At 40.6% G+C, this 243,793-nt stretch overlaps 1 protein-coding gene across 2 annotated transcripts; it reads left to right on the forward strand.

Moving 5' to 3' along the window:
- Positions 1-45,332: 45,332 nt before the first annotated feature.
- Sptbn1 (spectrin beta, non-erythrocytic 1) lies at positions 45,333-242,851 on the forward strand. 2 transcript variants are annotated; one of them, XM_027934304.2, is made up of 36 exons: positions 45,333-45,560; positions 100,094-100,288; positions 173,677-173,828; positions 186,027-186,200; positions 189,272-189,363; positions 190,943-191,023; positions 191,425-191,540; positions 194,759-194,871; positions 195,626-195,813; positions 197,051-197,168; positions 198,193-198,351; positions 199,022-199,324; positions 201,728-201,881; positions 202,569-203,439; positions 203,539-203,676; positions 204,488-205,244; positions 206,062-206,264; positions 211,058-211,148; positions 215,861-216,007; positions 216,839-217,102; positions 218,399-218,623; positions 219,051-219,140; positions 219,310-219,591; positions 220,268-220,398; positions 221,650-221,854; positions 222,226-222,600; positions 226,188-226,432; positions 227,516-227,654; positions 228,963-229,047; positions 231,097-231,293; positions 232,201-232,313; positions 232,975-233,038; positions 237,614-237,852; positions 239,134-239,307; positions 240,736-240,778; positions 241,530-242,851. In XM_027934304.2, the coding sequence occupies exons 2-36, from the start codon at positions 100,141-100,143 to the stop codon at positions 241,746-241,748; spliced, it is 7,095 nt and encodes a 2,364-aa protein (XP_027790105.1). In that variant the 5' UTR covers positions 45,333-45,560; positions 100,094-100,140; the 3' UTR covers positions 241,749-242,851. The 2 variants fall into 2 exon arrangements, with proteins under 2 accessions (XP_027790105.1, XP_071457671.1); XM_071601570.1 differs by lacking the exon at positions 45,333-45,560 and adding an exon at positions 58,914-59,002.
- The last annotated feature ends 942 nt before the right edge of the window (positions 242,852-243,793 follow it).

Consider the following 243,793-nt stretch of genomic DNA (forward strand, 5'->3'; position numbering starts at 1 on the left):
TTATAAATAAGTTATTTTTCTTCTGGTTTCATAAGTAAATAGGCAGTTCTACTACGGTTTGATCCCCTGTGTTAGAAGACTACAAAGGAAGGACTTTGAAACTGGACTTAGGGCAACAGGGCAGGTGTCCAGGAAAAAGTGACATCGTTAGTGTGGTGGGTGTTACGGTCGCTTCCTCAGAACCCATTGTTCAACTCTTGGTAACTGTCCTAATTGGGTGGAGGAGGTGGGTGTGGGGTATACTAATACCTTCTACATAAACCCGCATGCTTTAGGGGGAGATGATTCTACAGTTCAAGCCTAAGCTGATTAGTACAGTTTCATTCACCCGAGCATAGTTACTGGATCATGGTGATAGAGAACCTAAGCTGAGCCAGTGACACTGATGCTTTGGGAGTGGTGGCGGGGGTTGGGGGGGAGTCTGGGAAAGAAACACATTTAATTGGCCATCAATCTGATCACCATGAGGACCACCAGCCTCAACAGGAAGGCTATGTTGCCCACAGAGTGAAGAACTAAAAAGAAACAGAACACTTATAAGCTGTACAGCTCAGTTATCTAAAGTGGTAGCTTCAGCTGTTACTTGCCATCCAACCCAACATAACAAAGAAACAAGGTCTGATCAATGATGTAGCCAGTAACCTTGAGAGAGGGGCAGGCAAGTACCAGATCTACCACCCACAGAAGTACATTTAAACAAAGCAGTCTGATTTTCATGAAGTACTTGACAACTTCCATATACCCTTGACTACCAGTTAGATAACATAATGAGAAAAGAGATCTGATTTACAACTCCCCCCACATGCATACACACACACTCAGTTTCCAAACTTAGAATGATTGGGAACTATATAACGTGATTCTTAAATAAAATAAGATAAATTTTAAAAACTTCAAAACTTTGTTAGAACGTTTAAGAGATGATTCAGATAAATGGAAAAATGGAATCAACTCCAAGATGAAGAGACTTAATAACATTAAAATGCCTGTGTTAACAAATAGAAGAGTATTTTAATTTCGTTAAATTCATAGTTTAATGTTGTTTTGATCTAAAAACCCAATAAGTATTTTTAATTCCACAAATGCATTTTAAAATATATGTGTAAAAATTGTGAGAAAACCATTAACAGAGAATGTAGAAAAGAAAAACTGTGAAAAGTTTCTATCAATATCAGACACTAAAACATACTATACAATAGAATGAGGATTAAAATAATGCACTGACAAGATCACAGATTAGTGAAACCAAATGAAGGGACTTTAAAAACTCTATTAATTTATGAAGTATTTTTGTGAATGAAATATAACTAATAAGTAAATTAAATGTGTATTTAAAATCTATGTCTCTATCACAAAATACCTTTTTAAAATATAAGGAGGAAGGAAGGTGTGTATAGACTTTGGTTGGTGGATTCAGTGAGTGATCTTTCCTACCTCTCTTCTTCCTTCTGTTTTCTACTATAGAAACAGGAAGAGTCTAATTCTTTCCTAGCCACCATTGCAGCTAAGTGTGACCAAATGACACTGTTCTCAATAATAAGACCTCAGGAAAAATCTGCTAGTACATTTCTGAGAAAGTTTTTATTTTCCTGACAAGAGAGACCAATGTGGCTCTCATTGTCCTTCCTCTCTGCTTTGAACACAGTGATTCTGCCATCTTGGAATTGTGAGGTGATAAGCTTGAGGGAAAGGCCAAGAGAATCTGAGTTTCCTGCACCAACCTCATAGAAACATGTAATGATCCAGCAACTACCAATACCCTCTGAATTTCTTGTAAAGTGAGAAGATTAAAAATCTATTTGCTTGAGCCATCTCACTTAGATTTTTGTTAGCTGGAGTCAAATACTCATGACTGATTCAAGGAATATTTGATAAGAGTTATTAGAATTAGTAATAGCAATTTTTTAAAAAATAGCTGAGTACTCAGTATACTCCAGATGGATTAACGAGAGAGATTTATTATTATTATTATTATTATTATTATTATTATTATTGTGAAGAAAGAACAGAACATAGAATAAAAGATTTAGCACATCTATGAGGAAAACCTTTCCTTTTCTTGAAACTTTTTGAGAAATTGTAAAGAAAGAAAAAGAATGGTAAATACGTCTGCAGGTTTTAAACTTCTGTGCAATGAAAACCATCAAAAAAACAAGAAAAACTGCATGTGAAAAATCTATACAAATATAACAGATGATAGTCTCATAAATAAAATGTAAAAGGAGCCTCTCAAATGTATTAGCTATATCTTATCACTGGGATAGATAAATGGTCAAAGAATATGACCACGCAGTTCCCTCAAGGAGAAATAGAGACAGGAAATAGACACCTGAGAAAAATGTTCAGCCCTAGTAGTAATCAAAGAAATGCAAATTAAAGTAACCTTGAAATATCATTTGACACCTACTAAATTAACATTTTTTAAAATGATGAGCTGGCAAGGTGACAGCAATATTGGCGCACTCATTCATTTCAGTTGGCACTACAAATTAGCACCACCTTTGAGAAAGCAATATGGCAAGCACAGAGAAACATTTGTGCCCTTTGGCCCAGTGATTCCAGTTCTTCCAATTAGCACTAAGGGGAGTAATTCAACAGAAGCAGAGACACACTCTGCACTGCTCTTCAGAGCCTCAGCAATTCAATTAAATCCAATTAACATATATTTTACACCTTCCACCTGCCAAGCAGAGGCAACTGGGAATCAGAAATTAATAAGACACTGTGTCTGACCTCAGGGTGGCTCACAGCCTGGCAAAGGAGACAGGTAGACAAATAAATACATTACAAAATGGTATGGTAGGTCCTACAGTAGAAATATAGATGAAGTCAGAAGAGCTGGATTTTTATGATGGAGGTAAGTCGAGTAGGCAAGCAGAGAGCAGGCAGGGTTAAGGAAAGCTTGCTAAGGGAACAAGGTGACATTATAGGGAAGAAAGCAACAGAGTTAAAACACAGAACCACAAGTATTTCATTACTGTAGGAATATAGATTGCAGGAGGAAGCTTATGGGAAAAAACAAGATTTGTGGCAGAATGCCCTTGTTTACCATCTATGATAGCAAAAAAAATGGAATACTGGTAAATGGTCAGCATTGGCGATGACTCTTTATGAATCGTAGTACACTGTGCACATTATTCCACCACAAGAATGAAAACTATGAAAAGATATAAGATATGCAGGCAGGATACCTGGGGGAAATTAGCTGGTCCTGACCTGATGGCACTGAGCACTTCCCCAAAACTCACCGTTTCCCCTTTTTATCTGCAAATTCCTTCTATTAAAATGTAATTTACACAGTATAAAATTCATCCATTTAAAATGTATAAATCAGTGGTTTTAATACATTCACAAAATTGTACAACCATCCCCACGACCCAGTTTCAGAATGTTTTCGTTGTCCCAGAAAGAAACCTATTAGCATTCATTCCTCATTGCTCCCAGTCTTTGACAAACCACAAATCTTCCTTCTGTCTACAGAATTGCCTACTTTTCCCCTTCCCCTTCCTAATCTCTGCTGTCCTCCTCAGGCCTGAGTGAGCAGGGGCAACACCCTATTTGATGCTCTTGCCCCCTCTATTTGATGCTTCTGACTGAACACAACACTACTCCATAAAGATGCAGGGATTCTTGTTAAACTAAAGAATCTACCTCACAGAATAAATAGCTTTCTTGGTGGGGCTCTCAAGGCCCACTGTCCCTCCCTGAGGTGAGGTGAATGCCATCTTAGCTACTGGCTCCTGCTCAACTCCTTGACATCTAGGGCCAAGGCAGCAGGACCAGTAGGGGAGGGTCAGGAAGTTTACCTTCCTTGGCTACAGCACGCAAAGGAAATCTGGTGTTGCATTTAATTTTTCCACTAAGGAACTTGGAGAAGGCATTGTTAGTGTGATGGCCAGGTCTCTGGCTGCCCTCACCAGGCTCATTATCCTTCTTCCTCACCAGCCTTATCTCTGGCAGTACGCTGTTTTCTTTCTTTCTCAAGGACATTGACTATAAAAGCTGTGGTTCTCTGTGGAAATAGACACAGACGATTTTCCTTGCAATTTGTGTTTGCTGTGTTTTCCTGACCAGCGAAGGAGGACACTGCACAGCCGATGGTGAAATCTGGCTTTTTTATTTTGTGTACCATGAAACATTCTCTTTGGTGGCCTGAGCTTACAGGAATTTACTTCACTCTTCATGAACAAATTACAGTAAGGATTCACCTTGGCTTATTTCCAAGTCCCTCAACACACAGCTAACAACGATGGGGATGAACCATAGCATTGTCCTGATACCACAGACACAGAGAAAATTGGTGACGTGTTGGGAGGAGCACTGATCAGGAGTCAGGATGTCTGAGTTTGGGTTTAACCTCTGGTTCTCAGTCCCTTCTGCAATAAACCAAAGGTTGGAATAGAAAGAAGTCACAACAGTTCCTTCCAGATTTAAATACTATGGTTTCCTAAATTAGCAAGGTGAGAATAAGATCTTATGTTTAGGAGATGTCTGATCTCAGGGTCCTGCTGAAAGGAAAGAAGACAAGAGATGAGAAAGGACAGAAGGGGAGAGAAGGAAAGGGCACAGGAGGGGATGAGAGGAGAAGGGAAAGGGAGGAAAGGGACAGGAAAGGAGGGAACAGATGGACAGGAGAGGTGAGAAAGGGAATGGAGGGGAGGGCACAGAAGTGAGAGAGGACAGGAGGAGAGAAGAGTGGCATATTAGTAGAACTTCATTGGAAAGAAGATGGGAATAGAACTAATATTTCTAATGTCTTATTAAATAGCAATTCACAAATCTACCTACGAGGTAGGTATCAGTAATGGCTTTGATGAGGAACAGAACATATCAGATTCTTCAGTGCCCTCCCCTGCAGATTTAATGAGCCTTTTCCCTCTCCCTCAAGGGATTTGGATGCAGTTGTCTTTGAAACTGTTATTTGCCCAAAGTCTTCCAGTAGTCAATCATGGTGCTCGAGTGCAGACCCAGGCATACTGATGGTGCCCTTTCCACTCTAAGCCAGGAAAACACACAGAGAGAGACAAAAGGAAATGAAGAAGGATTTCAGAATGGATACCTCTCCACCAATGAATAAAAAATGGGCCAAGAAACCCCTTCAATGAAATCCATCCACTAAGAAGAAAGAAGAAAACTAAAGTTAAGTAGAAGCTGTTCAGATCAATTGAACCGAGTCTCAGAGGCACCCCAGCCTAACAGACCTTTCCTGTGATTCACGGTTCTCCTTCCACACTGGTATGGCAAGAACTCTTATTGCCTTACTTTTTAATAGTGATATATATGTAGAAATAATACCTTACATTTTACAGTATAGTCACAATCTGTAAATTGATTTCACATTCATTATTCCTCTTGACTTTAATAATATTAATAATAATAAGAGCTCAAAGATTTTGGAGTCAGACTTTAGATTGATGGTCATCCCTGTCACTAAAGAGCTTTTTGTGACCTTTGATGGTTGTATTAACTATTCAGGGCCTCAGTCTTCTCTCTTACAACATGGGATTAATAAAAATGTATACCTTCAGAGGGTTTCAGTGAGCATCCAAAGAGATAATGCTTGTTAAGCATTGCCCAGCATGTGCTAAGTGCTCAAGAAAGTCAACCAGTATTACATTGGAAATATATGTGGAGAGAGTTAACATGAAAATTTTTCTCTGATGCAGATGAAAATAATTTCTGTCCAATACAGCAGAGAAGTACAAAAATTACAGTTTTTTATCCTGTTGGACATTAACTAGTTTTGTATCCAACTCATCAAACTTATATTTCTTTATCAAAACTTTATACACATAATTTCAAATGCTCTTTGGGCCAGCTTTAACATTTTAATATTTTCCTCAATAAACAAAATCTTTGACCTGTATTCATATTGAATTTGTCTAAGATGACTTTGCCCTTTTGAGAACTGAAACACATCAGATGCTAATACAGGTAGACTGTCCCTTTTGCTTGAGGGACGCTGAAACTTAACAGAGATTTTGCCCAGAACTAGGAGCAGAATTAAGTAATCCCAAATTCTAGTCCAATATCTGTTCCATCTTTTGCCTCTGCCCAAACAATATACCAAAAAAAAAAAAACCAGTATAATAGCAATAAAGAATATCAGACAAAAGAACAGAAGGCAAATCTCTTCTGGCAGACTCTAGCAGTTTCCAGCCATCACTCAATCATAGAGGAATGTGAGAAGCATCCTATGAAGCTGCGTCCCAAATGTTCTGCTTCTCTAAATGTGTTTTTCATCCCCTTAGAAGAAAAGAGGACACTTTTTCAAAACAAGCAATGGTCTAAAAGAGGGGTGGGGTGAGGAATCTGATCATTCACTAACTTGATGAATAGGAACTCAAAAGTATTCTGTGCAAAATAATTTAGTCGATGTTGGTTAGTTAGATGGAGACAGTGTTGGATCTATCTTGGAATCTGAGCAGACTAGAGTGTTAAAAAACTTTATATTCTCTTTTATTTGCCTGAGAGGAAAGAAAGCCTTTGGAGTTGGGGAGTGATTAAGAGGGAGCTCTATGTCAGGGCCTGAATTCCCTGTTATGTTCTAGATGGGGAAAGTTACTAAAAGTAGCTCAGGGTCCTGGGGCCCAGTCCGAAGGCAGAAACTGCAAACCAAGATCTGAGCTCCGCCAAGCAATGGAGGTGGGTGTGAAACCAGGGTTAGTTTAAATTAACAGTGCTGAGTCAAGCGAAAGGAGCTACCTTTGCATTTATTACAACTGCAGGCTTATTTAAAAAAAAAAAACCAGAGTCAGGTATGGTGATGCACACCTATGGTCCCAGCTACTCAGGAGGCTGAGGCAAGAGGATTACCCCAGCCCAGAAGTTGGAGACTAGCCTGGGCACCATAGTGAGACCCCATTTCAAATAATAATAATAATAATAAAGAACAACAACATGAAGTAGGAAAAAATTCTTTGTATTAAAAAAGCTCCACCCACATTGCATTTTGGCACAGTTGCTCTTCATCTTTGAAATCCTTTCATCTGTAAATTTCCCTGGATTTCCTCCTGTCTCTCTAGCAGCTCCTTTTCAGTCTCCTTTGCTGATTGCTCATCCTCGATTCCTCAATGTGTAAATATTGGATTCACACATGGATCATTCATTTCTTGGCCCTATCTCTTCACCATGGCATCCATATGCTGATGCTTCCCAAATTTTACCTATAATCTCAGAACTAATACATCCAGCTACATAGGTAAAATGTCAACTTGGATGTCAGCAAACGACTTAAATTTAATATATTCAAAACAGAATGTTTCATTCTGTGCCCTCATTCTTCATCCTTGGTCCCCCAAAAGTCAAATTCTACAGGGTCTTTGTACATGTCATTCTCTGGGTCTGGAGTACTCTTCCCCCAATCAATTGAGGGACAGCTTTTCTTAGTTATTCAGATCTCTGTTCAAAACACCACCTACTTCTAGAGCTGTCCCTGACCCATCCCACCCTCAATTTGAAATGTCTCCTTCCTTCCTCAGCACCTACCAGCAGTCATTCCAGTGGTTATGAAGATAACTGGGAAGCTGATCCACAATCTCATATGTCACTACATGAAATTCTGTTGCTAAGTAATGAGCTTACTTAAGTAATGGCTTGCTCATTATTAATCTTTCCCCAACCTTACCCTCACACACAGATGTACCCTCTCCCCCAATAGGAAAGGAGACTCAAGGGAGCTGAGACTCATCTGTTTTAGTCACTGCTGTTTCTCCACCACTTAGACACTCGGTGAATTTTTATTGAGTACATACATGCATGCACGTATGCATCTCTGGGATCTGTTTTCCTATAAAACCTGAGGGCAATTATCACAAAAAGCATGCATGATAAATGGAAAGGAAGACGATAAGAATTGAGTCATGACCTTGAATTTCTAAATTGATTTGGAAAATAGTACATTCCATTGAGATGCTGGGGAGAGTTGGAGATGTGGAGCAGGGAATATTGTTAGCAAATAGATGAACACAGGGAATTAAACTGTTTAGTTTCCAGATTTTTGAGTTCCCAATAGTCCTGAAGTGTCCAGAAAAACTTAGGGAGACGGACATAGCAGGATTATTATTATTTTTGTTTTGCCAAGTAAAGATATTATGGGGGAAATTTATCATTTACTGTCACATTACCATTATGTCATAAAATAAAGAACTAGAGGTGGGAGGGAAAGGGAGAGAGAAGGGAAAATGCATGGAAATGGAAGGAGACCCTCAGAGGTATACAAAAGTACATACAAGAGGAAGTGAGGGGAAGGGGAAAAATAATACAAGGGGGACAAACGAATGTCAGTAAAGGGGGCAGAGAGAGAAGAGGGGAGGGGAGGGGAGGGGAGGGGGGATAGTAGAGGATAGGAAAGACAGCAGAATACAACAGACACTAGTATGGCAATATGTAAATCAATGGATGTGTAACTGATGTGATTCTGCAATCTGTATATGGGGTAAAAATGGGAGCTCATAACCCACTTGAATCAAATTGTGAAATATGATATATCAAGAACTATGTAATGTTTTGAACAGCCAACAATAAAAAAAAATAAATAAAATAAAATAAAATAAAGAACTTTTAGCTTTCAAAAAGTTGAAAAAACATTAACTTTCCCAGATTCTTTTTTTTTTTTTAGATTGGATGAATTTGCTTTATGAAAACTCCTTATATTGAAATTATTTCTCTGGTTGTGCCATGGACCTTTAGAAATGTCAACCTGACATTGTGGGGAATCACTGACTTAGACACCTGACTCAAGGTCAAAGAACAATCATTGTCAAGTTGTCCAAATGTTTACTTCTCAACATATTGTCTAAAATGACAAATTAAAGCTGTCTGATAAATACTCTCTTGTGGGGTACTTTAATATTTAGGTGAACTCAGAAACTTGGAATTGAAATGTTCCTTCGAATTTTTCTCATACATTAACCAATTATAAAAACAATTTTAGCATACAAAAAAGGTAAAATGTCTGAAAAAAGTGTATGTGTGCATGAGAGAGAGAGAGAGAGAGAGAGAGAGAGAGAGAGAGAGAGAGAGAGAGAGAGAGATGCATTAAGGAAGAAACTAATGGATCAACAGTTTTAATATGTGAAAAAGATTAATTGTGCCTCCTAAAACTAATAACCAAGACATATGTCACATAGAACACCATGTATAATTTCTTATTATTTTATTATGAATTGTTTATAAAATAAATATTTTTTAAAGATTAAGATAAAAAGGTACAAATAATAAGAAGCAACTGAAAAAAAAAATGTTTAGTCTACTAGAGAAACTGAGAAACAAAACCAAGTGAGGCAGATGACTTCAAGCATTATTCACACTTACTGCCGAACCAATTTATTCAGGAATAACACCCACATGAGAAGGCGAATATATTTTGAAAAATGGAAATGTGAATAATTTCCTTAGATGACTTACATCATTTGAAAAGAGGAAAATCTGCTCCCAGAGAATATGCAGAATGCAAATGACAGTGAAGAGAAACAAAATTTTAAAGGAAGAAGGGGAGAAAGATTCTGGGCCAAAGGGCATTAATCAGTCAGTACCTGAAAGAAGCAGGAGTGGCTGATCTATGTGTCACTGGAGGGCAGTAAATAGGGGCTGCATGTCTGGCTCAGAGATAAACAGCAGTAATAAGGGGAATCAGAATCGTCCAGGTTTGGAACACTAGCGGTGCAGGTGACATCCACATCCCCACTTGTTATGGTTTGGATGTGAGGTGTCCCCCCCAAAGCTCATGTGTGAGACAATGCAAGAAGGTTCAGAGGAGAAATGATTGGGTTGTAAGAGTCTTGACCCAATCAGTGAATTAATCCCCTGATAGGGATTGACTGCACAGTAATTGAAGTTGTAGGGTGTGGCTGGAGGAGGTGGGCATTAGGAGCATGGCTTTGGGGTAAAAATTTGTAGGGGCAGGTGGACAAGTCTCTCTGCTTTCTGATCATCATGTGAGCTGCTTCCCTCAGCCATGATGTTCAGTCTCACCTCAAGCCCTGAGATATAGAGTCAACCTTCTATGGACTAAGACCCCTGAAACCGTGAGCCCTCAAATAAACTTTTCCTCTTCTACAATTGTTCTGATTAGGTCCTTTAGTCACAGCAGCGAAAAAGCTAACTAAAACTCCACTCAAGTCAAAAAGTAAGAAAACTCAATTAGCAGCTCTCCTCCCTCTGCTCCACTCTGATGAGGGAAGGGAGTCAAATTTTCTCCCACACACTCCCTAAGCCATGGAGGAATCTCCTGAGCTTCTGAACAGCAGTCAGGAAATGAGTTTGTTCAGTATGTTGATACGATGAACACCAGTTCCTCTGAAGAGCTCTAAAGAAAGTAATACTAGGGAATAGAGTTGAATTCCTCATATAACCTAGGTTATTCTTTGTTCTTATTTCTATTAGGTATATTTTTATTTTAAATTTATACTGTACAATATCTGTGATTTAGAGTCAGATTCAAAACCTAATCTTTGGATGCAATAAGCAGTCAAATCTTTTCCTGTTACTCAGGACAAGCAAAAGAGACTAGTATCAAGCTTTCTTGACCAGAGAATTTCTGCCCAACACAATAACCCTGGAAGTAACTTGAACACAGAATGGCTTCAGATACTCTAGTTTCCCCTGGTTACAGCAGTCAGAGCCTGGGTGGGTTAAATCCTGTGCATTATTGGAAATATATCCCCAAGCAGAAGAAAATAGGCACGATGACCCTGGTTGGCTTGAATTTCAATAAAAAGGTTACAGATACGCCAGACTTTGGTTCAAAACTCATCTCAGACGTTAGTCTTTTCACTCATAGGAAGAGACTGTGAAGAGGGAGGAAGACTGGGAGAGGAGATAAGACACCTGAATTCAACACTGTCTGTATCATTAGCGGATTTGTGTGTTCTTCATGATCATGCCATGTCACTCAACTTCTCTGAATGTTCATTTCCTTATCTGGCTAATTAGGGTATTAATGATCAAGAAGTTCTTTTCTATTTCCAAAATATTATGATTCGATGTTCATAGCTAAATCTGTGTGATTGAACAGAAAGTTTGAATAGACAAATTGTCCAACAATAGACAGGTTATATAATTTAGCTGTTGAAAAGACTAAGATAACTAGGTTGAAAAATCACTGGCTGGTTATTTCTACAACATTTACTGCTTACCAGCTTGATCATGAAATAGCCCTTTTGATTACTTAAAATTGCCTTTAAAAATACTGTAGATAAAACAGCTGTACAAAACAAGAATAGTCATATTTGAGAAAATGGATTCCATCACATACTCTAGCCTTATTTATGGATATCTCGAGACACATATCCCAAGATTATTTTGCGAATTCTGCTCCTTTAGTGTCTATAGCACAATCTTTTGTTGCTGCCTCCAAGACTCTTTTAGTTTGTTTGTTTGTTCTATTTACAACTCCTCTATCTCTGCCCACTCCTTAAATGTGACTTCCTTAACATTCCCTGTCTGACTTTTTCCTCTCTCCTGTACCTTCTCTCCTTGAATAATTCATCCCCATCCACAAAGATGTGTTAGTAAATATTTAACAGTGCTGGGGGGGAGGGGATGATTTATGGTGTATGCTGATTTCTATGGTGTAAATACTCTTAGTATGGCCAACATTAAGTTACCAGTCACTGATCCTTGAGTTGGGAAGAAATGCACAAAAGTGGTCCAACCACATGAGCCAGCTCTAGCACACCACTTTATCCATCACCCCTACTACCATCTACATGCTGATCTGCAGCTGATCCCTGTCCCCTCTGTTGTTATAGACTTGTATCCACTTGAATGTTGCATATTGTGAATATAATCATGGATAAAATGAACACACGATCTTCCTAGGAACCATCTCTCTAAACCCAGTTTATCAGGGTGACTATGGTGTCATGAGCAAGCTATGCCAGCAACATAGACCAAACATGTTATCTTTTCTCAATGCCAGAATTTATTAAATAAGAATAAATTCACAGTCTATACCACTTTCAGTGGCAGTAGTTCAATAAATGAATGGGTCACCAGATAGTCATAAACTGGGCAAACAGTTTTTTCTAAAAAATTCCAATCTTAACTACTAATTCTATAACACTCAAGTCACACATCACACTTTATAAAATTATATATATAATTTTATATATATATAATAAATATATTTATATTTATATATATATTTCATATATATATGAAAGAAAGGCTAAGAAAAGGTTAAGGCAGCCATAGGGGCTCAGGAGGCTGAACTGAGAGTAAAGGTAGAGCACAGATATGAGTGTATGAATGCAAAGAATCATTATAGGTGGTGATCAGGTAAGATTCCAAACCAGTCTAAGAAATTGTTCAGGGTACAGGGTTGTCAGGGTCCAGATGGATGGAAGTTTTGGAATATCAGCTTGAGATGTCTGCTTGGAGAAGGCTGTGTGTGAGCATGGTGGGCAAGAGAAATCATGCACTGCTAAAGCCCAAAGACAGAGATTTGGAGGTTCATCACTGTGGCAATCTTTCTAGGCAAGGCTTATGACAAGTAACCTGGTGATGAGGCTGGTGTGCTGCTGGGTCCAGTCTTGGGGTTCTCTTCCTTTTATGGGCCTCAAGTGAGGGGGGTGCTTCTTTCAGTGTCCTGGAGTGCTTGGTTTTTCTATGATATTGCTATGCCCTTGCATTCATGTGCTTCTGATTAATTCCATAAGTTCATAGGTGATCATTTTTTAAAAATATTTTTTAGTTGTCAATGGATCTTTATTTATTTATACGTGGTGCTGAGAATCGAACCCTGTGCCTCACCCATGTCAGGCTAGTGCTCTACCACTAAGCCATGTTCCCAGCCCCCATAGGTGATCATTTTATTAGCACAATTAATGTATCAGTTTATGCCTTATAGCTGTGCTGGGAAGATGGCTGTTATTTACTTGCAGAATCTGTAGAGGCATTCTATCTCAGCAAAATCGAGTGATTGGTGGTAAACTACTACTTTATAAAGTAGAGTAACTAGGGATTAGGCATAATCCAAATACTACTCTTCTACTCATCAGGGAGTAACTTAGAGCAGGACACAGTGTGTTCTCCCATAGGGACAACAATGAGTGCCCCAGCCTTTGGGAAATATACCAACTTTGAACTATTTTGTGATTGCATCTTTTGAGCAATGGAACAAGAGTGCATGCTGGTGAGTGGGGATGGAGTTTTTCCCTGAAGAGAATGGATGTTTCTGCTGTCAATCATCCTCTGATGTGGTTTCTCTTGGGACAAGGAATGGAAATAGGCATGCTTTGAACTGGAGGAGAGAAGATCTAGGGCCTGAGACCAAATGAGTTGGATTTGAAGACATAAAGAAGCCTAGAGTCATTCCACTGCCCTTATATATCCTGCTGTCACATGGAGTCAGTGAATGGCAACATCAGGTATGCAACCAAGCAACAATATGGAGGCTGAAAAATTAAGACCCAAACTGGGCCCATTTCTGTACTGTGACAGCAACCATGGACCTGGTTAGGCTTCAGAGGGCATATGCTATTTCCAAGGCTGGAATGGTGATCCATTGACAGCAGTCACTCTAAAATCAGCTGATCCCACAGAGTGGTGAATCTCAGAAGGGAGATTCAAGGGTTTCAGCAGCGGCAGCCCAGAGGCAAAGCAAGAATGTTGGAGGTGAAAATCCAAGGAACTTGTTTTTGAGTGATGCTCTGACACTTCCAGAAACAACTGACAGCACACCAACAAGTGTGGATTTCCAATAAGGAGTTCCATTGCAGGCTCTTTACTTTGATAACTTGGGTATACCAAGGAAGAATAACTATATGTTGTAGTCACAGGCTAGTGGGGCCAGGGTATTGCCCTGGATCACACTTACTTCTATTTATTTTTAAAAATCTAACCAGCCACCTAAGCCCCCAAACTAATACTCATACCTGTATTCTCTGACTTTCCACATACACTTAGTCACAAAGTCCTGCCAGTTCTATCTCCCAATTGAATCCATCTTTTCTCTTTATGCTCACAGACATTCCCTCAGCTCAGGCCCTCACCCTATGTCACCTGCATTCCTCAGAATCTCCCAACCAGTCCCTCTGACTTCTGTCTTGTTCTTTGCAATCAGCCTATCCACTGAAATCCTACAGAGTGATCTTCAATGAGAAACTTGCTAAAGTTACCCCTATGCTAAAAATTCTTCATGATAAAATCCAGACTCCTTGGAGTGTTGTTTAAGATATTTCATGGTTGTCTTGTCAACTCCCTTTCTAGATTCATCTCACACTGCCCTCCTACATCCAATGCACCGTCATCTAGATATGGAAGAGCACTTCCAACATTTTTCCTACCTTCCTCTCAACCATAATAATGTAGTTTTAAATTTCCATGCCTTTCTTCCATTACACTACTAATTTGTGGTTTTCCTTTCCCATATCTGGTTTTTCCTTCTCACCATCTTCCTCTACTCATTTCTTAAATGTTGGTTTTCTCCAAAGTTCAGTACTTAACCCACTTTTCTATCTTCCTGGGAAAAGGCACACATTCCTGGTGCTGCATCTCCTACCTAATACTGAATTCTCTTAAATTTTTGCTTCTTGATCAGACTGCTCTTTATAACACCCCCACAGAATATCACTTAGCTGTCTTAAACTCCAAAGCTAATCAGACTCCCACATCCACCTGCATTTTCCTTCCTATATACTCTGTCTCCATGGATGTCTCTGATTGGAAGTCACAGCAGTTATCTGTATCTGCCCAATAAATCAATCTCAAAGCAGTGGCTTACTATGCAGCCATTTATTATTGCTCATAAGTCTTTAGGGTAACTGGGCATTTCTGCTGACCTGAGCCAGACTCAGCCTCTCTTGGCTGGGCCTCCATGCCTGGAGCCTCAGCTAGCACAACTAGGATGACTGGATGTATATTGTCTCTCATTCTCCAACAGGCTAGCTTTGGTGCATTCACATGACAGATGGGCAAAGTCCCAAGAGAGAAAGTCACTCAAGGCCTCTTGAGTTCTAGGATCAGAATTAACACACCATATCACATATACTGCATTCTATTGGTCAGAAGTCACAAAGCCAGTCCAGGGTCAAGGGGTGGAGAAATATGGAAAATCTTCAAAGTCATATTCTAAGAAGTTTGAATACAGAGAGGATTGGAGAAGTGTGGTCACTGTTGCAATTTATTGCAAACATAACCCTAGCAACCTCCACAACAATAATGTGGTGGTGGTAGTGGTAGTGGTGGTGATGATGGTGATGATGATGACAGCTAATGTTTACAGAGTGCACATGTTCTGCCCAGAGCTAATGTCACAGAAAGGACAGATCCTGCATTGTGTTTAAAGTGAGTTATCATAATAAACTTTTATTTTACTCTTATTGGTGTCTATTGAAGTTTCTTCCAGGCTTACAGACAGCTATCTTATCTTTCTGGGATTGTACAAAGAAAGAACAATCTTCTAGATTCATCTCACACTCCCCTCCTACATCCAATGCACCATCATCTAGATATGGAAGGGCACTTCTGACATTTTTCCTACCTTCCTTGAAGGTATCTCTTCCTCTTCTTGTAAGAATGTTAGTCCCTGGTAACCCCATTTCTTTTTTAAAGCTCCTACCTCCAAACATAGTCACATGGGAAGTTAGAGACTCAACAAATGATTGAAAGTAAGGGTTGGCCAAGGACACGTTGGCCAAGGACACAACTCAAAAGAATGGCTAAAATGAAAAACAAACAATATCAAATGTTGGAACCTGGAATGATAGGAGCTCTTATACACCGCTGTTGGAACCTTAACCTTAATTACTTTATAAAATTGTTTAGCACTGGGTACCACAAAAAAGGAGAGGGGGGAAAGAGAAGAAAAAAACTATCTAGTTTAGCAGAATCTAACAAAGATTAATACATGCTTAGCCTATGATCTGGAGAGTCTACTCCTAGGTGTTTTATCCTATGAAAATGCACATAGGGGCTGGGGTTGTAGTTCAGTGGTAGACCACTTACCTAGCACATGGGAGGCACTGGGTTCAACTCTTAGCACCACATATAAACAAACAAATAAATAAAAATAAAGATCCATCAACAACTGAAAAATACTTTTAAAAAGAATATGCATAATAGGGGCTGGGATTGTGGCTCAGAGGTAGAGCACTTGTCTCGCATGTGTGAAGCACATATAAAAATGTGGCACCATATAAAAATAAACAAATAAAATAAAGGTATTGTGTCCATCTATAGCTAAAAAATATTTTAAAAAGAATATGCTTCATATATATGTGTGTGTGTGTGTGCGTGTGTGTGTGTGTGTGTGTACTCAATAAAAGATACTACAAGATCACTCACAAGAGCACTATTCATAATGGCCTTAAGTTGGAAAGAACTCAAATGTTGACCCATAATGGGGGGGATAAATAAATGATGGCATGCTCTTACAATGGGATATTATACAATCATGAGACCAAATGAACCACATCTCCCTCTATATGGTGGCAAGGCTGAAGCTCATGAACATAAGGCTGAGAAGCCAGACACAAAAGGGTACACTTTAAAATCCCACTTAAATAAAGTTCAAAACCAGGCAAAACACATCTTATAGTGTTAGAAGTCAGGCCCGCAGTCACCCTTGGAAAGGGAAGTAATGAGTAGAAGGAAGCGGGGTGTGGGGGGATGGCTTCAGGGACACTGGTTGTTATGATCTGGCTTCTGACTACACAGCTGTGTTCAGTTCATGAAAATTCATTGAGCTGAATACTTATCATATGTGCATGTTTCTGTACATATTTTACACTTCAATAAAAAGTTTCCTTTAAAAAATAAAGACTCTGTAGACTCTACATCATCCTTGAATAAAGGCCTAATACTTCATCCAAAGGCCCTTTGTGACCTGGCCCCAGGACCACGTTTCTAGGTCTATTCCTACCACTCCTGACCTACCCCGGCCAAAACAAGCCATTGACAACATCTACAATGCTTTGTGCTCTTTCATGCCCCAACATCCCCCACCCAGGGACTAAATTCCCTTCTCACTTCATCTACTTGGTTAACTGTGTTTTAAAGGGTAAAAGTCCACTCAGACTTCATTCTCCACCAGAAGTATTCCCTCACTCCACACAGCCAGGCTGAATTTCTTCTCTGATCTCCCTTAACATTCTATGTGTATTTTAACCTTTAGTATATGGCACTACTGTTGTTGGTTTACAAATCTGTCTTTGCTGCTGGACTGGAGAGTGTCTGAGGGTGAGAATCGCATCTGTCATCTCTGCATGTAGAGATAAAGAGCATCTCCTGAAGTTCCCAGCACACAGCAGATGCCCAATGAACAGCCAGTGAATAAATAAAAAGGTTAATGAAATTTAGTTTACACCTTGATTTTGATACAGAACTTTTCTTATTCTAGCGAGAAAAAACTCTTAAAAAAAATGAAAACTAATCTGGCAGCACATATTATACCATGCCCAAAATTAAGTTTGCAATGAGTGCTTTGTTCCCCCATGAATATACATATCAAGGAAATCAAATGCATATTTCTTAAAATGCACAATAGTAAAAGTGCCCATTCCCTAAAGACTATCCAACCATACAAAATTATTGCATTCCTCTGAAATATGGGTGAAGTGTTAATGTTCTTGGTTGGCTAGAGACTCAAGGAATTCCTCTAACATCTAGATTGGCCATGTTTCTTGGTGGATCTGCCAGAAATTCCTCAGATATCCCAGTCTAGGATTTACAGACTGAGAGGTTTATGCTATTTCAGAGGGTAGAACTGGCTATTGTTTTACATATTAGACAAGTGAAGAAAATGCAGCGAAAGCTGTGATTGGGCCCTGGGCCTAAAAAGTGACCTAGTTTGACAACAGCCATTTTCTATGCCTGTTCCAATTAGGCTTCAGCCAAACACAATGCTAAGTAATAATCATAATGGATTCTCAGCAATGTCTCTTCCAACTTCCTAGGTTGGGCTTCTGTTAGTTTTCCATAATAAAAGGCCAGAAAAGGCCTTAACGATAAGAGGTAGGATGGTGAGGATATTGTCATGATGATGATGGTGACAGATAAGGCTGCACTGTGTGCAACAGCACAAGCACAGATATGAAACCTGACCTCAGATTGCTTATCATCCAAAAAAAATTAAAACAAAGGTAAAGCATAGTGGTCTAACTTTTTAAGTACTTTTACGATCTAGATATTGAACTAGATATACTAGGTTCTTCTTTGGAGTGGTGCACTCCCACATGGCTGAGGATATTCTCCCTCTCACCCCAAGGATAGGCCCAGCAGGCTTATTTGTAATGTCCTGACTCCACCCATCCCCTTGAGTAATAGCTGATTGGATCTGACATGAATACCCGACTTAAGCTGAGCCAATAAGATGCTATCAATTTGTAATTGAGCCGCAGGTTAAACCAGTGGTCCAAATGAGAGGACTTAAGGCTGCCTGGGTAGCCATTTAGAGCCCAAAAGAGTGGAAATGCAAGAAGAAGTGATCTGCAAGGAGAAAGCCAAGATATAGAAAACTATTATGGTCGGGGGTGGGGAGTAGGAGGAAAGCTCCATTCCCCACAGCTTTCTGAGATCTGATACAGTCTCTGACCAAGTCTCCCTGGTTTTTACACCCAAACACCATGGTTTTTTCTTTATTAGTTTGGGGGATTTCTGAGGTCCCTGGCCTAGGATTTGGATGCTCTGGTATTTGGTCAGGTATTCATTCCCCTGGTACCACTTTGTTGTCATCAAAAGAGGACAAAGTGGGCTGGGGTTGTAGCTCAGTGGTAGTGCGCTTGCCTAGCATGCATGAGGCACTGGGTTCGATTCTCAGCACCACATATAAGTAAATAAAATAAAGGTCCATCAACAACTAAAAATAAATATTAAAAAAAAAAGAGGACGAAGAAGAGGAGGAGAAAAGGGTGAGTAGTGACTGAGTATAACTGGACTAAAGAAAGCAACCTGGATCTGTGGTCAGTGCCTCCAGCATTTTAGCCCTGAATGTTGGGGGCTTGGGAGATGCTTATGAATAAGGGTGTTAATTTGGCTCTTTAAAAACGGAAGCTTGACACTGTGGATGATGACATTTGAACATCACCAATACAAAATTAAGCTTGTGGAAAATTTTAATTATGATACCTAACACAGGAAATTGCATTTATGTATGGAAACTAAATTTAGAAGCCTGGACAGATTGATGACAGGATCCCTCCTAAGTCCGTGTAAATAGCCCATGCCAGGTGCTAGGAAGTACCCATAGCTGCAGTAGCAGAGGCTGGCAGGGCTGGCAGGCCCCTCACTGGCCTAATCTCAAGGAAGAAAAAGAGCTTTTCTCTGGATATGCTTATTTTTTTCAAAAGTCTCCTCTTCCAAGTTAGGAGGAATGAACAGTTTTTGAAAGAATCATTTTCAGGGCGGTTCCTATTCTCTCCCTGCTTTGTGTCTGTAAACAAGGAAAGGGTGTGGACGTGACTTGGATTTGCTCTGGACAGTGTTTGTGCAGCCATGGTCAGAGGCAGGACCCAGTAGGAAAGGGGAAGTGTGAAAGGGAGTGAGGGGAAATCTCTCCAGCTCCTTCCCCACACCCATCCCACCCCTCACTTCTAAGGTTCTCTCCTTCCCATGGAGTTTCCTTTACTCATGTCAAGTTCCAGTGACATGAAAGCTGGGGGCAGGGGCAGAAGTGGGGAGTGACATTAATAGGGGTTCCATACATCAAGGACGCTGGACTTGATTAGGTGTGAATAAAGGCCTGGTACTCTCACCAGTATCTCTCAAACCCAGACAAGAGGGGTTCCGCCCTAGGCTGGAACCTCTCCAGGGCTCTGCTCTGATCCTCCTTGATGCTCACTTTAGTCCATGAAGTGAGGAGTCCCCCAAGTCAAAGGAACACCCCCTTGGAGTCCATATCTCCCACTTAAGACCATGGTCCAGTTGTAGAGACTTCAGAATTTGCGGTTCTGGGGACCCTGAGCCCATTTCCAGTACTTGTTAAGCCTCTTCCTAATTTCATCTTTCCAAGGATGTGTATCTCCTAGATTTCAGGATGGCCTAGGGACAGCTATTGGCAGAGAGTATGGGACAAGGGTTAGATGGTCCACCCTGGAGTATCCATGCACAAGTTTCAGGGATGGGCACAGAATGGTACTAGGCCAGGGGCTAGTGCCTGACTCTGGGGTATACAATTTCATTGTGGTTCACACCAAAGAGTCTGAAAACTCTTCCTCTGAATCTGTCCTTTTAGGTTGTTATAAAGATTCACCTGTCAAATTAGAAGGAGAGGGAAATTTTTTGTTTAACTGTTAGCTTGATATGTATCTTTTGCATATTTATTCATGTGGAATACAGGCCTTGCCCAAGCTCCGCAAATATTAGGGGAGGGCCTTCCCACCACTTCAACACTGCACAAACTTAGATAAGTATTCTGGGCCTCTGAACCTCAGTTTCCTTACCTGCAAAGTGAGGATGACAATGTGAACATTTAAAGTGTAATTAATTCTAATTATCATTGTGCACCTTTGGACAAGTTCATTTCTTTGGGCCTCAGTTTTCTCATCTTCCCAATGGAGTATATCAAGTAATGTATGTAAAGACCTTAGAACAGTGTCTGTCCATAGTAAATGCTATGTAAATGGTTGTTGTTGTTAGTGTCTACAACCCAGTACCACCACTTGGCTGGTTGGATTACAGGTAACAGCACATGCAGCATGTAGGTCACAGTGAGGCACACCTCTGCCATATTTCTGAGCTTATTTAAGATTTGCCTCATACTCTAAACACATCCTGTGATTACAAAATCCCAACCAGACTTCTTAGGAAGCATGAAGCCCTGTTCCTGCTTCCAACTGCGACTGTTACTTTAGCCAAGTGTAATCTGATGAATACAAACTAAGAGTTCTGTCCTGGGATAACCCCCATTCTTGTGTCTAAAGGACTTTGAGATCCACTCAGAAAGGTGCAAAATAAATCTTACATCTTACTCTGGGCAGAGACAAGGTGGTGGCAGAGAGTAAAGAATGGGGGAGGGATGTTGGCCCCTCTCCTTAGATCTACCGATTGCCATTCTTCACTGTGGAAGAGTTTCTGCAGCCCTTGGCAGGCTCTCAGGCCTGGGCGGGGATTTGGAAATTAACTTGAAATGTTAATTTTGTAAATATCTAGAGAGAGTTGAGCCTCCCTAAGAGGAGACTTGATCACACAGAAAGACAAATAAACCATAAGAAACTATGAAGTCTTTCCTAGCCATACCCCGGGTTCTTTCTACTACACAGCTCTGCCTCTGTGGGTCAGCAGCTGTCTCCTGTTCAGCACCCAGGTCGCCCAGGTCTGGGATCACCAACAGCAGCTTAGACACCAGAGTTCTGACCACTGGCCCACTGTTAGGCATCAAGCACCCAGACCCTCATCAGCAGCAGGTTCTTCCCAGGTCTCCTCCCTGTAGGCACATTTCATCTTAGGAATTCAAATTAAGACAAAATAATATTAGCATATGATATTACATCTATTTAAATATTGTCATTTTTAAAACACTTAAGGAAGCCTTAAGTTAAAGAAAGTAGATCTACCTGCACAATTTCCGACAATAGTCAGAAGCTGGAAATTTTTGTCAGGGGGTGGTTCTGGGGAATGACAATCCTCTTCCAAAGTCCCTTCATCTTGGAATCTGTTTTTTTCAGACTCCATGTTTTGTGGCCTGGGGCTTCATGTATGATGTTAGGGCTCAATTCCAATAATTGGATGGCATCGCTGTGGCTTGGGGCTGTTTGTACAGCTATCCCCAGGGGCTCATGAGCGGTGACTGCTAAATGTCTCATGGCTATGGTTTCTGTCAGCACCTTGCTTTAGAGTTCCCTTCCCCTTATGGCCAACAGTTCTGAGTTCTGGAGTTGGTCACTGAATGGTGCCCTGACCACCTTTTATTTGGTGGTTCTGATCACATAGGGCACTCATATGCCATAGAAATGGGACCATTTTTACATACGGGAATGAGGAAAAACAGTACCATGGTGGTACTTTGGCTTGAACCTTGAATTTATTTAGTGTGTTTGTTTGTCTTTTTTTTTTAAGTACTTCATTTTTAAACTATTTTTAATTAATTTTATTTTAGTTTTTACACAAATGGAGCACAACTTTTCATTTCTCTGGTTGTACATGATGTAGAGTCACACCATTTTTGCAATCATATCCATACATAGGGATAATAATGTCCATCTCATTCTACCATCTCCCCCCTTGAATTTTTTTAAAGATTTCTTTTAAGATAAAAATAATATCTTTATTTATTTTATTTATTTTTATGTGGTGCTAAGGATCAAACCCAGTGCCTCACATGTGCGAGGCAAGTGCTCTACCACTGAGCTATAACACCTTTGAATTTGTTGTTAAGATCATATTTGATGCAGGATGTAAATATGTTTGTTGTTTTGCATGCTACGTTGAACAAGCCCCACAATAAACTAAAAACATCCTTTGACTTTTTTTGTATGTGTATGTATATGCTGGGGATTGAACCCAGTGGTCCTTGAGCACTGTGCCACACCCCAGCCTGTGTGTGTGTGTGTGTGTGTGTGTGTGTGTTTCATTTGAGACAGGGTCTCACTAATTTGCTTTGGGCCTTGCTAGGTTGCCTGAGGCTGGCTTTGAACTTGCGATCCTACTGCCTCAGCCTCCTGAGCTGCTTGTGACATTTCTTAAAGGGAGTAGTTGCTATGTGTGATTAGTAGCCACTTTTGAAAGAGTTAAATATCTGAGCTATTTAAATTCCTCTGCAAAATTTGAAAAACAAATTAAGTAATCATGGCACAAGCACTCAAATCAGAAAAATGAGAAGTGCAGTAGTTTTGTTGTTGAGGGTTTTTTGTTGTTGTTTGTTTTGTTTTTGCTTGGTTTTTTTTTTTTTTTTTTTTGTAGATAGACACAATACCTTTATTTTATTTATTTTTATGTGGCGCTGAGGTTTGAACCCAGTGCCTCACACATGCCAGGCAAGTGCTCTACCACTGAGCCATAACCTCAACCCTTTGTTTGTTTGTTTGTTTTTAATAACTAGTGGGGATAGGGAAATACCAATTTCTGATTGTTAAAACTCATTCAAAATCTTCAGTTATTCGTTTTTAGAAAAAACTGATGTCGCACACAGATGATTGACAAGGATGAATATCCTTGTGGTACAATCAAGTTAACATGTATGTGAACGCTGTTTTTTGGCTAGTACAGGATGAGTCTGTAATTCTGGGGCATGGCCTGGAGCTTTGTAAGCCTGGGCTCTGGGTATGTCCATGAGGCAGCAGAACTATTTTTCTCAACTTTCTGTTTAGGAAACCTGGTTGGTTGGACAACTGCTGAGGAGCTGAACCAAAAGGTATGATAGTCCATGTGTTCCACCCATGATACCCCATTTCAATGAATGTGTCAGCGGTACAATAAACCATATTCTGTGCCAGCTTTTCTCTGCTCAGAAGTAAACAGTGATATTGTTAGTTTATTTCCCATGGAGGAAAAGTTTTGATTCCACTCCGAATGTACTTCTGTTTGTTTGCAGAGCTGCTTTCCGGTTTCTCTTATCACAATATTTCAGCTGTAATTTAACAAATGGACCGTGTATAGGAGGGTTCTGTCCCAACAAAGTCAGAGTGTGCTTAATCACAGCACACTTTGAGGCAGATCCACTGTTAGTAATTGAGCATTTAAAATGGGCAGGGGGTGATTTTTATTCCATTGAGTATTATCTACTGGGGGAAAAATGCAGATGAGAAGAATAGCAATGGTGGAACAAAATTAATATAGCTATCTTATGTAACAACCATAACAGTTGCCATGTGACATTTGTGTTTCCTTTGAATATGCATTTTATTCTTGAGTCCAGTAGCAGTCAAACTTTAAAGACCTGAGACAGACCATTGATTTCTGCCCCTTTAAAACATTATCTCTGCCCAGTGCCATTATGTATTGATTTCATAGTTTAATGCTCAGAGTGTTTATTTTCCTATCTCCTATTTCTTGGCTGTGAGAGTTTATTTCTCTGTCTCCCCTATTTCTTGGCAATGTTGGGGGCTGGGAGTAGAGAGCTTACTTTCACCTCCATGAAACATCACTTGAAACATATTTGAGATCAAATTCTGAGAAAATATATCCCAACTCCCTCAAAGCAAATAGGAAAATGCTTTATTATTGGAAACGAAATGTATCTGAGCTTACTGGCAATGACAGCCTAAGGATATCAAGAATCAAAGACTGTTTTTCTTGTTTCTTTCTATAGAGACATCAATATATTGAGCAAGGAAAAACTGCATCATTTTTGGGCAGAGGGTAAGGGCAGCACTTAGAACAGCTAAGAGTTAATAATGTGCCCTAAATGGAGCTAGCAGTGCTATACCTAGTGCATCCAGCTAACTAATCTTTAATTTTTGTACCAGGCACAGAGCCAGAACATCCAGTTAACCAGAATAAATGATTAAGAAGGACTTTGTAAAACTGCTGAACATAACTCACTATCACTAAATATAGGAACCTCTGGAGCTAGCTCTCTTGCTCAGATGAAAGGCAATGATAAGGCTCACATTGTGAGAGAAGGAATCCAACGTGGTCAGGATAAGACAGACAAAACAAAAACAAAGACTCTTTCTGTTTGGAAAGATATCCAAAGATGGAACTCAGGCCCATTGTGCACCTACTATTGCAACCTGCTGGCTGCCTCTCAGCAGCCATTCAAGTGAATCCCGCAGCTCAGGAGGAGAGAAAATTAACTGAACAGAGCCTACCCTTCTGAAGATGGTCTTCTTATCAGAGCCTCCAGAGAACTTCTGGAATAATGAGTTCCAAATTATGAATAGCCATAGGGAGAAAGTCCACCTGTGGACATTACCTATCTGAAACCTGTTTCAATCTTTAGAACAATTTCTGCTTCTACCTTATAGCCCACCATAGCCCAGGAGCTTAAGAATCTTATATTAAGTTATCTTTTATCTTAATGTGGTTGGTTTTTTTTTTTTCCTTGAAAGAAAATTACTACAGAGGATTTTTTTTTCTTTTTTGGCAGTACTGGGGATCAAATCCAGGGCCTCATGTATGCTAACTAAGTATTCTACCACTGAATTATATACTTAACCCCTTTAATTTTTGAGACAAGAATCTCACTAATTTGCTGAGGCTGGCCTTGAACTTGCAATTCTCCTGCCTCAGCCTCCTGAGTAGCTGGGATTACAAGCATGCTCACTATAGGTGGTGAGAAAACATTTTTAAAATATCACTTTCTGGTTATACATACAGTGTATACCTATATGTGTATGAGACTATAACATACTTTATGCTCACATAGAGCTTGGACTCCAGCAGGTGCCCTGGCCCTGATTCCTATGTGGAAGATTCAAAGAGCAGGGTCTGAGCATGGCTTTTCTCTGAGTTTGATAGTCTTTGAAACATGTTTCACAGAATGTTATTGTGGGCTCCAATTAACTGGACAAAAAAATTATTACACTGATAGAGAAGAAATGGCTAATTTCCGAAATCTGAAAATGAGTCTTACAAATCAATAAGAAAAGGATAAACAACCCAATAGAAAAATAGGCAAAAGATATATACAGTTCAGGGAAAGGAACAAAAAAACAGGAAATAGGCATTTGAAAATATAACCCACCTCACTCACAGCCTAAAAATTCAAGTTCAAATGGTGATGAGATAGCAGTTTTCACTTCCAGTTGGCACAGATTTAAAAGAGTGGAAAACCAGGATGTGAGGAAACAGTCACTCATGCATTGCTGGTGAGGAGGTTAATTGTATAATGTTTTATGCTGGCAATTTTGTAATATCCATTAAAATCAACCTCCTAAAATTTACTTCGAGTATAATCTAAGGAAACAATTAAGTGCACAAAGACAAATGTACACACACAACAGTTGCTAAAACTGCTAAAAACTGGAAACAAACCATTGAAAAGAATGTGGTAGGACTATATGTACGCATACAGAAATTGTTCCAAAATATAGCAGCGAGCAAAGAAAGCAAGGTATAAAAATCGCAGCCAGGCACAGTGGTGCATGCCCATAACCCAGTGGCTCAAGAGGCAGAGGCAGGAGGACTGCAAGTTCAAAGCCAGGCTCAGCAATTTAGCAATGCCCTAAGCAACTTAGCAAGACCCTGTCTCAAAATACTAACTATTCCTGAGGGTTGGTATTTTAGAGTACCTTCCATTTATATCCTATGTATTTCTACAATAGTTGATCATATATCAAAGGTAAAATCAAAATAATTTTATAAGTAACAGCACAACCATGTTAAGATAACTGCCATGTAGTATTCTTACTGAACATGTTAAATCGAAATAACATAGGAAACAACAGTTGGATAAATCCAGGTTATTTGATGTTCTATAAGATAATTAAAATTTATCTATGTTATAAAAAAATAAGGAGTCAGGGAGAGTGTTCTAGATTAAAAACAACTAAAGAGCCAGGTGTAGTGGTGCACATCTATAATCTCAGAGGCTCTGGAGACTGAGGCAAGAGGATCACAAGTTCAAGGCCAACCTCAGCAATTTAGCAAAGCCTTCAGCAACTTAGTATAATGTCTCAAAAAAAGGGCTGGGGATGTAGCTCGGTAGTAAGGCGCCCATGAGTTTTATCCCTCGTACAAAAAAAAAAAAAAAAAAACAACTAAAAAAAGACAAGACAGTTAAATGTAATAAGTGATCTTTGATTGCATTATGAATTCACAAACACAAAGAGACATTATGAAGGACCTTATTGAGATATAAGTGCTCTTGTGAATCTTGGTGACAAAGTAGTATTTCTAAGATTATATTTTGGGAAATGCTAGCAGCAAGAGTGCCTCTTGAACTGGAAACATGCTTCTCCATGTTAGATATTCCGATATGTATATTATCTCATTTAATCTTGCTTATTTATAGGAGAAGAATCTGATTTCCTATCCAGGCTAAACTCTAATTATTTCTATGATTGTTGTGGAATACCAATACATTCATTTCTAGAATATCTTATCTGGTTTCATAGATTTCCATTTATTAGCTAGATACCAATTATGGTTTATATTAATCATAGTTGGAGAGTTTGAGCTGGAGGAAATCTTGAAGATCACACGATCATCTTTTTACAGATGAACAACTGGACCCCAATGGGCTAGGTGACATACCCATAATCAGGTGGAAGGAGAACTAGTTTTCTGAAATCTTGGCATCGCATTCACTACTCTTACCACAAAACTACGAAGATTTATTTAACCCTAACATCAACAATAGAGCAGCCCTCATAATGGCCTGCCCTGAGAAAGGCCCCTTCTGTATGGAAAAAGGCTTAACATTGAGGAGGAATTACATGATAATCCTCAAGGAACAAAGAGCCTCCAGCTCCTAGCACTTGTAATCGTGCAGGCAGTCTGCCGAGTCCAAGCCAAACCAAGAATGCCTTTTGCTTGACTTTTTTGTTACATAAGAAAGCACTAGGAATTCAAGCCAACACTTTTTTCTCCTTTAAGAAAAAAAAAAAAAAAAAAAAGGAAAAAAAGACAAAGCAGCAAACTGATTGACTACTCATGGAAGATGGATAAGAAAATAATTATAATTCCTTTATCCTCCTAATAAACATTTCCTTCACAGCTCATTCCCAATAGACCTCAACCTGTCTAGCAGAATGGTAAGGGAGAGATTAAATCAATTGGCCTTTAGAACATGTGTGTACCTCTTTCTCTACTGAACTAAAACTCCAGATTTACACAGCCCTTGTTTTATATCTCCCTTGGAGAATAATCTGGTGATTTACATGGTGTGTCTTAGGAAATCAAACAGCCCTTTTCCCCGAAACAATTTATGCCTACACCTTATGGCCAGTGGAATGCTTCCCACTGCTGAGGGCCAGAGTACGACTTTGCCTCTCAGTGGCACAGATATTGGAGGGTAGGGCAGGCAAAGCTCTCTAGAGAGCACAGAGAGCCACAAAGGTGAACAAGACCAAGGTTTGTAGAGGTAAGCTCAAGTATAAATAACTGGAAGACTATTTACAACCTCCATCTGAAGACTATTGAGTTTGGGGCTGCAAAGTCAAGAATTTGGAATTAAATGGAAATGAGTTTGCAGCATATATAGGTCAGGGCCAGGCAAGGTAGTCTCTTGGGAAATAGCCCCTGATGCTAGATGGCATGGGTGGTTCACCATTTGTGACCAGCAGGGCTTGGAGTCTTGAGTTGGCTGAGATGGCCAGGATCACATGGCCTCTACTGATCAGTGAACCACAGCTGAGGGCAAAAGTGACTGGAATGAAAAGTACATCCTCACCTCCAAGGGGGCAAGGAAGGTGTAAAGTCAATGACACAGCCATTGTTGATCCAATAACTGAATCTGACAAATTGAAAGAAGAGCAAGAATCCAAGCACAAAGACAGGAAGAGCAGGTAGCCAAGCTGGTCAATGTCATAGGAATGTAGTGCAATGATGGGGGTGTAGAAAGGTGGCATGATGCCAAGGCCAAGGAGTAGATGGTACAGCCACTCTTTATTCTGTTCCTGCTGCTCTGAGTGGATATATATCTTGTGCTATTAAAAGTATCACTGGAAATTTATTTACTCTGTTTCTTTGCAGAAAGAAGTTTGCTTATGGGGAAGAGTATGTCTGTGTAAATAGGAAGTACTATTGGAGACCTCCAGAATTTCAAACATATCGTCATTCCTGTATCCTGAGGCAGTACAGAGAGAGGGATACGACAGCAAGGACTGCTCCATGATCAGCCATACTGAGCTCTCCAACTGACTGGGTAGCCATAGGTAAGATGAAGGTGCTTAAGTTTTGGAAAAGATGTGCAGTGTTAGCACACTTGATAGTCCTATCAGCTCAGTTCAGACACATTTATGCTTAAACTCCAAGAAAATGGAAGGAGGAAGCTCAGAGTTATAGTATGAATCTGAAGTGTCCACCAAAGGCCCATGTGCTAAACACTTGGTTGCCAACCCATGGGAGCAATTAGGAGGATATGGAACCTTTAGGGATGGTGCCTTGTGGAAGGAAGTAGGTTACTGAGAATGTGCCCTTGAAGGAGAGATTGGAACCCCAGCCCCTTCTTCTCCTTCTTTTTGCTTCCCAGCCACCATGATGCACTCTGCATTCCCGGCCATGATGTTCCTATTCGCTTCACCTCACCCAATGGAGCCAACTCACCATGGACCAAAACTTCTAAAACATTGCCCCTAATAAACCTTTCCTCTCTTTAAATTGTTTATCTTAGTATTTTGTCACAGTGACAGAAAGCTGACACACTTGGGTAATAGGGAATGATGGGGTTCTCAGCAGGAAGTCTGAGTACTCTAGGCACCAACAGGGCAAAAGAGAAGGAGAGAACACCTTTATAGTTTTCAGTTTACTCAGAGAGAAGGGCAGGGAGTGGGGCTCAGGTTATGGGATGCCAGTATACCTCTCCTTACCCCACCTCAACCACAGTGGCTCAGCTCAGCTTGTCCTTACATTGCATATTGGGTTTCTGTGATTTTCTTTCCTTTGGTTATAGACCATTTGAAAACCTCCACCCTTTACCAGGAATGATCAGTGCTGTCCATGCTGTTAATTTTGTATTTGATGCTATCATGGTTATCATGCAGGACACCCTCCTCAAGGAGTTTAGAGTCTCTCTGGAAAGCCCAGTGTTATGCAGTGGACGAAAAGAGAGAACAATATAAGGTGGGACTTAATTGAGTGCTAAGTGATGTGTTACAGGCTGCAAGTGACTCACAGTTGAGAAAAAGAGATCCCTGAGTTGTGGGAGGTAGAGGAACATGCCAAAAAAGTGCAGAAATTTCTACCCACCCTCACCCCCCAAAACATGGCACCTGAGCTGAGCCTTAAAGGAGAAGAGGATTTGAAGAAGTGGGGAGGGCATTCCAATCTGTCGGAACAGTGTGAGCAGAGGTAGAGAGACAGGGATGCTCAGAGCCAGTTTGAGAAACAGTAAATAGAGAAAACATATGGATGATTGACAGTGTTTTCCATTTTTAAATACTTATTCAGACTGTATCCTGAACAAGGACAATTTCCTGTGGTTTATAAATAGGACCCAGCTATTTTAGGAGAGCTATATCATTGATGATCATTCCTGGAATGTTCCATGGAAACTAGAGTTTTCCAAGAGCCAGGAGAAAATGTATAAATGTGTAAGAAATGGTCCAGAACGTGAAACACCATCAATAAAAGCTGAAAGAAGTTCACGCCTTAGTGTTCTGAACCAGGCACTTGCTTCTCTTTCCCTCATTCCCTTCTCTAACTCCTGATTTTTTTCCTGATATATCATGCAGAATGCCTAGGGCTTTTGAAAGATCTGGAATAGAAATTGGGAGATAAAGAAACAAGCACAAGAGATGAAGTCATTTGTCTGAGCTCACAGGGAAGGTGGTGCCTTGGAAACAATTCAGGATGCCCATTCTCAAGTTTCCTTTAACCCATGATCTTGAACACAGAATTTCTATCCTCTAATAATCTAAGAAGACATCAGAGTTGCACAGAATTTCAATTCCCCTGATTCCTAGAATGGAAACCCTCTCACTTGGTTGGAATGTTCCAAAGGTTGGGGGGCCCAATTGCCTCTACTTGAGAAATGTTCCAATGAATATGTACACATTATATGTTGTCCAAAAGAAAGGTATTTTTTTGTATTGCTACTTATTTGTGTTGGTAGTTTAAGTAGTTAATTAAGTTAATTTTTTTATGTGCAATTAGCAACATCCTCTATTTTCCTGCACTCTTCTATTTTCCCATCTATCTCACTAGCATTTGCATCACTATATAGTATTCATTTTGGCTCAAGGAAAATTATGAGTGAACAATTCTCTTTTATTAGAATTTTTCCTTTGAGTTCTTCATACTATAGTCTTAAGGCAAAAATGAAACAATGATAGCCTAAATATTTTTCTGTCCAGTCATAATGCAGTTGGTAAACGAGGAGGCCTGTACGCTCACAGCTTTGAATGATTAAAATTAAATTTTCAGAGCAATAACAGCAGCAAAGTATAGAAAGAATTTTCCTAGGAAAAACACCTAACAGCCAATCCTATCTTTGATCCGAAAAGATCACTATCAAACATCTCCTAAACCAGGAACTAATCCTATTATGAGTGATTGTACATGGTTTTGCAAGAGTTTAGAGTTGTGTCTAAGCCTTCATCCACATTTCAGCTCTCTAAATAAAAATGAGTGTCAGTATCACCTTCATCCTCACAATGAGGTCATTTTATGATGTAATAACCACTACCAATAGCATTTCTGGTCATTCCAGTATTCTCCTCCATGTCCCCTAATTCTGAAATTACTCCTGGAATTGAAAAGAAAGCTCCACCCAATTTATCAAATGTAATAATAACTGCCTAGAAAAATGTCCTTTAATGGGCAGAACTTATAACCAAAGAATAATGATTTCATGTCTTTAAGATTTCCAGAATCTTTTTTACTAACAAAGGTTTTACTTGGTTGGGCCATATGATGTGCAGAAGTTTTACATTTCCCGAGTACATTCAAAGGAAGAGGGTAAAAGTATTTCTTTTTGGACAGACTCCATTTTATAGTGATATGCTACAAATTTGATTATATATTGAACCACCAGTTAATTGGAAGATAAGTTCACAAACATAATCTAGGCAAATTGTCCTACATATATTTTTTGGTTCCTAATATCTTTACCTTGGGGTATGAAACAATTAGAATAGAAACTAGATGATTTCTACTTTAGAAATCAAATCAGATTTTTCCATTTTGATGCCAAGCAAAAGAACAGCAACAAAAACACATGCACACAACAAAGACAAAAACAGAAACAAAACGAAAAACATCACTTTTCTGAGATGTGGAAGTTTGGATAACTTCTCTTCTGTGTTGCCCTCAGGAAGAAAGGTTCAAGTTCCCTCTTATATTTGGGTGTTATACATGTGTAAAGTGTGCAAACACACACACAGATTGTCAGGAAACACACCTTTCCTTCCTCTCTCCAGTATGATCTATTTAGACTTTTAGGAAAGTTTTGGGCTAAAATTAGCTTTGGAAATGAGAGATGCACCATTTAACCCTTGCTTTATTTATGCAGTATGGTAGCATATTAAAGTATCTAGGCATATCTACAGTTAAAGGAAGGCTTACCTTTGCTTATCTTAGTATTTCCTGAGTTTAGCAGACCTCAGAACTCCATTCCCCTCTAGGTTGTACACTAGTATTCTGTGGACCACTTTTAGATAACTTGGGCCTGTGCACAAGCACTGGTTTTCAGACACAGGGGGCTCAACACACTCTTTGTCACTTGATAAAGAGTGGGCAAGTTCTTGTCCTTGTCTGAAATATGGTGAAAATAATATCTATATTATCTATATATATATAATATCCATCTGTATAATCTACAAACATCTATATAATTGAATACTGTGCAGCTACAATTATTAAAGAAAAGAATAAGGGAACTTACCACGTGCTGATGAGGAAAAGATCTCTAGGATGTATTAAGTGAGAAAAACAAGGGGCAGCATAGTGTTTGTAACATACTACCTGTTGTACACAGAACGGAGAGAAATAATAAGAATATAGATTTGATTTTTGTCTATGTATGCCTAAAGAAACACTGGACACAAGGCAGGCAGGGTGGCATATGCCTGTAATCCCAGCAGCTCAGGAGGCTAATGCAGGAAGATCACAAGTTCAAGGCCAGCCTCACCAACTTAGGGAAACCTTATCTCATAATAAGAAAAGGGCTGGGGATGTAGCTTTGTGGTAAAGTGCCCCTGGATTCAGTCCTCAGTACAGAAACAAAACAAAACAAGGCAAAACAAAACAAAATAAATAAAACACTGAAAGAGTACAGAAATTTTTTTTTAAATTTAAACTGTAGTTACGTATAGGGAATAGGAGCAGAGTATGAGGTGAATGAAAATAAGATAGGCGTGAGATGAATGAGGGTACATATCTTTTAACATAGTGTGTGTGTGTGGGGGCGTACTGGGATTGAATTTAGGGGCACTTTATCACTAAGAACATCCCCAGCTTTTTGATTTTTGTTTGCCAGTAAAATTAAAATTGCAGAGGGTCTCACTAAATTGCTGAGATTGGCCTTGAACTTGAGATCTTCCTGCCTCAGACTCCAGAGTGGCGGGGGTTATAGGCATACGCCACCATGCCCGGCCTTAATATAATTTTGATTTTTTAATAATGGGAATATATTATCTAGTCAAAGAAAACTCTAAAATTAAAAGAGAAACCTTTGTGAAAGTGAGTATTTTAACAAAACAAGATGTTTCTCCTGTTGATTTTCCGTTTTTAGTGGGGTTAGAAAAGAACTAAGGAATGATTTATTAATTTACTGCCGCAGCTGTGTGCTGGGGTGCAGTCCTGGTGGCAGTTATGATTGGATAGGTGAAACTTTGGCAGTTAAAGTATTGCTGCAGTTTTCTTCTCAAGTCAGCCACGCTGCTCTCCAGTTCTTGCCTCCTGATTCTCATGGCTCAGAAACCAGAGGCCACCATTCATCTAGGATGTAGCTGGAGATTGTGTAAGAGGCCAGTGGTAGCAATATCAACACCCTTAGTTTTTCTGGACTATCTGGGAGAATTCCGTTGGTAGGGAGGGAAAGGTCAGTCAAGCAAATTCTCCAATCTCTTGGAGGGCAAATAAATAGAGGAACAACTGGAGAAGGCTGTGATTTCCTTCTTAAGAATGGTTAAAGTTGGTTCAGTCTACCAACTGTACCACAAGAAGACACAATTCAGAGAATTCTTTGGGGTAACTTTTCTAGCTTTCTTGTAGAAACTATGCTCAGCATAAATCTTTCTACCCAATGGGTGAAATCCCAGGTTCTCAAATTCTGTTATTCCATAAGAAACTTGGATCGATAAATGTTTTTGCCCCTACTACAGAGTCCCTAGCAATTTGAAATCCAGTGAATGATTTTCTCAGCTTGCCTCAGTCCAAGGTCCTCTTCTGGAGGGAAATCTTGAAAATGTAAAGGACTAGCAGCTGCGATAGGCCCATACTTACCCGCATGTGTGGCGTTAAACCCCAGCACTCTTGCTTGGCGGCTCCTGGGAAGGCTTCAGAAGAGCTCTTCAAAGCAGATCTCAAAAAAACAAACACCCCCATCTCCACCCCCATCTCCTATCCCCTCGAAAACAAACAACAATACCGCTCTGTTCACCAAACACAAGGAGAATTTTCTGTTTAAAAGGTTTTTGTTTTTTCTTATTCCATATTGGCAGCACTTATTACGGAGTGGATGACTTTCAAGTTGGGCTGTTTGAAACATAAGTAAGTACACAAGAGTCCAGGTGCTTAAAATTCTTCAAACTCTGATATATCCCTACAGCCTTCATGTGAAAACCTTTTTAAAATTTTTTATTAAAAATATCTTTGACCATATAGTTAAGTAATTATGTAAGTAAAAGATTCCATTTCCCTTTACAAACTTTTGGAAATAGCTTCAATGTCAGATAGACCCACATTTGAATCCTTTTTTCCTCACTTCCTACCTGTAAAAATACAAGCAAATGATCCAACTTCTTTTTATGCCTCAGTTTCCCTACTAGTAAAATGTGGATAATAGTATCTACCACATAGATTAGCTGTGAGAATTAAAGAGTACATGTGAAGTCCTCAGCAGAGTGTCTGAACATATATGGTAAAAAAAAAAATAAATAATGTTTAAACAGTAATATAATAATATAATAAAATACCTTGTCTCTCATTTAGGAAAATGCTTATCAATGGAAATTTGTAATGTTGCTTCATTTTTAAAAAATACTTTAAGGACTCCCATTTTAGTCTTAAATAAAAGCCTTTTCATTAAAATTGAACTTTCTTTCAGAAAGACCTCAAGAGAAGAAACCACACTGAAAACCATAATAAGCAAGCAAGGAAAGAACTTTTAATGCATTTGTGACAAATGTTCAGATAGTCTTGGTGTTTCAACATTTTTTTTTTCAATCCCTGTCTCTGAGAGTAAAACATCACATTTATGGTATGGCCATGTATTTAAACCCACATCTGAGAGCATAGGATGAGAAATACATTGCCCCAATAATCAAGAGTAATCAAAGGGGCACAGTGGCCAGAAGTTCTTAATCTGGACAGAAGCATTTCCCCTTAAATCAGCTGCCAATTAGACTTCTTCATCTTCTTAACCTTTTGTCTTCTTAACCTATACTGTCCAGTATAGTAGCCACTGTCCAGCATCATTATTGAGCAGTAAAAGGTGACCAAAGTGGCTAAACTTTGTTTTTTATCTAATTTTGCCAGGGCCTTGTGCATTCTAGGCAAACACTCTACCACTAAGTTACATCCCTATCCCTAATTTTACTTAATTTAATCAATTAAAAATTAAATTTAAAGATTGATTCTTGGTTCAAACTTTGAAGTATGTTTGGAGCAAGTTGGGTATCGAGTCTATTTGCTTTAACTGTAAATTTTATGAAATCTACCTACACATCAGACTTCAGAGACTTAGTTAAAAAAAGAATATAAACTATCTCAATTTTAAAAAATATTGATAGGTTGCAATGATATTATCTTGGACATAATGGGTAAGATAAAAATCTATTTTAAAAATTAGTTTCAACTTTTCATTTTTTCAAATGTGGCTCTTGGGGGAAAACTTAATTATATATGTAACTCATATCTTATTTCTCTTGGACAATGCTGTTTCAGACATTGTCAAAGAGGTCCTCAGTAATTAGCATCCTCAACTCTTTAGGTGCAAGAAAACTGAAGAAAGACAACTAGAATTTGGAATGTGCCACAAAGCAATAACTCCAAAGCAAGGTCCAGTTTCCAAATTCGAGGCTTCTCATGGTGCTCCCATGACAATGGGCTCAGTAGCTGTGGGTAGCAAGTCATGATGCTTTCTGTGTACAGATGGCAGCTCACAGAAAAGTCACTGCCTTAGATAAGATCTCACCCCAGCACCTGCCACACCCCCCCCCCCCAGCATAGTTTGCTGGCCAATGTAAAGGATTCCAGAAGAGGGCCGGATTCATGCCTAGAATTCATTCAAGAAATTGCAGAAATTCATAGGCTGATTGGTAAGAAATAGAAATCACATCTCCCAGAGGTCTCAAGAGCCACATTTGAAAAAATGAAAAGGTGAAATTAATTTTTGAAATAGATTTTATCTTACCCATTATGTCCAAGACAGTATCATTGCAACCTATCAATATTTTAAAAATTGAGATATTCTTTTTAAACTAGTCTCTGAAATCTGATGTGTAGATAGACTTCATAAAATTTACAGTTAAAGCAAATAGACTCGATACCCAGGTTGCTCCAAACATACTTGAAAGTATGAACCAAGAATCAATATTGAACCAAGAATCAATTCTTAAATTTAAATTTTTTTTATAAATAATTTTTAGTTGTAGTTGGACACAATACATCTTTATTTTTTTTATTTTTATGTGGTGCTGAGGATCAAATCCAGGGCCTCACACATGCTAGGCAAGTGCTCTATCACTGAGCCACAACCCCAGCCCCTTAAATTTAAATTTTTAATTGATTAAATTAAGTAAAATTAGGGGTAGGGGTATAGCTCAGTGGTAGAGTATTTGCCTAGCATGTACAAGACCCTGATAAAATTAAGTAAAATTAAAACTTTAGTCACTCAGGTCACATGTTACTGCTCAATAATCATATTGGCCAGTGGCTACAATACTGAACAGTATAGGTTAAGAAGACAAAAGGTTAAAAAGGTGAAAAAGGTTAAGATGTTGGAAGAAAACAATACACAGGATCAACATAACAAAGAGTTGGTTCTTTAAAAAGACAAAAAGATTGACAAAGGCTTAACAAACTAACCAAAAGAAAGAATGAGAACACACAAATTATAAAGATCAGACACTTCTGAAATCCTGAGGATTATCACATCCTATTTCAAAAATGTATACTCCAATAAACTGGAAAATCTGGAAGACACTGACAAATTTCTAGACATATATGACCTGCCCAAATTAAATCAGGAAGATATAGAAAACCTAAACAGACTAGTATTGAGTAATGAAATTGAAACAGCAATTAAAAGCCTTTCAAAAAAGAAAAACCTAAGACCTGATGAATTCTCAGCTGAGTTTTCCAAGACATTTACAGAAGAACTAACACCAGTCTTTTTCAAATTATTCCATAAAGTTTAAAGGGAGGAAATACTCCCAAATACATTTTATGAAGCCAGTATAACCCTGATACCAAAAACAGACAAAGACGCGTCAAGGAAAGAAAACTACAGACCAACATCCCTGATGAACATGGATGCAAAAATCCTTAGTAAAATATTTGCAAACCACATTCAAAAACACATCAAAAAGACAATACACCGTGATCAAGTGGATTTTATTCCAAGGATGCATGGTTGGTTCAACATATGCAAATCAATAAATGTAATTTACCACTTAAAAAGAATTAAGGACAAAAAGTACATGATCATTTCAAAGATGTTGGATAAAATCCACATCCAATCATGTTAAAAACACTTTGGAGAAGCTAGGGACAAAGGAACTTACCTCGACATCGTATAGGCCATTTATGACAAACCCAAAGCCAAAATCAAGCTTAATGAAGAAAAACTAAAAGCATTTCCACTAAAATTCCCAAACTTCACAACAAGACAAGGCTGTCCACTCTCACCACTCCTATTCAATTGAGTCTTTGAAACATTAGCCAGAGTGATCACATAAAGGAAGTTAAAGGAATTCAAATAGGAAAATAAGTCAAATTATTTCTGCCGATGATATGATCCTATACATAGAAAACTCCACCAGAAGACATCTAGAGCTTATAAATGAATTTAGCAAAGTAGCAGGACATAAGATCAAAACCATAAATCAATAGCTTTCCTGTACTCCAACAGTGATTCAGTGGAGGAAGAAATAAGGAAAACCATCCCATTCACAGTAACCTCGAAACAAACAAAAAACAACCATGGAAATTAATCTAACCAAAAAGGTAAAAGAACTCTACAATGAAAATTATAGAATGCTGAAGAAATTAATTGAAGAAAACCTTAGAAGATGGAAAGACCTCCCATGTAGGTAGACTAAATATTGTCAAAATGGTCACATTATCAAAAGCAATATACAGATTTAATGCAATCCCCCATCAAAATACCGATGACATTCTTTACAGAATTAGAAAAAAAAAATCCTTAAATTCATTTGGAAGACTAAGAGACCCAGAATAGCCAAAGTGATACTAAGCAAGAAAAGTAAATCAGAAGACCTCCCAACACCTGGTCTGAAATTACACTACAGAGCAGTAGTAACAAAAACAGCATGGTATTAGCATGAAAATAGACATGAAGACAAATGGAACAAATGGAACAGAATAAAAGACACAGAGACAAATCCACATACTTATAACCATCTGATTTGACAAAGACACCAAAAATATATTTTGGAGAAAAGACGGCCTCTTTAATAAATGGTGTTGGGAAAACTGGATAGCTATCTGTAGAAAAATGAAAGTAGACTCCAATCGGTCACCCTGCATGAAACTCAAATTGAAATGGATCAAAGACTTAGGAATTGTACCAGAAACCTTATAACTTTTAAGAAAACATAGGGTCAACCCTCCATCCTATAGGTGCTGGCACCGACTTCTTTAATAAGACCCTCAAAGCAAAAGAAATAAAAATCAATAAATGGGGTGCCACCACACTGAAAAGTTTCTGCACATCAAAGAAAATGATTAAAAGCATCAAGAGAGAGCCTACAGGATGGGAGAAAATCTTGGCCAGCTACTCCTCTGATAGGGGATTAATATCCAGAATATACCAAGAACTCAAAAACTTAACACACACACACACACACACACACACACAGTCAATAAATGGACAAAAGAATTAAATAGAAACACAAATGGCCAACAAATATATGAAAAAAATGTTGAACATCTCTAGCAATCAGGGAAATGGAAATCAAAAGTACACTAAGATTTTGTCTTACTCCAGTCAGAATGGCAATGATCAAGAATATGAACAACAATAAATGCTGGCAAGGTTATGGGGAGAAAGGAACACTTGTACATTGTTGGTAGAACTGTAAGCTAGTACAACAACTCTGGAAAGCAGTATGCAGATTCTTCAAATGCTAGGTATGGAATCACCATATGACCCAGCTATCCTACCCCTTGGTAGTTTCCCCAAATCCGCAAACTATAGTGACATAGTCACAACAATGTTTATAGTAGCACAATTCACAATAGGTAAATTATGGAATCAACTCAGAAGCCCATCAATAGATGAATAAATTTAAAAAATTGTGGTATATATACACAATGGAGTTCCACTCAGTCATAAAAGAGAATGAAATTATGGCATTTGCTGGTAAATGGATGGAAATGGAAAATATCATGATAACTGAAATAAGCCAAACTCAGAAACTCAAAGATCAAATGTTTTATGTCATATGCAGAAGCTAAAGTAAAATAAAGGAAGGAAGAGGGAAAGATAGGATAGCATAAAGAACCAATGAAATAAAAATTATTAGATGAGTGAAAAGAAGTCTAGTGAAATAGAGGAAGGAGAATGGGAGAGAAAAGGGAGGAGGGAGAGTAAAGTGGGAGGGAAAGAGGATCATGAGTCAAAGTTGATTTCATGGGTGTATGAATTTGTCAGGATGAACCTAACTATTTAAAGCTCTAATAAAAAGTCAGAGCTTTCTTCATTCTTAGCTTCTACTTGCCACAGGAAGATTCTAGAAACTGTTTGTTTTAAAATTTTTGTTTGGTTTCCACAGTAAAGACTCAGAATCACTCTTATATTCCTGCAGTGAGATAATTAGAATCAAGCTCCCAGAAAATATGCAGGTAGGTAGGTTAGCTCCTATTTGAGAGATAAATTATGATAAATTCTTTCTCAGGAGAGTGTAGGAAAAATTTCAAGAACATGCAGAAGCCCATTTACCTGATGTGACTAATGACCTGAGGGTTACTGAAAAATGATGTTGAATTAAGAACTAATAAAAATGATTTTTATTTTTGAAATAGGTTTTAAAAATTAAAGTGGCATGCATATACCATAAAAATAACCATTTTAAAGTAGACATTCAGTGCCATTTCATATATTCACTATGCTGTACAATTACCATCCTTATGTATTTCCAAACCATTTTCATCATCCTAAAATAAAACCCCATATTCATTAAGCAGTATACACCATTTCCTTCCCTCCCTACAGATTCTAGTCTTGGGTAGCCACCAATCTTCTTTCTGTCTCTATGGATTTATCTATTCTGGATATTTGATATGAATGGAGTCACACAATATGTGACCTTTTATATCTGGCTTCTTTCACTTAACATGTTTTCAAGGTTCATCCATATTGCAGCATGTTTCAGTACTTCATTCCTTTTTTACAGCTGAATAGCATTTGTTATGGTTTAGATATGCAGTGCCCTCAAAAGCTCAAGTGTGAGAAAATGCAAGAATGTTCAGAGGTGAAATGATTAGATTATAGGAGCTGTTGCATAATTACTGCGCTAATCCACTGGTATGGATTAACTGGATGGTAACTATAGGCAGGTGGGGTGTGGTTGGAGGAGGCTTATCACTGGGGACTTGCCTTTGGTTTTATATTTGGTTCCTGGTGAGCAGATCGCTTTCTGGCTGCCATATCCTGAGCTGCTTTCCTCCACCAAGCCCTTCTGCCATGGTGTTTCGCATCACCTTAGGCCAAGAGCTATGGAGTCAGTCATCTATGGACTGAGACCTCTGAAACCATGAGCACAAATAAACTTTCTATATTCTGTTGTTCTTGAAAATCTTTTGGTCACAACGATGAAAAAGCTAATTAAAACAATATTCCACCGTGTATAACATGCCACAGTTTGTTTATTCATCCACGGATGGACATTTGGGTTGTTTCTACTTTTGGGGTATTGTGAATATTGCTAATATGAACGTTAGTGCATAAAATTTCTTTGAATATCTGTTTTCAATTCTATAACAATTCTATGTTTACCTTTTTAATGGATTTTTTTTTAGTTGTAGTTGGACACAACCTTTATTTTACTTATTTTTATATGATGCTGAGGATAGAACCCACCACCACACACATGCCAGTACTCTATCGCTGAGCCACAACCCCAGCCCTTTGTTTACCTTTTTGAGAGACCACTTCTGCACCATCTTACTTTCCCACCAGCAATGTATGAGGTTTCCAATTTCTCCAAATTGTCACCAATACTTGTTGGTCTCTGTCTTAAAAAAAAAAAAAAAGGTGGGGGTGGGTGCAGTGGTACACACTTGTAATCCCACAAGTTTGGGAGGCTGAAACAGGAGAATCGTGAGTTCAAAGCCAGCCTAAGCAATGGTAAGGAGCTAAGCAACTCAGTGAGACCATGTCTCTAAATTAAAAAAAAAAAAATAGGGCTGGGGATGTGTCTCAGTGTTTGAGTGCCCCTGAGTTCAATCTCCCATATCCACCACACACACAAAAAGATATCCTAGTGGGTGTGAAGAGTTATCACATTGTGGTTTTGATTTGAATTTCCTAAAAATCTAATAATGTTGACCATATTTTCATCTCCTTCTTGGACATTTTTATTATATTTTCCTTGGAGAAAGGTCTATTCAGGTCCTTTGTCCATTTTTGAATTAGGTTGTCTTTCTGTTGGTTGGGTTAGGAGAGTTTTTTGTGTGTTTTGAATACTAAGCCCTTGTTAAAGCACTTAAAAGTTAGAAAGCACTTAAGAGTTGCTATTAATGATCCTTATTATTGTTATCAGAGAAAATTCAAAGATCCTTCATAGAAAGCTGAGACTATTTATTGTGATCATTTTATAAATATCATTCCTATGGATTTATATTACCATATATTCCAATTTATCATTATGCATATCTTTTACTTATTGATTCATTGTATTCCCTGATAGAATGAAAGTTTCACAGAGGAGTGATTTTTATTGTATTTACTCTTTAGCCCACTTTTCTATTTCAGAACCTAGAAAAATATAAGACACATATTTCTTGAGTAAATGAAAGAATATATTTCTTCATAAAGCAGTAAATGTGCTATTCATGCTTAAAAAGCATTCATTCAGATGGTGTTAGTTTAAACATGTAAGTCTTTAGGTTTTCCCAGTAGAAAATTACGTGTGGATCCTTAAATGAAACGTTTCTATTGTGAGGAAACTTCCCAGAATAGTTTAGGGTAAAAATGAAGTCAAGTTTAGAAGTAAATAGAAATTACAAAAATTTATTCAAGTTTTCAAAATCTGTTCTGATTTTAAAGTTTGAGGATATTATCTGTATAATAGAAGGCAAGTCCTAAGTGGGCTAATGTAATATAATAAGGAAATACTTAAAGAATCATTCTTTCTTTTCTAATAAAACAGATTGTAACAGATAATCCTATTGTTTATATAAGATCTGATTTCAAGTGTAGCCATGTGATATGCTTTGGCAAATAAAATGTTGAGAGAGAACTGGATATCATTTCTTGATGTATTTAGTTGCTGGTACTTAGCTTTCCATTACATTCTTCCCTTACAATGGAGATTATGGGAACACTAATTGAGGTGAAGGTACCATAATATTAAAGTATTCTGACATGCTGAGCTGACACAGGGAAGACAAAGTCCCCAGAGAACCTCTTAGAACTGTAGTTGACTTCAGTGTGTGTGTGTGCCTGAGCGATTTACTGGGAATTTAACCCAGGGTGTCTCTACCACTGAGCTACACTCCCAGCCCTTTTTTCTTTTAAGACAGGATCTCACTAAATTGCTGAGGCTAGCCTGGAACTTTTGATCCTCCTGCCTCAGTCTTCCAAGCTTCTGGGATTACAGACATGCACCACCATCGCCAGTTTACAGTTGATTTTATACAGCAATAAATTAACCTTTGTTGATTTGGGAAACTTTATGAGATTTCAATATGTGTGTGTTACAGCTCATAACATTACTAATGTATATGTTAACATGATTTTCTCCCTACATTTTAAATGGAAAGTTAAAGTAACAATTTATATTTGCAAAAAATTTGTAAAAAAGTACTATTTCTATGAAGACAAAGTCATGTGTAATCACACAGTTTTAAAAGTGAGATTATCAATATGTTACAGACTGGTATTGGTGAATTCTAGGGTCATTTAAATTTGCCTTGATTGTAATGTGAAGATAAACTTCAACAAAGTTGCTTCTGAGATATTTGGAAATAATAATTCTGAGTTGCCACCACTAATAAAGCTTTAATTTTTTTTTCTTTTGTAGATTTTTGCCTTTCATAGAGACTTCTTCTCCAATAATCTCTCTAGATTTAGATTGTCTATTCTTTGAATTGTTTCTTTTTGGTCATTGGCACCCTGGACTCTCTTGGGTGATTTTTTTTTTCTTCACTGTAGAATGAGAATTTGAAATTGTAAAGCAAGTATGTACAGTGAAATTTTGAATACTTGTCTCACAGTTTTGGAATAATTACTGGTGCTTTGCTAGAGTAAAGCTCTAAGGTTGTGTGTGGCCCTTCTTTTTGAAGAAAATTTTAAAAACTTAAGTAGGAGTGGAATGGGGTAGGGAAAGTGAGTCATCCATCAAATGAAGATTTATTTAAATACTGTTATCTGTGATAAAGGAAGCATTTAGGAGTCACCATTTCAGAATAGCTTTGGAAGAATTTGAAGTGTGGCATTTCCCAGTATTGCCTGTTGTTTTCTTTGGTATTCCATTAACATTGTCTGGGTGGGAGGTGCTGGGGCCATAGTAAAAAGTAAATAAGTGAAAGGAAACAACTTTGATTTCTCATGGCTTTTCTGTATTACCTAAGGAGGGCAGCAATTTCTATGTTGGTTCTGTTCAATTCTATTTGAGAGATTCTTGAGAACCCCCTAAGTGCTTGCTATAAAATGAACAAAGAACAAAGACCCTGCCCTTGGAGAGTTTACTTTCTGGTTGTATTGAGCAACTTTCTGAGAAAAATATTGTTTTTTAATTATTTGTTTTCCTTAATTTTTTCCATATATATCAAAAGTAAACCTTAGTACAAACTGGTGGTGAAGGCCTAAAAAGAAGAATCATCTTCAGTTTCCAGTGACAATTTCATTTAGTTTTATTCTAAAGTATTCCTTTTAAAAGTACATACAAAAATATAAACCCATCAGACCAGGTTCTGTCGATTTGCATGATCCAAGCTACTTAACTGTCCCATATTTTTCATCCAGGTGATCAGATCTTCGGGGGAGAAAGCTCCCCAGACTTCTCCAAACAGGAAGGGCAGTCTTCTCTCAGAAAGCCTATAGTGTGCCTTGGGCACTTTACAGAGCAGGGAGAAAGCCATTTTTCTCCATCCCTGTTTTCTAAAGAGGGTTTCTATTCCGTGGTCATGGTGATTCACCACCTTTTCTTCCCTATAGTGGTAGTTCTAAAATTTGTACTCAGCAGGCTGGTGGAGGCAGGGTGGTAGTAGAGGGATAAGAAGGGGTGCAAACATTTGAAAAGGGGCCCTTGCACTTAACAAAAACTCAAGGAAATGTCCAGAGTCTGTCTCAGGGAAAACCCAAGTCCCGAGGTCCTCTTGGGGGGCCTCCACTGCAGTAGGACAAAGCCACTCCTGAGTATCTAGGGGCCGGCACCTGGCCTCGGGTTCAAGTTGAGCCTGTGCCTAGGTGAGAGAGGTAGGAGTTGGATAAACCACTTGTAGGGTCTGTTCCCAACTACCCTGGTGGGAGAGGGTGAAAAATCATTCACGAAGGAGCTTAATACACTAACTCATGAGTAAGAACACCGACTTCCCCCAACTCAGGGTTCCCACGGATAGGGTCGGCGTCATCTACCTTAATGCAGCTCGGAACCTACAAGGCATCCTCGCCCAGATCTAAAGCCAACCCAGCAAAAGACACTCTCAAACGTCCCTAAACACTCTCCATCACGTTCTAAACGCAAACATCGCGGGCGAAAAGAGGCTGCACAAGTCACGGAGAAAATTAGGCTGCCCTTTTCCATGGCGATAATCGAATTAGCCTCAAATTAAACGTGAAATTGGGCCTCGCTGGCTGTGGGGACAAAGCCCCCATTGTCCTTCTGTTGGGGTAGCGGCAGCAGCGGTGCCCACCCGGATCAGTCATTCCCCGCCACTAGGGACGAGGTCCGGGCTGGGCCAGGGGAAGAGCCTCGGCTTGGGAAAGCGTGGACGCGCCCGAGGTTCGGCTCCAGAGCTGAACAGGCTCTGGGTGGGCGGCATCTGGCTTCGGGGCTGAGAGCGGGAGCTGAGGGAGGACTACGCAGGGAGGGAGCGAGAAGAGAGGAGAGTACGGAGGAGGGCGTTCGGGAGAGCGTGTGTGCGCGCGCGCCCGCAGTCGGAGCCCGCGCCGCGCCGCGCCCGCGCGCTCCCTCTCCCCGCCCCTCGCCCCCTCCCTGTCGGCTTTCTCCTCCCCTCCTCCCCCCCGCCCCTCGCGCGCCCGTCCAGCCCCCGGAATCAGTGCAGCTGTTGCCGTGCAGGCTGCGGATTCCTCCAGTCCCTCCCTCGGCCGCCTCTCCTCCCGGAGCGAGCGCGCAGCCCCGCGCACCAGCCCAGCGGTCCCGTCCTGTGAGCCCCGGCCCCAGCCGCGGACAGCCCCGCGGAGTCGCCTCCCGGCCCACCCGCCCGGCCGCCGAGGAGCGGGAGGAGGACGGGACCCCGGCGCCCCCACCCCATCCCCGGAGGTAGGTAGGGGGCCTGAGGCAGGAAGATGCCAACTCACTGGGGCTGCCTCCCGGGCAGGCTTCGCAGCGGCGACGGGCGGGCGGAAGGAGGGGCGCGGGCCCAGGGCCGAAGGACGCTGCTGGCCGCTGTTGCCCTGTGCCCGGGGAGCGGCGTGGGGGCGGGGAGGCTGCCGAGACCAGGCGGGGGCGACGCGGGGAGCCTAGGTCTCCGACGCTTATTAGAACTCCGGTGATGCGGGGCGGGGGACGGCGGACTCCGCAGTGTGGCGGCCGCAGATCCGCGGTGCGCACCGCGGCTCCTGGGCCCCATCCCCAGCGCTGCAGCGCCGATTCCTCCTCCTACCCTTCTCCTTCCAACCCCGTGAAGCGACCCTTGGCACAAGGGTGGATGCAGAGTGGGCCACTGAAGGGGATATTTTCAGGTGCCCTCCCCTTGGCCTGACGGGTGGGGAGCGGGGGCGGCGTTGACAGGGCCCGGCTGTGCGCGTAACGGTGCCGGGGATGCGGCCAGGCGTGGTCCTGGCTGTGCGGCGCTGCAGCTGAGCTGGAGGCGGCGGCCGCGCGGCCCCCTCCCGCTTTCCCGCCCCATCCTCGCGCTCACCACCCCCTCCGCATCGCCCCCCCCCGCCCTCCCTTTCGTCCCCACTCTCCCAGGGCTGGGCGTGAGCCGCCCCGGGGCGCCGAGCCGCCTGCGCCCGCCCATCGGCTCCTTCCAATGTCTCTTCAACAGGTTTGTACCAGCGCGGGGACCCTCCTGCCTGCCTTGGGGAGGTGGGCTGGCAGCTCCTCTCGTTGTCACCTTTCATACCACTCCCGTGGCCCCCTTTTTGGAGGGGGGGCTTCCCTTTGTTTTTGTGATAGGAGAGGTGCCAGGTGGTGCCATCAGATGGGGTGGGGGTTTATAGTACACAAAACGTTGTCCATTATTTTTCCAGTCAAAGCCAGAGCAGATACTGAGGAGAGGGCGAGTGTGGGGGTACTTCGACCAGAGGAGAAAAAGGGATTCGGTGGGATTTATTTGGGCGGGGATGTGCGTTTTTGGCAAGATGGATGGCTCGCGGTGCCCTCGCCGTGATGCAGCACAATGCTGCAGTATCGCAGCTTCCCCTAGTTTTCGCTGGCGGGGCTTGGCACGGCCACTCGGCGCCTGCGGCCCCCGCCCGGCCCCACCCAGGCCCCGGGGCTGCCCTTGGCCGGCGCCTGGAGCTGCTTCTACCTTGTCATGCTGCTTCAGCTGGATGTGGCTGCTGGGGGACCAGGTCACCTAGGTGTGAGGGGGAGAGTCTTTTTTTGGGGTGACCCCTCCTGCCCTGCCTCTTGGCTGTGCTCGAATGAAGGGGCGCCCTGCAGCACTAATGCAGGCCCGAGGAGCCGGCCAGCGGATGCGGATGGGAGTCTGATCTCCGACCAAGGGACCAGAGCCTTAGGGAGGGGCTGCAGAAGGACAGGGCCCAGTGGTGTGCGGAGGCAGTGGTGCATTCAGGTTGGCAGTCGCAGCTTTTCTGTGTATCTCCCATAATCTGTAACCACAACCCAGCTGTGCATCAATTTTTTCATTTGTGAAAAGTTGTTTCTTAATTAGACCTTAACAGCTGTGACATTATTGCACCTCTTCTGTCTTTGGTCAGTACCAAGAAAATATAAAATTCCTATAGGAAATCATTGTTTTAAAATGAAATAATTAATACATTTTAGTTCTTAGGTTACTGGGAACATTTATAATGATTTTAGCATTCCATAGGTTGTTTCAAAGGAATTTATGTTTCTGATGAATAGTAATTGATTCTTTTAACCTGTTTTTGCCATTTTATCATTTGCTTTTTGTGCAAGTCAAGTACAACTGCATATTTGTATTTTTAAAGGATTATTAGGGTAGATAAATGTCATGATTAGTAATTAATTAGTATTCAGATTTTATTGATTTTAATAGGTTAAGTCTCCAGACATGAATTGTGATGGTTATAGGCTACACTTATGTTTGTTTGTATGTATTTTCTTATGCTTTTTTTTTTTTAAACACATGTGACTGGGGAGAGGGTGGAAAAGGGCAGACTACTGGTGGCTCTGTGGCTGGTGTCCAATCAGAATGAAATGGTTCCTAATGTTATCTGTTTAAGTGTGTGCTAGTACGCAGGACATTTCCCTTCAAAATGTCATCCCTATGTTTCATTTGTTCAGCATGGGATGGCAAATGGGATGTATTCCTGAGGTCATTCCAGGATCCTAAAATGTGTAGGTGAAAAGGAAATTTCAATGTGCTAACTGGAAGGGAAGGTCAGCATTTCAACGCCAAGGGCGTGTCTGCTCTTAAAAAAAAATCTCGGAATGAATCTTAATGCAGAACACAACTGCATGTAAATACTGTGGTGTATGTGTATTATTTTGAGTTTCTCTAATAGAGGGCAGTTAAAATATGGAACTCTTGATTTGTGCTTCATTGTTGTCCTGTTTGTATAAAATGGTGTTGCATACATGTTGCTAAAGGCTTTTTTTTCTTTTTGAGTATTATTTGCATGGATTATCCTGGTGTTTTGGATTTACTATGTTGTAAGAAATATCCTGTGTTGATGTCACAGAGGTTTAGCTGTTCTGACTTACACACCAGGTGCAGAACTCTATTGAGTTAAGCTCTTCATAACTCTGTTGTGTCTTGATAACCTTCATTTGAGACAATGAGAAGTATTGGGTCAGTGAAGGAGCTGTTGTCCCTTAGTGAACTTCCTTGGTTGAGGCCTGTAAAAAGGATTTCTTGGGCAGGGCTAGTAACAACTCTTGATGTTTTAGGAGCAAGTGAGAAGACATCACTTGCCAGTGTGACACGTCCTGAGCAAAGGTCTGGCATTGACAGCGCTTCCTGCAAGAATTAGTTTAGTTACTTTGTCCTAGTGTCTAAAAGTCTCACTTTCCATGTAGAGGTAATGTTTTGAGATGGAAGGATTTTACAACTGCTTAAACGAGCATATTTTTATTTATTTATATGTTTTGAGATGGGATATTGGTATGTTGCCCAGGCTTATTTATCTTGAACTCCTGGGCTCAATTAATCCTCCCACTTCATCCTCCCAAGTAGCTGGGACTACAGGTGTGTGCTACCACTCCCAGCTAAAAATAAATATTTAGGAATAATCTTAAAGCCAATTTAAAAATTTTTTTTAATTTATTTTTTACATGTAGTGATATGAGTCTCTTTTAATTATGTGGGGTCCTGACCAAGATCTTCATTGTAATCAGGCTTTATTTAATGTTCTGTGAATTTCCTTATGATAACCCTGATTTCTTCTGGCTATTCTATTCAGAAGGCAAACCATCCTTCCATGAGTAAAGGACTAATACTCTTGCTAGAAAAGCCCCTTCTGTAGCGCTGTAGATCTCTTAAGTTTACAGTCTTTGCATTTTCTCCAAGACCTAGTTTAGTGCTCTGATTTTTCTGGAGACATTGTAGAAGTAATATCTTCAATCTTTTTTCTACCTTGGTGAGAAAAACTAAGTTTTTCCAACTAGATACACCCATATTTCTGTTTCTAACCATCTCTGGAAAAGGCATTTTCATAATGTCCCTTGATATCATATGAGTTGCATGGACCACCAACATTAGAATCACTTAAAAGTTTTTTTATAAATGCAGATTCTTAAGCCCCACTTTTTACCCTCTCCATCAGCCTCTTCATTTTAGTAAGACCCCTAAATGATTTGTATGAACATTAAATAAGAAAGTCTGCTCCATTCTTTCAGTTAAGGGAACTCAATATCAAAAAGATTTTTTTAGATTATAATCAGTGTTTTAGGTTCTTTTATAAAATACCTCTGAAGTTGAAAAAGTCTCCCTCTCCCAATAAGGCACTAGTCTAGTACATTGCATTTTGAGATTGACATTATAGTCCCAAGATTCATCCATTTTATTGCTGTAGTTTATTCATTTTCACTGCATATAGTATTCTCCCATAGATTATTTCTTCTTTCTGCTGCATATGGAGATTTGAGTTGATTCTGGTTTTTTAGTGCTATAAAAGGGCTACTATGAGTGGTTTTGGTACAAGTCTCTTGGTACACATGTGGAGACACACACACACTCTCTCTCTCTTTGAGTATGAAATTTGCTGGATCACAGAGCATGTGTATCATCAATCTTAGTAGATAATGCCCAACTGTTTCCCAGGGTGATTGTACTAGTTGGGTTCCCATTAGTGGTGTGTTAAGTATTGCAAATGTTCCACAACATTTACCCAGCTTTAAAATCTTATCCAGTCGATGTTAGTGAAATGTTATTTCAAACTTTTGTTTGTAACTTCCCTGATTATTGAAGTTTTTTAATATTAATTTATTATCAACTATTAGGGTTCCTTCTTTTGTGAAGTGCCAGTTCAGTCTTTTGCCAGTTTTTCTTTTCCTATTGATTTATAGATGTTCTATAGGTAGATAGCCTACTAATCCCTTGTAGATAGTATGTGTTGTAAAAACTGTCTCCTGGGCTGGGGTTGTGACTCAGTGGTAGAGCACTCGACTGGCATGCATGAGGCACTGGGTTCAAACCTCAGCACCACATAAAAATAAAGTAAATGTACTGTGCATCTACAACTAAAGAAATATCTCCTATTTTGTGTGTGTGTCTGTATGTTTAAATTTTTAGTTGTAGATGGATTCAATACCTTTATTTTATTTATTTATGTGGTGCTAAGGATTGAACCCACACATGCAAGGCAAGTACTCTATGGCTGAGCCACAACCCCAGCTGTGTGTGTGTGTGTGTGTGTGTGTGTGTGTGTGTGGTGTTTAAGAAAACCTTTTTGTGGTTTCTTTTTATGAAAAATTGTTTGTTTATTTGTTATTTGTAATTTTAGGGGAGTCATAGTCAGTTTTTGTTTAAGGTTGTAAGAATGATTTTGTTATTGCACAAAAATTTGGAAAGAATATATATATATATATTTGGGGCGGTACCGGGGATTGAAATCAGGGGCACTCGACCACTGAGCCACATCCTCAGCCCTATTTTGTATTTATTTAGAGACAGGGTCTCACTGAATTGCTTAGCACCTCACCATTGCTGTGGCTGGCTTTGAACTTGTGATCCTCCTGCCTTAGCCTCCTGAGCTGCTGGATTAAAGGCATGCGCTACCACACATGGCAAGAACATTGGTTTTGAAGTCAAAAAGAGCTAAGCCTAAATCCTTTTGCCATCGTACTCTAGCCTTGTGACTATAGCTGGGTCACTATCCTTGGGCCAGTTACTCTCATGACCAGTTTCTTCATCAGAAAAATCAAGTATTATGTACTTGCTTATATTGTTGTTATGTGATAGCAGTATGCAGTGCCAGGCACATAGTACATGTTCAGTTAATAATGGTTCTTTTCCTCTCTTGGGAATATTTAATCTGTATGAGCCACAAACCCATTTTGGTGTGCTTTGTGAAAACTACCTAAGCAGTTTTATATCAGAAGAGCCATTAAACAGCTTATTCTAATTCCATTTCTTTCTTCAATTTTTTTTTATTTTTAGTAATAGATAGACACAATACCTTTATTTTATTTATTTATTTTTATGTGGTGCTGAGGATCAAACACAGTGCCTCACATGTGCTACCATGAGCAAACTACCACTGAGCCACAATTCCAGCCCTAACTTCCGTTTCTTAAAAGTCTGTGTTACCAATGGAATTTATGTATTAACATAGGCTGTAATGACCCCTTGCTAGAAACTGAAATCCTTCATCAATTTAGGTTCTAGTACTTAATAGTAGTATAATTATACTTAATTGTAAACAGTTATTTTTACCAGTAAGCATTTATATTATTAATAATCTCTATTTGCTTCTACTCTGAAATTACTTTGCAATGTTGTTTCAGTTTGATAAAGAACTATTGGATACATTCTCTTGCCAGGATTTGCAGTTGTGGGCCGGCCTAAAGTTGAATAGGAACTAGTTCCTGAGTCCAAGAACTATGTCTTTAGCATATAGAATATTTTTTACTTACCACGTGAGACTTCAGCAAACCATTAGCCCTCTGGTTTTAGATCTAATTGTATAAAATTAAAAACTTTTATAAAAGTAGACCACAGGTTAAAACATGGCACATATACCACTGCTTTCTGTTCCTGGCAAATATTAAAAAATCAATCATGGGGCCAAGTAGAGTGGCATGTGCCTATAATTCCAGCTGCTTGGGAAGCTGGGGCAGGAAGATCGCAATTTCAAAGTCAGCCTCAGCAAGTTAGTGAGGCCCTAAGCAACTTAGCCTGATCTTGTCTCAAAATAAAAAATAAAAAAAGGGTTGGGGATGTGGCTCAGTGGTTAAGCTCCCCAGGTTCAATCCCTGGTACAAAAATGAAAAACAGTCATTGGCCAAACGAGATGGTCCATGTCTGTACCATCCCAGCTACTGGAGAGACTGAGGCAGGAGGATCACAAGTTTGAGGCCAGAAAAACAAACAAACAAATAAATTATAAAAAGACCTGGAGATATAGCATGTGCAAGGCCCTAGGTTCAATCCTCAGTATTGGGTGGTGACTGAGGTTGGGGGAGGGGATCAGTTATGGTTCTGTTTTTCCACTGGGTTGAAAGAGAGCCTCAGGAACTTTTTCAACATTGTTTGAGGCAGAAACTACCCATTGATCAAATGTGACACTCAGGATTTTGTTTTTGTTTTTGTTTTGTTTTGTCTGCCATGCTGGGGATGAAACCCAGAGTCTCATGTGTGCTGTTGTGCCTCCAGGTTTGGCACCCAGGTTTTAGATCCTGTGTACTTCTAAATTTGTGATTAAAAGATATTTGAATAATCAGTACATTGACAGTTTAGAACACAGTGAGACAGGAGGAAGAAGCTACAAGCAACCGGACTGGAGAGAGGTGTTTGTGGCATCCAGAAATTGAGGGAGCCAAGTACCAGGGAATGAGAGAAAGGGGAAAGATGGGGCAGTGGTTGTCAAAGCCCAGCCCCATGCCAGCTGCTATAGGGTGAATGGATGGGAGACAGAACAAGTAAATGAGGAGCTAAGGAGATAAAGGGTTTAAGTTCAAATGATGACAAAGAGCCTGACTGGCGATGACAGAAATAGATGGGTAGATATTAGGTTGTAAAAGTTTGAAGTTTCAGAGCCTTCAGTAGTGATGATGATCAGGTCTTTGTTTAGAGCAGGTCCCCAGCTCTGGGTTCTCCATTCTCACAGCCTACACTTAGTGAACTGCTAAGATGTCTGTGCCTCAAAATCTTTACCTGTAAAGTGATGGTGAGACTGAGGCAAGTTTCAAGTTTTGAAATGCAAACTTAATACAAACTTCGTGGAAAACAGTGGGTTATATGTGTAATGGAAACCTCATTGCGTAGGATTATTAAAGCTAAGTGGACCAGGCGTGGCAGCACATTCCTATAATCTCAGCTGTTTGGGAGTCTGAGGCAGGAGAATTGGAAGGTCAATCCTCTTTGACAAGTTAGCAAGACTCTGTCTCAAAAAATAAGATAAAATAGAAAGGGCTGAGGATGTAGCTCAGAGGTAAAATACCCTTGAGTTCAGTCTCCAGAAGCACCCCTTTCCCCCAAAAGCTAAATGAGATTGTTTAGTACCTATCATAATAAATGTTAATGATTATAAAATACGAAATTTTTGCTTATTTTTTCTCAATTTCATGTTTTCTTTGAATAAGTTGTTTGATTTGTTCAGAAAAGATACATTTCAGCAAATAATATTAGTCATTTAGATAACTACAAAGAAAATCTGATTAATGTAAATTATTTTTTAAAAAAACTAGAAAACATTAAAACCTTTTTATCTCAGAAGGGGGTAAGAGTAGAGAGCTTATAAAAGAAATCAAGGAGGCAGATCATTATATTAAACTGTTCAAATTCAACAGTATGTGAAGCACAAATTAAAACAATAGATTAACTTTCCTCTTAAATTATTATGGGGTGGGGGTGGGGGACTGGGGGTTTAATGCAGTGATAGAGCCCTGGCCTACCATGTGCAAGTCCTAGCACTGCAAAACTAACGAACGAACGAATAATAAAAAAAAAATAATGGTGTTGGTGCTGCTGTGAGATGGGAACTCTGTATCACCTGTTAAGAGAGCATTTGGATTAATACAAACTTAATGGAAAATAGTGGGTTATATGTGTAATGAAAACCTTATAAATGTTTATACTTTTTGGATTGAAATCCCACATATAGCTTTTTGACCTAAAAAGATAACTAAAAATAAGGACAGAGGTTTTTTTTAAACATGGATTTCTTTTTTAATAACACCAATCATGAACCAGCAAAAATGTTTTCTACTGGAGCGTAATTAAATACATTATATTATAAATTAGATTATAGTGCTTAAAATAGTGGCTAGGAAGAATATTACTGAATGGAAAAATGCTGACCACATGACATCCATTGGAAATACTTGTATGCAAAGCAACATAGTGTAGTATGATCCCAGTTATATTAAGTAAAAGGCTGGAAAGAAATACATTAAAATATTAGTGGTTTGTTTTGGGTGTTGGGTTGATAGGAGATTTCCTTTCCTATATGAAAGAAAATTTCTGTGGCTTAATGTTTCTTATTTAAAGTTTTGAAATATTTTACACATACAAAAGGGTTCAGTAAACAGTATAATATCTGACATTGAGGACCTTTTTAAAAATATTATATTTTATATTTTGTTTAGAGATAGGTTCTTGCTGGCTGGCCCTCAACTCCCTGGGTCAAGTGATCCTCCTGCCTCAGCCTGCCCAGTAGCTGATACTTCAGGTGTGCAACACTGTGCCCAACAGGACTTTTTAAAAATATAATCAAAAAAGCAGTTAACACTTTAATTTTTAAAAAGGAAAGAAAAAGAAGATCCGGCCAATTATAGATCATTATGAAGGAACTGTTTAAAATTTCAAAGGACTATGTCATATCTGTACTTCTCTGGACTTTTTGTAAGAGCAGTGATAAGATGAGTAAGAATCTTAAAGTGTAGGTCTGAGAGAAGGTAGGGCATTGGGAATTATTGGAATGCTGACTTGATTCTCTACACTATCCTGAGTCAGCTTAAACAGGGGGAAGAGTAGGATTCTTTAGTATTTCCAATATGCAAACTTTAGCAGAACAGAGGAATTCTGTTGACATGCATGTTCTCACTTTTGGAAGCCCAAACACTGCTGCTGATTTCACAACCATTAAACCATTGTATTTCATTGAAAAATGGTCAGAAATATAAAATTCCAAGTGAACATTTTAAAATAAAAGTTACTCTAAATTTAGATATATTTTCAATGAATTGTCTCAACATTTGGGAATGTTATAGGCTAACATTGGGAAGAACTAATTCTAGTGATAACCTTTCTTTTTTTGTATGAAAAATTCTTGTGCAATGTTATATGTTGCATACATATGTAGATATATGATGCAAACATATCATGTTTGTCTTTTGTCTGTGTGTCTGTGTAATAATCTCTACCATGAAGGGAGGCAAAGGACTATTTTAAGACTTTTCTAAATGGGGTGTTGATATCCGCACAGTATTTTGAAGATAAATCTCATGAATGAGTCAACTTGTCCTTAGTGTTTGGGAAGGAGTAGTACTTTTCATATGGTCCAAGTTCCTGACTGTACCAATACTTTGTAAAGTGCAACTTACAAAACTAACTTATTTACTTCCATGAATTTTGTATTTTTCTGTCATGAACTTTAAAGGGTTGTTTGAAGAGGGTTTAAAGGATTAATTGTACTTTGAATATGAAAGTAAGATGTTGGGCTGGGAGTGTAGCTTAGTGGTTGGGTACCTGCCTAGTGTGTGTGAGGTTCTGAGTTTAACTCACATACTGCAGAAAATAAACAAAATAACTACAGAAAAGGAAAATCAGGTGTTATAATTTCAAGATTGTTTTTAAGATTGACTCATTTATAGAAGTTATGATTCTATTTTTAATAAATTCTCAACTGTAAATATATGCATCATTTTTAGAGCCACTGGATGTTCTGCTCTAGAATCTATAATTCTCTCCTAATTCTGATCTGTTTTTCCCTTACCGTGGTGCTGAGGATTGAACCCAGGGAGCTCTTGTATGTTAGGCAAGAGCTCTACCAACTGAGCTACATCCCACATCTTAATTTTAATGTTTTATATGCAAATTTAAAACCACTATTTATGTAGCAAAATATATATAAAGAATATAAACTGTAGATTTTTACCCAACAGATCAACCAGCATGAAATTTAGAGTGGTATATAAATATAATAGAATTTATTATTTTGAAGTATGTATGTTCAGTGTATAATTTGCACAGTGAAATATGTTTATACTTAGAAAGTTCATGAGCCTGTTAACAGTGGTTATCTCTAGGTATGGGATAGAGAAGGTTTCATCCTCTCAATATTTATTCTCTCCTTATTTTCCAGATCTTGAGAAGTACTTAATAAACTCTTGGTCTATAGCAAAAATATCTTATCATTTCAGAGCAAACCTCATTATAGCTAGATAAATATAAATAAAATAATCATCTAAATACATGCTCTATTTAAATTTTTTTCTACCAGAACTTATAGAAAATTAGAATTAATATTGAAGGTATAAAGAACACTGAACTTTTTAAAGGATTTTTCCATTCCTTAATTTAATGTGCATTTTGTGAGAGCTCTGGCATTTCCGTACTTCCATGGAGTGTGGGAAAAGATGTAGGAACTGGGCCACAAGGGAACCTGACTAAAACATTGTCCAGGAGGACATCAGCCTCTGATGGCTATAGCCTTTGGCTCTGGCTGAAGTTTCTTCTTGTTTCCCTACTCTTTTGTGTGGTTCTTTCAGAGATAATTTTTGTTCTAGTGTGTTTGCCTCAAGGCCAAATCTGAATGTTAAAAGACTGAGCATTTTTTCTGGAATGTTCTTCACCAGCTGTATGGCCCTTTTCCTTCTTTATATTACTTACTTAAAGGGAAAGGAGAACTCAGATTCTTCCTTAAAATAATGCTTATTTATTTTGCTCTGCAACATGCAACATTTTCCTTTATATGAAGTATCGGGGAACTTTCATAGTGAGTTGCAATAATCCCCATGTAACCTGTGCCTCCTGTGCTGGGGGATTGAACTCAGGTCCTTGCACATGCCAGGCAAACACTTCACCACTGAACTGCACCTCCTGCCCTACATAGTCTTAAAATGCTCATTAAAAAAAAAAAAATCACTTGGGGCTGGGGTTGTGGCTCAGAGGTATAGCACTCACCTAGCGTGTGCAAGGCCCTGGGTTCGATCCTCAGCACCGTATAAAAATAAATATAATAATAATAATAATAATAATAATAATAATAATAATAAACAAAGGTACTGTTTACAACTAAAAAGAAATAAATATTTTTATACTTTAAGATTCCTGAATATTTGACAGTGACTGATAATATCTATGGTATATGTGTTCTCTGTGTGTGTGTGTGTTTTTCATGGATGGTTTATAAAAATATATGCCTTCAGAAAGCCATAAATTACCATTAAAATAATTATAACAAAAATATAAAAAAATAAAAAGATCTTCTTTTTATTATCAAAATAATAGACATTTATTGTAGATCATGTGGAAAATAAAGATGAACACAGGAGTAGGGGTGTAGCACAGTGGTAGAACTCTTACCTAGTACTTGAGAGGCCTGGAGTTTAATCCCAGCATTGCATACAAACAACAACAAAAAAAGCTGAACATAAAAAGAAAATTAAAATCTCTGTGTATTCTAGGACCCCAGAAACAGGCAGTTAACATTGGTTTCTGTTCTGCAAGTCTTTTCCCCTTCTGTGCATATTTCTCATCTTACCAATATATAATAAGGGTCAATCTTCAAATCTTATGCTAAAAATATAAAGTTTTTAACAGTCTGTATAATCATGCATTGATGTTTATCACTCTTCTAGTTTATACAAAGAGCATGGCAAAACATAAAATTTGATTACTGGTTTGTAGTTAAAGTTGTCACATGAACACTGTTTCTGAGCTGCTTAGGAGTCGGGGTGTTAGAGGAAAATGGTGAAGAAACAGAGAACCCAAAATTTGTTTATTATAGATATTTCTTCCCTCTGAATAAAATCTTTTTTACAGTGGAAAAATACCAGAAACTAAGTTCTCATTAGATAATGTGTGCTTTCTGTTTTGTTTTGAAACGAATTCCCATCAGAGTTTCATTGATTCCCTTGAGAGAGATCTCTGTATGCTTCGGACAACATCTGATTTTACTTTGTGTCTTCAGATTTTAGAGAGTCTTTGAAACAGCTACCCCATAATGTGTCACAAATGGAATGGATGTGGTTATTATAATCTTGGTTTTCCATGTAATAAATTTTACTCAGCTGGCTTTGGTTGTAATTGTTGAAAGTGTAGACTAGAGCTCAGCTTTCTTAGGGTCTATGTGTTTTGGATCTAGGATAGATTTCAAGAAGAAAAAGCAATATACATATTTGATTATGAAAGCCAGTTCTCCAATTCCTAGACCATCAGACGAGACAAGTGGCATACTGATCATTCTTTGTTTCCTTGGTTCTAGTTGTTGGGCCCTTTCTTTCTATCTGTGTGTGTGTGTGTGTGTGTGTGTGTATAAAATAGATGGACACAATATCTTTATTTTATTTGTTTATTTTTATATGGTACCAGGGATAGAACCCAGTGCCTCACACGTGCTAGGCAAGCGCTCTACCACTGAGCCACAACCCCACCTCTTATTGGGCCCTTTCTGAGGTAGGTACTAAATGACTTCCCCACATGCTGAGGGAAAAGAGAGTGGTCGTCCCCTTTCATTGGGAGAGAAAGAAGACCCCTTTCAGCAATTTCCATTAGGCACTTTGGGGTTATTGCTAGTTCATTTGAGATAGTTGGGCCTCTGGGCAAAGTGGCAAATGGTATTCTTGGTTTGAACACTATAGGCAGTGGTGGCTCCTTTGCTGTTTGAGAGGGACATTTTGAGCTGGGCTGGGTGATGAAGTTGGGCTGCACTAGGTGTGCTTCTTTTCTCCAAATAAGGGAGTCTTCAGAAACTTCTAGCCTGATAGGAATCATTCTCATTGCAGAGGGTGGATACTCCTCAAGGGAAATGCTTGATGGTTATTGTGCTGGGCTGTCTTAAGCCTGGGTTGGAGGCCTCTGGACCTCTAGGAGGCTACAAATGTTGGGCCTTGACACTTAAGATGGCAGTGGGGTCCTGGTGGCCCAGGTTAAGGGAGGGCAAGGGGCTGGAATGTGGCCTTAGCTGGACCTCTCACTGGGTAAGAACACCTGTCACTATTTTTGGAGGTGAGTGGTGGCCAGAGGTATCAGTCAGGTGACTTTTCTGAGAGGGCCCTGGTCCTTCTCATAGCAGGTTGACAACTCTGTGCTGCCAGCTGTCCTCAAATTCCCAAGTTATCTCCCCTGGGGGTGGAGCAGAGGAAGCGCCTCAGCCCTGAAGCGGAGAGATCTGTGTGCCGTTTGGGAAGGAAAGAAACCTGCAGTTTATTTTATTTGAAAGGTAGGGTTTTTGTTTGTTTGTCTGTTTGCTTGTTATAAAATCAGTACCCACTACTAAGGAATTCCCGAGTTTCCTTGACACTCATTGGGATGGTTTCTCAGTTTGAAAGACTTACTTTGCTTTCCTAATTTGTGTTCCTGACATGAAGAACATCAGCTTTCCTCCTAGCTCTAAAAATCTCACTGATTCTTAAAGTGTAAAAGTTTAATTTGCAGGCTGATTTATCATCTTGTTTTGAAAGAAGATTATTTTTGTCTGTCAGTGAATTTTTTTATGTATTTTCTGGCTGTGTAAAATTATTTTATTATTGTTTGCTTGCATTGTAAAATTAATATTAGTATATATTTCCCATGGACTACCCTCTTGCTAAAGGAAACTTGTCCACATGAAATAAGTATAATTTTTGTGGATCGTACTTGAGAACTGCTTCTAAATATTTTCTACTTTCAAAATAACCATATCAAATAAATGCAAAGAGGACTGGGGTTGTGGCTCAGTGGTAGAGCAACTTGCCTCTCATGTGTGGGGCACCTGGTTCATCCTCAGCACCACATAAATAAATAAAATGAAAGTATTGTGCCCGTCTACAACTAAAAATTAAGAAGAAATTTTAAAAAATAAATGTAAAGAGTATATGGATAGCTGGCCTATCTCTGGAATGTTGTGCAGCTGTGCAGAACATGAAGCTTAAATGTGCTAATTAAATATGTTTTTAGCAAGAATGGAATGTAACAGCCAGTGGTTAACCATTCCAGTTTGCTTTTGAAGATGCCTTTTTTTTTTTTTTTTTTTGCCAAATATTAACACTTAAGAGAGTCCTCTGACTTTTACAAAATGCATTTGCTATGTTAAATTGTTCTTTTCACAGAGGTAATGGAACTCATTTAATATTGGGATCATCCTTTAAAATACGCCCCATTAATAATGTGTTTTAAAATGCAGGCAGTGGCAGCATGACTCAGGTTTAGCATCTGCAGTCCAGGTGTCCTTTTTGGGGGGATTTTATCTTTTTTTCCTTCTCTTTCAGTTTTCCTTCTTTAGTTAATGAATACTTAGTCTTTCTCTGAGCAGTAAGGAACAGAATTTCTCTCCATTTTGACCAGTATTCTGGTAATTTGAGGACCAGCGTGAATTGCATTCCTTTGACCAAGTTGGTGGTGGTCTGATTTTTTTTTTTCCCTTAGGCATTGTGCAAAGTGACCTGATGGGAAGAAATGGCAGGTTGGTTGTATAATGTGGCATCGTCTTACTTGATATGCCTTTAGAGATAAGTGGGATGTGATTCCAGCAAGTGTGTGCATAAAAAGTTGGAATGTGTTGGAAAACTGCCAAGAGATTGGGAGCAAGCTGTGTGACAAGCACTAATGCAGCCTGGGCCTGCCTTAAAATAGTTAGCTGCAGGTTAACAAAATATCTTTAAACTTGTCATTTCACTCGAGCAAAATTGCTCCTCTGCATGTATTTCTAAGACATAGATGTGATTGCTTTCCTCTTTATTTTCATGTTGTTTATTTGTTTAGTACAACAGTTAAAAGAAATCTTCTAAGTTTATGCAGGCAAATAGTTCTTTTATAACATCTCACCTTGCATGGCTTTACTGGACTAATCAGTAAGGCATTATCCCAAACTTCACTTTTTAGTTCTTCCACCCCACATTTTTCATTCTCTGAGAAATATGCCATCTTTGTGCTTGAATAAAATTGGGGCTCTGAAAATTTAAAACAAAAATTCCTGTATTTTATGTGTTTGATGGGCATTTGGACGTGGATTATTGATGTTTGACACCAAAACACTGTAAAGGCAGAATAAGAGGCATTGGGCACTATCCCGTGGAAGGAACTGGTTCACCTAAAAATAAATAAAATAAAGGTATCGACTCCATCTTCAACTAAAATATTCTTTTTCCCTCCCCATCAGTTCTCCTTCTTTAGTTGATGAATATTTAATCTCTCTTTGAGCAATAAGATATGGCATTTCTCCCTAGTTTGACCAATATTCTGGTTATATATTTTGAGGACCAGTGTGAGTTGGATCTTTTAGACCAAGCTAATGGTGGTCTGATTTTTTTAAAATATATTTTGTTTTTAGTTGCAGATAGACAAAATACCTTTATTTTATTTATTTATTTTTATTTTTATTTTATTTTTTTTTCTACAGATTTTCTTTTCTTTTTTTTTTTTAATTTTTTTATTGTGGGTTGTTCAAAACATTACAAATTTCTTGACATATCATATTCCACACTTTGATTCAAGTGGGTTATGAACTCCCACCTTCACCCCATACACAGATTGCAGAATCACATCAGTTACACATCCATTGATTTACATATTGCCATACTAGTGTCTGTTGTGCTCCGCTGCCTTTCCCATCCTCCACCCTCCCCCTATTTATTTATTTTTAGATGGTGTTAAGGATCGAACCTAGTGCCCCACAGGTGCTAGGCAAGTACTCTACCACTGAGCCACAACCCCAATCCCCTTTTTTGACTTCTTATGGTCATTGTGGTTTCTCATCAGTACTTGATTCTTGTTTGTAATTGATTACCTTCCTAACCATGGTCTCTCAGTTGTTTTCAGTAGAAAGGCAAAATTTTAAAGTGAGACAGTAAAAACAAAGCAAGTGGGGGCCAGTCTTGGAATGGGTTCTGTCTGGTTGTAAGCCTGATGGTGATGTGATCACAGTTGGGGGATGGCTGTAGGTGGCTTTAGCCAAATAGTTAGTTTGGACTCTCTGAAGTTGAAATGTTAAAATGAAAATACAGTATTTGGATTAATAAGGGGAAATAAAATAAGAACCGAGGATTATATGTCAAATATTTGAAAACAGTGAGTGAACTTTGAGGGGCTTAAATACAACCCAAGTTCCAATTAAGATACTTTAAAAAAAAAAAAAAAAAAAAAAAAAATATATATATATATATATATATATATATATATATATATATTTAGCTGTAGTTGGACACAATACCTTTATTTTATTTATTTACTTTTATGTGGTGCTGAGGATTGGACCCAGTGCCTTGCACGTGCTAGGCAAGCGCTCTACCGATGAGCCACAACCCCAGTCCCCAATTAAGATATCTTAAAAGAAAATCTAAAAGATAGCATTAACAGATATCATAATTATCCCATTATCAAGTCCATTAAAAATTTGGATTTAGGGCTGGGCATGTAGCTCAGTGGTAGAGTGCTTGAATAGTATACGTGAGACCCTGAGTTCAGTCCCCACTACTACAAAAAAATTAAATTTAGACAAATTGTAATAATTTTATAGCTCTTTAGGGTATTATGCAGATGGTCATTTTTTTATCACTTTCTTCATATTTTTAGTAACTGATACCTAAATTTTGCTTTGTCACTTTCAGTATCTTATATGTCTCAAAGGTCTGCTCATCCATTTCTTATATAGAAACATTATTTCTGGCTCTGTGTAAGTGACTTATACGAAGATGTAGTATTAATATAATTATTATGCCCTTTGGTCAATAGAGTTGAAGTTAATCATGTTTTAGGTATGTTTTTATATCATGTAAGAAACATTTTGTGTTTTTATAGCATGGAAAAATATTTTGTGGAAAACGTGTAGACAGTTTCTTTAGGTGACTTGATGTTTTCATTTTTAGATGGTAAATGAACTCTCTTGTGTTATTGTTGACATGTTAGAAAATTTCTTCATTGAGTTTATGCCTTCTACATTTTTTAATTCTGTTTTTTCTTTAATATATGTCCTGTGATTTTGTTTGTTTTGTTTTTTAACTCATCCTTGGATAATGTAACTGGTAAACTGAGTTAAGGAGACATGAACTACAAACTACCAGTTTGTTTTTGCTTAGCATGCCATTATATGATCTACTCATGTGAGATTATTTTGGTTACTTTTAACCTCAGACCATCCATTGATTAGAGTATATACTCCCTTAACCTTGAAAGAGAGTTCAGATGAGCAGGCAGAAAGTTAAATTTTTGAATATCCCTTTTCTGAATTAGAAAAACGATTATTCTTAATTTTACACATGCATATTGGATGTTATTTCCCTTCTCATCTGTGTGCTCTGTTTTGACATAAGCTTATAAGACAAGGAACAAATAAGCTTAGCACTTAAAATATTCCAGACATAAAAATCTATGGAATTTGATTATATGTGTTGGGGATTGCACAGAACAGACCCAGGGTTTTAGTTGGCTCTTTGTGCAGTGTGAAGGCAGATGGAAACTTTACTGAAATCTGCTGCAGATGGCTGTGGAGTGGACAGGTGAAGACCACATGGAGGTCATACCATGGGTAGGTGGAGTAATGAGTTGGTTTATGAAATGCTAGCCATTTTAGATGTTTCCACAGCTGTTGTCAGCTCGCTGAAAATAAAATGAACTTGTTGGTATGGCATGAGTTTTGCTGTCTGAATAGTCTTAGATAAAATTTGAAAGAGCAAATTCTGGTTTGAGAAATGCTTACGATTTTTGTGAACAATGAATATGTTGATCATTAAGAACATTTTATTCTTTATAGTCTCAGGACCTTCTATGTGGCACCAGTTTGTCTCCTTTTGATTCTGTAATGCTTTCACATTCTTGCAAAGTGCCTCAGAGTGATGAATCTTAAAACTTAAAAAAAATTATGATTTAGATTTTCCCACTAATTCCAACTAGAGGTGTAGTAAAAAGAATACAGAGAAGTAGGCACACAACTGCCAATTGATGTGATCTTAAGCAAATTATAAAATCCATATGATCTTAGACAGTATAATAGAGTTCTGGTTTTCTTACCTAAAAGGGAGATGATACCCGTGATTACTGTCTCCCAGCTATCACAGTGTCAGGATTAAGTGCAGCAATCTGTGCACATCATTTCTCAGGGTCTGGCATAGCACAGGCCCTCAATGATGTTACTATCCTCACGGCCGACTGCCCCTCCCCTTGGTCACTTCTAGCTTGTCACTAAATACCGTGGTGTTTGATTCTAACTCACTGATCATCAGTGCTTGATTTAAGATTCTGTAGACCAAAGTGGCCTTTTTAAAAAATCTGCTCTTTCCCTGTCCTTGACATATAGCTATATGTAGTTATTTTGTCACTCCCAGTTGAGATATATTTATATGCATATATGTTTAAGAAAACTTCTCTTCCACAGTATATCATGCAAGAGGCGGGTGCTGCAATAGCAACAAAACATCACCAAAATCTCAGTGGTGCTGTCTTACAGCAGTGTATTTATCACTCATGCTACATGTCCTAGGACTACAGAGTCCCAAGGTTTTTCCCCTCTGGCTAATGGGATGTATTCAGTTGTACTGATTGGCCAGAACTATTCACATGCCCCATCCCATGCAGGCAGTTATCCTCTCATGTGACCAGAGTCCGATATGTGTGATCCTTAGAATTAATTACATTTCTAATTAAATGTAAATAGCAGTATAGATAATATGGTCTAACTTAACATTTCCCATTTACTTTTTTGAAGCACTAGTTTTGCAGTATGTGGACACATGTTATATATAAAGGGCATTTCCTGATCAAATAAATTGGGAATATGCCTGGCTAAGAAAGATGTAATAGGCTTCTTAAGTGAATGACTTCTCAGAGACTTTATATTCTAATAGGCATTCTAGGCAGGGAGAGTGGCATATGGTATTTCCCAAACTTACCTGACCTTGGAATTCTTACTTTTTGTAGCCTCCTTTCAGAGTGGGGTTTTGTAGAATATGCTTGATCTGCACTAGTTTAGTCTGTTCAAAAAGCAAATATCATAGAATTACACTTTAATTATTACCTACATTGGGAAGGAACTTTGTTTTTGTTGTTTGTTAGAAAAGTTAACTATTTGGAGAGTCTGATTTTCCTTTAGTCTTAGTGCTTTTCTGTTTCTTTCTAGTGTTCTGCAGTAAGCATGTTGTTTCTTTTATAATTTGAAAAACTAAACTTCTGTCTATTATTACAAATCAAATTGCAGGCAGTGATTTTAAAGTTTAGTCACTGTCAGTTACCTTCCTATGTTGAACCCATAGGGCTTTTCTTTATTCTACTGTTTCTGCGTTCAGAACATAGCATGGATAGGAGGAAGGTGAACCAGCACTGCCTGCTAATTGTTGTGGTTATAAGAGATTAATTGGTTTGAGCAGATGGCCCAAACACATAGCTTTTTTTTTTTTTTGCCTTCAACATTTTTCTTGGTTCTCTCTGATTCTCTATAAAAGTTTTCTAGAAGTCCTGAAATGAGACACTACTGAAATGAAGGCTCTGAGAGGCTAAGAGACAGCCTTTGTCAAAAGGTATTATTTCTCCACCAGAAGCCTTTGGATTCAAATACAGTGTTTGTTGCCAGGGATTTCATGCCTGCATATGTAAGAAATCTCAATATGGAAGCTTTCACTTAAATGCAGCTGTAAACCTTGTGTAATAAAAGTAAGTAAGAAGGAGCTCCCTCTGTTTTATTAAGTATGTGTGGGTAAAACCATGTAATGACCAACTCCGCAGACCTTGGAGTTTGTGCCATTAATTTTTTCCCTCTCCTAATGATGAATTCAGTTTCTCCTAGAAATCACGTGGATTCTAGGCTGAGAACTCAGTTTTCATTTTCTGTTTTGCTTGTTTTTTTCCTTTGTGAGTGGACATGTGTTTAGGACAGTTGCTGTTTCCTGACAGGAGATACTTTTTTAAAAAAATCCATCAGTTAACTCAGCAGCTCCCTGCCCCACCCTGTTTCCATCCTGTATGTCAGTACAGTTAGTACATTTGCCTTTTGAAGGCAATCTGAGGACTTGAGCCAAAGTAACCCTTTAGAGCCACAATTCCTTGTCTTGACCTTTTCATAAATTTTAGTATTGTTGTAGGAAAAGCATTTGTGACCCTTCACAAAACAATCATTAAAAAACATTTTTCAAGTGGCCTGGGACCAACAGGAGTCAAGCTTATATATCAAGGAATATACAAACATGGGGCTACTTGCTCTTCACCCAGAGCTGCATCCAGGCCCTGTCCCAGGACCCTTGCCTATGGCATGTCTTCTGGAAGTACAGGATTTCATTTGGTGCTTGTTGATCTCAGATGCATGTGTTGGGTTTCAACACTGTTAGCCTTGGTTTTTTTTTTTTTTTTTTAATTTTTTATTGTTGGTTGTTCAAAATATTACATAGTTCTTGATATATCATATTTCACACTTTGATTCAAGTGGGTTATGAACTCCCATTTTTACCCCATATACAGATTGCAGAATCACATCAGTTACACATCCATTGATTTACATATTGCCATACTAGTGTCTGTTGTATTCTGCTGCCTTTCCTATCCTCTACTATCCCCCCTCCCCTCCCCTCCCCTCTAGCCTTGGTTTTTGAAAGAATTGTTTCCCCATCTGTGACAGCCTGGAGGTCCCCTTACCTGCTCTACTTATGTGGAACATCTGGGGAGCTTGTGGTTAGGAAGTTTTGTGGAAGGATAGTACTTTCTTGGTTTAGGCTGCCCATCATGGTCAGAAAGTTCGTAGAGAATACATAGAAATGGACGTTTTAGCATTGGGCAGGACCTTGTAGATCTTAGTGTATCCATACCACTGTATAGGGAAGGGACTCAAGCTCCGAGAGGTTAGGTGAAGTCACACAGCCTTATAAGTGTCAAGGCTGAAACAGTCACTCTCAAGTCAGTGACAGTTAAACTCGTCCTTGTGACCATTTTCAGAGTGCTAAACCCTGAAAGGTATCTCACTTCTGCTTATTGGAACCACTTATAAAGCATTTTAAAATTTTATAGATGAGGTGAGCCTAGGACTTGAGCCAAAGTAACCCTTTCTCATGTTTGCTGTTTTTGTGTTGTTAAACTAGCGTTAATGGTCAAACATTTACTGGGAGAACATAAAGTGTTTGAAAATATACAATAACAAAGATAAGGAAAAAAAAAGTTTATGAAAACATTATTGGGAAGAAAATAGAGAAGCTCATTGTGTGTGGAACCTAAAGGTCAGTACATACATACTGCACATCCATTTTTTATCTTAAAGAAAATAATCACTGTGTGCTCTGGCTTCTAAAGTAAGGCTGAAGGAAGGTGAAGGTCATTCCAAAATAGAAGGATCTGGTTAAATATTACTTTGATTAGTTGTTTAAAAATTTTCTAGGCCCAGGGATGTTCATGGAGGCTGACGGAGGAGTCCTCTCTACTCACATATGGTTTGTGTTGTGCATAGCAATGATTTAAAGGGGTTGAAGGACAGTCCTAAAAAGCATGTCCCTCACCTGCCACCAACACCCTGCACTGTTCTGTAACCACATAGGAAATCTATGATGTGGTAGGTAAGAGTAAAGAAAGAAATCTCATCATCTTGACCTTCTTCCATGGAAGGTAAGACTTGGGAGGGAGCTTTGCCAGAGCAGTGTTGGAGTTCTGTTTCTGTAGCCACACAGCTTGCCTCTGCTAGTTACTGACTGGTCATAACTGTACCAGGACAACCAGGCATAAACTAGAACTGTCTGAGGCAAAGCAGGTAATATATTCATCCTTATTTTGGCAAATTACCTCATCTTGATGTCTTATTTTTTTTCACATTGGGAAATGGGCCTGAGGATTATATTCACTTCCAGGGAATTAAGAGTTAAATGCAGTAAAATCGGTATTTGGAATGTTTGGCATATAACTCTTCAATAGAATTAGTCATTTAAAAAATTATTACGTAGGATACTTAATTCATACAATAACCACTTATGTATTCAGTTAACTTTCTGCTATCTTCATATTATTTGTCCATAGAAACTTTTTTATTTTATTGATGAATGATAACATATACTAATGATTTCTTCCATTTATGGCACCTACTCAAACTTAATTACTTGCTTTATCTGAGCCTTCTTTACTTAGGAAGGTAAAATTTACTTTTGCTTTGTCAGCTACCTATTTTTCTGACTGTTGTATAATTAGAAGCCGTGAGGTAGAGAAGGTTGGGCATTGGGGCACTAGTTTATCAGATTGTAGCTAATTAGTATCCACTGGAGAGCACACTTTTTTATAGCTGATACAAGAGTGGCTGAGTGGGTTGGGAGTGGCAAAACTAGACCTCCTCCCTACCTGTCTCCAAAGTTGGCCACCCCCAAACCAGCATAGGGATACATGGGATTGCCAGATTTAGGAAAATCAAACCAGAATGCCCAGTTAAATTTGAATTTCAGATAAACAAGTACATCTTCTTTGGTGTGAATATGTCTCATGTCGCGTGTTCCTATACTAAAAGTTCATTGTGAAATTCAGCTTTAACTGACAGTCCTGGTCATATACTCTCTAAAAACCTGTTTACCCTATTCAATATAATATCCAGATGCATATAAAAAAGTGAAGTCTGGATCCTGTTTGAAGTATTGTGTTAAACTTTTGTTTTCTTCCCTCCATTGGGATGAACAGTTGAGAGGTTGCTACTGAGTAGCTGCTTCTGGGTGCCCACTCAGGCCAAGATGAAAAGGAATTCAGTCTGGTTTGCCACAGTAGCAGGGATTACACTTGCTCTGTGAGGACTTCTTGGCTGTGAGTGTAGATGGACTCAGGCCAGCTCTTTCTCCTTGGAGGGGAGTCTATTGGTTAAAGTGACTTACGGAAGTCCTGGCCAACTCCAGGAGTTCTCAGTTTTGTGATAGAATTATTTTAGTAATAATTTGAGGGAGGGAGATTTAATGGTGGATCAATTATATTTCACTCGTCGAAAGAGAGGGAACAAAATTTATTGTCATTAAGAGTGACCTTCAGATACTCCTCCCCTTAAAATCTCTTCTTCCTGTTTTTGACTTTCAGTAGTGCTGCCTAGAAAATGTCGTGAGCTTTCTGTATCAGCTTTGGAACTCTTTCCAGCAGTCACCCTGAAGGGCACTGCATGCCTTTGGGAAATGCTGATTGGAAGATTAGAAGCTGCAGAAACCTGAGTGTCTGTTTGCATTTTTTACACTCTGGGTATGATGCCTCTGTTAAGTAAGGTCTCCAAGAAAAAGCTTTACCAGGTTAACGATACCCTCCGTGAAATCAGTAATGGCAAGTGAAGGCTGAGATTGTGCTGCTGGAAAAGAGTGAGCCAGAGCAAATGGATTTTTGAACGACACTGCTTTTAAATTGCTGCTGTTTAAAAAATTGAATGTGCCCAATGAAAGGGCACACAGGTTTCAGATTATCTTTTGAAGAAAAATGCAGTGTGGTAAGAGCTTACTATTAGGCACAGATAGTATGTGGGTGGCTTAGCCAAGGGAAAGGATCCAATTAGAGTTGTTTGTTCAAAGTACTAGATTTGGAGGTGTATTTTGTTGTTAACTATTGACTCCAAAAAATAAATTATTTGTATATTCTTGTGCTAGCTAGGCATTAGATGTTGACAGTTACCTGATAAACTCTTTTTCCTTTATTTTCTGAGCTGTCTCCTTTTATCCTCATTACTTCCTTTAGTGACCCATTCCTGTTGGATGTGGTTTTGCTTTTAACAAGCTTGAGGTTTGTCAAAGTATCCCAGGATTTATTTACAAGATGGCTGGAATATTTGACCTAATTGTTTACATGGCTTAGTATTTGAAAGTGTCTTGTTGGATAGGATGTGCTATTGATGGTAAAAGTGTTCACATTTTAGAGCAGTGATTCTTAATTTTAGCAGTACATTGGCATTACTCAAGGAGCCTTAAAAAATGTAGATGTTTGGGTCTCACCTTCAGAGAATCTAATTTTATTGTCTGAGGGGTAGACCAGGCACCAGGGCTTGTCAGAGCTCCCGGGTGATTTTAACATACTTCCAAGTTGCATGGTATCATCTAGTCTGCTCTCAGAATTATGGCCTCTTCTGTGTTGTCCAGTAGGGTAGCCATAAACACCAGGTAGCTATTTATATTTAAATTAATTAAAATGAAATAAAACAAAAATTCAAGTTCCTCAGTCACACTATTCACATTTATATACTTGGTTGCTACATATGGCTCATTGGACAGTGCAGAGATAGAATGTTTCCATTGTGACAGAAAAGTCTGTTGGACAGCCTGGATCTAGGTTGGCTATAGGATGTCAATACAACACAGGAGGAGCTGTGAACATTTGAGAAGTCTGACACAGGAAGGGCAGGCTTGGAATAGAGCTAATCCAACAAGATTTGCCAGGTCTGAGTTACCACATACTTTTTTAAGCAGCCTTTTTCTCAATGGTCTTTTTGGCACCAGAAGCCTTGGAACAGTTGGTGCAATGGATTATGTGTCACATCTCACAGAAAGGCCCCGTTTAAAAAAGAAGGCTGGCCTGAGGATAGTGATAAGGACCTAGGGCAGGCAAAGGTGAATTTGAGGAGGCCCGGGCTAGGGAAGAAAGAATACGGCTTTATTTCTTCAGAGCTGAGGAATGCCCTGAAGCATGAGTATTTGGGGTAAGACTAGGTAAGAGGGCATTATATCCCTTCTGTTGAAGAAAGCTGGCCTTGGTTATTGCCTCACCTTTGTCTGTCTTTTGTGGGACACAAGGACAGTGCTAGCACACATTTCCAGTGAAATAATGTTCCATTGTGAGCCCCCATCTTCTTGGGGGATCAGAGCACAGAGGGATTGAGATATTTACTCATGTTTATTCAGACATACATACAGAATTCAAGTAGGGTAGGGTCATGGAAAAGAGAAGGTTTAGAGAAAAATGAAATATGCTAAAGAATGTGGATTTTCTTTTTAAATTTTTTTTTACTTGTTCTAATTAGTTATATATGACAGTAGAATGCATTTTGACCCATACACGTATGGAATATAACCTATCATTTTTCATTTTTCTGGTTTTATATGATGTAGAACACACCAGTCATGTAGTCATGTATGTACATAGGGTAATAATTCTATTTTACCTACCCCTTTACCCCCTCCCCTCCTTTCTCTCCCCTCTGCCTAATCCAAAGTACCTTTTTTCTTAAGAATGTGGATTTTTTAAACTGTGCTTTCCTCAGTCCAGTCCTCTTTGGAGAATCTGCCTCCAGCAGGAGTGAGCCAACCTCCTATGGAGAAGCCGTCTTGAGACTGGCAGTCCAGTTAGTACCTTCAGGCTCTGTGTCTTACCTCCTCTCTCCTGCATTTCACTGAATATTAGCACCTCCCCAGAAACAATTCTGTTGTTTTCTCTGAGCCTACTGAAGGAGAAAGTGCCAAATATTTATGGGCACAGGGAATGGGTAGGGAGAGCTCTGAGAATACATGGTCAAATGCATGCTGTGTTAGCGTTTCACTGCTATGGCAAATACTGAGAAAAGCAACTTAGAGGAGGAAAAATTTATTTGGGGCTCACAGTTTCAGTCCTTGGGCAGCCAGCTTCATTGCTTTTGGCCCTTGTGAAGCAGAACATCATGGCAGAAGGGTGTGGCGGAGGAAGACTCCTCAGCTCAGTAGCAGCCAGAAGACTCCTCAGCTCAATAGCAGCCAGGAAGTGGGGTGGGGGGGCAAGGCATAGTTAAGGGTTCACCCTTAGGGCCCTACTTTTTCTAGCCACGCCCCACCTGTCTACAGTTTCCATTATTCCAAGTAGTCCATCCAGTTATCAGTTGATTAATCACTTGATGAGATCAGATCCCTCATGATCCAACCACTTCCCCAAAGACCCACCTCTGAACATGGCTGCACTGGGGAACAAAGCCTTCAGCACATGACCTTTTGGGGGCATTCCACATCCAAACCATAACATAGTCCAAGAGTGGAAGCCCCAGTGGCTTCATGGGCCCCATAAGTCACTTGAGAGTTTTTCCTGTTTTGTCATTTTCTGCAGTTGGTCAAGGATGGAATATCAGTTCTCTTTACAGACCCCATTTCCTCACTTTGTCTCACCTGTCAGGTAAGTGTCCTTGACAGGGTTGTTCCAAATATCTGTTTGGCAATCGATAACTGCTCACTCTGACAGCCTCTTCTGAGAAATAAATGATCATCTCCCCTGCCTCGCCTTTCATAAACTTAGGAATTATGTTTTTCACCTGCTCACTTCAGCCCTGCTTTGGACTGCTAGAAGAGAAGAGCCATCACTTTCCTTTCCATTGTCACAGCTTTTTTAGGCTTTTATTAACCCTCTCCTGCCATTTTGAATAATATTCAACACCTTTATTTTGCTTAGTGTTCTGTATTCTCTTTCATTATGCTCAGAGAACTAGGTAGGAAATACTAACTTCTCTTACAAACAGGAAAATGGAATATTGGAAGGAATGAAAAAAATGCTAAGTGGAATAATGGAAAAGTAATCATTGATGATTCAACCTCTTCCATAGTAGAGAGCCGTCCTGCTTTAACTCTTTACAGTGCGGCTGGTCTTCTTTGCTTATGGATTTCAAATAACAGTATTGAATTGAATTTTAAAGGACAAGTAAAAACTTACCTCCTTGCCTTTGAACATTTGTGTTCTGACATGCTACCTTTCAGTTCTTAGTACAATACACAGAAAAAAATCTAGAAATAAGTAGACCTGGGTTCTCAGCAATGAGATTAAATGGCAGTTGAAATGAAAGAATGAGATGGTTCTTTAAAGGTCATCCTGCTTGGTGGTTTCCAGAGGTGACCATCAGAACCACTTGAAGAGCTTTTAAAAACAATATAGATTCTGGACCATATCACATCCCTCTGAATAAGAATTTCTAGGCACTGGGCCCAAGAATCTGTATTTTGAAATTCCTAGGTGATTTAGGTGAGCAGCTGACTTTGGGCCTTATTATGTTGCTTCAGTGTCCAGATGAGGAAACTGAGGACTGGGGAGGTGAACTGATTCCCTTACAGTCAGATACAGCCAGATGTAAGACAAGACTAGGGATCCTTCTAAGGTCCTTTGAACCCCTGAGAAACAGTGGCTTTCTGGTTTCACCTTAGGCTTGTGGCATCTGACTCATACTGCAGTCTTATTCCTAAAATCTGCTGCTTTTCAGTTTATTTTTGGCAGTGAATTGAGTTCTCTTGTTTCATTCCCAGGGTGCTGCCTCTTGCTTCATTGTAAAGGGTGGTGTGTCACAGGTCCTGTGTGGTCACTCAAGCTGGGTAGGAGCTTAGCGAGTGATCTTCAGGACCGTCTTTACCTCAGGTTTCAGTGTTGTGCATTATCTCATCCTGGTGTCTTCTTTGTAATTTAGTTTCCCCCTTCTCCCACCATTAAAAAAAAAAAAAAAAGTCCTATCTCTTGATATATTTTTGGCTACAGAATAACTCCAGATGGCACATTTTGTATAGGGCAGGAAAAAAAAAAAAAAGAAAGAAAAACAGAATTTTCCACACTTTTCCATGAGTCATTTTTTTACTTTCAATTTTAATGAAGCTATTAATCTTACAAAGGACTCATTTTGTAAAGGGACTAGTCGTAGCAAATGTATTGTATACAGTATTTATTTCCAGTGGGGCAAAAATTATTAAGAGTGTTGTTACCATGAGAAGCTAAAATAAAAATCCAATTTTCTGGGAATGGAAAGTTAAGAAAAAGAACTTTTAATGTTTGGATTCAGCACTGAGAAATGAGTGATAAAAAGGTATCAAATAAAAATGACAGAATTGAAAGTACTTTGAGAAATATATGGCAATATGCAAATGTGAGCTATTGAGTTTTAAAATCATAATTCTGATTTGAGAGCTGGTATAATTTCAGATTGAAAGCTTTTATGAAGAGCATGCATACAGAAATCTCTAATTGGGAATGTTTTGCAAAAAATACTACTGAGTATGTGGGTGATTTGTAGAAAAATGCTCTTTGAAATTACCTTCTCACCATAATTTTTATCAATTGAATTTTCCTGGATCAAGGAGAGAATCTGTACAATCCTGTATGAGCCTAAGGTATGTTTAATCCTAGCTGTGTTTCCAAGAACCCCTCAGCATTTGCTGTTCAGGCTGATTGCTCATCAAGCCACCCCCACGTGCTTTTGCTGCTCACTTTTGCTGAGGTAGTGATACAGAGGATACAAAACAAGTTTTTGGATTATAAACATATCTTTTAATTCAGAAAGTATTTAAAGGGTCTTCTCTGGTGCTTTAATGGGAGGGGGCACAAAATAGGGAAAACAGGAAATTTGAACACATGAAACCACTGAGGTGGTGAAAGAACTCTCATTCTTTCAGAGGTCAGTTCTCTAGTAGAAGTTTCTGATGGGGAATGAGCACTTTGGAGTTACTGGGTAGTTTACTAATCTGCCATGTCTGAGTTTCCCCTCCGTGATTGTTTTGCTGCACGAGGTTGGAGGGCCCCCTTAGCAGTATAGAAGGGTGAGGAGCTTCAGCCAGTATGGTGAACAGTGGCCACATGCTGGGCTCTGTGCTGTCACTGGGTACAACAGGAGACAGGTGAGTGAGTGTTCAGAGGAGGAAACAGGGAACCCTCCACAGGCACAGGCTGTGGTGTCTTGGTCCTTGCCTTGGTCACAGAAGGGGTGTGTCTTACTCAGGTTATGCCAGATGGGAGGCTAAGGACAGCTCTATAAAGGAGGTGGAGATGACTCTTGAAGAATAATTCCTCCTGGAGGAAAGGTTAGGGTGTGGGAGAGTCACACACAGAGGGAACTGCATGCATTAAGCCTGGCAAAGAGAAAACTGCTTTGGGGACCTGTTCTTCTGTGACCAAGGTGGAGGGGAGCGCTACGGAGTGAAGGGAGATGAGGCAAGGCAAAAAGCCAAAAGATGAAGCAGGGCATTGAAAGATTTTGGGCAAGTTTGTGTTTTTCAAAGTTCACTTGAACTGCTGTATGGCAGGAGATGAATTTCAGTAGGGCAGTAGGAAACCAGTAAGGCTGTGACAATAATTCAGTCAAAGATACTAGGGGACCAGTGGTCACATTTCAAAAAATGGCCAGGCATGGTGGCACATGCCTGTAATCCCAGCAACTTGGGAAGCTGAGGCAGCAAATTGCAAGTTTGAACCAGCCTGGGCAATTTAGTGAGATCCTGTCTTAAAATAAAAAGGGCTGGGGCTTCATCTCAATCCCCAGTATTTAAAAAAAGAAAGAAAGAAAGAGAAAAAAATTGGGGTCCAGAAAATTTGTTAATAAAGTATAGGGGTAGGAAGGATAGTAGAATGAATCAGACATTATTACCTACGTACCTATATAACTATACGACCAGTGGGATTCTACATCATGTATAACCAGAAGAATGAGAAATTACACTCCATCATATGTACTGTATCACAGTGCATTCTACTGTCATGTATAACTAATTAAAACAAATAAAATTTTTTTAAAAAAATTGTTGATAATAAAATTGAGTGATAGGAAAATTCCCTGATGATCAGCTTGCTGCCATGAGGGTATATCTTCTCTATCACATAGTGACAGATTGTGAAAGTCTCCAAGTCCACATTCAGGGGTCAGAGATCACCTGCATTCTTAAGTAGGGTTTTATAGTTTTCATGTATTTTCTCTTTTAATTATTCTACAATTAGATAGAAAGTTTTTCATTACCAATTAGACATTATGATTTGAACTATTGTGGTAATTGACATTCTTGGTGAAGAACTGATCAGAAAGTATAGGTCATACTATGTAGGAATCAGAACTTGGGGTAAATGTGTTCCTGACAGGTTGCCATGCAAAGTAAACTTCTGAACATTTTTTTTTCTTTTGTGATGATGGGGATTGAACCCAGGACCTGGCACATGCTAGGCAAGAGCTCTACTACTGTACTACATCTCCAGCTATGAGTATCATATTTTAAATGCTTTGTAGCCAAACGTGTTTAAATTAGTCCTGTTGAAAATCATGTAGTTTGAAGAATGACTTTTGGGTGATTCTTATTTCTCTTTTCTAAATCTGGATTTTTTTTTTTTCCTATTAGGCTTTCCTTACAATTCCCTAAAGAAGCAGATATTCAGCATGACCAGTGAACATATTTTGTTATTTAGATGTTTCCAAAGAAATGAGGTACTTGAAGAACTTAAAAAAACAAAAGTAAACCTTGTTGGGTACAGTGGCACATGCCTGTGATTCCAGCTACTCTGGAAGCAGAGGCAAGAGGATCATCAAGTTCAAAGCCAGCCTGAGAGAAGTAGGGATTGAAATCAAATATCTTGAATGTGTGATTTTGTCAAAATGAACTAAAATACCATTCATAACTATAATGCTCTAATAAAAAAAATGGTTAAAAAAAAAAAAAGCCAGCCTGAGTAATTTAGTGAGACCCTGTTTCAAAATTAACAATAGAAAAGGTCTGGGGATGTAACTCAGCAATGCTTCAGGCTCTGGGTTCAATCCCCAGCTCTGCAAAAGCAAATGAACCAACAACTTTGAAAATATTTGCTTTGAAGATTACTGTAATTAAAAAAGGATAACTTCCTATTATGAAATTAATACATTATAAAGAATTTTCCTATAATCCCAAAGCTAACCCTTGTTAACATTTTGCGATACTTCCTCCTGGTCTGGTTAACCCACAGTTGCTCACAGATGTGTACACACATACTTAACACCATACTTATGTTTTTGTATAATTGTGCTCATTTTATTATTAGTTGAATCCATGTTGAAAATTTTTTTGAAGACGGTTTTCATTTCATGGCTGTATAAAGTAGATATGCAGTCCTCTATTAGAAAGTTTAGGTTGTCTTCAATTTTTTTTTTGCTACTATAAAAACAGTGATGAGCATTACTGCATGCAATTTTTATCTGAATTCACCTTTTACCCTTACATTCCTAAAAGAGGAATTCTTTGATCTCAGGAGTTTTACTTAACGCCTGTTTCAAAGGCTCTATGTCCCCTGGACCTCATGGCAGGTGTCTAACCTACTTCCCTTTGCTCTGCCTGATTTACTGCTGTGGAGATGGCTCCCTACATAAGCAGGCTGGTAACATTTTACATGGGATTTGGGTTTTGTTACTTCAAAAGTTTAGTTTTGGAACATTTATGTAAATCACAGCAGTCTTCATGAAGAGGACTCATGGACACGTGTCTTATGTCTCCAGCCAATACAGACCCAACCTATAGTGACTGACTACTGGGTGGATTTCCTTTCTTTTCATATGGAATAAGAATGAAATTTATTGGCTTGTATAAACTAGACCAGAAAAGTTAATAGAAATAATAAAAACTGTCAGTCTCTGTTTAGCTCTATTATGCTGTTTTACTCAGATTCTTTTAAAAGTATGTTTAGAAAACTGTGCATTGTGTAGTTTAATGTGCCTCCCAAATATTGAATACAGTATTTACCAGAAAACCCAACCTTTTAAAGTTTAAATAGAACCAAAGAGCTTGTCGTGATGTTTTGGGTTTTCTTGTAATATCTTTGGTGTTCTGGATTGCTCTTACATATATATTCTACAAACTGTATAATTTTATGTGTTCTGAATTTAACTAGATTGAAGTTGGAGAAGTCCAGGATCCAAGTGCCAAGATGGATATTTGCATGTGAAACTGCTTTTTTTATCAACAGCTCATGTTGTATTTATTGCTGAATAACTTCTTAAACAGGAGACCTTTGAAATCTTCCATCTAATTGTGAGTGACGATAGGGTGACTGTCAGAGACAAGAAAAGTTAAAGTAACCAAAGTCATGAGTGGTTACTTTCTTTGTTGGAACACATACAAAGAAAGGGTCCTTCTTTAAGACTCTCATTATAATCTCAGTGGAGTGCTCTTTTTCACAATACCACTGTAGAGGATCACAGAGAAAGAAGCAATTAATGGTGCCATCCAAATCCTGAAAAGAATAAAGCACAATGTGGCAGAACTGGACAGCAGGCTAAGCACAACTTTTTATATAACTGTAATTAATATAGGCATGACTCACTCAAAAACTTGAAGTGTGAAGATTGAATTTTTAAAGTCACAGAGAATGATTATTCCCATTGTAAGATGACTCAGCATCTTTTATACAAGGACTTATTCTTTTAAGAGAATATTCCCCTGGTGTGTTTAAGTACTTGTCTACCAATTGTTAGAAAAATTTGAATTAGAGTGCCCTTTCATGGAGTCTTATTAGGACCTATGATATGACCAAGGAGCTCCACTTCTAGATATTTGCTTAGAAAACCTAGGAATGAAATGAAAACATATATACAGACAAAATCTACACAAATGTTCACAGCAGTTTTATTTGCAGTAGCTGGAAAAACTCAGATGTCCACCACAGATGAATGGATAAACTGTCACAGCCATACAATGGAATACAAAGGAATGAACTATTCCTACATGCATCAACCTCGGTGAATCTCAGTGATTATGCTGAGAGAAGTAGCCACACATTAAAAAAAAACATTCAAACTGTATGATTTCATTTACATAGAAAATGCAGACTAATCTATAGTGGTAGAAAGTAGGTCCATTATTGTCAGGAGAGTTGATGGGGATATGTGGGTGGGCTAGGAGAAATAGACTCCAAAGGGACATGAGGAGGCTTTCTGGAGGGATGGATATGCTTATTTTCTTGGATTGTGGTCATGGTTTTATGGTTGTATACATATGTCAAAACTCTTCAAAATATATAATTTATGTATGTACAGTACATTGTATATCAGTTATACCTCAGTGAAGCTGATGTTTATTTTAAGAATGCCCTAAGATAAGTCCTCTCTGGACTTTTCTCCCACCCCTGACTGTCTTGTATCCCACCCATCCTGCTCACAGGGGCAGGAGTGGGCTAACAGCTGTGGTTATGTGCAGAATGCTGGGCTAGATGGGGGGGACAGAGGTGTGCAGGGAGAAACCCCTGGAGTAAGTGAGCTTGAGTGAGTGCAGGAAGGATATTTCAGTGCACGGGCTGAGTCTGGGTAGGGATGCGAGAGTTTGTGGCATGGGGTAGAACTGGAGGGAAGCTGGGAGTGTGCTTATCAACAGTTCCAAGCTTTGTTTTGAAAGCCTTGGGTCATCTCTGGTGGGTGGTGAGCAAGGAACAAAGTTCACTTGGGGCCATTGCCCATCTCCAGGAGGATGAGGAGAGAGGAAGCTCAGGTTCAGAGCTCAAGGATCCCATAGATGCCTCTCCCCCAGATCTGTCCTAAGAATGTTCCTGTGGGGAGAACCTTGTTATCCAAGAGGGATCTGTCTTGCCAGGCAGCTCTGCTGAGTCCAAGAAACTGCAAACCACACTGGAATCCCACCTGTACAAATACTTAAAATTTCTCATTTCAAAAATAGAGTGTTCTCTGTATAAGAAACTAAGGGAAATATAGTTAAGAAAATTAAAATTATCTTTAATCCCACTACCCAGTGCTAACTACTTTTAACATTTTGGCATATATTTTTCACTGTTTTGTCTGAGCCTTGTTCCATGTTTTATGTAGGCATATAAAATATTGGTCTTACTTGATTCACGAGTCTACATATTACAGTGTATCTTGATTTATTTAACCAAACTTCTCCTTGGGATTTGTTTTGTGTTAAAATTTCTGGGAGAACTGTAATTGCTTTATTAATAGCAAGTAAAGTTAAAATTATTATTATTAAAAGGTAATAGTTTTTCAATTTATTTCACAGAAAAATAGCCTTAATGTAGTGGACATTTTGAATAAATGAAGGGAGGGAGACCCCAACCCCCTTTTTAGAATTACACATGGGCACATACAGTAGTTCTTTGTTGTGGAGTGATGATTATTTCATCTTTGCTCTTCACAGAAAGTAACGACCAGTGTAAGCTCTGTTGTTCTCAAAGGAAGATTTCTTCCCCATATCAGAAATACATTAAAAAGTATAAACAATAGCAGTAGCTAACATTTTTTGAAAGTTTCTGTGTTCCATGCATTGCTAGAAGCATTTTACATGTATTGACTCATTTAATCCTTTAAACAGTTCTTTTGAGATATAGATTACATTATTATTTCTGTTTGGTAGGTGCATAAACTGGAGCAGTGTTAGTAACATACCCAAATAAATGATCAATATACTATAAGAAAATATAGTAATCATCACTAGTAAGCAGTCAGGGAAATTAAAGTAACTATGAACTCCCCCTTAAGAGACTATAGTGATCTTAACCCTATATTCATTGTAGTTCAGGGTAGAAGGTAACAGGCCCTGTTGCTCAGTGTTGGTAGGAGTGTCCATTTTGATAGGGTACTAAGTTTCCTTCTAGAAATTTAAGAAAATGGAGCTGGGCATGGTAGTGCACATCTGTAATCCCAGTGGGTTGGGAGGCAGGAGACTTGGGAGTTCAAAGCCAACCTCATCAATTTAGCCAGGCCCAAAGCAACTCATCGAGCCCCTATCTCTAAATAAAAATACTGAAAAAGGGCTGGGGATGTGATTCAGTGGTTAAGTGCCCCTAGATTCAATCCCTGGTACCAGGAAAGAAAAAAAAAAAGGTAATGATATTGTCACGCTCATGGAAATAGTGTTGAAAAATGTGAATATCTCTGTCTTATGGTAGGATCTTGGTTAAATAAATTGTGGTATAGTCATAGCTTTCCACAGAATGCTGCATAGCGGTTACAAATGGTATTTTAGGCATATGTTGAAGGAAGTAGTTGCTCAGGAAATAGTAAATGGAGATCAACATTCAGTGTGGAACATGAGGATCTGATGTCAGTGCAGGCTGCATGCTCCTGGTTGTTGGTCTTTCCTGCTTCTTCCCCAACCCCTGAAACCAACACACCTGGCTTCCTCTGTTTTTAAACGGTGCCAGGAAAACATAATCTGTTGACCCACAGGATGCATGTCCACTCAAGGAATCCTTTGAATTCCAGCTAGATGCCTTGACAACATCGTAAAAATGCCTGGCTTAGAAGAGGAAGTGCATTGACTGCATTTAACAAGTGCAGAAACTATTTTACAACTGGAAAATCCAACCACAATAAGAAATACAAATTGGTGGCTGTTGAGTTAAGTCTGCCACTAAGCTTGCTTGAGTGCCTTCCTTCTTCCCCTGAGACTCACTCCATCCAGCAAGGAGTTTTCCTGCTTACCTCTTTATTAACTGCCTTTACATGCTAGGATTTTTTTTTTCAGCGGTTTATCTGTCCTGGGTCTCATTTCCCCTTGAGGTGCTTGGCAATTGAAGATGATCGTTTGGATTCAGATATTATAGTGAACAATGATTTGATGTGTTACCCTTACGTAATTGAACTTTAATGATTGCTTTTTCCTCAAAGGTGGAACTAAATTGTTTGGGAATTTTAGAAATCATAACTACTCAGTGTCAGCTCCCAAGGACAGCTCAACCTGAATCCTCCTCCAAGCCACAGAATTTAAAGACCTCCTCAATACTAACCAAAAGCATTGTTCTTGGGTTACAGAAAGAACTTTGTATGGTATGCTTCCTACATTTTGAAAAATATCTGCAAATATTTTGGGAACTGGATTTTGGGAAGGACTAGCCTCTGGCTGAACTCTGCTGCAAAATCCATAAATACAGGGCTTCGGCTCTGCACAGCAGGACAGGTGCAAGTGTACACCAGTGACCTCATAGCCGGAGACCATTTCTCCAACATCCTGCCAGGAGAAGAGTAGAAAATAACAAAAGGGGGGAAAAAACCCCAAAACCCCCAAACTTTCTAGTTGGCATTCTTGTTGAGGAAATCTATAAAGAATCAATCTGGGGTTGTGGCTCAGTGGTAGCATCCTTGCCTAGCATGCATGAGGCACTGAGTTTGATCCTCAGCACCACATTAAAAATACAGATATTGTATCCACCTAAAACTAAAAAAATTTAAAAATAAAATAAAGAATTAAGCTGTTGTTGACTTGTTCTGTGTACTTTTTGTCTTAAGAATATGTGTTAGAGAGTCCTGTCTGAAAAACCTGTTGTGTTATATTTTCTTAAGTTGTTGGTACAGCATCTGGATAGAACTCAACTCAAGCTGGAGAGGCAGGAAGACAGTGGCAAGCTAAGAGCATAGACCATTGCTTCCAGCAGGGCTTTCTGTGATGCTGGGGACCATGTATATCCACACTCTTCAGTTTGATCAAATGTGGCTTTTGAACATATATGAATAGTGTGATTGAGGAGCTGAATTTTAAATCTTATTTAATTTTAATTAGTTTAGACAGCCACCATAGCATGTGTGGACTGTGCTGGACTGCACGGGGTAGACTCAGAAGCTAGACCACTTGGGCTCAAATCTCAATTCCATTCCCTTTTGCGTCTTCGACTTCGGGCAGGTTCCTCCTGTTAGCTCACACTGTTCTGTTGTTACCTGTGGAGTTCAGGGGTATCCTGGGGCAATCACTGGCCCTCAGCAGAAGCCTTGAGGTAAGGTTACCAGTTGGCCTCTTCCTGAAGGATTGATCTTTTAGTTCCTAATGATAGTGATCCTTTGCCTATTTTGGCTTTTTTTTTTAAAAATAAAACAGTGGCAATATTGGTAGTTTTTTTGTGAGTTTGTGTATTTTTATTTTTATTCTTTTCTTAAGTTAAAGTTGGAAACCCACATCAGTCCCTTCATTCATTTACTAATTCGTGAGATTGAAAAGTCTGTGCTTAGGTTGTACAACTCCATTTGGCTTATATAAACTTTAAAAAAAAAAAGACCCAACATTCATGAAGTACTGAAAATGAGAGGCTTTGAACCATAATTGATTTGACGAGATGTGGACATAGTGAAGGAAGGTGACTTTTTTTTTTTTGGCCTGTTGTTTTGCTTTCCACACTTGCTAAAAAGTGGAGGAAGGGGGAGAGAATGGACTGATTGGCCAGTTTACTTTTACATGTGAAAAATATTAAAATGTTAGCAATGGCCCAGCCACTGACATAAGAAAAATAGTTTCACAGTTAAGCCTCTAAATGATATCCTAAAAACACAACATTTGCAATTATCTAATTAAAGTGATAAAGGCCTCAGGTAGTGGAAGTAATATGGAAGGCATTTTCTGGCAGATAAAGCTTCAGAAACCTTCACATCTGCACATGATTACGAAGCCCCTGTGGTTACTTCTCTTTCCCCCTTGTCTTAGCCCACAGTTCTCACTATGGACTAATAGTACATCATAATAAACCCCTGGATGCCAGCCAGCCCCGCGTTTTTGGCTAACTTTTCCCGTGTTTGTGAAAGTTGAAAGGGCGGTGCAGCTGTTGCACTGGGTACTTTCCAGTGGGGGATATGTTTTCCAGATGAAAGTGCAAATGGTAATTGAAATGTAATCAGTGTTTTTGGCATCTTGCTATTGTAATCCTTCTCACTATTTGTGATGTTAATTGTTCATTTCTTAGGGTTTGTTTTGTGTTTTTCTGTGGTGTGTAATCTACTAAAAGTGAGGAAGTGAGCGAATGTTTTAGGCAGTTTTTCATTCTTTAACAACAACAACAACAGCAAACCAACAATGGCAAGTAGTTACATTTCTTGGATGAAGGTTTATTTTAAATAGCCAATAATTTGTGTCCAAGATATCTTATTATGAGACTCATGTTTCTTACAGCAGAGGAAAATAAAATCTAAATCCCAAATAGTGTATCCAAATTCTAGAGCTGACTGGAAGCTTCTAGATCATTTATGCAGGCTTCAGACTCAATGCTTCAAGTGTTCTTAGGACCAGGCAGCATACTTAGATGGACTCAATGATAAGCAAACCTTTTCTGTCCTGATCCACCATACTAAGGTGGGTTGTCAAGGGGTTGAGGAGGTGTATATGTAGGTGATTTCATCCATATTAGAGAATTACGAAGTTCTCTGTTTTGTTGAAGCTAGCGGGAGCACCAGTCGATTGGTAGTTGTCAGCCTTTTGCTGCATGGTTGAAAGATCTTCATGATCACTGAGTCAGGTTATAATCAAGCCAAGCTAATTAAATCGGATCCCCACTGGTATTTGTGATGTTTGTTCAGAGTGGGGAGTCACTGTTCTAGACCAGCTCTCTCTCTTAGCAGACAGGAAACGGTGGCCCTGAGCACCCGTGTGACTTGTCCCATGTCCCTTGTGGATACTGACCCAAGTATGGGATGGTCTGTTTCTGGAAGGGATCTCTAGTGACCTCCCAATATGCCTGTATACTGTCTTGCAGGGGTTCAGTTTAGGAAGCTGCAGAGCGCAGAACGGTTCCCTGGTGACAGGGAGGAGCATTTACCTTCCTGCCTTGACACCCTGTTGGAAACTGCCCTTCCTTTTCCCACAGGAGCTTCTGGCTGACAATCTGCCTCAAGTGCTCTTTTTTTTTTTTTCTTTGAGAAACAAATAGGTTTGTAATTGCCCAAATGAGATGGCAACTTCTATATGAGGTATTTATTATTACAAAAGAGCTTCTCAGCATAGCTGGGCAACTCTGTTATAGAAACTCTTCTTCTCTCCTTTAGGGAACAATACGAATTCGGCAGTGTTTGATGTAAATGACCATTTCTCATGCTACCATATCCATTAGGGATCTTTTAAAACCATTAAATGCTAACCTGACTGAACACATGGTGTGCGTGTGTGGTATCTAGAAAGAGAGGATGCACTTCATAGACCCTGGCTGGGTCCATTCCATTACTTCATGTTTTGAAGGTTCCAGAATGCCCTCCTTACCTACTCACCTTTCTACTCCTTAACTCCTTGGTGTGGTGGTTGGGTTGATGGAAAGGTGGTACCTGGGTGTCCCTTGCTGGCACTGGAGAGTTACTAGCCCCACCTAGGATTGGAGCCTCTGGGGAGAGGGGAGGATGGTGGTGGTAGAGGGGGTTGCTGCAGCTTAGAAAAATGGAAGCCAGAACCCAAGTATGATACATGAGACTTTTTGCGAGAAAAGATGGATCACATTTTTGTTAAGTATTTCTAGCTCCCTGTTGCAGGTGATGATTAGCATATTTTGGAATATTTGATAGAAAAACATTTGCATTGTAAAGCAAGACTGGATTAAAGGGCTTTGGTTCATTTCCAGATCTGTTCTTTATTCTGGTAATATGACAGAATCCATTTCCAAATATGAAACTTAAGAGAGAGTGTGTGTATTTTTCTTTTCTGGATGTCAATCAAAGAATTCATTATTCCTTATCCAAAACATTCAGTGCCCTCTGAAATGACACCCTATCCTTTCATACCTGCCCCCCCCCACACCCCTGCCCCATGGGAGTGTGAGACTGTGGCTATAATGGGGAGCTAGTTATTTTCTACTTTCTGGTCCCAGAGGCCTCAGCCTTCTCATCATCTGGAAGCCAATGAAGGTTTGTTAGTCTTGTCAGGAGCCAGTTAGAGGGACCTAAGGAATGTAGACTGTAATGGGCAGCTGGCGTCAATTTAGTGCTGTGGGAATGGTCAGGCTGTTGGAAGGGTCTAGCTTTACCTGCCCACACCCTCCTGTGTGAGGGGTCAGTTTACTTAGGGGAGAGCTGCTTCTGACATAGCTGTCTATTTCTGGCAACAGCCAGCAGAGATGGAAGATACCTCCTGCCATTTCAGGAAGAGAAATAATATCCACTACGGAGAATACATTTTGAGGCTGTGCATGCATGGGTGATGGCTCCCTGCCTGCTTTTCCTGTGGAAGGTTCTCCATGTAGAGAAAGATTAACAGACTTAGCCCAAAGTCAGACAGAGACGTGTTAATGAAAAATCTATCCCAGTGCCAAACCAAAGGCAAACTCTGGTCTACCTGGGGTGGTTTTTTTCCCCTCATTTTTGGAATGTTCACTGAAGCAACAGGGAAGGGGTTGGCCACACCTCTTTTGTAAAGCCCTTTGAGCTATTAGCAGGAGCCTTCTAGAGCATCTAGATGGAAGTTCCTGGAATGTGTGGGTGGTGAGCAGTCTGGTTGAAGAGGGCTGATACTTGTTGGCTTTGCCCTCTGTGGAGAAGGAGCTCTGCACTGACTTCTGAGCTAACATCAGGCAGCCACCCGAGGGAAGAATGTCCTTGAGTTTCTGCCACGTTACCTCTGTGGTGCTGAGGAAGAGGAGAGCTGATGCTCCTTGCTGTGTGGCTGCCCTCTTTCCTGGCATAGTAGTCACTCTGGACTTTACACGGAGGGGTTTTAACAATTGCATGCATTCTTAGTCTTCGGTTCAGTGATCCCTGAGTTTAAAAAGAAAAGAAAAATCTTTTTGCCAGATGGAGCTTACTCTGTTGAGCTTATTTAAAAAAAAAAAACAACAAAAAAACCCCTCTGGTCACCCATTCTCATCTGCCCCTAAGACTTGCATCTCCATCTCCATTCTTTTCTTTTTTTAGTTGTAGTTGGATACAATACCTTTGTTTTATTTGTTTTTATGTGGTGCTGAGAATCAAACCCAGCGCCTCTACCACTGAGCCATAACCCCAGCCCGCATCTCCTTTCCGATAGTTTCTATTCAACTTTTCTTGCATGTTCCATATGGAGATATGAGAATGATCTCATAGGAACTTGCCCGATCTTTTAGCACACTGCATAAGCCTGTGGCTACATTCCTGTTCATGAAGACTAGGCATAGTGTGAGAGGTCTCTTTGCAGTCAGTAACTAAGGGGATCAACCACCCTTCCTGCCTGTCAAGCTCAGTGTGGGAATAGGATGCTTTTCGGAGAGATGTCTTTGACACTGACTGCACCCCCCCAACCTTTTGAGAATCTGAAGAATTAGCATTTAAAGGTATCCAAGATTAGAAACAAGAAATCTTCTTGAACATGAAAGTGACTATCCTTGTGGGTTACTGTTTTAACTCATGTTCTTGTCCCCATCTCTCAAACTGACCTTTTCCTCTCTAGTCTTTGGATATACTCACTCTTTAACAAGCAACTCAGAAGTATCCAAAACATATGCCCTTTGCCCTCTTTTGGCCAAGACACACCTAAATGCCTAATCGCCCAATTCTTCATCTTCCAGTAGCTGAGAGTGGTTTCAGTGAACGATTTTCTCATACTTTCTTTTTCTTTTTTTTTTGAGAGAGAGAGGAGAAAGAGAATTTTTTAATATTTATTTTTTAGTTTTCGGCGGACACAACATCTTTGTTTGTATGTGGTGCTGAGGATCGAACCCGGGCCGCATGCATGCCAGGTGAGCCACATCCCCAGCCCATCTCATACTTTCTTGAAAGTTCCACATATATAAGTTCACTCTGCTCAGAAATATCTTGGTGCCATCATATTCTGTCTTTAGAAAATTGGTCATTTGGGAACTGCATTAAAATAGCCATTAACTAGGGCTGGGGTTGTAGCTCAGCAATAGAGCACTCATCTGGCATGTGTGAAGCCCTGGGGTTTGATCCTCAGCATCATATCTAAATAAACAAACAAACAAACAAACAAATAAATGTATTGTGTCCAACTACAACTAAAAAATAAATATCTTTAAAAAATAGCCATTAACAAAGCAAATTCTGCAGCCTTCTGGTATGGTACCTTGTCACCAGCTCCTCTTCTGAGTATCCCCCTCACTGCAGTGGGACACTGCTGCTGTTCAGTTAACGCTGGCATGTGCACATTGCTCAGTAAATGCCCTACGTGGGAGTGACTGGGTCACATCTGTCCCATTAGAGCAAAAACCTGGTCAGGTGAAAAGAGTAATTTCTTAGGTAAATGACTTTCTGAGATGCGGCCACCTCCCTCCCCACAACCTTAAGAGGCAGAGAGTTTTCATGTAAACAGTAGAAACAAAGGACATGCAAAGCACAATCATACATTCTCATGTTCTATGACGTTATTACATCATAAAAAAAAACCTCTCGGTAATCTCATATCTACTAAGTAGGGATATCTCTATCCTTTTGCAATAACAAAATCCCAGACTCAATATCTCTATGACTTGAGAAGTCACATTAGCATAAGCAGTATTTCTAATTAGAAGGGTTTTTTTTTTTTTTAAATCAACAAATGTTTTCTGCAGTACCTATGATGTTTAAAAATTGTAAAACTTCCCAGTAAAATACTTTGGTGATAAATATTTCTAGTGGTGGACTTAAATGTTTTCATAAAAATGTAAAAACTGTTTTCAAAATTTCTGCCCATTATTTTCAGTTGGCATTGTGCAACCCAGTGAAAATGTGTATAAATGTTTGCAGAAGAATACTTTCATTCATAAAAAGAATACAAAGGTTTTCTTAATATGAAAATGCCCCAAAGAAAGAATGGTCATGATTAACAGATTCATTTAAAAATAGGAATGGAAAAAACATTTGTTTGAAATACTTTCTGAACCCCCATCGTTTAAGAGACAGCGTTACAGTCACCTTGGGAAACAGGTTTTAAGTACTGTAGATTTACCGTGTTACACTGATTTGCAAGAATGGGGAACGCTTTGTGGTTAACCATTTCATAGAGGCCTATCAGTTGGAAAGGATCTTGGAATTCGTATAGCCCAGCTTCCCACACAGTACTCAGCCCCCTCTGTAGTTACCTTGTTGAATGGTTCACCCCCCTGGGCAACCCTGACTGCGTTTCTGGGGAGCTTTATGAGAAAGAAGCTCCTAATCCTGGGCTACTATGAAATTGCTGTCCCCAGCCTGCCAGGGAGTCTGCTAGCTCTTTATGAGGACTTCTGAAGCTGCCCTCTAAAGATGATTGCACTGTTGTCTCTTTAGGGCTTTTCCCTGAGTGGTGCTAGTTCCTGGGCTGGGATCCCTAGATGTCTTACAGCCTGGCTGCCCTCTTCTGGACACTCTTGGGTTGGTCAGTATTCTGGGGTAATTTATCTTGGTTTCTAAAAATGAAGTATCTTATCACCCTACCTCCTATTGCTTCTCGCTGAGCCTGCCATGCTTTCTTAGACTTACTATCAGTTTTCCTCTCTTTAGCTTTGGGTACTATGTCTTAAAATATAAATGCGGGACTGTATGAGTATTTGAACAATTCTGAGTCCCTTCTTGACACTGGGGCCTTTGCTGTGCTAAGTGTGCTTTCTAAGGAAAGGAGGAAAGTGTTGACTGGACCTGGGTCCTGTGTTGTGAATCTGCCCCATCATCCTTGAATCTTGAGTTCAGAACCCAGTCTGTGTATGTTTATCTTGAGGAATGAACCCCAAATTTGAAGTTGCTGTTTGATGTTTTCCCTTTGTCAGTGAAGGGAGTTAAAATTTCAAGTGTGATAAATCTAGTTTTAAAATATGAAATGAAATGTAGGTAACTCTTGATTTATAAGACCTTATACCACCAGGCATGGCGTTACACACCTGTAATCCTTATGACTCAAGAGGCTGAGGCAGGAGAATCGCGAGTTCAAAGCCAGCCTCAGCAAAAGTGAGGCGCTAAGCAACTCAATGAGACCCTATCTCTAAATAAAATATGAATAGGACTGGGAATGTGGCTCAGTGGTCAAGTGCCTCTGAGTTCAATCCCCAGTACAAAAAAAAAAAAAAATTCATCAGGTGTCTACTCCCCCCAGATTTCTCTCTCTGCACAGGATTATAGAATACTAACAGTCTTTAATTCCCTCCGAAGGTTCCAGATTGCCCTGCCATCCGGTTCATTATTTACTCGGCTCCTGATTTTGAGAAAAGAAGCAACTGCTTTGAAGGCATTGGGAACAGGAAAAAACAAAGTACATGCTATGTTGTAGATATTTGGAGAAGCAGAAATCTTGTGCATTAATAACTGTGTTATCAGCTTGATTTGGGTTGAGCAAGTAGTTAGAAAAGGCATTTTCCAAAATCATATCACCAGGGAATTTTTGTTGTTGAGGCTAGCCTTGAAACATTGTCCTTCTTCTAAACTAACTAAACCACATTGTTGTTGTTGTTAATAGGAATTGAACCCAGGAAGGACTTTACTACTGAGCAACATCCCCAGCTCTTTTTGTTTTGTATTTGAGACAGGGTCTTGCTAAGTTACCCAGTATCTTGCTAAGTTGTTGAGGCTGACCTCTAACTTGCAATCCTTCTACCTCAGCCTCCCCAGTAACTGGGATTATAGGCGTGAGCCACAGTGCCTGGCTTTTACTTTTGTTTTTTTTGGGAATGGAACCCAGGGCCTCAAACACATTAGGGATTCACTCTTATCACTGAGCTACATTCCTTTTTTTTTTTTGTGTGTGTGTGTGTGTGTGTGTTGCTAGGGATCCATCTCAGAGCCTTGCACATGCTAGGCAAACATTCTACCACTGAGCTATATCCTCAGCCCCTCTATACCCGGGAGTTTTAAAAGATATTTGATGTGATCTCAGTACTCTGGTCTTGTTCTATGTCTCTTCTCACCTGCGGGGGGAATAAAGAAAGTTGATTTCTTTTACTAACCGAACTGTTTGTCTTACACTTAGCATGTAACCTGCTAAGACCTTGTTTTCATTTTGAAGTCATTTGAGAAAAAGAGTGAGAGCCATTTAAATTATAAGCTCATGCCCATGTAGCCTTGGATAAGCTGCATTGTTCTATGACTTTCTGGGAAATGTGATAAGGCATCCCCAGCTTGGGTGTTGGATTGATGGTCTGGCCAGTGGTACACATCCTCGCCTGGTAAATGCATCCTACTAGCTGTCAAATCCTCTATTAGAGCTCCTCATGATCCCTAATTCATGGTACTATTTTAGACACTGTGGCTCTTTTTTTTTATTCTTCTATTTTTTATACTAGTGTTTAGATATTCTGCAGGCCACAGTAAAATCCACATTTACTTGTATCATTTGAAAACATTTACTTTGACATCAAGTTTAATATTGAGCACCTTTGGAAATGAGCCTTTATATTAACATTAATGTACAGGATTCTAATGAATTCCAGACAGTATATGTTATTAGGCACTCTTTCTTTCTTTCTTTCATTCTTTTTTTTTTTTTTTTTTTTGGAAATTCTTTCAGATTGTGATGAGTTTTAAACAAATTTTAGTAACACAAGTTTGATCATGTTTAGTTTTTCTGGAGTTGCTGTCACTTCTCCCTTTTAACAGGGGTGATGGCCAGTGTCTCACTGGGGGGTTCTTCTTTCTACCCAGGAGGATGTAACCCATCCTAAAACTTAAAGTCTCAAATAATTAGGAACAAAACACAAATAGTCAGAAATTTATTTACAAAAGCAAAGCCCCTGATAGATCTAGTCCACATGGGAGCTGGAACTAATCAAAGGAAAGATGGCTCTGGTAGTTTATTTAAGGGGGTAAGTCAAAGACAGGGATAAAGGGCGGAGTCTTGTTTCCTGATGCCTTGCAGTCAGCAGGTTGATTGGCATCTTCTCAAGTCACACCCATCTCAGGTGTTGTGTGGGATCTTTGGCAGAGCTTGAGGGGGGAATTCACCTGCATCAGGCAGTCAGTTCCGGTGGGGGCATGCCACAGGGACTCATCTCCTCCCACTAAGCTATGATGTGCAGTGTAGTCCACATACAGCCCATGGATGGCACGTGACACCCTTTCAAGTATCATACGCCAACCTTTACTCATTTTGTTTATCTGAAAGATTACAGATGTACAAGTAAGTTTGGAAAATGTTCATCAAGCATACAGAGGGAATAGGCTTGCTGCCCAAGCAATGAGAGTTGTTCCAGTTGCTCTTTGAGAAATTTTTGAGTAATAAAATTCAAACTTCTAGAAATTTGGGTAATCAGTAGAACCTAAGGTTTAGACCATTTTGTAAAAGGAAGTGATCTTAGAACAATCTTTATTTATGATAAATATGTTATAACGCAGTTCCAAATGAGATCATGAAGTTGGTAATTCTTTTTTTAATCCTACACAAATGTGAGCCAGGTGAAAACAGATTTCTTATAAAAATTCAACTTTTGCTACATGAATCTGCATAGAGAAAGTTGTCTCTTACATAACGATGAGACTTTTAGGGGGGTCCAGAATTACGGGGGTCCAGAATTCGTATGTAGCATGAAGCATTGTGTTCTAGAGTTAGATGGTTGTATGGTGATATTGTTCCTGCCACCTGCCAATTCATTTCACATTTTTTTTCTAGGAAAAAAAAAAAAAACTTGCTATGGCTTAGATTCTGTGCTAGATGCTGGTGATATAAAGGTGAATAGAACAGACAGGAACCTGGTGTGTGTGTGTGTGTGTGTGTGTGTGTGTGTGTAGAGAGAGAGAGAGACAGACAGACATAATAGTTGCTATAGTATTGCTTTTCATTGCAGTTCTACATATTTCTTTCATTTGATCCCTAGTCTAGGTAATTGAGATGTACATTTTCACTTGATAGATTTTTCGTCACTCAGCTGCTCTAGGAGTAAAAGTCAGCTTCCAGATAGAAAGCTTGTTTTGTGATTGGTCCTCTGTTGTTCAGGCACACATGATGCTGACTTGTGGCAATTTCACAAGGAAGAAGGCAGTGAAATGCCAAACTCACTGAAATTCAGGATTGGTGTTTTGGCAGCAATACCATTAGAACTATTTGGAAATAAGAGTAAGACAAATAATTTTTATAGTGGCTCAGAAACCCCACTTTGGCCTTAAGAACATGGTGTTAGGCCTGTACGGAGTTGATGATTTTAATTTTAATTGCTCTTTTCTGTAAGTGGAACAGAAGCAAAGATAATTTTTGGCTGCCATGTAGATGAGGATAGCCATCTAGTTAGTGGGAATTATTTTTTAACAATTTTAGTTGGGTTTCAATGAGGTGATCTCGAAGCTTATAAATGAACTTTGGAAGAGCTAACCTTGTTCTGCTGTCTACTTTCAAAATTGATGACTTTAAAAATTAGGACTCCTAAAATTGTATGTAAAATTTAAAATGTATCAAATATGGGCAGAGGAAAGAAATAAGGTACTGTGTATAAAATTTTAATGTACAGCTGGCCTTGGTGGCTCAGTTCTATGATCCTCTTCCTACTTGGGAGGCTGAGGCAGGAAGATCACAAGTTTGAGGCCAGACTGGGCAGTTTTAGTGAGACCCTATCTGAAAATGAAATTTTAAAAGAGGGGTAGGGATACAGCTTAGAGGTAGAATGCTTGGAGGAAGGTCAGAGTAATGCCCGGTCTCATATTAATTGCTCCTTGTTGTCATTCTATAATTTGTCTGTTTCATGCCACCAGAGATGAAACCCAGGGCTCTCTACCACTGAGTTACATTCCCACCCAGCTGTTTTTTCTTTTCTTTCTTTCCTTTTTTTTTTTTTTTTTTTTGGAGATAGGGTCTCACTAAGTTGCAGCAACTAAAACTTATAATTCTCCTGCCTCAGCCTCCTTGGTTGCTGGAATTATAGGCATACGCCAACAGGCCCAACTGTAATAACAAGTTCTTGAACCACGACAAGATCTTTTTGATAAACTGTCTTAAAATAAAACTATGGTCAGTGTCTTTTCTACTAGTGACATCTTTTAAAATAATTAATTTCTTTCACAGTAAGAGTAATTTTGTTCCTCCAAAGGATAGAGCCCGTTTGTTAACAACAAAAACACCTCTCGCTCTCCAGCTGTGTTTTTTTAGAGCTAGATCCAGGCTTCCCCTAGCTACTGATCTGGTAGGAAAGGCCTATCTCTGACTGTTGTGATGAAGGTTTATAGTGGGCAATTTGAAAATGTTACAGGTGGACAATGGCCAAACCCTCATTGCTTCTCCAAAGCATATACTTGGTGTTGAGGGGAGTAGCCCATTGTGGTGTTGTTTTTGTTTTGTTTTGTTTTTAATTTTTAGTTGTAGATGGACACAATGCCTTTATTTTATTTTTTTAAATTTATTTTTATGTGCTGCTGAGGCCTGAACCCAGTGCCTCACACGTGCTAGGCAAGTGCTCTACCCCTGAGCTACAACCCCAGTCCCGCATTGTGGTTTTATGTCAGAGGGACAAGGAATGGGTTGGGGTAAGTGAAATTGTACTTCTTTGACACAAAAGAACATGTTCTTCCTCTTCCTATCTTCTAAGGCTCTCTCTCTAATCTTCATATACTTGAAGGAGATGAGCCTTTCCTTTCAGCTTGGGTGGGGTTTCTCACCCTTTTTGTTTTTCCCATCCCCCACCTGGAGTCTCTTAGACACTATTGCCCAGCCCTACACTTAAATACTATAGATGTGCTGTGTATCTGTACTTAACATCCAAAGGAGCTGTTCACCTACTCCCCAAATGAATTTTAAGTCCGCCAGGGGTACTATCATCCCCATTTTGAAAGCACAGGCTGGGAAACCTGGCTTGGGGAGTTGCTGCTCTAGGCAGTCATTAAGCTTTGATGAGGGCTAATCCATGTCATCATTTATTTAAGATCCTTGAGTCCTTCAGATAGTTTTCTGATATGGATCACTGTTAAAGGATTGAGTTGTTTACCTAAAGCTTGGACTTTGAAGTTGCTCATACTTGGTTCAGATCCTGTTGACCTCCTCATCTGATTCTTGCTATGTTATCACTGGCAAAGCCTTAGATTATTCATCATTTATTAAGCCTTAGTTTATTAAGCCTCTAGCAAAATAGAGCTAATAATAGTTTCCTCAAAAGGTTGCTGGGGAGGACTGAATGAGAACACAGGGCAAGCCATCAAAAAAACTGATATTATTAGTTGTGTTAGGGCTTAGACCTACTAGCTCTGCATTTTAAAGATTAGATTATGTGCTTTTCTGAATTCAACAGTGATACAGATATGGGAGAGAAAGATAAAGAGCTATGTGACGCCATCCAGTTTAACTTTGGAAGGTATGAAATAATGTGATGGAAGAATACATATTAGGTAAATATTGTCAATCAAGTAGAATTCATATGTCAATAGGGATGAAAACAATACAACATTAGCAACCTACCAAGAAGATGAAATATGGACTGGTGATTTTATACATGCTATATAGCCTCAGGTAAACTGTGATCTGGAGGCAACTTCCCTGCTTTCTGGCAACTGAATGGTGGAGAGGTTTGAGGCAAAACCCTCCAGTGTCTGTTACTGGAAGTTCTTAGACACTTAATTTGGTCTCTTCAAAGTCCTGAGCAGGACTTATTTTTATTTTTTAATATTTTAAAAAAGAGCACATGAGCAGTCCAGTGTATGCCTTTTCACATATTTTCTGAGTAAGATGAGAGGGTTTTCAGTGTTTGCAGAACATCTGGGTCTGTGAATTCTCCCAGAGTGATTGTCAGATCTGATTTTTCTCCTTAAGGAGGATTGGCAAATATTAGTCACCTTCTTATTTATTTATTTGACCCTTTATTAAGGTTGAGTATTAAGCGAGTGCATATGTGTGTATGCTTGTGTGTAGTGCCAATGAAAATTCTATTTATTCTCTATTTGTTGCTTTGTTTTATGAAATCTGAGTAATTTGGACCAAAAAAAAAAAAAAAAAAAAAAAAACTTTCATGGGTAAAGACTAAATTAAAAAGGGAAACTTGAATTTTAATAGTGCATGGAGATGCACCTTGTTAAATACATGTTCACATTCATTAGCAGCCAATTCTAAACGTGACTTCCTTAAGAACAGAGTCTCCCCCTGCACTTAACTGTCTAGGGAGTAACTGTCAGCACAGGGTACTAGTCAAATACAGGGGAGTTGCTGGACTCCTGGGGAGATTTTACAGAGTATCACAAGAAGTTGCTGGAAGGAAACTTGGGAATAAATTTTAATTTTTTTTCAGGGGGGCAGGGGGCTGTCTTGCTAGGTTGCCCAGGCTGAGCTTGAAATCGCAATCCTCCTACTTCAGCCTCTTGAGTGGCTGGGATTACAGTATGCACCACTGAGGTTTTATTTTTCAGAATAAAAACCTCTGTTTATTTGTTACTTGTGTGAAATAGAAAATAAATACGGCATCTTGGGAAGTAAAATTGTGTAAATTGTGAGCTGGAGGCAACTTCCTATATGTTAAATATTCTTTCTCTTGGCTGTACTAGATGTTGACTTCCAGAATTTACTCAATACAGAGGAGAACTAGTAAGAGTTCTTAAATCTGGAAGAGTAATGCTCTAGTTTCTTTCCTATTGGTTAACCTTGTGGGAGTCCGTGGCAGAGATCTAGGAACCTTTGCCTTTCAGGTCTAGAATAATAATTTCCTTATCCATTTGTTGTGTTTTTGGTCTACCAGTTACAGAAAATTAAGTGTCTGCTATTGAAGCAGAAAATGGTAAGGCATTTGGAGTTTCTTTGTTATCTTTTGGTGTACTCCAGTTCGTGAAACACAGGATTAGAGAAGAGTAATTTGAGCATTTTTATACACACACATGGAATAGAGAAGATTAGGGAAGGTAGAGGTGGATAGGCACTGTTAACTTTGTTCTCAAAACCTAGTCACAAGGAACATGGTATTGCCCATGTCACACCTAGGATAGTACTAATTTTTACTTGTTCAAGAGCTACTTAATAAGCTCCTACGGTGGAGATGAAATCAGATCGAATCCAGGCCCTCTCCTAAGAGGCATTGAGGGCTGTTTCTCCCAGGGGAGAGTGTCCTGTCCTGTGCCAACCTTACACAGTCCTCTCTAGCTTTCCTACTTGTGGAACCTCCAGGCAGAGTTCCAAGATGGCCAAGCCTTCCTCCCTTTTTTCCTCCTCATCTTCCCATAGTCATTTAAGAAGTACACATTACCTCACTGGCTCTGGGGATTAATGGCTAGTAGCACCTTGGGAAAATGCAACCCTTTTAGGATAATCTCCTGGGAACATCTGTATGTGTGATATAAACTGTGCTTATTGCTGAAGTGGGTTGGAGGTGAAGTGTTTGAGGCATGCTGTGTGTCGGGCATCCCATGCCATGGGGATGCTCTCCCAAGCTCTGTCCTTGACTCTGGGTGCTCTTCACCCTCTGGTCACTCCCTTGCTGCTGCTGAATACCAGAAGCACCCTTTCACTGTGTGTCTGCTGAGGGAAATTGTTCTGAAAATAAAAAGTGTTTCATGGCTGTGAAAACTCAACTGTTTGATAATGTCTTTAGAGAGATGGAGAAAAACAATACCAATACCCAATTTGAGGCCTTTGTTTTGTTTTGTTGGTCCTGGGGATTGAACCCAGGATCACTTTACCACTGAGCTCCATCTGCAGTACTTTTTTGTTTTTCATGTTGAGACAAGGTCTAACTAAGTTGCTGAAGCTGGCTTCAAACTTGTGATCCTCCTGCCTCTCCTCCTGGGATTATAGGCCTGTGCCACCATGCCTGGCTCCAAATTCTAGTCTCCTAAGTGGAACAATTGAATGAAATAATAACTTATACCATTAATATTTCTTTTGTACACAGACTAATAAATACTTTTACTTCCCATTTACCTTTTTAAGGACCAATCACAGTGCTTTTAAAGAATACCATAAATTAAGAACACTTGGGGGGGTTGAGGTTGTGGCTCAGTGGTAGAGCGCTCACCTAGCATGCGTGAGGTAGTTAGTGGGTTTGTTCCCCAGCACTACATAATAAATAAATAAATAAATAGATAAATAAATAAAGGTATTGTGTCCATCTAAAATTAAAAAAATATATCTTTAAAAGAAAGAACACTTGGGGGAAAATGTGTTTTAAGTTCTCTGAATGACTTATGTATTGAATTATCTTACTGTACCCCATAAATTTTTATGATTATTGCCTGTCAACTAAAAATTAAACATTAATAGAAAGAAAATGAAACTTATTAATATTTGCTTACTGAGAAACTTGTGGAAGTTGGTTGTGATTGGGGATGGGTCAGTGGGAGTAAGGGATTCAATCAGTCACAGGAAAAGTCTGGCGACTCCAGAGCCAGGGTGGAGGAAGTTGTAGCTTAGACTGATGTTGGCGGCCCTGGAGGCTGCTGTGTGGCTCATTCTCTTCGGTCAGCAGGTGGCACCAAATAGCCAAAACTTATCCAGGGAGAGGTACATTGTGCTTGACTGAATTAAATCACATTTTCTATACTTTGAGAATTTAGGATGAATAGCACCTGCACATCCTCCTATTCCCCGAGGTAAAATCCTTCAAGACTGAATTTTCTGAAAGTCTTTGATGCTGTGATATAGTCATGAAAGTTAATGATCTCTAAAATCAAATATTGATTTCCATCTTTTCTTTTTAAAGGAGGGATGATGGCCCTAAATATTAAATGAAACTATGAGATCATTCAGGAGACTATACTTACTGAATTAGTTTTCTGTAATTTTTTGTTTTAATGGAATTCTGTAAATACATTGCTAAAATAGTTGTCAATACTTAATATACCAATACATGCACATTGTTGAGATTGATTATGTCTGTCCGTCTGGGAATTTTGCTCCCATTCAGGATTTCTGTTTGAGTGATGATGATGATTTGATTACTCAAGTAGTGATGATTATTTGATTACAGATGTGAGTTGGTTATAAGGTGGATTCGGTGCTTCTTCCTGAGGAACATGGGGGATATATTGGTCATGTTCTTAACTTCTGACAGAACTACTAATGATAAAAAAAAAAAGACGTAGTTATTCATATCATTATTTGCAACCACTATGCTATTAAGGTTTAGTTTATTTGTTTCAGCTTATTTTATTTAACCTGGAAATGTGGTTGCATGTGACATGTGCTTATATGCCACAGCTTGAGAAAAGCTACATCTGAACTACAATAGGATAAAACGTTCCTTTTCAGCATACATGGCTTTATTTTCCTTGTATGGTGACATGAGAAAATCGTCTTCTTATTGGTCGTTCTATGTGCCTGGGTGGAGGTCTGGTCAGGCTCTGTAGTGATGAGGCCACTGAATGGTCCATGTGCATATTCTCAGTACACATTGAATGAGACTTTTGCTAAATAAGCATCCAGGTACAAAAATACTAGGATTTTTTGAATTTTAGGGTGTGGGGAGGGATGAGATAGGAAGGAAGAGGGAGGTAACAAACATCTTTCCCTTGGGACATCTTCCTGCCTCTACAGGAGGAATCATCCTTCTCCCTCCCACTCTTTATATGCAGTCAACTTACTTAGGTAGCTTTGCATGCCTGGCTGAGTCTTGAGTCCCTGTGGTGAAATTTAAAATATGCAGGAATTCAACCACACCAATAGGAATCAAGCAGGGCCGGCCTGCATTTTCCTCTTGCCTCGGGTCCTGCCAGCTCTCTCTCCAGAACACATTCACTTCTCTCCTCCTCCAGTCCACAGTGCAGGGCCACACCTGGAGTAACCTTCCAACTGGTCTCTGCTTCTGTTCTTGACTCCTAGAATCTGTTTTCCACACAGAGTCAGGATTACTACTTTAAAAACACACTCCGTGATGTCAGTGACGAGTTTAAATCCGCCCAGTGGCTTCCCATCATGCTCATCGCACCCCTGCACACCAGACTCCAGCTATGCTGGTTCTCCAGCACGCTGTGCTGTTTCCCTTTGCCTGGAATGCTGTTTCTCTCTGTCTGTGCTTGACTCATTCCTTTACGGCACTGAGGTCTCAATTTCAGTACCTGGAGACGCCTTCCCTGACTACTAGGTTTAAAACAGTCACTCACTCTTTCACTTTACTCTGCTTTTATTTTATTTTCTTTAAACTCTCTTTTGCTTCTCTGTGTGTATCCAGTCCCTAGTAGGACTTGAGCTTCCCTAGAGCAATTCCCTTACCTTATTTACTGTTTATCCCTAGCATCTGGAAAGGCGCTGAGCATGGGGTAAGCCCTCAGTGTATTTGGGTTCACTGTGTGAACCATGGCAACGCTGAAGGGAAAGGCTGCACTTAAAGCTAAACATCTCTCTCTTTATTCTTTGAGGGATTGTGATAAAGTGAAGACAACAGTGAGGTCTAGGTCCTTGTGCCATATTTATCCCTGAAAAACACTGTGACACTCGGTTGGTTCCTAAGGAGTAGGTATTGGTGTTGGTCACGGAAACTGTAATAACAACAATATAAATAATTATAATCACTTATTGAGCATCTACTATGAACTGATACTATTCTTGGTGTCATATTCTTTTTTTAAAATATTTTTTAGTTGTTGATGGACCTTTATTTCAGTTATGTGTATGTGGTGCTGAGAATTGAACCCAGTACCTCACGCATGCTAAACAAGCAAGCTACCACTGAGCCACAACCCCAGTCTCTCTTGGTGCCATATTCTTACATCTTAATTTGGGCAATGGTTTTCTGTTATGTGAGATGTAAAGAAAAAATGATTTGTTCTTTTTTATAACATTTGATTAAAGATAATCTAAAAGATTATATAGTTTATGATGATATGCAATAGAAACAAAGAAATTTATTCAGAAGCCCCAAGTAGGTATTCGTATAGCCATGATAAAACTTTAAAACTGTAGTTCAAATTTTACAAAGAAGAAAGAACCGTTTGTTGGGAATCCATCATCTCACCCTCTTAATAGCCTGTGAAGTATCTTCCTTATTACTTCCTTTGGGAAACTGAGGCTCCAAGATATTGAGAAGGTTGAACAAGGTCACACAGCTGGCAAAGGCAGTGCTGAAGTTCAGAACCAGCTTTGACTCCAGAAGACTGATGCTGGACAAACACTAACTCTTTTATTTTCTACTCACCTTTATCCTAGCAGGTTTTGTGGGGACTGTACACACTTTGGACACCTAAATATGTTTTTCCTTTTCTTTCTTACAGAATTCTAAGAAGGAGCTGATGTGGAGGAGCAGCTGAGACAGTTCAAGATGACGACCACAGTAGCCACAGACTATGACAACATTGAGATCCAACAGCAGTACAGCGATGTCAACAACCGCTGGGACGTGGATGACTGGGACAACGAGAACAGCTCCGCACGGCTCTTTGAGCGGTCCCGCATCAAGGCTCTGGCAGGTGAGTCCCCTTCATACCCTGTCTCAGAGCTCAGTATGCTGTACGGTCCTCCTTAAAATTGTCCACCTGTCTTCTCTATGACTCCTGCTTACACATCATCGTATCTCTACTTAGCCATGTCCCACAAGACAAGCTGAACACTGTAAAGAGCTAGAGTTCCATATTTGGAGAGCTCTCTCTCCTTTTTTTGTCTTTTTTGGAACTGGGGGTCGAACCCAGGGCTTTGTGAATGCAAGGCAGATGCTTTGCCACTGAGCTACATCCCAGCCTGAGCTGTCTCTCCTAATGGCCAGAATAATTCAGAGCACAGAGAGATTTTTATAGCAGTTCAGAAAGAACTACTCAAACGTTGTAAGATCTTTTATTTTGACATCTTACATTGCAAAATGTTGGAGCACATTATACCTTATACACAAAAATACCCAAACCAACCTGTGTTGTTAATGCCTTGACATATTAACTGGCCTAAACTATATAAGGTTCGTTAGTACTACATAATAAGGGCTTTAGATCTGAAAACCAGTAGTATAATGTTTAGTAAGGGTACATTTAACACTGTAACAGGTATATTTATCATTAATTCACTAACACTAGTGGAAACGTGTGATTTCTTATTCCCTTGTTGCTGTTGAATATCTAGAGCATACTTTGACAGTGACCCTTGGCGGGGTGGGGAGTGTGTCACCCTAAATTATTTGAAAATTCAGGAAGTGGTTCCATCACTCTGAGAACACAGCAGTCCTGAATATATGTAAAGCAGAAGTCAAAATAGAATGCTTTCAAGGTCTTCCATCTGTACTTTGAGACTTCAAAGGAAATTATTTCTATTGAGAAAAGTGAATTTATACTTTCCCCCCTAATATCTTTAATTATGATAAATAAAAAGTCAGGTAACTTTGCTGTTAACTGTGAAAATAGCTCACTTTTCTGTTATTTTTATAATAGAATTAGATTATGAAGCATGTTCATTTGGGATTCTCTTGATTTTTAAACAAAAGGAAACCTAACCCAAAGTAGCTTAAGTAGCAGAGAAAACTGATTGGTCACAAAGTAGGCAAATTCAGTCTTTAACAAGACCTGTTCCTGGACTTAATTGGTACAGTCAGGACCCAGTTTCTTTCCCTCCACTCTTTGGCTTTATTTGTTAATGCAGCCTCCATTTACAGTCAGGATCTATCTTGTGGTCTCAAGATGGCTGCCCCAGATCCCAGGTCTCCTGGACCTTACAGACACCCAGAAAAGAGCACATCTGCACCCCCATCATCCTGCGGTCATCTCATTGCCATGTTTGACTGTAGTTGGAGAACAGGACATCTGATTTGACTTCATCTGGACAGGGTACACTCCTAGAGTGAGTATTTAGTCAGTCCCACCAAACAGCTTGGCTAGAAAATTTGGAATGTAACATGAAGCAGGAAAAGGGGAATGGATATTGAGGATGCAGCCAAATGAATGCTATAGGAAAAGTATTCATCTTTCTTAGGCTAATTTGTCTCCTGAGTGGTGTGATTTAAAGATCTTTCTTGAATGAATGGTTAATTAGATAGTCATTCACTTGAGAGTTGGGGCCTTAGTTTCTGTCTTATTCATTAGCATGGAACCGTATGGAAACCATGATCTTGGCTTGTGCTAATGGATTGATTGGTGCTTTCACCCCTCTCCCTTTTTCTTGAATCTTCATTTGAGCCTTAAGACCAGTATGCTAGGGGTGACCAATTACCTGTTATAGTTAAAGCTTTGTCCCAGGGTTTCATGAACTGACTTCCAGACCACTCACGTATAATCGAATCAAGCCTTTATTGAAGCACACCGGTGGTGGCTGACCAGAACATAAAGCTGTTCCCCTGATCAGCCCTGAACAATTGCAAGGGCACTCCTTATAAGCCTGAAAACCGCAAAAGGGATGTTTGGGGGGTCTAAACAATGCAAGCAAGCCAGGTTACAGAAGCGGGACAGTGCAGTCAAGCGGAGGGAAGCCTAACCAATCACAGTTAGCCCAGTCACCCCAGTTACAGAAACAGAGCCCCGTTACCCTAGTTACAGAAACAATACCCCATTAGGTAGTTCCATGTTCTTAAAGGTTTCTATAGCAAAAGGAAAAGAACATCTTGCTCCAGTCATGACTCTTCTACTTGGCATGGTTGTTTTACAGGATGAAGTCATAAAACAAAATGGAGTCACATTTGCTCCTACTATCACAACCTTTGCTCATGAGGCTTTTACTTTCTGATTCTAGGCTACCCTGTCTTTCTTCCTTCCTTCCTCCCTTCCTCCTTTCTTCCCTCCCTTCCGATTGAACCCAGGGGCATTTAACCACTAAGCCATATCCCCAGTCCTTTTTTTAAAAAAATATTTTGTTTAGAGACAGGGTCTAGCTAAGTTCCTTTAGGGCCTCACAAAAAGGCCTTCCTGAGGCTGGCTTTGAACTTACTATCCTCCTGCCTAAGCCTCCCAAGCTTCTGGGATAATAGGCACATGCCACTGCACCTAGCTATCCTGTCTTTCTTTTAAAGACAGCTTTTCTTGCAAACTGCAGAGAAGTTACTTGCTTTTTGTATGTGGTCTTTTTATAGATTCAGAGCAAAGACCCCAGCTGACCCTCGTTCATTTTTCCTGATATTCCAAGGATGTTTGTCTAGGTCCCAGAAGAACTGTGTCACAAATATAATGGCAATGCTCATTATGGTACTTACTATGTGCCAGGCACTGTTTTAAATGCATTGAATATTTTAATAGTTAATCCCATAACGATCGTATGAGAGTTACCATCATCTATAAAGTATAAATGAGGAAACAGTCACGGAGGGATTAAATAGCTTGCCAGGGGACACTACTGGCACTTCAGCCTAATGACCAAAAAGAAGTGGAGAGAATTGCACTCTCCCATTTACAGAATCTACCTGGAACACCTGGCAGGACTGGGCACAGCGAGTCTTTCTCAAAGTAGAGAAAAGCTTCATCTGAAAGCTGCTTCCTCATACAAGTTGGGTGAAGAGGGAGTCTTTCAACTCTTCTCAACTCTTTGGCTTATAAAATTTTAAGATTCACATATATTTTAAGAAAATATTTAAAGTTAATACTGACTTGCCATCTACTCAAAGTTTATATACATACCCAAAATATATATATCCAAAATACAATCACATTAACATGGAAAGTCACTAGTGAGATTTTACATGTTTATACTAAGTCTTTGAAGCACATCTCTCTTATATATGAGAGTCTGGTGAGATACATACTCATACTCATGTTGAAAATTGTAGAGGGAAAACATGGTAGAGGATACTTATCCCTGTACTTTCCATGGTTCTCAGTTTTGGTTCAGAAGGAAGATGAGAATATTCATGAATTCTTTTCAGTAGCAAAAAGATGGTGGCATCTCACCTTGAGGGTGATGCACTGTGAAGTGATTTTTAGGTCTTTATTTCCTGCACTCCATGAGATGGCATGCCCATATTCTTGACTTCTTTATCTTTTAAAGAAATGTAAAAGTAAATGTTTTCTTTCTATAAATATGATTATTTTTAAATGAAGGGTGTTTAGTGGCTTATATTTAACAGAATCAACACAAAATAGAGGAAATTTGAGGAAGAAGTCCTTTAAAATGTGCAGCATATTTAGTTTGAAAATATTAATAAAAAAACTAATTATTTTTATCAATACTTCTTAGTAGTAAAGAAAAAAAAATTGGGAGAGTATATACCAAAATAGCCAGTGTTTATTTTTGAGTGAATTTTCTATATTTAGCTTTTTTCTGAAATAAAATTTGTACTATTTTGTAATAAGGAAAAAGCATGGAAATTATTGTAAACATCTGATACTATAATTCAGAAATCTTTTTTTTTTTTAAATTTTTAATATTTATTTTTTAGTTTTCGATGGACGCAACATCTTTGTTTGTATGTGGTGCTGAGGATCGAACCCGGGCCACACGCATGCCAGGCGAGCGCGCTACCGCTTGAGCCACATCCCCAGCCCCAGAAATCTTAATTTTTTTTTTCTTAAAAAATAATGGCCCAGAGAGGTGGTAGAAGAAAGCCTGTGTATGAATGTGCATTTTAATAAAATGATAGAAATTAGAAATGAGATTACTTTGGGAGTTATCACTCATCAACATTTATGAACTCAAAATTTGCCTGTTTGCTGAGTTGTGAACACAGCAAAATAAATTGACCTTGAGTTTGCATTGTCACAGAGGAATTAAGGACAGAGGTCAGCTATGGGAAAATGACATGTATCTAATTGTGTCTCTGCCTCACATGCACAAAGTAGATAGCATTGATGGTGATTATATACAGGTGCCAGACTGCCTTGAAACATGGGCTGCAGTGGTGAAGAATTTTGGTGGTGTTTAATCAGCTAAGCAGAAATATCCAGATTAGTGCTGTATAAAAGAAATACAATACAGCCACATGTGATTTTTAAAATTTCTAAGTAAAATATTCTTATCGGTGTATCCAAAATATTATCATTTCAACTGCATAAATGTTGTTTGAAATACTTTTACATTTTTATACTGTCTTTGAAATCCATTGTGTATTTTATACTTACAGCTCATCTCAGTATGCACATATCATGTGGTCAGTAAACACATGTGACAAGTGGCTACTATTTGCACAGTGCAATTTAAATTGCCTTCACGTACACTTTTTTTATTGGCTGCATACTTTTTAGATCTACAGAATAAACATGGGCTTTAAAGTACCTTGGGGCTGGGGATGTGGCTCAAGCGGTAGCGCGCTCGCCTGGCATGCGTGCGGCCCGGGTTCGATCCTCAGCACCACATACAAACAAAGATGTTGTGCCTGCCGATAACTAAAAAATAAATATTAAATTTCTCTCAAAAAAATAAAAAATAAAGTACCCATTAAGTATTTAGTCGTAGGTGTATTTATGAAGTAGTAAGTAGTTGGCTCTTTAGCTATTCCTCATCTTTAAATTATGATGAGGAATAGTGCATTAATTGAACAGTCATTAAAATAATAAAGACTTCTCTCTTTTGTGCTTTCTAATACTAAACTTTCATTAAATAGATGCAATGTGGTAACAAATATAGATCCCCTACCAACATCTCCATTCCACTTTTTTGGCTGAAAACCTGAACAGAATACCCAGGCAACTGTTGTCAGACACTGTATTTGGATGCACAAGATTTCAATAGCTAACTTGTTAACAGTGCTTACTCTATGTCCCCCTGCCCTATAAATTGAGATTCACCACGTGGAGTAGTGAATGCAAGAGTCACCATTTTTAGTGAGCCTCCATATGATTGTGATGTAGACCAGTTTGAGACCCACTTTCTTAGGACTTGGCCAAATGCTCTCACTTAATATTGAAACCCTGTTATCCTTGAGCATTCCTGCTGAAGTGACAATCAACTTTTGTCTCTTCTTTAAAATATTAGTCTACCCACATAAATACAGCTGTCTCATACTAGACAAAGGTACCAAAACATACAATAGAGAAAATATAGCCTCTTTAACAAATGGTGCTGGGAAAACTGGAAATCCATATGCAGCAAAATGAAAATAAACCCCTATCTTTCACCATGCACAAAACTCAACTCAAAGTGGATCAAGGAAGGAATTAGTCCAGAGACCCTGCGCTTAATAGAGGAAAAAGTAGGCCCAAATCTTCATCTTGTCGGATTAGGCCCCAAACAGACACTTCTCAGAAGAAGATATATATTTGATCAACAAATACATGAAAAAATGTTCAACATCTCTAGTAATTAGAGAAATGCAAATCAAAACTACTCTAAGATTTCATCTCACTCCAGTCAGAATGGCAGTTATCAAGAATACAGACAACAATAAATGTTGGGGAAAATGTCGGGGGGAAGGCACACTCATACATTGCTGGTGGGATTAAAAATTGGTGCAACCAATCTGGAAAGCAGTATGGAGATTCCTTAGAAAACTTGGAGTGGAACCGCCATTTGATCCAGCTTTTCCACTCCTCAGTCTACACCCAAAGGACTTAAAATCAGCAAACTATAGTAACGCAGCCACATTCATGTACATAGCAGCTCAATTCATAATAGCTAAACTGTGGAAGCAACCTAGATGCCTTTCAATAGATGAATGGATAAAAGAATCTGTGATATATATTCACAATGGAATATTACTCAGCATTAAAAAAGAATAAAATTATGGCATTTGTATGTAAATGGATGGAGTTGGAGAATATCATGCTAAGCAATGTAAGCCAATCCCAAAAAAACTAAGGCCAAATGTTCTCTCTGATAAGTGGATGCTGATCCATAATGGGGAGGGGAGAGGCATGGGAAAAATGGAAGAAGTTTGATTGGGCAAAGGGTAAGGAGTGTTCATGGGGGACAAGAAAGATGGTGGAATGAGATGAACATCATTACCCTAGGTACATGTGGACTGCACATATGGTATGCCACTATATCATGTATAACCATAGAAATATAAAGTTGTGCTGCAGTTGTGTCTAATGACTCAAAAGCATTCTGCTGTCATATATACCCAATTAAAATAAATAAATTAATTAAAAGTATTAATCTACCTTTCCCCTGGCAACTAGGTCACAGTTTATGTTTTGATATCTTGACATCTAGATGCCTTAATGTTCTTCCCACACTGAGAGTTGTGCTGTCTCCTGGCAGGAGGAGTACATACTTGTAATCCCTGGCTTCATTGTAGCCCCATCTGGAAGGATCCACCCTTTGTGGAGATGATGAGGGCCTCCCTTTTCTGCTCTATTGCCATTTGGGCCTTGTGTGATTTTTTTAATCTCTAGGAGGACAGAAAATTTCTCTAGTCGTAAGTTAGCTCTGTAGTGCTAATTAAAATGAGTGGGGAAACTTTATAAAGTATATCTTGAAAAATTTTGCAATTGTAGACAAAAAAATTCACACCCAGTTTCCTCAGAAAAAAATAAATGGATTTTATATGGCTAGAACTAAAGCAGAATTTATCATCTCATTCTCCCACTTGACTGCAAATTTCAAGCTAGCATTAAAGTTATGTGCTTATACTGGGTGGAGTTGCTCACACCAATAAACCCAGTGATTTACTAGGCTGAGGCCAAGTTGAAGGCCAGCCTGGGCAATTTAGCCAGACCCTTTCTTAAAATAAGTTAAAACCAGCTAGATATAGCTCAGTGGTAGTGTACCCCAGGGTTCAGTCCTCAGTACAAAAAAGGAAGAAAAAGATGAAAAAAAAAGGAAGAGTTACATGCTTAGATTCTTTTAATCCTCAATTGTCAGTTCTGCACATAAATGACAAGAAAAGTATTTTAAAATCATGAAAGATATTTAAGTTCACATATTTTTTTTGGAATATGTTTTAATGATTTTTTTCCCCTCCAGTAATGAGTTTTTTTTGACTAGGTGGTTTGGATATTGGTTTTATATTTTTGATGGCCACCTCTAACATAGTGATTTCACTCAGAAACTACAGAATAAAATCATTGATCCTCAACTGGTACCCTCCCCCACATACCCAAAATGAATCAACAGGTGGTCTTAGGTGATGAGTGGTGATATTTGACTTCCTCCTTCTGAAGGAACTGAGCCCCTGTTGTTGAATGTGTAAAGAGGTCTATAAAACATGTCTAGAGTAATCTAATTGGGAAGACAAAATCTATTTGTATGAGACTACATATGTGTGCAAGTGCCAAGGAATTACTATGGGCAGTTAGTACTGCAGTAATTTAGAGGGAAAAAATTATCACAAAAGAGGGGAAAATGCACCAGAGTCATTTTAAAACATTAGGGCCTAGAAGCCGGAAGGAACATTAGGACTTGAGCAAGCCTTGTCCTGGCTGCTTCAGTTGCCACTGCAATAAATTAAAGAGGCTAGGCTGTGGGTGTCCCAGGAGCCCTCTATTGAAAGCAGAAGATATGCCATCACCTGCTTGGAATCTCCTCAAAATCAAGCTAGGGCTTTTAAAAATCACACACCTACCTCTCAGTTCAGATGTACCACTTTAGGCCCCAAGGGAGAGAGAACAGTTCCTTGGATTTGGAATGGATTTTTACAGGGAGGATTTTTTGCTTTCCTGCCTGTATTGGGGATTGAACCCAGGGGTGCTTTACCACTGAGCTACATTCTCAGCCTTTTAAATTTTTTTTGAGACAGGATCTTGCTAAATTTCCCAGGTTTACCTTGAAATTGTGATCTCCTGCCTCAGCTTCCCAAGTAGGTGGATTACAGGATTGTGCCACACTGCACCTAGTGGGATATTTTAAAAATAAATTAATTTTTTTAAATAAATATAGAGTGATTACATGTATTTATGGGGTAGAAAGTGACCTTTCAGTAGTTGACATACAATATACAATCAGGACTAGAAGGTATTTAATTGCTCCCCCTTATTTTCCTAATCCACTCTAGAATCTGTTTCCCTAAATGATGCATTGTGAGGAATGTGAGAGGCATGGTCCTTAGCACACAATAAGAGACCACCATTGTGAAATCTGAAAGACCATTTCCATATCCATGAGTTCATGAAAATCATTAAAGAGGAAGTCTGTTTAGATCATTACAAGTAGGCCCAGATTATCCCTTAATTCGTTTTTTCACATGCAAATTAAGTTTTCTAACCATAGGAAAGCAGGAGTCTTCTCTGCCTGTTTTGGGTACATTTTCTCTGGATTTCTTATCCTCCCTCCCTTTTCTTCCTGTTACTGTAGATCCAGTTTCTTCCCTGTCCTTTTTTTTTTGTGTGTGTGTGTGCTAGGGATTGTACCCAGGGCCTTGTGCATGGGAGGCAAGCACTCTATCAACTGAGCTATAACCCCAGCCCTCTTCCCTGTTTTGTAGTTCAACTTGGCTTCCTTGGTTCTCCCCCACATTTTGTTCTCTGCTCAATGATGGCTAAAATCTCATGATAGGTGAGGGGAGTGGCCCAGGCTTGGGAGGACCAACAGGTGGAAGCCTAGGGCTACTAAGATCTCCCTCGATTCCTTCCCTTCATGAAACCTCTTAACCGCACACCAGGGTTCTCCTTCCTCACTGGCCTCAGCACTTGCTTATTCCTGCACACTCTCCCTAACCTCCCTGTCTTTCAAATGTCAACCTTTTATTGAGATGAAATTTACATTGCAAATACAATAATTTTTAAAAATTACATTTCATAAAATGAATTCTTTTAAAGTATACAATTTGGTAATTTTTTTTTTTTTTTTTTAATTTTTTATTGTTGGCTGTTCAAAACATTACATAGTTCTTGATATATCATATTTCACAATTTGATTCAAGTGGGTTATGAGCTCCCATTTTTACCCCATATACAGATTGCAGAATCACGTCAGTTACACATCCATTGATTTACATATTGCCATACTAGTGTCTGTTGTATTCTGCTGTCTTTCCTATCCTCTACTATCCCCCCTCCCCTCCCCTCCCCTCCCCTCCCCTCTTCTCTCTCTGCCCCCTTTACTGACATTCGTTTGTCCCCCTTGTATTATTTTTCCCCTTCCCCTCACTTCCTCTTGTATGTACTTTTGTATACCTCTGAGGGTCTCCTTCCATTTCCATGCATTTTCCCTTCTCTCTCCCTTTCCCTCCCACCTCTCATCCCTGTTTAATGTTAATCTTCTTCTCATGCTCTTCGACCCTACTCTGTTCTTAGCTACTCTCCTTATATCAAAGAAGACATTTGACATTTGTTTTTTAGGGATTGGCTAGCTTCACTTAGCATAATCTGCTCTAATGCCATCCATTTCCCTGTAAATTCTATGATTTTGTCATTTTTTAATGCAGAGTAATACTCCATTGTGTATAAATGCCACATTTTTTTTATCCATTCATCCATTGAAGGGCATCTAGGTTGGTTCCACAGTCTAGCTATTGTGAATTGTGCTGCTATGAACATCGATGTAGCAGTGTCCCTGTAGCATGCTCTTTTTAGGTCTTTAGGGAATAGACCGAGAAGGGGAATAGCTGGGTCAAATGGTGGCTCCATTCCCAGCTTTCCAAGAAATCTCCATACTGCTTTCCAAATTGGCTGCACCAATTTGCAGTCCCACCAGCAATGTACAAGTGTACCCTTTTCCCCACATCCTCGCCAGCACTTGTTGTTGTTTGACTTCATAATGGCTGCCAATCTAACTGGAGTGAGATGGTATCTTAGGGTGGTTTTGATTTGCATTTCTCTGACTGCTAGAGATGGTGAGCATTTTTTCATGTACTTGTTGATTGACTGTATGTCCTCCTCTGAGAAGTGTCTGTTCAGGTCCTTGGCCCATTTGTTGATTGGGTTGTTTGTTCTCTTATTGTCTAATTTTTTGAGCTCTTTGTATACTCTGGATATTAGGGCTCTATCTGAAGTGTGAGGAGTAAAGATTTGTTCCCAGGATGTAGGCTCTCTATTAACCTCTCTTATTGTATCTTTTGCTGAGAAAAAACTTTTTAGTTTGAGTAAGTCCCATTTGTTGATTCTAGTTATTAACTTTTGTGCTATGGGTGTCCTATTGAGGAATTTGGAGCCCGACCCCACCGACTGTAGATCGTAGCCAACTTTTTCTTCTATCAGACGGCGCGTCTCTGATTTGATATCAAGCTCCTTGATCCATTTTGAATTAACTTTTGTGCATGGCGAGAGAAAGGGATTCAGTTTCATTTTGTTGCATATGGATTTCCAGTTTTCCCAGCACCATTTGTTGAAGATGCTATCCTTCCTCCAATGCATGCTTTTAGACCCTTTATCAAATATAAGATAGTTGTAGTTTTGTGGATTGGTTTCTGTGTCCTCTATTCTGTACCATTGGTCCACCCGCCTGTTTTGGTACCAGTACCATGCTGTTTTTGTTACTATTGCTCTGTAATATAGTTTGAAGTCTGGTATCGCTATACCGCCTGATTCACACTTCCTGCTTAGCATTGTTTTTGCTATTCTGGGTCTTTTATTTTTCCATATGAATTTCATGATTGCTTTCTCTATTTCTACAAGAAATGCCGTTGGGATTTTGATTGGCATTGCATTAAACCTATAGAGAACTTTTGGTAATATCGCCATTTTGATGATGTTAGTTCTGCCTATCCATGAACAGGGTATATTTTTCCATCTTCTAAGATCTTCTTCTATTTCTCTCTTTAGGGTTCTGTAGTTTTCATTGTATAAGTCTTTCACCTCTTTTGTTAGGTTGATTCCCAAGTATTTTATTTTTTTTGAAGATATTGTGAATGGAGTGGTTGTCCTCATTTCCATTTCAGAGGATTTGTCGCTGATATACAGGAATGCCTTTGATTTATGCGTGTTGATTTTATATCCTGCCACTTTGCTGAATTCATTTATTAGCTCTAATAGTTTCTTTGTAGACCCTTTTGGGTCTGCTAGGTATAGAATCATGTCATCTGCAAATAGTGATAATTTAAGTTCTTCTTTTCCTATTTTGATGCCTTTAATTTCTTTCGTCTGTCTAATTGCTCTGGCCAGTGTTTCGAGAACTATGTTGAACAGAAGTGGTGAGAGAGGGCATCCCTGTCTTGTTCCAGATTTTAGAGGGAATGCCTTCAATTTTTCTCCATTCAGAATGATGCTAGCCTGAGGCTTAGCATAGATTGCTTTTACAATATTGAGGTATGTTCCTGTTATCCCTAGTTTTTCTAGAGTTTTGAACATAAAGGGATGCTGTACTTTGTCGAATGCTTTTTCCGCATCTATCGAGATGATCATATGGTTCTTATTTTTAAGTCTATTGATGTGGTGAATAACATTTATTGATTTCCTTATATTGAACCAGCCTTGCATCCCAGGGATGAATCCTACTTGATCATGGTGCACAATTTTTTTGATGTGCCTTTGTATCCGAGTGGCCAGAATTTTATTGAGGATTTTTGCATCTAGGTTCATTAGAGATATTGGTCTGTAGTTTTCTTTCTTTGAAGTGTCTTTGTCTGGTTTAGGTATCAGGGTGATGTTGGCCTCGTAGAATGAATTTGGAAGTTCTCCCTCTTTTTCTATTTCCCGAAGTAGCTTGAAAAGTATTGGTATTAGTTCCTCTTTAAAGGTTTTGTAAAACTCTGCTGTATACCCATCCGGTCCTGGGCTTTTCTTAGTTGGTAGTCTTTTGATGGTTTCTTCTATTTCCTCAATTGATATTGGTCTGTTTAGGTTGTCTATATCCTCCTGACTCAATCTGGGCAGATCATATGACTTAAGAAATTTATCTATGCCTTCACTATCTTCTAATTTATTGGAGTATAAGGATTCAAAATAATTTTTGATTATCTTCTGTATTTCTGAAGTGTCTGTTGTGATATTGCCTCTTTCATCCCGTATGTTAGTGATTTGAGTTCTCTCTCTTCTTCTCTTCGCTAGCATGGCTAAGGGTCTGTCGATTTTGTTTATTTTTTCAAAGAACCAACTTTTAGTTTTGTCAATTTTTTCAATTGTTTCTTTTGTTTCGATTTCATTGATTTCAGCTCTGATTTTAATTATTTCTTGCCTTCTACTTCTTTTGCTGTTGTTTTGCTCTTCTTTTTCTAGGATTTTGAGATGAAGTATGAGATCATTTATTTGTTGGTTTTTTCTTTTTTTAAGGAATGAACTCCAAGCAATGAATTTTCCTCTTAGAACTGCTTTCAATGTGTCCCATAGATTCCGATATGTTGTGTCTGTGTTTTCATTAATCTCTAAGAATTTTTTAATTTCCTCCTTGATGTCTTCTATAACCCATTGATCATTCAGTAACCTATTGTTCATTCTCCAAGTGATATATTCTTTTTCCTTCCTTCTTTTATCGTTGATTTTCAGTTCCATTCCATTATGATCAGATAGGATGCATGGTATTATCTCTACTCCTTTGTATTGTCTAAGAGTTTCCCTGTGACATAATATATGATCTATTTTTGAGAAGGATCCATGTGTTGCTGAGAAAAAAGTGTAACTGTTTGATGTTGGGTGGTATATTCTATATATGTCAATTAAATCTAGGTTATTAATTGTGTTATTGAGTTCTATAGTTTCCTTATTCAACTTTTGTTTGGAAGATCTGTCCAGTGGTGAGAGAGGTGTGTTGAAGTCTCCCATGATTATTGTATGGTGGTCTATTAGACTCTTGAACTTGAGAAGAGTTTGTTTGATGAACATAGCTGCACCATTGTTTGGGGCATATATATTTATGATTGTTATGTCTTGTTGGTGTATGGTTCCCTTGAGCAGTATGTAGTGTCCCTCTTTATCCCTTTTGATTAACTTTGGCTTAAAATCTATTTTATTTGATATGAGTATGGATACTCCTGCTTGTTTCCGAAGTCCATATGAGTGATATGATTTTTCCCAACCTTTCACCTTCAGCCTATGTATGTCTTTTCCTATCAAATGCGTCTCCTGTAGGCAGCATATTGTTGGGTCTTGTTTTGTGATCCATTCTATGAGCCTGTGTCTCTTGATTGGTGAGTTTAAGCCATTAACATTTAGGGTTATTATTGAGATATGGGTTGTTCTTCCAGCCATATTTGTTTATTTATGTTACTAAACATGGTTTGTTTTCCACTTTGATTATTTTCCCCCCTTTAGTGTCCTACCTCCCACTGTTGGTTTTCATTGTTATTTTCCATTTCCTCTTCCTGTAATGTTTTGCCAAGGATGTTTTGAAGAGATGGTTTTCTAGCTGCAAATTCTTTTAACTTTTGTTTATCGTGGAAGGTTTTAATTTCATCTTCCATCCTGAAGCTTAATTTCGCTGGAAACACAATTCTTGGTTGGAACCCATTTTCTTTCAGTGTTTGAAATATGTTATTCCAGGATCTTCTAGCTTTCAGAGTCTGTGTTGAAAGATCAGCTGTTATCCTGATTGGCTTACCCCTAAATGTGATCTGCTTCCTTTCTCTTGTAGCTTTTAAAATTCTCTCCTTGTTCTGTATGTTGGGCATCTTCATTATAATGTGTCTAGGTGTGGGTCTCTTATGATTTTGCACATTCGGCGTCCTGTAGGCTTCTAGGATTTGGGGTTCTGTCTCATTCTTCAAATCTGGGAAGTTTTCTCGAATTATTTCATTGAATAGATTGTTCATTCCTTTGGTTTGAAACTCTGTTCCTTCCTGTATCCCAATGACTCTTAAATTTGGTCTCTTGATGTTATCCCATATTTCTTGGATGTTCTGCTCATGGTTTCTTAACAGTCTTGCTGAGCTGTCTATGTTCTTTTCAAGTTGATATACTTTATCTTCATTGTCTGATGTTCTGTCTTCTAAGTGTTCTACTCTGCTGGTAGTATTCTCAATTGAGTTTTTAAGTTGGCTTATTGCTTCCTGCATTTCTAGGATTTCTGTTTGTTTGTTTTTTATAACCTCTATTTCCCTGTATAGTTGATCTTTTGCTTCTTGGATTTGTTTATGTAATTCATTGTTGAAGTGATCTTTCATTGTCTGATTTTGCTGTCTGATGTCTTCCTTGAGACTCCAGATCATCTGAAGCATGTATATCCTGAATTCTTTATCTGACATTCCATCAGCTGCAGCTATTACCTCTTCTAAAGTTGAGTTGACCTGCAATGCTTGTGGTCCTTTCTTTCCTTGTCTCTTCATACTGTTCGCGTTCCTTTCTTCTTGGTGAAACTGTTGTGCTATTGAATTTTCCCCCTATATATTTATATTGGTCTTGTATAGTTGCAAAGTCTCCCTCGCAGGCACGGGCGGCGGCTCTGCCCCTCCGCCAATTGGGGCAATGTGCCTACCACGCCGGCAGGCCGCTGGGCCTGCTCTGCCAGTCGGTAGCAGGTCCGCCGTCCTTGCAGGCGCGGGCGGCGGCTCTGTCCCTCTGCAGGCCGCTAGGCTTGTTCTGTCGGTGGTCGCAGTTCTGCCTACTTTGCAGGCGCAGGCAGCGGCACTGCCCCTCTGCAGGCCTCTGGGGCTGTACTGCCAGTGGGTCGCAGGTCCGCCTACTTTGCAGGCGTGTGGGGGGGGGGGGCGGCTCTACCCTTCCTCAGGCCACTGGGCCTGTTCTGTCTCTCGGTTGCAGGTCTGACCTGTTCTGATGGTGGTCTCAGTTCCGACTACCTTGCAGGCGCGGAGGGGAGGGGGCGGCTCTGCCTCCCAGCAGGCCGCTGCTCCTCTTCTGCCGGTGGGTCCCAGGCCCGCCTACCTTGCAGGAGTGATTGGAAGCTCTGTCCCGCCGCGGGCCACTGGGCCTTTTCTGTTGGTGGTCACCCTTCCCCTACCTGGCAGGCGAGGGGGGTGGGGGGCGGCTCTGCCCCTCAGCAGGCCGCTGGGCCTGCTCTGTGTTTGGTCCCAGTTCCCTCTACTATGCCGGCGCAGGGGGAGGGGGCGGCTCAGCCTCTCAGCAGGCGGCTGCTCCTCTTCTGCCAGTGGGTCGCAGGCCCGCCTACCTTGCAGGAGTGATTGGAAGCTCTGTCCCGCCCTGGGCCACTGGGCCTTTTCTGTCGGTGGTCACCCTTCCCCTACCTGGCAGGCGAGGGGGGTGGGGGGCGGCTCTGCCCCTCAGCAGGCCGCTGGGCCTGCTCTGTCTTTGGTCCCAGTTCCCTCTACTATGCCGGCGCAGGGGGAGGGGGCGGCTCAACCTCTCAGCAGGCGACTGCTCCTCTTCTGCCGGTGGGTCGCAGGCCCGCCTACCTTGCAGGAGTGATTGGAAGCTCTGTCCCGCCCTGGGCCACTGGGCCTTTTCTGTCGGTGGTCACCCTTCCCCTACCTGGCAGGCGAGGGGGGTGGGGGGCGGCTCTGCCCCTCAGCAGGCCGCTGGGCCTGCTCTGTCTTCGGTCCCAGTTCCCTCTACTATGCCGGCGCAGGGGGAGGGGGCGGCTCAGCCTCTCAGCAGGCGACTGCTCCTCTTCTGCTGGTGGGTCGCAGGCCCGCCTACCTTGCAAGAGTGATTGGAAGCTCTGTCCCGCCCTGGGCCACTGGGCCTTTTCTGTCGGTGGTCACCCTTCCCCTACCTGGCAGGCGAGGGGGGTGGGGGGCGGCTCTGCCCCTCAGCAGGCCGCTGGGCCTGCTCTGTCTTTGGTCCCAGTTCCCTCTACTATGCCGGCGCAGGGGGAGGGGGCGGCTCCACAATTTGGTAATTTTTAAAAAAGAGGCTGAGGCAGGAGAATCTGGAGTTCAAAACCAGCCTCAGCAACTTAGCAAGGCCCTGAGCGACTCAGTGAGTCTCTGTTTCTAAATAAAGCACAAAAAAGGGCTGGGGATATGGCTCAGTGGTTAAGTGCCCCTGGGTTAAATCCCCAGCACCAAAAATAAATAAATAAACAAACAAACAAACAAATAAATAAATAAAAACAAAGCTTGTGGCAGTCACCACTGTGTAGTTCCAATGCATTTTTAGTACTCCAAAAGGAAATCCCATACGCATGAGCACTCACTTCCCACTTTCTCTTCCCCCCCAGCCCCAGGAAACCACTAATCTACATTCTGACTTTTATTAGACTTGCCTATTCAGGACTTTCTTAGCAAGTGAGATATCAAAAAAATATATATTACATAAAGTCGTCAAAGCTAACATCCAGGCTTACATTTCATATAAATGAAATCATACAATATATAGGCTTTGGGGACTAATTTCTTTCACTTAACAAAATATTTTCAAGGTTCATCCAGTTTGTGGCATGTATCAGTATCTCATTTCTCCCGCTGCTTTCTTAAATAGCAATAATGGTAGATTAGTGAGAAAAAAACAGAAAATACTCTGTAAAAGCTACCAGCACCAAAATAGTGTGATTTTTTTTTTTTTAATTTGGTAGTTTCCTGGAAACACATGGCAGATTTGGTTGTAATATTACAGATCAAAAAATTCTATTTTCATAGGATGTTTTTCATTTACCCAGATGTGGTCATCAAAAAAGCCTAGTGTGGGTGTTTGCTGTCTCATATGGTCATATGTTTTACCTTTATTAAATTCACTTATAGTTTAGTTCCTATGGACCTATGAACAAGTACTATCATAGGAAGATAAAAGGATGAAATTTAATTAATTAATTTGGGGGGATGGTATTCAGGATTGAACCCAGGAGTAAACCACTGAGGCATATTCCCAGCCCTATTTTATTTTTTATTTTGAGACAGTCTCACGTAGTTGCTTAGGTCCTCACTAAGTTGCTGAGGCTGTCTTTGTGATCCTCCTGCCTCAGCCTCCGGAGTTGCTGGGATTATAGGCATGACCACCATGCCCAGCTGAAATTTAACTTATATGCAGGGCATTTATAAAGTTCTGTGTACCTTAAAAATAAAAAATGTCACACAGGAGCATTGAGAAGAGATACATAGGAGCACCTAGGAGCAAACAAAACTATCACAAAGTGTATTTTATTATTAACAGTGGAATTCAGATAGCTAAAATATTACCTAATCAGCCTTCTCAGAAACACCATTCAATTTAATTGTTTAGTGTATAGAGAAAATTGTTTCTGGGTAGATGTTAAATAGTTTTTTAAATTTCATTTTAGTTTTGATACCAAGTCCACTAAAGAAGATGGTTATATTATTAAATTATATAGATTTGTTAGCAGTTTTGACATGATCATTCTAAATAGTAATCCAGTGGGGAGGTGTTCTGGTAACAAGGGAGCTAAACATTTAGTCTGTGTCTACTGATTGGCTTCTTGGAAAAGATTCCTGCATTTAGAATTATTTTTGGTTAGTCCTTTCTGGTTGTAAGGAACAGAAATTCATTTGAGTTCTCTGAATAAAAAAACAATGTGAGTGTGGTAGATTTGGGGGAGGAGAGAAGGAGAGTTATTACAAAGTTCCAGACACAGGAGACTTGGAAATCCATGTGACTGTGGCTGCTACAGGGCAGGAAGTGTTATACACAGTTCCGATGTCCACATGCCTCCTTTGTTGGAGCCCTCTACTTAGTAAACTATTACTGAGTATAGTTTACTAAGTGTAGTATCTATTTCTTTATCACAGATGACTTTGTATATTTCTTTATCACAGATGACTTTTTATATTTTAGTTCCAAATCTTTGTTTTTGCTACAGAGGTTTTAACCAGGGGTGCTTTAACGCCAAGCCACATCCTTTGCCCTTTTTATTTTTATTTTTGAGACTGGGTCTCACTTAATTGTTTAGGGCCTTGCTAAATTCCCAGAGTTGGCCTTGAACTTGAGATCCTCCTGTCTCAGCCTCCTGTGGTTGGGATTACAGGTGTAAAACACCATATCCAGCTTCAACTCTACTTCTTGCCAATCTTTTATCTTTTGACCTTACCACTAAATGATGTTAATGACTTAATATCCCAGTTTTCTGTAAGGTTGGGTATGGCGTTGGAGGTCTGATTGGCTTAGATAACTTTTAAATTATTTACTTATTTACTTACTTATTTATTTGACAAGACCTTGCTGTGTTGTCCCAGGCTAGCCTTGAACTCATGATTCCCTCTCCTCAGCCTCTGAGTATTTGGGATTACAGGCCCAGAAAATGTATTATATTAGGTCATAGCCAGCTCTATGCTTACAAATGATTCCTTTAAAAAAGGTATCCCTGGGCATCAGTGAAGAGCATATGTACAAACCATATGTACAACACATCCAGTGGCATCCAGCCATCCACAGTTCAGAGAGCATATGGCTGGAGGTTGGAGGCTCTGGTTGGTATAACTAAAGCAGAATCGTAGCTTGGGGGAGGAAAGCACTTTGTATTAGGACTTTTAGGGGAAAGATCTTGGAGTATCCTGCATGATTGAAGGAAGAGCTAAACAACAGTCGATCTGAAGAAGGGGCCTGACAGAAAAAAATAGAGTTCTTTCACTCTCAATCTGTTTTTAGCTTCCTCGTGTGATTGGGCTTCTGTCTATACTCCTGTAGGTGGCCTTCCATCTGCCCCTAGGCTTTGCATCCCTTTCCTTTCAACATTTTTCTAGTTCTAGTTGGAAACATGGGGGCGGGGGTTTGGGAGCAAAGCAATAATTAACTAGGCTTTGGTCAAATGGCCACTCATGGACTAGTGAACTCTGGCGTGGCCTGTGGAGGGCCGTAAGAACATAGCAGCTTTCTTCAGAACCTCAGGAAGCTGCTCCCCACAAAAAGGGAGGGTGCTGGGAAGATGACAACAAATAACAGTCAATGTTGACAACACATTTTCAGATAGATTGATGTACTTTATTCAGAGATAAAAGAAACCTTGTAAAATGGCAAAGTGGTATTTACCTTTGGTTAAGTGCTTCCTTTAAAAAGAAAGGAACCCCCCCAAAAAGAAAGGAACCAGTAGTGGACAGTTTTCTTTATGGTGATTGAAAAAATCAAGTTAACAAAGAGAAACAAATGTTAGAATTTTAGTTTTTAGAATATGCATCTATTCTTAGTGGCAAAACATATGCTTAGCAACACACACACACACACACACACACACACACACGAATATGCCTGTACTAAGATGTTTAGTTTGTACTTAATTAACTTATGAATTTATGTCATGGTTTTGTGATGTAAGAAGAGAGTCTATCCCTTGTTTTCTTCTTTGGGGCCTTCAAGGACCAAATACCATTCTTAGAGTGGAATAGTTACCCAGTTTTAAAATCCTATTCCATTGATTTTTTTTTTTTTTTTTTTTTTTGGTACTGGGGATTGAACTCAAGGGCACCTGACCACTGAGCCACATCCCCAGCCCCATTTTGTATTTTATTTAGAGACAAGGTCTCACTGAATTGCTTAGTGCTCCTCTGTTTCTAAGGCCGGCTTTGAACTTGAGATCCTCCTGTCTCAGCTTTCCAAGCCTCTGGGATTATAGGCATGTGCCACCAGGCCTGGCTGTTCCAGGGTTTGTAGCAGTACAGTGACCTAAGTACTATATGAGTATGTTCCTTACCCACATGTAATCTATTTTGGAGAAATAGACCATATGTATAAAACAAGCAATGAATGTGACAGTATTTTATAGAAAGTGATACTTCCTGTAAACTTGACTCTTGGCTGATTCATCCTGTGGTTGATAAACATATGCATGTTTGTAATTCTTATCTGTATTCCCATTAGCTAATCTTCAAGGGAACTTACCACGCTCTAAATTTTGACCTCTTTGATACAGGCCTGTGGTTTTTCAGAAGTTTAATAAGGTAGTAATGTGATTGGGCAATGATTGCATGTTATTGGGTGAGGCTGATAACAATTTTGCCACACTAGTTTAAATTTCTGCAAACTTCTTAGATTTCTTGAATGTGTATGTGAAGTTGCTTTATTAACTACAAAATTGTAGGAATATTGAGAAACAGATGGATTGAAGTCAGGAAGACACTGGGACATTTGCCAAGTCAGCCTCTCCTTGCATTCCTTGTTACATATTAGATCACCCTGTCTTAAGGAAACCCAAGTGCTCTCCACTGTCTCCAGCCTGAGCCCAGTCCCATCATGGAGCATTCTGCCTATGTGGTTCATGTTGGAACCTTTCTCTTTGAGAAACTTATTGTTTCCTTGTTATCCTGTACCATGTTTCCTACAGATTCCCAGTTTGATGTGTGTGATCAGAGTGTGTATATCCATATTCTCCTTCCAGTTGATTAATAAATTCCTTGAAGACAGTGACAATGGATAACATTTCTTCCAGCATTTTCTATAGTGCCTGTTTCAGTCAACTTTTTCATAGCTGTGACCAAAAGATTCAACAAGAACAATGTGGAGGAGGAAAAGGTTATTTGGCTCATGGTTTCAGAGGTCTCAGTCCAGACATGGCCATCTCTATAGCTCTGGGCCCAAAATGAGGCAGCACATCATGGCAGAGGGTGTGGCTGAGGAAAGCAGCTCGGGACATGGCAATCAGGGAGCAGAGAGAGAGAGAGCTCTGCTTACCAGGACAAAATATAAACCCAAAGGCACTCCCCCAGTGACCTCCCTCCTCTAGCCACACCCTACCTGCCTATAGTTACCACCCAGTTAATCTGTATCAGTTGATTAATCCATGGATTAGGCTAAAGCTCTCATAATCTAATCATTTCACCTCTTAAAATTCTTGCCTGTCTCACACATGAGATTTTCGAATCACCTCATGCCTAAATCATAACAGTGCTTCGTGTAAGTCTGAATGCAGTTAGTATCAGTTAGTACTTGTCAGATTGAAGGAGTCATTTGTGTTCAGAACTGCTAATTATCACTTTAGTTGGGGGAAATTTTCCTAATTTTTGTGATACCCATTGAAGAGAGAGTTCTTCATGTTTAAGAGTTTTACATTAAAATGTATCATAAATAATGTCTTGCATTGTACATTATACATTACAGTGCAAAAATAAATCCAAGCACTACAGAAGTGGACAATGAGTATTGTCTTCCCCAAATCATTTCTCATCCCACTCCCTAAAGATAATTCCTTTTAAAAGTTTGCATATTTTTTAGAGACATTCTCCATGTACATGAAAAGACTAAGTACTGAATATTTGTATTCCCCTTCCTCCATTCTTATGTTGAAATCCTAGCCCCCAGTATGATGCTGTTAAGAGGGAAGCCTTTAGAGAGTGATTAGACTTTGAGGGAGGAGACTTCATGAGTGGAACTAGTCCCCTTATACAAGAGGCATGAGAGATGGCCTTTCCCTCCACCGTCTGAGAATACAATAAGAAGGTGGTTCTCTATAAACCTGGAAGAGGGCTCTTCCCAGAACCCTATGGTGCTAACACCCTGACTTCCAACCTCCAGAGCTGTGAGAAGTAAATGTTTGTTGTTTAAACCATGCAAATCTATGGTATTCTGTTTCAGCAACCTAAACAAAGACAGACAGACAGACATAAAATAGGCATTCTTTTTTAGTAAAAGAGCAGAAGCAAGGCTAGTTGATGGTTAGAAAGCTAGAGTTTAATTTTCCTCCCATCAAAGAGCATTTGTCTTAGATTTTCATTCTTGCAGCATCTGACCTATCTACTAGGAAGTCAGCTTAGTAGAGATGCTCCTGGAAGTTTGGGGCATTGTCTGTAAGCTAGTACAAGCCATTACACAGTGGATCAGATATCCTTCACACAATGCCGCCAGTTTGACTCCTGCTTCCTATTGAACTGCAAGTGTCTGACCATAGGTTTTTATCTCTTGTGGTCACAAGAGCTAAGCTAAAGATTCTTTTCATTTTTCTGATCCTTCAGGTCACCATGTGGTATTTTTGGTCCTCTTCCCTCTTTGTCTCTTTGCCTTCCAAGTTTCTTGAAAAGAGATACTTTATGGAGGGCATCTCTAAAGAACTGTTGACTCCTGAGTGCCTGCAGTTTGCCTGTCTTAAGTCACTTTCAGCCTTGTGGATATAAGGGGTTAGAGTTTGAGGACTTAATGGTTCATTTTTCCCCTTGGAATGCTTTTTTGTGACAATGACATAGGGCATTTGGTGAGTAGCGTGGTGACCTATGACAAGGACTGGAATGTTACAAGTTGTAGTATTTACACCTAGAATACCTCCATTTTGTTAGAGCAGTGAAAGGCCATTTGTCCCTCAGACTGGATTACAAGCAGAGCAGAGTGCTCTTGTCACTGCTGTTGTTTTAGCTGATATTTAAGTGCCCCTCCCCCAACTGTCTGACAGAAAGAAAAAGAGTCCAGCAGCTTTCTAAGTGCATGGCCCTGGCAGCATGTCATTTGTCCAGCTTGTCCCTGTGGTCAGTATGTACTTTTTTCTCTAACCAGGGACATAATGTTTGACATTTCCATAGGTTGATGGTCCCAAAGCTGTTTTATGTTCTGATTTTTGGAGAAAAAAGTTACAGACCATATCTCTTGCCTTTTATAGGTCGGTTGTGAATGAATAATTAATACCTAGAACTGGTTGCTGTGCTGAGTATTAGTGTGTGCTTCCCTCATCTGCCCTGAGCCCTAAACATACCATCTATGGAACTATATTCATGGTCCCCAGGCATTTGAAGGAAGGCCGTGATAGTGTGGATGCTTGTAAATAATGTAGAGGTATTCAAGACTACCTGGAGAAATATAGGATGGAGGCCGTCAAGGCTGGAGGATGCACCTGATACTAATGTGAAACCCAAAACCCCAACACTGAATTTAACAGGTGTGCTTGTGCACTTTCTTTGAGCATTTAATCAGCTGTAATCTTCAGGCATGCCCACATGTGGGTTTTTTTGTTTCTTTGTTTTGTTTTTAACTCTTTCCCATTCAGGGAGCCATTTTTAAATGGGCTTACCTGTTGAATTTTATGATGGAGGATGATAATATTTCCATTTTTAAAACAAAAAGGAGGATTTCAAACTAATTAATCATGGTAATTTAATCTGTAACTAACTTGTGATTTTAAAAAAAAATTTATTTATTTTTGGTACTGAGAATTGGACCTAGGGTTTATTTATTTATTTATTTATTTAGTACCAGGGATTGAACCCAGGGGTGCTTAACCATTGAGCCACAACCCTTTTAATATTTATTTTGAGACAGAGTCTCACCAAGTTGTGTAGGGCCTCGCTAAGTTGCCGAGGCTTGCTTTGAACTTGAGATCCTTCTGTCTTGGTCTTCTTAGCTGCTGGAATTACAGATGTGCACCACAGCACCCGGCTTGTCTCTTTATTTTTAAGCTTTGTGAATTTTGCTTTTTAGACAGAATGCTTATTGATTTCTTACTTTCATCATGTATTATTGAATGAATGATTAAAATATTCGTTAAGCAATTTCTGTGTGCCAGGCTCTGCGACTGGTGTTGGAAATACAGAGATAAGTGATTAAAGGAAAACATGACTGCATGGTCAGCAGAGATTTTTTTTGTCATCACAGAGGAGAGGTGACACTAGTAAATGGAAGAGAAGTACAGGCCAAGGAAGTGAAAGGGAGCCATGTGCAGGAAGAGCTCTAGGTAAAAGAGAAGGAGTGAGGTCTTGAATGCTATGCCAGGGAATATAGCTCTTACTCTGTATTTTGGTTTGCAAAATTCAGATCAGAAGATTTTTTTATTTTCAAATAGAAAAGTATTTGTTACTTCAATATGTAAAACTGCAAACTTAGAGCTGTCCTAGGTGAAACAGCCTAGACTCCTACCCCCAGAGGTCCTGAGGCCTAGATGTAACCTGAGAACCACTGATGTGAGTTTTGGGGAATGGTAGGATCACACCTTTGTCTCCAGATGGTGTAGAAACCAGAGAGGCAAGGAAGAGGCAAGGCATTTTGGGAGACTTGTCATTTTTTTCCAGGGAGAAGACAGGCCCTGAAACTGGGCTGATAAAGCAAGAGCCAGGACTTAACTATTGAATTAGGATCCCTAGAACTTCCTCTCCAAGAGGCTGTGGAGGGAATGGGACAATGAAGAGGAAAAAGAGTTTGATTTTGGTTATCTGAAGCCTTCCCACGTCAGATGCTTGAGGCTCAGGAGAGTTGTGTGAGGTTTTTGGATCACATAGGTGCAAAATGGGTGTGTGTGCGCATATGTATTGTGTGGTCTCCAGTTTTAGGATTATATACTGGTTTCCTCAGCTCATCTTTGTCTATGTTCTGTCTAGCCCAGAGACTCTTTCAGTTTGGATAGCTAAATGCACTTGGGGGTTCCTCCTAGGGCCAGAGCATCTGGATCTTTCTGGGTTTGGTTTCAGGCATTCAGGACTGTCCATCTCAGAGCCAATAATAACAATGGAAGAATGGTCTCAGAGTCCTGTGGTCTCACATTAGATCCCTCCTCTGCTACTTGCTAGCTGTGAGATAGTGGGAAATTTTTCCTATAGGATGAGAACAATATCTAGGCTAGGCTCAGTGGCATACACCTGTAATCCCAGTGATTTAGGAGGCTGAGGCAGGAAGGATGGCAAATTTGAGGCCAGCTTAAGCAGTTTAGTGAGACCCTGTCTTGCAATAAATAAGGACTGGGAATGTAGCTCAGTGGTCAAGTATCCCTGGGTTCAATCCTCTGTACCAAAAACAAAACAAAAAGAAAGAAAACAAAACAATATTTATTTTACAGGAATGTGAGAACATACAGTAATGTGGAAGTTATCTAGCTCAGTGTCTGCACACAGTAGCATGCTTGTGAGGTGTTGATTTACAACATTTCATTATGAAAAATCAATCTTTTGAAGAGAAGGTTCCTCTCTCCCCCTTCAAGGAGGCCTTTCCTATTGAGATATATCACATTAATGTGAAGCAGGAGGTTAAAAGTTAAGGTGGAAGAGCAAGGACATTTAAAGGGCACATGCTTGATGGCCTAAAGATACCAGTAACTTGTGGCTTGCTTTGTTTGTTATGGTGACTAGAGGGCTTTTGTGGCTCAATCCTTCTCCTGGGAGGCAGAAAAAGCACTGAAAAAGACTTTGTTTTTGAATTTAAAAAATTAATATGATCTTCACATTTGTGCATTCTCTTCCTGCACTTTTGCTTGGTTTAGATCTGCACTCAGTGCACATTAAAATGATCCTGCATAATCCCAAATTTATTGAAAGAATGACTTAGGGAGAAATGCAATAAAAATATTTAAAAACTGTTGATAAATTGATTTTCCCCACTCTTCCTCCAACCCCCAGTCAAATAACTTGAGGTTGGAGGCAGAAGGACATAGTGTAGAAAAATCCAAGTCAGACAGGCTACCGGAAGAGGGCTGGTCCTTAGAGGGGGTTATTTAGCTTTAGTGCTCTGTTCCTCTTTGTTGAGACAGCTGTAGTTTGGTATGGGGGAATAATAAAGAAGAAATATTACTAGATTTCCAAGAGGATTATTTGTAATACTTAAAATTTGTGTGTCACTTTCATCTTGGAGAACATTCTAGAATATTACTGTGATATTAATAGCAGCCTTTGGTAGGGGGAATTATCACCCATTTCACAGATTTCAATCTGAGTTTTTCTGCATTGGGTCGTTCTTTGCCCAGCCTCTGTAACATAAATCAGAGATGTCTGGGTTCCCAGGCACTAATTGAAAGCTTCTGATGCCTGTCTTTGACTGTCATTTCCAGCCCTCTTGGAAATTGCGTTTCTTTACCTAAGTATTTGTTGGTCTCCAAATGCCCTTTAATTCATGGGAAAAATATTGTACCTATCCCTACAATTACTCCATATTAGAGAATTATGAGTAAGACTGAGATAACTTGAGTATCTCATTTGTGACACCAGTGATGATTGAGCTTATTAAAACCTTTCCCAAGAGGCCTGAACCTCACCTGTATTTAACAGGAGGCTGAGATTTGACAATCAGATGTTTTACAGAGTATTTTCTTTTTGTTTCTGACTATCAAACATAAGAGAAGCATGACCACTTTAGAAAGGGGAGCCTAAATACTTATTTTAAAAAAAGATCAAACATTTATTTGTATACTAGTATACTAAAAAGATATGACAGTATGAATTATCTTGTAAAATATCGTGGGCTGGGAGTGTAGCCGAGGTAGAGCACTGGCTTAGCATGTTCAAGGTCCTGGGTTCGTCCTCAGCATTCCTCCCTGCTCCCCGCACTCCACCAAATAAGGCGATTTAAAATATATCCTAGGGAGGTGGTGGACTGACATTCTTTTGTAACCAAGGTAAGTTCTGGCCTCTTTTCACTGTGGTTTCTGTGTACATGGTGAGACACAGACTGTGTGTTAGTATAGGGATGATAGCAACCTTTGTCCTTCTTGAGGTAAATAATAAATACCCTGTGACTCTGACTCAAGGCCAAGTCTCATGTTAATTTTTTGTTAATGTTTCATGTTTGATGAGTCAGAAATGCGAGCTCTTATACAGTGTTATTAACAAGAACCAGGGTAACTTTGATTATAATCACTTCAAATTACAGACTTCTTTCCTGTGTAATGATTTTTACCATTTGCTCTTCTATAATCCTTAATAGGCCAACAACAAGGACAGTTTTTTGATCAGTGAGAACCTTAGTCCGTTGCTTCATGAGCTCTTAATACCCTAAAATTATCCTTAACAGCAGGCTGTATGTGGCTACATTGACAGGACATCAGTGTTCTATAGCTGGGTGGGCAAGTCTCAGTATTCCAGGGTGGCTGATGACAGGTCATCAGAGACCTTCAGAACTAGGGAAACTCATCTAACATCTCCCAAGGTGATCCTAGATGCACACATGCAATCTCACCCCTACATTGTGCTCACAGTCCTACATTGTGTAAATGTGCACATGCTTGCTTCTATATGATGTGTTACTACCATGTTTGAAATACTGTTTTCCTCTATGTTTTGGAGACTCGATCTCAAAAGATACTAACTAAAAATTAAAGCAGTTTTTGAGCAGTTGCATGAAGGTCAGCCTTGTAAAGATCTCCAGGCCTGGCATGAGTGGCAGCGGTGATGGATGGAGGTTCCTCTGTAGCACTGCACGCAAGTGTAAGGTGTGGAGGCAATTTAGAGCTAGTAACTAAGTTGTGAGGACTTTTGTTATAAAAATGAGAGTTGGCACGATTCCCTATAACATTTCTTTTTTCTGGCGGGTGGAAGGGAGGACTCAGGGATAGGTGCGTTGGTTGATAGCATTTGAGAACATTTTGTTCAAGCTCCAGAGTCTTGGATGCAGAACGTGTGGCTCTAGATCTGCTGTCTTTTTCCCCTGCACAGGAGTGCTCTTCTCCTTGGTCTTTACTGGTGCTTTTTTTTTTTTTTTTCCTTCTTCTTCAATTTTTTGTTTTTTAAATTTATTTTTAATTTTTTGTGGTGCTGGGGACTTGAGCATGCTAGGCAAGGGCTCTACCCACTGACTTACGTCCTCAGCCCCTTAGATTCATTTTAAATTGTGGTTTAAAAAAATGCAACAAACATTACCATCTTAATCATTCTTAAGTGTGCAGTTCAGCAGTATTGACTGTATGTACGTTGTTGTGAAATAGATCCCTAGAACTTTTTCATCTTGCAAAACTGAAACTCTACACCTGTTGAACAATAACTCCCTGTTTCCCCTCCCCTCAGCTCTTGGCAACAGCCATTCTACTTTCTGTTTCCATGAGTTTGACTAACTAGGTACTTTGTGTAAGTGGAGTCATGTTATATTTGCCTTTTTGTGATTGGCTTATTTCATTTAGCAGAATGCCCTCAAGGTTCATCCATGTTGTAGCATGTGGCAGGATTTTCTTCTTTTTTAAGATTGAATAATATTCAGGCAGGTCTACCCGTTTATTCACTGATTAGTATTGGAGTTGCTTCCATGTCTTGGATATTGTGAGTGCTGGTATGATGAACAAGGGTGTACAGATAGCTCTTTGACATCTTGTTTTATTACCCAAAGTTGGATTGCTGGAGCATATGATTATTCAATTTAAATGTTTTGAAGAATCTTCATATTGTTTTTGTATCGTCTGCACCATGTTTCCATTAATGGTGTATAAGGGTTCCAGTTTTTCCACATCCTTTACTGAGGCTTTATAATATTATTAAAATAAGGGATAGTAGAAAAAAAGGGACCATTGTGATCTCAAACTGTGTTTTTGTGAATAGATGGTAATTAAACGGTTGATTGAAAGGTAATGAAAGTAAGTGTAGAAGTGGTTATGGGTGGTCACAGGTGGCAGGCATTAGAAAATAGCTTAGTCCTTTCTTCTCTCACTTCATGCCTCACCTGTCATTAAAATTCTAGTTGTAGCTGGGTACAGTGGTACATGCCTGTAATCCCAGCTGCTCAGGAGGCTGAGGCAGGAAGATCTCCATTTCAAAGTCAGCCTTAGCAAAAGTGAGGCACTTAGCAACTCAGTTAAGACCCTGTCTCTAATAAAAATACAAAATAGGGCTGGGGATGTGGCTCAGTGGTCAATACCGAGTTCAATACCCAGTACCTCCCTCCCTGCCCCTCCCCCCCCAAAATCTTGTTGTAATGAATCAATCCATTTGTCAAATATTGTTTTAAAAATGTCTTTTGAGTAGACCATACCCTCAAGATAGCATAATAATAATAAAGGAGTGGTCAATGCAGAAAACTAAGAGAAAGAGTTTTAGAATAACAAAGTCTGTTGGGGCTGCCTATGTTCTTAGTTCTATGCTAGCCTAGGAGATAAGATGGTCCCACAGTCTTGACTCCCATTTTCTCTGAGCTGGTGCAAGTGGGGCATCGCAGAACATAGAAGGGTGTCAGTCACCTATCACCTGGTACAAGTTTTTTGGCTCCATGGTGGTGTTGGATGCTTGAAGGTAGATGGGATAGGACATTAGAATGAGCTTTCTCTGATTTTAAGCCCTGGCCCCACTGCACTGACAGAGGGGCATGAGGAATGCATGTCACTTCCTTTATCCTCAGCTACCTGTACCTTCAGGTTGGTCCTGGAAATTAAAGAGGCACAGGAATTCAGAAAGACTACTTTCTAATCTCCAGCCAGGAACTTAACTTTGTATATCTGGGTGCACATCTCTGTGCCTCATTGTTGAAATAGAAGGCTTAAATACGTAAATTTTGAAAAAGGAATTTCTGACACCTGTTACAGAGTTCTGGCTGTCAACTTCTAAACCTGAAAGATTAAAGTATGGCCTGAGGGTGTTATGTAAGGTGGAAGAGGTTCTGCAGTTTACCAAGGGAGGCCAGCTCCCCCACAGGGCCTTTGTTTCCTAGGTGTTTAGGCTTCTGAAATGGCTACCATGCTTCTTAGGTACTAGGCTAGGAAAGTGGGAGGAAGATTGTAGAAGACTTGTATCTGCCCTAAAACAACTTAAATATTTCCAAGTCCATTATATCCAGAGAAGCAGAGAGAGTTTCTCTTTTAAGTCCTTTAGGTTTTTAGGGAAGCTAAATGACCACCTCATAGGTGCAAACTAGTCGGTGTCAAAGCTGAGAATGGAGTCTACATTTTACCTCTCTTGAGTCTGAAACTGGTACACAGTCTATTATTTTAATTAAGTAGGTAAGACTGGTGCACAAGAAAAGATAAGCACTACTCCAAGACTGTGTGTGATAGGTGCCAGACGAGGGAGCCTGGCAGTACTGGTGTAAAGTTTCTATGAAGGAATGATCATCCTAGCTGGGGTAATCTAGGAATCCTTCCTGGAGGAGGGAAGGTTTTTGAGCTGGACTTGAAGGATAGATGAATGTAGCTGGAAGAGAGGGAGCTTCAAGAGCCAAGGTATGAGAAGCCCTGCACAGGCGGTGGGATGATGATCAGTTTGGCTGGAGCAGAGGGGTAGGTAGGAAGAGGGGTTGGGGGCTGACATCTATCAAGCCATTTGTGTTGTGCCAGGTACAGGATCTGGTGCTTCACCTCTGTCATCTCAGCATCCTGGGCATGGGAAATGACCTCCTGATGGCTACTTGCTCGAGGTTATCACTTTCTCCCCACTTCGGCTTTGTATTTGAAGACCTATCCTCCTTCCAGTAAAATCATTTGCATTTTGATCCGGCAGGAAATTCTCCGGCTTGAAATGGGAAGAAAAGAGGAAAGGATTGTGTGTATCTGTAATCAAGATTTCAGAGGTAGCTGATAGTATTTAATTATTTTATGGTAAGCCTGCAGCTTGTCTCCCACTTTATAGGCAGCTGACAGGTCTTGGTGCTCCTGAGTGACTGGACCATCCATGAATTATTCAGGCTTGTGCTCAGTGAGTGGCTGCCTAGCAAAGAAGGCTGTTCTGTCTCACTGAGAGATCCACAAATGCTCAGGTGCTGAGGAGGAAGAAATGATTGCACCCTCAAAATATTTCACATGCTAATATGCCAGGGCTGCTACGTTCCCTATCCCTGCAACTGGGTCTTTTCTTCAAAGAGCAAGAAATAACACCTCCCATATCCCAATTAATAAATACAACAGCCCACACTCTCATATTAGTGTGACACAGGTTGGCAGGGGTTTGGTTAGATGCAACATTAAAATTTCAGGGATCCAATGTTAGAAGAACAGGGAGCATTTGTGTGGAAGAAACCCCACTCTTTTCTGATATTTCCCAGCCAAGTAGAGAAATTCAGTTGTTGATCCATTTGAAATGGTACTTACTGTGACTTTCACTAACCTGTTATTGATTACATCCTTACATCTTTTACTTGCATACGCATAACCATGTCTCAACTAGGTTGAAGGTGCCTGCACAGAAGAAAGCACAGCCTCTGGGTCTTTCTGGATGAGTTGAGTTGGTTCTCTAGACAGAAGGCATGGGATTTATCTTGATAATGAGGTTTGCATTCTCCCATTCTATGCCTTTCTCCTTTCTTCTCCAGGTGCTTGCTCTTGTTTTTTTTCACCTGGAAAAAAATATAGGTGCGAATGCCTGAGGGCAGAGTGCAAAAGCTTATTTTCATGAAGAATAGATTCATATTTCCTCCTTTCCCATTTCTTTCCCTTTGCAGAGCTGTGCTAGCTCCTAACCCCACCCCAACGGTGTCTTTCTATTATCTCCCAACCCCTCATAAAACTCTGGCCCAATAGCTCTGAACACCTGTGTTTATCAGTCTTTTTTCCTCCATGTTGGAGGTAGAAAGCAGAACCAAAAATCCTGGGCAAGAGCAGGCCTGGCCCCAATTGCATTCCTCAGATGTTCTTTTCCTTTAAATTACTCTCCCTGTAGCAGAAGAGCCCATTCAGGACTCTGGCTGGTGTTAACATTCATAAGCCTAGCAACACCTATTTGCCAGAGGTGGGGCCTATGGACTGGGGCATTCTTTTGTCCATATAGGGAAACTTTGCCTATGTAGATAACAGATGTGATATGATTCAAATGCAGGTTTAGCTGGGGAAGAAGATTCAATGAACTGCATTCCTTCCCCAGGATCTTGGGTGCTTGTTAGGAGTGGAACTTGCTATTTCTCTTCTTAGCAGTGATGTCAGGTGCTTTGTATTCAGTTCTGATATGAACAGTAGGACAGAAACCAGAAAAGGAGATGAGTGAAAATTAGGTATGCTATGGTATTTCACATTCCACCATATAACTAGATGATTTTGGTTATATGCGTGGAGGAAGGTTTGTATATAGATAAACATCTTTTGTCTTCCAAGGAACAAGGCTAGTAATCTCCATAGGCCTTAAGTCTTCCCTTAATTTTTTTCTTCTAGTTGTTCTGAGTCTTGAAGTATCAAATCTGATAACCCCAACTAGAAGAAACATTGGCCTTTTGTAATTTATTTCATGGTGTATATTGTGTCCTTGTTGTATATAAGGTGTTATTGCTTTCTAGCCAGGTGATTTTGTATATGCTTTTCCCAGTGTATAATGGGGTGAGTTGAAGAGAAGGGAATGGAATGTGTGGGTACTTGTCAAATGGAGAATTTGCCTGCCACATACAACTACCCTTGTCCCAAAATTCACAGGGGTGACTACGCTGGGCCCCAGTGGGGGGTCAGCATTTTTACATGAAGCCTGCAAAATCATCCAGCTGGTAGCCTCCATGGTGAAACAAGAGACCACCAGAAGTGGTAGAGAATTAACTTGTGAAATATCCCCTAATACAGGTTTAAAGACTGGTAATCATGGCATCTAGGATTGTTCCGGAATCTTTATGGATGTTTAGCTCACTTAATTTATAGAACAACTCTGTGAGGTTGGTATAATTTTTTAGTTGCAGAGAATCACAAGGTTAGAAAGCAGCAGAGCCAGCTTCCCACATCCCAAGCCTGCTTTTAACTACTTTTCTTCCCTTAATGGTAATATTGAAATCATTATTTACAGCTTCACTTGAAGAAGACCAGGGGGCAGACTCACCCCTGGTCTTCTAGGAATAGTGTGGATTTGAAGAGAAAGTGCTACTTCCAGCTCCCAGGCTGTGGTCCTCGAGTGCAGGGTGCCAATAGGGAGTAGGGAGACCTTCTGGAGGATGGCAAACAGGTAAAGTTTGGCATAGACATGCTAGTGTTGCGGGGCTGGGATTGTGGCTCAGCAGTAGAGTGTTCGCCTAGCACATGTGAGGCCCTGGGTTCGATCCTCAGCACCACATAAAAGTAAATAAAACAAAGATATTGTGTCCAACTACAACTAAAAAATAAATATTAAAATAATATTAAAAGAAATACTAGTGTTGAATGTGTTGTGCTAGTGAGCCTTTTTAAAAAAATGTAATTTGGGTAGAAAAAGGAGGTTTCATATAGTTTCTTCTTGGCTATTATTTCATGCTATGATGGGTTGTTTCTGATAAGTGGGGAAATTTCCATTGAAGAAGGGATTCGTTTTTAATAGAAGACACATGAGGAGGCAGGCTTTAGGGAAAAAAGAAGGTAGCAAGCAGGTAATTAGGGGGCAGGAGTCTCTTTGGGCATTAGATAGTGGAAGGAAAAGAAGAGTGATCAAGGTTAAGGATTTAAGAATGGAAGGAAGGCCTGGTATGGTGGCGCATGCCTATAATCCCAGTGGCTCAGGAGACTGAGGCAGAAGGATCCTGGGTTCAAAGCCAGCCTCAGCAACAGTGAGGCACTAAGCAACTCAGTGAGGCCTTGTCTTTTAACTAAAAAATATAAAATAGGGCTTGGGGATGTGACTCAGTGGTTGAGTGCCCCTGAGTTCAATGCCAGGTACCCAAAAAAAGAATGGAAGGAAGTGGGCAGGAGGCTCTTAGAGAATGGAGTAGGTGGGTGAGAGGTAAGACAGCAAAAACCAGAGAGAGAGACACAAAGATAAAATAAATGAATGCCCTGTAGAGTGTTCATGCAGTGGCATGATTTGGAGCCCACTTCTCTCTCTGACCATGCAAATGGAAGAGGATTATTTTAGTCATCATATTTTGTTTTCCTATAAGGAACTGCTCAAGAGAAATTGGCTATGCTCATCCAGCTGTCAAGTGATTTGACACTGATTAATAATGAAAGGCAGATTGATGGGAAATGGCAGTGGAAAGCAGCAGAAAATTCAGCAAAACAGTTTATATATGAAACTTTGTTGTTTTTTTTGTCTCTCCCTGTTCCCACCACTTCTTTCCCAGCGCTTGGGCTGGTTTTTCAAGTCCTGAGATTGAATGTGTACAAATCCCATCACATCTTAGCATTTTGGCCATCCTCTCCCGGACATTTTCAATCTTACTAATGTTTGGATATCGAGGAAATGAACATCCAAAGTTTACCCTTTCAAGCTTGCTGTAATGCAGAAAAAGCATTCATCTTTTTTTTTTTTTTTTAAATCTCTTAAGACTATACAGACGCTCTTAGAACACAAGTGTAATCTCACCCCAAATCACATCTAACATGCTGAATGCTACAGAATCTTAGTGAACAGGTCCACCAAGTATGAGAAGAGGAACAAAACCAAACAAGACCACACAGAACCCATTCTCAACAAAAGACCCCTCCAAGTGTCAAGTTTTATGTGTACTTGCAGAGAATGTGCCTATTCTTGACCCAAACTAACTGTTGTAGGGGTTCCCAGGGAGGCTTGCTTGGGTTTTAGGTTTACCTCGGTACTATTTGAGTTTACAGTTTTTCTGAAAAGCTTAGAAATCCTTACTTAGATAAACTCCAAGCACATATGAGAAATGGCAGAGACGGAGAGGTGGAAGGAGTGCTGGACTTGGTCAGCCTGGGATCCACCTGTTGGCTGAGCTGTTCATCAAGCTGGGCAGATCTTGGCAAGGAAAGCACTATATCTCCCTGACTCTTAGTTGTCTTATTTGCAAACTGCAGTCAATATTTAACCTTATAGGGTTTCTTGATAAATATATGTGAAAACATTTAGTAAACTGCAAAGGGTGATAATTTTATGGTTATTATGGCCATTCTGTTTATGTGGGGATTGATAATAATTGGGACTACAGTTATAATTGGGACCCGAGTAGGGGCATCCAAATCACTGATACATTTAGGACCAGAAGGAATTTTTATGGTGTTAGATTCCAACCTGTGTGATTTATATACAAGGCCCCAGGAAGGTTAGAAACACAGCTCAAGATTTGGTATCCTGTTGGTGGCACCCAGAAGTTAGGGTGAGCCCCAGTATCTGATACTGGACTTGGGTCCTTCCGAAGCTTTTAATTTGTTCTGTCCACAGATCATCATGGGGACCTGGCTTTACCTTTTTGGCATCACTGAGCTGCTTTGCCAGTCAGTCATGGATGTTTTTCACACCTTGGAATCTTTTTATTATTATTATTTTATATTTTTTTAGTTGTAGATGGACACAATATTTTTATTTGTTTATTTTTTTATGTGGTACTGAGGATCGAACCCAGGGCCTCATGCATGCAAGGCAAGCGCTATACCACTGAGCTACAATCCCAGCCTCACACCTTGGAATCTTGATGCAGCTTGAAGGCAGGCATCACCACTCTTGTTGAGTTGGTCCCCTAGCCTGGGTGAGGACTAGGGTAGATTAGAAAATGGAGGAGATGGGCCATAATGACAAGGTCTATTTCTGCAGGAAGCTTGGTCAATTACTAAGCATTCTGAATACTGTCTCTCTCTTTTTATGTTCCCAGTCACATGCCACATGTATCTGCGTGTCTTTGGGATTCTTTTGAGATCACTGTAAATAAAACTGTGGGTAGGATGCTTGACCTGTCATTTATTAAGATAGGGCTAAGTAAGCTCCTTTAAATCCCTTCTTCCCTCCTCAGAATGTCTCTGTCCTTTCCCTGCCTCTGAAAATGAGCGGACCTCCTCTAGGCTGAGACTGACTACCAACCATACCTCTGAGCCATTTTCCTACTGGCTTTTCTCTACTTATGCCAACCTAGGGGTGAAACCTGTGCACAGAGGACATGCTCAGTTGGGCCTTGCCCCAGAACCCCTTTCCCTTGTCCTTTAACCTCTATTCCCCAGTCCCTATTGTCTCTTCTTCCCCATTCTCCTTATTCTCTAAGTCTCTGTTACCTGGCTTTAGCTTTTATTAACCCATTGATCTCCCAATCTGCACACTGTCTTGTCTTCTCTCTTACTTCCTTGTCCTTTTTGATGTCACTCACCCCATTTCCTCCTTGAGTATCTCTCTTTTCTATTGGATTTTCATTCTGTAACTCTCCATTATTTTTTCTTCTTCCTCCCAAACCCAAGTCATTCCCAGGGCTCTACTTAGGCTCTTGCCTTGTTATTCCCTTCCTTGAAATAATAACATCATTACTCTCTCAACTGACACCTCTGTGCCCAGGACTGTATCTTTAGCTTTGAGCTCTGGTTGTCCATCCCTGGCTGCTCTGGACATGTCATCTGGTGGTGTTACAGACTCAGATTCAGTCTGTTTAGAAGGAAATGTTCAGTCCTCCCCTACATACCCGCTGCCAGCTCCAGTCTTTCCTGATCCTATCCTTTGAACTTTCACATAAAGTTGGTTACCAAAGTCCTAGGATTAACTCTTACATCAGCCCTTTGATTCCTGTTGCCACACCCTGATTGGTCCTTTGACCTAGACATTTGCAGTAACCACCCATTTGACTTTTCTGCCTTCATTGTTTCTTTCCTGCCAGATTAATCATCCCTAGAGCCCAGCCCAGACCCTCTAGCTCTAAAGTCTCCAGTGGTTCTCAGCCCATTCTTAGTTCTAATCTGCTTCTCATGGTTTCCATCCCAGCCTAACAATTCCTGCGCTTCAGCCAGCCAGCTCAACTCAGCTCTTGGTCGTCCTACTCCTGGGGCAGTTAGGTGAGGCTGCTTCTCCCTCTCCCCAGCCTGTTGCCTGCTTGTGTTTCATGGTCATGTCATGTTTCTCCTGGCCCTCCTCCCACCTGCCTTTCTAGGCAGAGGTGGCCTCCATGTCTTCCGAAGTCTTTGTATTATTTTGGTATTTAACTGTGTGCACATAATTTGTCCCATCTCCTTTGGCTAGCAGCTCTTCTAGTCATCTTTGAATCCTCCAAAACATCATTGCCTTGCCCACCTTGTATTGTAAATACAGCACTGTAAAACACTAAAGAAATAAAGAACAAGTGCCTCTGGCCGTCCTTCACCTTCCTCCCCACTGCTGACTTGGAGGCAGTCAGATGGGCTTTCAGGTTTTGTCCCATTCTTCCCTGACCCCATCACATCAAATACATTTCCGTTTCTCACCTGTCTCCATGGGGTTATTAAACCCTTCCTCAGCCTCAAAACCTTTCTAACATGTGTCTGTGTTCACTCTGCCTGGTTTGTTCAATCTCTGCTTTTTAGGATTGAGGGTGGCTTCAGTAGTCCCAGCCTCTCCCATCATGCTGTATGTAACCTGGATAATTGGAAAGCTATTTCATGTACTTCCTCATACCAGAGGGAGCTGAAAGGGAGATATTCCGAGTGGTGACTCACACTCTCCTCATTAAGTGGCTTAAAGATTAAAAATAAAATATTATAAATTGGCAAAGCATTTGTAATCTCATTTTCTGTGCAATAGCTGGACACTGAGACTCATCACATCACTCATCGTATTTAATAGTGAAGCAGGGCCTGTTGAAAAGATCCTCATTGAGACAATTCTATATTCTACTTTTCTTTGTAATCTAGATGTTACGTGGGGTGGGGGGGAATAGAAGGAAAGGTGCCCTGTGAAAAATATACTCAATTTTGAAGCATATGAAAAATTTTAGGGCATTTTTACATCATCTCCTTAGTGAGAGAGACACTATTTCTGACATTTGGGGTTTAGAAAGAAACTAGGGTTTCTTTTAAGGTCATAGGGGTGATGAAGAGGTTTGACCAGGACTAGAAACTCAGGTTTGGGGATTCCTAGTTAAGGGTTTCTTCCAAGACCAGCATTTTGCTGTCTTCCTTCCTGACACCTGTTCAGTATTGTGAATTGGCAGAGGTAGGAGAGCTTTAGAATATGCTCTGCATCTGGGATGATGAGAAATGTCTTCTCACCCTGAATGAACCTATCTTAAAAACCAAAGGTTGACACTGAATGTATTAAAAACCTAGTTGTGTAGCAGGAGTAAGGTTTGTTGGAAGCTGGGCACAGCTAAGTTCTGGGTTGTTTTAACTCTAGAGCTGGACAGAATACAGACCCTTGTCCTAGGGACTAAAGTGGACCTGGGATGGGGGCCCACCTCTTTGGTGTAGATTGGAATCCTCTAGGTAATGAATAAATTACCTTTTTCAGTATTGCTGCAGGGCTCTAAGCCTGGAATGCCAGATTTGTAGTTCGTTGTCTGCCAATTTCAGTGAGAAATAAGTGGGGAGGGGGCAGGACTAGTGTCGGTTATTTCCCAAGGATACATTTTGATCATATGACTTTCTACGTAGAGGATTTTATTTTGGATTGAAATGGGTTGGGAGAACCAGGAGAGATTTAAAAATCTGGAGAACTAAAAGTTTCGAGGCCTCGTTTAACAACTTTAAGTAGGATTGAAGGTTGATTTCTGTTCTCTGGTCTCCCCGCGGAGTTGTAAGCCCCTGGGGTCAGGATCCTGGTGGTGTTTACCTGTGCACCTTTCTCCCATAATGCTCTGCAGCTCGGGGCTCCCATAAATCCTCCTGGCTGGAATTACAGGGCCCGCGTTACCGCGGGAAGCCCCCGGCTTAACCTCCCTGGAAGGCAGCAGTCTGCCGGGAAGATTGCCCCGTGGGCCTGGGCTCACGCCTCCCCCGGCGGCGCCCTGCGTGGCGCGCAGCCTGACTTTGTTCAACTTTCTCGGCGCACCGTGGCCGCGTGGTTGGTGCCCGCGCAGTTGGCTGCCGAGCGCCCAGGTGCGCGGCCCGGCGTTATCTCCGCTGACGCTCCCAGCGGCCGAGCGGCGCGGGCCGGGGGCCTGCGGGGCTCTCGCCAGCGTCTCGGCCTCCGGCGGTCGTGCGCTCCTTTTCAAGTGATAGTAATCGGAGACTTTTCCGTTACGTGAGGCGCCCAACAAAAGATTGTAATTCCAGCAGCTTTGTTTGGGAAGGTCCCACCGCGGCGCGGGTCGGCGGTTGCGGGGCGACCCTGGCCGTGCGGGCCCTACGGTCCTGTGGGGTCGCGGGCCGGCCGGCCTCCCCCGCGCCCCTCCTCGTGGTACAGCCTGCGTTTCCTCCACAATGCTGTTATGCTAATCAGGTGACATCACCGCCCAGCACACGGCGAGTGGCTCCTGATTAAATTACAAACCGACGGCCGCTGTGGGCAGTCGGGAGGAGGTGTGTGCGCTGCTCCCGCGAGCACCCGGGCTTGGTGACCGTGGCATGCTTAGGATTGGCCATATTTAAAACATTTTTAAGTAGAACTTGTGCCTCCGTCCTCTCAAGCTTCTGGGCAAGGGCCACCGAAGGAAGGAGAGCCATAAGGAATTAGATGCCTGAGTGGTAACTCCTCGCCCGGCTAAGGTGGACTCTTGCAGCCAACTTCCTATCAGATCACCCTGCACCTATTTCCGACCGGAATGCGCCTCGCTTGAGGTCCAGCCCTTTTTGCTGGGGCAGGGAGCCAAGCCGCGCGAAAGCTACTGAGTGTTGGATGGGGGTAGGAAGGGGCCGGAGCGGGATTTCCACTGTGCAGCCCGCCAGGGCGTTACGGCGGGCATAATGGAATTGCAGAGGACTTCTAGCATCTCGGGGCCGCTGTCGCCTGCGTACACGGGGCAGGTGCCTTACAACTACAACCAGCTGGAAGGGAGATTCAAGCAGCTCCAAGGTAAGCACCTTTCTTGAGGCCTCACTGGGGCCGGGTCGCCATGGGTTCTGTGGCTTTATTTCTGCCATATGGTACCTGACCCTAATGAAGACTTGGAGCCGCTCCGCACGGCCCCAAAGCCTCTGGTTGGCTGCGAGCACCCCATTCACGACTTCAGGAGGCAGTTGCTCACGCTCGTCTCCAAAAAAGCTACCATTTGGAGTCCTGTCTCCAGATCCCTTTTGGCTCTTGGTTGTCAGGTATCAGCTGCCGTTACACACACATTTTCTCCCTTTCTCTTTAGTTATCTTTTTTTCCTCAGGAGATCGGTGCTAATAGATCCATTAGCAGGCAAGTTTTTGGTTCCGGGTCGCCTCTGGCTCCCAGCCCCCAGCCTCCTACCTCTGGGAAGCCTTAAAGGTGTAAAGTGCACTACTCAGAGACCCAGTCCTGTAGAACAATAGCAGAGGGGAGGAGGGAGTGGTCTTTTTGTTCCTAAGCCTTCAGTAAATTACAGTTTTGATTCTAAAGCTTAATTTTAACTCTTTTGATGTATTGTGGGGGGAAGAGCCTTCCCATCAATTTAGTGGGCTATGTAATTTATAATAAAAGCCACTTATTGCCATTCCAGTGGCTATGGGTTGGATTAGATGGATCAATTACAGGTTTCTTGGCGTCTGAATCAAGCTCAAATAATTGAATACACCCAATATTTTACTATACATATTTTTAAGAAGAGCAGGACCCTGTGCTGCATGAGTGTACTATATTCTTGCCTGCAGCCCATGGCTGTCACTGACCAGCCATCAGGCCCTGGCCAGTAGATCTCAGTTTATGCAAGAAAAAAGCTTTATAACCCAAAACTGAACTCCTTCCATTTGGAAGTCCCTGGAAACAGTAATAGGCAGGGAATGGCTCTAGTACTGTAAAGAGTAGTACTCCAAGACTGTGTTTCTTATTTTAACTCTTCTTGGTGGCAAAGATGTGGTTCCTGTGAGGAGGAGGAAGGAAGGAAGCTGCTCAGTCCTAGAATGTTTTCATTTGGGGGGGGGGTGATATATTTCATTCATTGGTTTATTTGTCTTGTGACATAGTTGACAGTAATGACACATTTTTGGAAAACAAGAGGTAGAACAGGACGTGATTTTAAACATTTGCTGGGCTGTGCTGCATTCCTTGGGCAGTTAGCTGAGAGGAATCTCCATTCACTCTTGGGAATGGTTGTGAGTTTTTGGTTCATTCTCTTGAGTCTTTGAAGATGGAGTTTAATTTAAAAAAAAAAAAAAACTTAGAGGTGAGGGGAACTTGCAAGTGGTAAAATAGAGGAATTACTTTCTCTAGGGTCTGGTAACTCAGGACGCACCCCTCTTCCCGTGGCCCAGGCTCTTTTCTTTGGTATGTCATTATGCCAAAGGGAAAGCAGCACCCACAGGAAGTCTGGACCTGAAAACCAACCGTCAGTCTTCAGCCAGCCCCCTCCCCCTTGTAGTTTCAGCAAAAATGCAAAACTGGGAGAAAATCTAAAAAGGTGAGGGGAGGAATGCACTCCAGGTCCACCCATAACAAAAGGCTGTTATTCTAAAAGAGTTGAGGGTGGTTGTAAATTGCTCACTGAGCAGGGTGGCTTTTACACACAGGAAATGTCTTAACTGTCCTCTCTGGACCAGGAAACATTTAAATAAAAAAAGAAAGAAAGAAAAAGAAATCACTTTGTGCCACTGATATTTTATGTATTTTTCTCAAAAATCCCTTCAAAAGAGGTGGGCTTCACATTGTGTGGTGACTTTAAAACAATTTTTAAAAACGAACTTTGACCTCTTAATTTAGCTCTAGATGACTTTCTTATTTTTAAATATTGTGGTGGGAGTTGCACAAGTTTAGTGCTGGTATTTCTATAACAGAAAACCACTCATGTTCAGGAACTGAGAAAGTGTGGATTAACTTTTCAAATATGGTGGATCACAGGAGAATCACTAACTTTTAACAGCATCCATTAATAAGAAATGGAACCCAACTGCATTTTATGAGAATTTTGATAAAACCATTTCTCACTCCCTATCCCTGGCTTGGTACTGTATTTAGTATTTGCAATTCTGAAATCATTGGATTTTTTTGGGGGGGGGGGGTACCAGAGATTGGACACCCCCGCCCCCTCCTCGCACTTAACCACTGAGCCACGTCCCCTTTTTATTTTGAAACAGGGCCTTACTAAGTTTTTGAGGCTGACTTTGAAACCATGATCCTCCTGCCACAGCCTCCTGAGCTTCTGGGATTACAGGCATGTGCCACCTCATCCGGTTCATCATATTTTTGATAACGTTTAGATTCTATCTGCTGATTTAATTTTGTACATGCTTGTTATACCCTTCTGGGTATAATATTTTCTCGCACTTAACATCCAGAATTTGCAAAATGCTTCTCTGAATCTTTTTTAAATGCCTCCTTCTATATGAATTTAATATCTGTGCCTGAGTATGCTGTGGTTTTGTGGAAATTATTTCTGTGTTTTTAACTGGTTTCAAATACTTTCCACACTGTATCCTAAGAATTCCAGAAGGGACCATAGAGTGAGGTTTGCTGTTCTAGCTAAGGGAAATATGTTAAAATGAATTTGGTCTATTTAGATAAATAGTGTTTAGAGATTTATAGGCCAGTAAATAAATGTGATAAAAACAAAACCTCATTGACTTCAAGAACTGAGAGATATAGAGTGATATCTTTATCACACAGGAGCTTCTGGCATAAGGCAGGACAGGGCCTTTAACTTCCGATGGCTTTAACAGCACACACCTTTTTTCTCTCATTTTTCACCTGCAAAATTAAAATACAGCTTTCTTAATTTGAATCAGTTCATGTTTCTTCTATAAAGTGGATTTTTTTGGGTCTTTTTTAAAAACGTAGAATATTGAAACATATTAAAACTCAGCATCATATGTTTAGAAAAATGTGTTTGTAGTAACAGAGGTTCATGATGTCTTCTTTCCAGTTCCACATCTGCCATCTTAACTCCTTATCGGAGAATACTGGTCATGCTATCCAATTGTGTAAATGAAATTCCAGATTCTTTAGCTTGGCTTTCAAAGACTCCCCCCAAGTTGCTTCCCCATACACTTCCTATTCTAACTCCAGTAGTGTGGTCAAGCATAAGTAAATCTAGAAATCTTCCAAAAGGGGAACCTGGTTTTCTCTCTGTCTACCTTGCCCCCAGAGCACTGATATCATTGACTCTAGCAGTGAGTTTGTAATGAAAACTAGATCTAATTGAAAAGCATTAAAAGGAACTTTTTCTGCTGTCTTTGCAACCTACTGAGACATTCAGCACCTGACTTTTCTGGAGGTGATTAGGTTTCTGTAGCTCTTGTGTCTTCATGAATTTTCACAGGAGAGAACATGGAGTGTCCTGGCTATGTGGGATTATAGAGGGATAGCAAAGAATTTCAGGCTGAGAATGCAGTATTCCCAAGTTTATTACATGCTGAGAGTTGCCTTCCTGTGTGTGTGTGTGTGTGTGTGTGTGTGTGTGTATTTCTAGAGAATCAAACTCAAGTCCTTATGTGTGCTAGAAAAGCACTCTGTCTCTGAGGTACATCCCCAGACTGACAGTTGTCTTTTAATTTCTTAACTCTTAGGGGAAAGAATAGTGCTGATTTTTATAACCATGAATAATAAAGAATATTTATGCTAAAGTTTTTAGTAAATTTCCAGCTTGTTACACTTTCTAAATGTTTGTGTTGCTTCATTTCCTAAGCCTTAGAGAAAGATTCCTAGGTTTACTTTTGCTTATTATGAAGAAAATTTACTTTTAACTTCTTAAATTGAAAGTAATAACCTTCTAATATTTTCCATTGTGCCAGTGAAATTAATAGATGAGTAATATTTTTTTGTAGGGAAGTGGTGGAAGTGAGTTTTGTGTAAGAACATTTTTGGGGTTAATGAAATAAAACTCTTCCCACCCTTGGTCTGAATGCCTGCTAATACTGTGGGGTTTCTATAAGCCACAACTTTGTAGGATACCAAACCAAACAAAGCAAACAAAATTAAACCTCCTTTCACCAATTTACCAGTTTCAGCTCAAAATTGGTTCTTATCAGATTTATGAATCACAGTCCTTTTTGAATGATATAGTAATTATTATTTCTGGATATAGCATCTCATTGCATAATTAAATGAGATTATTCATGAAATCTAGTACTTAGTAAATTATAAATAAATACGCATTTCCTTAATACCAAATAATCTTGTGTAGTGGATATTCTTTCACTTTTTATGAAGAAACAGATAATTGGATTAAGATCAGTCAGAATGAGGCTAGCTCTCCAGTCCAGGCTTTCTGACTGAATTTGATGTGCCTCATATGGTACCGTATAGTGTGGGTTAGGTATGGGCCATGACACTTGTCGCCCAGTTATCAGGAAAATACTGTGCTATGTTCAAAGAGCTGCTCAGATTTCTGGACATGACTGCTCAGTTTTGGTGGGCTAGGAACCCCAGCAGTCAAGGGAACACCAATCCGTTCAACCTAAATCCTTTAATCTGATGTTTGGGAAGACTGTTAAAAGGGTTCTCGGAGGCCAGACATGTAGGAAAGGAGGGTGATAGATACTGGCTTTACAGGAAAAGATAAAATTTCTGTTAGGGGAGTGAAGTAATGGGACTGTAGACTTCCTGGTTTATAGAAAGCATGAAAGCTTATCCAGGTCCATGTTATCACCTCTTCTCAGCCCCCAAAAGGTATCTGTAGCTGTTTACAGCTTCACTGCTGTTGCTTCTGGCTTGTCTTTCCTGGCTTCCTAAGTGCCCTCCTGCTCTGCCCTGTACCTAAAGCCAGGCCTCATAAGAGCTCACCTTGCAAAATCTTTAGGGTTTTGACTTAATTAGGATTTGAGTCCATCCAGAATTTCCAATGGAACTCCAGATTCCTTGGCCTGTCCTACATTTATTTCCATACCCTCCAGCCCTGCTGTCTTGGTTTCTTCAACTGGGAAGAATCTGTGTGTCAGGATTTTTTTCTTTTCTTTTTTTTTTTTTGGTACTGAGGATTGAACTCAGTTCACTTAACTATTGAGCCACACCCCCAGCCCTCTATGTTTTATTTTGAGACAGGTTCTTGCTAAATTGCTGAGGCTGGCTTTGGACTGGGGATCCTCTTGTCTCAGCCTCCCTGAACTGCTGGGATTACAGGCATGTGCCACCAGATTATTCTTTTGAGGTCCTTCTTGTGCCACTTATTCTAAGCATTGCCAGAGGGAGCAAAGACCAGAGTCCCTGCTTGGTTCCTCTCCCTTTAAGATTGAAAGTTTTAATACTTGGTCATTTTCCTGTGATTATTCACACACAAGTTCCAGTACTTCTTTGTTTTTCCTACATTTCATAAATCTGGGACCCTGAAGACTGGGTAAGATGAGATATAACCTACCTTATTATAGAAGTGACTCAGTATTTGTTAAAAGTAAATAAAATGTAGTCAGTTCAGGGCTTGCTCTTTGGTTATTTCTTTATTATTAACATATCTATTGATTACAAGCATTTCATTGAACAGTGGTCCTCTGATTAGAAGTGTGTGGGGCATGTTTGAACTATCCTGGAATGCTGGCTGAGCTGACCAAGGAGTAGAAGCAAGCAAATAAAGTTGCTCCAGTCTAGGGGCCCAGGTGGGGGAGTTCAGACTAGTGGAGGGTGTCTGGAGCTCCTCTTCAGAGTGGTAGGAGGGGTTCTGGAAGGACACAGGCTGCTAAGTCAGGTCAGATGTTTGTAGGTAAAACAGTGGGAAGCTACTAGAGGTTTTAAATAGGAGGATGACTTGTTTGGGCCTCTTTCTTTCTTTTCTTTTTATGATTTTTAAGAAAGGGTCAGCTGACTCCTGAGTATGCGATTGTTTTTGGAAGATGGTAGTCAGGAGGCAGAAGGCCTATGCAGCATTTGTTGGGCTGAGAAATCTGGAAACAAGATATCCTCCTTGAATTTTGAACTACCAAGGCAGTTAGAATATTGTTATTTGGTGTGTTCTATGGGTGACCTGGGGTTTATCAACAATGCAGCTCCTCAGTCCCCTCCCGGACCTTTTGGGTCATAACCTCATTTTAACAAGATCCTCAAGTGGTTTCATGTTCTAGTTTAAGAAGCACTGCCTTGGAAATAATTCCTACTGCCCACCATTGTACTCCTGTGAAAGAGAAGGAAATGGTCCCAAAAAGGCTTTCTGAGGTTTAATATAAAAATATATATATATTTATATGTCATTCACATTAAATGTAGGAGGGTGTTTTTTTGTTTATTTTTAAAGTAAGCTGTATTTTTTGATTAATCATAAAAATCATCTTGAGTGTTCAAATATATAAAAGTTAATTAAATAAAGTTTAGTATTAAACTAGGAGATTATGGGGCTTTAAAGCATGGTTGGCTAATTCCTTACTTTGTAAGTCTTAGTAGAATTTGGCCGGGATTTTCCTACTTACTACTAATCTTGCAGTTGTAGAAATCTGTGAGTTTTTTTTTTTTTTTTAAGTCCCTTTACATTGATCCATTTATTATTAACAGAGAATTACAAAAGTACTCTGGGCCAATTTTTCTGAATTCTTCCAGAATGACAAGGTGGTATCCAGGGAAATAGAGGCATTCATACCTGCTTTATGACTTAAACCTTTTAAATACTTTTAAACTTTGTTTAGTGCCTATGATGGAAGCCAGGCCCTTGCACATGCTAGGCAGGCACTCTACCAGTGAGCTATATCCTGATCCTTAAACTATTTTAAAGAAATAAAGCAAAAATACCCCCTTACCTCAGGCTTTGTGTAAATAGAGGCAGCCTACATTAAATTAATGATGCTGTTCTTCTGTTTGGTTAGACTTCTTTCCACTTTCATTTCATGCATATCAGACTTATCTAGAATTGCCTTTGGGTTTGGGTGTTAAAAGTGGGTTTGAAATGCACTAAATATATGTTCTTTGATAAGTTCCCATTTCCTCTGAGTCTGCAGGTAAACTGTAAAATGGCTGGTATTGATTAGGTAGGGGAGAAACAGCACCTGTTGAAACTTGTTGGCTGAAGTTTTTGTCCCTTAGAGGGAAAGGGCTGGGGGAGGTAAGTGACCCCTCCCCTGGTCTTGATTGCCAACTGTCCAGATCTTCCCTGATGGGAGGGGTTGACAGCAGAAGCAGTAACAACAGTCAAGAGGTGACTTAGGTGATGGTCTTTCAAAGGCCAGGCTGAAGATCATTAATGGACAATTAAATATCTAGCTGTTTCTTTGTATTATTCCAAACATTTTAATGTTTATTATATCAGGAGGATTATGACATCCTCAAAAGAAAAATGAAGAATAATTTATGTGAGATTCTACAATACCAGCAAAAGTTAACTTTCCATTAGTATTTATATATGTACATACAGTTTAACACTATTATAATCATTGTGCTGTTTTGTCTAGGCTTCTTGTTTTTCTTTTACTTAACATTGATGACTAAAGGTATTTTGTTTTTTTTCTTTCTTTTGCTATACTAGGGATTAAAACTGGGGATACTGTAACATGGAGCTACATGGCCAGTTTTTTATATTTTGAGACTGAGTCTCACTAAGTTGCAGAGACCGGCCTCAAACTTGTGATCCTCTAGCCTCTGCCCAAGCCACTAGAATTACCACTGTGCCTGGCTTTTTACTTAATATTATATCCGAAACTTTTCATGTATGGTTATTTCTGTGTCTCTTTGCAAATATTCTAAGTTGCTTTGCAAATCAAAGCAATTTATTTACCAGCCTTAGCCTTTTCATTATCTCTAGGATGGGAGTTAATACAAATTTTGTGTAATGAAATTGTTCTAAGAATTTGATCAAATTCTTTGTAGAAACTGTATTTGTTTGTATTGTCACTGGTACATAAGTAAGTGCCCATTAATCCACGACAACCATTGTTACTGCAGGTCCTGGTTAAATGGCAAAGCAGGGTGGGGTGGGGTGGGGGTGGGGTGTGAGTCTTTTGAACTTGAGTGGAGTGCCCCAACCCCCACCCCTGAAACCTCTCTGGGTGTGGTTTCCTTCACAGTGTTAGAAGAGTATTTGGTTTGCCTGAAAATGCACTCGACTGAAACACCCCCTTTAGAAAAAACATAAGTCTGGTGGCTGTCATTGGGCCAGGTGACTTTTGATGTAGGTTGAAGGCCCAGTGGTGGTGCCTCTCCCAGGTTCATGAAAAGCATCTGAAGCAGCTACTGTTGGAGCCAGAGCATCCAGCCCTAGATTAGAGAGCTGCCTTTGTCAGAGAGCACTACTGTGTCCAAACTAGCCTTGACCGCCCTCTGTGGAGATGTTGAATGCCTCTACTGTGTTTGCTTTTGAAAGGCCTTTCTTAGCCTTTCTCTCTACCCCAACCCCATTTTCAAGAGGCACAAGACCTTTAAGTAGCAAATACAGTAATCACAGTAGCATGGAGACACAGGCTGGCCTATATTTGGTTTCACAAAAGGCCTTGTGAAGGATCTGGCCTTATAGGCCCTTTTTAATGCTGAAATGATGCAAGTGGAAAGTTAATTTAAGGATCATGGAGACACGCTCTATTCATGAAGAATGTGAACAAAACATAAATATAAAGTCTGGAGGCTCTGTTCTTCTCTGGTGGCAAGGAAATGACATAGGCTGTGCTATTTGGGTGAGTCCACCCTCTGTCTACCCGAGAGCACAATTGCAATGAAATTTTGGAGTGAGATCGTTCTAAGAACCAGATCAGTGTGTGTGTGTGTGTGTGTGTGTGCGCGCGCGCGTGCGCTGTGTGTATTTGCCTGAAATCCTTTAAATCATAGACAGTACTTTGGTAGCATTGATATATGCAATTGGTGGTTACAGCCAAGATGGTAGGAAACCAGACAATCTCTTGAAATGAGGCCTCTACATTTTTATTTTATTATTTTTTTAGTTGTAGATGGACACAATATCTTTATTTATTCATTTATTTTTATGTGGTGCTGAGAATCAAACCTGTGAGGCAAGTGCTGTATCACTGAGCCACAGCCCCAGACTTATATTTTTTAATTAGGTTTCTTTTTTAGTAAGAAAACTTGGAAGGTCTATTTTGTTTTTATTTTTGAAGGTCTATTTAAAGAGTACAGCATCTTTAAAAGTCTCTGTAGTCTGTTGAACTGTTAAATGCCAATGAGTTTCTGTAGATCACTAGCTCAAGTGTATAATATCCCAGATGTGAATGTAAATCTAGTGCAGAGTGTGTTTCTGGTGCTTGAAAATGGTGCGCTGATTTCTATTGAGGGAGACATTCATTCCCACAGAGGTTTAAACAACTTTCTGTAAAATTCAATCTTATAGTGTTAGAGGGGAGATTATGTATTATCTGCAAACAAATGCAGAGCAGATGAAATCTCAGCTGTGAAGTCTGTGGTAGAGCCAGGGGAGGGTGGAGGAGAGTGATTCAGAACCTGGTGGTGGTGGTGAGGAGGGCTGTCCAGGGCATTATAGCTCATTTCAGAAACATGGGGTGGGGGAAAGCACGTGGGCCAGGAATTTTACAGAAGCAAGCATTGAAATCCTGGCTCCACTAGGACTCACTGAGCCTCGTTTTCTTTCCACTGGGAAGAATCAATAGCTCTTGGGGGTGATTGTGGAGATTAAATTAGGTATATTGTATTGGTAGGGTGACCAATTCATTTTGGTTTGCCAGAGAGCTTTTGGGTTTTGGTACTGAATGTTCCACCTCTTCAGAATCTTCCTCAGTCCCAGGCATGCTGAGTGATCCGTCACCCTAGTTACATATGAAGTTACCTCCTACTGTGTATACCCAGGTAAAGATTGTATACCCAGGTAAAGATTGTGGACTCCCAAGAGGACATCGTGTGTATGCGTTTGTTCATTTCTATTCTTTCCTAGAACTTAGCACATCTTTCCTAGAACTTAAACATCTCTTGAATGGGGTGATGGATGAGTGAGTAAGGGAAGCAGAAATGCACATGTTTTAAAGTGAGTTAGCTGTTCTTCCTCCTGAGGCCACTTCAACCAGCTACTTCACAAATACTGTGTTGAATGAAAAAAATGAATCATGGTGTGCGGCAATGATTTTGTCTCTATCATTTGGACATATAATAACTGCAGGAAAGATTTAGGTTGAGCCTGTTTACATTTTTAAAAAATATTTTTTTAGTTATACGGACACAATATCTTTATTTTGTTTATTTTTTATGTGGTACTGAGGATCTAACCCAGTGCCTTATGCATATGGGGCAAGTGCTCTACCACTGGGCTGCAACTCCAGTCTGAGCCTGTTTATATTTTTGATAAGAAATTTGACAGCCTGATTCTCTTACAGCTCTGTCTTAGGGTCCTACTATGATAGACTCCCTAGAACTCTGCAGGATCCTGGGGAACTTTCTTAACTTTGTTGGGTGGAGGGAGGGAAGTTCCCACACAATAAGTACTAAAGTGCTTCGAGCATAGAAGTAGTTCCCTAAAAATTAAACGTTAGATTGTCTCTCATTGTTTCTTTCTTTCTTCTGACTGGAATGGTTAAGAGTAGTTAGACAAGGAGAAAGTTTAAGGTCTACACTAATGTGATCTAGCTACATAGCAAAAAAATGTAAAAAAAATATACTCCATAAAAGTGGGACCCATTTTTCTAGGTGTGGTAGCCATTCACATTTTTATTATGTGACCTGTAAAGCAAATACAGCTTTTTTTATTGCAAATGTGTCCTTGCTCATAGATTTAGCTTGAGCAATACTTTTTCTAGAAGCTAGGCAGTTAAGCAACACTCTGAGCAAATAGAGGCATGGCCTCAGAAACTTAGATAACATGTTAATGTGCTCGGCCTTTTCAACTGAAAAGAATATTGGAAAGAAAACTAATTTTGGCCCCAAAACTACTTCCCAGCCCTTGGTGCCTCTCAGTCCCTACTCCAGTTAAAAAAAAAAAAAAAAAAAAAAAAAAAAACTTTGCTTTTTCCTCTGCAAATATATATGATTTCAATTTTGAGATAGGAGGTTATTTTTTCACTTGAAACACAAGGAAGCAATTTTTAAAAGTCATACTTTTTCAGCACCAGGCTTGACTCTAGTCAGCTTGACTCCTGTTCTTGGCCACAGAACCATATACTGTCATCTTAATCAGGATGGTAAATTCACATGGCTTTTGAGGGGAAGGGGTTAGTTGGAGGGGCACTAGGGCAGTGGCCTGCTGGGCTTAAGCTCCAGGTGAAGGTCATGAAAAAGAACTCAGGGAGCTAGCTGGCCCTTTGTTAGTGTCTAGCCAGTGTGTGGAGGAGTCTGGGGAGGCCAGCAGCAACCAGCTGATACCCATCTCACCCATTGTTGTCCTGAAGTAATTCCAAAATGACCTTTCTTACCTCATTTTTCCTATGAGCTCATGAATTATGTCATTGAGCCTGTTCCCTCTTTGATAAGGAGAATCTCTGCTTTCTGCTTGGTGTTTCAGGAAGAGGAAAGAGAGGCACAGGTCACTTAGTGATTCAGCTGTCTATTGGGGATCTTCTCTTTGTTCTGTCTCCACTGGAATTCACAGTGTAGCTTACTTGTCAAGGTTCTCTGTATTAAAAACAAACAAAATTCCTATTGGACCAGGAGACTTGGTCATTAAAATAATTATGGTCTTTGGCATGACTCAACCTCTGGTTGATATTCTGCCTTATGGAGGGCCTCTGTCTGCAGTTCTTGGCTGGGCACTGGGGTCACAGGAGTACAGTTTCTGTCCCTGCCCTCAAGAAGTTTACAAACAAGTCAAGAGACAGGAACACAGGGCTATTGTAACAGAATTTTAGTGACTGTACCTAGGAAAAGAGCTGCTTTATACAGTTGTAAATGGAGGACACCTGCCCTCTCTACTCTTCTGGGGTTGCTGTGAGAATCAGTTAAAATAATTGTTGTGAACTTTCTATGAAAAATATAAATTCATAATCAAATATAAGAAAAAATTTGGGAGGGGGGGACAAATGTCAAGACTGTCTTTGTTCTCTGGTTTACTCAACTGGTCTGGTGCCTGCTGTTGAAGGAAAATGACACTATTCCAATGACAATAGCCAACATTTATGGAATGCTTACCAGACTGTGCTTTTATTTATATGCAGCACTCTCTCTTTTCAAATTCAAAAGAATGTTTGAGGTAGGGAGAGAAGCTATCTCTGTTTACAGATGAGAAGATGAAGTAACTGGCTCCTTGTCCTTCAGCAGTTAAGTGGTGGAGCCAGCCCTCACAGCTGGCTGGCCCTTCACAAAGCCCCAGCACTAAACCATGCCCACGCTGCCCCTCCAGAGATACTTATCTTCTTGGGAGGATATGGGCGTGGCTCGGTGTGGACACAGCAGTTGGAAGTCATCTAGCAGCAGCAGCCAGCAGTTTCTTGAGTCTGCTTTGAAGCAACTTCCTCAGCCTGAATGCTCAGAAAGCATCCTGCCCTCTGAGGGTGTATTTACGATATGGTTTCCTTCCTCCTGCCTCTGGGGTCAACTCTTCTCACCCAGGGTCAGAAGCCATCAGTCGCTGATGCTTGAGTCATTCAGTGCCAGCCTTGTGTTTGGATGGGCTGTGCCCACAGCGGCTTCATAGTAACCAGTGGTGCTGTGAGAGTCAGGGCAGCCTGGGATCACACCCTTCCTACCAAACTGCTCAGTCTACTGATACCTGTGATGAAAAGCCAAACCACAAGCAGCTTCTCCTGCATTGAATGTGACTGTAAGAAAATGTTTGTGGGGGTTTTCAGCAAAAGTCATCTTAACTCACACAGTATATCTTTTTAGTCACTCTGGAAGGTAGAGGGTCCTGTCTGCCATGTAAATTGAGGAACCTGAGACTCACAAAGGTGAAATGTCTCCTGAGAGAAGAATTAGCCAACAAGTGACAAAATAGGAAACTGCTGCAAGAGGGAGCTGTTTTCTTTTTTAGTTGTAGACAGATAGAATACCTTTATGTGGTGCTGAGGATTGAACCCAGTGCCTCACACATGCAAGGCAAATGCTCTACCAATTGAGCTCAACCCCAGCTCCGCGGGGGCTGTTTTTCAATGTGTCTTTGAACTGAAAGTGCATTTTCTAAATAGGTGGAGACACACAGCAAGGTGTGGTATATACATCCTGTGTAGAGACTGTATTGATTTTAATTTTTGTTTTAGACCCAACCCATTGTGTATTTTTGCTTGTTCTTTTTAGAGATCTGTGAGAGTCACAGATGTTTAGAAGTGCCAAATTGAAGCAGGCATGGTTGGCACATGCCTGTAATCTCAGCAACTTGCTATCTGACTAAGCTGGGGATGTAAGCTCAGCTCAGTGGTAGAGCTCCCCTGGGTTCAATCCCACAGTACTGCCCCCACCCCCCACCCCCCCAAAAAAAAACCCAGCATGTAACACAGCAACAGACTGGATTCACAGCTGGAAGACAAGGCTCACCACTCAGGTTTCTCAAATATCAGTTTCTGATGAAGCTGTTGTTCTTGATGAGTAAATCCTTCCTTTAAAAACAATGCTATCAGCTAATTTGCTTATCTTTGATTTTGTAAGCATAGCATCAGAGGGCTGAGTATTGCCTCTGCATATCTTGAAGGGCAGAAATGACCTCCACTTAAATGCATTTAAGGTATTTGGGTGTTGTAATTTGAACCATACTATAGCCTCAATTCAGATGATATTACAGATTGGTGTATTGGGGATCCTTTGAACATAGAGATGTGGATGTAGAGACACTGGCAGTGATTGGGAGACTCTGGATTTGAGCTGCTGGATAAAATGCCTGCAACTAGAATACCTGTTGTGATGCAATGAAATGGTGACTCAGTGGCAGCCAGACTTACATGTTGGCTCTACTTCAAGGTATTAAGGATTCATTTGAATCCATCCCACAAACCTTTAAACCCATGTATGTGTTTACATACATTTAGAAAGTTGTGTCCCAACATGCCTCTGCTTAGACAATCATGAGAACCTTATCTTTCTTCTTTTCTCTTGAGACAGAAATTAACCTGTAGCATAAGAGAAACATGTTTCATGGGTGGATGCTTATTAGGACAGCACCCAGAATTGTTTAAGTTATGGCAGCAGAGTGAGTGGGGAAAGGTAACTGATGATGACGGCTGTGTTTTATTCCTTTGTCATCCTGATCTGCATCCCTGTTCTACTGCTTTCTTGGCTCAGTTAATGACTTAAAGCTAAAATTTTGGTGGCAGGTATTATTTAGGCCCAGGAAAAAGAACTGTTGACTTTAGTTGCTTTAGTTTTTTTTCACTCTGTACTTTGGTGGTGCTTTCTAGAGCACAATCTCAAAACCCACTGGCAAAGCCTCCAAGCCAGTTGCTTATAATGTGTTCTAGTTGATGCACCATTGCAGACTGACTATTGAAACACTAGCATGTACCTCCTAATTAAACAAGAATAAGTGCTATGGATGAAGGCAGGGTAACTTTTTAGAACACATTTACAGATCTGAGATTTCTGAAGAAGCCATCAAACCCAATCACGCACTCAGTCAACATTTAACAAGCATCGTAGACATTGTGAGCAGGTTACAGTGCGGAGCACATTGGGAACACAGGTATGTGGGTGCAGTCTGAAATTATTTTCTAAAAGGAAATAATAGGTAGAAATTGGCAAGTGCTCCAAGACCTGAAAACATTTCATGTTTGTGGGATGTGTGAGGCATTTTGGAAATTAGTTTATGGGATGTTGGATATTGTGGGTTATGAAAAGAGGGAGTCACAAAAACATGGAACATTATTGGGGTAATAGCTAAATATTTACCTGGGCTATGGTGTATGTTTCTTCCTTACACTTCAACTATTTATGCTTATTATTAGTTGGGATTTTTGCTGCTTGTTTTTTTGTAAGACAACAAAAAGCTAATGTTGACACATGTCCAGGGAATCAGCTGCTTAGCAGCTTATGTTGGCAAAATGACCTTGACAAATGACTTGCATCTCAGTTCTCTTGCTTGTTAGAAAGGGTTGTTGGTCATCTGGTAACAAATTTGAAGACACTCCCATAAATGAATGTATGATTATACCATGACCACTTTCTCTGAATGCTCCTGTAAAGCTGTGGTAGATAGATGGCTACTGCAAACACACACACACACACTTTTGACTTTTCATTCTCTAAACTCACAGAATGAGTCCTATGGGGAAACTCAAGGGCTTCCAAGGACTGAAAAAGAAAAAGAAAAGTTATGTCCTTATGCAGGGAGCAGGAACATAGGTCCCTTTCTGCAAGCACAGTTCTCAGTACTTTGCAGTGTTGGTTCATATGTTCCTTACAACATCCTCGTGGGGTATTAGCTTCATTTTGAGGATGAGGAAATTGAAGCACAAAGGATACCTTGCCCAAAGATGCTTAACCAGTTAAGTGATAGAGCTGGAATTCCAACCTAGGCAGTTTGTTTCAGGACCCTGGTTTCTTAGCCATTTTGCTGTGCAGCCCCTCAAAGGCATTTTCTGTATGATAATTTATGAAAACACCTAAACTCTAGCAGCTCCGGAGGCTGAGGCAGGAGGATTTCAAATTCAAAGCTAGCCTCAGCAACTTAGCAAGGTCCAAAGCAACTTAGCAAGACCTTGTCTCTAAATAAAGTATAAAAAGGGACTGGGGATATAGCTCAGTTTGTTGAGCACCCCTGGGTTCAATCCCTGGTACCAAAAAAAAAGAAAGAAACATCTGAACTGCTATGTCTGTGCTTTTGTAGCTATCACATTAGCATTTTATTTTAGGATATGAACAACCTTGATTTGGCAAAAGTGATAGCTGAGAGATGCAAATTTCTGATTCTGATCCAACCTTACAGGGTTTGCTGAGATTCACTCTTAATTGCTGGCTGTGGCAAAGGATAGCTTTGTAAATGGCAAGTAAAATTCAAGACTTGCCTCATCCTGGAAGACCTTACTCTTACACTTTCTTTGATGTCTGCTTTGGTGATTCTGACAGAATAAATGGACTCAGCTGATAATACTTTTTTTGGTGGTTCTGGGGATTGAACCTAGGGCCTTGTACATGCGAGAGAAGCACTCTACCAACTAACCTACATTCCCCAGCCCCTGATGATACATTCTTTTGGTCTGTGTTTGCCAGTATGGAAAATCATTTGTACAGGACCTAGAATGAAGGGTACTACTGTTGAAGTAGAATTTTGGAGTTAAAAGTATGGTCTTCACTCTAAGGAACTGACTACATAGAAGGTAAGTTGAACAATTGTCAAAGGTGATGACTGTGTTACATAGGAATATGGAGGTGTGGAAAAACAGACAAACCCATTGTTAAGTTCTGATTCTGGAGTTTGCTGATTTTTTTGGATTTCAGGTTTTTTTGGCTGCTGAACCATTTGTTGGTATGGTATGTCCTTGTACGAATAAAGTACATGAACACATCCAATTCTGGTGTTGCTGCTGCAGCCTGTCACAAGAATCCTAGCTGCCATTGCATTTTTTTCCCCCCAGGCCATCTTCTGAGTTTCCCCATGGCAGGCATAAAAACAGATTTTAAGGGATCAAAAGGGCCAAGCATCTGAGGCAAAAAGATTGGAAGTTCTAGGCCAGCCTGGGGAATTTAGTGAGAAGATTCTGTTTTGAAATAACTTAAAAAGAGGCTGGGGATATAGCCAGTGGTAGCATGCTCCTGGTCTCAATCCCTAGTACCAAAAAATAATTAAAATTTAAAAATGTAGGGGGTGCACCACTACATCCTTGTTTCTTGTTATTACCCTAAAACCACAAGCTTGGTTTTGCTTGTTGTCTACATTTGGCACCAGAGGGGCAAGATTTTTTTTTTTTTTTTTTGACTTTATTGTTTATGCCCTGCTGAGTTCCAGAAATGATTTGGCCAGGGCAGGTGACTCCTGGTGGTGATTTTTGTTTGTATATATGATGACAAGACTATTTCTTAGAGAATTTAGAGTCACAAAAGACTCATCATAGGATTGCTAGTTTAGAGAATGCTGCATTCTCTTCTTCAGTTTCTTTGTCCAAAAAAATATGAGTATCTTTCTCAGGAAAGACAAGACATTGCAGACTGAAAGGTGCCATGTCACTGCTGTGTGTTTTTTCTGAGAAATTTTCAAGGTTGCCATGGAGAAATGTTCTTGTATTGATGTGTAGGTTATATATTCCCATTTTCTTTTTTGAGAATGAAGCTTATTGTAGATTTATATAGTTCAAGTGATCTCTTTACTTTTACTTTGAGTTCAGTAGATATAAAATGTAGATATAAATGTCATTGGTCCTTCCTTCAGAAGGACCATCCAAGCACATTGTCACAATGCCTTTGCAGACCTGTGACATCCACAGGTGTAGGGTGCTGGTGACAATTTCCCTGCTTACTTAGAAACTTAAGCACATGCCTGCAGGTGGGAGGCCAGCAATGCTCTTTGGTTCCACTTTTGAATAGTGAAGGTGTGTCTGCTTGAGTGGAATTCTGAAAAGTATCTTTGTGAGTCCTAGAAACTCCTATTGACCTTTGGGTTTGGGCAGAATGCAAGTCTTAGAGAATTGGTGAGAATGTGGGAACTAGTTTAAGCCAGTGTGTTAAAATTAAAATGACAGTATTGTTTGTCAGGCTTTTGCCAGAAAGTCCAGTGTGACAGTTAGATCCCAAAACTGCAGAAGTAAATAGCCTACAGCAGTCAACTCTGTTGACTTTGGAAACAGGTTCTAAATTCAGATCTCTATGCTGAGGTTCGATGTTTCCTTTCTTCTTTCCCAGGGCAAAACTGCTGCTGAGACCCCCCTCTCTGGTGTTACTAGGGCCAACCTGTCTGGTCTTCCTTCTGTAAATAATTAACAGGGGCATAGTTTCATTTACATTACAGCCACAGGTGGAAGAGTTTTCTGGGCTGGTTCTGACAGCCTCTGACCTCTGTTGTGAAGGAAGTGCTAAAAAATTCAAGCTTCCAAATAGTCAGAGGGAACCCTGGAATGTCTTCATGACAGTGTTGGAGGCTTGGCTGTTTTTCTTCAGAGAAAAACTCCATTCGAAGGTTACTCTAGGGTGACTGTTGTTGCATAAGGAGTAGATCTCTCTTCCTAGTGATGTATCAAGTGGTAGAGATTAAAGGTAGAACTAACTGTATATAGATTTAAAACAGCACCTGAAACTTTCAGTAGGCAGCAATGTTCAAAGGCCTCTGGCCCCTTGGCAGGCACCTTTCATTTTTAATGCCATCTACCTCTTCACAGCCTGTTTCTTAAACATACAAAGAGCAGATTCATTCACATTATTAGGCAAACAGGTTGATGCCCAGGTCTTAAGATTTGGGAGGATCAGTAGTGTTGCTACCAGCTGCTTGTGTGTGTGTGTGTGTGTGTGTGTGTGTGTGTGTGTGTGAGAGAGAGAGAGAGAGAGAGAGAGAGAGAGAGATGAGAGAGAATAATGGGTGTTATAATTCTTGGGTATATTCTCACTCTTAAACAAAATTCCTTCCCTCCTTCCCTCTCTCCTTTTCTTCCTTCTTCCCTCATTTTTGCCAACAAGAAAAAGATCAAAAGTTTATTTTTTGACAAAAATTGTGTATATGTCATGTGTTCTTTTAAAATACATAGCAAATTTAATGGTAATCCTGGTATGGGATGGAGAGTGAAGGAGTTGTATGTAGTTATTGTTTCTCTACTTCATAATCTTTAAATATTAGTGTTTGGGAGGGATGTTTTGAATGGAGACTTTCTCTATGAGGGTTTCCATGAGACATAAGATGGCAACTGTCCTGCCCATCCAGGACACAATTATCTTCTGGTGCCACAGAATTTGGTGTTGCTTTCAAGCGGTTGGGGTTGAGCTGCCACAGAGCCCCAGTGCTGATATGGTATGGTCCCCCTCTAGGCAGGAGAGCCAGCCCTCAGGAAACCTAGCTGTCAGAGAGCTTTGATATCTTTCCTTTTGGGGTGTTTTTTGTTTTTGTTTTTTAAACTTTTATTTGCCTAGGGACCACTTTGAGGCTGGGGATATAGCCCACAGTTGAAGAAAAGCTGTCCCAGGCATAAGCTAATGACAGGAGTAAAGGCCTTTCCCCCTGTCATTACTGGCTGCTTCCTCCTCACTGACTAATTAGCCAGCCACTGCTGGTCTCATTAAACTTCACTAATCCCAAGCATCTGTCTATAGGAACTGCCTCAAGATAAAAAGAGGAAGCTCAGTTAAACATTTTTGTTGCTGCTGCTAATTACCCCAAGCTATACTTTTTATTAATTAATCACTCTGCTTGCCTCCAAATCCTAATGAAGAACTTTCCCCATGCAATACAATAAGCATTTCACTCTTCTTGGCTGCTTTCTGGTTTGGTGCACGACTTACCTGTAATTTATCAGGGCCAAGAACAGGGTGGCCCTGGAAACCAAGGTAAAGGAAAACACATCTGGAAGTCTGGTTATGTGTAATCCTCTATCTGCTCACAGCTTCCGACCTATATTGATGTTTGTTTTAAATAGATGCAATAGTAAATTAAATAGATGTAATAGTAAAAAGAACACATGACAGTTTCATCTGTTCGTTAAAAAAACATGATGGCAGATCAATGATAAAAGCTTGGCTTCTTGAGTCAATATTTCCAGAATCTAAAAACTTACGTTAGTAGAGGTTGGGGTGAAAGAAGAGAGTAAGGGATATTTTGCTGTGGCTAACAGTAACTCTTGAAAATCAGGAAGATATCATCAGTCTTGCGTCTGGATGGGTGGTGACTATAAGCAAGGGCATCTTGAATAGTGCAGGGTGAATACAAGCCTCCGGGGTGTCAGGTCAGGGACAGGGGCATCTCCCTTGATGGGCCTGGAAGAGTGAGCCCGATGGACTTGAAAAGCAATTGGGAGTTCAGAGGATTCTCTCTCATGAGGACTTCTGCAATTGGGAATTATGAATTTTAGTTGCAGAACTCCTTGAGATTGAATTCAGTGTGTTCCCATTATGGGGGAGGGACTTTACTCAGCATTCAGAATCAAATCCCATTTCATCTCAGTTGTATTCAAGTCCTTGTCAGTGTAGAAGTGTTTAGAATTGGGGGCTTCAGTGCCACACTCCTGAGACTGTGCTTTTTTTGTGACTGTGGGCAAATTGCTGAACCAATCTTGGCCTTTGCTCTCATACAAGATGTTTGATGGTTTGAGTACTTACCTCACACAGTGCTTGTGAGAATTAAATGAGTCTTAGTGAAGTGCTTCCAGGAGTGCCTGGCCCTGGTTCTCACTCAGTAAACGCACACTATGTGGGGGTGGATGTGAGAGATGATTTAATTCCCCCATCATTTGGGATCATGTACAGAGTGCTTCCCACCTGTATAGCTCAAGCATTGATAGATCCACCCCCACTGGGCTCTGGTCTTATCCCTGCTGTTGCTTGGGACTCAGAACTCAGCTCTGAAGCTTTGACCCCTTGATTTCACCTCTGGTCAGTGTCCCACAGTGCTTTGTATGGCCCTCTCTTTTTGCCATCTGTTCTATGCCATAAATTACCTGTTGATGAAGTTGGTGTCTCATTAAACTGGAAACTACTGTACCTATCTTTAGTTCTCCTTGCTTAATACAACAATTTAAAAACAAAACATTTTAAGAATGGAATTTGATTTTCCTGTAGATGAAATCTGAGGTGGAACATTAGTAAATAAAGGATTAAAATGAGAGTTTTTCTGCTCAACATGCAGGTGAGAAGGTACGTGACCTCTGAGCTTCTCATGTACTTCTTGACGCAAACATGGTTGGAAACTACTCCTTCAGCATTCTCTAGGCCTCAGTGAATGTCAGCTTATTATTATTACTAATGTCCTCAATCCCCTATTAAAAGGAAGTATTAGTATTTGTTTACCTTATTATGCATATGAATGTTGTAAAAGGTTAAATATTGATTTATTATTCTTCAGTAGAAAGATATGAAAATTCAGGGTGGTGTTTTATTTATTTTAGAGTTCTCATTGAAGACAGCAGTTCACATATGACCTTTCACGGTCAGAGAGAATTAGTTCTCCAGTGAGTGCCCTTTGTACTCCTTTCCATCAGTCTCAGACCTGATGGGAATCTCAGTTTCTTTCATCCAATAAAGATGAATTGTATGTTTCTCCTCAAATGGAAATGCCCTTTAAATTTTTCAAAATTGGGATTGCTTAGTTTAACAGAGGAGAAAAAGCCAACAAACAGTACAGAAATACACAAGTAGAAATGCCTCCTTTCTTTGCTTCTACTCCTTTGAGATAATTTTGGTTAATAATTTAGAAAATATCCTTCCATACCTTTTAATGGAGTAACTTACATTAAAATATTTTTGGAATCCCACTAAATATATACACTACTTAAAGGACTCTGCCTTCAGTAATACAGATGGCCAGAGAGCTAATGTACTGCAGGTTTCTCTTATTCTTTTTAATGCACGCATACTATTCTTTTAGATGGATGGCCATATTTTCATTAGCTAACTTATTAATATATCTTTAGTTCTAGTCTTTTCTGTTTTGCTATTGTTGCTTTTTTTTTTTTTTTTTTTTTTTTTTTTTTTTTTTTTGAGGGGTGGGATATCAGGGGATTGAACTCAGGGGCACTCAGTCACTGATAAATTCCCAGCCCTATTTTTTTGTATTTTAGAGACAGGGTCTCACGGAGTCACTTAGTGCTTCACTTTTGCTGAGGCTAGCTTTGAACTCAAAATCCTCCTGCCTCAGCCTCCTGAACTGCTGGGATTACAGGCTTACGCCAATGTGCCTGTTGCTATTTGTTTGTGCAATTATTTTAAAGATCAGGAGTGCACATATTTCTAGAAGGTAAATATCTGTAGGTGTGACTGGAAGGTGGAGGAAGTACATGTTCTAAATTTTTATATTGATATTCCAGCAACCACATAAGCGTGTGCTTCTTCTCTGAGCCTTCTATAAGGGAAAGGACTTACTTTTCAGTTAAGAAATGGAGTTAATTTATTTTCACCTACTTCCCCGTAGTCCTGAAAGTATAGCCTCTGTCTGCACCTCCAGCAGAATGTCTTTGAGCCTCTGGCCTTTCCCAGTCAGATGCAAGATTATTATCTTTGTAGAGGCTGTTGAGGAGAAACAGCTAAGGTATTCATTAAACAATAAAATGCCCCTGAAGAACAAATCAGTAGAGCAGTAGTCTACCCAGGCAATAATACTCCTACCCTGACAAGGTTGGTTTACTCTCTCCCACCCCACCCCCAACCTGGCAGAACTATAAACAGCTAGGTCCCCACACCTGTTCGAAGCACCTGACTTTGTAGAGATAAGCTTTGTGTGTGGGGAAGGGGGAAGTGGGGTAAGGAGGCCTGGCAGTGGGTACACACTCAAGGACATTGTAAAGATCTGTGTTCTCTTTTGTGGAAGCAAAAAAGTTGAGCAGTGGGTTTATATATCCAAAAGAAATAAAACATCAGAACCCCCCCTTTCATTCAGAACGTGTGTGTGTGTGAAAAAAATAAATTTAGGTGTAGAGGACCAATTTTAAGTAAGATGTGGTATGACCCTGGTCATACATTCTGTAAAAGTGGGCTTCTATAAAGGTGGACTTGAAGCTTTGATTAGTGTTTCTAATAATGAAAAATAGGTTTTTATTAAAAACAAAAACAAAACAAAATACTAGTATAAACAGTCAACTGTCCTGCCACCCTACTTGTTGACTAAGTTGTCACAGGGGGTTGGGTATAAGGTCATTTCTACCTCCAGTTTTTCTGGCCTTTATTAAAACAAGGCAGTGTACATTGTATGTTTATAGGATCTGCCTGCCAAAACTCTGTACTTGTGCAACCATTTATAGAATGGGTGAGATTAAGGAAAGCTATAAAAGAAGTTAGGACTCTTCAGAATCTGGCACTATATATAATAACTTTCTTTTTCATTTTAAGTTATCTTAATGGCAGATGAGAATGTATATTACTCACCCAGTTCTATGAATTCTCAAGGATTTGGAAATTGCTTCTTAGCTTTTTTTTTTTTTTGCTTTTTTGAGGTGCTGGATATTGATCCAGGGCCTTGTGAATGCCAGGCAAGCCCTCTACCACTCAGTTACACCCCCAGCCTTGCTCCTTAACTTTGGAAGGAAAGATGTTTTTGGTGCCCTTCCCAGTGTCTTCATACTAGTTACTAAGTAAATGTTTGCTCATTGGCTCACTAATTAACCCAGGATGGGGAAAAAAAATGACAGAATGCCTTTATGATTGTTAGGTTTTAGCATTTATAACATTTATTATTCTACATGGAATAATTTTTCAGTTAGTGGCTTAGTTGACTGAGTTAAATATGTAGTTGTGGATTGGTTTAGAGCTTATCATTCAGTAAATTACTCTCAATGAAGAATACTCTGTGAGAGATGAAAGATCGGTTTGATGCACTAGGATATCACTTGGAAAATAATGCTGAGTTCTAAAATTTCTTAGTTTAGATCAAGGAAGTAAATCACCATTGTATAATCTTGCTTTTTAGTCTTGTCATGATCATTTGTTATTTTTGAAATCCAGGTATGGTTTGGACACCTCACCCTTCTCCTCCCCAAACACACATGAAGTCTGTGGCTTACTTGCTTAGACAACTGTGATTTTTGGTGTTTGGCATTGAAGTTGAGACACTCTTAGTTATTAATCTGTTGTTTCAATCCTGATAGTTTCTACGATGAGTCATGATCACCAGCCAAAGGCATTTTGTTGGCTAAATTGTATACAGTTCATTAAAACAGAAGTCAATTTAAAAATTTTTTTTTCTGTTTATGTCCATTTATTTTAAAATGTAATTCTTCTTCTTACTAAGTGGACTTTTGTTGTAATTCGTAGTTGGAAGTGATAACTTTTCGTTGCTGTGTCTTTCTTTATTCCACAATGCTGATCCTCTGCAGAGTAAATTTTCACATGTAACCCTATTTGGAGGACTTCTGTGAAATCTTAGGTTATTTTAAATGAGAGTTTCTATCATTACTTTATTGAGAGAGTGATTATTTTAGTAGATGATATACTACCATGAGAAAGTAGACAACTTTGTGTGGTGGCCCTTTATTTTTTTTATTTTTTGTTTCCATCTCTCTGGTTTGAAAAAAAAAAAAAAAAAGTCCCTGGGGCCTTACTCTTTTGGAGTCTGTGAATTACAGTTAACTTTGACATCCTCATTAATTAGAACTGTTGGAACTGCTAAGGCAGCTGCTATGTCTGGTGCAGTTATCTCAATGGCAGCCTCAGCCTATCTGGGAATCTGCAGAAATGTTGAAGTAGAGCAGAATCCTCTTGTATCTGATGTGTCTGTGTCCTTAAGTCTGATGTGTGTGTGTCCTTAGTATGTGAAAGAAAGTTTTGTTTTTCCTCCCTGCACTGTTGACCCTAATTATTTTGACCTTAGGAATTCTGGAGACCTGGAGAAGGATGAAAATCATAAGCAGGAGTCAGGGTACCTGCTCTGGTTTTTAGAACAACCACATGGTTCACAGAATGGTATGGCTACCTCCCCCACCTTAGTATATTGTAAATTTAAAATGTCTCTTATTACCAAAGCTCCTACAATAAAAGCCAGTCTATCATTAGCCCTGAAAAATGAAGTACAGTCATGTTCTGCATAACATTTATGTCAGCTCTGGACTGCATACACGATGGTAGCTATACTATATAGCCTAGTTGTACAGTGGATGCATACCGTCAGGGCTTGTCTAAAAGTACATTCTGTGGTGTTCACACGATGACAGTTGCCCAAGGACATATTTCTTAGAACATAATCCTTAGCATTAAGCCATGCATGACTATAGAGGATTTTAACCAGTGAATTTGTGTGCCCCATGATAGACTGGTTTAGTGTAACATTTACTGCCTCATTAGTAGTTGCTTAGAAAAATGCTACACAGACATCCCACTCCATGTGCTACCATGAAACAACTTTTATGGGGTTTTATATTTAGTGTACCTAATATGGTTGTTGCCCTTAACAAATCTCTTTTCTTAGCTAGGGTAGTGGCACAAACCTGTAATTCCAACTACTTGGAAGGCTGAGGCAGGAAGATTGGGAGTTCAGAGCCAGCCTGGGCAAAATAGCAAGATCACAGCTAAATAAATAAATAAATATTTATTCACAGGAAAAGGAAAAAAAGAATTAATAAAAACAATTCCTTTCTGATTACTTTGTAGTATTCTATATTATAACATTCTATTATATAAGTTTAATAATTACAGTTACAGTTATGGTTTAGTTGCAACTTTTTTCTAACTTTAAGGATATTACAAGTTACCTTCAATTTGCTGTCTTCCAGGGAGGATTGGGGGAGGAAAGGTTATAGTGAATGCAGTGTCCATCAAAGTAAGAACCCAGCAGAGTAGCCTGCAGCATGTGCAGAGCAGTGGGAAGTTGAGAAATTCAGTCCTAAGTCCAGGACCCTTCCTCATCCTCAGAATGTGAAGGTGCAGCCTTGAGTACTATAGGTGGCGTAGCACATTATTCATCCTGTTAATGTCATGGTAACCAGATGAGGTTCTGGGGAGAGAAAGGGGTCCTATGTTCACCCGCTGCCTGGCTGGACCTCTGGGCAAAGTCCTAGAAACATAACTTTTAAAAAGTCATGCTATGCTAGATACAGTGACACATGCTTGAAATTCCAGTGACTCAGGAGACTGAAGGAGGAGGATCACAAGTTCAAGGCCAGCCTGGGCAATTTAATGAGGCTGTCTCTCAAAAAATAAAAAGTGCTGGGGATGTAGCTAGGTAGTAAAGTGCCCCTGGTTTCAATCCCCAGTACCAAAAAAAGCATGCTGCTACTGAACACCAGTCTGGCAACATGCTTACCAGAGGAGGTTAAATCAGTACCTGGTATGGTACCTTTTTTTTCACAGTGAGCACTCAGTGCACATTTGCTAAGCTGAATTTTTTTGTGGGGGGTTACTGAGGATTGAACCCAGGGGTGCTAATCACTGAGCTACATCCTCATCCCTTTTTAATATTTTATTTAGAGACAGGGCCTTGCTGAGTTGCTAAGTTACTGAGGCTGGCTTTGAACTCGCAATCCTCCTGCCTCAGCCTTCCGAGCTGCTGTGCCACCATGCCCGGCTCTAAGCTGATTTTTATTTGAAAGTGGAGTCTGACAAATGGGCTGTGCTACTAGTGATACTGTGAAAATGTTTTAAACCACAAAATGACAAACTTTTTTTCTGTAAAGGGCCAGAGGGTAGCTAAGTTAGGCTTTGCAGGCTACATAGTCTCAAAATTTATTAGAAGACATTCTAGCTCTCAGATTATATAAAACTAGGCTATAGGCTAAAGTTTGCAGGCTCCTTTTTAAAATTTATCTTTTAAATCATAAGAAACTGTCCTGAGATGAATGGTTATGATTTTTCCTTGTTTGAGGGAGGTAATATCTTGTTTTCCTCAGGCAGGGTGGGGTGTTGGGGCTGATGGGGCTTTGATATTCTTAGAGTTCAGATAGATGTGGATTCTAATGCTGGATGTATCTTTGCTAGCAGCATACCCTCAAGTGAGTCACCAAAATTTTTCTGTGTCTCGTTTCTTTAAAATTTTTTTAATAAACAAGGTAAAGCTAGTGAAGATCCAAACACAGCATCCATCAGTGCATAGGAGCAGACGTGGACTCATTTCATCCATTGTCCAGATTCTCCCTGGCTGCAATTCCAAGCTGCTTCCTCCTGCCCTGTTCAACAGAGATGGACAATAACAGATTAGCAGGATCATCACATGGCTACCTGTATGTGGAAGCAGTTTTGAAGTGTGCCACTCATTTTTAGTGAACAGTGTCTGAATTTTTTTTTTTTTAAATGGGTTTCATGGACAAAACACACATAAACATCTGTCTAGGGCTGGGGTTGTGGCTCAGTGGCAGAGTGCTTGCCTCACACATGTGAGGCACTGGGTTCAATCCTCAGGACCACATAAAAATAAAGATATTGGGTCCATGCATAGCTAAAAAAATATTTTTAAAAAATCTGTCTACATGCATGTGCACCAAATAGCAATTCTCTGTGGGGTTCCAATTCTGTGTCTAGAAGGCTTTTACTTTCTCCTCCTGGTTTTCACATTTTACGTGACTGTTAATCCACACTGGTTCTTACTCTAGCTCTTATCTTAAGTTGTTTTCAGAGGAATGCTCACCAAACCCAGCCCCTTCCATATGGATTATGACTTTAAGGGCTCACCTTCAAGTATGGCTGACAGGGAGGCAGGACCCCAGGTGTCCTCTCATGTTTCCCTTGCTGTGCCTCAGTTTCCACCTTGGCAGAATTGGAGTAATGTTGCTCAACACACAAACTATAAGCTACAAGCAAGGGCTGCCCAGCTGCTGCAAATGATAGGTGCAGAGCTATATGGAATTTGTAGTTCTGTAGTCTGCACAACAGACTGTAAATATTAGGAGAGAATTGCTATTTGGGGCACATGCATTTAGACAGATGTTTACGTGTGTTTTATTCATGAAGCCTGTTAAACTGTTAGGAAAAATATTTTAACTCAAGTTCTATTTATATACAAATTAGGAAACATGAATTAAGGGCTCCTAGACTAATCCGTCACAGGGAGGCCTTCAGTCCAAAGATTAGTTTCCTTCCTCTTGCTGCCTCAAGATAATAGTTTGATTCTCTATTATCAATACAGCCAGTTGCCTGTTTCCTGTTTCCTGCTCCGTGTGTTTTGCATGCTTCTCCAGGGAAATGGCTTGTTTATTTTTTTCATGGTAAGGCACATATGAGGACTCCACCCCACTGTGTATTCACTGTATTCTTTTGTTTTGAATTAGGATTCCTTTTTTTTTTCTTTTTAACAACTCATGAATTGAGCTTTAATGGATAAATCACTAAAATTGATATAAATTAAGTCTTGTGACAATTGAGATGTTTATTTTGTCATGTTAAAGTAACGTTGTAGTTATACCCTTGTGTATTTTGCAACTTTACTGTGTAATTATGTGGTGGCTGTTGCCCCCAAATGAAACAAAACAAAATTTGTCAAACTCTTTAATCTGAAATACAGTACCACAAACTCGCATTTTCATCATATTACAGACATTTAGAAACAATTACATTAAAAATTCAATTTTCAAACGTTATTGATTTGTGCGATGTTGACATTTAAGTGCTCAGGGTCTTCTATTTATATGATAGGGACATTCTACAGCAGTACCCCCACCGCCATCACCCTTAATTTCTGGAGGAACACTAACAGTAGCAAGATTTATTGAGAACCTCCTGTCTGGGCACTGGAGGTTTGCTGATAGGTTCAACAGATAGCTATTTGTTGTGTGTCCACTCCCTTCTTGGTGTATGTTAAGGCTCTAAACAACTGTAGAATTGAGCACCTGTCCCTGAGGCAGCTGCAGGCGAGTGGAGGAGCTAGGACACTGGATACCTAATAAAAAGATGAGAGACCATATCCCATTGAATGGTGATTGCCAGGCCTGCTGGGAGAGCAAATCTTGGCCTGGATATTAAAGAAAGTGAGAGAAGAGAAAGGGCCTTCCAGGTTAGAAGAATGGTGTAAGTAAAGGTGAAGGAAAAAAATGTGCATACTCAGAGTTTAGAGCATGAGCAAGACCCTGTTGGGTGGGAATACCCAGATGGTGTGTCAGGAAGTGTCCCAGATGAAGCTGGTGCCTTAGGAGAGAATGCTCAAGACCTTCTGGATGCCAGGCTTGGAGGTTTAGATAATCTCTTGAAGGCTGAGGATCATGGGAGTTATGGTGAAGTAGTGCAGCTTTGAAAAGCTGCTGTTTAGGGAGGATGACTATGACAGTGATGTTTTAGAGGGGTTAGAGTGGGGAGAGAGGTTCATGGCAGGGGACCTCAGTAATTAATGGTGGTGGGACCTAAAACCTTCTTAATTGTCGAGCACTTTTTCCCAAACACTCCAAAAATGTGTTGTCAAGGTCATTCTCTTTGCAGTTGATCCTATGCTTCTCTGGGGGACCTCAGTAATTAATGGTGGTGGGACCTAAAACCATCTTAATTATCGAGCACTTTTTTCCAAACACTCCAAAAATGTGTTGTCAAGGTCATTCTCTTTGCAGTTGATCCTATGCTTCTCTGCAATATCTTCATGTTATCTCTTAACTTTTTGTTTTGTTTTCCTAGTTAGACTTTTAGTTCACTGAGTTCAAGAGATCTTATCTTAGAATAGAGTTCTGTGTATAGTATGTACTTTGTAATGTTGAGGTTTATTTTAATACAATTTCCGATTAGTCAGCTTTAAATAGCCATATTCCCAGTCATGGGAATATGTTTGTAAGATGATTGCTTTTATATCTCCCTTGATTTCTTCTCAGCTTCCATTCTTATAATTCCTTTGCTGTTTTAACCCAAGCCTACACCTAACTTCATCTGTGCAAAAGCAAAACTTGCACATGATTGCCATCTCTTACTTAGAACAGGGATTTTCTTAGCACAGTTAAAGAGGAACTTGATATAATATATTCTTGTGTTATACTTACAGGTTTAGACTACTTGAAAAGTAAAAGACTTGAGTTACATATAAATTCAGTCTTTGAGAGAATAATGCATTAGAGTCAACTGACATTACTCTCTGTTTCTCCCTCACTTTTTTCCCAGGATGCTTCATGCCTTTAGGCCTTCCTTTGTCCCTGGCTCTGGTTTCTTTGATAGCCAGAACTGTGGCTTGTGGTGAATGTGCTTGTGTTTAGCACTCTTTGCGCAGGGTATTGCAGGAAGATGCTGCCCAATAGTTTCCATAGCACAATACCTGTCCATTCATCAAAGCTCTTGCTGTGTTCTGTAACTTGATTCATGCTAACATAGTGTTCATTTTTTCAGGTGTAACACATTCTTCAAAATAAATAAATATTGAAGCATTACAACTTTCCAATATCAATAATGGTCATTCCCTAAAAAGAAAAGTAGTAGATGATATGCTTCTAGAGAGGATGATTATAATAAACAGGATATCCACAGCATTTTGGCCTAACCATAAATCAACTCTATGCTTCTCTGTTCTAAATATCCCCCCTTTTAAAGACACTTTCTGAAAATTTCAAGTTTTCTTTTATCAGAAACTAGATAACAAAGAACAGCGAATCTTGGCACTTTGAAGAGAAGGTATAGCTGCACATCCCTTTATGTGACTGAAGAATGGAAAAGATAGAGCAATACCCAAGAGCACTCCAGCATGTGGCAGCCCTACCAATGCAGTCTGGTGGTACTCACTCAGCCTCTGGCTTTGCTGGAGATAACTGATGGGTTTCACTTCCCTGACAGTTGATATATGAGGTCCTAGTGAGCTTTGAGGAAGTATAAATTGCTTTCCTGATACACAACAGTGTTATTGCAGGTGTACCTGAAAAATTGTTTTCTGGAAAGAGTACCAATACTGTAATGTCACTTACACTTCTCTCTCCTTCAGGGATCAGAAACTGACGTAAATGTTGTCATTCATTTGAGGATGGGTTTCCTGATCTGCCTCTTGGTAGTCCTCATTGACCAATAGTTGGCTAGTTTATCTCTGGGTTTGTGGATTTAACTACAACCTGACTGGGTCTTTTAATACTGGGAATTACTTCTGTTTCCTAGGTTCTCAGATCTGCAGGGACATGTTGGTAGAATTTATGTTTCTGGGAAGTTTATTTTCAGAGCAGCATCAGGATCCTCCTTTCTAACTTCACCCTTCTTGGCCATGTGGAGTGCCTCACTATGTTCCTCCCACTGAGGGGAGAGACAGGCATAAGTTGACTTGATAATAGCCCCTGAAAAGAATTGAAATGGCATAGAGGACAGGAATGCCTACCGTCACACTGTCCCAGACCAGGGCTGCCCAATTCTCCCAGCCATGCTCCTGCTTCTCTGCTTTTTGGAATGAGTGAGTCTAAAAGCAGAGAATGTCCTGCTGCCATGGCGGATATGTAAACCATCAGTGTCAAAAAGCTTATAATGTGGGCAAACAGAATGATGAATGAATAACACCCTGACTCTGGCATCTTGGGAGTGCATCTGAGACACCATGAATACCCACTCCAATTGGTGCAAGCCCAGTGTTCTGTGTAAGATATTATCAGTACCCTGGCCTCTCCCTACTAGATGCCTGTAGCTCCTATCCCCTTCCCCAGTCGTGATCATCAAAAATTTCTGTAGCCATTGCCAGATGTCCCAATGGAGAAGACGGTGAGGAGCTGAAATTGCCCCCATAGAGAATCTCTGGTCTAAGCAATCAGATCCGTATGAGCTTGTAAGGACTCCTTTCCACATCACCACAGCTGCTTCATGGTCATAGGATTGGAAGTTGGGCCTCTTCCCTCCGCTGCTTCCTCTACTGTCTCCTACAGCTCAGGAAGGCAACAGCAGCTTGAGCTTGGAAATCCTCCTCTGGGTTGCCTCACATTGCATATGCCAAGGCCCTTCTGTTTCTCTGCAGCTTCTGGCCTACCTCCCCCAGCCTTGCTGGGTGTGGGAGGTTGATATTGTGCCTTCCTAAGAAGGGTGGAAGGACCCTGGGAGCCTCATCCTCAACTGGGCCACAGGATAGATTTTCCCTTCTCTCTCCCTCCTCCTGCTTTAGAAGTGTTTGTCATTCACCAAGCCTTCTGTGAGAGGGCAGCTAGCTGGCCAGGCTTTGTGTGTCTCTGCTGACTGAGTTTCCTACCTCTGGTGTGTCATAAGGGTGTTGATCTGGTCCTGTTCCTGGGCAGAATCTTCATGCCTTTTCCATTGTGCTGGTGTGAACCCGAGGAGCCGAGACCCTGTAGTTTTTCTAGCATTCTCTTGCTTCTTAACCTGCAAGGCGAAGGAAGGGAAGGACGGGAATGCAGTGCTAGCTCTGTTTCTTTCATGTTCTTAGTTTCTTTTCCTCATCATCTTTCCTCTCTTCTTCCTAGAGTTTCTGGGTCCTCCTTGCACAGATCCTGGTCTGTTTAGTTTCAGCTCAGTCTCTGCTCTTACCTTTGACCCCTCTGTTTGCCTCTTCATGGGGGCAGGGTTGGGGTTGGGTGGTATGGGGCCGAGTGCTGAGGGAGTGTGTTTACTGGAGTCTGAAGCAAATCCTTGGAATTCTCTTATAAAAGAACCTGAAAAAAGCCAGGAATGATACTTTAATGTGACAGTCACTCAAAGGAGTGACAGTTGACTGAGGAACACATTTTGTGCTTGTTTACTTAGAAATGCTGTAATCCAAACGGGTTTTCATTTTGATCTTGCTCCTTTGATAGGCTGGGTGCGGCAGTGACTTTGAGCCCCAAACCCTTCATTAACAGCCTCAGATACCCATCAAGGGTTTTATTAAAGACATTTTCCAACCTAGTGTAGTACATAATGGATATTACAATTAAAATAAGAAATTAGTTGGCCGTAAATGCATCTGAATGGGGAGTTACTTGCCTCCTGGGTGGAGACCATCTGTGAAATGTCCCTAGCAAAGGCTTAGGAAATCTTTGTTTTCATTCTACTCTGGACCTGTTCTTTCAAAGCAGCCAATCTAAACCCCCCAAAAATGCAGCTCCCCATGTCACTGAGGTGGTAAAGTTACCATCTCTCATGATTGTGCAGTTAATAATGAACATGCCTTCTCATGAACAGTTCTGTCTTGCTGCAACTGGGGCAGCTCCTTTCCTAGGCTGCAGTGAGCCCCTACTGCCCTTTTCTCACCCTCCCCATTTTGCCTATCTTGATCCTTTGTTTCTGGTTGGCCTTTGTCTCTGGGGAAAGGCCCCCTTTCCATCTAGAGGGACTGAACCTTTAGGGGAGAAGCTGGAACAACAGAAACTGTTGATTGCAGCATGTGGCCTGCTGTCTTGGCAAGTACCCCACTCGATTCCTCTGGCTTGCCTGCTAGGTTGACATTAGTAAGTATTCATCCACTGTTGTCTCTGCCTCACTGCCTCTCTCAGGTGGTGTTGCCGGAGCCCTCAGCAAAGCTTTCAGGCAGACCTTAGATGCCAGACTGTTTGCTGACCCTGTGACCAGCCTGGCAACCCAGTACCCTCAGGCCCCTGGGCATATGCCCATCTAGTGAGAGTAGCTTTTTAGTTGTCACCCAATAATTTTGAAATACATAGGAATTGTTGAATTTTCCATTCCTTTTGTAGAGTCATGCGTAAACATCTCTGTGTTTGGGTTCGCCCTAGGAGGAAAGCAGGATTTGGATTCAGGTGGAACTAGAAATAATAGCTACTCTAGTGGCAGGAAAGTAGAATAGTTCTGTAGCAAACAGGGAGGATGAATGGGTAAGTCTAGGAACACCCTCTGTGGATGTCTGTTGAAGTTCTTCAGCTGCCTCACTTAGAAAATTCTACAGAGGCAAGGAGTTTGGAAACCTATTTGTATGGGTTGTAAAGGTTCAGTTCTGGGCTTAAGTGTCTATAGTTTTTTTGTTTAATTTTGTTGTTTTGTTTTTCAGTACTAGGGATTGAACTCAGGGGCACTCGACTGCTGAGCCATATCCCCAGCCCTATTTTGTATTTTATTTAGAGACAGGGTCCCACTGAGTTGCTTAGTGCCTCAGCCTCCCAAGCCACTGGGATTATAGGCGTGTGCCACTGCTCCTGGCTGTTTTATGATTCAAACTGAAGAAAACTGGCATCTCCAATACTTGAAAAAGTTAATGTTATTCCTTTCCTAGATAACTTGAATACACAATTACGATACTTTTCAATAGATGGTTGAAGTTGGAAGTTGGAACCCACTAGTTTGTAGAAGAGGACACTGGAGCCACCAAGATCTCACTGTGCCTTTCTTGAGGCCCTGGGCTCAGTCTCTGTTCTCCTCATGCTTGGCTGGATCTCTTTGTACTCCTTTCTTGTTGCCTGCCCCTTTCTCTCTTGTCCACAGAGCATGTGACTGAACCTGTGAAAGAAAGAACCATTGCCAATCAAGGTCATGAGTAAACTTATCTTGTCAGGTGTTGCCTAAGCCTTTGTACACAAGGAAGCAGTTTTTTTGCTGTTCCTGAGCTTCTATCCCACATTCTTTCACATGCTATGTGTTTCCCTATACTTACTGGGGAAATAGTAGCTTAACATGTCACTAGAAACTCTACCAGTCAAATATTACAGTATGGGCAGAACTTCAAATACACCCCCCACACACCCTTCATCATCTACTACATTCCAATGCCTTTTGAGCAGGGATGGGAGGAAAGGAATAAAAGATATTCTGCTGACAACATGCCTAGAGGCTCACGTGTTCAAGGGTTGTCCAGTTTTTGTATTCCCAGAGCGATGACTGCAGTTAAGACAGAGGTTCTGTTGAAGTTTGGTTTGGTTGACACTACTTTGGCTGGGCTTTGTGGCCCTGCTGGCATGTACCTGCTGGTGCTGATGCTGTGGTTGATGGTTAAAGTGAGCTGTCCTCTTGCAGATGAGCGTGAAGCCGTGCAAAAGAAGACCTTCACCAAGTGGGTCAACTCTCACCTTGCCCGAGTGTCCTGCCGGATCACAGACCTGTACACTGACCTTCGAGATGGACGGATGCTCATCAAGTTGCTGGAGGTCCTCTCTGGAGAGAGACTGGTAAGTGGAAATGGTAGTGTCTTGCACCATAGGTAGGAAAATATTATTGAAAACTCAAGTGTGGGTTTGTCTACTGTTGAATTCTACAATTAATGATATTTTTGTGAAAGAGAATTTTGTGTGTGAGGCAAATGCTTTGGGGAAAGCCCCAGTTTCACATTCTGAGTCTGGGTGACACTCCTGAACTACAATAAAGCAGCCTCATTCTGGTAATTTGTGAGTTGCTACCTTTGGTCAGAAAGATCCTGGCTGGTGTCCCTGTTAAACAAGGCACAGTGCTGGAAATTGAAGAGCCAGACTTGGATGTTGGCTTGAGGATGAATCTGCATCCTACATGAGATCATGGAATGATTTCTAAATTTGTACCTTATTGATTCTCTGGAAAATCTGAGCTTTCATTTCAAGGTGGCAAGAATTGAATTCAGTGGCTTCTGATGTTTGTTTTCTTCCCTGTACCCTTTTTATTCTGGGGGTAGAGGGAAAGCTGGTATTTTGTCTCTTTGGGAACAGAGTATCTGATGAATTCACCCTGCCATTTAGGGCAGGGATGTTTCCAGCCTGCAGTATAAACTGTCCTCATTCTGTTTCCCAGAGTGGCTGCAGCCCTTGCTGATGTGACTTATATTTATACACCTTAAACCAGAGAAACTTAATCCAGTCTCTGTGACTGACCCGACAGGTTTTGTCTCGCCTTAGTTTGAAAATAGATGCCATATTTTATACCAGAGCACATGTAGTTCCATAGGTAGTGGTGCCGCTGAGCCAAGAGCTGACGCCCAGGGATAGGGCCCCACATCTGCACTGACATCACCAGGAAAATATGATGCTGGTGGTTGGCAGGGCTGCCAGAAAGCCTTATTTTTAATTTGATCTCCACCCCGTAACTTGACATCTTACAGCAGGTCTTTCTGTAGACAGACCTGTGCACCTCTGACCACAGGCAAGGGGCCATGATTGTACCTTGCCCTATTATTAGCCCACTGACAGAATTGTGTTTGAGCTGGAGTAAAAATGGAGCCAACGTTTTCTCTCACTGCCTCTCTGTTCAAAAACAGGGACTTTACAAGATAGTGAAGTCCCATCTCATCTAAACTGAGTTCTGTCCCTTCTGTTTGTTATCTGAACATGTAAATGCTACTGCCTCAATTTCTGTGAGGCTATAGGTCAAACTAGACAAGTAAAGAAACCCCCACTCAAAACCATGATGGTTACAAAAGAAGGTGGTTTGAGATGTGGGCGTCGGGCCCGCAGGGGGAGGGCAGACAGGCCAGTCATTTATTGCATTTTGATTTGTTTTCTTGAAGTGAAACTTGTTTGAGAGCATAGGCTAAAATTACCATGATTTGTGGCTTACAAAAATACAATTTTTTTAAACCAGACTTTTTTCCCCGCCTCTCAACTTTTTTTTTTTGCCTGTTAATGTTTAACCTGACAAAACTGTTTATTCATTTTTATTTTTTAAAATATGTATTTTTTTAGTTGTAGTTGGACACAATACCTTTATTTTATTATTTTTATGTGGTGCTGAGGATGGAACCCAAGGTCTTACACGCGTGAGGTGAGCGCTCTGCCACTGAGTCACAACCCCAACCCTTATTATTATTATTTTTTAAATGTTTTAAAAGTAGCTAAAAACTCTTTAAAGAGCTGGGGTTGTGGCTCCATGGTAGAGTGCTTGCCTTGTGTGCATGGGATACTGGGTTTGACCTTCAGCTCCACATAAATAAATGTAAAATAAGGGTATTGTGTCTATCTACAACTAAAAAATTAAAAAACAAAACAACTCACTAAAGATTACATGGATAGGAATCAGTTTGGTTGTTTATTTTTGTTGCCAATATGTTCACATCTTCTAGGTAAGGAGTAAATTGTTCACCTTTGAAGGCCTGTAATTTTTTTATACCAAGAAGATTGTGTCCTTGATAAAGTCCATATAATAAACGGGATCGGGCCCATTGCCTTATATCGTGAACAGAGCAACAAAAATATTAGTAGGAAGGGAAAAACCAACCAGTGAACCATAATTCTTAGTTATGTGTGAATACCTTGTACTCCTCTTCTTTTGCCATTAGAAATAAACTTGTAGACAGAGAAATAGGAGACTAGGGATCATGACTTGGAGATAGTCACCATTTCCACCCTCTTAGGCAGTCAGTGTCAGAAAGTTTTAGCAGTGACATAGCACTTTGTAAAATTCTCAGTGCCTTAATTCATTTCTTATACTTAATCCACTTCTTATCCTCACAGCTAACCAGGACCATAGGTTGAGCAGTTATTCATATTCCAAAAGTAAGGATACCATAGAGCGAGATAATACTCTTTTTCATTTGGACTGGAGATTTTCAGACTCTTTGGCCTCAGGGTATTTAGTTATTGGAACTTTCTGGAACAGACACAAACCGGACTCTGCCATTGGCTGTTGAGGCCAGTAGGCCTCAAATTAGGGACCCTCCCAGCAGGGAAGAGAACTCCCTGAGGGCTGCCCAAGGGATTCTTGCATATTCAGATTCCAAAACTGTTGAGGTGGTTAGAGCTTCCAGACCTAGATAAGTTAATGAACCACAGCTAATGGTGTCCGGTGTCATCAGATCATTCCATCAGAGTTGGGGTTTCTGCACCAGGGATCCCTGGTCACGTGAATATTTGCAGTCCATCTGGAGCCCTGTCTCAGCTAGAGTTCTGTTCCCAGCACTGACCACCAGTTTGGAAGTAGATACAGATAAATGTTTTGAGAAACTAACGGATTATCCAAATTTACTTTATCATCAATAGATTCTTAAAATCCTTTATAAAGGAGGAAATAGAAGTGCGTGTATGGGTGTGCATGCATGTTTCTGAGTGAACTTGAAAGAAATGTTAGATGAATGATCCAGCAGATTTCACCCTAACTCCACCCTGGATTTTGGCCCAATAGAATTTGAGTTAAATTTAGCAAGTTTTAAGTAGGCATTTGTGTTATTAAGGAACTTGATTCTGATCCACTGTGGAAAAGAAATTCCCATCTTCATCCCTGGCCTGGGCAGGCTGTGTGTCCAGAGTGTGTTCTCATGCCCCGTGTGCTGACCTACCCTGTCTCAGGTATGTCAGCACATGGGGCAGTGAGAACACCATAGGACTGAGCTGTTGGTGATTGGGATCAAATTGACAAGAAAAAAAATTACTTTCCAGCATCTTACTCTGAAATCACTGTGGAGTATGACTCTGCATAAAGGTCCCACTTTAGAATTCTCTGAAAATATAGAACCAATCTTTACTTCAACATCACATTGACACATAAAAGTATGAGCACAGAACCTGTGCTGGTCACTCTGTTATGGGACCTTGATCTCAGGGTCAGGAAAGAACAGGATTTGAGGGATGAAGTTTCACCCACAGCAGAACTGGTATTGGGAACAAGAGGGGCCCCTGACATAATATCCTCAGGCCTGCACTCAAAGGTCATAAAGTTAACCTGTGCCTGCACCTTCCCTTCCTGGGCCTTCACAACCAAGAATGATTCTAGGTAAGAGGGCCAGTTTTCTGCCTTGTTCCTGTCACACAGAACTCTTCCCTCAATCCCTGCTGTTGCCAATCAACAGATGCCTTGTTTTTTGCTGGTCTGTTGTTTCCTGATAAGTCTGTCTTAATCCATTCATCAGTCTCTTTAAGAATTGAAAGCCCAAAAAAAAAAAAAAGGATTTTTTTTTTTTTTTTTGGTATTAGGGATTGAACTCAGGGGCACTTGACTACTGAACCACATCCCAGCCCTGTTTTGCATTTTATTTAGAGAAGGTCTCACTGAGTTACTGAGTTACTTAGTGCTTTGCTTTTGCTGAGGCTGGCTTTGACCCCATGAACCTGCTTCATAGTCCTAAACCACTGGGATTATATGCCTGGCAGTTTCTTGGTGGGGCGGGGGTGTTGTTGTTTGTTTTGTTTTGTTGGCAACCATTAATTCTAAAACAGGCTGAGCTAGCTAGGTGGAGAAGATAGATTTACCATGAGATTTGCTAAGCCTTAAATCCTATATTGAACCACTCTGAGCAAGTTTTTTCATAAAGCCCTGTTTATAGGTCACAGCAGCATGTATTATTTGTTGAAACAGGATTTTGTGGACTGCCCATAGAACCTGTTTAAATATCATTGAGAAATGGGAGAATTTACTTTTATTCCAAACAATCAGCCATGGAAGAACTTATTCACCCAATAAATTGGGGTCTAATTGTACAAATTGGGGTCTAATTATACAAATGTGAAATAATAGAGAGTTCTGTATGCTGGAGTAGCAAATGAATGATCTCAAAGCCCTAGGGTTTAGAAGGGGAAAGGAGCCTCTGAGTGAAGATGCCAAGAAACCTTAGTAGGGATGGTGAGGCTCAGCTGGCCCAGGAGAGGTTCAGGTGTAGATAGCCAGAGGCCATAGCATCTGCAGGATGCAGGTGACGGGTGCTGCAGGTGGGCGAGCTTCCTGGCTAAACTGGAGTTCCTTTTCTGAAAGGAGTGGTGATGATAACATCATCACATCATCAGTATGTCTAATTTTTAGGATTTACAGAATACTGCACACGTGTTATTTATATTTAGTTCTTAAGAGTCTAATGAAGTGCACAGCCTGTATTACCTCTGCTTTATAGACGGTACTAACAGAGTTACAGTAACTTGCCTAGGGCCAATGTTGCTGTACTTCATGTAACTTGGACTGCGGCCCACCCTGTCTGTCGTACCCTCCTTTCCCACTGAGTTCTTAGCAGTGGATCCTGCCAGGGAAGAGACAGATAAGAAGTAATGGGACTCACTATGGTATTCCCTGAATTGTTTTGTTTTTTCAGTACTGGGAATTAATTTACCAATGAACTACATTGCTAACCCTTTTTACTTTTTTATTTTGAGACAGGAACTAACCAGGTTATCCAGGCTGGCCTCGAACTTGCAGTCCTCCCAAGTGACTGAGGTTACAGGTGTGCCCTCCCACATCTCGCATCGCTAATTAGTTTTAATTGGACAAAAGTCACTATTACTCTTCTGAAAGCTCAAAGTTTGATGTGTAGGGAGAAAGTTGGAGACTAGTGTAAAATGAGTTTGGCTTTATTACCTATTAGAGGAAATTTTAGAATTAGTACCTCCCATTCTACCCTGTGTGACAATAGAGAGGCATATGTGTGTATCTGTGTCTCTGCAGTAAAAATTCACTTTTGATTGAAGATAGAAACATAAGGGGCTGGGGATGTGGCTCAAGTGGTAGCGCGCTCGCCTGGCACGCGTGCGGCCCGGGTTCGATCCTCAGCACCACATACAAAACAAAGATGTTGTGTCCGCCGAAAACTGAAAAATAAATATTAAAAAAAAAATTCTCTCTCTCTCTCTCTGTTTAAAAAAAAGATAGAAACATAAGCAAAGGTTGGTCAAACAGGTATCCTGAGTCCAGTTGGTGACTTTTCTTACTACTTCACCTGAACAGGATCAGCAAGTCCTTTAGAATTCATCTTGCATGATGATCAATCTTATACCCCACAGTACCTAGCTTGTGTTTTACTGCAGGAAGTAACTACTTTGTAGACATTGTAACCCTAAGTGGCCATCAAGGCCAAGCAGCAGTGTGTGGCACTTGGAGGCCCAGAGGAGTCTTACTTCCCAGAGCTGGGGCTCTGTCCAGCACTGCAGAATTGTCTTTCCAGGTGGCTTCAGGGTTCCTGTGGCTGCCTGTGGAGAAAGAATGGCAGTTACTAAGGTGGGACATGGCAGCCTACCTCCCAGGGACCCCCCAAAGCACCTTGCCAAGAACTGTCATTGGTGTGTTCATTTTATTCAAAAAGGAGGCCTGCTTGGCTCTAGAAAGTCTTTGTCTTCTCTTTTCCATCTTTGGGAATATATTCCATATCTCTGCAAATCCTGAAGCCTTGCAGAGTATAAATGACACAGACTCAAGGCTGCACAGTCAGTTGGGCTGTCCAGGCAGAGCCAAGGGCCTAGGAAGGGACCAGGCAGGGAATTTGCCCAAGGCCACACTGTCTCAGGTAGGGCTTGGACTGGCTGCTGTAGTGAGCAATTAGGATTATATTTTCAGACCATAGAGACTTCTCCCTTAGACTAATAAAACAGATGGATCATGGATCTGGGACAAAGTTATGGTTGGTGTGCTAGTTTTTCATTATTGTGCCCCAAAGTACCTGACAACAGCAACTTAGAGGAGAAAATGTTTGTTTGGGGCTCACAGTTTCAGTCTATGGTCAGCCAATTCCATTGCTCTGAGCCTGAGGTGAGGCAGAGCATCTAAGTGGAGGAAAGCTGCTGAGCTCATGGCAGCCACAAAACTGAGGTTGGGGGCAGGGGTGCTGCACACTCAACAGAAGGAACCAGAGACAAAATATAGTCCACGAGTAGGCTCCCAGTGACCTATTTCCCTCAGCCACACCCTACCTGCCTACATTTAACAACCAGTGCAGTAATCCTTTGAAATTATTAGTCCATTAAATGGATTAATCCAACGATCAGATTACAGCTTTCATCATCTAATCATTTCACCTCTTAGCATTCCTGCTTCAGTTCATACATGATCTTTTCTGGAGGAAACATCTCAGAACTAAACCATAGCAATTGGTAAAGATTTGGAACAAGAGGCCTTGGGGAAGGGCAAAAACAGAAAAAGCACCTGTGAAAAAACACAGGATTTAGTGGTATATGAGGCAAAGGAAATCTTGCTAAAATGATTTAAGAGAAGGTCAGTAAAAATAAGTATGATTTAAGAGAAGGTCAGTAAAAATAAGTATTTTCTGCCTGCAGAGCCCCCCTGGAGTCCTGGACCCACCAGCCTTGTCTTGATCCTTTGGGTGAAAGAAAGGCTGTTCAGACTGTTCCATCAGAAACAACACAGAACAGAAATGGAAGTGTTGCCTTGGGAACAGGCCCATATCACACTAGAAATCCGATGATAATTAGTGGAAGCAAGAGGGGACACTCCTTTCCTTGGCAGAATTAGCTACTCTGGGGGTGGGGCTTCAGAAAGTGTTTGTAACTGAGAGATGCACCCTCCCCCAACCCCCTCCATTGTGTTTAGTTTTCACCATTGTTATCTCTTCCTTTTGAGAAGATCAGGTTTAGTAATATAAAAATAGCTCCTAAAAGAAAACTATTCACCAGATGGGAACCAAGTCTCTTCCTTCCTTTCTCTGGAGAAATGTGTACCTCTCTTCCTTGTATTCTATATTCTGGGTTCTTGGTGTAGCCTGGTTTGCCATATACTGACAGATAATGTCATCTTTCTGAGCCATTATGCCCTGTTCTGTAAAATGACAAGAATAATAATTACAATAAATCAGGATGTTTTGAGGATTAACTGTGATCACGGCTATAAACCACCTAACAGAGAGAGGTGAACACACAACGGTTGCTCAGTAAGTGGCAGCTAAGAATTTTTAGATCATGGAAGCTATTTCGTTTACCAACATGTTTCCGTGTATAGCTCTGGAAGATCATCATTTTCTCTTGAAATTCATTTCTTATAATACTTCCTGACCTTGCCCCCAAGTATTGTGCTTTAAGACATTGAGAAGTCCTCTCTGAAGCAAATAAATCACAGACAATGTAGTTGGCATACTTGAGCTTTAGGTTTTTTATGGGTGGAGACTGCAGATTGAATCCAGGGTTTTGAAAATGCTAGGTAAGAGCTCTACCACTGAGCTACATGCTTGATCTTTTACTTTGAGACAGTTTCGCCAAGTTGCCCAAGCAGTGGTCCTCTTGCAGCTTGTATTACAGACGTGCACCATCATGTCCACCTTTGAGATTCTTGACCTGCCTTGTATTGTGTCACCAGTACATCATCTGACCTTGCCATGTCTTATTTATTCTGTCATATGAGGGGGTTAATATTGCACTGAAGATGAGTGAACTTCAATTATGAAATACAGGAAAGTGATTTAAATCATGAAGGTGGGGTAATAGGATGATAAAGCAAGCCTCCCAATAACTTTTATCACACAATACTTTGTCCAATTTGAATTCCTTACTGCTGTATGGCAGTAATAATAATATTTGTTTAAAATCTCTGTAAATCAGGCTTATTGGACTTCTCAATAAGCTTTGAATTATAGAGTTCTTGTACCGAAGCCCAAGGGTCAATATTTCTGTATTTTTACATCCTGTTCCCATCTGCATCTTACCCCTCCATTGGGATACTGCTCCTAAAAGAAAACCACATTTTCTCTATCACCTAATCTTTCTCTCCACTCTAGAATTGAATTTGGGGTGTCAGGATTAAAAGGGTAATATTGTCATCCCTGTACTTGGGGCACATTTCTCTTTGGGTTTTAAGTGTGCCCTTCAGTTGTCAAAGTCAGCTTCTCTGACTCTTACTGAGAGAGTCCTGTACTCTAAACATTCCCATGTCTGCAGAGAGCTGTGCTACTTCTGAGCAGTTGTAACTCCATGGAATAGGGAGAGGGGGAGTCCCCTTTTTTTGTTTGAAGTAGAATTTTTTTTTGGAGGAAAATACTTTGCACTGAAGATGAAGAAGATGAGAAATCCTCTTCTTGTAGCCGCTCTGTGAAATAATTGTGGATATTATTTCCATTTTACTGATAAATAGTTGAGAAGTAAACTGTTGATTTGTTACAGTGTAGGCATCATGTGTGGGCATCATCATTTTCTATACCAAATTGGCCAGCAGAAGCATGTGCAGATGTGGTGTGCATGTTTATGTTTTAAAGAACATAAAGGCAGAAGCAATAGGAAAATTGCAAGCACGCACATGTTCACATGTGTACAACTTTAGAAGGAGAAAAACAGATACACATCCCCTCCCCTCTGGCACAATTTTGAGGGAAATACAAAAAGAAAAAAAAAATCTGACAGTTTTCCATTTCCCCTGACTTTTGGTGGGGTTTGGTTTGGTTATTTTGCGGTACTGGGGTTGAACCCAGGGGCACTTTACCACTGAGCTACATCCCCAGGCCCTTTTACTTAAATTTTGAGATAGGGTCTTGCGAAGTTGCTGAGGCTGGCCTCAATTGCAGTCCTCCTTTTTTAGCCTTCCAGGTAGCTGGAATTACAGGTGTGCATGCCACCTTATAATTTTGTTTCTTTTTCTCTTTTTTGCACTGCTGGGGGATCCTCCTGCTTACTGGGCAACTGCTCTACTTCTGAACCACATCCGCAGTCCTATGCTCTAGTATTATAATGGCTGACACTTGCCCCAAGTACTTGAGTTGCATCCAGATCTGGAGTGGACCATCTTTAGCTCATCTGGCATTGCCAGTCAGTATGAGGTCCCTGGGATGTGCATCACATTGCTTCAACCTGTGGGAAAGCATCATCATCCTCCCTTACACACTGCCTCACACCCCATGTCCACGCAGAAATGTGCCCACATTGTACTGATGTTTTGACTAGTTTTCTTGTTTGTGGAAAGGATATTCTGGGAGGACTCTTTCTTTACTGCATTCGTTTGAATGTGAACCAGACTGAAGTGATCATTTGAAATCCGGGTCTTCGGAACAAAGTGTGAAAGAGCAGTGGCTTTGTTCTTCTGGGTAGACACTAGAAAGATATCAGCAGCCCCCGTCTATTCCTTGTTCTCTTTTTCCTTAGACCTTTCCCTTTCATCCATATTGTTCTCCTCATCCCAACTTAGGAAGAAACCTTTTCTGCCTGTAAGAGATAAGACTCATGAGAATTTTCTGCTGGGACACACAGAATACTTCTGACCTCCTTGCTCTGCAGGGAACAGCACCTGTAGGTGTAGGGAGACCACTCACTACCTCACTAGCCACGTGCACAAACATTGAGAGGAATAAAAAAGGCCTCTGAACAGCAGGAATAAATGTCAGAGCCCCTGTACCAGAATTCACACACCTTTTTTAGAGGCAGCTAAATCTCCATCACTCAGCTTGGAGCAGAGTTTTAACCAGGCTTCATTCTATCCAGCAGCCTCCTGGCTATGAGAAGAACAAGAGGCTGCTGGGAATAGTTACTTTTTCAGTAGTGAGAAGTAGTAGCTAACCCAAGAAATGATCAGGAAAAACCAAAAGAGCCCATGTGAGAAACAGATACCTCACTAGGGAGAGGTAGCCCTGTCTACCTCATCAAGGGCAGCACTGACCCACACACATCGAGGAAAAAAGACCTCTCCACATCAGGAAGAAAGGTCAGAAACCCCTGTACCAGCATCCATATACTTCACCTTAGAAGCACCTAATCCCATCCCTGTGTAATGACATAATGTGACTCAGGAGGCTGGTGGGAGTGCTTCTGAGAGAGAGTGTCAGCCTCAGACAGTGTCTGTGATCATATCTAACCCTTTTCCTGCCTCATTAGAGTGCTCAGTTTTCATCATCTTTTTGCAATGCCTGGGGATCAACCATAGGGCCTCATACATGCTAAGCAAGAATTTACCACTTTTGATAAGGCCTCTGCCTGTAATCTTATTTCTTTGATGTCAAAGTTCATTCTTTCATTCTTTTGTTTTTTTAATCTGGGTCTTTGGGACAAAGTGTGAAAGAGCAGTGGATTTTTTTTTTTTTTTTTTTTTTTTTTTTTTTTTTGGTGCTGGGGATTGAACCCAGGGCCTTGGGCAGGCAAGGCAAGCACTCTACCAACTGAGCTATATCCCCAACCCCATTCTTTCATTCTTATATGTTCTTTTCTGTAGGAGAAAAGGAAGTATAAAATAATATAAATAATAATAAATAATAATCTGAAACCGGGCATAGTACACTTAAATGGCTACTTTCACCCAAATAACTTTCCTTTCAGATGATCTCCAGTTAGTAAGTCAGTAAGATCTTAACTATAGAGGAAAAAGGCAGGAAATGGGCAAGATATTTTCATAGGGCTGACTGCTGCACACCTGGCCTCCTTTTTCTCATGAGGTCAACTCACCTGTGAGTGTTCAGTTCACTTGTGCACATGCCCTGTGCTCAGAATCCAACCAGAGACCCCTAAGGATACAGCAGTGTAAAGCATCATCCCTGCTATCTATCAGCCAGCAGTTGAGTTGGAAGTAAGAAGAGCAATATAAGAAACAATAGAAAAAATAAAAAATATAGGGCAGTGATGAGTTCCTGGACTAGTCTACACCATTGGTGTGTAGAGTTGTGAGAAGAGACCTCTGAGAACTGGAGTAGTTGTACATGTCTCCAAGAAGGAAAGACAGGCCTTGACCTGAGACTTGGAAGTTGGGTGGGACATGGTGCAATGACAATGAAGATGCTAGGGAGCAAGAATAGCAGCCACCAAGTCAGCGAGGCAAAAATGCATTCTTGTGACTGGGAGGGTGTGAGCTTCCTGTTGGGTCTTTTTGAGATGATGACATCAGCCTCAGGTGCCCCCTAGACCAGAAGGAGATGAATGGGAAGTGGAAAGCAGGTGCAGGAGTTGGGTATGAACTTGGTTTGGGCACATAGATAATAGTGACCTAATGAAACTGTGTGTATACACACATATACACACAACACATAGTAGGAAGGTAGATAAAATATTTATAGTAAATATGTTATATATTTGTGTGTGTAGCAGATACCATAGAGATATATGATAGGGGTGTGTGTGTGTGTGTGTGTGTGTGTGTGTGTGTGACATATGTGTGTATGTATATATTTGTTTTATTTAAAATGTTTACCTTACAAGGGCCTCATTTTGATTTTGATACAGCTGGGGAAAAGGAAGGAACATTTGGGGTATTCAAATTATACCCTCATTTTTCTACTCATTTTTCTCCTTTTTCTTTCTTTTCAGTGAGTCACACCCTTTTGTTTAACCCCTTCCCCATGCCCCTCACAAAACCACCATTTGGAAATTCTCCTGACTTGGTGGTGTGTCCCATCTGTATTTTGCACCATCCTTAGGAAGTGACTCAAACCAGCAGGTGGCAAATCTATTTTTACATTTAAAATAATCAGAAAATCCTCACAGGTGTTAGTCATGCATCTGCAAAAAGCTTTGTAGATGGCAGCAGGAGCACTAAAATTCTCTGAAAATTGGGTTCACTTTTTTCTAAATTTCCCATTTCTGTCCTCATTTATAAATAGCTTCCACAATTAAACCTCTGGAAAGTAATGATGAGTTTAAACCTTAAGTAAACTTTTCTAAGACTATTAGATAAATGTGTATTTGAACCAAATGAGCACACAAGATTTTTAGTGTTTTGGGTCAGGGGAGCACTGCATGACAGGCTGTCTCTGCCCTGTTGGATGATCTATTTCCACCTCTGCTCTTCATTTCTAGCCTAAACCCACCAAAGGACGAATGCGCATCCACTGTTTGGAGAATGTGGACAAGGCCCTTCAGTTCCTGAAGGAGCAGAGAGTCCATCTTGAGAACATGGGGTCCCATGACATTGTGGATGGAAATCACCGACTAACACTTGGCCTCATCTGGACCATCATCCTTCGCTTCCAGGTAAGGAACTCAGTCTAGGAATGCTGATGATGCTCAGAACTTAGGCTAATCTCACAAGTTCAGGCCTCTTGGTGGAGCTGACCTCTATTCCAGAGGGACAAGGCAGGGAGAGCAGGTTAAAACTGCATCTCAGAGTCAGGGGTGTCATATCTGGCCCTCAGGACTGAGTGCTGCCCCTGGAGGCATGTAAAAGCTATTGTATCCTCCTCCCCTCCTGCTTCTGACAGTCTTGGCTCTCCTGTCAAATGGACTCAGTGGTGGGAGTTTCCAGGCTGCATCCCTGTCCACCACTTCCCCAACATCTTGTCTGGTCTCTGACACTTCACTTTGCCAGGCGCAGAGGTATGAGGATGAGGCTGATGCAAGTCTACTAGCAGTAGACGCTGAACTTCACCAAGTGTAGAAGTATTTTAAGTCAGAATGTACTTTCAAGGTCATTTTGACCAAGAAATTTGGAGCCTTGCCCAGGTTTCTGACCCATAAGAGCTCAATATTTCAGGATGAAGCACCTCCAGCCTGAGTCCTGGCTCCTTCTCCAGGTGTATGCTTCCTGCTCAGGCTCTTCAATTAAAGTTTGAAGGGCAGGAACCACTTTTTACCCTGGTGTCAGGTTACTCTGCAAACAAATATACCAACAGTCCTGTCTCCTGGGTGACTGTGCACTCCATGCCTTTCCTTCCTGTTCTGCCCCTTTGATAAAGATCTGATTGATTTTTCTGGGCAAATAAAAACCTCACACAAATGAAAAATCAAGTTAGAGCCGTCTTTGTTTTTGTACTGAAACCAACCTGTGACTAATCCACTAATCCCTTTTCCTCTTCACTTTGCCTAGGATGGGGCTTCAGTTTGCAGTGTTCTGGGTGTGCATGTGTGAGGAGGGGGAAGGAGGCTAAAATGGAGTCACATTCAGAAAGGGCTCCCTGACTGGCTGGTTCCCAAACCTGGCTGATCATCTGCCACCATTGTGAAAGCTTCTTAATAATTCAGATGTTTAGAGCTCAGCCCAGGTGATTCTAATTAAGTAGATCTGAGGAGGGGACCACTGTTGAAGATGACATAGCTTAACAGAGTTAATTGCAATCATCAAGGACATTTTTTCCCCCAGACACAACTCTCATGTAGTGTCTGACATTTAGTTCCTGAAATATTGAAAATGGAGTGAATGCCATTAAATTCACTTAATTGTTGCTCTCATGTATTATGCCAACAGATATGAAATTAGCAAAACATTCCTTGAGCTTGACCCCGGTTTTGTAGAGCAAAGCATTCTATGTCTATTGCCTTTGACCAATGGTAATCAGAACATGGAAGGGCATTCTGACTGTGGCCTTTCTTGACAGCGGGTCAGTTCCCATGTCAGGGAGCTGGCACACACAGCCCTTTTCAGGATTCTCAGCATGAATTGGGTTGAGTTGTTGGCTAATTAGCTTCCTGCCAGCTTTTCTTTTTCCATACTTCAACCTGTGAATGCTGATACAAATTTTGCCTTTGAGGGAGGTTCGAAGGTTGCCGATGCTAGTGTATGGCCTGTGGTGTTGGTTTCTTACATAACTCAGCCTCTTTCACCTGTTCTACCGATCAGCCAAGGCTCAGCTTCTGCAGTAAAGCATCCTGTATGTCTACAGAGATCTCTCCTTCTCCCTTAAGTCTTAAGCTCCCTGTTCCCAGGACATGTCTTCTACCTATGTAATAGGAATCCATTGATTATTGATGGCAACACAGGTTTTAGGCTGCTGTACCTTTAAAGAGAATAAAAGATGGTAAGAGAAACTGGAAGTCTTGAGTTGGTCTAGTCTCAGAAGTAGCTGTCTTCATTTCAGAAGGGTAGCTATAACTTGTTTCTACATGGGCAAATCTGGAAAGAGATGCCCTTTTTCATATAGAAGTGTGAGAAAACTGACAATGTGTAGTGCACACAGTTCTAGCCTGTCTTTCCTTGTGTCACTCAGTGATTGAAGATTACTCTTTCTTGTTCACTTTGCACATGAGCTAATGATTCTAATAAAAGAGTTTGAGGTTTTTGAAAATTCAGACTTCACATTCTTACCATAATTAAAAATAGAGGTTTTTTTCTAAGTACAGTTATTTAAATTTCTAGGTATTTTTCCTAGTTGAAAGTTTATGACATTTACTTTTATTTTTAGATATGTCGTCCTCCTTGTATCTCTTTTGAAAAGAATTCTGGGAGATATTTTTAGATTGAATGGAGGGGGTTTGACAGGAGGTAGGTCAGAGAAGCTTGGGATGGCTAGAGCTGGAAGATGAAAGATAACCTTCTGAGCTGATCCACCCACTTCCAACTCCCATCCCCAATTTAATTATGCTCAGGAAACTACAGGCAAAGGGTAACATCATAACTGGGAGCTGGCTCCTAGCCCAAGAACTGCTATTTACCAGGCCTTTCTATGAGCACTTTCTTTACCTCATTAAGATGCATGGCAGTGCTGTGAGGTAGTTGTTGTGACTGCCATTCCTCAGATGAGGAGTCTGAGGTACTCAGGAGGTAGAGCCTCGATTCACCCAGTTAGTCTGGGTGACTTTGGTGCCAATAAATGAGACTTTATATTGAACATACGCTGTTTATGAGGGGCTTGCAAATGCAAACCATGGGAACACAGCAAAATTTAAGCATTCCCTTTTTCTGAGTAGTGCCTGTATTCTCATCAACGAAGCCCCCATATTTATGGGAAAAAATTGTTATGAAAAACCAAACTAAATATGTTTCTGGGCTATGATAAAGTTCCAAGTATGTTGGGAGAACTATTGTGCTAGCTTGTAGTTGGAAAACCAGGTTCTCAGGGGCAGAAACAACTCTAACTGTGCTAGGAAATAATGCAGGTCGCCATCTTTCCTCCATCCTTATCTCTGTAAAGTATGAAGCCCAGCTCTGGCTAGTGCTTCTGAGCTGAGCCTTTTAGTTTGGGAAGCAGTTTTCATTGACATGTAAGCAAGTAATTTGCAGGGTGAGATTTTGATCCAAAGTTGACTTTCATATAAATGCAGACCTGGTCTTCAGTGGCTGTTAGGCTGCTAACCCACTTATTTGTCAAATTTTTGTTTATAAATCTTAGATCCAGGACATCAGTGTGGAAACAGAAGATAACAAAGAGAAGAAGTCTGCCAAGGATGCCTTGCTGCTGTGGTGCCAGATGAAGACAGCTGGGTGAGTGAATGCAAAGGGCATCGGGGCTGCTTCTTCCATGACAGAGTTCTGCTTTAGTCCTCACTTATAAGGTGCTGACAAGTGTCTTTTCCATGGCTTCCATTGAGGAGGCTTGTTAACACATAAGCAGTTACTATGTTGACATTTCAGCTAGCTTTTGGAATGGAAGGAGTTCTGATTTATAGCTTGAACCTGTCATTTTTCTTCGATCAGAGGCATTCACTTTTTTAAAGGATGCTCCAAAGACCATTATATTTTGAATTTTAAAATCCTGGAAGCATTATTAAGAATCACACTCACTGTATTTTTAAAATGCTTTTGAAAGTTTTCTTCTCCCTTTAACTTCTGCTGTTTGGGGGAGCTTTGCTCAGTAAACTTGAGAGTAATCTTTATGTCCCAGTTTTCCTTTCTTTTATTCTTTCACTGAAATTTTAGTGAAGATAATTTTAGAGAACTGCATCTCTTTTGTTGCTCACCAAAGTTTTCTGGGCTCAGCTGATACTAAATCTACAAAGTTATCATCAAAGTATTTTAGTCATATGTTTTTTTTGTTGTTGTTTTTTTTAGTCATATGTTCTTAATGAGAATTGATTTTATATCAGGTAAATTGGAGAGTTACTCTCAACACTACATGTACCTATAACTAATGAATATGAAGTATGGAAACTGTGAAGAGCTTAGGACCTAATAAGCGGGTCAAGTCAGATAATGATTCTTTAATCAACTATAGGTAACAACCTTATTAATAACCAGAATGGTATAGAATAGCTTGTTGGGGATAAGGTTCAAACATAGGCAAATTTTTAAGGAAGGTACTTAACTGTATATATAACTTCATACAACTAAGTGATATAAGGGAAAAAGAAAAGCTGAGTATCACATGAAGAGGTAGCCCCATCTGCCTTGTATCCCAGAGTGATGTGAATATTCGGTTCCCAGTGACTGCTGGTCCTGGTATCTTACTATGTAGAGTAGAAAGCCAAAGGAAGCAAGAGGCCTCAGCCATATCTCTAGTTATGGTCATTTTTTCCAAAGTAAGAGTAGTGCCTTAAATCTAGGGCACAACACAGTTCGTGCCTTTTGAGAGATTGAATTACCAAGCAGGAGAAGCCACATAAGATATATATTTTATTTTTATTTTATAGCGAACTGAAGTTGACATAATTGATTTTAATGATAGGTATTATCTTGGATTTTACAGTGCTTAGCAAACATTTTTTTTTCATTTTTGCAGCACGAGGGATTGAATCCAGGGGTGCTCTGTCACTGAGCTATACCCCCACCCTTTTTAATTTTTTATTTTGAGACAAAGTTTCCTCCCTAAATTGCCCAGGCTAGCATCAAACTTCTTGAATTTTAAAATCCTGGAAGCATTGTTAAGAATCACACCAATTATATTTTTTAAATGTTGTTGAAAGTTTTCTTGTAATTCTCCTGTCTTGGCCTCCTAAATTGCTGGGATTATAGACGTGTACCAGTGTGCCCAGCTACAAACACATTTTTAACACTGCATTTAGCAAAAGTATAAATCTTTATGTGGTAATTCTGTTGCTTTTCTCTTGTGCTTTGTCCTTGGCAGGTACCCCAATGTCAACATTCACAATTTCACCACTAGCTGGAGAGATGGCATGGCCTTCAATGCACTGATACACAAACACCGGTAAGTCTAAAGAAATCATGCTAACAATTGTGGGATAGAATATTGCTGTTCTTCTATAGTAGATCTTGGTGGCTTATGATTTTCAAGTCCATTGCCTTAGATGTTATACCACAGTGGAAATTTGTGCATTCCATGTGAGGAAAATGTGGGAGAATAAATAAATTATCCAAAACAAAATAAGCAAGTTAACACATTATCTTTCATTCTCTTAATATATTCTACAAATGTTTATTCAAAAATCAGGTGTCATTGTTAAATAATTACATAATTTTGTAGTTTTACTATACTAAGTGGTTATTTTAACATTTTTTTGGAGTAATGATCAAGTCTCAGTAGTCACATGATTTGCTTCCAAGCCATGATTTTTGTTATATTTGGCTGTTGTTGTTTGTTCTATGTAGTCCTGATCTGATAGATTTTGATAAACTGAAGAAATCCAATGCACACTACAATCTGCAGAATGCATTTAACCTGGCAGAGCAACATCTTGGCCTCACTAAACTGCTGGACCCTGAAGGTAAGGACTCAAGGAATGAAAGGTAGGATTTTAGCAGCAAAGCTTTAATATAAAATCTGTCTTGTGTCCGTACCTTTTATTCATATAGTATGCTTAGATATCAAAGAAAGGGGATCTTAATTTTGTGGAAATTTAAATAGTCTGAAGGAGAAGGTGTGCTAGGCAGAGGGAAGCAGGTGAGTTTGAGCACTGTGGATCTAGTGGGAATGGTGGTTAGGCTGACAATAAGTGAATACCGCAGGAAGGGTTGGGTGCCCCACAAGCTCATGTCTTTAGAGATTGTTCAGCAGGCAGTGGGGAGTCCTTGTAGGGTGTTAGTGCCCGTGTTCATGGTACATAACCTGGCATAGATATTCAGTGATTGCTTGCTTATTGACATTCACCTGAAGGTGGATGCTTTGGGATGGTTGGAGACTGAAAAATGGGCTGAGCGTTGTTTGCTTGTGAGCAAATAACTTATAAATGAGGAAAGTGCATCTAGGAAAGGGAATATGGGTAGAAGCAGCCGCAGCACTGAAAGTTTTTTTCTTACGGCTGACTGCATCCCATTCTCCTCATGAACTAACTATTCTGCTCTGGGGCTCTCTGTAGTAGCCTGAAGCCCCACTGCAGGTGACACAGCTGGCCTGTGTGGGACAGTCCACAAAATCCGAATTCCAGGTTTTATTTCAATGTGGTCTCTCCGAACAGTGTTTTCTGATTTTGGAAAACATTTAAAACATATAAGGATTTGTTTGTAGTGCTGGAGCTTTATATATTCTCTTAGCTGTGAGCAAGTATTGGTGAAACTATGTGTATATGAGTGAAAGTTTAAAGTTCTTATAAATATACAACAGGAAGTTTAACTCCCCAAGGGCAAATTGAGGTCATGAGGCTGCCAGGCTGGTTTGCTGCTATTTTCCAGTGCATCAGATTCGCTGATATGTTCTCCACAGGAAGCTAAGATAAAATTATGTTTGTGCTAACCCATTAAATGATTTCTCAATATAAACAGAAAAGTAAAATTCTTTCAGTCATGATAAATCTTCATGCTTTAACCCCTAAGGGAGACTTGCCTTAGCCCTTTGTGCTTTTACAAAGAATCTCTTTTTTTTTCCTGTCACACTGACAAATGTTTCATTAACTACTTCTTTAATTTTTCTAATGATCAACCAGTATAAAAAGGGGATTGATATTTCTCAGATCACAAAGACAGATGCTAAAAATGGCAGTTGATATGGTCCTGTGGGTTTGATATATTTTTTGGTACTGGGAATTGACCTCAGGGGTGCTTAATCACTGAGCAACATCCTCAGCCCTTCTTTGTATTTTATTTAAAGACAGGGTCTTGCTAAGTTGCTTAGGGCCTGGGTAAGTTGCTGAGGCTAACTTGGAACTTGTGATCCTCCTGCCTCATCTTCCCAAGCCACTGGGTTACAGGCATGTGTATTTTGTCTTGATTATTAGTTCTTAATCCCAAACTAAGATAGACCCAAATATTATTAGTTGTCCAGTGCCTCAAAGATTATCAGTTAAAATATACTTGTAGACCAACTAAAAAAAGAATTTTTTTTTTGCCTGTTCAGTCCTTTCAGTTATATCAGCATTTTATGTTTATTAAATTATATACATGCCTGACATTTTATTCAGGCTATCCTTTAGTTCTCTCCTCTCTGGGCACCTTTGGTGGGGCTGAGCAGACCCAGGAGCCCTCAGGGGAGAACAGTACCTGTGATCTGGTGGTTACTGTCATTGGCTGCTGTGTTGACCTTGGACTGGGAGTGTCCCAGCCCTGTGCCCTAGGTGTTCTCATGTTTAAAACAAGAGAAACAATCTCACTTCACACAGGCTGTTTAGAGAATAAAAATTAAAGTATATGTATGAGTGTATTTTGAAGAAGCGCCTGATGCATCTTCTCAGAGCTATCCTGTGTGTTCTGTACTTAATCTGACCCAGGCTAGTGCTGCCCTCAATACTGCCATACTAAAGACTTGACATATTCATCCATTTGCTTCCTCACTCAGTAAATATTTACTGACTACCTACTTTGTGCAGGGGTAACACACTAGGAATTTGGGAGGTGGAGTGACATAAGGGGCTAAGGCAGGGTAATCTTACCCTTGGGGAATGAGTCTTGGAGGCAAAGAATAAAAATAATACCTGGCAGAAAGTGGACTAGGTGCCCATATATGCAGTCCTAAGGGAGGAGAGAGAGAGAATAATTCCAGCTGTGGAAATCAGGAATGGCTGTATTGATTATTATAACTTTTGAGCTGGATCTTGAAGGATAATAAGAAATGATGGGAGAGGAAGGCCATTTCAGGCAAAGGGAAGTTAAGAAAAGAAGGCATTTTGGATTTTTTTTTTTTGGTGTGTGTGTGTGTAGGGTCAGGTTTAGTTTGAATATATAGTCCCTGAGAAGAAATAGGCTCTAGAATTTAGAAATGTCTAGAACAATGCTTGGCACTTAGAAAAGACTTGATAAATATTTGAGGGATGGATTGATGAAATAAAAAGGGGGGGGCACTTGCCTAGAATGTGTGAGGCACTGGGTTTGATTCTCAGCACCACATATAAATAAATGAATAAAATAAAGGTCCATCAACATCTTAAAAATTTTTTTAAATAAATAAATAAAAAGACAAGGAAAGTTTCAACCAGATTCTAAAGGACTAAAGGGCTTATACTATAATCTTTACACTTAATGGCATTTTTGAGCTGGGAGAAAATGTGTTTACAGCCGTGCTTCTGGAAGAACGGTCTGGGTGCACCGTGTGCAATGAGTGGGGTAACAGAGAAACCCAGCGAGGGAGCCACTGTTTCAGGTTTGATTCTATGATAGCAGGGATTCTGTGGCTAACTGGATATGGGTAACAAGGAAACAAAGATGTCTAGACTGAGTGACTTGGAGAGATTCTGGTGTCATGGCAGAGATGAGAACTCAAGAACCACAAACTCAGTTTGCTGGCAAGGGTTGGGAGTGTGTGATAAGGCAGGGAGCCAAACACAGTGTGTAGAATGCATTTTATGAATATTTGTATCATGTTATAAATCAGTCAATCATATGGCTTCATCCTCATTATCCTCATAATAATATAGCAATGACAGAACTCTCAAGTGTAAAGAAAGGAAGGTGCTGGGCAGTTCAGTGTAGTCGCACAGCTGTTCCAGGTTGTTACTGCTGCGTGGATGGCAACATCACGAGTAGCACTCTGAAAAGAGTCTTCTCTGGATTACAGATATCAGTGTGGACCACCCTGATGAGAAATCCATTATCACTTATGTGGTAACTTATTACCACTACTTCTCTAAAATGAAGGCCTTGGCTGTTGAAGGAAAACGAATTGGAAAGGTAAGATCACACAAGTTTTCTAAGTTGTGATGCACAGTTCAAATCTGAGTTTTCCTGTCTTGCCACCTAGTACCTTATTTCTCTATGAGCTCATCATGATTGTGATTGCAAACCCAGTAACTCAAGGCAGGTAAGTGAGCAGAAACTTCTTCCTGAAGGGCAATGAGAGGTGGGAGTGGGTGTGATGGCTGAAATATCTAGGAAGGGAGCCCCAGACACAAACACTCTTCCCCTCAACATTTCCAGAAAATTGGGTATCTAAAGTCTGATAGAGTCTGTTAATGTGATGACCTTGAAATCCTGCTGACCACAATAGAAAAGGCTTATGCTTTTTACTTCCCATGTGGCTAATGTTCACCTGCCATATTTTTTCAAAACACCTGAGATCCGATGACATTGTCCTCCCAGTGCAATGAAACAGAAAATTCATGGGACAGGATCAAACCCTTTTTGCTTCTCTAGGAATTTTTGTAGGTTGGACTGTAGAAGTCATTCTGAATCTTTTCCCTGAGGGTTGGGAGGTTACAGAACCAATTACAGTTGAGTTAAGCTGTCATTGCTCACAAATAATAGCCACTGTCTGGCTGACTATTAGCAAATGGTTCCTTGAATTAAAATGCTTGTGCCAGAGCATCACAGAACCATTTCAAAGCCAGTCATTGAGTGTGCACATGCTCATTGTAGGCTTACAATCATGTTTTCCTTGCATGGTGATAGAATCTTGATATTTAGTTTTTCTAACTCTTGTTTATAGGTGCTTGACAATGCTATTGAAACAGAAAAAATGATTGAAAAATATGAATCACTTGCCTCAGACCTTCTGGAGTGGATTGAACAAACCATCATTATTCTGAACAATCGCAAATTTGCCAATTCACTGGTTGGGGTTCAACAACAGCTTCAGGCATTCAACACTTACCGCACCGTGGAGAAACCACCCAAGTAAGATGCATATTGTCATGTATTACCATTAACATGGCAGGAGAGATTATAGCATCCAGTAGACCCCCATTTTCTGACTTCTGTGATCTCATCTCTTAACTGAGTACCTCTCAAATGCCCTTTCTCCCTTTCATTTGCTTCTGTGTTGCTGAGATTTATTGTAAATCATGCCTTCCCCTTGAGCCCTGTCTAGTAGAAATGTGCCCTTGACATACAGAATATGTGAGAATCTTAAGAGCTGATACAGGTCCTCAGTCCCTACTCCAAAACCCTTCTGCCAAATGTCTTTTAAAACACCATATTTTGGGGGTTTTAGAAAAGTAGCACTGTGTATATGTTGTGTAGTATAAAACCTAAGGTGTATCTGAGAGAGTAACCTATAGTTAGCCTACTAAATCTGTAACACAATATATAAACATTAGTATCATGTTAAATAAAGGAGGATAGTCAGTGGCAACATGCCTTTAATCCCAGCAGTTTAGGAGGCTGAGGCAGGAGGATCATAAGTTCAAAGCTAGCCTCAGCAAAAGCAAGGCACTAAGCAACTCAGTGAGATCCTGTCTCTAAATAAAATTCAAAATAGGGCTGGGGATGTGGTACAGTAGTCGAGAGCCCCTGAGTTCAATCCCCAGGACCCCCCCTGCAAAAAAAAAAAAAAAATCCAGTAAATCATTTCATATCCTTTCACATCATAACAGTTTTGACTTTTCATATATATAAAGTTCACAATTTTCAAGTAAGGATTGTGAATTTTATCTCTTGTTTACTCTAGTTCTGAAGTCATTCACTTTTCTGTAAACTCTGTTGTAAATTTCTGGGACCCATTGAAAATATTTGGAAGACATATAAAATAATCCTAGTTAAGTGCATTCACTGGGCTCTCTGAATCAAATAAGTCCACTGTGCAGGACTTAATCTTGATTGATATGATTAATAAAAGAGTACAGTATGCCCTTGATACCTTCAAATATAAATCCCAGCAACAGCAAGCAACCACAAAACAAAAGAAAGAACAAAACCTCCACAGTTTGGCATATTCCAAGGTTTGTAAGGACCAACAGCTAACCCAGTCCACTGCGGTCTAACACACATTTCACATAAATCAGACCAGAGAGAAATAGCTTTTAAAATTGTGTGACTGTGTGAAATGTGTTTTTCCTTTAGTAACAAATGAATTTTCCCTCTTGAAAGAACAAATTCACTGAATCATGTTAATCGCTATTTTTTCTGTGCTTAGATTTACTGAGAAGGGGAACTTGGAAGTGCTGCTTTTCACTATTCAGAGCAAGATGCGGGCCAACAATCAGAAGGTCTACATGCCCCGAGAGGGGAAGCTCATCTCTGATATCAATAAGGTAAAACATCCATTCAGTCCCTTGTTGGCCTGAGCTCTTACAAGCTTCAGGTTCTGTCTTTTAGTCTTGGTGTCTTAGTGGGCAGGAGAATAGAAGGGTCTCTTGCTGCCTGCTGAACTGATGAATGCCAGGTGTGGCAGAGGGTCCAGTGATTATTTGTTGTAGGCCCATCTATTGGAGTTTTAGGGGCAGTGTCAGATTTTATCAAACCAGCCTTAGTCTAGGCCACTTACTTTGTTACTCAGAAGTTTATCCCTCATTTGTCTGAAGCAATCAACTCAAACATCTTCACATTATACAAAGGAGAACTTAAAACTTTATTTCATGTATTTGAACCTAGAGGTTGTGGGCTTGAGATGTTGGCTCCTTCCATCAGAGAGGCAGATAAACAGTTTTCTATTATTGTGCATACAGTTATGTCTGCAGTTATAGAATTTCACAGTGGGAAATTAGAAAACTCCAAAACTCTACTTAGTTGTACACACTTAAATTTCTTTGGAATGTTTGGATCTTTTTTATTTTTTTTTAATGTGAATAAGACACATTATAGAGATGAATTTAATGTGGACAATGGGTCAGGATTTTGAAACAAATATTCAGACTTAGGAATTTTTTTAAAGTAGCACAAGATGGAGTAAATGAGTGATTCATAACACGATTTTGTTCTGAGAAAAATAATTTATCTTTTTTATGTGATCAGAGCTATTTAAGATAATTACTTTGTTTCCTTTTTAAAAAATAAGAGATTTGTAATTTAATTGTATTCACCCCATATCTGTACTGTTTCATATTCCAAGTACAATACAGGATCTTTAAGTTTCCTTAGGGGCAAGTGTCCCAGGAGGCTACACCAAGAGAGAAGTAATTTTTTTCTCAAGGCTTAAGAGTCTGTTAGGGTGAGAATGATAATTTCCCTTTCAAGTTCTTGGGTCATTTTAAGAAATACTAGCTGTTGGCTGTAGACCAAAAAAAAAAAAAATGTCTTGAACATTGCAGGAAACCATTCTTTTTTTCAATTCTCCAGGCCTGGGAAAGACTGGAAAAAGCGGAACATGAAAGAGAACTGGCACTGCGCAACGAGCTCATAAGACAGGAGAAACTGGAACAGCTAGCCCGCAGATTTGACCGCAAGGCAGCTATGAGGGAGACTTGGCTGAGCGAAAACCAGCGTCTGGTGTCTCAGGTTCTGCTCTCAATGTTATTAACAAAACCATTCCTGGGATAGTCTAGAAATGTTGACTGTCTCCAGAGGTCCAGGACTGTAGGACAGCTGCTCATTGGCTCTCAAGTATTAGGAAGTGACCATCTAGCCATCTTGCTCACTTCCCATGAAGAAGATGTTTATAATTTCCAATATACTTTCCTTTTCTATTTATCTAACTCATCATAGAAACAGCTCACAGGGTTTGTTTAAAGCTGATGTGTGTGTGTGTGTGTGTGTGCGCGCGCGCGTGCGTGCGTGCGTGCGTGCGTGCTTGTGCGCGCGCCAGCCATTCACATTTACACGAAAGGTTTTTAAATGCCCCCCTTTTCTTCAGTCTGACCAACCAGCTTCAAGGCAGTAAAGTGAGGCTGGTCATTAAATAAATAAAAGTGGCTTTCATTTTCTTGGTTTGACATAAACTACCACCTGCTCTAGTCTCTTATGTTAGGTGGTAAGTATGAGCTGGAACCTCTTTCAAAAGAGAAGTTGTTGATTGGTTTTGGAGAGGCATCTGAGCTCTGGCAGGGAGTTTTAAGATACCTAAAGAGGACAGAAAGCATTGGGAGACTAAGGATTTGACTCTGTTCTGTTTCTTTTGTTGTTGTTTGGATGACTTATTTGTGTTTCTTTTCATTCCATTTCTCTGTAGGACAACTTTGGATTTGACCTTCCTGCAGTTGAGGCTGCCACAAAAAAGCACGAGGCCATTGAGACAGACATTGCCGCATATGAGGAGCGTGTGCAGGCTGTGGTGGCTGTGGCCAGGGAGCTCGAGGCAGAGAACTACCATGATATCAAGCGCATCACAGCAAGGAAGGACAATGTCATCCGGCTCTGGGAATACCTGCTGGAACTGCTCAAGGCCCGGAGACAGCGTCTCGAGATGAACCTGGGACTACAGAAGATATTCCAGGAAATGCTCTACATTATGGACTGGATGGATGAGATGAAGGTAACACTTGACTGAAAGCCAGTGAGATTAGAGCCAAAAAGATGAAGCATGTCTTTCTTTTGTTGGAACCACCCACTAGTCCCTCATATGCTTGTATCTTATATCTATTGTTCACTCTGTAAAGCCAGAGTGGGCCACACTACCCATGGGTAGATGATCAGTTCACAAGTTAAATGAGATGGGGGTATGAAACCATTGTCACAAAAACCACCTAGTGGTCTGTTACTGTGACTTACATATATTCCAGTGTTAAGAATCAATCAAGTTGTCATTTAATTCTTAAGTTGAACTAGCTTTCAGTCCCATTGATTTTTTTTCTATGCATGAATGATAACTGCTTTGGGGAGGTAATGTGGGCACAGTTTGGACAGAATATGGGCCAGGAAGCTGGAGTTCAGATTGTGAATGCTGGAGTTGCCCAGTCTCTTTTGTACTTCCTTTGTCTATGAGTGGAGCTCGTTCTTACTGTGTACCTCATCTGGTAAAGTAGGAGTGTGGTAATATATATACAGGTTGTAAGATGGGACTGGATGGTTGTGCTGATCAGCTTTTCTTCTCTGTGACCAAAGTACTTGACAATAACAACTTACAGGAGGAAAGGTTTATTTTGGTTCACAGTTTCAGTCCATGGTCAGCCAGCTCCATTACTCTGGGCCTAAGATAAGACAGAATATCGTGGTGGAAGGGCTTTCACTTAGGAAAGCTGCTGGCTTCATAGCAGCCAGGAAGCCAAGAGAAGGGGTGAGTGCAAGGGACCAGGGAAGTGGGGGACAGGCCAGGGAGAAGATAAGCTCTTCCAGGGCACACCCCCAGTGACCTACTTATTCCAACTACCTCCCAGTAGTCCCTCCAGCTGTCAGTAGAGTAATCACTGAGTCAGAGCCCTCAGGATCCATTCATTGCCTAAAAGCCCCACTTCACAGCATTAAGGACCATGCTTTCAACACGGAGCTTTTAGGGGGCTTTCCAGATTAAAACCATAACTGTGGTAATGACTATTAATGCTGATTTGTATGTCTCCTTCCATTAGTGACAAATCTAAGCAGAGAGTTCCAAGCTTTCCTCTACCCATTTAAGAGACCTGCCATTGTGCCAAAGTCTCATGGCTTACTAGTGTCCTCTGCTTCAAGCCACGGAATGCTCATCCACGTCAAGCAGTTCTCCACCAGGGAGGCGTTTACCCTTGTAGACAGACTAAAAGGAGAGCAGTTTTTAAAAAGTCCTGTGAAGCCTCCTTTTTCAGCACACTGTCTTCCCAAACTTGACCTTATGCAGGAGATTGCCACCTAGAATGTCATCCCTCATCTCTTGCTTGCCTCTTGCACTGTTCTGGCAGAGGGGCAAGGTCACCTGATACCATCAGTTTTCCCCCACCTATTATCCCAGATTTATAATGTTCTCCTCTCAGATATGGTCTATCTTGACCTCTTAAAATAGAAATGTTCATAAAATGTAGCAAAAGAGGTGCTACATAAATCACAATGCATATCATAATTTCAGGTTGTGTCAGACTTCCTCAGAAATGTAAAGTAGAAATACCATCTGGAGAGAGGATGAGAATATATAGGATAAGTGAAGGAAAGTACTTTGGCTGATTGATGGAAGAAACAAAATTAAATGCTAGAGGGTTTAAATTTAAGCCCCAGACCTTCTTTGGGATCTACCAAACATGATAGCCACCTGAGCCCACTCTTCTTATTTGGTTAAAGATGTGACTTGTTAACTTTTCTGCTAGATTCTTCTCTCACTGATTGTATGAGTATCATGGAGACATATCAGTAAGCTCTTCGGGTAGGAGACTCATTTACTCAAGGGGTCAACAACTTTTATAAGAGATTTCTTTAAACTCTGATGTGAACAAATCTGTTACCTTTATCTTTTCCTTCTTTTTTTAAATATATTTTTTTTTAGTTTTGATGTACACAGCTCCTTCCTTCCTTCCTTCCTTTTTGTGTGGTGCTGAGGATCAAACTAGTGCCTCATACACGTGAGGCAAGTGCTCTGCCACTGAGCCATAATCCCAGCCCTGTCTTTTCCTTCTTGAGTAGTATTGGTGTAGCACTGTCTCTCTTGAAGTCTCAGTTTACATTTTAGAATCCTCCGTACAGGTCCCCACCCGTCTCTCTGTCTGTGCCTCGTGTGGGTCTGGCCTCTTTTCTTCCAAGGTAGATGGAAGAAAAGATTGGCTTATTATGTCTTATTATCTCTCTCTTGATGCTAGCTTTTGGGTTCACTGTGCTTGAGCTTGGTTTGTTCACCATCATCTTCCCCTAAATTTGGGGGTCCATGGCGAGCCAAAGGGAAACTATGACTTGGTTTTGCTGGCTCTCTGCTTGCCAAAGATGATGTGATGCTGAAGTCAGGGTTGTTAATAATTTCTTCTCTGTTGCCTCTTGTGCCTAGGTGCTATTATTGTCTCAAGACTATGGCAAACATTTGCTTGGTGTGGAAGACCTGTTACAGAAACATGCTCTAGTTGAAGCTGACATTGGAATCCAGGCAGAGCGTGTGAGAGGCGTCAATGCCTCCGCCCAGAAGTTTGCAACAGATGGGGAAGGTAAGAATGGACCTGTCCACACATCTCCTAGATACCAGAGACCTGTATTTATAGGAGTACATAAGTTGTATATGGCAATGGAACTTTGAAGTTACCCTACTATTGTAGGTTCTTGGTGGGTTTGTTCTCATCTTGTCATGAGGTGCAGTGCAGTGACCTTCTGAGTGCTTTAACTCTGTCTCATTTTTCTGAATTAAGTATTTTTTCCTTAAATACTCAAATGTTGCTTGGTTTTGAGTGGCTTGACATTTGGCAATGAAATTGCCAGACCACACAAAGTACCGATGTGCACCAACAACCTGGTGTGACTGCCCCCATAGTGCCTGATTTCACACCTGGTCACATCTTCTGTTTAAAGGATGTTTAGAAAGATTTGCCTTTGCTGCTTTTATGTTTCTAGAAAAAACTAAGTGCTACTGCCTTCTTTCATATGTTTCATATGCTTTCTTATACATAAATGGTCAGTTTGTCCACAGTTGGGTCAAAAGAACAATGTGTATCATTGTCCACACTCTTGTTCCAGTCAAGCACCCAGAAGGGGCTCCATTGCTTACTCACACAGTCCTGCCCTTAGCATTGAACTGGTAATCAACAGTTAAAACATGGGGCATAGCTTACTGCCTGAAAATGAGCAGAAACCCAGGGTAAGCTATCAAACACCCATATTCCTTCCTTGGTGTGAAACAGGCTACAAGCCCTGTGACCCCCAGGTGATCCGAGACCGTGTGGCCCACATGGAATTCTGCTATCAAGAGCTTTGCCAGCTGGCGGCTGAGCGTCGGGCCCGTCTCGAAGAGTCCCGTCGCCTCTGGAAGTTCTTCTGGGAAATGGCAGAAGAAGAAGGCTGGATACGAGAAAAGGAGAAGATTCTGTCGTCTGACGATTACGGGAAGGACCTTACCAGTGTTATGCGCCTGCTCAGCAAGCACCGGGCATTTGAGGATGAGATGAGTGGCCGTAGTGGCCACTTTGAGCAGGCTATCAAGGAAGGTGAAGACATGATCACAGAGGAGCATTTTGGATCAGAAAAGATCCGTGAAAGGATCACTTACATTCGGGAGCAGTGGGCCAACCTGGAACAGCTCTCAGCCATTCGGAAGAAGCGCCTGGAAGAGGCCTCGCTGCTGCACCAGTTCCAGGCAGATGCTGATGACATCGATGCCTGGATGCTGGACATCCTCAAAATTGTCTCCAGCAGCGACGTGGGCCATGATGAGTACTCCACACAGTCTTTGGTCAAAAAACACAAGGATGTGGCAGAAGAGATCACCAACTACAGGCCCACCATTGACTCGCTGCACGAGCAAGCCAGTGCCCTCCCACAGGAGCATGCCGAATCTCCAGATGTGAGGGGCAGGCTGTCAGGCATTGAGGAGCGGTACAAGGAGGTGGCAGAGCTGACAAGATTGAGGAAGCAGGCACTGCAAGATACCCTGGCCCTGTACAAGATGTTCAGCGAGGCTGACGCCTGTGAGCTCTGGATTGATGAGAAGGAGCAATGGCTCAACAACATGCAGATCCCAGAGAAGCTGGAAGACCTAGAGGTCATCCAACACAGGTGAGCGGGGTCGCTGCCTGGGTGCAGGGGGTGCTGGCATACTCCCTTGTGACCTCTAGTAGTCATGGAGTTGACCATTCTATTGAATCGCATTTTCAGATTTGAGAGCCTAGAACCAGAAATGAACAACCAGGCCTCCCGGGTTGCCGTGGTGAACCAGATTGCACGCCAGCTGATGCACAGTGGCCACCCCAGTGAGAAGGAGATCAAAGCCCAGCAGGACAAGCTCAACACGAGGTGAGCAAGCGTCCAGCAGTGGGCCAGTGTTTGGAGTTAGGGAGGGTGAGGTCACTGGTTGAGCTTCACTGTCAGGAACTTCTTGCACAGGGTCATCACCATCACAGCAGTGATGTCATGACATTGGCATCTGACATGTCCTCATCCAAGAAGTGATTCTCGGGTGGGTTGATATCATTTTAGGCAGGAGGATAAGTGAAGTCAGCCTGGCACCTGCCCCTCCCCACATAGAGGTCAGGACTTGGGTTTGGATTGCACCTAGTGTGGTGTAAGGCAGCATAGTGGTACTTGTGCTGTCTGTACCTCATTAAATGATTTCTGGAATAAGATTCTCATGAAATTTGCCATGAAAGTCCTGATTGTCAGAATAGACTTTGTTCTGGTCTTTCTGTTGACTCAACGTGTTTGAGTAGGTTATAGTGGACTGCTGGCCATGGTTCTGAAGGTTGGCATGTGCCTTTGGGTTTGGGAAATGTCCCTTAGGAACATTTTGAGATGTTTAGAATGTGTACAGCAGATCTGAATTAAGGGACTCTGTGGGACAGATGTGTTGTAACTGCTAGTATTGGAGCTTGTTGCACATCTCTTTGTGTCAAGCTTTTTGCAGATTAATATTGTATCCCAGAACCACTTCCATCGTATTTGGTGTCCATTTACTGAGTACCATGATTTTCCAAAAAGCAGGTAGTCAAAGTGAAAGTAAAGGGGAAAACATGGAACTCTTATCTAGCACTGGTCATTTCAGTATCTAGCCACCAATCAATTCAGTCTCCTTTTTTCATGCTACTTTCTAATGTCCCTGTACTCACAGGTGGAGTCAGTTCAGAGAACTAGTGGACAGGAAGAAGGATGCTCTTCTCTCTGCCTTAAGCATCCAGAACTACCACCTTGAGTGCAATGAAACTAAATCCTGGATTCGGGAAAAGACCAAAGTTATTGAGTCTACCCAGGACCTGGGCAACGACCTGGCTGGCGTCATGGCCTTGCAGCGCAAGCTGACTGGCATGGAGCGGGATCTGGTGGCCATTGAGGCAAAGCTGAGCGACCTACAGAAGGAAGCAGAGAAGCTAGAATCCGAGCACCCTGACCAGGCTCAGGCCATCCTGTCCCGGCTGGCTGAGATCAGCGATGTGTGGGAGGAGATGAAGACCACCCTGAAGAACAGAGAGGCCTCCCTGGGAGAGGCTAGTAAGCTGCAACAGTTCCTGCGGGACTTGGACGACTTCCAGTCCTGGCTCTCCAGGACGCAGACGGCCATTGCCTCGGAGGACATGCCCAACACCCTGACAGAGGCAGAGAAGCTTCTCACGCAGCATGAAAACATCAAAAATGAAATTGACAACTACGAAGAGGACTACCAGAAGATGAGGGACATGGGTGAGATGGTCACCCAGGGTCAGACGGATGCCCAGTACATGTTTCTCCGGCAGCGGCTACAGGCCTTGGACACTGGATGGAATGAGCTCCACAAAATGTGGGAGAACAGGCAGAATCTCCTCTCTCAGTCACATGCCTATCAGCAGTTCCTTAGGGACACGAAGCAAGCTGAAGCCTTTCTTAACAACCAGGTAACAATCACCATAGCCTCTGCTTCTGTCCTATTAGGGCAGGTCCTGGCTGCCCTCTGAAACCTTTTGGCAGGGCATCTGGTTTAAGCCACACCTGTATGAAATTAGATAGCTAATTTAGAGATAGATTTTCCCTGACTAGAAAATATTATGAGATTGAAATCCATCCCAGTGTATAGTACAGGATTTAAGATTTCTGAAGGACGCTGTCTTTCCTTGTTAAGTATGGTTCCATTTCAGGTACAGTTGAGATCTCTTAGGGTATGTCCTCAAAGTATCTCATTGAATTGGTAGCATTCTGCAAAGTGTTAGTGTAATTTAAAGAGTTCAGTGAGGCTTGTTTTATTTTTCATTTTTTTTTTTTAACTGAAGGGCTCTTTCTTAATCTAGAAGAATCAAGGACTTCACCCAAGGACACAAGACAGCGATTAGAGAATGAAAAACAGTACTGAGGATGGTCACCAGTATCAGGGCTGTAGATCTCTCTTCCAAGAGAGAATAAAGAGAATGCTGCAGTTGCCTCGATGAGTTGAGGACCCTGATTGCTAGCTCAGGGAGCTTTGGTTACTTTCCTTACTTTGGGGGGAAAATAAATGTAGCACATTGAACCACCTAGGGAATTTGGTCACTTATGGTATACCACTGGGATTTTTTGCCTCCCAACATTTAGTTTTATTTGACTCGGTAGATTATTGCATTTAAGTCCAATGAAGCAAGAGCTGTGCAATGTGGTACATGGAAATTTGGAACATAGGAAGAAGAGGTCTTTCATTAATATGTCATCCTGCCATGATTTTTTTTTCTCTTTTAAAATAAGGAGTATGTTTTGGCTCATACTGAAATGCCCACCACCCTGGAAGGCGCTGAAGCAGCTATTAAAAAACAAGAGGACTTCATGACCACCATGGATGCCAATGAGGAGAAGATCAATGCTGTTGTGGAGACGGGCCGGAGGCTGGTGAGCGATGGGAACATCAACTCAGATCGCATCCAGGAGAAAGTGGACTCTATTGATGACAGGTACAGTTTTCTGAGATTCTAAAGGGAATCTTACATCATGGGACTCCTGAGCTATGGATCAGTGGCCAAAAGTCTTTGGGCTGTGGATATAAGTTTCCCAGTGGGCAGAATATAGCCACCTAGCAAAATTTCATCTACCCATACAGCACATGGCTGCCTCTGAATGTGGTTCTTCTAAAACACATACAGGTGTCTACAAAGATAAGCCTAAGAAGCCAAGCTAATCTCAGCCAAAAGTCTGACAGAGCTATAGTGTAGAGTCATGGTCAGGTTAAGTCATGCTCTTCAAGAGCTGACACACTGCTTGTTACCCGACGAGAACCAGACTTTTCCCAGCATAGGCCACAGTCACCTTTATCCATGCAAGATTTGTCTGATGCCAGTCAGGAGAAAGGAAGTGAGGGTGAGGTTTGCTTGTGCTGAGTATCTGGCAGGGCCACAGAGGAACATTATCTCGCGTTCCTTAAAATGGGTTTGGATAATGGTGTAATAGGATCTTTTTCATGATGAGAGAAGAGGCCATTCTCTTTGGTCAGGACATCTCTAGGATTGGGTGCTCTTTTTTCATTTGCATTATTATTTTCTTTTCTGAAAGATTTCCTCCCTGTCTAAAAAGCCAGTTTACTCCATTTGACCCCTGTTTGTCTAATCCTAACTCTCACCCTACCCAAATCAAAATTTGGATGTATTACTACAGGCTGGTTCTAAGCCATCCAGTTCAGTCCTAGACTGGCCCATTTGGATTAGTCACTCTCCTGTGTTCCAGCCAACCCTCTTGTCCCAGTTTAGGCCAGATTCAAGGGTTTATTTGAGACTGACATCAAGACTTCTGTGGCTTTGGTGTTCAGTTCAGGAGGGAAAAGTGTTCTCTTGCTTACCACATCTGAAAGGGTCTCCTAGGACTCTGGGCCATGTCATCTTAAAATAAGATGTGAGGAAGAAAGGCAAGTCCCATACATTTTGAGCTCCTAGAATTAGTATTTCTGGTCTCTGTACCAATTGAGAACCTAAGCCTTACATTTTAAGAGTGACTATAGAATAAGACATAACTTTTATTAATTATAATTGTATTTTTTTGTTTTAAAACAGCTACAATAAATAAAGCAATTCCTCCACCAAAGCCTTCCTCTTGTTTTTGTTTTGTTTTGTTTGTTTGTTTGTTTGTTTTGTGGTGCTGGGGATTGAACCCAGGGCCTTGTGCATGCGAGGCAAGCACCCTATTAACTGAGCTATATACCCAGCCCCAAAGCCTTCTTAAAGGAGTGTAAGAAGCTAGAATTGAGCTATTCTTAACCTAGAAAAAGACAGTTTTACTTAATGTTAATTCCGTCATTGTTTTATAAATGTGGTACCTCTTGTTTCCTCACTGATAGATGCACACAGTTGGTTTCCTCAAGCCAGGGCTAGCCTTTAGACACATACATTCAGACAGAAGTGCAACTGCTGTGCTACTTCCTGGGTTTATTTATGTGTCCCCCAGTGCTGCAGCTGCACGGGCATATTGGGAACAGGTGGGGCTGTCAAGACCTGTGGCTCCTGGGTTCAAGAGAGCATTAGCAGTCTTCCCTTGTGGCTTACCCTTACTTTTGCCCTTGACTGAGAGCCTAGGCTCCTGGAGTTCCAGAACTTCCTTAGGACTTCTCAATTTAAAAAAAAAAAAAAAGGAAAGAGGATCCTGTATTATCGATAAACATGAGAAAGATGCAAGTAGAGGGGCTTTCCATTGATTTTCCCTCTATAACTATAATTTCTTACCTTAACTGAATTCTAGTTTTCATTTTAATATCCACAGAGGCCTCAAGATTCGAACTAACCTTAGAGGATTTTTGTCTATTACAAAAAAATACAAAGATGTGAGTTCCAGGTGTTGTAGGTGCATAGTCCGACTAAATATCCTAAATGACCTTAGAGCTAATTCTCTTATCCAGAAACAGTCTGATGCTGTAGTAAAGTTGTTCTTATAGGTATAAAGTGATTATAATGTGTTCATATTCAGGAAATCCCAGCAGTTATAGAGTTAGTTTGTTGAGCAAAGTACCACAACAAAGACTGGCCCTAACATACGTGGGTGGGGCACACGTGGTCTTCAGAGTGTCTAAGACTGGGTGGAAACCATCCTGCTCCCCAACAGCCTGCCTGTAAACTGGAAAAGGATCCTCTTAGCTAAATGGAAAATTTCAGCCACAGTACAGTCCTAGTAGAGCCAAGACTTATATCCAGCTTCATAAAGCACAGTCTTATCTTAAAAGGGAAAAAATGCCCACAATTACCAAACTATTTGACTCTGGCATCTGAGATTCTTTACTCTTCAGAGAAAGCTGAGTTATACACAGCATCTGCTTTGTGCTTCATGTCATAAGGGAGCTCTAAGTTTTGTTATGGGGGCAGGAAGTGAGAAATGGAAATAAAGCCAGAGAACCTTGCTCTGAGAGCACTCTTAGGACTATGGAAACTACAGCCATGTTTTAGAAGGTCCTTCTTGGATCCTCCTGGTAATGGAATCCATGACCCAACTTTGAGAGGTCTTCCTTCCCATGAGGGCCATCATTTGCTGCTGGGAACTTGTTCAGCCACACTCACTTCTTTCCAGTGTTACTCCGAGATAGCCACAGCAACAGCCTCAGCTGCCTTCATTGCTGTTTGACCTCTCAGAACACACCATGCAAAGGCCATCAGCACACCTGACGCTGGATTAGTGTCATTTGGACTCTTTAAGTTACCAGCCTCCTTTTTACCTTTTTAATAGTCTGTTTGCTGGGGTTTTTTGTTGTAGTTGTTTTGTTTTTAATTCTTTTTTAGTTGTAGGTGGAGAACAATACCTTTATTTTATTTATTCATTTTGTGTGGTGCTGAGGATCAAACCTAGTGTCTCATACATGTAAGGCAGCACTCTACCACTGAGCCATAATCCCAGCCCCTATAGTCCTGGTCTTATAAGAGAAAAATTCCTGAGCAGAGAAATCTGCTGAGCATGTGTGAGACTTGAATGTATATCTGAGAAATACATTCAGATTCTGTCTAGTTGTATTTCTCCCTTAAGGAATGTTTTAAACAGAGTCTGAAGTTGTTTTTGTTTCCATTATTTCCACGAGTGTCAAGGGTTCATGTCCTGTGGGAATGCCAGTGTTTTGTGAGTCTTCCTTGCCACTGTAGTACTTATGTGAGTTGTCATGCCAAAGGAAATGGAATCTCTTATTCAAGGCCTTTGACTTAAAAATCAAAAGTGGGACTCCTGCATTTGGTCACTAGCTCCAACACAGATTACCTCCCTTCTGAAGATTTGCTTTATTTGCTTAAACTCCCCCAGAGAGGCAGTAAATTTAAAAAATCTAACAAGTGTCTAAAATTTTGAGGGGGAACTACTACCCTTAATCTATGCCTTGGAGTTTTACAGCATATGGTATATACATGTTCTTTTCAGTTAGCATTATTATAATAAGTATTTTTCCATGCTTGCATTTTCTATAAAGGGCATGGGCATGTTAAGATTACCTTTCCTAAAGCTATGGTACCCCTTTCAACTTACACAAAAGGGATTTTTGTGTGTGTGTATCTAACATATACATGACCATTTATAATACTCCTGCAGTTCTGCAGCCGCTAGCAACTGCAGAACACATAGCAGGAGACTTTTTCTTCTGGTTCACCCAGCAGTTGATGACTGCAGTGCCACTACTGTTATTTGTTTCATCAGCACTTGCCAAGGGCCTGTATGACACTTGGCACTACTATATTTTCTTCTCCTGGGAAGACATCTTCAAAGTCAGCAGGATGTGTTCCCTGAGGGGCTCTTCCTTGCTCCTGCCTTAGGGGCTATTGGGATGGGGATGGTCCTTACCCGCCAGACACATGCAGCAAGCAACTGATTTGACAATCAGAATGAAAAGCCAAATGTCCCTCCCTGTTTGTACTATTCCTTTTTTCCCCCCGTCAATACCCTGCATGTAAACTGGCACTCTTGGGCAGGTTACGTGGGAATGCCAGGCGAGCATTTTGGTGGCAGTGCTTCTTGATCCTTGGGGTCAGACAGCTGCCCCCCGCCATTAGGGTCTCAGTCTTTGCGCCTGCATTCTTGTTGCTGTTCTTCACAGTTTGGGGGATCTATGCCACTTGTGCTTAAAGGAATTTGCCAGCAAGTGTAGTATTCAGACTGGGGAGAAAGCGTCTCCTTTCCCTTATTGTTCATTGAGTTTAGCAGCCTCCAAATCTTACAGGTCTTTTGTCAAAAGGTTTTGTGCTTTAACTTCTTTAAACCATAGTTACCCTAATCCATTAAAAGTGGGGTTGAGGAAATATATAATCTCACAGGTCTAAAAAAATTTCATTCCTGTTTTTTTAAATTATTATTATTTTTGTTAAAAGTTTTCTCAAAATGGAAATCTGTCAGGAAACATTTGTTACAAGCCAATTTCATGATTATATATATTTTCTTAACCTTGTTTGTGTCATCCAGGCAGGAGTTTCTTGAAGATGAGTTTCAGATTCTCCCACAGTGACTGTAATGGGAACTTGTGCACATTGCATGCTCAAATTTTTTTTTTCCCTAGTAGTGGATTAGAAAGCACCAAATTAATGCAGATCATTGGCCTTTGGTATAGCTTGGAGAGATGTTGGTCTCTCTTACACCATGACTTACTCTTTGGAAGAATGCTAAACTCTCTTTTCATCTTGCCTCCACATACTTGAGAACCGTAAACAAACTCTTTTCAGCATATATAGAAACCCTGGAAAGAAACTGGCTTATAGATTCTGTATTTCTTTTTAAAAGATTATTTTTGTTATTATTTTAACAGACATAGGAAGAATCGTGAGGCAGCCAGTGAACTCCTGATGAGATTAAAGGACAACAGGGATCTTCAGAAATTCCTGCAAGATTGTCAAGAGGTATGTTGATTTTTAGTCTCTCCTTTCCAGGTGTTCAATAGCCAACCAACGTTTAATCAAAATCTCCTTGATGAATGAGGCTAGAAATTCCTATCACCCGTTTGATTTGTAGGTGGAAAGATATGGCACTCTAGTTTCCAAACTATAAACTATCTGTAGGATGATGTGTAGAGGAACTAGATTTTTGTAATCTAGAATATTATAGGACTACTTTGCCCATTACAGTAGCCACCAGTCATATGTGGCTCTTTTAATCAAAATTAAGAACATACTTCCATCAGCTATAATTCAAGTGCTTAGTTGTCAAATGTGATCAGTGGCTACTATATCAGACCACATAGACATGGAGTCTTAACCATCATTGTTGAAGGTTTTATTGGACAGTGACGTAACCTGAAAGCATTTCATGTGTAGGTGTTAACTCTTTAAAGCAAGGTGTACATTTAAATGGTATGGAGGAAAAAACTGATGGGAACTGAAGTTGTCTTCCAAGTAAAAAGCAAAGATTTAAAAGCTACAAATTAGATTTCTTACTGGATTTGTGTTCCTAAAGTATTCATCTTTTAGACTCCTTAGATATGTGTCTAACATACCAAGAGGAGTAATCCTGATTTCCATCACCAAGTTTTAACATGTGATATTACTCTGATGATTCTCCTACTATTTTATGCTCCCATGATACATGCCTAAACAAACTTTGAAAACTAAAGTTGGCCAGAAAAATGTAGTCTCTCTGCAGGCTGGTTGGAGAAAAGCATCTAGCTGACTCCACAGGTGTGAGCTCATGAGCACATCATGCTTATCTGTCAGCTAAAGAACAACAGTAAACAGTTCTCTCTGGTTTACTAGACTAAATACCCTTTAAGGGTATTTAGCATAAGGAACATCGACATGAAAAGACCTTGAGGATAAAGGGGTGGGAGCAAGATCAGGACATGTGCTGAGAATATAGCTCACAATACTTTGCATGCAAATGTGTGTTTGTGTGCTGAAAGAAATACAGCTCTAATGATGGCTATGTTAGATCTTTTGTGATAGAAGTCATCCTTTATGTCCATTGAAGTGCTAATTGTAATATGCTATAACTGCTAAACCTTAAGAAGGAAAGTTCCTAAACTATGTAGCTTAGGATCTGTCAGCTTATCCACCACATTTCTGGGGGATTTAACTGGAGTAGGTAGGCTCAAGACAGGAGTTCTTCTCGATGCCATGTGAGCACGAATAGTGCATGTGAATAGCATGCTCACTTAAGGAAACACTTATGTCCCACGATGGCCTAGAGGAGAGCAGTGGAATCAGAGGTGAGCTATGGCGCATGCCTGGTGTGCTCAGTGAGCTCCAGTGAGCCCTTCACATGGAGGGAGACAGAGGGACAGGGCACTTTGCAGACTGGCTGAGCAGTGCCCTCCACAGATTGCCATTCCCTGTATCACCCTGATTTTTCTCTTGAAGCACCGTCAGTGATGCATTTTAACCTACGAGCTGCCACTTAGAGGCCATGTTCCTTTGGAGGAGGAGAGATCAGTGGGATCCTTGTTTCTGCTTTGAAATGCAAGTTAGTAAGATGAAATTCATTCGCCTAACTGTGCTAAAACCCAGGCTGAAGATAATACCCAAGAATGAGTAGATGAAACCTGTTTGTATTTGAAATTTCCAGTCTTCCATTTCCCACCCACATAGGTTACAGATTCATAAATAGAAATATGTGGGAAAAGTTAGCAGATAAAGTGATAATTCTTCCCAGTGCAATCATGGGAAATGGTCAGTATTGTTTCTACTTGGTGTCAGTTAGGATCTTTGGTTACAAAAGTTCACTCCTTAACACTCTCCTCTGCAGAATTCCAGTGATGATAACTATGGGGTGTGCCTGGGGGCACTGAGTCCTGCCTGGCTTCTTCCCAAAGTATGCCAGAAAGTCTGGGCTGTGCTTTTTTGTGTCTGGGAGCTAATTTACAGATCTCCTGTGGTCTGCCCGTCTCTTCATGAGCCTCCTTAAAATTCAATACAACCCTGATATCTGCTGGTAATGTGGGGTGTCCTGTGCCAGCATATAAAGTCTGAAGTGAGCTGTGAAAAGTGCATGTTATGCTGCACTAAGCACCAGTTGGCCCTTCAGTGGAGGGAGTCAGTTGGATGAGGTAGTTGCAGGCTCAGCTTTGGGAACTTCAAAACCCTTGGTAGAGAAATATCAAAGCGGTGATATATGTTACTCCAACTAAACTTTCCATCATTCATCCTCAATAAAACATGTCCTTTTTGAGCCAGAATCTCTGAGAGTGGAGTTTGTATAGATAGGCCCTACATTTGAAAACCTATCTATTATGCTGACATAAGTTATTTGACATAGCACCCAGAGGTCAGATTTTAATGACATTCCTGGCTGTTGGTGTTGTTTGAGATCCTGGGAATTCAGAGGTTTGACTCTTCCTCCTGGGTGCCTTGGCTGGAAGAGGCATGGATTGTGAGGTCTGTACTTGTTGCCCCCCCATGAACACCGTCTGAATAGGGGCAGCTGTTGCATTTGTGCTGCAGTGAGAATGAGTAGGGACCCATGCCTTTGTTCCCATTTACAGATGGGGATGCAAAGAGCAACTTAATTTTGTAGTGTTATTTTAGTGAGATGTCCTTAAAAAAAAAATGGATGACTGATTTACAAGGTTATTGCTTTCTTATTTTATTCTCTCACACCATGAGCACCTCCTGTTTTCTGAAACTGATGATTTTGGGGGAGGAGAGCATACCTAGATGTGTCTGGCACAGAGATGTGAGTGCAGTGCTTTATTTTTGGCTTAAATCAATGATTAATGCATTTTTCTTATATCTTTTTCCAATCTGCACAGTTTTGTTTTGCTTTTTTCCCCTGCAGAGAATGAGTATATTCTTAAATGACCTTTGTAAATGTCCACAAATACTGACTGTGGCTCTGGATCCCGAGGGCTGATGAAGGGCTGATGAACTGGCAAGTTCCATAGACCCATTGCATTGTGCTGTATCGCACGATGTTTTATCTGTAGGATGATGTGTTCAGCAAAGAGCAGATTTATTTATAAGCCTCTGGTTTTATGTAGTGCGCACGCGCTCGCTCTCCCTCCCTCCCTCTCTTAATCTCTCTTGGGTAGGTGGTTGTGAATAGCGAAAATATGTGAATGTTCTTAGCACTTTGAATAAATAAATGCCTTCTATTATGTGAAATCTCTCTGTGTTATTCCTTTTATCCTTTTTCCATCTTAGATTGAATGACCATGGTATTTCAGATTTTAGCCACTAACATAACTGGCAAACAGGTAATTAAAGTGAGAAATTTAGTGTCTTTGTTGTGTGACAGATCGATGATCTGATTACAGAGGACTTTGTGAGGTTTACTAGTTTTTCCTTCAATAGAATGACATCAGAGGTCTCGCTTCCTTTTACTTTGAACCTTGCCCCCTGCAGTTCTCCTTCAAGGTGAATAGCCTGAGAAAGGTAGGGCCAGTGCCTGAGTTTACCCACTGTCACTGGCCAGGAGGGTTCCCTATGGCCAGCCTTGCCCTCCATGACATTTCTAAAGAATAGACCTTCTGGTATTGCAGTGAATTTATGGGGAAGTCTTTCCCAGCAGTGGCCAGACTGAGAACAAGTGGCCTTGAGCATGTTGATTCCATAAGGGTTTCTGTTGGTTTTATGCATCATTTGTAGACCTTGGGAGGTAAATGAAGATGTTCATGTATAAACAATGTAATAGTTACTGGCGTAAAAGTGGGCTTCTCACAGTCTCCCAGGAGAAGGGACATGGTTCTGAAAACACTTACTGCTTATCTGAGTGACTCCATGTTTCTTTGTGATCTCCTGCCTGATAAAACAAAATAGGGAGAGTATTCCCTAAACTGAGGCTCTGAATGGGGTAGAAGTCAGGGCTCTGTCCTGGTCATTTGTCAGCAGGCAATAAGGAGCAGGGACTGAATCGGCAGCAGGAGATGTGAATTGGAGCCTGGTATCTTTAAACCTCCTAAGAATACCCTTCAGTTTGCTAGTGGCTGACGGCTTTGCATGGATTTCAAAGGCTCTATTCCAAGTTGACATGCTGGTTCTCAGAATCAAGTCCTTTGGAGTGTTCTTTGTCTGAATAAAAGTTCTTTAGTGAACTAAAGGCTATAGAAGAGGTGAAGGTGACTCAGATATGAAGGAAACGGGGCATCACTATTACCTTAGCCCTACAGTGAGCAAGTCCCTCATGTTTTTTGGCATTTCCACACATGCACTGATGAAGCAGGGTGGGTGGGTAAATAGTAGGCTAGTGTTTTGTTTTTAGTTCTCATAGAAAGAACTGAAAGAATGAGATGGCCAAATGAAATAAAAGACAGTCAATCATGACGAATATGGTATAGCTGATACAGGTATTCAGAAGAGAAAAAAGGCTGTGATTCAGAGTGGTTAGAGCAGAATTGTAAACCCAAGCCTTTGGGGGAAAGCTTGTTGCCAGACAATTTGAAAGCCAGCTCAGGGGGTTTATACTTCTGGATTTAATGTTAGATGGACAGTTTAGAACAGGTACAAATGCCTGATAATGATGCCTGTCATAACAGATAGGAGGTGTAATGTTGAATATTTGATTGGCTGTTGACATGGAAAAATGCAATATGCACACTATGCCAGAAACACAACCCTGTCCAGGCAGCAAAGAAGGCTGATGCCTATGATTACGGTCTCTGAAACCTTCTTGATGTTTTCCCTAGCTGTCCCTCTGGATCAATGAAAAGATGCTTACAGCCCAGGACATGTCCTATGATGAAGCCAGGAATCTGCACAGTAAATGGCTAAAACATCAAGCCTTCATGGCAGAACTTGCATCCAACAAAGAATGGCTTGACAAGATTGAGAAGGTAAGTTAAGCCATTTCCACATTGTGGCTGTGGTGAGAAGAATAATTGGGAGGAAGCACACTCCATTTCATTTAGAACCTTTTCCAGCATATTTGAGTTCTAACTGATCATTTACAAGTTATGCAGCATGTGGCAGTCCCTCTTACACTTGAGGGGGAAAAACAGCCAGGTGGTACAAAATGCTTGATTTCTCCTCTAGCAAATACTAGGCATTTGATCTCTATTGTGCATCTCATCTGCTGCTGATGATGAACCCCTGTGCAGTACCCATTGTCTTGATCATTTTGTTGTTTTGTACTGTGACTAGTTATCAGGTACAGTTGCATGGAATTTTCCCTATTTTGCTTCTGTAACTACTAAAAATCAGGCACTGTGTTAATTGCCACAGTGGATATTTTCTGCATAGGGAGATTCTGTGTGTCTTAACTGAGCAGTGTGAGTTTCCCATCTTCCTTTCTCTCCCTTCAAACTTTTATACTGTGTCATTCTCTTTTTAGGCTTAAAATAATGTGTGTGGTATTTTGAGCATGGAGTAGAGGGGATTGAGTCTTAAGTTATTAACATTAAATGTCTTATCAGCACAGTTGAAATTATTTCAGCATGCACTACATGTTGCTCAGCTCCCACAAAACCTATGTGGTATGTGGAAGAAGCCATTGTTGATTTTATTGAGCAGTAATTTCATGTGGAAAGACAGGATGAGTGTGTGTATGAGTGTTGAATGAATGGGTAGATCAAGGATCACGTGTCTCTTTGGTTTGTTTTTCACAGTGACATTTACTCTCTAGCTAACTATATTTATTTATAACCATGCTGGTTTGTGTTTTCCAGGAAGGAATGCAGCTCATATCAGAAAAGCCTGAGACTGAAGCTGTGGTGAAGGAGAAACTCACTGGTTTACATAAAATGTGGGAAGTCCTTGAATCCACCACTCAGACCAAGGCCCAGCGGCTCTTTGATGCAAACAAGGCTGAACTTTTCACCCAGAGCTGTGCAGATCTAGATAAATGGCTTCACGGCCTGGAGAGTCAGATTCAATCTGATGACTATGGCAAAGACCTTACCAGCGTCAATATCCTGCTGAAAAAACAACAGGCAAGTGGATAAGGAAGCCACATACCTAGGCCTGCAACTGTTTTACAGTCTTGTTCTTATCATTCTTACTTGCCCTCCCTGTTTTCAGCCTTCTGCTACTAGGTTGAAGGGATTTTTATACCAGCAGTGCTTGCTCTAATAGCATTCTGGGGAGTTTCCAGAATCAATAGAAATGACACAGTGTTGGTAGAAGTGCTAGGTGTCTATACATGGGAACACTCTTTTAAAAATCTTCTTATTTGATTGATGTTGTCTACATTTAATAGTTGAGCAAATATTCAGTTCATTCTGAATATTATGTGAATGAAAATAACCATATTTTCATTCTTTGCTGGATAATATCTGAATATATGACAGTTTTTGTTCAAGGTACTTTATAGGTAATAAAACAAATCTCAAGTTTTTTACATTACAATAGAAGGCTCTGAGGACAAATGAATTTACCTTAAATTAACGGGAAAAAGTTGCATTGAGGTTGAGAAAGCAGTTAGTGGCAAGATCTTCCACTGGCTTCTCTGACTGGCTTTACAGCATGTATGAGTTCTGGGCCCAGCAGTTTCATTTAAAATAGATAAATGAACAGTCACAAGATAATTGTGGCCAACTACTGAGGCTGGCTTTTTCATCCAGAGTAGTATTCAGCCTTTTGCTAAGTGGTTGATTAATTGACCCTTCGATAACTGCATAAAGGGATTTTTTTTTCCAAAGGTAGCTTTTAGTCATAGCTATTTATCTCCTTGGCCTCTGGAGGCTTTGGGGGCCAGGGATTTCAGTCCATTCCTAGGCGTGGATCCCTTGTCTCTAAACTGTCCATATATCGGTGTCATAGTTCCTGAGCCAGATACCTCTGCTTTCACTTTTGCCCATTTTCTTTGTTTAAGTCAACAATTAGTATGTGTCAGTTTTCTGATTAGAGAAATGAAGGAAGATAATATTATCTTTCCATTTACGTAAACTGGAACCTCAAGACATTTGGTCCTTTCTGATGGTGAAACTATCCTTTTCCATAATTAATTTCATCTCCCCTGTCTTTCCTTCCCCAAATTCCTAAATAAATTTAAACATTACTATAAGCTTTAAAGTCCTAGGCAGGGATATTCTGAACATTATCTGAGAAGTTGGAGTGTGAGTTGGTCATTTAATCGATATATGAACCATTTCTTAGGTTTTCCACTATGTAAGTTTATATTTTTCAATATTCCACTTGGACCAGTGCCCCAAACAAACATTTCATAGGAGGACCAGCTGTGTTTCTCCTGGCTCTGATGTGAAGGTCTCTCTGTCTTAAACACTCAGATGCTGGAAAATCAGATGGAGGTGCGGAAGAAGGAGATTGAGGAGCTCCAGAGCCAAGCCCAGGCACTGAGTCAGGAGGGGAAAAGCACCGATGAGGTGGACAGCAAGCGTCTCACTGTACAGACCAAGTTTATGGAGCTGCTGGAACCCTTGAACGAAAGGAAGCATAACCTGCTGGCCTCCAAAGAGATCCATCAGTTCAACCGGGATGTGGAGGATGAGATCGTGAGTAGACCCTCGCTGCACTAGAGGCTTCTCCACAAACAGCCTTGTTTGTCCCAAAGCCCATCTTCTCACTCCTCTTTGGTGCTTACCTTGGGCCACATCTGTGAGCTCTTGCAGCCCACGCTGTGTATGTTCTAGGGATTCTTTCTCTCCTACACAAGGTATTCTCCTTGATTTTCTAAAGATACTCCAAGATTTTAATTCCTCTTAGAACAGTGCTTTTAAAAATAACCAGGGAGACTCACAATTACTCTTACATTGAGGATGAAGTGAAGTTTGGAAGACTTAACTCTCACCACATGTCCAAGAAGGGTGTGTGTCCCTTGGCAGGCCCCTTTGAAGGGAGCTGGCCTCTGCCATCCTTGCTACCCTTGTGTCATATACATGTTCCTCTGCATGGTCCTAACCACTTAAAATTTCTCTCCAGTTGTGGGTTGGCGAGAGGATGCCTTTGGCGACTTCCACAGATCATGGCCACAACCTCCAGACTGTGCAGCTGTTAATAAAGAAAAATCAGGTAAGCATCTCTGCTCGGGCTAGTGCAGTCTGAGAAATAGTCACTCCCAAACACAGAAAAAGCAAGAGAGCTTTCAAGGCTTACGATTCTGCCTTGACTCTGAGATGACATAAACACCAGGCTGTGGCCATTTATCAAGGCTCTGTGTGTGTTTCCTCTTCCCACACAGACCCTCCAGAAAGAAATCCAGGGGCACCAGCCTCGAATCGATGACATCTTTGAGAGGAGCCAAAACATAGTCACCGACAGCAGCAGCCTCAATGCTGAGGCCATCAGACAGAGGCTCGCTGACCTAAAGCAGCTATGGGGCCAACTTATTGAGGAGACAGAGAAACGCCACAGGCGGCTGGAGGAAGCGCACAAGGCGCAGCAGTATTACTTTGATGCAGCTGAGGCTGAGGCATGGATGAGCGAGCAGGAGCTGTACATGATGTCTGAGGAAAAGGCCAAGGTGAGCGAGCATCCCCGCCTTCCATGAGAGGAAGCAGGAAGCAGCCCCAGAAGAGCCTCCAACTCAGACCTTGACCTTCCTTTTTGCTGGTGGCTGTGTCTTTGTGAAACATTTTACCTGCTATCTTGGAATGTAAAGGGGGCATCATGGTTCACAAAGGTATCTAAAATCAGGCTTGTTTCCCCTTGACACAACATTTTCTTGCCTGAAATCCTGGTATGCCATTAGGATTTGTCCTGTCACCTTTTTTTTTTTTTTAAATATACGAATTTGTTAGAGTCCTATATAGGGTTTCCTATAACCTTACAACATACAACATGACTTTGAGACCTTCTCAAAGTATTTTAGTATTCCAGAAATATTGTCATTAACATTCCTGATAATCTGTAGAATTTCAACTACCCAAAATGCACTTGGCCTACCAGACTACTCTCCATACCTCACAGGGGTCTTAGTCCCTCTGCATCTCCACTTCACCATTGGCAGAGACCTCCTTTGGTCATATTGATGCTCTCAGAATGTGTTCAGAAGCTGTTTATTCACAGTCCATCACGTTTCTGGTGTTTTTCTTTCTGACAGTTCTTTTGCCCCACTGTGCAGTTAGTCTGTCATTCCTCACAAACTGTTAACAGGCCAGAAGGAATGGCTATGGTTTTGACAGACCCTCTCTTTGCAGGATGAGCAGAGTGCTGTCTCCATGTTGAAGAAACACCAAATCTTGGAACAAGCTGTGGAGGACTATGCAGAGACAGTACACCAGCTCTCCAAGACCAGTCGGGCCCTAGTGGCCGACAGCCACCCTGAAAGGTGAGTGCCACGTTGTAAGGATGAGATGTGGTGTAGATTCTTTGGCTTAGGTCCCTTACTACCCAATTCAAAAAGAAAATGGCAATATTCACCTTAAGTCAGTGGTAAAGTAGATCTGAGGGAAACATTTCTAAAAGAGACCCTATAATTGGAGGTAAGTGGGAAAAGTGAACTGTTATATTCAAACATTACCCTTTTGGTTAAATATCTTCGGTTAGCCAAGACCCCATTGAAAGATTATTGATCTTGTGAGTCAAAAAAGCACAGGTCGACTTGCACCGACATAGTAATCAGATCATTTACCCTAGAATTTAAAAAATTATCTAGTTTAGGAGAGCAACTATTAGTTTTAAGGGGAATGGTAAACGAGAATACATGGACCTGTAAAATAAAAGGGCTCCCAGAAAGAACAAAACGATTTCAGCTCTTAGCTCTAATAGATTGAGTTCTCAGAATGCTTTAAGGAAAGAAGCAGGTTAGGGTGTAGTACTCACTGGCTGTATACCTGGCCCCCGTGCTAACTTCCAGAGCAAGCATTGTAAGCTTTCTGTGTAACTGCCTTTTGTGACTGAGAAAGGAAAGGAATCAGCTCTGTGTGTTAAACCAAGGCAGGTTGAGTAAGATGGGAGGTCAATGGCTGTGTTGGTGTATGAGGTCCTTAAGGTGTATATGATCACATTGCCAAGGAAGTAGCTCTCCTGGTCTCCAGGGACAGGCACCAGCAAGCCTTTGTCTGTGGTATCCTGTTATGAGATTGTCATTCTGGGGAGAAATAGGAAGGATGATAATTCATCCTCCTTACTGCACACTCAGAAACCCAAGAAATGAGCAACAAGAGCCATCCTTCCTAGCAGGGAAGAGCGCACGGCCCAAAGGTAGAAACTAATGCACAACTGACAGGTCTGTCCCTCTGGCAGCATGGCACCTGGAATGGATGATGACTTCAATATTTTGTGTTAACTTTTCACATCAAAGGAAATCCTGACTTGCAGAGCCAGTATACATAATTAGGGCCCCTTCCCCCAAATCATCATATTCTAGATGGTCTTTAGCCTTAATTGTTGTGTTTGGTTTACATATTAGCTCTTCATCATTCAAAATCAAGGTCAGATTTTAGAGGTTAAATAGGCTGACCAGAAGCTTCCTTGGAGAAATTTGAGGTTGTATACTCTCCTGTTATCTCTACCTCATTCTTTTTTTCTTTGTGGAAAGTTGACATTTAAGGTCTCTTCCCTCCACTCCCTTCCTCAGTGAGCGCATTAGCATGCGGCAGTCCAAAGTGGATAAGCTGTATGCTGGCCTAAAGGACCTGGCAGAGGAGAGGAGAGGCAAGCTGGACGAAAGGCACAGGTTGTTCCAGCTCAACCGGGAGGTAGATGACCTGGAGCAGTGGATCGCCGAAAGGGAGGTGGTCGCAGGGTCCCATGAGCTGGGACAAGACTATGAGCATGTCACCGTAAGTAACTTTGGGCAGAGAGTGAATGGTCATTCAGTGAGTGTTGTGGGAGCCCTGTGGCTCTGGACTTTAAATCAGGCAAGAGGGTTCAGTTTCAACTTGGATTTCTTATCAGGTAATTTTGACTTCAGTTGGCCAGCTGTGCCCTTGCTCCTCCAGTAATTTCAGGAGACAAAGCAGCACTTTACTTTGCTGCAGTGAGCAAGGAGACCTCATAAGAGGTTTTGGAGCTAAGATCTGTTCTTAAATCATGTGTATTACTTGTTGCCTCCCGTTTAGAGGCAGTCTCTTCCCAGATGACATTCATGTGATCAAGAAGTAAAATGTGTACAATGGTCTCACTGATTTCTTTACACACATCCCTATTTCAGATGTTACAAGAACGATTCCGGGAATTTGCTCGAGACACTGGGAACATTGGGCAGGAGCGCGTGGACACGGTCAATCACATGGCTGATGAACTCATCAACTCTGGACATTCAGATGCTGCCACCATTGCTGAGTGGAAGGACGGCCTCAATGAAGCCTGGGCTGACCTCCTGGAGCTCATTGATACGAGGACACAGATTCTTGCTGCCTCCTATGAACTGCATAAGTTTTACCATGATGCCAAGGAAATCTTTGGGCGCATCCAGGATAAACATAAGAAACTCCCTGAGGAGCTTGGGAGAGATCAGAACACTGTGGAGACCTTGCAGAGAATGCACACCACCTTTGAGCATGACATCCAGGCTCTGGGCACTCAGGTGGGTGGGGAGCTTCCCAGGAGAAGGAGGAGGTTTCTTTTTATAGTGTCTTTGTGCATCTCTGAGTATCTCTGTTCTTTGGCTCCTCAAAAATCCTGAGAGGATTGCCCAAATCAAACACACATGTGTGTGGACACACACTGTTATAGTGCTCCATTTGGGAGAGCTTTTCAGTCCATAAAATTCTAAGTTTGCCACATTTGTAAACAATTGGTAGATGGTTAAAATAAATAAACCATATGCACACACAAACATTTGCAAGTTATAGGCCTCACTAAGACCTCACTTAGAGCAATTTCCAAAACAATATCTTATTATTTTCCATCAGTCATCCTAAAAGAGAAAAAGCAGGATTCTAACAGTTTGATATGCTTGGTCTTTTTACCCCTCAGTATAAAGTGGCTGCTAAGCACTCAGAGTTTGTTTTAAAGATGTTCGATGAAGCAATAACAATATAACAGTGCGATAACAATATAACAGTAAGAATCTAGTATAATCATTCTCTAGTTTCCTTTCTAATCTCTGTATAGTTTCCTGTTTAGTCTTAATGCTTTTTAGTTGAAAAAAATATGTAAATTTCATCGTCCTAAAGAAGAAGCCAATTTCATTAGAAATATTAGTCCTGACCATGTCAGGGGTTTTATTCTTGTCTATTGAGAGTGTATTGATTATCTGGTGCAAGATTAGCAGATGTTTCCCATTAAAAGTCATATAGTAAATATTTTTGGATTCATGTGACATAATACAGTCTCTATTACAGATCCTTGTCTCTGCCATCTTAGCATAAAAAAAAAAGCATCAGACCATGGGCTGGGGCTGCAGCTCAGTGGTAGAGCACTTGCCTCACGTGCATGAGGCACTGGGTTCAATCCTCAGCACCACATAAGATATTGTGTCCATCTACAACTAAAAAATATTTTTAAAAAGCGTCAGACCATGCTAAAATGAATAGTATGGCTGTGTGTGGTAAGTCTTTGTTTACAAAAATGGCTCAAATTTGGCCCCGAGAGATTAATTCAAGTGCATTGGCCTCACTGTGCTTTGGCATTTGGGGGTTTGTTCTTTGGAGTGACCACCTTGACTGCCATTGTCATCTTCCTTTTGAGATGGTGCTTGCAAAATGTAAGAGTTCTATGGATGTTTTCTGAAAGAACAAAGCTCAGAGAAATTGAGGGACTGCCTGGAGATAGGAAACGTCTTGGCAGCAGCAAGTCCTTCTTCTGCACCTGTAAAATTATTAAGGTCCTTTGCTTTTAGGACTGTAAGAGGGTGGAGAAACCATAGAGTTCCTTCCTTGTGTTTTCATTAAATCCCTTCACTTCTGAGACTTGCAGAGGTGAGGGCCAGTGGGGATCCAGTTCCATCCAGGACTGGATCTGGTGGTCTCCATTTACCTTATCTCTGCTACCCTAGGCCATTGAGAGCTGTAAAAAGGATATGTTGACCTAGTTCAGGTTTATTACCACAGAATCAGCAGGGGGTAACTCCTGCTGTTTCCTCTTATGCCAACTTGAACTACCACCATCCTCCATTCTGCATGAAACGGTAACACAAGAGGAGATGACCACTGATGGCCTCCAGTGACTATGCAAAGCAGGAGTTGATTTTTGTGGGAATTTTCAATTGTGCTGTTCTCCACTTTTTTGTTGTGAGAGCCCACAGAAACCAATGAGAGATGTAAGAGAAGGCATTTGGAAAGATGGTTAGTCTTATAGGAACTGAAGTTTTCAAATAACTTTCTAGGAATTTACTCATGGTGATTTGAGTTATGTCTGAGCCATAACTCAAATATCAAAGATTATTTCCCCAAATCGCTTACGATATGGAAATCAGAACCCCATGGAAATCAAATCCCATTGATTGTTTTTTGCATCTTCTATAGAAACTTCATTTTTTAACTTATCACCACCTAAAGTCCTTTTGTGCAGTTGAGGGTCAGTAATCCACCTCCCCACAAGCCCCAGTGTTGTCCATCCCCGTCCCAAATGCACCCCCTGCCCCATGTGACATTTCTTCAAATAATTCCCTCATAGACATTGCCACACTCGTATTGGCCAGGACTATCAGTCACACCATCTCACTAGTAAGTGATGATCAAGTGTCTATTAACTCAATGCTTATATCTTTGATTAGACATTGTCTAATGTGGCACTGCTGGTATAAAATAAAACAAGGAAATATAAGATAACCACAGTTACTAGTTTCTGTTATAAAGGCATATACACCCTCTAGCAAAGGGAAGAAACAACCTGTTAATTGTTTTCCCCCTTTTTTGCACAAAAAGTAGACTATTATGCACACCATGCATACTTTGCTTTTTCCACTTAGCCACATTCCTAGAGTACTTTTCATATGAGTGTGCAGGATCCTTCCCCCCACTCCCATGACTGCATAGGAGTCTCTGACAGGATGTAATAATTCTTTTAACCAATCCATTACTGATGGACCATACTTTTGATCTTTTGGTTATGTAAATAGTGCTATAGTAAATAATCAAATGTATTTAATTTCCTAAAAATTCAAGGACAAATCAGTGTTGTCGTGTAGCATCTTTTCATGATTAAGTCCCATTTGCATTTTTCTATTCTGAAATTTTTCATTGTGCCACTGTTTGTTTTGGTTTATAGAAAGTTTTTTTAATTTTTGGTAATTCATCACTGAAAAGTATGTGAGTGTGTGTATTTTAATATGTTTTTATATTTATGAAATATACATAAAATATATTTTAAAGATATTTTTATATATATTTATGGAAAAAAAATATATGTATATAATGTGTTGGTATTAGGGATTGAACCTCAGGGACACTTTGCCACTGAATCACATTCTCAGTCTTTTTTATTGAGACAGAGTCTCACTGAGTTGCTCAAGCTGGCCTAGAACTTAAAATCCTCCTGCCTCAGCCACCTGGGTTTGCTGAGATTCAGGCATGCACCACTGTGCCCAGCACAAGTACACACCTGATTGTGTTTATCAAATCACAATTCTCATCATCAGTTTCCAGTTCCACAAAGCTTTTGCTGATGTTTGACTAGTTCAGATTTCACCTTCTTTGACATCAATTGGTTCTTTTAACCATGTTGTATGTGGTTTTTATATATTTTTTTCAAATGTAAGTATCTCGTGGAGAAAACTAACTGGAGATATAGGTACTCTTCAGTACCATCACACAGTAGTGGAAGGACATTTGTAAAATGTGTTTGTTCTTATGGCAGTTTCTCGTTTATGGTAACATTTATCTTTACCATGAACAGATAATGGTACTTATTTTTTGGAATATGGATGTGTCCCAATATACTACCTTTATATCCCAGGCAACCTTCAGAGGACTTGTCTTCAGTTTTCCTGCCTGCATTCCTGTAGCATTTGTTTCCTTATTTGTATAGAACTTAATAGTGTAGTTCAGTAGGTTTATAGAATACTCGGGTTTTCGTGACTTGGGTCCCAGTAAAATTGAGAGTTTTGGGGGGGACATGGCCTATTTTTCCATTGTGCTTCCTTTAGTGTGTAAGCAGAGTGGTGAGGGAGAAGAGGGGGGGCACGATGAGAAAGTCAAATATGACTCTTCTTTGCCCATGGCTTCACAGGTGAGGCAGCTGCAAGAGGATGCAGCCCGCCTCCAGGCAGCTTATGCAGGGGACAAGGCCGATGACATCCAGAAGCGTGAGAATGAGGTCCTGGAAGCCTGGAAGTCCCTTCTGGATGCCTGTGAGGGCCGCAGGGTACGCCTGGTGGACACAGGGGACAAATTCCGCTTTTTCAGCATGGTGCGTGACCTTATGCTCTGGATGGAGGATGTCATCCGGCAGATTGAGGCCCAGGAGAAGCCAAGGTAATGCTCGCAGCCACTGCTTCAGTTTTTCCCCACATACCACTGCCAAGAAACAAGGACGGGCAGTGTAAGGCCTTCTAGCTTCTGCTCTACTGTACCCCCTTGGGCACAACCAGCTAACTGCCTTGTTTTTGGAATAAGATGACTTTCTGAGTTCCTTTTTCCTATATCTTTTTATTGAATTAAAAACAACTCTGTCCCTTTCCATCCACATTTCCAAAGGTGTCCCTTACCTCAATATCGGCCTTACTGATGTCATATGGTGATTAGTATTTATTCTGTGCCTTCCCTTTGTTTCATGTAAAGCAGTGAAGAAAAAGTTCATATATGAGCGGATACATATATAACCTCCAGTTCACCCCAGGCCCCCTGTAATTGAGAATTGAACTGTGCTGCAATAGAAGAAATGTTTTCATCATTATTTATGTTGTGAAAAAGGAATTATATTCCCTGGGTCAGGGCCAGTCTGTTTTTTTGTTGTTGGGTTTTTGTTGTTGTTTTTTGATGCTGGGGATTGATGCCTTGTGCATGCAAGTTATGCCTTGTGCATAGAGTTACTAACTGACCTATATCTCCAGCCCACCAGTAAGTTTTGATCCCCCAGAAGCTCTCACAGCTTCCATTCTCTTGATTCCAAAGCCAATTCCCCTCCTCTGTATCTCAACTGAGTATAAAGACTATCAGCCACTCTTTGGAGTACACATCCTGAGCCTGTGGTAGCGAATGCCTTGAGGTACCTGTTATTGCCACTGTGACTTCTTGAAGGGAGTCTTTATGAATTGCATTTCAAGAAAAAGTTTGAGCAGAAATCTAGTACTTTCTTTGCATGCACCTAGAAACTGTTTTGAATTATTTAGGCACATATAAAAATACAAGGAGTCTTCTTCTGAGTGTTTGGTTATAGAGCTGGTCCTGAGTCTCACTATTGTTACAAGTTAGCTCCAGTGACCCAGCCTGATCTTTGACTGTGAGTCAGCAATAAAAGGCCATTTAGGCCATTAGACCATTTCCTTCCAGTTATATGTTTTGAAACATTTGTTTGGAAAGCTTATTGTAAAGGAGATGTCATTTGTCTGATTTTAGGGATGTATCATCTGTTGAACTATTAATGAATAATCATCAAGGTATCAAAGCTGAAATTGATGCTCGTAATGACAGTTTCACCACCTGCATTGAACTGGGGAAATCCCTGCTTGCAAGAAAACACTACGCTTCTGAGGAGGTAATGCTACTGCTTTGCTTTGGGACCCTGGGACAGATGCACTGGTGTCTAGGTGTAAAATGGCTTCATCCTGTGTGTGTGTGTGTGTGTCTGTGTGTGTGTATGCACTTGCATGCGTGCATGCATATACAGACACAGAAGTATGTACAGTTGTCCCTTGGTATCCATAGGGGATTCCATGGATGTTTAAGTCCTTTGTATAAAGTGGCATAGTATTTGTATATAACTTAAGCACATCCTCTCATATACTTTAAATCATCTCCAGAAAACTTGCAGTACCTAATATGAGGTAGATGTCATGTATATAGTTGTTATATTGTTTAAGAAATGGCAAGAGCCTGGGTATGGTGGCACATGCCTGTGATTCCAGCAACATAGAAGGCTGAGGCAGGAGGATAACAAGTTTGAGGCCACTCTCAGAAATTTAGTGAGACCCTGTCTCCAAAAAAAAAAAAAAAGGACAAGAGGATGTCAGTCAGTTTTAAGTACCCCTGGACTCAATCCCTAGAACCAAAAAGAAAGAAATAGCAAGGAAAAAGTCCACGTGTTCTATTCAGATGCAGTTTTTTCCCAATATTTTTGATTTCCAGTTGGTCAAGTTTTTTATATAGAACCTGAAGATAGAGGGCTGACTACACATATGCACACACATGCCTGTACTTACTTATATTTCAGAGCTTCTTGATTTCTTTCCTGTCTGCTTAGAATAAAATAGTTACACAAGACTCTAGGGCCAAAGCCAGTAATTCCTGTGGCACAAAAGACAATTTTTGAGGGTCTCAGGTTGAAAAAAGGCTTCTCTCACCCTTCTATCAGTACTCTTCTGCTTGCCCTCTCCCTCCATTGCATATCCCCTAGGACCCTTCACTCTCAGGTAGATGGTTGTAGGTTCTGGTTATGACGATGATATTGCGTAATTGAATGATGAGTTCACTGTGTAGCTCCCTTCATAGGAATGGATGTCTTCTCAGGCCAGAGCTGTGCCCCTGTTGCTGTCCCTCTCTCGGTGAATGTGTTTGCTGCAATGAGCCCCAGAGTCCAGTGGAGTTCAGTGCATTGCTGGCCTCCTCACAACAAAGCAGCTTTGAGCTGAGCTCCGCCTTTCTCTGAGCCTGGTCTGGAAGATTAGCCGTGCTTTTCTGTCCTCTCCCTAGACAGATAGACAGACTCAGCAGATAGTTTCCAGCTTAGTTGAAAGTCTCTTAAGAAAATAAATGTTTCTTGTATAATGTGACCCATAGGTGGGGGGAAACAAAAGGGATGTAATGTGTTCTACTAAAATATCATGGGGTCTTTGTTTTCATACAGATCAAGGAAAAGTTACTGCAGTTGACTGAAAAGAGAAAAGAAATGATTGACAAGTGGGAAGACCGGTGGGAGTGGTTAAGACTGAGTAAGGACATATTTCATTTATCTTTCTGCTCTTTTTGGGTATCCATGGAAAGCATGCAAGTTTATATTCCTGCTTTAATTGATGCAATGTTATCCCTTAATGATTTTTGAAGTTTTGGATGCTTCTTAATGGCCTATTTCATTATTGCATGCTAAATATTATTATTATTTTCTAAGATGTTTTGTGTGGCGCATTCATTGTTTTTCACCCCATGATTGATCTCAGAATTATCAATGGGGTTTGAGTTCTTTAGGAACAACAAATTGGAAAATACAATTCAGCATTGCTCTAGGAGAGTAGAGATAGAAGCTCCCCAGTTATCTTTAAGAAAAGTTCTCGCTTCAGAGTCAATAAGATGTAAAGCTGGCCTACATACGTCTTATATCTGGAATTTTTACTTTAAGGTTGATAACATTACAAAGTAAAGCTAACATCTGTTGAGGTTTTGTAGTGAACTAGGCATTGTTCTAAGTATTTTAAATATATATTTCTGTATTGACTGTCTTTGAGGTAAAAAATATATATATATTATCATTTTATAAAGGCATATGTGAGCCATCAGATTTATAGCCTATAGTATTAGGAATAGCATCTCATAATTATGAACACAAAGTAGTAGTCCAGTTCAGGGCTGGGGATATAGCTCAGTTGGTAGAGTGCTTGCCTTATAATCCCCGGCACCACGACCAAAAAAAAAAAAAAAAAAAAAGCCCAGTTCAAGCATTATTTGCCATACTTTGACATTCTGTGTTGGAACTTGGACTCTGTCCTTATATTGTAGTGACCCCATTCATTTACCCGTGGGTTGATTTCCAAGGGGCCTTTTCTGAAAGTGTGTAGGAAATGAGGGCACAGAGCCCTTAGATAACCCACTTTGGGCCGCCTTTTAGATGAGGATTTGGTTTCTAAGGTTTGAGAATTTCAGGTTAGTTTCACCCAGTTCAGTAGAACCTGTATCCCACACTGCTGTGAACTGGACACCAGGTTATGCTCAGGACACAGTGATGACAGGCATGGTCTCCACCATGAAGATCTGACAAGTCCCCAGTGCAGGGTGGCAGCTTCACTGGGTGTCAGGTGCTATCAGGGTGCTAAAAGAGAGCCAGCTTGACTCTAGAGACTGATGCTGCCTGCAGGCCATCTCGTACCTGACCCACCCCAGACATTGCTGCATTGATGCAATGAGAAGCAGTGTGAGCAATAGTGCAAAGCTAGTTTCTGACCCACTTCCTCACGAATGTGATGGAAGGAATACTGTTTCCCCACTGCCAAAAAGAATGAAGCACAGCAAGAACATTAGCCCACACCATCCCACCAGTCCCCACCACCTTGAAGCATCCCATATCCTCCCTACCATGGTCTGTACAAGCCCTAGCAGGGCTGAGCACTCACTATAAGGAAGCAGGGCTGAATGAGCAGAGTACATTCTAGAACTGTGCTGTCCAGTTTGGTAGCCACTGACCCACCCATGGCCCTTGGGAACTTGAAATGTTCTCAAATTGATGTGCAGTCAAATCTACCTTGAATTCAGACTTAAAAGAGAGATCTCAGTAGTTTTTTGTTTGTTTGTTTGTTTTTTAAGCTGGGCATAGTGGTGCACACCTGTAATCCCAGTGATTTGGGAGGCCAAGGCAAAAGGCTCACAAATTAGAGGCCAGCCTCCACAATTTAGCAAGACCCTAAGCAACTTTGCAAGACCCTGACTCAAAATAAAAAATAAAAATGGCTAGGGATGTGGCTCAGTGGTAAAGTATCTCTGGATTCAATCCCCAGTGCCAAATAATAATAGTTGTAATAATAATTGTCCTTTATAGTGATTGCGTGTTAAATAATATTTTTCATATATTGGATTAAATTAACCATGCTATTAAACTTAGTCTCACATGTTTTTACTCTTATTAATGTGGCTGCTGGATAACTTAAAAAGTTGCATGTGTGGTTCATGTTGTTTTTATATTACCATAAACTGGTTCTGTGTGTAGCTGCCACCAGAGGGTAGCAGTGCCAGGTGGCCCTGTGGCTAGCACTCATTCTTGGTACCCTGTGCAGTTTTGGAGGTCCATCAGTTCTCAAGGGATGCCAGTGTGGCCGAGGCCTGGTTGCTGGGGCAGGAGCCATACCTATCCAGTCGTGAAATCGGCCAGAGCGTGGACGAGGTGGAGAAGCTCATCAAGCGCCATGAGGCATTTGAAAAGTCTGCAGCAACCTGGGATGAGAGGTTCTCCGCCCTGGAAAGGCTGACAACAGTGAGTGGCCACTAGATGCCCGAGGGCTTGGCTTATTTATGAGGGTCTTGTGAAGCTGATGGCTCTCTTCAAACAGGACCTGGGGAAGGAGGTCTAGATGCCACTCCCAGTTGCCTCCTAGGCATCTGGATTTAGGATCTCTTATGATAGCCTCTTGCCTAGGAACTGATTGATGTTTGTGTTTCTCTTTCAATCTCTTTTCCTCTTGTTTCTCATAGACTCTCTGCTTTTTAGGGCATATGACCTTAAAATTTTCTTCAGCATTTCAGGATTAGAATTCCCATCAAAGAGTAGCTTGTAAATCCTCCCCATTCTTGAGAATGTGTCTCAAACATAAAGGTCTTGGAATAGGGCTTGTGCACTGGTGTTTCTAATTCTGCAAGTCTGGGGATTTAATGTGTCCTTGTGTACTTCTGTGTCAAAATAATACTTTGAGTGCATATGCTTATGAAATGGCTTTATTTCAGGTAGACAATTCTGGGGCTTTTTAATTTTTTAATTTTAATTTATTTTAGGGGTTTGTGCTGGAACACATATTCCCACCACAGCACACAAGTCTTCCTTGAGTATTTTAATACCTTTGTCTCTGGCTTATCTGAGCTTTAATGGGAACCAAGGCGCAGCTACGTTATTTCCTCAGCAAAGTTGAGAGCTGCATAGTTAATTTAGAAATTAAATCCATGCTCCCAGAGAGTTTCACCAGCTCCTAGTGCAACCCTTCATTTCCTGCAGGTTTTGGTTGTAGCTGTAGTTCCTATGAATTTATACTTACTTTTTGTTCAGGATGTTAAGAGTTTCACATTGTGCAATGTGAGCCAATGTAGGAACTAGGCAGAAGGGCTTCCTGGGCTCCTCAAGCAAGAGGGAAGTTTGAGGCTGTGTTCAACATCACTGTGTTTCCCCTCAGTTGGAGTTACTGGAAGTGCGCAGACAGCAAGAGGAAGAGGAAAGGAAGAGGCGGCCGCCTTCTCCTGAGCCGAGCACGAAGGTTTCAGAGGAGACTGAGTCCCAGCAGCAGTGGTGAGTCAGGGTCAGCCTGGGAGCCTAGAATCTTAGCTTCGATGGCAGGTGAAGTTCATGGAGCATCATTGCTAGCCCCGCCTTGCTAGGCCTAGCAACATGTCCTTCATATTGTTTCATCATGTGATTTAGATCTGTGTAATAAGACTCGAGTAACATCTGAGGTTATGACTTGTCCAAAGTCATATAGCTCTTAGGTGGAAAAAGTGGAGTGGAGACAGTCCTTCCTACTGTGTGAGCACCCATATCTGCATGCACATACACTTATAATTTCCATATAATTTAGTGCATAACATGCATCACCCAGATTTCAGGCCTTGATTTTTGTAGTGATAGTCTGTGAAAGTCCTGGGTGACTTCACAAAGAGGGCAGAGGTTATTCTGTGTGTAGAAGGCTAATTGCTTTGATAAGGTAGGAGCTCCAGGAAGCCTCTATTGTAGTCTTTGGTGGGGAGGTGGGCAGGGGCAGGAGGTAGAAACTGGGAGCCAGCTGTTCCTGTAGTCTCCCTCTCCATATGGTGTCTGTGAAAATTCAAGTTTTCAAAAAATCAAATGATGTAAAAGAGGGTTGCTTATGTTTTTCTCTTTCTCCTCTTCTTCCCTTCCTCCCCCTTCCCTTTCATCTTTTTCCCCTCTTCTGCCCTTCCCCCTTACCTAACAGGGATACTTCAAAAGGAGAGCAAGTTTCCCAGAATGGTTTGCCGACTGAACAGGGATCTCCACGGGTTAGTTACCGCTCTCAAACCTACCAAAACTACAAAAACTTTAATAGCAGACGGACAGCCAGTGACCAGCCATGGTCTGGACTGTGAAGTTCACTACCATTTGTCAAGAACCATTCTTTCCAAATCCTGTTGGTTTTAACTTTTTGGCTTTCACTTCACCCAAAGTGTTATATAAGTTTTACTTAATTCGTATCATAGCCTTCCTTGGTTTCATATTTGTTTGCATTTAATTCATGTTTATTTGAGTCTCTTAACTGATGGATGCTCATTGCCTTAAAGCAAAGTACTTATCTTTTGTTTATTTATTGTGAGCTTTTTACTTTATTAAGATTTTACAGCGAAACCCTTACATGAGTAATTGAAATTAAATGAGATTACAGCATAATGAAGAAGAAAACTAGACTCTAACAGGTATGGCACATCCAGTTATACTAACAGGGCACAGTACTGCAGTGTAGGTACTGTGTTACTTACAGATGCTATTAACCTGCAGTAGTTAGTTACTAGTAACTAGGAAGACTGGTCTATAAGGAAGGAGACGTTTCACTGCTAAGATTAAAACCTAGTCAGCCATATAACATTCCATTGAAGGATGCATTCATTCACTTAAGATGACAAAAAAGGGAAGTTGGATCTACTTGGGAAACTGTTTGAATTTTAGGTGCAGAATCTCAAACATTTTAAGACCCTTGGGTCATTTATTATTTTTTACAAACTGATGACTCTTTTTTCTGCCAAGTCCTAAATTGAGCACTGCAAGCTTCTTCACAGCAGATGTTGCAGCTGGCTTCAGGAGCAAATCACCTGCTGACTACTGCTGCCACCTCTGCCCTGGTCATTGTCAGCCCCACCGGGACTTGGCATGGCTGGTGATAGCAGTTTTCAGCCTGTTTTGGGAACCTGCCTACCAAACTTCTAGGCCTTTCCATTTCAGTCAGTGACTCTGGGGTGTCAAAATATTGTGATTTTTCACACACGTGGAACAAAAGCCATTTTGGTTCATCCTGATTACTTGAACAGTGCACTCGATGGACCGTGCCTAGGAGCACTTGCATGCCTCCTGGCTTTAGAGGCCTCCTGAGGGTCTCTATAGACAGAAACCATGTTTGTTTCAGATGGATCTTTTGATTAATTCATTTTCTCTAAACTTTATGTGGAGTTCTGCAAAAGGAGTCTTGTAGGGTGGTGTATCAGGCCACTAGCAAGGACTGAAAATATTTAACAGAAATCCTTTTCCTTAGAAATTAGTGCTGATGAAAGAGATGAATTCCTGGTACTGACCAAAACACAGAACAAGATCCATAGTACATGCAAGCCTTATGAGACATTTCTTGCTCATTTGCCATATTTAGATGTGTCAGTGGCCTCAGAAACCTGTTTTGATATGTGTTCTCCATGAGTTAAGTCTAATTTGTCTTTTCATTTCATGATGCATGTCTTTTTTTTTCTTTTGTCAGGATAACATCATGTAGCATCTTGTTTGTTTTTCCTGATTTCTATGTACATATCTATCTACTTGTGATGGTAGATGGGTATATAGATAGATGCCAAGCTTCTTATGTTCTGGGGGTGGTGTGCACCATTATTGCGTCTCTGCCTTAAAACACACCCAGATTCATTTTAGAGAAAGCTACTGCTTTGTCTTCAGTCATTAGGGAGCCCTGGTGTGTTTCTGGCCCCAAATTATATTATTGTGTGTCACTGATCTATATGTATATATGTGATGTTTCCATATATATATATATATATATATATGTGTGTGTGTGTGTGTGTTTGTTTAAATTTTGTATCATCAAAATGGATACGTAATTTTAATGCTTTTTGTATTCAGAAGACCAAAAAAAAGAAAGAAAGAAAGAAACACCACATAAGCACATGAGAAAGGAATGCTGTGCTTTTAGCATTTGCTCTCATGCCTATTTTTAATCTAGATATTTAAACTGTAGCTTGCCAGAACCAATTTTTAACCAACAATTGAGTTGTATTGGAAGAAGAAAAAGCCATTTTGTTCTTTTGAGTAATGATGCAGAGACTCAAGTTAATGAACTTGAAAATAGTGTTGCTTCTTGCACTTTGAAAGCAATCAGGTGTTTCCTGTGCTTCTAGTTGTGTTGCCTTTATGTTCACCTCCTGATTGAAGTATCAGATGTGCCAGCCACTAAAGCACTCTGGACTAATTGCTAAAGAGAAGCAACGAGGGGTGGGGGGATGTATTCACATGTACCCACTGTTTGATCATAGCTCTATGATTTGCTTTTGATGTTTGTCTCTAGTGGTGTGTTGTCTGTTGGCATGCTTAAAGCACATGTCCATTAAAATTCATTTTGTTCCTTTTATTTTCCTTGTTTTCTTGGTTAGTGATTCATTTGCATAAACATTAATTATCTCTGCATACTGGTTTGGGGTTTTCTCTTTCCTTCTAACTCTAAAGAAAAAATTTTTGCTGCAGAATTTCCCTCAGAAGAGACTTCCCTGACCTTTCACCTACCTTGAAGTCTGACTAAGTATAATAAATTTTAGCCTTTTATCTCATAAACATCTCTCTATCCAGGTCATGACTGTCACTAGCAGTTTTCAAGTTAAACCTGCAGCACTAAATTTTTTTTTAACCTCGTTTCTGTACATACTAACTCCATGTCTCTCTGGACTCACACCTGGCTCAGGCCTTCCACACCAAACTCACACTTCCTCCTTACCAGAAGTTTCCCAAAGTCTCACACTAGAAGAGATTTGTCAACTTTAAAATCCACTCATATTCTTTTGACTCAGGGTTTTATTTTTTATTTTTATTTTTGTTATTTCCCCTTCTGGAACTCTCCCTTAAAAGTGAAAAGAGGGACTCAGAGGCACATGCCTGTAATCCCTGCTACTTGGGAGGCCAAAGCAGGAAGATCATGAGTTCAAGAGCATCCTGGGCAGCACAGTGAAACCCCATCTTTAAAAAAAGTGAAAAGAGCTTAAATAGCATATTGCTCATGAGCAGGATCTACAGGCTATCACTTGGGAGGCCAAAATAATCATGCACATACACCCCAGTATCTTTCTACCCTAATCACTTATTTCCCATTGCTTGAGAGTAGAGGATTTCAGTCAAAAACAGTCTTAAATTGCATCCAGTCATATGCTAAACCCTGATGTTAACTGTAATCGTTTGCAAAGGCATAACACAAATTTGATTCTCTATCCTTTCCCAAGTTTTTACTAGCCCTTTTCCTTAAAAAAATTTGTTGACTCAAGCAGAGTCCAGACATTTAGCTAAGACCTAAATGAGATGTCCAGTTCCTGAGAGTTGACAGATCTGAGTGTTCAGTGGTGGTGGCCAGTTTGCCGCTTTATCCTGTCAAGGTTATTGCTGCTAATTTGGTGTCATTTGGATTCTCGGCAGCAGTGGTGGGGGACATAGCTAATGAGCGTGCCATTGACACCTCCATGTTTGTCCGTGTATAAGGGGTGCCGGTTGTCTGTAATCCACTAAAGCGCCAGCCACACCCAGCTTTTGTAACTTGCTAATCCCACACCCTGGGTGTACATCAGCCAGGGGCTGCTGCAGTTAATGGTACACAGTTGATGGTACACAGGCTGAAAGCGATAATGAATCAAGACCCTACTACATTTCCAAAGCCGAAAAGCCATGAGGGTTACAATTTAAATGAGCTTGGGAAGGAACGCTCCCGAAGACGTCTGCAGCCTGAAGGGTCAGAGCCACTGGAAGCCTGGCTGCCTCTGGGCTTTCTCGTCTCAATGCGGCAAGGCACCGCGATCAACCAACCCGTGATGGGGAAGGCCCTGGTTCTGTCTTTGTTTGGGGGTAAATAGCTGTGTGGTGTTGAGTGACTGTGATTGGCTTTTCCAGCTCCTTTAACACAAACTACAACCCACTCACGATCCAACTTCGGCAGATGCGGTTAAATTGATGTTTGTTGACTTGCCTCATTTCCTTCCAGCTCTTAAGTTCCAAAGTCTAACTGGGATGGTAGATGTGAAGTGCATGATTGTCGTCCTAATTTCTGCATGTATTTATGACAATGTGTTCAGGGGAGGGGGGTGGAGAACCAGAGAGCACTTTTAGAAACCCCAGGTCTTTCCTTGTCTTACTTTGGGGGAATGCCGTGTAGTTCTGATGGGGCCATCTATCCATCTGTTTGTGAATGCCCTTTCGCTTAAACTTCCAGCCCTCTGGTGGCACCCTTGGTTGTAAGGTGGCTGCTGTATAACGTCCACTCTCTCTCATATTTAATATGTGTGACTGTCACCGTTGTCCTGTTTTAAAGTAATCATAAGAGGAGATGGTCTGAGCTATATTAGAGAAAATGGATTGATCCGAGGAGTAAGAGTGCAGTAAAACGCATACTGGCATTTCGCTTTTCTCATTTCCCCGTAAGCGGGCGGGCATTAATCCATTCCCACCTTCTAATGTCCTTGGTGTCCAGCTGTCTTTGTGGGGTGTGCAATGGTTTTACTGTACTGCCTCGATCTGTGCCAGGCATTTATACACAGCCACGTGTGCGAGTCAGAGCGTATGTGGTCACCCCCGTGGCTCACAGGGTAGCTGAATGGCCTCTCCACTGTCCCTAGATGGCAGAAACAGTGGACACAAGTGAAATGGTCAATGGCGCTGCAGAGCAGAGGACGAGCTCAAAGGAGTCCAGCCCCATCCCCTCTCCCACCTCTGATCGCAAAGCCAAGACTGGCCTCCCAGCCCAGAGTGCCGCCACCCTGCCAGCCAGAACCCAGGAGACGCCCTCGGCCCAGATGGAAGGCTTCCTGAACCGGAAGCACGAGTGGGAGGCCCACAATAAGAAAGCCTCGAGCAGGTACCCTTCCCAGGCAGAAGCAGGGTGGCGGGAAGTCCGGCCCACCCGGGGTCAGGGAGCATGTGCCCCTGTGGGCTTACTCATTCGCTTCCTGGGCTTTGCATTCTTCTTGGCGCTAGCACTGGAAAGTGAGGACGGGTGCTTATTCACAGAGCATGAAGAGTTAAATGCAGATGGGAATAGCTAGAGGGAGCCGCAGTAGTTCATCCTGAGAGGCAGTTCGCTCATTTAAGGTTGAGGTGCCCTCTCTTCCTTAAGTGAAGCAATTCATTATAGGACTTCTTGAGGGATTTCATTATTTCCCCTGGCCACATCTGCTTATCAATCTCAATATGCCTTATCTCCCCACAACCCTAATTTTACTATTTAACAGATTAGGAAAAAAATAGACAGAAGCTACAAAACTTACTTTCTGTAGAAATCCAGTAAGTGGTAAAACTGGGATGAAAGTCATTTGACTCCAAAGCCTTGTGTGCTAAACCAGTAAACTGGACTGCCTAGGGCAACTGTGTACAATTGTGCGAGTTGTACACAAACAAGGCAATTATGCCATCGAGTTCTGCCATTCACATTGAAGGCAACTTTTATATGTTAACACAAGCAGATGTTCTAATAACATTAGCATATTAGAATACCACAGGAGAGAGGCCACCTTAGGTACCATGAGTGCTAGTGGCCCTGAATCTGTATCCTTTTCAAGTGGCTGAACCATATAAAGAATGAAGCTAAGGCTGGAGGAGCTTCTGCTTGAAAATAGCTATGCTTCAAATACGGAGCCAAACCTGTAGCCTTGTACCACAATGGAGAGTACCAAACACCAATCAGAATCTTTCCCATCAGAGCCAAGAATACCTTCACTTAATAGAAGAGGACACCATGTTTTCCCACAAATTCAGAGAGACATGAGTCCTTAAAAGCTTACTACTGGGGCTGGGGATGTGGCTCAAGCGGTAACGTGCTCGCCTGGCATGCGCGGGGCGCTGAGTTCAATCCTCAGCACCACATAAAAATAATATAAAGATGTTGTGTCCACTGAAAACTAAAAAATAAATAATAAAAAAAAATTCTCTCTCTAAAAAAAAAAAAAAAACTTACCACTGTATCAGCATGTACTCTGCCTAGGGATTCTGTGGAGGAGTTGTCTTCCATTGTTCAGTGTTAGCAGATTTTAAGAAGGGCTTTTATAAAAGGTTATGTGAAGATAGTTTTCATGTAGTCAAATTCTCAATTCTGCAGGAGCATGACATGGAACCTTGACTTCCCTTTCTTTACCATGCTCAGGTCCTGGCACAATGTTTATTGTGTCATAAATAACCAAGAAATGGGTTTCTATAAAGATGCAAAAACCGCTGCTTCTGGAATCCCATACCACAGTGAGGTCCCTGTGAGCTTGAAAGAAGCCATCTGTGAAGTGGCCCTTGATTACAAAAAGAAGAAACACGTGTTCAAACTCAGGTGAGCCTTGCCCCCATGCCTCTCGGTTGCCTCAGAGTAGGCGTGTGTTTTATTTCCCTTGGGTTGGTTTTTTTACCTCATGCCGTGATCAGTTTTATCCTGTGCCATTTTAAGTCTCAAAAAAAAAAAAAAAGTAAAAAACAGTGTGATGCCATTTCTGTTAAGATCTCTGGGTGCTTTGGGGATTATGGCCAGCTGCCAGCTTCCCTGTGCTTCACTGTGCTTCACTGTGTAGCCAAGCGTGGAAGGAAAGGGAGTTTCTGTTTTATGGTCTGGAGCGTACTGTGCCGTAGCACTCAAGGTGGGTTGCTCACATCTCACAGTTTAAAGGAAACTTAGAAAGACAGTTTCTCCACTTTTTCATCTTATCCAGACCCAGGATACGCTGTTACTTGCTTTTGAGTTATCTGGAGACTATCAAGTGAGTCAGCCTGGAGCTGGATGAAGACAAACGGGAAATGCCTGGGTGGGGACTGGGCCTGTCCTCCCATGACCCTCCCCTGGAGCCATCTGGTTCCAAATGTCTCTTCCCGGTAGGACATGCACCTCCCCACAGGGATCCACCCTCAAAAGTTCTTGTTGGAAATGGGCAAACTATTTTAATAATCTTTTTTAAAATGTAAAAAGTATATGTTTTAGTGGTTAGTTGCTAGTTTTGTGCTGATGTGCTCTGTTGATCTGGATCCTGGACAGCTGTGCTCTTAGATGTGTGTTTTGAGCTAGTTGGAGGCAGCCAAGTACTGCAGAGGGTAGTTGCAGATGTGCGGTTGGTCATGTTGTGCTGGTGAGCAGTGTGAGCTCTTTGGGCCTTGGGACACATGATGTTTTGTCTGGCAAAGCACAGATTGCTTGACCCCTTTGCTACTTTCCCCCATTGTACTTCCTTGATGCTACTTCCGGGAATCAGGCTATTGGCAAAGGGCAGTTCCCACCACTAATCCAACAGCCCCTTCTTCCTCCTGGTGGCCACAGAGCAAATGATGGATCTCCCCCGCCCCAAATATAGGAATCGCTTCATGACACACTGATAAGCCCACAGGTGGGGTGTTCTTTCATTCTGAGGCACACATAAGAAAAGTCTAGGAATCTTTTTCTATGTCTTATTAGAGACTTTAGAATTTATAAATTTTAGGGAGAGTTCATTTTAGGCCAATGATCAGGAATAAGGTGTTCTTTGCCATAACAAAGCCAAGTGATGTTGTGTTGGGTCCCCCACATCCTCCTGTGAACTGAAGGTCCAAACTGCCTGTGTATATTGGATTGGCCCAGTTAATTGTGAATTCTGATGTTCCCAGGGCCATTGCAGGAACAGTTGATGCTGCATGTAGAGCTTCTGAGGCCTCCTTGTATCCCACATAAGACAGAGAGTTGGGTATTTTTATTTTTCTGAAGTTAAATTGTGACTTACTCTCTTCCTTGAAATTACAGACTAAATGACGGCAATGAGTACCTCTTCCAAGCCAAAGACGATGTAAGTTGCTAAGCTTCATCTCTCTCACATACTTAGGAGTATGCAAGTGTGGTAGGATAATAGCGTTATTTGTAATATTATACATGTAAGCACGACCAGTGGTGATGCCTTGTCACCTGGTTGCCAGTCGCTAACACTGGCAGTCGTCTAGTTCTCTGTCTCTTGAAAGTAATGAATGTCGTCCCACTGTCTGTCCCCATGAGAGAGAAGCTAATGCAGGATCCACTGGTGTCAGGGAAGAAAACCTTGCCCACTCGCTCCTGGAGGGTAAGGCTCAGGGAGGAGGGACCTCCCTGCTGCTCCCCATGACCTTTAACCAGCTCTTCATGGTGTTCTCCACCTTGAGGAAAGAGAGGAGTCAGTTGATGAAAAAGAAACATGTAATATTTAAATTTGAAAAACCTCCTTTTACCAAGAGAGAGAGAGATGCCCTTTGAAAGAAAGTGAAAGTACTTTGTAGGGTGGGACCTGAGGCCCACAGATGGAGATCAGTCTTCCAGTTCTTTCAGATTTATCAGAGCATATGCTAGAGCAATGCCCAACAGGTACCTTAACACTCTCATGATCCCTAAGAACTGAGCTGTGTTTACTCCCCTGTGCTGAGAGCAGAGGTGCATTTAGGGACAGTGCCTCAGATGCTGTTCCCGAGCCTTCTGGGTGATGGAGGCTCTGTCAGTTACCCAGGTGGAGCCAGAGCACCTAGCACCACACCCCTCAGTTGAGTCTCACCTGTGTCCCCTTCTCTGTCCAGGAGGAAATGAATATGTGGATCCAGGCCATCTCTTCCGCCATCTCCTCTGATAAACATGATGTGTCCGCCAGCACCCAGAGCACGCCAGCATCCAGCCGGGCACAGACCTTACCCACCAGCGTCGTCACCATCACCAGCGAGTCCAGCCCCGGCAAGCGGGAGAAGGACAAAGAGAAAGACAAAGAGAAGCGGTTCAGCCTTTTTGGCAAAAAGAAGTGAACTCCTATCCATCACCTCCTGCCCTTCTCTTTCCTTTTCAGTGAAATTCCAGCATGCAAGCTCAGAACCAACACATTACTCTCTGTGCCTAATGTTCCTCAATGTGGTTGATTTTTTTTCTCTTTTTTTTATTTATAGAGCATTTCTGGGGGGTGGGAGAAATAAAACCTAAACACTTTATCTCCAAGTTACAAAAGTTTGAGGTGCAGAGGGAAAGCCAGATTTTTTTTAATAAAATTATATAGATTAGATCTCAATATTTAAACTGTTCCTCAATTTTGTGAGGCTGTGTTGGAAATAACCCGCCTCTCGTGCTGTTGGTTTGCAAGGCAGCGGTGCTTAAACAATATTTCCTGTGCTCACCAGAGACAAAATGTACCAATCTCCTGACACCATTCTCTTCCATTTACTTCCGGTGGTTACCCTGAGTCTTGACTATTAGAAGTGCCCACCTTGGGTCTAACCTTATCAAATAGATCATGTATTATGATCTCGCTGCAGCCATAGTGCAGCTCCATGTTAAATCTACAGACCAAACCATTTGTATCTGGCATCACTTACTAACAAACGACATGCAGCTTTCCTGCATCCACTGAGACGACGGTTAAGAATGTCGGTATACAAGAAGGAATAGAAAACTGATACTGTTTTAAAAAAAAATCTGTAATTTCAATTTTTTTTTTTGCTGAAATACATTATATTGTATGTTTGAGATAATTCTAGTACAAAGTATAATAAAACTAGATGTATAATAAACCCTTTAAATCATTGGTAAGTGTACAAGTGGAACTGAAGCATTTACTGGACAAAGTCATGTTACTCTAATGGTTACTTGCTCGTGCGTTGCCACACTGTGTTATAATTTGCTTCATTACCTTGCTATTTGATACATAGTGTGCATTTCTCTGTCACTGTAACTATTGTAATGACAAATTTTCATCTTACTGCACAATCAAAATGGCATTGATAGGAATGAACTCCAGAGGCTGGGCCTGAACAGGGCGTGGTCGCTCAGGCCTGGTGCTCCATCGTACGACCTGTACCTCTCAACTTTTGCCCTATCTGTTAAATATATGCTATGTCATTAAATGCTTTTAAATCTAGCATGGTGACTAGTTGTTGTTTTTCTTCTCCTACGCGTATGTGCCAAGTAGGAAAATATTTTTATCTTATTGCGGGGGTGGTGTGTACCAGCAATTGAACTCAGGGGCACTCGACTATTGAGCCACATCCCCAGCCCTATTTTTATTTTATTTAAAGACAGGGTCTTACTGAGTTGCTTAGCTCCTCACTTTTGCTGAGGCTGGCTTTGAACTCAGGAATCCTCCTGCCTCAACCTCCTAAACTGCTGAGATTACAGGTGTGTGCCACCACATCTGGCCCAAGTAGGGAAATTGCACAGGAAGGAATATCAAATGGAAAGCGTTGTGCAGTCAGTCAGTCTAGGTGACCTTTTGGCGTTTTTGTACATGTATGGCTCACCAGCTTTGCAAACTACAGCAAACAGAATAATAAATGTGAATGTTTTGTACTGACACATTCACTTTTATCTTTTATTTATGAAGGAGTTATGAGAGAGCTTATTAACCCTGAGCTCTGAGGGAGAGGTTGGCAAACTTTTTCTGTAAAGGGCCAGAGATAGTAATATATTTTAGACCTTGCAGGCCACACTGTCTCTCTTGCTCAACTCGTATAGAACAAAGAGTATCATTGACAGGATGCAAACAAATGGGTGGCCACTGTGTTCCAGTAAAACTGTACTGAGGGAAATATTTGAATCTCATAATTTTCATGTGCCACAACAGTATTTTGATTTGTTTCTTGAACATTTTAAATGAATTTTACACAGATAATACAAAAAATAGGCAGCAGGTCAGACTTGGACCATGGGCTATACTTTGCTGACCACAGCATATAGTCATGGGTTATTTATAAGTGATACACTTGTCCTCTGTTGATTCCATACTAGTTGTTTATTTACTTATTTGCAAGAATTTCATAGATGCTAGTATTATGTACACCCAGTAAGTTATTCTATAAGGACT

Source organism: Marmota flaviventris, chromosome 14, assembly GCF_047511675.1.
Source record: "Marmota flaviventris isolate mMarFla1 chromosome 14, mMarFla1.hap1, whole genome shotgun sequence".
Classification (NCBI taxonomy): Eukaryota; Metazoa; Chordata; class Mammalia; order Rodentia; family Sciuridae; genus Marmota; species Marmota flaviventris.

What these genes read in the sequence shown, in the direction of transcription:
- Sptbn1 (XM_027934304.2), top strand. Translation starts at nt 100,141, where the DNA reads ATGACGACCACAGTAGCCACAGACTATGACAACATTGAGATCCAACAG. An exon ending in GAGGCCCAGGAGAAGCCAAG is followed by an intron (nt 226,433 to 227,515) that starts GTAATGCTCGCA and finishes GTCTGATTTTAG; the next exon opens with GGATGTATCATCTGTTGAAC. An exon ending in AATAAGAAAGCCTCGAGCAG is followed by an intron (nt 237,853 to 239,133) that starts GTACCCTTCCCA and finishes TACCATGCTCAG; the next exon opens with GTCCTGGCACAATGTTTATT.